The sequence below is a fragment of the Delphinus delphis genome, chromosome 20, assembly GCF_949987515.2.
Source record: "Delphinus delphis chromosome 20, mDelDel1.2, whole genome shotgun sequence".
Lineage (NCBI taxonomy): Eukaryota > Metazoa > Chordata > Mammalia > Artiodactyla > Delphinidae > Delphinus > Delphinus delphis.
In genome coordinates, this window is record NC_082702.1 from 42,219,267 (window position 1) to 42,507,624 (window position 288,358).

Sequence of the window (288,358 nt, forward strand, 5' to 3'; positions counted from 1 at the left end):
GACATCGCTCTGCAAACCCCAAAGGGGTGGTGACTGTGCAAGCGTCGACACTCTATTCCCCTGCGAGACCCCAAGCCTGCCCACCCAGGACGTTCCGACTCTGGGGTCTTTCCCCTCTTCTCGCAGACGCCTCGGCTCCCCCCCTCCCCAGCTCTATCTCCTCTTACGCTCAGCTCGGCGCTGGGCTGGCCGCCTTCGGCTCGCCGCCACCAGGTCGGTGCAAATACCTTTTCCCTCCCCGGGGCCCCAGGCGCGGACACCTCCCAGCCTCCCTCCCTCCCTGCCGGCGGGGACTTTTCTCAGCTCGGGAACAGCAGCCCCAGGCCGCTGTTCGCAGGAAGCGAAGCCCTTGTTGATGCTGTTCCGTGGTGCGCCGCTCCGCCCTCCGGCGTCGCCCGGGCTCTTCCCCGCTCTGGGGCGCCCCCCCTCCGCGCCTGCGCAGTGCCCCGCGGGAGGCGGGGCTCAGATTCCTGTCAGCGGCGGCGGCGGCGGCGGTGGCGGCAGCGACCGTCAGTTTTCGCTGAGGAGAAGCACGAAACGGACCCGTTGGCTCTCCCCCTCCCTTTCCCCGCCCTGAACCCCCCTCCTGGCTCGCCGAAAATTAGTCTCCGTGGAGTTTCCCCTCCACCCCGACGCCGTTTCCTCGGTCCTCGGCTCAGTGGAAGTCACTGCCCTCGAGGAGGAGGCAGCGGCAGCCGCCCTCGCCTGCCGCCCCCGGTTCGGTGCCCGCGGTCCCGGAGAGGAGGTGCCGCCGCCACCGCCGCTCCCCCCCTCCCGCTGCCCTCGGGCCGGGCTGGGTCGAGCTGCGATGCCCTCGGACTTCATCTCATTGCTCAGCGCGGACCTAGACCTGGAGTCGCCCAAGTCCCTGTACTCGCGAGGTGAGTCAGGCTGGGGGCTGGGGCGTGGGGGCGGGGAGGCCCAGCGCCGCGGAGCCGGAGGGGTCCCGGTCGGGGGCGGCTGCCGAGCCCCTGCCGGGATGGCTTGTCTTGGGGGGTGGGGAGAGGCCGAGGAGGTCGGGGGTTGGTGGAAGGGGCCAGGGAGGAGTGGCGGCCCCTCCCCCGCGGAGCCGCCGGCCGCACGGGGCCCAAATGCCGTCGGCCCCCGGGTCTCTGCGGACCCGGTGGCTCTGAGCGCTCCTCGGCGGTCGGGCCCCGCCACCCTCCTCGAGCGGCCGGCCCTGGCCTCCCCGGCTCGGGGATCACCCCGGACTGGGCCCTGCGCTGGGGCCGCCGCGATCCGGCTGCTGCGGCTCCTCTTACCAGGACCATCGTCCCCGGCAAAGTTGCCCCCAAACGGGTGGCATAGCCTGGAGCGGGTTCTGGGTTCAGGGTCACCATTTTTCTCCCTCTCCAGGTTGTTTGTGCGCCGTCGTTCTGCCCCCCTCTTTCTCCGGCCTAGTCCACTCCCTCCCCTTGTTGGGACGGCCCCCCTCGACCAGGCGTCCTTCTTTCCTCGTCATCTTATGTCTGGAAAGAGCCCGAATTTTCTTTCCTTTTCTTTCTTTGTTTTTTCCTCTCTTTGCACTTCTGTGGCATTCTAACTACTTATTCTGCCTCTGTTTTACAAAGAGAGAGGTGCTCTCCCTGAATTAGTTTTATTCCTCTCCTGTCCCAGGGGTACCGGCTCAGGCACAGTTGCTGCCCTTTGAGAATTTTCTCTTTCGTTGCCGTTCCAGGGCTCCTTGCAGGGAGGGGGCATCGGACACAGTTTCCCGTTTTAAAACTCTTTTGGCTAAGGCCTGAAGGGGATTCCCGGGATATAAAATATTAACACTTGAGCTGATCGCTACTGGGGTTAAATTCCTATACTGGACACCACAAGAATGTGTTAGAACAGGTTCCTTGTGCAAGGGCCATCAAACCAAAATGCTCCCACTGCACTTAGTCACTTTTTAAATCACTGGGAGGGGGCAAAAGACATAACTGGGCTATTTTACCATGTTAAAAAAAACATTGTGTGCCATTGTGAACCTCCTTCCTGAGAAATTCAGGGTTTCTTCGGTTTTTGATTTGATGTATCCATCCGCTGATTCCACCCCCTGCAAAAAGGGGGTCTTCAGCTTCACATTCATGTATTTAAAATCGTTGAAGTGAATCAGAGTGAGGTGGTTTTCTCTGGAAGGTGCTGGACTTTATAGACTGACGATTGAGTTTGTACACAGAGTCCTACTTAGTAACTGTAGCCATTGTCTGTTGCTCTGATGACTTTAGTTGGCAGTCACCATCCTGAAATAGTTTGGAAATATTGTAGTTTTGAGTGTCAGAAAGGAAGACACGATATCTAGAGGTGATTCTTAGAGAAGGGCTAATGTGGTACAGTTGGGTGCTAAGAATAGTCAAGACATTAACACCGTTTGTGCAGTAATCATCAGATAATTTTCCATGAAACAAATGCTTTATGAAAATCTAAGTTTAGTATAGAGACCAGTGTAGAGGCAATTCAGCCTTCTTTTGCGAGAATATATTCACAAATAGGGGCTTCAGCTCTTAAAATTACGTGACAATTATATAAGAGATGTATGCTATCCTTGGCTTTTTTTTTTTTAAGTCATTCAGCATAAAAAGTACTTAATGCTTTTTGTGTTTTTCAGATTCTCTGAAGTTACACCCATCACAGAATTTTCATAGAGCTGGACTATTGGAAGGTCAGCAAAGTGCCATTTTAAAGCATATTGTGTGAGTATGCAAAGGCTTTCTCTGAAATGGAGTTTAAATGAGAAAGTGTTAAACTTTGCAAACTCATACAATCTAGTTTTCTCCTAAAGAGCCTGATCCTTCTTTTAGAGCAGCTGAATGTTTTAGTGGATTTTGTTACTGTGTTTGATGTCCTTGTTAGCTATTTTATCTGTTTCGAGAAGCCTTGGGAAAAAACCCCACAAAACTATTAAAAATTATGTGTTGGGTATTCTACTGTAGAATTCCATATCTTGATTCTAGTTTTTTACAAAACAAACTGAATATGAAAAGGCTCAAACATTAAGATCATGAACATAACTAAAAGAGTGACACCAAACACATATTTAGTTTGGAAAGTCAGAATTTAGAACTTTCATATGCTGAGCATTTCAGAATGGCATATTAATTATTTATTACAGAAGCATTGATGTCATTACTCTTGCATCATTTTTAAGGATAAGGAAAGCCAAGTAATAGAGATGATGATTGAGCTATGCTTAGAAAAAAGGGTTTTAGAAAGTTCTGGAAATGTTAGAATGTGTAGCATAATTTAAACAGCTGACGATTACTTTAGAAAACATTATTCTGTGCTGTTTTTAGCATTTTAAGACAAAAAAAAGGACTACTTGTTTTTGCAGTTTTTGAAGTGATTTCACGTATGTCATTTTTGAATCATGTAATCCTGGGAACTGGACAGCAAGGATATTAATTTTCCTATTATAAAGATGAGTAACCTGAGGCTGAAATTAAGAGACTTGGGGGGAAAAAAATCATACGGTAGTAGAAACAAACAGTGCTTTTGTGTTGTAGTTGGTGCTCTTTACCCAAAGCCAGGCTGCCACTGTAAAATATATATGTAACCAGTAACATAAGCATTTTATGGTCCACTTAAAAAAGGCCCTAAATATTTAAGTTCGACTTGAGTGTAGGTGTCAAGGGAAAAAGTGGGTTTTGTAATTAAGCTTAAATTTGAATACCAATTTAGCTACTTGTGACCTTTAGCTCTGTGACCTTGGGCAACTGATTTTACCTCTCTAAACTTTAATGTTCTTTTATAAAGATGTATATAATCTCTTAAATTTAGTGAGCTAATGTGTATGAAAATGCCTAGTATAGTGTCTGGCTTAATAAATTTTTTTTCCTTTAGTATCAGCTAAATTGTTTTAACTATAATTTAACGCATATAAAAGTTCTCACATTAATTATTGATTATATTTATACTTATAAAAAGTCCATAGGTATATATATACGTATGGTATATATTAGTATGAAAATCAACTACACTTTGAGGCAAGGAATTTTTAGAAGTGTTTCTTAGTGAAGTAGATTTGTTGTTTCTATTTGTATTGTTCAATTTGTGACCATGTTGTGGAGTTATATTTGTCTGTACAAAAACTCATCCATTTTCTGGGCAGGAAACCAGAGTGTTATAATCATAGAGATTATCAGGCAGGAGAAGGATAAGAAAAAAAAAACTAGTGTTAATTATTTAAGCAAATATTTTTAACAAGTTGATGGAAATGTAGGCAACAATCTAGTATGTATATTTACATGTTTATGCCAAAATACTTTCACTAATTTTTCATTTTGGTTGAGAGGATACTCAATTATTTAAAGTAATACCACCCTTTATTGATTATATATAAGTTGTAAAATGTATAAGTATCAAGTATGTCATGTTCTCATATCTTTGATACAAGGTATCATAAGAAAGTTGTTTGCTTGTGTGATGAAAGGATTTAATCTATGTACCCTATTTCTATTTTCAACCTTTTATTATGGACATTTTAAAGAATACACAGAAGTGGAGAGAATAAAATGATGAACACATCATTTTGTTTATTTATGGGTTTATTTATTTATTTATGGGTTTGGTGGTACCCATCACCAAACTTTAATAGCTATCAAAGTATGTCTACTCTTGTTTTTTTAATCCTCTCTCCTCCCCCCAAGCTGTATTATTTTAAAGCAAATACCAGACATCATAATCATTTCATGTATAAATACTTTTGTATCATATTGATATTTTTTATATTACTTTTTAAAATACTGTATTCCAGGAAATACAAAAAATTCTTATTTCAGCAAGATATTGTACAGCAGGAGGCTACTGCTCCTAGTGTATAAGAGCAATCTGTGCTAAGTTTGTAGGTTATGTGGTCAGACTTGGGTTCAAATCCTTGTTTGATGTTTGTGTGTGACCTCAGCTTAGTCATTTAATCTTTCTGTGCTTCAATTTTCTCTGTTTTAAATGGGGGCAATAATATCTTCATCAGAGGTGTTGTTAAGATTATTTGAGGCAAATTCGTGTAAAGCATTTAACCTGGTGTATAGTAAGCTCTATAAATGTTAGCTAAATTTGAAAAATTAAATTTAAAATTTTAAAAATTTAAACAGCCATCTATATAGTTCCTACTATGTGCCAGGAACTTTACAAATATGAACTCACTGAATTCTCATAACAGCTGTTTGAGATTGTTACTATTACCCCATTTCACAGATGAGGAAGCTAAGGAGGCATAGGGAGTTTCAGTAACTTACCTAGAGTCACACAGCTGATAAGTTGTAGAGCCAAGATTCCAGCTCAGGTAGTCTCACTTCAGAATCTGTTATCTTAAGTACCATACTGTACTGACTCCCTACGATATATAATATAAAGTATTGTCTAGTAATATTTATGTATGTATGCTTTACATCAATAGTCTGTTTCTTTTTTCCTTTTTTTTTAACAAAGTATTTTTTAATGGTTTAATCCCCCCCCCCCCAACCACCGCGTTGGGTCTTCGTTGCTGCGTGCAGGCTTTCTCTAGTTGTGGCAAGTGGGGGCTACACTTCATTGTGGTGTGCGGGCTTCTCATTGCGGTGGCTTCTCTTGTTGTGGAGCACGAACTCTAGGCACACAGGCTCAGCAGTTGTGGCACACAGGCTTAGTTGTTCCGTGGCATGTGGGATCTTCCCCGACCAGGGATCGAACCCGTGTCCCCTGCATTGGCAGGCAGATTCTTAACTACTGTGCCACCAGGGAAGTCCAGTAGTCTAGATTTCTATCTAATAACTAAAAAACTCAGCCCAGTGTGAAGGGAATTTAATTATTATCATACAATTTGTTAAATTTTTTAGAGAACATAGGTTTTACAAATTAAAAGTTGTTTTTTTTTTTTTTTTTAAGGAAGACAAGGTTGGAAAACCTACAGTTGGGTATTTAGCTTCAAAAATAGATTTAAAATCTCTTTACTATTCAGTTTGCATTTATCTTTCATATCAATGCTGGTCCTTCTACTCCCTCTCCCCCTTTTCAAGAATAGGAAATTAGGGCTTCCCTGGTGGCGCAGTGGTTGGGAGTCCGTCTGCTGGTGCAGGGGGCGCAGGTTCGTGCCCCAGTCCGGGGGATCCCGCATGCCGCGGAGCGGCTGGGCCCATGAGTCGTGGCTGCTGGGCCTGCGCGTCCGGAGCCTGTGCTCCACGACGGGAGAGGCCGCAGCAGTGAGAGGCCCGCGTACCGCACACACACACACAAAAAGAATAGGAAATTAGTTTCTTATTTTTTACTTGAGATATAGTTGACATATTACATTATGTTAGTTTCAAATTCACAACAGTGATTTGATACTTATATATATTGGGAAGTGATCACCGTAATAAGTCTAGTTAATATCCGTCACCCTGCATAGTTCTGCTAATACCGTTTTATGTAATTTGGTGATTGCCTGACAATGGGAAAAGAGTCTAGCTATTTAATGTAATGATATGTAGCCATTAAAATAATGTTTCTGGTGACCCCATAATTACATGTGAAACTCCTAATAAGTAAATAAAAGATATTGTTGCAATTATATTAAAAATAGCTTGCATAGAAAAAAATCCTGGACAAAAGTATACACTACAGATTTTTACTTTTTGATTCTATTTTTGCATTTTCCGTACCTCTTTAAAGAAGGTAGTTTGTATATATTTTTAAAAAAATAAAATGGTTTACACTTACAGTGTTCAGACTTTAAGGCTAGGGTTCTTCTTTGGAGGACCTGGAAAAAATGTTCAACTACAGGAAAAAAAAGGTGCCATTTCTTACACTCTCTGTATTAAAAAATGTTGATTTTGGCATATATAGTTTGCTATATAAAAACTGAGATTAAAAATTAAACTAAATAAGCAAATAATAAGAGGTCATTCTAGAAGTACCTATAGAGATGTAAGATAAGATGGTAGAAAAATCAGATAAAACAGGAAAAATAATATAAGCAAATTGGAAGAAGTAAAGTAATAAAAACAATGGATTAAAATTTTTAAATGCTTTTAAAAGTGAGTTAAATTACATATGGATCAAATTAAAAGAAAATATGAAATATTACATTGAGTAAGGGGAAAATAACCTTTTTTTTTAACTACTCTCAATCTGTTTGATATTGTACCATGCATAATTTTACTTTATAGTTCAAAAATGAAAATCCTAAAAATAGTAAGTGTTTTTACTGATTTTATGGAATATTTCTGAATTACCATTAAGCCTGATTTATTTCTTTCCTAGGGCCTGTGTTCGTAAGGTAGGCCATTAACTCTTTTTTTTTCCCATAAATTTATTTTATTTATTTATTTATTTTTGGGTCTTCGTTGCTGTACTCGGGCTGTACTCGGGCTTTCTCTAGTTGCGGCGAGTGGGGGCCCCTCTTCATCGCGGTGCGCGGGCCTCTCACTGTCGCGGCCTCTCTTGTTGTGGAGCACAGGCTCCAGACACTCAGGCACAGTAGTTGTGGCTCACAGGCCCAGTTGCTCCGCGGCATGTGGGATCTTCCCAGACCAGGGCTCGATCCCGTGTCCCCCGCATTGGCAGGCAGATTCTCAACCACTGCGCCACCAGGGAAGCCCCAGGCCATTAACTCTTAACATGATGAAATGTATGAAGATATCTTACTGGAAAGGACTTTTTGAAAGTATTTAACATTAAAAGTAATCTATTGGATTCTTTTCTTGTTTAGTATCTAGTATTCTCTATTGCTCCATACTTAATAAACTAAAAATATTATTGAGGAAATAATTATGGAAATGAATTTCAAACATATGACAGAATCATACCTAGTTCCTGCCAACTTTTTGTTTCTAGGATCCATCTCTCTCTGATTTCCTATCATTTGTTTTTGTGTCTCTTCCTAAACTCTGCTTTTTTAATTTTTATTTTTATTCAATACTGGAATTCTATTGCTTGTTACAATAAGATGATAGAAATTCATATTTAATCAGATGGTCCTTGGTCTGCTCTTGATTCATTCTTGACTCTACTGTATTTATTCCAGGAGTCCCCTAAAACTTGAAAATGGTAGTACAGATAAACATTTCTTATTGTGGTCAATGTTATATATAAAAATTACCACTTTTTATTAGAAAAAGTTGACCCATCGGATTATTTTCTATTAAGAATAACAGGTAATTAGAAAAAAATAAAGATCAAATTAATCTGAGATACCAGTTGGGCCTGATTATGTAGTGACAGGATAATTCTGCTAACTTTATGAGAAGTAAAAGACTTTCTTCAATAGATATGTTGCTTATTATCTTACGCTCTTTTCTTGTTGCTAAGATTTTATTCCAAGTTACATGAAAGAGAGTCACGTCTTTTATTTCCTGTTGCCTTAATAAAAATCAAGGTTAAAAAACTAATGAGGTATATACACTAATTATAAACATGTATTTGAATGAAAAGGTAGAAATAGTCTATGGATTAACTACAGGTAATGATTTCAGCTTCCAAATGTAAATAAAACCTGATGTTGTGATGGAGGATCTATATATTTGATGGTTTCAACTAAAGATGTGATACATGAGATTTTTCAGTTACTTTTATTTATTCTTAATAACTTAAAAATAGATTTTTTCTCTTGCTTTTATTTTTAATATTTATTTGATAAGTAGGTACTGATTATTACTGCTGGCTAGCCATGAATCCTTATCATTTCTTTCCCATTCAGAAATGTTATTATTAGTCCTTTAGTAAATTTGGTAGTTGGTTTTGAAGGTGAGACAAGAACAGAAAAGTTACTAATAAATAGTGAGCCAAGTTGATTACTCTTATCTTTATAAATTTAGTTTTAGTTTTAAAAAATCTATGTAAAGCAGTCTTTGTAGGACATGTCAAAAGAAAGTGTTGGTAAAGAGAATAAAGAATAATAAATTCAGTGTTAGTAATAATTGAAGTCATTTTTTGAGCAATTTGTGTGTACCAGCATTTTACAGATATTTTCCACGTTTAATCCTCAGAAAAGTCCTGTGAGATAGTATCAGTATCCCTGTTTCATAAACGAGGAAACTGAGGTACAGAGGGATTCACTGATTTTCTTAAGGTTACATAGCTAGTGAAGGAGGCTGGTATTTGAAACTTGACTATTTTACCCCAGAGTTTTGAGTTTATACTTAACTTTCTTACAATACAAACATTTGATAATTGGCATTTACACTTCAGGCCCTAAAAAGATTACACGACTGTTCAGATGGTATATAAAGAGTACTTTGTGTAGATTTCTTTAGCTTAACAGTTCCCATAAAGTAAGGAGGGAAATTCTATAAGCCACACAAAAAATCAGTAAAGATTATGATGATAACCCTTTTTAGGAATATTTTAGCACTCAAAATTAGCAAATCATTTCCTGGCTTTGGTGCATGTAAATCAAGATTTTGCTGAAGCACACTGCTGGTTGAACCACCTCTGTTTTGACTGTTGATGGTGCTCAAAAGTGAAAAGGAAGGGCAAGCCACCACCTAAGGAGAACTGCTTTAAAAACGGAAGATGCCATGGGGCTCTTGATTTCTTTGGCAGTAGTTTTATGGAAGCATAGAAGTCATTGCACCCTATTTCTGCTGGTATGTTTCAGAGCGTAACTAAACCTGAGAAGAGATGAGTAACAGAAAAAGCAGTACTCATAGAGCATTGGGAGTTAGTTCTATTTATTGTCGTGGTTGGTGTTTGTTTTTGAACTTCCTGAAAATTCTGTTAGGCAGTAGAAAATTTGCGTTTTAATTCTAGTTAAGCCTTGAGACCATGTGGAAAATCGTGTAAGCATTCCTTTTCTTCAGCAGAGACATTGTCATCAGGCTTGCTTACCTAAGAGTTGTGAGGAAGAATAACTGAAATAATGTTAGAGGATTTTGAAAACTATGAAATGCTATACGAATAGTGATATTTTGCATAGGGCCCTATTAATTTACTTTGGTTCTTCTTTCCATTGTCTGTCTCTTTTTTTCCCCCAATCTTCCCATTCTACCCATGTCTCCATTTTCTCATGGTACTCTCTACATTTTGCTTGTTGGTTCTGCTGTTCTTGTATCCTTTCTTTCCTCTCTTTTAGAAAAACAAACCATCCTTATAGAGGTACCCAGGTACACCCATTTCAAGTGTTCCTTGAGTTTTTAACAGGTGTATACATTTGTGTAATCACTACAGACAAGATACAGAACATTTCAGTCATCCCGTTAAGCTGCCTCTTGATCTTTTGTAGTAAATTCTGCCCACTCCAGCCCCTCAGGAAAACTGATGTTTTTCCTTACCAAAGATTAGTTTTGCCTTTCTTCAGAATTTTGTTTAAGTGGATTTATGCAGTACACACTATATTTACAGTATACAGTGTGTACTCTTTTCTCTTTAACTTTTGTTATTCAACCACCATAACCTTCTAGAAAGGAAAACTAGTTTTTTAAAGGACATAAAGTTAATAAGGCATTTTTTATTCTCTTATATATTCCTATATTCTATAATGTAGCCAAGTGTAGTTTTTTAGAGATGATTTTTTTATGCTTATGTGCAAGGTTACTTAGTCATAATATTATTATAGTATTACATAGTAATATTATAATAATAATATTATTATTATTCATTCACTCAAAGTGAATTCACCCATATATCCTGGCCACATATTGCTTATAGTTTAGTAAAAGAGATTGTATGTAAATAAACAGTGATAACACAGAGTTTTAAAGGGTTTTGTAATTCAGTCTGGAATGAAGAATGAAGTTAATATGAAGTTCCTATTTGTTAATAGGAAAATACTTATGTGCGAAGTATACCTGAGCATATAGTTTGCCCCTATACTTAATAACTGTAAAATGAAGTTTAAAACTTTAAACTTTATTTTTAAAATAGTTTTAGTCTTCAGAGGGTTGTAGAGCTGAAGAGTATGTAGGTAGGGGGTATGTACTTATTTGTACTCTGATTATTTCTGTAGGTTAAGCAAAAATTAGGTAAAAACAATATGAGCTTTCTGTCCCATGTGAGTACTCTCTTGTGCTTAACTGTAAAAATACTACTGTAAATGCTAATTAATGATAATAAATTAATGTTCACAAGTTATAAATTTATAACTTGTGAACATTATAGGCTCAATTTATAAGTGCCTAGATAATGGGCAGTTATAAGTACTTTAGAAACACTGTAAATCAAAAATTTACTTGAGTAAGTTTTTATAAAATTGTATTGTGACCTCCAAGACTTTTTTCTATATTCCTTTTTCATTTTTATTGTTAGGTCATACTCTCTAGACTATTAGGCTAATGTAGAGTGAATGAATGGGAAATATAAACATATAGTTGAATTTTATAATTTTAAAATTATTTTTGAAGAACTTTTCATTTTCTTAGTTTATTTTGACCTATAATATTGAGTACAGGATGGAAATTTATATATAATACTTGAATAACATGCTTTGGATAAAATTACTACTTAATTCCTTTAAAAAACTCATTGCTTAAAAAAAAAAACTGGGTAATGAAGTAGTTGAAGAACAGAAAGTAATTAGTTAATCAAATTACTACTCTGTTATAGTAAACATAAATAACATGTTTATAGTATATAGTAAATAAAAACTAAAAAATAATTTTCTTGAGAATGTTTTTCAATCAAACTTCACAAGAATGGATAGAATCAACACTGTAAATTCTGCACAGAAAAAATAATTTAGTGCATAGTGAATTGCGAACAAATAAACAGAAGAGTTGAAATAGAAGAATATGAAGTTTTTCTTAGAAATTAAAAGTGGTAGAGATAATAAGAAGTAAATCAAAGTCCCACTTATTTATCTGACTTGTGAATAGAAACCCAGTTTCAAAAACACGCATTACTTAATAGCTGTGTGATTTTAGGCAAGTTACTTAACCTTTCTTCACTCAGTTTGTTCTTCTATAAAGTGGAGATAGTAGATTCATATATTTGTTATGAGGATTTGATGAGTTAATATTTCTAAAGAACTTGGAATAATGCTTGGCACATAGTAAGCACTATATAAGTATTTGTTAAATAAGTAAAATAGAATTTATATCTACAGGTAAGTTATTTGGCAAACATACTTACTCAAGATGTAGCAAGAAACCAGGATTTTATTACTATGCATAAGCTTCTGAACACCCAAATCAGATGTTGCTAAATTTATATACTAAGGTTTAGGCATTCACAGCACTATGTTGTGCAGGATTAATCTTCCTAAAATACAGATCTAATCATATTGCTTACTTAAAAATCCTGTAATGGTGTCCATGGGTTTTAGGGTGAAATCCACATTCTTAAAGACTTGGTTCCTGATTATCTTTTTATTTTAATTGAGGTGAAATTCATAGAACATAAAGTTTATCATTTTAACAGTTTAAAATTTTTTTTAAATTTTTTATTTTTGGTTGCATTGGGTCTTCGTTGCTGCGTGCGGGCTTTCTCTAGTTGCGGTGAGTGGGGGCTACTCTTCGTGAGGTACGTGGGCTTCTCGTTGCAGTGGCTTCTCTTGTTGTGGAGCACCGGCTCTAGGCGTGTGGGCTTCATTTGTTGCAGCACACAGACTCAGTAGTTGTGGCACGCAGGCCCTAGAGTGCACGGCTTCAGTAGTTGCAGCTCATGGGCTCAGCAGTTGCGGCATGTGGGCTCTAGAGCACAGGCTCAGCAGTTGTGGCACATGGGCTTAGTTACTTCACGACATGTGGGATCTACCTGGACCAGGGATTGAACCCATGTCCCCTGCATTGACACGTGGATTCTTAACCACTGCGCCACTAGGGAAGTCCTTATTTTAACAGTTTTAAAGTGTATAATTCAGTGAGTTGTAGTCCATTTACAGTGTTGTGTAACCAGCACCAGTATATAATTCCAGAACATTTTCATCACCCCAAAAAGAAACCCCTTACTCATTTAGCAGTCATTCCCCATTCCCTCCCACATCCCCAGCTCCTGGTAGCCACTCATCTGCTTTTGGTTTCTATGAATTTGCCTATTCTAGACATTTCATATAAAAGAAATCATATAATATGTGGTCTTTTGTGACTTCTTGTTTCACTTAGCATAATGTTTTCAAGGTTCATTCATGTTGTAGCATGTATCAGTATTTCATTTCTTTTTATGGGTGGATAATATTCCATTAGATGGTTACATACTACTATGTTTATCCATTCATTTATTAGTTGATAGACATTTGGGTTATTTTGGCTATTATGCACATTTGTGTACAAGTTTTTGGGTGTACACGCGTTTCATTTCTCTGGGTATATACCTAGGAGTGGAATTGCTGGATCATATGGTAACTGTATATTTAACTTTTGGAGGAACTGCCAAACTGCTTTCTGCAGTGGCTGCACCATTTCACATTTTCAGCAGCAATGTTTGAGGGTTCTGATTTCTCCACATTCTTGTCAATACCTACTCTTAGCTTTTTGATTATAGCTATCTCTAGTTGGGTATGAAGCAGTCTCCTGTGGTTTTGATTTATATTTACCTAATGACTAATGATGTTGAGCATCTTTTCATATGTTTATTGGCCATTAATATATCTTCTTTGGAGAAATGTCTGTTCAAGGCTTGGCTCATTTTAAAATTGAATTTTTGTCTTTTCATTGTTGAATTGTAAGAGTTCTTTATATATTCTTTATACAAGTCCCTTATTAGATATATGATTTGCCAAAATTTTCTCCTGTTCTGTGAGCTGTCTTTTCACTTTCTTGGTAGTGTCTTTTGATGCACAAATGTTTTTAATTTTCTCGAAGTCTACTTTATCTTTTTTGTTGTTGTTGGTTATGCTTTGTGTCATATTTAAGAAACTGCTGCCTAATCCAAGGTCACAAATATTTACACCTGTGTTTTCTTCTGGGAGTTTAATATTCTTGGCTCTTACATTTAGGTCTTTGATCCATTTTGAGTTAATTTTTGTCTATGGTGTGCAGCCTGTGGTGTGTCATTCTTTTGCATGTGTATATCCAATTGCCCCCAGTACTATTTGTTGAAAAGACTATTGTTTCCCTTTGAATGGTCTTGGCAACCTTGTTGAAAATCAGTTGACTATAGGCATATGGGTTTATTTCTGGATTCTCAGTTCTTTTCTATTCATCTGTATGTCTATTCTTATGCTACTAACGCACTGTCTTGATTACTGTAGCTTTGAAATTGGGAAGAGTGAGTCTTCCAATTTTGTTCTTCTTTTATAAGATTGTTTTGGTTATTCAGGATCCATTGAATTTCCATTTGAATTTTAGGATCAGCTTCTCAATATCTGCAAAAAGGAGAGCTGTGATTTTAATAGGGATTGCATTGAATCTGTAGGCCAGTTTGAGGAGCATTGCCATCTTAATAGTATTCAGTCTTATCGTCTATGAACATGGGATGTGTTTCCTTTAATTTAGGTCTTTAATTTCTTTCAACAGTGTTTTGTAGTTTTCAGAGTATAAGTTTTACACTTTTTAAACATTTAAGTATTTTATTCTTTTTAATCATTGTTTTTAAGTGTTAATAAAATTATGGAAATAATTTGGAGAAAGGTCTCTCAAAACTTAGGAGAGCTTTAGTATTTATTTTTAATAAGTTTATTTTATTTATTTTTGGCTGTGTTGGGTCTTCGTTGCTGTGCGCGGGCTTTCTCTAGTTGTGTTGAGTGGGGGCTACTCTTCGTTATGGTGCGTGGGGTTCTCACTGCAGTGGCTTCTTTTGTTGCGGAGCACAGGCTCTAGGCACGCAGGCCTCAGTAGTTGTGGCTCGCGGGCTCTAGAGCACAGGCTCAGTAGTTGTGGCCCATGTGGGATCTTCCCTGACCAGGGCTCGAACCCGTGTCCCCTGCATTGGCAGGTGGATTCTTAACCACTGTGCCACCAGGCAAGCCCGAGCTTTGGTAATAAAGTACTAGATCATGCGTGTGTTCAGGAAATGAAACCGAAACCACAATAAGGTAATTGTACAATATTAGAATCAGCCATGGAATTAAAGCCACAGTAAACCATAAAGAACATTTAGTAAAGTCCAGTTTTGTTTAAAAAGTTATACTGGATGGTATTTTTCTCAAGGACAGGGACTATACCTCACATTCTCTTAGCATCTGGCACAAGCGCTTATATCCAAAAGGTGCTTGAATGAATGAATACCACATCCAGAAAAGAAGGAAGGAATAGTATTGGAAGTGTGAAATGATTGTGCTCTAGTTATATACAACCATGTAGAAAGCTTTAATTGGAATAATAATTGGATTAAAATGATTATAGGTGGAAACCTAGACCTTTAAAAAATTGGAGCTATTTAATTAGTAAAGACAAAGGTTTAGGTAATTCAGATGCAAATGGAGGTGGATTTGTTCACTAAATCTGGAATACTCAAATAAGAAGGTTCTCTTGAAGCTTGACCACCTTCACCCATTTAATTCACAGCCCTCACCTTCCCCGCCCCCACAACCCCCAATCTGTTCTGTGTATCTTTCAGTTCAATTTTGAAGAAAATAATTTTTTGATTACTCACGTAAGTGATATCATATAGTATTTGTCTTCCTCTGACTTATTTCACTAAGCATAATGCCCTCAAGGTCCATTCATGTGTTAAATGGCAAGATTTCCTTCTTATTTATGGCTGAGTAATATTCTTGTGTGTGCGCGCATGCGTGTGTGTGTGTGTGTGTGTGTGTGTGTGTGTATGTGTATGAATGACATCTTCTTTATCCATTCATTTGTTAACGGACACTTCGGTTGTTTCCTTGTTTTGACTGTTGTAAATAATGCTGCAGTGAAAATGAGGGTGCAGATATCTTTTCAAGACATGATTTAAGGTAAATACCTAGCAGTGGAATTGCTGGATCATGTAGTTCTATTTTTAGTTTTCTGATGAATCTTCATACTATTTTCTGTAGTGGCTGCACCTGATTGGCATTCTTGAGCACAGGAATTGATTATATTTAAACAAAAACATGTCAGTTAAATGAGAGAAGCACTTAGGTGACTGGCTATAAACAAATACAATATGAAGAGTCTGACTATACTTCATTTTATTGATTAGGACAACTATTTCTGTATATTTAGTTTAATAGCAGCAAAATACTGCTTGTGCTATTAAACATATTTGTTATATTTAAGAACATACTGACTTTAATATATTGCTAAACATAAATGTTTTAAAATAAAAGCACTGATGCAATAAAAATATGTTAAATATTGATAAGGATATAAAAAGATTTTCAACATCATTAGTCATTGGGGAAATGCAAAGCAAAACCACAGTGAGATACCACTTCACACCTACTAGGATGGCTATAATCAAAAAGACAGATAATAATAAGTGTTGGCAAGGATGTGGAGAAATCACCTCACACACTGCTGGTGGGAATGTAAAACAGTGCAGCCACTTTGGAAAATAATCTGATAGTTCCTCAAAGAGTTAAACATAGAGTTACCATATCCAGCAATCTCACTTCTAGATACATACCCAAGAGAAATGAAAACATCTGTACACATAAAATATACATGTGTATTTGTATACGTATGTTCAGAGCAGCATTGTTCATAATAGCCAAAGTATGGAAACAACCCAAATGTCCATCAACTAATGAATGAATGGATAAACAAAATGTAGTATATCCGTTTAATGGAATAATATTTGGCCATAAAAAGGAATCAGTTACTGATACATGCTGGAACATGGATGAATCTTGACAGTATGCTTAGTGAAAGAAGCCAATCATGAAAGACCACATACTGTATGATTCCATTTATATGAAATCTACAGAATAGACAAATCTAGAGAGGCGGAAAGTAGATTAGTAGTTCCTGGGGTGGAGGGGAGTGAGGGGGATTATAGTTAAAGGGCTTGGGGTTTCTTTTGAGAGTGATACAAATATTCTAAAATATATTGTGATGATGGTTGCACAACTCTGAGTGTACTAAAAGCTAAGTGTCCACCAACAGATGAGTGGATAAATAAAATGTGGTATGTACATACAGTGGAATATTATTCATCCTTAAAAAGGAATGAAATTCTGATATCATCTTACAACATGGATTAACCTTGAAAACATATGCTAATTGAAATAAGCCAGATACAGAAGGACAAATATTATAAGTTTCCATGAGGTATCTAGAATAGAGACAGAAAGTGGAATAGTGGTCACCAGGGACTATGGGGAGAGGGCAATGAGGAGGTATTCTTCAGTAGGTACAGAGTTTATGTTTGAGGCAATGAAAACGTTCTGGAAGTGAATACTAGTGGTGATTGTTGTACAACATTGTGAATGAACTTAATGCCATTGAATTGTAGACTTAAAAAAATGGCTACAGTAGTAAATTTTATGTATATTTTACCACACACACAAAATGTTAAAAAAACAAAAAATAATTTTAAGACTCTGAGATATACTAACTTTTTTTATAAAGTTATTGAGACAGAGGTAATTGTGTGGTGGCACATGGAAGGGAGACTTTTTTCAGTTTCCCATTTAACACAGTATATTTTAGTTGTCTAAATCATCTAAATGTGCTTTAAATGTAGATAGGATGATCAAATACTGAGTGTGCTACATCTTGAATAATCAAAAAATTTTGATGAGCAAGATTAGACAACAGATGACTGAAAAATTCATGAAGTAGATTAACCTTGTTTAGTTTGGAATTTTTTTTGACTATTAATATGCATGGTTGATTCATTTTGTTGATTTCCTGAAAGCAAATGTTTAATAGTAGCAAGAGGATTGCAGTTTTCTAATAAATGTCACAGAATTGTGACAGTGAGCTAGGAGGAAGAAAAACTGCATAAGTGAAGTGAGATACACTTCTGTAGCAGTGGAAACTATAAACCCTACTGTCTTGAAACGTTCTCTTTGTATTTGTATTATTAATTAGACATTAGTAGAGGATAATGAGGACCCTGGATAACTGCTAGATTTTTTTTTTTCATTTTCTTAATGGTATCTTTTATTTATTTATTTATTTTAACTTTTTGTCTTAGAGTATAGTTGATTAACAATGTTGTGTTAGTTTCAGGTATACAGCAAAGTGATTCATGTATACATATACATGCATCTATTTCACATACTGCTAGATTAAATATAGGTATAACTGTATTCATCAGAGTTCCTGAGTAAGAGGCATTGCTGGCTAGTTTAGTATTTGTTTTGTGTGAACATGAAAGTGCTTAATTTATTTTTCTTTGATTTGTTATGGTCCTCAACTACTAAAATATTTTCTGTTTAAAAGGATGTTTTCTTAAATTATTGCCACAGCTCAAGTTTTAAGTTTGAGAATAAGTGAGAGAACTTGAACATGATTCAATGTTGAACATTACTTCAGTTTAGTGAAGTTAAATTTATCTTGACCAGTACTCGTATGTTTACTGGTAAAGGCATATTAATCTGTGTATGAATAGGCTTTATGAATAAATAATGTTTTAGGTATAAATTAGGCACTTTGGTAATTTATACAATAATTTTTGTAGACTGACTAGCGCTCTTACCGAGTACTAATTGCATCATAGATTCCTCGAGTACCCTATAAGCTTAATATTTCCCCTAATAATAGAAACCAACTTACTCCTAAGAATACTTAAGATTAGGTCTGTAATCACCGTTGCCTTTACTCATGTGTTGGAATTACAATGGGCTGCTTGAGATGGCAAACTTCAGAGGGGAGATGGCTGCTAATTCTAAAAATAGAAAGGTAACCTAGAGCTGAAAGATAGCTACTGAGTCATTGTGTTCTCACCATACTTGTTTGCTTATTTGTGTGAACCCAAAGTGCATTTTCCCTTAAATTTAGATGCGCTTTGTTCTCCTATACATCTATACTAGTATCTCTTGAACTTGTTAGGGCTTTTCAGAAACATCAACTGTCAACCAACATAGAAACAAATTATATTTTGGAATCTCCCAAATCAAATAGATTTAAAAGTGAAATTTAGCAGTCGTTTATTATGTGAGCAAAATAAAACAGAAAAAGTGAACTATGAGAAGTAAGGTCTTTTGGAAAAATCATTGTAGTTTGGACCCTATAATATTGCCCAGAAGAGAGCATATCCATTGGATATGCCAATTTAGAGGGAAATTGGTGGGAAAAAAAGGTTCTAGGCCTTCTTCCATTAAGAACTATTTGAATATTCACCACTGTCTAGTTCTGGAACAAAGATAGACCAGAGCATTACAGGGAGGGTCCTTCCCAGTGTGTTGGACCTCTTCTTTTCCTGCTTCCTTTTTAGTAGGATATTGTTCATCTACTTGTCCATAAATTGCGTATTGCAGAGATCATGGATTGTAGTAAGCATAGCTCTTCATAAAGGGACTGGATGGTGTGTCCTGTGAGAACAGTACCTTTGTAACAACCAAATGTGGATGTGCTATAATAGGACGGATAAGCAAATCCACATTTGGATTGCTAAAAATCCTTAAATGTAGATAAAACTTCAACTTGGAAATTCAAAGGAAATTCAACTTGGAAATTCAAAGGATAAAAATAAGAGAGTAAAAAAGTTTTATGAGTTAAAATAGCTATAAATAGATAGTAAAAAGCAATATCCCTAATTTTGGTATTCAACTAAGATTGACTAGAAACTTCAGGATGGTTCAAATCTCTCCTTTGAGTATTCAGGGTAAGTAAGGCTCTTCAATTCCAAATCCAGGAAATAAAAGAGAAGTGTCTTTTTTCTTTCTTTTTTTTTTTTTGGATCTGCAGCAGGAAGGGTTTGTTTTTGATACTTTGTTACTTTGTTTTTCATTATTCTCTCTCTGTGTATTTTGTCTTTCATCATAGGTGACTCTGACACCCCAGATATCTAAAGAGCTCCTTACTTTGACATTTGTATGTCTTCTTGGTACAGATTTTAATGAGTGCTAAATACCAGGTGACTTAATACAAGTATTCTGAATGAACCAGTAAATTGACAAATCTTGTTTTAGGCAATTAGGTGATGATATACAACAGAATGGTTTCCTGATAATTTTAGGTTTGAGCATTTATTAAAAACCAAAAAACCATATTAGTCAAAGTTCAGGATTTTTCAGGAGAGGTGTTTCACATTACAGAACAGTATTATTTCTTCTTTGTATCATTAAAAAAAAACAGTTGAATTTCAGCTTGTAAATATTGGAAAGTTGTTCACAGTTATTTTGTCTCAGGTTAGAAGATTATAAGGAGAAAATAACTTCTAAAGTGGTTTAGACAGTCATATTTTAAGTTTAATGTTCTGTAAATTTCAAGTTGTATTCTATATCTTTTTCTAGACTTTTCCCCCCTTAGCCTGACAGGTTAGAGATTGTCCCATTGTAATTATTTTTCAGTTTTGCTAAACATATTTTTAAATGGCTGCCTTCGGGCCAAGGATAAAAAAAGACACTGAGTCTTTGAGACATTGTCTCAAAGGTGAGTTGTTTTCTAACATTTCAGTCAGGTAGTTGTGCTCTATTGCCTCACTCAGTTTCTCCATTGAAATAAGTATCACACAGAAGTTATGTCATGAGAGTCTATTCTCTATAGCGGATCCAGTTCCAAGGTCTAATGCCCAACTACATAGGAACATTTCATATCCCATTTTGTGGGGCCAGTATTCTTTTTTTTTTTCCTCCTTTTTTCTTTTTTGTCTGCGCCGGGCAGTATGCGGGATCTTAGTTCCCCCACCGGAGTTAGAACCCGTGCCCCCTGTAGTGGAAGCATGGAGTCTTAATTAACCACTGGACTGCCAGGGAAGTCCCATGGGGCCAGTATTCTTGTTCAACAGCAATATTCTTATTCTCTAGCCATATAGAATTTAAAAACATTAAGGCAATTTCAAAAAACTTTTCTTCTCATTCTGTTACCATATTCTCTCCCAAAATAATATATTAATAATATGTAGAGGGCAGTGTGTATAGTGGCTAAAGATATGGGCCTTGGAGCAAGACTGCCTGGGTTCAGGTTCCGGTTATATTATACACTGGCTATGTGGCAGTTTGGACAAGTTCATTGACCTCTCTTTGCCTCAGTTTCCTCATCTGTAAGGTGCTGTTGATAATAGAGCTTACAGCATAGGGCTGTGAGAATTAAATGAGTTAATAGAAGTAAAGTACTTAGAATGGGTGCCTAGCATAGGCTACTTAAGTTGATGTTATTATTACTGGAATATAGTTTCTACATATTTTTTTGAAAAGAATAAAAAATATACCTTTATTTTACTATCATTAGTGCCAAAGAAAAAGTGGAAGACATCACATCTTAAATAAAGCAGAATAAACATCGGTATTGGTCTTTTTGGCATTCTATGTTTATGGCCATATTTCTTTGGGTGGTTTCTTGATATATCTGACTTTAGGAATTATAAGAGTACCAAAGTTTCTTGGGTTTGAAAACAAGAATTTGTGCCAGTGCAAGAGAAACTGTGCTGCCAGCCATCTCTTCTTTACTAATGATTGTATTGTCCAGAGTGTCTGTGTTTTAAGGCTCCATTTTCTTATTTTGGGAGAATGAGACACAGGGAAAAAGGTTTAGATAGTTAATACCAGACTGGCTTCTGTGGAAAAATTAACTTACTTTTGTATTTTATTTGCAATTCAGTTAATCTAGAGGTACCTTTGTGGTGGGGGAAAAAGTACAGAATTTATAGTTAGGAAACATAGTATTGGGCCTTCCCTGGTGGTCCAGTGGCTAAGACTCCTCACTCCCAATGCAGGGGGCCCGGGTTCAATCCCTGGTCGAGGAGCTAGATCCCGCACACATGCTGCAACTAAAGATCCCACAGGCCACAACTAAGACCCGGTGCAGCCAAAATAAATAAATAAATAAATATTTTTTAAATGGCTTAAGTTAAAGCTCTTAAAAAAAAAAAGAAACATACTATTTTAAAATACCTGTTTCACGTTTTGCTAGTCATATTTCTTTTTATCCTTTTATCCTCATTTCCTCTTTATCTAACAGGGTTATTATGAAGTTTATATGAAATAATGGTTTTCATTATGCTAGTGCTTTTTTTTTTTTTTCCTGTACGCAGTCCTCTCACCGTTGTGGCCTCTCCCCCCGTTGCGGAGCACAGGCTCCGGACGCACAGGCTCAGCGGCCATGGCTCACGGGCCCAGCCGCTCCGTGGCATGTGGATCTTCCCGGACCGGGGCACAAATCCGTGTCCCCTGCATCGGCAGGTGGACTCTCAACCACAGCGCCACCAGGGAAGCCCTAGTGCCTTTAAACATTATTTGAATGTGAACCTCCAATTTTCTCTGGATATTTTGAGGAAAAGTCGAAGATATATTGAAGGAAAGAATGTTAATTTTTTAGGACAAGTTATTCTTTTGGGGTGTTTAAGATATTTTTAATAGAAATTTTTTAAAAATTGAAAACTTAATTTTTTCAGATTATAATACAATTATACTTTTATGCTTATTACAAAAAGGGTAGGTCATTGTATTACATATAAAGCATATAAAGTAGAAAAGGAAAATAATATATAATCCTACCATACAGAGATAACAACTGTTCACATTTTGACATACAGTATGTCATTCTGTATTCTTTTCTGTGCAATGTGGGCATTTTACATTTATTTATTTTTTTCTAAAATAGAATCATATTGTGCTTTTTTTTTTAGAATGTTTTGGACACCACTCTAGGTTAATAAATGGAACATAATGTAGCTTTTTTTTAAATTATAAAGACTTCAAACAATATAACAAATACAAAGAATAAAAGTTACAAAAGATCCCACCTCTCATAGATAACCACTGTTATATTTCTATGCACATATATATTTTTTTTATGTAAATGGGATTTTTATATGGTTTTATACTGTTTATAGCCTGCTTCCTTTACTCAACAATAAGTTATAGATGTTTTCTGTGGTCCAAATAGATCTGTGTTTTTATTTTTAATAGCTACATTATATTTCATAATATGGATGTACCATCATTGCCATCATTTATTTAACTACTCTATTGATGACATTTAGGATGTTTCTGGTTTTCATTTTTATAAACAATGCTGCAGAGAGCATTTTTGTATATGCATATCTTTGCAAACTTAACTATATTTTTTTTCTTAATTTAAATTTATAAAAGTATAATTACTGGGAAAAAGCATGTACACATTTGAAATACAATGACCCTGTTGCCTTATTGCCTCCAAAGAGGTTTTACCAGTTTATATCCATTAGCAATACCAATTTCCTGGAACCTTTGCCAGCACCAAGTATTATTTTTTAAAGACTATTACAGTTTCATATGCTATGCTGTCTTATTCTTTTAGCCATTAAAATTGAATATTTTTCATGTATATATTGGCCATTGTGTATCTTTTTGAATTGTCTGTTCTTATCCTTTGCTAAATTTGCTATAGGAGTCTTCATTTTCCTCCTAATTGATTTAAAATTTCCTAAAAAGGTAAATTATAATTATTTTCTTTTGCATGAAATGTGATAATTATTTGTCATTGATGTTTTTCTGTCAAAAATTGTTAAAGTGGCTATAAACTTGTTATCATCTCAAACTCCAAAGATCCACAGATCTTGAGTATTTTACATGTGCTTTATAGGATTAAGATACAAGTAGATCGTTGTGTTTTCATTTTTAAAACAGTATAGTGGTGGCACAGAAACAGACATATAGATCAATAGAACAAGATCGAAAGCCCAGAAATAAACCGACGCACTTATGGTCAATTAATCTACAACAAATTAGGCAAGGATATACAGTGGAGAAAAGACAGTGTCTTCAGTAAGTGGTGGTGGGAGAACTGGACAGCTACATGTAAAAGAATGAAATTAGGGACTTACCTGGTGGCGCGGTGGTTAAGAATCCTCCTGCCAATGCAAGGGACACGGGTTCGATCCCTGGTCCGGGAAGATCCCACATGCCGTGGAGCAACTAAGCCTGTGTGCCACAACTATTGAGCCTGCGCTCTACAGCCCGCAAGCCACAACTACTGAAGCCCACATGCTCTAGGGCCCATGCTCCTCAACAAGAGAAGCCACCGCAGTGAGAAAACCGCGCATCCCAACGAAGAGTAGCCCCTGCTTGCTGCAACTAGAGAAAAGCCTGCACGCAGCATCAAAGACCCAACGCAGCCAAAAAAAAAAGAATGAAATTAGTTCATGCTCTAACACCATATACAAAAATAAGCTCAAGATGGATTAAAGACCCAAATAGAAGACCAGGTACTATAAAACTCCTAGAGGAGAGCATAGGCAGAACACTATTTGCCATAAATCGCAGGAGTATTTTTTTGGATCCATCTCCTAGAGTAGTGGAATTAAAAACAAAAAATAAACAAACAGGACCTAATTAAACTTAAAAGCTTTTGCACAGCAAAGGAAACCATAGAAAAAACAAAAAGACAACCTATGGATGGGAGAAAATATTTTGAAGAATATCCTTGTTTGCTGGAAATACATACTAAAGTATTCGAAGGTGATGTGGCATCATGTTGGCAACTTACTCTCAAATGGTTCAGGAAAAAAGAAGAAAGTTCTTTGCACTGTACTCACATCTGTTTTATAAATTTAAGATTGTTCCAAAAAGTACATAGAGGCACACGTGCACACATTTTCACTAAAAATTTAATAGTTAATTACTATGTAATCCAAATATTCAATTCCATAACTGTAATTTTACTCTTTAAAATTGCAATTTCCAAAGAAATGAATATATCAAAGAAAACAAGCTTATTTCACATCTTCATATTTGGATACATGATCGTAAAAAGGTAATCTACATTGGCCTCCCTCTCTTCTCACTTTTGCTACCATTTCTGCCTGAAATCAATCAAACAAAACCAAATACTCTGGTAGAGAAAGGTAGTCTGGGTTACAAAATATATGACAAGTTATCTTCTTCTGGTCATACTTACTTGTTTGATACCATACATATGTCACACTCACAAGCTCAGTATTTTTAACTATGCCATCCACTCTTCACTAACACTGTCAACCTGATAGACCAACAATTAATTTAAACATTCATTCAACATTTATTTAGCTCCTCTACCGGACTAAGAACACAATATAAGAGGAAATCACTCTAGTGAAGTTCACAGTTGAGAGAAAATAAAATTAGTCAAGTTTAAAGTAATGCAGTATGTGCTTTAATAGAAATATGGGATATTATGCAAGTGGAGAAGAGGGAATCCTTAACACTGTCCATAAAGGATCAGAGAAGGCTGCACAGGCTATGTGACACTTGAGGTCAGTCTTGAACACTGAAATGGGTATTTGACAGACATAGTTTTAAAATTCAAAATTAATGGTAATTTTATTTTTTTGTGAAGAGTTGAGAAAATGCCAGATTTAACTACATTTTTTCTAGTTATATTAGTGCCAAAAATGAATAAGCTAGTTTTAGGTTACCAATGTGTTTTGAAGGTTATAGATATGTGTATACCTTTACTAAATATGAATAAATGAATTCAGTCTTTCTGCACCACGTGGCATGCAGGATCTTAGTTCCCCTACCAGGGATCCAACCCATGCCCCCTGCAGTGGAAGTGCGGAGTCTTAACCACCATACCACCAGGGAAGTCCCTAAACAACAAATCTTAGTCAGAATTTTATTTTAACTGGTCAAGTTTTTAAAAATGTGACTCTTACTGAGTTCCTATATCTCTCTGTCTTTATAGAAGATGTTATAGTGAAACATAACATCTAAGAAGGAGACTGGAATGGCATTTGCAATAACTTTAATTCACCTCTAGTATTATAGCACAGTTACAGTTACTGGTGGCGCAGTGGTTGAGAGTCCGCCTGTCGATGCAGGGGATGCGGGTTCGCGCTCCGGTCCGGGAGGATCCCGCATGCCGCTGGGCGGCTGGGCCCGTGAGCCATGGCCGCTGAGCCTGCGCGTCTGGAGCCTGTGCTCCGCGACGGGAGAGGCCGCAGCGGTGAGAGGCCCGCATATCGCAAAAAAAAAAAGTAATTTTGAGAATATAGATATAAAGGTTGTAATCCTAAAACTGGCAGGTGTGTAGAATAGGATGAGGAAAAGGAAGCAAATTAGAGGAGGAAAATGGTAAATTGAAATGAGTTTATTATTATAAGAAACTATGACACTTTTTGATACAGTATAAGAATATAAGATTATCAGCATTTTTTAAATATAAAAACTTGCATTTTAACCTGTTTTCATGTTAGAACTTTTTTCCCAGGTGCTATTTTCAGCTGTAGCTGTTAGAGGGCTGAATTTATTCCAGTCTACCTAGTTGTTCATTAACCTATTAGCACTTGACTAATAGGTTCAAAAAAATCTACTGCTTGTTAGTTGAAACTGCTAAGAGCTGGAATTGGAACTATTCTGCTTCTAGTATATCTTCCAAATCTGATTTCATTTTGAGAAAAGTTCCTTTTAACTTTAATAGACTGACTTACCATGTTATAATAAACAACAAGTAGGATTATTTCTATTATAGGAGAGTGGGCAAGTAGATAGCTTACATTAGTTTTGTATTACACTTCGCCCACAACTTTGTAGAGCACTTTGATATACATTACTTTATTTAATCTTTTTGCACCTAAGAGGTATAGTTATCATCTACATCTTATAGATGATAAAACCAAAACCCCAAATGATTAAGAGACTTGCCCAAGTTGGCACTGTTAATCAGTAGAACAGCTAGGTTTAAAAAAGGTATTCTGACTTCTGATCTGTTCCTTTTTTTTTTCTCTAACCTTGGCCAAGATCATTTATTTACTGACTGCACATATAATAGTAAAAGACAAAAACATGATTCTTGCCCTAACTGAGCTTACCTTCTAGTTGGGGAGACAGACTAATAAATAATCCGTTAAAAGTAGTATGCTAAGTGCTCTGAAAGGGAAATACAGATTGATGAAGTGGGACGTGAGAAGGTACCAATGTGCCAGGGAATCAGAGAGGGGCTTTTGATAGAAGATGACATCCAAACTCAGTCCTGAAATTATAAAAATTCATAAGGTGAAGGTGGAGGGGCTGTGTTGGAGGAAGAATGTTTTAGGCAAAGGGGAGACTACCATGTTGGAAAATTTGGAGATGAGCAAGAGCTTAGTATGTTGGAGGATTGAAAGAAATTCAATATAGCTGGATCATAGAGCTAGAGATTGGGGAAGAGTAGAATAAGGGAGGGAAAAGGTATAGCTGTGTAAGATGTGGTAAACCAAGGCTGGATATGATAAGAACCTGAATAGCAACACAATGCAGAGAAGAGACCGTCAGGTATCATAGAAAGCTGAATAAATGTGATAGAGATATCATAGTCAACTAGTGATATTTTATACAGTTATTACATATGTCTTGTGTTTTCTTTGTACAGTGAAGGTCACATGATCCTAATAGTTGAAAACAGGTAACTCTGCACTCTTCACCATGGTGAATCTTGGAGATCACCTCTGGCTATAAGATTCTTTTGCAACCATTTCTACTCTGGCTTCCCTACTCTGGTACGTGTGGGTTAATCTTCCTCCAACGTGTTCTGAAGCAGGTCTTGGACCCAAAGTTAATAGAGGATATATAAGTAAGTGAGGGTTACCCTTGATAGACCTTAATAGTTATCTCTGTTGTCTAGAGAAGATGTTAGGGAGAAAGTAGGAATGGAGGGGTGGAAATTATGATTTGTTGCCATAATAGTATTTAGTTAATTTTTAAACATAAATTTAGGTTGTTAATATACTGAATATTAAGATATTTGGGGAGGTGGCCATTTATTCAATATATTTTGTGCTCAGTGCTTTAAAGAGGCTTACCATTGTTAATAGGGCAGGCAGACACAATTTCAGCATAGTTTGGTAAGTGCTACTTCAAAATAGTTTCATGCTAAAAATAAGGCAGCAGAAGATAATGAGTTCCATTTTGGATATGTTGAAATTAAGACTGTTGTGGGATATTGAGCACCTACTATGTACCAAGCACTAATCTAGATGCTGGGGACACAGAATTAAAGAAAACAAAGTTCCTGCCTTCACCAGTTTATATTCTGGTAGTTGGAAAGAGACAATAGACAAATAATCAAATGTCAGAGGGTAAGATCAGGCAAATCCATAGAGAGAGAAAGTCAATTAGTGGTTGCCAGGGATTTGGGGCATGAGGGAGTGGGGAATGACTTGCTAATGGGTATGTAGTTTCTTTTTGGGTTATGAAAGTGTTCTGGAACTTTAGGTAGTGGTGATGACTGTAAAACTTTGTGAATAAACTCAAACCACTGAACTGTACAGTTTAAAGCGTACCCTTTTGTTATGTAAATTATATCTCGATTTTTAAAAAATGGCAGGGAGTGAAAAAAACAAAGCAGGATTAGGAAGGATAATAAAGTGCTAGTGGGTGCTATTTTATATAGGGTGGTCAGAGTGCCTCAAAGAAGTGGTGCCTCATTTGTACAGAGACCTGAAGGAATTGAGGGAGTAAGCTATGGTAATATCTAGGGAAAGAATTTCCCAGATGGAGGAATAGTAAATTCAGAGGATTTGAGGTTGGGAAGGTGCTTGGCATGTTCAAGAAACTACTAGTAAGGAGGCCAGTGTGGCTGGAGCAGCGTTGGTAGGGAGGAGAGTTGTAGAGAGAGATGTTGGTGTGCTGAGATCATGTAAGGACTTTAGGTTTTACTCTGACATGGGAGCTGAGGAGTGATCCGAATTAGGTTTTATTTTATTTTTTAAAAATTTATTTATTTTTGCGGTACGTGGGCCTCTCACTGCTGTGACCTCTCCCATTGCAGAGCGCAGGCTCCGGACGCACAGTCTCAGCGGCCATGGCTCACGGGCCCAGCCGCTCCGCGGCTTGTGAGATCTTCCTGGACCGGGGCACGAACCCGTGTCCCCTGCATCGGCAGGCGGATGCTCAACCACTGCGCCAACAGGGAAGCCCCCGAATTAGGTTTTAAATGGATTATTCAGGCTACAGTGTAGTTAACAAACTATAGGAGTGAAATAGTAATTCAGTTAGGAGGCGCTCGCATTAGTCCAGGTGAGACAAGTAGACCAGGATTGTGGTAGTGGAGGTAGCAAGAAGTGGTGGAGTTCTGGATATATTTGGTAGGAAAAGCAGACAGGAATTGCTCACGGATTAGGTGTGTAGTGTGAGAGAAAAAGAAAAGTGAAAGATGATAACCAACATTTTTGAACTGAGCAAACTGGAAGAATGGAGTTCTCATTTAACGAGATGGTAAAGACTCTGGTGGGGTGGGGGAGAAGTAAATGAAGAGATTGGTTTTAGACACATTAAGGATGAAATGTCTATATAAGTATCCAAATGAAGATATTGAGTCAGTATTTATATCTAACAATCTGGAACTGGAAGCAAACATTGATAGTCGTCAACTTACGAATATCATGCAGTTATGGTTCAAGTTGAAATTAACAATAAAGGGAGAAAAATAGGAAAGAAGGTGGTTGAGGATTCATTTCCCTGGGGAAAACACCCAAAATATTTAAGGGGAATGGAAAAAGTAGTAAACTAAAGAGGAATCAAAGAGGGAGGAAAAGAAATAGAAGATAATGGAGAGAAGGGTTTCCAGTAGTAGAGTCAGAAGTTGCAAATAAGTCAGTTAGGAGTTTATTGGTGACAGAGAAATTTTAATGGACTAGTGGGAACAGAAGCCAAGTAGTAGTAGTAGGTTGAGTAATAATTGTAAGTAGACGAAATAGAGGTAGCTAGTGAACACAACTGTTGTACTGTGTGGTTGTGAAGGAAAGTGGCAACTAGAAAGAGATATAGTAGGAACAGGAATCTTGTGGAATGAGGGAGTTGAAGATAAAGGATAGGAATTTATTAATAGAAGAAACTTTTCAAGGACCAAGGAAGAAAAAGGGATCTAGTACATAGGATTGCTTCTTCTCTTGGACCTAAAGGGACACAGGTAAGGATAATTTGTGTCTGGGAAAGGAAGTATGGGGAATTCATGCCTTATAGCCTGCCTATTTTCTCTCTGGAGCAATAAACACTCATTTGCCAAGAATGATAGATAGAGGTTGGTGGCTTTAAGATGGGGGAGCTGAGGGAATTCTCTGGCAGTCCAGTGGTTAGGACTCCCTGCTTTCACTGCCAAGGGTGCCGGTTCGATCCCTGGTGGTGGAACTAAGATCCTGAAAGCTATGTGGCATGGCCAAAAAAAAAAACAAAGAGAGATTTCCTGAGCTACTCTGAGGAAAACCATGAATTCATAGTAGTACTAGTCTGTGTGTTTTTATTTTCTCCATTAAAGAATAGACCAGGGGCTTCCCTGGTGGCGCAGTGGTTGAGAATCTGCCTGCCAATGCAGGGGACACGGGTTTGAGCCCTGGTCTGGGAGGATCCCACATGCCGCGGAACAACTAGGCCCGTGAGCCACAACTACTGAGCCTGTGCGTCTGGAGCCTGTGCTCCGCAACAAGAGAGGCCGCGATAGTGAGAGGCCTGCGCACTGTGATGAAGAGTGGCCCCCACTTGCCACAACTAGAGAAAGCCCTTGCACAGAAACGAAGACGCAATACAGCAAAAATAAATAAATTAATTAATAAACTCCTATCCCCAACATCTTCTAAAAAAAAAAAAGAATAGACCAGGACTTCACTGGTGGCACAGTGGTTAAGAATCCGCCTGCCAATGCAGGGGACACGGGTTCAAGCCCTGGCCTGGGAAGATTCCACATTCCGCGGAGCAGCTAAGCCCATGCACCACAACTACTGACCCTGCACTCTAGAGCCTGTGTGCCACAACTACTGAGCCCGCATGCCACAGCTACTGAAGCCCGCGTGCCTAGAGCACATGCTCCTCAACAAGAGAAGCCCGGGCACCACAACGAAGTGTAGCCCCCGCTCGCTGCAACCAGAGAAAGCCCGCGCGCAGCAACAAAGACCCAATGCAGCCAAAAATAAATAAAATAAATTAAAAAAAAGAATAGACACTGATTCAGGAATATTGAAGATGAGGTTATTGAGGATTGGGCATGATTAATAGGGTGAATATGTTAGAAAAACAATAAGGGCTGGGTAAAGGAATTCTTCAAGATACAATCTCATCTATTCCTTGAAGTTATCCTCCATTGGTCTTTTTCATTTGTGTTTCTTTTCACTGTTAATGCTGCCTTACGTTTAATCTATATAATTAATATGTATTTATATATTTATGTATCTTGAATTTTTTTAATATAGAAGGGTACAAAACAAGAATCCCATGAAAGCCCATTGTATCTAGATATGACCACCATTAACATGTTATTCTTTCAGCCATATCTCTCTGTACTCTATGTATGTATACACATCTACTTATTTGTACATTTCTGCATAAATGGGATACAGTACATCCTGTTTTCTTATCTACTTCCTGATATTATTATTTATAGATCTATTATAATTATTATAATAGCTGCAAAGTACAGTAGTCGCTCAATATCCACCAGGGATTGGTTCCAGGACCCCCAAGGATACCAAAATTAAATGCTCAAGTCCCTTATGTGAAATAGCTAGTATTTGCATATAACCTACACATATCCTCCCATATACTTTAAATCATCTCTAGGTTACTTATAATACCTAATATAATGTAAATGATACGTGAATAGTTGCCAGTCTGTAGCAAATTGAAGTTTTGCTTTTTGGAACTTTCTTGAATTTTTTTTTTTTTTTTTTTAAACTGTGGTTGGTTGAATCCAACGATGTGTAACCTGGGGATCCCAAGAGCTGACTGTATTCCATAGTTTAATAACAAATTATACTTAAATCAGCCAATCTTTGATGGTGGGCTTTTTTTTTTTTTACTTTTTAACCGTTACAAACATCACTATAAAGAACACCATGGATACTTTTTTTTCTGTACTAGTATGGTTATTTCCTGTGAGTAATAATAGCTAATACTTATGTAGTGTTTTGTCTATGGCGAGCACTATTCTAAGCACTTAAATTTTTTTTTTTTTTTTTTCGGTACGCGGGCCTCTCACTGTTGTGGCCTCTCCCGTTGCGGAGCACAGGCTCCGGACGCGCAGGCTCAGCGACCATGGCTCATGGGCCTAGCCGCTCCGCGGCATGTGGGATCCTCCTGGACCGGGGCACGAACCCGTGTCCCCTGCATTGGCAGGTGGACTCTGAACCACTTCGCCACCAGGGAAGCCCTAAGCACTTAAATTTGACTTTTACTTTTAAATTTGTTCTGCTGTTAAATTTCGAGGGAATCCTTCAGATGTGCATCTTTTAGCTTCATCTTGAGAATGGAGTAACTAAGTAAGACTACCCACATGTAATTAGATAAGACCACATCCAGACCATCCTATAATGTTTTGGTTAAGTGCTTAGGCTTTGGAGTCAGAACAGATCTGGATTCAAATTCTTGCTGTGCTACTTACTGTAGTTGTAGGACTCTAAACTTTAGCTTTCCAGTTTGTTAAATGAAAGACATTTAAAGCATAATACCTTTTTTTCCTTGGGAAAATTTTATAACTAAGAAGAAATAATAATTAGTTTTTAAAAAATTTAATTAAAATCCTTCAGGATGCAATTTAATGTTAGAATTTCCTTTTCTAAGTTAAGGGAAGGTAAAGAATTCTGTGTTATCTTTTGTCTATAAAATGTTCATAACGGCTTCCCTGGTGGAGTAGTGGTTGAGAGTCCGCCTGCTGATGTAGGGGACACGGGTTCGTGCCCCGGTCTGGGAAGATCCCACATGCCGCGGAGCGGCTAGGCCCATGAGCCATGGTCGCTGAGCCTGCGCGTCCGGAGCCTGTGCTCTGCAACGGGAGAGGCTACAAGAGTGAGAGGCCCGCGTACCGCCAAAAAAAAACCAAAAAAAAACCAAAAAAAAACAACGTTCATAAGATCTATTACTATAAATCATGTATTCAAAGAATAGTTAATGATCAAAGAAAATGTCCATGATGAATGTTAAATTTTTAAAAAGGAAAATATAAAACTATGATCCCAATTTTACTAAAAAAAAAAGTCTAGTAGGAAATAGATTAAAATGTTAGAATGTTTATCTCTGAGAATTGGGATTTGAAGTGACTTAATTTTCTCCTTTATACTTAAAAAAATCCCCATTTTCCATAATGATATATCCTTTATATATCTTTTTTTGCCTGTCAATTTTATAATTTAATGAAATATTAAAATGTTAAAATAGGAAGCTTCGTGTATTATTGGGTTGGCCAAAAAGTTAATTCCAGTTTTTCCATAAGATGTTACGGAAAACACCAGAACGAACTTTTTGGCCAACCTAAGAGAACATTGTAACTAACTGAACATTTTCTTTTTAATATTTATTGGCTGCATTGGGTCTTAATTTTGGCATGCAGGATCTTTCGTTGCAGTGCACAGGCTTCTCTCTATTTGTGGTACGCAGGCTCTGGAGTGCGTGGGCTCTGTAGTTGCAGCACATGGGCTCTCTAGTTGTGGCGTGGGCTCAGTAGTTGCGGTGCATGGGCTTAGTTGCCCCATGGCATGTGGGATCTTAGTTCCCTGACTAGGGATCGAACCAGCATCCCCTGCATTGCAAGACCAATTCTTAACCACTGGACTACAAGGGAAGTCCCCCTACCTGAAACTTTTATGATACCATCTTTTTAATTTTTCCTCACAGATTTTAATTTTCAGTGTTTGCATTTATTACAGCCCTCTAAGTCCTCTTCATGTTTTTCATTTATATAATGCATTAAAGGACTTAGAATGTATTTTTGCTTTTAAGATCTGCTTCTGTTCTGTGTATAATTTCAGGATTGTCATTTCCTTCATATATATTCTAAACAAAAGAACTTGAGATCTGAACAATTTACTTGTCAGTACCATTATATACAAGCAGCTTTTGGTGATTGAGAGAACAACCAGTTACAGATTTTCAATGGCATTAATATTAATTAATGCAATTCGCTCTATTAATGATTATATTATATTAATGACTAATTATATAAATAACAATGGCTAAAATTTGTTTAATTCTTTCAAAGAGCCTGGGTCATTAAATTCTTGAATTATCTCATTTAATCCTCAGAACAACCCTGTGAAGTGTAGGTAGCATCGTAACTAATCTGTTTTACAGATCAGAAAACAGACTGAAAGTAACTTGTCCAGGGGTACATGGTAGCAAGCAGTGGAACTGGCATTCAGATGGTACTCAATTTGGTACCAGAACCGCCTCTCCTTTCCCCCCCCCATGATAAATTTATCTGTCCTGGTTGTTGGTGAGATTTGCTGAGATAATTTATATTTAAAACATCTAGCACTGGGGCTTTCCTGGTGGCACAGTGGTTAAGAATCCGCCTGCCAATGCAGGGGACAGGGGTTCAATCCCTGGTCCAGGAAATCCCACATGCCACAGAGCAACTAAGCCCGTGTGCCACAACCACTGAGCCTGTGCTCTAGAGCCCTTGCACCACAACTACTGAGCCCACACGCCACAACTGAAGCCTGTGCGCCTAGAGCCCATGCTCCACAACAAGAGAAACCACTGCAATGAGAAGCCTGTGCACCACAATGAAGAGTAGCCCCAGCTCACCGCAACTAGAGAAGGCCTGTGTACAGCAACAAAGACCCAACGCAGCCAAAATTAAATAAATTAAATAAATAAAAGCTAACTCTTAAAAAAAAAATCTAGCACTGCATTTGTACCTAGTAGGTGGTCTGTGGTTGTGGGATTTTTTGGTGGTTGTTTTTTTTTTTAATATTTATAAATAAATTTATTTATTGGCTGCGTTGGGTCTTTGTTGCTGCGTGCGAGCTTTCTCTAGTTGCGGCAAGCAGGGTCTACTCTTCATTGTGGTACATGGGCTTCTCGTTTTGCTAGCTTGTCTTTGTTGTGGAGCACGAGCTCTAGGCATGCAGGTTTCAGTAGTTGTGGCACGCGGGCTCAGTAGTTGTGGCTTGTGGGTTCTAGAGCGCAGGCTCAGTGGTCGTGGCACATGGGCCTAGTTGCTCTGCGGCATATGGGATCTTCCCAGACCAGGGCTCGAACCTGTGTCCCCCTGCAATGGCAGGTGGATTCTTAACCACTGCACCACCAGGGAAGTCCCTGGTTGTTTTTTGGCTTTATTTTTTCCTAATAGGAAGAGCAATTACTTTGACTTAGGTGGCATATTCCACCTGGTGGTCAAATAAGGAATTGTTCTTTAAAAAGTCTATTGGTATGAAATTCACATAAATTAACCATTTTAAAGTGATCAATTCACAGTGTTATGCAACCACTATCTCTATATATCTATCTCAAAAACATTTTTATCACCCGAAAAGAAACCCTGTATGCATTAAACAGTTGTTCCCCACCTCCACCTCCCCCTAGCCCCTGGTAACTGCCAATCTGTGTTCTGTCCCTATGGATTTATCCACCTGGTTACTTTACATAAGTGGAATCATACAATATGTGACCTTTTGTGTCTGGCCTCTTTCACTTAGCATGTTTTCAAGATGTATCCATCTTGTAGCATCTATTAGTACTTCATTCTTTGAATACGATTCCATTGTATGGATACCACAATTTGTTTATCCATTCATTTTCTGATGGGCATGTAGGTTGTTGCCACCTTTTGACTGTTGTGAATAGTGCTGCTAGTCACATGCTGTGAATATGCACATACATGTGTTTGTTTGAGTACCAGCTTTCAGTTCTTTGGGGTAGGTTTTTTGTTTGTTTTAAAAAAAGTGGCCTTTATTGGATTCTTTAAAAATCCTATAAAAATATTAACAAAAAAAGTGGGAAAGCAATATATTAAAAAGTACTGTCGTACACATTTATATCTTTATCATCTTGCATGGAGACTTTAAAATATTAGATGTTTAGTAAATGTTAAATTGAAATATTGGTTTTGAGACTGCTTTCTAATTCTGATTTTGCTGTCAATTATCTGATTTGGGGCAAATTCTTAATCTCTGGCCCTATATAGATAAGGTTTATATATCTGTGAACTATATAGATACAGTTCCTATATCTATAATATAAGGAAGTACAGTAAATAAACTCTTTAAAAATCAGATTTTTAAGTTCTGTGAAAGTCTATACTTTTTTTAAAACTACGAACTGTTTTGGTACTGCATCTTTATTTCACCCTCTGGAAGATCAGGTACTTCCCAGCCCTTGACTAACATATACAGTTTCTTTCTCATATTAAATTTGTCTCTGGAAAGGGATCAAGAAAGTTATGATCTATATGATCAAGAAAGTTGAGACCACCGTTTTAGTCTTTTAAGCTCTTGAAAAGTTTCTTCAGGAAAGACTCATCTTTTATCTTTCCCTCCTCTTATTTCGTAAGAAGATCTCAGTCATAAAACTCCTAGTGTAGATATTGAAAAATCAGATGCCTACAGAACTCAGTGTAATGTAAATCAATGAAATTGGCTGAATGGTACTTTCAGTAACTGGAAAGCACACTAAAAGAGTTTTCCTGAAGATGAGCAAATGAGCCTTTTCGACACAAAGCCTGGGCATTTCTCCCTCCAGCTGCTTCCATGCTACACCCTGGGGCAGATAGCCTCATCCACCAGAGGGCAGACAGCAGAAGCAAGAAGTACAGTCCTGCAGCCTGTGGAACAAAAACCACATTCACAGAAAGGTAGACAAGATGAAAAGGCAGAGGGCTATGTACGAGATGAAGGAACAAGATAAAACCCCAGAAAAACAACTAAATGAAGTGGAGATAGGCAACCTTCCAGAAAAAGATTTCAGAATAATGATAGTGAAGATGATCCAGGACCTCAGAAAAAGAATAGAGGCAAAGATCGAGAAGATGGAAGAAATGTTTAACAAAGACCTACAAGAATTAAAGAACAAACAAACAGAGATGAACAATACAGTAACTGAAATGAAAAATACACTAGAAGGAATCAATAGCAGAATAACTGAGACAGAAGAACAGATAAGTGACCTGGAAGACAGAATGGTGGAATTCACTGCTGCAGAACAAAGAAAAAAGAATGAAAAGAAATGAAGACAACCTAAGAGACCTCTGGGGCAACATTAAATGCAACAACGTTCACATTATAGGGGTTCCAGAAGGAGAAGAGAGAGAGAAAGGACCCGAGAAAATATTTGAAGAGATTATAGTCAAAAACTTCCCTAACATGGGAAAGGAGGTATCCACCCAAGTCCAAGAAGCGCAGAGAGTCCCATACAGGATAAACCCAAGGAGAAACACGCCGAGACACATAGCAATCAAATTGGCCAAAATTAAAGACAAAGAAAAATTATTGAAAGCAGCAAGGGAAAAACGACAAGTAACATACAAGGGAACTCCCATAAGGTTAACAGCTGATTGCTCAGCAGAAACTCTACAAGCCAGAAGAGACTGGCATGATATACTTAAAGTGATGAAAGGGAAGAACCTACAACCAAGATTACTCTACCCAGCAAGGATCTCATTCAGATTCGATGGAGAAATCAAAAGCTTTACAGACAAGCAAAAGCTAAAAGAATTCAGCACCACCAAACCAGCTCCACAACAAATACTAAAGGAACTTCTCTAAGTGGGAAACACAAAGAAGAAAAGGACCTACAAAAACAAACCCAAAACAATTAAGAAAATGGTCATAGGAAGATACATATAGATAATTACCTTAAAAGTGAATGGATTAAATGCTCCAACCAAAAGACACAGGCTTGCTGAATGGATACAAAAACAAGACCCATCTATATGCTGTCTACAAGAGACCCACTTCAGACCTAGGGACACATACAGACTGAAAGTGAGGGGATGGAAAAAGATATTCCATGCAAATGGAAAACAAAAGAAAGCTGGAATACCAATACTCATATCAGATAAAATAGACTTTAAAATAAAGAATGTTACAAGAGACAAGGAAGGACACGACATAATGATCAAGGGACCAATCCAAGAAGAAGACATAACAATTATAAATATATATGCACCCAACATAGGAGCATCTCAATACATAAGGCAACTGCTAACAGCTATAAAAGAGGAAATCGACAGTAACACAATAATAGTGGGGGGACTTTAACACCTCACTAACACCAATGGACAGATCATCCAAAATGAAAATAAATATGGACACAGTAGCTTTAAATGACACAATAGACCAGGTAGATTTCATTGATATTTATAGGACACTCCATCCAAAAGCAGCAGATTACAATTTCTTCTTAAGTGCACACGGAACATTCTCCAGGATAGATCACATCTTGGGTCACAAATCAAGCCTCAGTAAATTTAAGAAAATTGAAATCATATCTAGCATCTTTTCTGACCACAAATCTATGAGTTTAGAAATGAATTACAGGGAAAAAAACATAAAAAACACGAACACGTGGAGGCTAAACAATACTTTACTAAATAACCAAGAGATCACTGAAGAAATCAAAGAGGAAATCAAAAAATACATAGAGAAAAATGACAATGAAAACACGACGATCCAAAACCTATGGGAATGCAACAAAAGCAGTTCTAAGAGGGAGGTTTATAGCTATACAAGCCTACCTCAAGAAACAAGAAAAATCTCAAACAATCTAACCTTACACCTAAAGGAACTAGAGAAAGAAAAACAAACAAAACCCAAAGTTAGTAGAAGGAAAGAAATCATAAAGATCAGAGCAGAAATAAATGAAATAGAAACAAAGAAAACAGTAGCCAAAGATCCATAAAACTAAAAGCTGGTTCTTTGAGAAGATAAAATTGATAAACCATTAGCCAGACTCATCAAGAAAAAGAGGGAGAGGACTCATCAATAAACTTAGAAGTGAAAAAGGAGAAGTTACAACAGATACTGCAGAAATACAAAGCATCCTAAGAGCCTACTACAAGCAACTCTATGCCAATAAAATGGACAACCTGGAAGAAATGGACAAATCCTTAGAAAGGTATAACCTTCCAAGACTGAACCAGGAAGAAATAGAAAATATGAACAGACCAATCACAAGTAATGAAATTGAAACTGTGATTAAAAATCTTCCAACAAACAAAAGTCCAGGACCACATGGCTTCACAGGTGAATTCTATCAAACATTTAGAGAAGAGCTAACACCCATCCTTCTCAAACTCTTCCAAAAAATTGCAGAGGAAGGAACACTCCCAAACTCATTCTGTGAGGCCATCATCACCCTGATACCAAAACCAGACAAAGATACTACAAAAAAAGAAAATTATAGACCAGTATCACTCATGAACATAGATGCAAAAATCCTCAACAAAATACTAGCAAACAGAATCCAACAACACATTAAAAGGATCATACACCATGATCAAGTGGGATTTATCTCAGGGATGCAAGGATTCTTCAATATACGCAAATCAATCAATGTGATACGCCATATTAACAAATTGAAGCAGAAAAACCATATGATCATCTCAATAGATGCAGAAAAAGCTTTTGACAAAATTCAACACCCAATTATGTTAAAAACTCTCCAGAAAGTGGGCATAGAGGGAACCTACCTCAACATAATAAAGGCCATATACGACAAACCCACAGCAAACATCATTCTCAATGGTGAAAAACTGAAAGCATTTCCTCTAAGATCAGGAATAAGACAAGGATGTCCACTCTCACCACTATTATTCAACATAGTTTTGGAAGTCCTAGCCACAGCAATCAGAGAAGAAAAAGAAATTAAAAAAATACAAATTGGAAAAGGAGAAGTAAAACTATCACTGTTTGCAGATGACATGATACTATACGTAGAGAATCCTAAAGATGCCACCAGAAAACTACTAGAGCTAATCAATGAATTTGGTAAATTTGCAGGATACAAAATTAATGCAGAGAAATCTCTTGCATTCCTATACACTAATGATGAAAAATCTGAAAGAGAAATTAAGGAAACACTCACATTTACCATTGCAACAAAAAGAATAAAATACCTAGGAATAAACCTACCTAGGGAGACAAAAGACCTGTATGCAGAAAACTATAAGATACTGATGAAAGAAATTAAAGATGATACCAACAGATGGAGAGATATACCATGTTCTTAGATTGGAAGAATCAATATTGTGAAAATGACTATACTACCCAAAGCAATCTACGGATTCAATGCAATCCCTATCAAATTACCAATGGCATTTTTTATGGAACTAGAACAAAAAATCAAAAGACCCCAAATAGCCAAAGCAGTCTTGAGGGAAAAAAACGGATCTGGAGGAATCAGACTCCCTGACTTTAGACTATACTACAAAGTTACAGTAATCAAGACAATATGGTACTGGCACAAAAACAGAAACATAGATCAATGGATCAAGATAGAAAGCCCAGAGATAAACCCATGCACCTATGGTGAACTGATCTATGACAAAGGAGGCAAGGATATACAATGGAGAAAAGACAGTGTCTTCAATAAGCGGTGCTGGGAAAACTGGACAGCTACATGTAAAAGAATGAAATTAGAACACTCCCTAACAGCATACACAAAAATAAACTCAAAATGGATTAGAGACCTAAATGTAAGACTGGACACTATAAAACTCTTAGAGGAAAACATAGGAAGAACACTCTTTGACATAAATCACAGCACGATCTTTTTTGATCCACCTCCTAGAGTAATGGAAATAAAAACAAAAATAAACAAATGGGACCTAATGAAACTTAAAAGCTTTTGCCCAGGAAAGGAAACCATAAACAAGACAAAAAGACAACCCTCAGAATGGGAGAACATATTTGCAAACGAATCAATGGACAACGGATTGATCTCCAAAATATATTAACAGCTCATGCAGCTCAATATTAAAGAAACAAACAACCCAATCCAAAAATGGGCAGAAAACCTAAATAGACATTTCTTCAAAGAAGACATACAGATGGCCAAGAAGCACATAAAAAGCTGCTCAACATCACTAATTATTAGAGAAATGCAAATCAAAACTACAGTGAGGTATCACCTCACACCGGGTAGAATGGGCATCATCAGAAAATCTACAAACAACAAATGCTGGAGAGGGTGTGGAGAAAAGGGAACCCTCTCACGCTGTTGGTGGGAATGTATATTGATACAGCCACTATGGAGAACAGTATGGAGGTTCCTTAAAAAAGTAAAAATAGAATTACCCTATGATCCAGCAATCCCACTACTGGGCATATACCCAGAGAAAACCATAATTCAAAAAGATACATGCACCCCATTGTTCATTGCAGCACTATTTACAATAGCCAGGTCATGGAAGCAACCTAAATGCCCATCGACAGATGAATGGATAAAGATGATGTGGTACATATATACAATGGAATATTACTCAGCCATAAAAAAGAATGAAATTGGGTCATTTGTTGTGACGTGGATGGATCTAGAGACTGTCATACAGAGTGAAGTAAGTCAGAAAGAGAAAAACAAATACCGTATATTAACGCATATATGTGGATTCTAGAAAAATGGTACAGATGAACTGTTTTGCAGGCAGAAATTGAGACACAGATATAGAGAACAAACGTATGGACACCAAGGGAGGAAAGCCGTGGGTGGGGTGGGGATTGTGGTGTGATGAATTGCGCGATTGGGATTGACATGTATACACTGATGTGTGTAAAATTGATGACTAATAAAAAAAAAAAAGTTTTCCTTGTTGGAATATATACTTAATGTTGCCAGATCTTGTGATTTGTCAAGAGAAGCCAGAAATCTGGATTATGTAAAATCACATTATTAAATGTTGACTACTAATTCAGAATGTAGAACACTGTGCAGGCCAGACAGAACACTTCTGCAAGTCCAGTTATGTACTGTAGAAACTGCAAGACCTGCAGAAAGAAGAGCTGTGCATTTCAAAGTGAAATTAGTCATCTTGAACTGGTCATGAAGTATTCACCCAATTGCCTTTGGAGTAAAAGATATAATGCTCATAGAATATCTCAATAACACCTCCTCATTGCACACCTTATTGCGGACAGGGATTATGACTTTTATTTATGTTAGTAGCTCCAATTAATATCTCCATAACTCATTGGTTCCTGGTAATCCCTCACTGAATGCATGTAATTTTAGCAGCTGTGGCTCCCTTCATAACAAAGTTTATAGATTTATGGCAGAAACAACCACAGATTTTAACCAGTTCACGTGTAAACTTTTGGCACATTATAGGTTGGGAGATTTTAGGTTGGGGAAACAGCTGCAGTACTGTGTTGTTAGTGTGTGTTTAGCTCTTGTTTACCGTCACGTTTATATTTTTAGCCTTATTAGGACGATAGTAATTATTTGTTTTTTTTGTTTGTTTGTTTTTTGCGGTACGCGGGCCTCTCACTGTTGTGGCCTCTCCCGTTGTGGAGCACAGGCTCTGGATGCGCAGGCCCAGCGGCCATGGCTCACGGGCCCAGCCGCTCCGCAGCATGTGGGATCCTCCCCGACCAGGGCACAAACCCGTGTCCCCTGCATCGGCAGGCAGACTCTCAACCACTGCTCCACCAGGGAAGCCCTGTTTCTGTATTTTTTACTTTGTTTCGCTTCCCTAAAAAATGCTGATTTGCGTAAGTAGAACTTCATTGTTTTTATTTTTGTTTTTTAAAGGTGCTGGCCACATCATTAGGTATTTCTCTCTTCTGAGTCCTTTGTATGAAGTTTGAATTCTGTTTCATGCATCCATTCATCTATCCATCCATTTAGTAAACATTATATTGACCTTATCAAAGAGGCCAAGGCCTCGTAAGATCTGCCCTCTACCATCCGCATTAACCTTATCTCATGCTAGGAAGCAGACTCTTGATTACTATGTTTTAACCACATTGTGCACCTTTCAGTTACTCAAACATGCCATGCCTTTTCCTGCCTAAGGACTTTTGTACATGTTGTTACCTCAGATTATTTTACTTCTCTTTCTGCTCTTTGAGTTGCTGATTCTTCTTATCTCCAGGAACCTTTCAGAGAGGCCTTCCCTGACTCTTTTCTCTTAAAGTATTATTCTTTATCACAGATTCTTATTTGTTTTCGTCATAGCATTCATCCCACTTTGAATTGTTAAAAATTATTTCCTTGTTTTTCTGTTTCTCTCATTACAGAAAAAATCCTTAAGTACAGGAACTTTTTTGTGTTATTCAATTTTGTATCCTTGGCTCCCAGTAAATTACTTTTGAATGAGTTAATTACTTGTCATCATAGTAATCATATTGTATGCCTACATTATGCTGGACAATTTGTTCTAGGTATGTTATGCACATTATTGCTAGTGCTCACAACTCTACAAGGTAGATAGATATTACTGTTACATTGTAAATGAGACAATCAAAGGCTTACTGTGATGAGTAACTTGCCCAAAGTCAGAAAATAAGTGATAGAGCTGTAATGAAAGCCCAGTTCTCACTACCTTTGCTCTTTCATTATGGCATGCTACTTACCTCTTATTTGTTGTGAACAAATTGGTATCCTGATACAAGGATCATACTGCTTTTATACATTTCTATGTAACCTTGTGGCTTTCTCCTTCCTCACTACCCCCCTCATGCAAAAAAGATTGCAATAATATTTGAAATACCTAATAACCATCTGCTATATATAGTATCTCATGATACTGACTTTCTGATTTAAGCCAAATGAGAATTCATGTACTTTTGTTTAATAATAATATTAACACCCCCTAGTATTAGAAGTTTTATACCCTGAGTCTTTTTTGTTTGTTTGTTTGTCTTTATTTTTGGCTGTGTCAAGTCTTTTTTTTCAATATTTATTTACTTATTTATTTATTTATGGTTGCATTGGGTCTTCATTGCTGCACGTGGACTTTCTCTTGTTGTGGTGAGCAGGGGCTACTGTTTGTTGCAGTGCGTGGGCTTCTTATTGCGGTGGCTTCTCTTGTGGAGCACGTGCTCTAGGCACGTGGGCGTCAGTAGTTATGGCTCCTGGGCTCTAGAGCACAGGCTCTGTGGTTGTGGCGTACGGGCTTAGTTGCTCTGCGGCATGTGGGATCATCCCGGACCAGGGCTGGAACCCGTGTGCCCTGCATTGGCAGGTGGATTCTTAACCACTGCGCCACCAGGGAAGTCCCTGTGTCAGGTCTTAGTTGCGGCTACCCTGAGTCTTAATCCGTAATTCCTCTATATAGTGTAATTGGTCCTTTAAACATTAATAGGTATAGAAGGATTTTGTACATTGCCTCTTAAGCATCTGCTTCTAGAGCACAGCCATTGGCAAAAAGAAATAATTGAATTATCTTCTAGAGGACTTTGAAGTTCTCCCACCGAAGTCCCTCAGTTTTTTACCTCTTCATCTCAAAAATTTGTTTAGGTCTTTTCATTTTCTATTTTCTTTTTCTTTCATGTTAGCAGAAGAAATGCCCAGTCTTTTTCTAAGGCGCCCTCAATCTCCTGGACTTGATTCCATGACATACTTTACCTTGCTTTAATATTTTTCAACTCTTCTTTTTCATTATTTTCTGTCATGTTTTTGTTTCCTTATAGCAGTAGTTGCCAAACTTTGTTTAACTCCACTTTCTATGGAGTTGCCACTGCACATGATACAATTCCAAAAGAAATTATACTTAAAAAGAAAGTTAGAAAACAAATTCCTTATGGTAGTATAATTCTATAACATTGCCCTAGAAAACTGTTTTATTATATTATTGCTATGCTAATCTGAACTTCTTCACCATCTAACTGTCCCTTAACCCTTTATTAGCATGCAGGCATTCTCACAGAAATTCAGTTATGTTTTCACAGTTGTCAAATCTGATGGTGTTATCTTAATTAATTAAATCTCTTCTATATGTTCTCTCTTGCATCTTCAAACTTTTCCTCATTACTGGCTGTTTTCCTCGTACTGTCAAGCATACATAATTTCTTCTTCCACACAATAAAATAGCAAACCCTTCATTTGGCCCTGTCTCCTTAAGTGTTCTTTTCCTTCTCCTTGGAAGGGTTTTGTGAAATAGTAGTCTATATTTCTGCTTACACTGCATTTACTTCCTCAGTTCCATTTGGTCTTCAACTCTTTGCCTTCTGTCTTCTATCCCCATCACTCCCTTGATAACTTCCTTGGCAAAGGTATCAAGAAATACCTTTTGCCACATTAAGTAAACACATTCTTTCAAGTTTTTTCTTACTTGAACTAAATGAGCCATTTTCATTTGGGGGCATCCACTTCCAAGATTCTTCTTTTTGACACTCTATTCTCCAGGCTATCCTCTGACTCTTCTTCTCTAGCTTTTTTCCTGGCTTTTTTTCTCACTCTAACCCTTCTGCCTCTTCATTCATTATATGATCTGTCAGCATTCTTATGTATTTCCACAGTTTCTGTTTTCTTGCTCATTCATGCATTCATCGAATGAGTGCCTATTTGTGCCAGGCACTGTGCTATTGCTGAGGAGACAATGTGAATGAGATGGACATAGCCACTGTCCTCATGACATGTGTAGCATAATAAGAAATACAAGTAGATAAACTGGTAATTGTGGAACGATGGATAATAAGTGTTCTGGTAGAGGAAATACAGAGGAGGGATGCCTAACTAAGACTGGAGTGGTTGGGAAAAGCTTTTTGGAAAAAGTAACAGTTGAAAGGGGCTGTGGGAAGGTCAGTGTTTCAGGCAGAAACGATAGCATCTGCAGAGAAATAAAGGTAAGGGAGTGCATTGCTGAAGTATTGAAAAATCATTGTATCTTGAGAGTGTGGAGGGAAAGAGCAGAATGGAGAGGGATAAGGTTGCATGGCCATAAAGTAAGCACTCATATAAATATTCATTCAACAAGTATTTAATTAGTGTGTTATTTTATAGTTATACTGCCACATAATTATAGACTTTAGTAGCCTAGTTTCTTTTCTTTTTTTTTTTTGTGGTACGCGGGCCTCTTACTGTTGTGGCGTCTCCCGTTGCGGAGCACAGGCTCTGGACGCGCAGGCTTAGCAGCCATGGCTCACCTCACGGACCCAGCCGCTGTGCGGCATGTGGGATCTTCCCGGACCGGGGCACGAACCTGTGTCCCCTGCGTCGGCAGGCGGACTCTCAACCACTGTGCCGCCAGGGAAGCCCATAGTAGCCTAGTTTCACGCTTGCTGCTATGAACAATCAAAACTAGGTTTTAGAAGATATCTGAGTCTATGATAATTGCTTATTGCTGTAGACTGGTCTTACGATAGGTTTGTGCTGCTTATGTAACTAGATCTGACGCAAAAGCTTCAAAGACTCTTATTGATTATTCAAAACCTTGGCCTCTGATGTCTGAGCTTTAATTATAATCATTGTCAATAATGTATAACCTATTCTTATTCTCTAAATGTTTAATATATATTATTACCTTATTCCAACTAGATTTTCAGTTTTTTGAGGGCATAGCCTACCGTGTTTTTAATTTCTTTTAAATATTCCTTTGTGCAAAGAATACAAAGGGTACAGCTGTATGTGTCTTCATGTACAGAGTATTTTTGTACTTTTACAAGATTAAGACTCTCTTTTATTTAACCTCAGAGGGCTTAACCCAGTATTTCTTACATAGGGCACATATAATATTTATCAAATATTTAATTAAATAACTAAAAAAGTTCTTTAAAGTAAAGAACAACTAGTATGGGTTAAAATTATAATGACTTCTGTTTTTAGCCAAGATAGAGTAATAGGGGCCAGATTTACCCTCTTGCCTGAAGCAACTAAAAAGCCAGATAAATATATGAAACAATGGTTCTCTTTAACATCAGGCAATGAAGGAAAATGATCCTTAAGGAAAAAAACAAATGAGATGAGCCCTACAAGGGCCCTGGCTTACTCCCTGGAGAAAGTTCCAGGATTTTGTGTGAAAGGGGGGAAGTACAAATAGAGCCCAGTAATCTCTCTGAGTGGAGGAGGTAGAGTTCAGAGTCTGGGAAAGCCAAGATAGCTAGAGTTCTCAGGGCAGAGTATTAGAAAGGAGGGAAATGGACACAGAGAATTTTGGAGATCTGCAGAGGGTCTCCTTTGAGTATTCAGCTGAGTGGTGATCATTACATGCATGTGGGAAAACGACCCAAGACTGAGGAAAGAACTACCTGAAAGGATTCCAGGAAGCAGTGCTTAGACCTCACAGAGGGCTGGATATGATGCCTGTTTGCACCAGCAAGAGTAGAAAAACTAACACTTGGGTAGTGTTAAGAAGGGTCTTGCCTCGGTAGTAAAGAAAAATTAACCCTGGACTAAACATGCTCTCGTCATGGCTAACAAAGCTTAAAAAAGCAAGAACTGAAAGGATCAAATTATTCCCAAGTAACTTAACCATATCCTAAAATAAAGCTCAAGAAAATTTATAGGAATATGAAAATATCCAGCACACAAGGTAAAATTCTCAATGTCTGGCATCCAATGAAAAATCATCACCGTGTTTCTAAAAGTTTGTTTTATCTTATCAAAAATCACCAGTCATGGAAAGAGGCAGAAAATTACAAAATGTAATGAGAAAAATCAATAAATCGAAACTGATTTAAAAATGACTTGTGGCTTTTTTAGCCTGTTCCCATTGGCATTTCCAGATTATTGGCCTCCCTGATACCCAGTCTGGTATATATGAGGCAAAAAGAAAACCCAGAGAACTTACTGCTGCATCATTCCTGGGTCCTACCATCCCTAGCTGGTCTACCTCTTTTCACCACCTTTCAGTCTTATTAGGTGTTTTTTTTTTTTTAAATCTATGTAATGTCCCAGGTTTTTCACTGAACTTAGTAGAAGGAATAGGGAAAAGTGTGTCTACTCCATCTTTCCAAAAGTGAATCCCTCTGAGACTATATTTTTGGAGTGTAAACAAATGTTCCTTGATGAATCAATTGGGCATCAATATGAAAAACAATGAACTTTGGCTTCGGTAATACAATAAAACCAATTCCAGATGGATCAGAGATATGAATATGAAAGGTAAAGCAAAAAGACTTCCAGAAGAAAACAGAAGAATATCTTCATGTCCATGGGATATTGCAAAGATTTCTTAAACAGGACACAAAAATCACTGACCATAATGAAAAGATTGATAGATTGAATTCATTAAAATTAAGAACTCCTGTTGATTAAAGATATCATTAAGGGGGTGGAAAGCAAACCACATATGGGAGAAGTCATTTACAATATGTATATTTGACATAGCATTTGCATCTAGAATAGATAATGGACTCCTACAAATTGATTTTTTAGAAAAAGGACAACCAAATTTAAAAATGGGTAAAAGGCTTGAAGAGCCACCTCAGGAAAGAAGATAACCACATGGCCAATAGGCATATGAAAAGGTGCTCAAAATCATTAATTTTCAGGGAAATGTGAATTAAAACCACAGTGTCATACCGTTCCATCTCTACCAGATCACTTATAAAAAAATTATAAAAGCATTTTCTTATGACTGAGCTTGTGGAGTAGCAAGAACTTTCATACACTGATGTTGAGAGTGTATATTGCTACAACCACTTGGGAAAACTCTCTGGCAGTATCAATTAAAGTTGAGTATACACATACCTTCTGACTCAGCAGTTTCACTCTAGGTATGTATCCAAGGGAAGTACGTATATGCACATATAAGAATGTTTACGGCAGTATTTTTGTAAAAGGTAAAAACTGTAAACAACTCAGTTGTTTAACAGCAGAATGGATTTAATTGTTGAATATTCACTTGACAGAATAATATATAGCAGTGCAAACGAATGAACTGCTGTAAGTATAACAACACAGATAAACTGAACAAACATAATTCTGAGTGAAAGAATCTAGGTACAAAAGAAAGGTATATCCTATATGATTTCTTTATATAAAGTTTATAAACAGGCACAACTATAATCTGTAGTGATAGAAGTCAGAAGATTGGTTACCTTGTTGGGTAGTTCCTGGGAGAAAGCATGAAGGATGCTTAATCTTAGCTTAAATTCTTCAAGTTCAAGATTTAAGATATGTATACTTTACTATATGTATATATTATGCTTTAATAAAAAATTAAAACACTAAAAAAGAATCTATTCTGAAGTTATTAGTAATTTTAAAATTAGTAATATCTATCTTATTTATATACACTTTAGAGTCAAAGCACTTTACACATATATCAATTCTATGATTATAAATATAAAAGTACTTTGTAAGCTCTAAACTGTAATATTATCAGATATAATTTATTTTTAGAACAGTTTTCAATTTTCTAGAGCTGTTTCTGTTTCTGTTTATGGACCACATTGTGGCACAAAGATTTATGTAAGCTACCCTTTCATTTGCTATTGTAAAATGGCAACTGAAAATCATTATCAAAATTAATGAAAAGAGTGGCTTCATTGATCAGTAAAGTGACATCTGGTCAGTTCTCACAATCAAGCTATTTTTTTTTTTTTTGCTAGAAACAAAGTATTAAACTTTTATATAACAAGTATTATTTGTATTAGAGAATAGCCAAGAGAGTTCTGGAAGACTACCATATGCTGTCAGTGGGCAAGTTTTACCCATTGAATTTCTTTGGTTTTTGCCCTTAAGAAGTATTTCTGAATAATTTCTCTCAGGCTCAAAATGACAGATGAGCTAAGTTGTTTCATTATTTTAGGTACTATTAAAGTCTACATGGTTGTATCAAATCTAAATAACTAAAATTATCTACCACCATGTGAAATAGCAATTGTCATTTTAGTCAGGAAAGATAAACAACATTCCTTTCCTCTTTTTGATATGTAAATATAAATACTGTTTAGGAAAAAAACCACTAGCAATATTTAAAGAGACAGTAAACTCAGACCAGTATGAGGCTGAATTTCATGCTTTAAAGTAATGGCTTTCACCATGGAGAACAGTATGGAGGTTCCTTCAAAAACTAAAAATAGAACTACCATACGACCCAGAAATCCCACTATTGGGCATATACCCTGAGAAAACCATAATTCAAAAAGAGTCATGTACCACAGTGTTCATTGCAGCTCTATTTACAATAGCCAGGACATGGAAGCAACCTAAGTGTCCATTGACAGATGAATGGATAAAGATGATGTGGTACATATATACAATGGAATATTACTCAGCCATAAAAAGAAACAAAGTTGAGTTATTTGTAGTGAGGTGGATGGACCTAGAGTCCGTCCTACAGAGTGAAGTAAGTCAGAAAGAGAAAAACAAATACCATATGCTAACATATATGTGGAATCTAAAAAAAAAATGGTTCTGAAGAACCTAGGGGACAGGAATAAAGATGCAGATGTAGAGAATGGACTTGAGGACACGGGGAGGGGGAAGGGTAAGCTGGGAGGAAGTGACAGAGTAGCATGAACTTATATATACTACCAAATGTAAAATAGACAGCTAGTGGGAAGCAGCCGCATAGCACAGGGAGATCTGCTCAGTGCTTTGTGACCACTTAGAGGGTTGGGATAGGGAGGGTAAGAGGGAGACGCACGAGAGAGGAGATACGGGGATATATGTATATGTATAGCTGATTCACTTTGTAATAAAGCAGAAACTAACACACCATTGTAAAGCAATTATACTCCCATAAAGATGTTAAAAAATAAATAAAATAAAGTAATGGCTCTTAGCCAGAATCATCTGTGGAGCTTCATAAAAATATGCATTACGTGATCCTACGTACTAAAACCTTTATTCAGTAGGTCTATGCTGGAATCCCAGGCATCTTCATTCAGGAGAAAAAAATATGTATTTATATATGCAATTCTGATATTCCTTGTTGATTACCACTCTCTTAAAAGGCAGAAGTAATAACTTGGTCATTTGTTTATTGCCGCTCACAGTAGGCAGAGTTTTTTTTGTTTTTGCAGTACGCGGGCCTCTCACTGTCGTGGCCTCTCCCGTTGCGGAGCACAGGCTCCGGACGCGCAGGCTCAGCGGCCATGGCTCACGGGCCCAGCTGCTCTGCGCCATGTGGGATCTTCCTGGACCAGGGCACGAACCCGTGTCCCCTGCATCGGCCAGCGGACTCTCAACCACTGCACCACCAGGGAAGCCCTAGGCAGATATTTTTGATCTTTGTAAACAATCAGCTTATGTCTAAAAGTATGAGGTTTACACATTTTTTCTGTTTGTTGTTGATAATCCTTGTGTAGAATAGAAAAGACAAAGTGAGTCTTGTTGATTTCTTCAGTATTGGCTTGAAGGAGGAAAAAAATCAAGTTACATGGGGAATTCCCTGGTGCTCCAGTGGTTGGGACTTGGCGCTCCCGATGTAGGGGGCGTGGGTTCGATCTCTGTTAGGGGAACTAATATCCCAAATGCTGCACGGTGCAGCCCCCCCAAAAAAAAGAGTATTTAAAAAAAATCATGTTATATGAATAGAAAAAAAGAAATTTGATAGGAAATAAGTTTAATCACTGAAAATGAATACTCTAAAACATGAAAAGTAGTTTTTATTTGTTCACTTGAAAAATGGTTGTTCAGATGATGATAGGGTAGAAGTTGGAAGAAGGGACATGAGGGAATAGGGTATTTGGGGTCAGAAATAATGTAGAAAAATGACATTTTTAGTTGAGGTGGTAGGACATTTTGGTAATGATAGCAATGAAAAAAGGTAGATTTTTGTTCATTATTTTCTTCTCCCTCACTAAGATTATGAGTATAAAAATAAGAATGATGTTTTAGAATTGTTTGAGTAGAGTCAATCAAGGTAGATGGTTCACTCATTCATTCGGTTCATTCACTAAGCACATTATTGAAGTGCCACACACAATAATAATATAATAAATAAAAGAGATGGAGTTTCTACTTCAGTGTTCTTTCTAACTGCATAGACAGGAATGCTGGATAAAGAATTTATCTTTCAGGGCTTCCCTGGTGGCGCAGTGGTTGAGAGTCCGCCTGCTAATGCAGGGGACACGGGCTCATGCCCTGGTCCGGGAAGATCCCACATGCCGCGGAGTGGCTGGGCCTGTGAGCCATGACCGCTGAGCCTGCACGTCCGGAGGCTGTGCTCCACAACGGGAGAGGCCACAACAGTGAGAGGTCTGCGTACTGTAAAGAAAAGAATTTGTCTTTCAGCCAGCTAGTCTCCTGCTCAGGACCCAGATTTAACCAGTCTTGGCTATGCTAAGCAAATCATAACCTGATTGGAACATAATTTCTTCTTTGTAAAAACCGAGGGTTACACTGAGTACTTTTACCATTTCTACCTCTAAAATTCTGTGCTTTTTTATGTGAACTTTAATCTCCTAAAACTACATTAATTCTATTCATACCATTCTTCCCTTGCCATCTTTATATCTGTTTTCTTCTACTTTCCTTTTTTGCACATAACATCTGTGGCTTGGTACTGATTCCATTGGTTATTTATGTATTTACTTGTAGTCTACCTCACTGGACTGTGAATGTTTGAAAACAGAGATAGATACAGGTCACTTTAGTGTCTGCACTTACGCACACAAAATGAATCAGTGGTAAAAAAAAAAAATGAATTAGTGGTGATTAAATTATGTTTTTCTTCTTTTAGAAACTAAGTTCCTGAGGTACCTTGTAATCCAAGGTCTGTGCAATTAGAAATAGCATTAAAGTTAAGACCTCTATTTTATTTACTTTATTATTTTGCCTGGCACATAATGAAATAATGTGCTTTATGAATGATGAGCAAATCATCATTTATAAACTGTCTTTCCAAGTTCAAAATGCATAAAATAATATAACATTAATCCTATTTATCGGGACTTCCCTGGTGGCTAAGAGGTTAAGAATCTGCCTGCCAATTCAGGAGACACAGGTTCGAGCCCTGGTCCCAGAAGATCCCACATGCCGTGATGCAACTAAGATCCCACATGTGCACCACAACTACTGAGCCTGCACTCGACAGCCCGCGAGCCACAACTATGAAGCCCGCGCTCCTAGAGCCCGTGCTCTGCAACAAGAGAAGCCACCCCAACGAAAAACCTGCGCACCGCAACGAAGGGGAGCCCCCACTCGCCGCAACTAAGAGAAAGCCTATGCACAGCAACAACAAAGAAAACCCAGTGCAGCCAAAAGAAAAAAAAAATCCTATTTATTTCTTTTCATTGATTATTACATACATTGATAAGTACATCATTAGTTTATTAAATGTATGATATAAGATGGTTGACTGTTAAGCAATGGAACAGATCTCTATTAAGTATTGATTTTGGAAACATTAAGCTAAATTTTAAGTATGTATATATTATATTGTATATACTATAAAGTTTTAAAATAAATGTGTTTTGAGATGCTTGTACTGCTTATATTCCAGAAATGAACTTATTTTACTAATGCTACAATTAAATGTGAGCTTAGTAAGGGTGGAAAATTACAGGACACTGGAGCCCCCTTCTCTTTTTAGCAAGCAAGCAGTTACCATAATTTAAGTACATTAGAGTAGAAGGTCCATGGCACAGATTGTCTGTTTTATGACTGATGTATCCCCAGGAACTAAGACAATGCTTGGCTTACATCAGGCAGTCAGTAGATATTTGTTGAGTGAATGAATAAAAGAATGAGAATATTTATTGACTGTGCTTCATTCTCTAGGGGGTACAGTGTTGTCACCACTGATATGTTATTTATTACCTCTTTTATTTATTAGCAGTGTTTCTGAAATAATATGAAAATTAGAAATTTTCCTGAAGCTTATTTCATAACTTAAAATTATGACCCAGTAACCTTTTAGTATTTTAATAACCTCATCAGCAAACATTGAGTGCCTATTTTAAGTATGGTACTGCTAAACTTTAGTCATTCAGATAAGACATACCACAGTTTCTGCCCTTGAAGAGTTTTCAGTTAATTGGAGAGATAGAAAATAGACATAAAGATGATACATAGCAATATGAGGGTATCAAAATTACAGTACAAATGAGAAATTAAAGTTATGTTCAATGAAAAGTTTGATATTAAGTTTATGTGCATTATTATTCAGCTTTTTAAAAATGCATAGAAAAATAGGGAAGGGAAACATAAATATACTAGTGTTTTGGATGGTGAGATCATGGGCAAATTTATTTTTATTTCATACATACCTGCATTTTTAAAAGCAAACAATAACTTTAAATAAATTAATAATTTTCTATCCCAGATCTAGGATAGGATTTGTATTAAAAAGAAAAGTAGGGCTTCCCTGGTGGCACAGTGGTTGAGTCCGCCTGCCGATGCAGGGGACACGGGTTCATGTCCTGGTCCGGGAAGATCCCACATGGCGCGGAGCGGCTGGGCCCGTCAGCCGTGGCCGCTGAGCGTGCGCGTCCGGAGCCTGTGCTCTGCAACGGGAGAGGCCACGACAGTGAGAGGCCCGCGTACCGCAAAAAAAAAAAGAAAAGTAAAGCAGTCTATGTTCCCAGCATCATCAATTGCTAGATCCCTCTCCTGTTTATACATTCACTAGGATGCCCCATAGGTACCTCAGCCTCATCATTTAAAACGGAATTCATTGTCTTTCCAGATTTACTCTTACTCCTAAACTCTCTATCATGGAAAACTGCACCACCTTCCATTAATTTTCTCGTGCCAGAATTCCTGTGCGCTGTTTGGAACTATTTCTCTCTCTCTCTCTCTCTCTCTCTCTCTCTCACTCTCTCTCCATCCCCCTCTCTCCCTCTCTCCCTCTCCCTCCAATCGTTCCTCCCTCCCTCCCTTTGCTGCTAGTCATCCAATTCAGTTCATCAGTTTTCTGAGCACCTTTAAATTCGTATCCTATTTGCCATTCTCACTGCAGCTGCCTTGGTTCAGGACCTCATTATTTCTGACTTAGAGGATTGTAAAAAAACTTACTCTTTGCCACCTCTAGGACCTAGTCTATTTTGCATATACCTGGGAGGATGATCATCCTCAAATGTAAGTCTGAGCTTATCATGTCTTTGCTTGAAACACTCAAAAGCTCCCTATGTGCTGAGGGATAAAATCTTTATTGCCTAGAATGATTATACAAGGCCTTTCATGATCTAGCCCCTCCATGTCTTTGGGAGCCTCATCTCATGTTACTCCTCCATGTAACTACTGTATTCTAATTTAACTGAATTACTTGAAAAACTAAAGTAACCAAAATACAAATACTCTGTTCAGATTTGCTTTTAAGTTTCTCCTCCTTCTTCACAAATATGTTTGTCAAATACCCATTTCAGTGTTCAAGACTGACCTCAGGTGTCACATACCCTGTGCAGCCTTCTGTGATCCTTTCCGGATAGTGTTAAGGATTCCTCTTGACTTGCATAGCGTCCCATATTTCTATTAAAGCACATATTGCATTTTTTTAAATTGAAGTGTAGTTGATTTACAGTGTTGTGCCAATCTCTGCTGTACAACAAAGTGACTCAGTTATACACGTAAAGACATTCTTTTCCATTGTAGTTTATCACAGGATATTGAATATAGTTCCCTGTGCTATACAGTAGGACCTTGTTGTTTATCCATTCTAAATGTAATAGTTTGCATCTACCAATCGCTCCCAGTCCATCCCTCTCCCTCCTCCCTCCCCCTTGGCAACCACAAGTCTGTTCTCTATGTCTACTATGAGTCTGTTTCTGTTTTGGAGATAGGTTCATTTGTGCCATATTTTAGATTCCACATATAAGTGATCTCATATGGTATTTGTCTTTCTCTTTCTGACTTCACTTAGTATGATAATCTCTAGTTGCATCCATGTTGCGCAAATGGCATTATTTCGTTTTTATGGCTGAGTAGTATTCCATTATATATATGTACCACATCTTTATCCATTCATCTGATGGTGGACATTTAGGTTGTTTCCATGTTTTGGCTATTGTGAATAGTGCTGCTCTGAACGTAGGGGTGCATGTATCTTTTTGAATGATAGTTTTGTCCAGGTATATTCTCAGGAGTGGGATTGCTGGATCATATGGTAACTCTATTTTTAGTTTTCTGAGAAACCTCCATACTGTTTTCCTTAGTGGCTGTACCAACTTACATTCCCACCAATAATGTAGGAGGATTCCCTTTTCTCCACACCTTCTCCACAATTTGTTATTAGACTTTTTAATGATGGCTATTCTGACTGGTGTGAGGGTGGTACCTCATTGTAGTTTTGATTTGCATTTCTGTAATAATTAGTGATGTTGAGCATCTTTTCATGTGCCTCTTGGCCATCTGTATGTCTTCTTTGGAGAAATGTCTATTAAGGTCTTCTGCCCATTTTTGGACTGGGTTGTTTGTTTTTTTGTTGTTGAGTTGTATGAGCTGTTTGTATATTTTGGAGATTAAGCCCTTGTTTGTCGCATCATTTGCAAATATTTTCTCCCATCTATAGCATATTGCATTATTTTAAACTTCACTAATTTTATTTTCTCCCTGTAGCATATTGCATTATTTTAAACTTCACTAATTTTATTTTCTCTCAACTGTGAACTTCATGAGTGATTTTCTCTTATAGTGTGTACTTTAGTCCAGTACAGGAGCAAAATAAATGTTGAATGAATGTTTAAATTAATTGTTTTCTGTGAGGTTGAGGGTGTTAGTGAAGAGGGGATGGCATAGCTAAAAATACTGAGCCTGTGAGTGGCATATAAGGTGTCAAACAAGTGAGTATGACCAGGAGAAGATAACTTGTGATATATTTTGTAACCCAGACTACCTTCCTCTACCAGAATATTTGGTTTTGTTTGATTGATTTTAGGCAGAAATGGTAGCAAAAGTGAGAGAGAGGCCAATTTATAACAGTTGTGAGTACAGTGCAAAGAACTTTTTTTCTGAACATTTGAGAGTAAGTTGCCAGCATGATGCCTGCCCCATCACCTTTGAATACTTTAGTATGTATTGCCAGCAAACAAGGATATTCTCCAACATAATTACAATATAACCACCAAAATGTAAAAAATTCACATTGATACATTTTTTCCATCTAATCCTCAGACCCCCATTTAGGTTTCTCCAGTTGCCCCAGTAATGTCCTATATAACAGCAGCCCCCAACCTTTTTGGCACCAGGGACTGATTTCATGGAAGACAGTTTTTCTACGGATGGCAGTTGGGGGGGGCGTGGATAGTTCAGGCAGTAATGCGAGTGATGAGAAGCGGCAGATGAAGCTTTGCTCCCTCGCCTGCTGCTCACCTCCTGCTGTGCGGCCGGCTTCCAAACAGGCCATGGACTGCTACCAGTCTGCGGCCTGGGTGTTGAGGACCCCTGCTGTATAACATCAGCATTCAGTTTACAATTACATATCCATTTAGTTGTCATGTCTTGTTAGTTTCCTTCAATCTGAGATAGTTCCTTGGTCTTTCCTGGACTTTCATGGTTCTGATACTTTTGAAAGTTACAAGTCAATTATTTTGTGGAATGTTCCTCATGATTACATTCAAATTATGCATCTTTGGCACAAGTACCACAGAAATAATGATGTATTCTTACCAAATCCTCTAGGGTAGCATGTAATTTTGATTTGTGTCATTACTGATGTTACTCACTTTGATCACTTAATTAAGATGGTTTCTGTCAGACTTCTCTACTTTAAAGTTACCCTAGTTCTCCTTTGTAATCAGTATCAATATTTTGTAAGAGTTGTACTTTGAAACTATTTAAATATCTCATTCCTCATCACACGTTCAGTTTATTCATTACTATTTTATGTCAGTATGGACTCCTGTGTTTTCATTAGATTATAATCTGTTACTATTATTTTTTATTTTTATTTTTTTGGCTGTGCTGCACAGCTTGCCGGACCTTAGTTCCCCAACCAGGGATTGAACCCGAGACATGTCGGTGACAGCTCTGAGTCCTAACCACTGGACCGCCAGGGAACTCCCATGACTTATTTTCATGCTCATATTGTCTCATATTGGTTAGTGAGAGCCTCTTGAAGATGGTTTCTGTATTCTTTTGACATGTCCCCCATAATTCTTTGAGTACTTCCTTACTTTTAGCAAAACAGTATGTATTTCAGGCTCATCTTGTACTTTCCGTATCCCAGTCCTGATAACAACTATTTCTCAAGGAAGCCCTAGCTACTTTAGGTAAAAAAGAGTATTTAGAAACCAAGATCTGGATACTAGGTGTGCTTATTTTCCATGAGTGTGCTTTTGGAGTACTGCTGCTCACAGAATCTTTCAGAAGACAGAGCTAGGGAATATATGTATGCTTATATACATACATAATGTCTTTATTTATTTTTCTATCTTTCTCTCATGAGTTCATACTGATACTTCCAGTTGCAACTCAGTACCATAGGGTTCCTTCTTGTTTTTCTTCCTATGTTTGTAACTCTTTTGTTCAACATTGCAAAACTTGATTCCCTTTAATTTTAATATATTTACTTATTTGAGCAATCTTCCTCTGTGTAATCAAGCTTCTGTGGCCATTGCTTCTGTCTTTTGTACATGTTGATACCTAATTATCCAACTTGGACACCCATGACTTGCATCCAGGCTGTGGCTGCTTTCCTCCTACAGGAATGCTCTCTTCATCCCATGTGTGCTATGACACCCAGAGCTGCCCTCCTGCTTATCTGTTGACACCGTCCTCACCCTGCTTGGGTTCTGACTCCCCACACTGGGCAGCCCTGCTAGGCAGATAGCATCCTATAGCTCTCACCCTACTAGGATTTTGATACTCTTACCTAAAGGTACCCTTTGCTCCTGCTCCTTCAACCCCCATGGATGTCTTGCTTACCCACTGGAACTCCAGCATATTATGCTGGGCTGTCCATCCATAGGAATGTCCTCTTCATCCTGCTCAGGCTCGAAGGCCTCACACGAATGCCCTCCGCACCCTGCTTGGGTTTCTAATCCCCATTCTGGACTTCCACACTCCTCATGGGCACACTCTGCTTCCTGCTTAATCTTTGACACCCAGCCCAGGCAGCCCTACTATATGGACATTCTCCTTACTGCTTGGGTTCTTACACCCAGTGCCAAGTGCCCCTGCACAAATACCCTTTTCCCCCTGCTCAGGCTCTGCTTCTCTGTGCTGGCTACCCTCCATCACCTCAGTTGCTTTAGCTGTGATGCCCTGTGCCATCCCCTTGAGGGTGCATTTGTCACCATGCTCTGGCTCTGACACCCTATGCTAGCTTCTCTGCGTTCCCTCCCATAGATAACCATCCTCATTCTGCTTGGTCTACCCATCCCAGGAGACTTTTACTTTGCTTGGGCTCTAACCCACCACAGTAGGTTTTCCCTCTGTGTGTCAGGCTTCCCTCTTCTCATCCTGCTTTCTTGGACTCCATCCCACCCTTCCACTCTTCTCCACCCCTCCCCACTCCCCCCAGATATAGTCTTCATTCTGCTTGGGCTCTGACACCACACACCAGGCTGTGGATATTTTATTTACATTGCTTGGATTCTGCATCTGATTATCTTTTCCCGCTCACCCTGCTTGGGCTCTGAAACTTTGCCAGGCCTCTGCTACCCCCACCCCCACTGTGGATTCCCTTCTCACTCCACTGGGCTTCTGACACTCAACCCCGGTCCTCCTTACTCCTCTTGGACTCTGAACTCTACAGCTCTTAAAGCTCTATTGAAAAGTATTCTTGTAAGATCTTTGAAAATTATAAATAAGCCATAAAGGTTTTAATCGATAGTTAGGTCATAGATAGGACTTTGAAAGTCTTCTGTCTAGAACAGACTTAAGTAATAACATCTTCTGAGAATAATATAAATAAATTAAAGTATATAACAAAAATGGTTAGTTAAATAGTATACTCCATTCTGTATCTTATAAATGTTGTTATGTAGCAAATAATTGTGAAATTTCAAAGTGAAAAGTAATAACTATTAGAAAAAAATATATGATGTACTATGTTAAAATGATTGTGGAACTCAATTTATTTTTCTTATTCCTGAAATAATTGTAATCTATGCTGCTGTATATTGTTTAAAATTACTGTAGAATACCAGCTTGAGGAAAACTATAATAAAATATAATCAGGAAGAGGTGATATGATTAAGTAAATAAGTAACAGCAAACTAATAAATTGACTTAAACTTAGCTGAGAAAAATTTATTAAAACAGAGATCACTTACAAGTTATTTTCGGACTTAATAATCTTTTAGAAAACAAATATCCGGTAGACCTGCAGCCAGTACATTTTCCAGTGGAGATGCCAACTATGATGACTGTCAAGCCTAAAAGTGTTTTTAACAGAATGAATGCTGTCTCTCTTCAACGCAGAACTATGTTGGCACAGTGGAGGTGCCAGGCATTTTGTTTTAGAATGTCTGATGTGAAACCATAGCTTTGGGATTCACCAGCTTATTGAGATAGTTAATAGAGACATGGAAGAGTAAGGCAATTAGTTCCCAAACCATTTGCAAGAACTTTTTGAAAGTCTTTTAACTCTTTCGGGTGCTTAAGTAGCTTTGTATATACAGTTTATTTATTTATTTTATAATATTCTTTAATGTGCTGCTTTTTCTTAACATATATATAAATTTATTCATTTATTTATTTACTTTTGGCTGCGTTGGGTCTTCGTTGCTGTGCGCGGGCTTTCTCTAGTTGCGGTGAGTGGGGGCTGCTCTTCATTGTGGTGCGCAGGCTTCTCATTGAGGTGGCTTCTCTTGTTGCGGAGCATGGACTCTAGGTGCACGTGGGCTTCAGTAGTTTTGGCACGTGGGCTCAGTAGTTGAGGCATGCGGTCTCAGTAGTTGTGTCACACAGGCTCAGTAGTTGTGGTGCATGGGCTTAGTTGCTCCTCAGCATGTGGGATCTTCCCAGACCAGGGCTTGAACCCATGTCCCCTGCATTGACAGGGAGATTCTTAACCACTGCGCCACCAGGGAAGTCCCTGTAATACAAAGTTTAAAAAAAAAAAAAAGTAAAATCCCATTTTAAAAACAGAATACAAACATTTATAAATACATTTTCCAGTATTAGAGTGTTTGCATCTAATATCAGGGAGCATTTATTATTTGAATAACTAATATCTGTGCTGAGCATTAATTCACCGTTTTTTAGTTTTTTTAAGCATTCCCAACACAAAGTATCATCCTTTTTACCACAAATACTTCCATTTAGCTGCTTGCTCGACAATTGAGTTCAATTTATTTACAGAGCTTCCCCCCACCTTTTATTGTTCATCTCTGCATGAAGTTAAGTCTGTGGTATTAGTTGTGTACAACTTTGAATTGTTATGTTACCTGAAAGTTAATAAGAGTCTTCAGAAAAGTTAAAGAGTAGATGGGCTCTGACAATTCTGGTCTTTACTTTCTGACCCTAAAGCAGCTGAATATTGAATGCTGTTAGCTATCAGGTCAACAAAGGTAAAGTGGCGATAAAAATTCCTAAAAAAGGAATAATAATTTACAGAGGTTTTTTTAATACTTATTTAATTTATTTATTTATTATTTTGGCTGCGCTGGGTGTTAGTTGGAGCATTCGGGATCTTTAGTTGTGGCTTGCGGGATTTTTTTTTTTAAGTTGCGGCATGTGGATGTCTTACTTGCAGCATGTGGGCTTCTTAGTTGCGGCATGTGAACTCTTAGTTGCAGCATGCATGTGGGATCTAGTTCCCCAACCAGGGATCGCACCCGGGCCCCCTGCATTGGGAGCACAGAGTTTTACCCACTGGACCACCAGGGAGGTCCCTACAGAGTTCTTTTTAACAGTTCTTCTTATTTAAGCCTTACATAGCAACTCTGTGAAGCTATGCACTATCCATGCATAGCCTTAATTTTTATTGTATTTATTGATTTGATTAGATTATATAGTTTAGTAAAAAGAACATTCATGAGCCCAGTGTCCAGACCAATTTATTTCTGCTACTCCTTTGTCCTGTATCTTTGTCTCACCATCAAAGGAAACTAATGTCCTAAACTTTATATTTATCATTCCCTTCTTTTGTTTTATCACATGTGTTTTTCTTTCTTTCTTTTTTTTTTACTATTACACAAGTTTCACATTCTTGGTAAAATCGACCTCACATAATTGTTTTGAAATTAAGTGAGAATATGTATACAATGAGCTTTTGCACAGTGCCTGTCCCCACTCCCAAATGCTCAATAAATGGTAGCTGTAACTGTATTATCAATGTTGTTATTTTGCAAAGGGAAGAACTAGAAAAGCATGCCTTTTCTCAGCTGTTTCATTTGCTTATCTCCCTGGACTCTTCTGGGGTAAAGTGAAGGAGTTTGGGGGTTTGAGGTCTTTTCATTTTTTTCTGGAACTGAGCAACATGTAAAACAAAACAGTAAAGTGGGATTTGGTTGATCAGCAGTTAGGGAACCAGAGTTTCTAAGTGAGAAGAAAAAAAAATGCTGCAGTATTAAGTTACAAGTTTTTCCTTCTCTTTCACTGTCTTGTGATAGGATTTCTCTCTCCTTGAATTTGATGCAGTGTGGTGGGACTCCCACCCTCTCCTCCCCATATAGCCAGTGTTGAAGGGTAAAAGACCAAATTCTCCCAGAAATAATCCGTGACATAAAAGGATCATTTAGAGTTTACTGAATGACTGAACACATATGGCAACCAGTCAGCCAATTTTTACATTGTTCACCTTCCCAGCAAACATTGGGAAGCATTAGTTCGCTTTCAATATCTGAAAATGATTTCATTCCTCTAATCGCCCAAGGGTCTGCACTATTGCACCAACATAAGGCAAATTCTTGATCTGAACTTGTTTTCTCTTCTGCCTAATTGCTTTTTTCATACACTTATGTTCATGATTTATGTTGGGACTTCCCTGGTGGCGCAGTGGTTAAGAGTCCGCCTGCCAATGCAGGGGACATGGGTTCAAGCCCTGGTCCAGGAAGATTCCACATGCCATGGAGCAACTAAGCCCATGCGCCACAACTACTGAGCCCACGTGCCACAACTACTGAAGCCTGCGAGTGACAACTGCTGAGCCCACGTGCTGCAACTACTGAAGCCTGCGCACTTGGAGCCCCTGCTCTGCAACAAGAGAAGCCACTGCAATGAGAAGCCCGCACACCGCAACTAAGAGTAGCCCTGTGGGCTTCCCTGGTGGTGCAGTGGTTGGGAGGCTGCCTGCCGATGCAGGGGACACGGGTTCGTGCCTTGGTCCGGGAGGATCCCGCATGCCGCAGAGTGGCTGGGCCCGTGAGCCATGGCTGCTGTGCCTGTGCGTCCGGAGCCTGTGCTCCGCGGCGGGAGAGGTCGCAGCGCTGAGAGGCCTGCGTACCACCAAAAAAAAAAAAAAAAAGAGTAGCCCCCACTCACCGCAACTAGAGAAAGCCCATGCACAACAGTGAAGACCCAACACAGCCAAAAATAAATAAATAAAAATAAATTTATTTAAAAAAATAATTTATGTTAACTTATTATTTACTTTATCATATTTGATCTAAGTCTATTACATGGATACTTAAGCAGGACACTTATATTGGGATTTTGGTCAACTGAAATTCATAATGAACCATTAAGTGAGTTGATTAAGCATTATTATTGCTCAAATTATTAGCAACGTTAATAGAAAAAACTATGAGACAACAGTCACCCCAATTCTGGCAGACCAAGGAAAGAATTCTTTAGAAAACAAAAGTGAAATCATTCCTAGATTTTGAAAAAAAGAGTGAGAAAGAGAGTGAGTGCATTTAAGTACATTGCACAAGAGCAGTTTTTACCAGATGTTACATTGATCTGTATTAAATTTGATTATTCCTTTGCACAGGTATTCCAGCCTTTCATTATCTGTGATGAATTATGACATATGATATATTCCTCTTAAGCCTGTGTCATTTGCAAATTCTGTATCTCTGTTCAAGTTGTTGATGTAGTAACCACATTCCTGAAGGGGGAACCCATACATTTTTGGGTGGTGTTGTTTAGAGTCATCTGTTTTATGAAGTCTACATTTCTTATATTGCTCGTAAGAACTTTGTAAGATTTTCATCATTTTACTGACTATAAGATACCTATGCCTGTAGTAATTTCTTGATACAGTAGATGAGCCTTAAAAGGGAAATTAGATTAGTTTGCAGTTTAGCCTTCATAATTTCACTTTTCACAAATAAAAACTATGTGAAAAGATATTTCTGTCCATGAAGTTTATTAGGAACATTGAGAGACCTAGCTCGCTCTTGTGCAGTTCTCAGTTGTTCTTATTCTATTCCTCTTTCTCTTTTTTTAAAAACAGCTTTACCCATCTATAATTTACATATCATAAAATTCACACATTTAAAGTGTACAGGAGATTGGCTCAAGATGGCGGAGTAGAAGGACGTGCGCTCACTCCTTGTGAGAGCACCAGAATCACAACTAACTGCTGAACAATCATCAACAGGAAGACACTGGAACTCACCAAAAAAGAGACCCCACATCCAAAGACAAAGGAGAAGCCACAATGAGACGGTAGGAGGGGCACAATCACAATAAAATCAAATCCCATAACTGCTGGGTGGGTGACTCACAAACTGGAGAACACTTATACCACAGAAGTCCACCCACTGGAGTGAAGGTTCTGAGCCTCACGTCAGGCTTTCCAACCTGGGGGTCTGACAATGGGAGGAGGAATTCCTAGAGAATCAGACTTTGAAGGCTAGCAGGATTTGATTGCAGGACTTCGACAGGACTGGGGGAAACAGAGACTCCACTCTTGGAGGGCACAGACAAAGTAGTGTGTGCATCAGGACCCAGGGGAAAGAGCAGTGACCCCATAGGAGTCTGAACCAGACCTACCTGCTAATATTGGAGGACCTCTTGCAGAGGTGGGGGGTGGCTGTGTCTCACCATGAGCACAAGGACACTGCCAGCAGAAGTTCTGGGAAGTACTCCTTGGTGTGAGCCCTCCCAGAGTCTGCCATTAGCCCCACCAAAGACCCCGGGTAGGCTCCAGGGTTGGGTTGCCTCAGGCCAAACAACCAACAGGGAGGGAACCCAGCCCCACCTATCAGCAGACAAGCAGATTAAAGTTTTACTGAGCTCTGCTCACCAGAGCAACAGCCAGCTCTGCCTACCACCAGTTCCTCCCATCAGGAACCTTGCACAAGCCTCTTAGATAGCCTAATCCACCAGTGGGCAGACAGCAGAAGCAAGAAGAAGTACAGTCCTGCAGCCTGGTGAACTGAAACCATGTTCACAGGAAGACAGATGAGATGAAAAGGCAGAGGACTATGTACCAGATGAAGGAACAAGATAAAACCCCAGAAAAACAACTAAATGAAGTGGAGATAGGCAACCTTCCAGAAAAAGAATTCAGAATAATGATAATGAAGATGATCCAATACCTCGGACGAAGAATGGAGGCAAAGATCAAGAGGATGGAAGAAATGTTTAACAAAGACCTAGAAGAATTAAAGAACAAACAGAGATGAACAATAAAATAACTGAAATGAAAAATACACTAGAAGGAATCAGTAGCGAATAACTGAGGCAGAAGAATGGGTAACTGACCTAGAAGACAGAATGGTGGAATTCACTGCTGCAGAACAGAATAAAGAAAAAAGAATGAAAAGAAATGAAGACAGCCTAAGAGACCTCTGGGGCAACATTAAACACACCAACATTCACATAGGGGTCCCAGAAGGAGAAGAGAGAGAGAAAGGACCAGAGAAAATATTAGAAGAGATTATAGCCCAAAATTTCCCTAACATGGGTAAGGAAACAGCCAACCAAGTCCAGGAAGCGCAGAGAGTCCCATACAGGATAAACCCAAGGAGAAACACGCCGAGACACATAGCAATCAAATTGGCCAAAATTAAAGACAAAGAAAAATTATTGAAAGCAGCAAGGGAAAAATGACAAGTAACATACAAGGGAACTCCCATAAGGTTAACAGCTGATTGCTCAGCAGAAACTACAAGCCAGAAGGGAGTGGCATGACATATTTAAAGTGATGAAAGGTAAGAACCTACAACCAAGATTACTCTACCCAGCAAGGATCTCATTCAGATTCGATGGAGAAATCAAAAGTTTTACAGACAAGCAAAGGCTAAGAGAATTCAGCACCACCAAACCAGCTCTACAACAAATGCTAAAAGAACTTTTCTAAGTGGGAAACACAAGAGAAGAAAAGGACCTACAAACACAAACCCAAACAGTTAAGAAAATGGTCATAGGAAGATACATATAGATAATTACCTTAAACGTGAATGGATTAAATGTTCCAACCAAAAGACACAGGCTTGCTGAATGGATAGAAAAACAAGACCCATATATATGCTGTCTACAAGAGACCCACTTCAGACCTAGGGACACATACAGACTGAAAGTGAGAGGATGGAAAAGGATATCCATGCAAATGGAAATCAAAAGAAAGCTGGAGTACCAATACTCATATCAGATAAAATAGACTTTAAAATAAAGAATGTTACAAGAGACAAGGAAGGACACTACATAATGATCAAGGGACCAATCCAAGAAGAAGATACAATTATAAATGTATATGCACCCAACATAGGAGCACCTCAATACATAAGGCAATTGCTAACAGCTATAAAAAGGAAATCAATAATAGTGGGGGACTTTAACACCTCAGTAACACCAATGGACAGATCATCTAGACAGAAAATTAATAAGGAAACAGAAGCTTTAAATGACACAATAGACCAGATATGTTTAATTGATATTTATAGGACATTCCATCCAAAAACAGCAGATTACACTTTCATCTCAAGTGCGCACAGAACATTCTCCAGGATAGATCACATCTTGGGTCACAAATCAAGCCTCAGTAAATTTAAGAAAATTGAAATCATATCTAGCATCTTTTCTAACCACAACACTATGAGATTAGAAATAAATTACAGGGAAAACAACGTAAAAAACACAAACACATGGAGGCTAAACAATACTTTACTAAATAACCAAGAGATCACTGAAGAATTCAAAGAGGAAATCAAAAAATACCTAGAGACAGATGACAATGAAAACACGACGATCCAAAACCTATGGGATGCAGCAAAAGCAGTTCTAAGAGGGAAATTTATAGCTATACAAGCCTACCTCAAGAAACAAGAAAACTCTCAAATAAACAATCTAACCTTACACCTAAAGGAACTAGAGAAAGAAAAACAAACAAAACCCAACGTTAGTAGAAGGAAAGAAATCATAAAGATCAGAGGAGAAATAAATGAAATAGAAACAAAACAATAGCAAAGATCAATAAAACTAAAAGCTGGTTCTTTGAGAAGATAAACAAAATTGATAAACCATTAGCCAGACTCATCAAGAAAAAGAGGGAGAGGACTCAAATCAATAAAATTAGAAATGAAAAAGGAGAAGTTACAATGGTCACTGCAGAAATACAAAGCATCCTAAGAGACTACTACAAGCAACTCTATGCCAATAAAATGGACAACCTGGAAGAAATGGACAAATCCTTAGAAAGGTATAACCTTCCAAGACTGAATCAGGAAGAAATCGAAAATATGAACGGACCAATCACAAGTAATGAAATTGAAACTGTGATTAAAAATCTTCCAACGGGGCTTCCCTGGTGGCGCAGTGGTTGAGAGTCCGCCTGCTGATGCAGGGGACACGAGTTTGTGTCCCGGTCTGGGAGGATCCCACATGCCGCGGAGCGGCTGGGCCCGTGAGCCATGGCCGCTGAGCCTGTGCGTCCGGAGCCTGTGCTCTGCAATGGGAGAGGCCACAACAGTGAGAGGCCCGCGTACCGCAAAAAAAAAAAAAAAAAAAAAAAAAAAAAATCTTCCAACAAACAAAAGTCCAGGATCAGATGGCTTCACAGGTGAATTCTATCAAACATTTAGAGAAGAGCTAACACCCATCCTTCTCAAACTCTTCCAAAAAATTGCAGAGGAAGAACACTCCAAAACTCATTCTATGAGGCCACCATCACCCTGATACCAAAACCAGACAAAAATACTAGAAAAAAGAAAATTATAGACCAGTATCACTCATGAATATAGATGCAAAAATCCTCAACAAAATACTAGCAAACAGAATCCAACAACACATTAAAAGGATCATACACCATGAACAAGTGGGATTTATCCCAGGGATGCAAGGATTCTTCAATATACGCAAATCAATCAATGTGATACACCATATTAACAAATTGAAGCAGAAAAACCATATGATCATCTCAATAGATGCAGAAAAAGCTTTTGACAAAATTCAACACCCATTTATGTTAACAACTCTCCAGAAAGTGGGCATAGAGGGAACCTACCTCAATATGATAAAGGCCATATACGACAAACCCACAGTAAACATTATCCTCAATGGTGAAAAACTGAAAGCATTTCCTCTAAGATCAGGAACAAGGCAAGGATGTCCACTCTTGCCACTGTTATTCAACATAGTTTTGGAAGTCCTAGCCACAGCAATCAGAGAGGAAAAAGAAATAAAAGGAATACACATTGGAAAAGAAGAAGTAAAACTATTACTGTTTGCAGATGACATGATACTATACATAGAAAATCCTAAAGATGCCACCAGAAAACTACTAGAGCTAATTAATAAATTTAGTAAAGTTGCAGGATACAAAATTAATGCACAGTAATCTCTTGCATTCCTATACACTAATGATGAAAAATCTGAAAGAGAAATTAAGGAAACACTCCCATTTACCACTGCAACAAAAAGAATAAAATACCTAGGAATAAACCTACCTAGGGAGACAAACGACGTGTATGCAGAAAACTATAAGACACTGATGAAAGAAATTAAAGATGATACCAACAGATGGAGAGATATACCATGTTCTTGGATTGGAAAAATCAATATTGTGAAAATGACTACACTACCCAAAGCAATCTACGGATTCAGTGCAATCCCTATCAGATTACCAATGGCATTTTTTTACAGAACTAGAACAAAAAATCTTAAAATTTGTATGGAGACACAAAAGACCCCAAATAGCCAAAGCAGTCTTGAGGGAAAAAATCAGAGCTGGAAGAATCAGACTCCCTGACTTCAGACTATACTACAAAGCTACAGTAATCAAGACAATATGGTACTGGCACAAAAACAGAAATATAGATCGATGGAACAGGATTGAAAACCCAGAGATAATCCCACGCACCTATGGTGAACTAATCTATGACAAAGGAGGCAAGGATATACAATGGAGAAAAGACAGTGTCTTCAATAAGTGGTGCTGGGAAAACTGGACAGCTACATGTAAAAGAATGAAATTAGAACACTCCCTAACAGCATACACAAAAATAAACTCAAAATGGATTAGAGACCTAAATGTAAGACTGGACACTATAAAACTCTTAGAGGAAAACATAGGAAGAACACTGACATAAATCACAGCACAATCTTTCTTGATCTACCTCCTAGAGTAATGGAAATAAAAATAAACAAATGGGACCTAATGAAACCTAAAAGCTTTTGTGCAGTAAAGGAAACTATAAACAAGATGAAAAGACAACCCTCAGAATGGGAGAAAATATTTGCAAACGAATCAATGTACAAATGATTAATCTCCAAAGTATATAAACAGCTCATGCAGCTCAATATTAAAAAAACAAGGGCTTCCCTGGTGGCGCAGTGGTTGAGAGTCTGCCTGCCGATGTGGGGGACGGGTTCATGTCCCGGTCCAGGAGGATCCCACATGCCGCGGAGCGGCCCGGCCCGTGGGCGGTGGCCGCTGAGCCTGTGCATCTGGAGCCTGTGTTCCGCAATGGGAGAGGCCACAACAGTGAGAGGCCCGCGTACCAGAAAAAAACAAAAACAAAAAATAAACAACCCAATCCAAAAATGGGCAGAAGACCTAAATAGACATTTCTCCAGGGAAGACATACACATGGCCAAGAAGCACACGAAATGCTGCTCAACATCACTAATTATTAGAGAAATGCAAATCAAAACTACAATGAAGTATCACCTCACACTGGGTAAAATGGGCATCATCAGAAAATCTACAGAGAACAAGTGCTGGAGAGGGTGTGGAGAAAAGGTAACCCTCTTGCCCTGTTGGTGGGAATGTGAATTGATACAGCCACTATGGAGAACAGTATGGAGGTTCCTTAAGAAACTAAAAATAGAGCTACCATATGACCCAACAATCCCACTACTGGGCATATACTCAGAGAAAACCATAATTCAAAAAGACACATGCACCCCAATGTTCATTGCAGCACTATTTACAATAGCCAGGTCATGGAAGCAACCTAAATGCCCATCGACAGATGAATGGATAAAGATGATGTGGTACATATATACAATGGAATATTACTCGGCCTTAAAAAGGAGTGAAATTGGGTCAGTTGTAGAGATGTGGATGGATCTAGAGACTGTCATACAGAGTGAAGTATGTCAGAAAGAGAAAAAGAAATATTGTATATTAACACGTATATGTGGAACCTAGAAAAATGGTACAGATGAACCAGTTTGCTGGGCAGAAATTGAGACGCGGGGCTTCCCTGGTGGTGCAGTGGTTGAGAGTCTGCCTGCCAATGCAGGGGACACAGGTTCGTGTCCTGGTCTGGGAGGATCCCACGTGCCATGGAGCGGCTGGGCCCGTGAGCCATGGCCGCTGAGCCTGTGCGTCCGGAGCCTGTGCTCTGCAGCGGGAGAGGCCACAGCAGTGAGAGGCCCACGTACCGCAAAAAAAAAAAAAAAAGAAAAAAGAAATTGAGAGGCAGATGTAGAGAACAAACGTATGGACACCAAGGCGGGAAAATGGCGGGGGTGAGAGGTGGTGGTGTGATGAATTGTGATATTTGGATTGACATATATGTATGTCAGTATGACTAATATGAATAAAATGAATAACTAATGAGGACCAGCTGTATAAAAAAAAATAAAAAATACAATAAATTTTCAAAAATAGATAAATTTGAGCACTGAGCAATATGGTTACAGCCCTGCCCAACACCTTCATTGCAGTTTTGTGAGATTCTAAGCAAAGTACCCAGTTAAGCCATGCCCAGACTCCTGGTCCACAGAAAATATGAGATAACAAATGTTCGGTTATGTAGGTTTTTTTGTTAACAATCTTATTCACATATAATACAACTTGCCCATTTAAGGTATACAGTTGAAAGGTTTTTATTCTCTTCACAGTATTGTGAAACCATCACCAGAATCAATTTTGTAGTATTTTCACTACTCCCAAAAGAAAGCCCATATTTTTTTAGCTGTCACCCATCTTTCTTTCATTCACCCAGCCCTAGGCTACCACTATCCTACTTTCTGTCTCTATAAAATTGTCTGTTCTAGACATTTCATATAAGCGGAATTATACAAACAAGGTTGAGCACTGAGGGTTGAACAGAGTATTGCTTTTTGCTAAACTGTAAGTTCCTCTAGGTAAGGAAATAAAAAAAAATAATAAAGTGTGCAGATTCAGTGGTGTTTAGTTATTTATATTTATAGAGCTCTGTAGCCATTGCCATAATCTAATTTTGGAATTTTTACCACCCCGAAAAGAAACCTTGTAACCATTCTTTCTCTTTAAAAAAAAAAAAATCTAGTAGATTCTTTTAAAATCTAGTAGGTTTTTTAAAAAAAAAATGTAGTAGAGGTTATAGTTATCTAAGGAAGTCGTCTCAGGAAACTGCCTTTCCGTTAAAGATTTCCCATTCTCTTTCTTCATATTCTTTGCTTATAAATCTAGAATTTCATTCCTCCTTATCTATTTAACTGATTTAAAAGATAATGCAAGAAAAATAGATATGGCAGCTTAACATGAGGGAGGACTATTTGTTGTTTTCATGGATTTAAAGGACCTGTGCTCTTGTTCAGGAGTTCTCTCATTGGCTAGTGGAGACTGTATAAGTGTTTAATTTGGATTGAATTTAGGACTAAAGGATAATAGTACTAACAGCATAATTTATATCCCTTTAATCTTTTTATGTTTTATGGGAAGCAGGCTTGAGAGTAAGACCAAGGTATGTGGTCATGGTGTACAGTTATATCTTGGAGGGAATCTTTGAGATAATGGGGTAAAAGAAGAGTTTCAGTGAGGATTTAAGCCTTAGAGAAGTTGTTTAAAGTAGCAGAGCCAACACAGTTTTGTCTGAAGTCAGAGCCTGTGATGGTAAGGACTGTATTACCTGCTGTTTTCCTTGGATAGATAGGAAGAAACTTCTGACTTCTCTAATTTCCAAACACTTGAGTCAGTTAATCAGAAAATACCTTTGGTGAAGGAATGAATCCATGCTTCCTACACCTTCCACTTGACTTGCTTATTACTTTGGTTTGGGGGTAGGCTATAGGGAAGATTGAAATATAACAAGTTCTATATTTAGTTACTTTCCAATGTATTTTTATTGACATTGCTTTTATACCTCTAATTTAGACTCTATGTCCTTCTTTGGGAAAGTGAAATGTGGTTAGTGATGGGGCTTTTACTAGGTTAAGTTTTTTTTCCCTTGACATAAATGCATTTTGGTAGGTCCTTTCTCTTTTTATCTAAGCTAATTTTTATTTTCATATTTCCTTTTTGTTTATTTTCCTACACCCCCCCCAAAAAAAGGTCTTGAATATGCTTTTCTTCTATGTATAAGGGTCTCGTTTTCAACGTGGATTGAGAAAAATAATTGTATTAAAATCTATGTTTGATGATGTGACATTTGTTTTAATTAGTTTCTCGTACTATCCCCCCTATATTATTTGAAAGATGGAAGTAATCTACTTAAGTTTTTTAGCAACATTTTAACAAGCTGAAAAATTTTAGTCAGGGCATATTATATTCAGACAGATGTAACATCTGCTAAATGATTTGAAGATGAAAATTTCAAGTGTTAGGTAATAGTTTTTCAAAAGAAAAATTTTTAAGTGGATTCTTTACTGTGAACAGAGATCATTTAATACTACAACTTCTAATTTTAGCTTTCCTTCATGATATTCTTTCTTATTCCTATCCACATGAAACTCAGGATACGTATTTTAACTGGGAGGATCAAAGTATTTATGAATTCAGTAATCAGTTAACTGAGAGTATTGTTTGCTACCAAGGATAAAATGTCTTACAGTGCTACCTTTATTTTTTTAATCACTTAGTACAAATAGTTAATAATCTTCTTTAATAGTTGGAATGTTGCTTTTCTTAGAATACTAGGCAGGTCCCTTAAACTCTGTGCCTCGATTCTTTAGAAAATAGACATATGATTATAACTGGTCTTTTGAAGTTTCTTCCAACATTGATTCTACTACCTTTAGTGGATATCTTGATAATTATTTCTGTCCAAAAACCATGTAATAATAACTATAAAACAATTTTTAAATAGTAGATGTAAATTTGATTTTATGGACAATTAGAATATTATAAAATATATTAAAAAGATACAGTACTCTTTAATCTGGGATAGAAAAGTAATCATAATCTAATATAGGCACTTGTGCTTAGTGATTTAAGAGTATCCTATACTTGTGCCTTTCTAGAGTTGGAGATACCTCAGAGTAAGAAGTAGTTCCTTGAGCCATAACATTTCTCTTTTTCTCTTCTTTAGGAGGGAAAAATGCATTATGATAGCAAATTAAAATGTTTGATAAAGGTGCTGAGTAAAAGAGCAGTAGACGATTGGTCTAATTGGAGAAGCCAATTTAAAGCTGATATACACTAGTACATGCCATCTCATATGTAAAGGATGATAAGTTATGCTCTTTTTTTTTTTTTTTTTCAAAGGAAGATATTGGAGCATCTTGGGTTATTTGACATCTCTTCTGTCTAGTTTTATACAGTTTTAAAATTTCAATAACTTTTTCTGTAGATCATCGTAAGCATGAGGGATAAAACCAAGAAGAAAACAGGGGTTAGAATGAATGGAAAATTCATTATTCAGTTCAATAAAAGTATATAATAGAAAAATATTTGCTAATAATTTTTACAACAGTAGTTACATGAAGTTTAGTGTATGTGTATGAATAATATAGTTCTTCTTATGAGTGAAAAGACATTAATTTTGTGCTCATAATTAGGTTATTGACTTATACTCCTTTTAAAAAAAGTTTTTTCCCTTTCCCCCAACAGAATCTGTCTATGATCTTCTCCCAAAGGAGTTACAGTTACCTCCATCTAGAGAACCATCTGTAGCATCAATGAGTCAGACAAGTGGTGGTGAGGCAGGCTCGCCTCCTCCAGCTGTAGTTGCTGCTGGTATGCATTTCATTTTACTTTTAAAAGAAAAAGTATTATCTGGTCAACATGAACAGTGCTGGCAAAATTCATATCAAAGAGTGTGATTTGAGGGTTTGTTTTAGGAGGTTTTAAACTACATACTTTTAACATTAAAAACTTTCAGTATACAATATTCTTGATACAACTGTTATTTCTTAAAATTTCACGTTGGCACATCTATTAGTGCCATCTCCCAGAATGGACCTTATCTTCAACTATGGGAACAAGTTTAAAGTTTTTTTGTTCACTGCACATAAAAAGGTTATTATAAATACCAAGCTATGGGTAGAAAATTATATTTGAGTCTCTATAAAACAATTATTTTAAAAAATTTGCTCAAAGGGGAAAATGTTTTATTTTGTATAATCTGAAAAAAGGACTCAAGCACTCAAGTGTCTTTTCTGTTTGTAGCATGTTACTATAACCTTTTCCCTACATTTAAAAACATATGTGACTTTATACTTATTTTAAATTCAGTTGAAAGTAAATGGAAGATTTGAATGTAATGTTTATATAAAGACATTTTCTTATATCAGTGAAAAAGTATGGAAAGTAATGTTTGAAATTTATCAAGTTTATTTTTAATCAGCTCTCAAATCATACACTTTATAATTATATAAAATTGGTTCAAATTTTGATTGAATTACAAGATTGACAGACAAGCTAATTGAAAAATGTCTTGATTAGTGGTAAATTAATAAAGAATGCTTTCAGTAATATTATATTGCCCAACTGTAATTCTTTTTTTAGTTGGGTTTATAGACTACTAAGTGTGTTTGGTGTTTTAAAAAAGTTAGAAAATTACATATATATACTCTGAAGTTTAATCTATCCTACTAATTAGAGGTCTCTTGCCTAATATGATACCTCTCATCTTTTAAAATGGTACTTAAAATCCATCAAAACATTGTTTTCAGTAAATTCTTTTTGTTTCAAAAAGAACAGTGAAGCGGAAGGTTGTGATTTAAATGAGGATATTGGTACTATAATAGAACTTTGGGTACTTTTCTTATTTGCATTAACCTAAGTCCAGTTAACCTTGTGTACCAATCTTTCCCCTGAGCCGTATAGTGCAATATGCAGCCTTCCTGGTTGAGGGCAGGAAAACTTTAAACATGGCCAAGAAACTTACCAGCCCTGCTCACTGTTCATGTGTTGCCAGACATTTTCTAACAGATTCTGTGGATTTAATTGTGAACATTTTAGTAATTGAATTGTTAAGATGACCTGGTTTCACTTTATATGCACTGAATATTTTTTCTGGAATTTAAATATTTAATCTAGTTTTAAAATAGTATCAGATAATAAAATATATAGTTTTTAATTTTAATGAAATATTTCACTTTAAATCCACAGGTAGAAATTGACTAACTGATTTCTTTTGTATCTTTTGAGATTTGTTTAAAGACATGTTGAATCTGTATAGAACTAAAAGTCTGTTTCTTCTGTGCTTTTTAACATCTGTTGACAGTAGATCCAGTTCCTTTTAAAAGCTGAAAAAATGTTAGCTAGGTTTGGAAAAAGAACGACACTTCCTTTGAAATAATACCAAACTCAGTTTTAGAAGTTTTTATATATAAATATTGAAAGTTTTTGAATTTGAGTCACTAATGGAATGTTGAAGGTCCCTCCTTCCCTCCCTCCCTCCATAATCCTCTCCAGATAAATTTGAATGAAGGCTTTGAGTTGAAAAATCATGAAAATAAGAATTAACCAAAGGAAGTATTCTGAAGTAATGAATTCTTATTAGATCAAGAAGTTATTGACATTGTAAAGATTGTGAAGAGAGTAAAGAGGTGACCTTGATAATTTTCATATATTCACACACACAAAGTTTCTACGATCTAAAACCAAGTCGTTTGTAATTTTTTTTACACATGTTTACTTTTAACCAACATAGTCTTATTCTAGAATTCTAATGTCTTATTGGTAGAATAGAGTCTTTGTCATGTAACATTATAGGTAAGAGAGTTTAAATTGCAGAATAGTTATAGTAGGGATATCAGTTAGTATGTATAATTAGAGTTGCTTTTTTTATTTGACATATTAATGTCCTTAGTGACATAGATGTCAAAGAGATTTGGAGTAACTTACCAGTTATTCAGTGTTTCCTGGCCAAAAGACTAGATGTTTAGGGAAAGATACATTAATTTAGACTTCTTTGATTTTTTTTTAATCTATAGCATTTGCTGTTTAAATATGAAATGCATAAAAATGATGACTCTTGATGTAGTTAATTCTTCAGAGTTTTGAAGGAGCCGGATTGGCTGCTATCAGGTATGAGGGCCTGGTGGGAACAGACTTCTAGTTCTGCCATAAAGGTTTGTGTTTCACAAATTCTAAATCAATTTAAATTTTAAAATTTAGAGGCTGGGCATATAGGTGTTCATGTACATTTTAAATTATTTAATTATTAAAAATGTGTTTCTCAGATTCGCCAATCTAGATTTTTTTCCCTTTATGTATTACTGAAGGAATGAGTAAACATGATGCTGCTAATCCACAATCCAGAATACTGGGTAAAAAGAATGTCTCTTAAACCTTTTTTCTGCTTCTACACTATTCACACTTTTACATACTCTCATTAATAACATCTTTTATCTGGTAAGACCCAGAGTTGGGAATGGGGGAGAGGTTTACTTCCTTACAACTCCTCCCCTCTCCATAGGGCCAAGTGTCACAATCTGGGAGGTGTAGTTGGAAATCAACAGTCTGAAATCTGTACTCTTCCCCATTTTTAAAAGGCATCTGTTTTTGTCGCACTAGAAGGTTTCTTAGGAGTTTGAGGTTCAATATATAAATGAATAAAAGTTTTAGAAGTACAGACTTTCTGAAGAATATTGTAGGTTCTTAGTAATTAAGACAGAGACTGTTTTCCTAACACAAAAAAGTTATCCAGGGACTTCCCTGGTGGTCCAGTGGTTAAGACTCTTCGTTCCCAATGCAGGGGGCCCAGGGTTCGATTCCTGGTGGGAGAACTAAGATCGCACATACTACAACTAAGGCCACGTGCTACAACTACTGAGCCCGCACACCCTAGAGTCCACTCACTGCAACTAGAGCAGCCAGTGCACCACAACAAAGACCCAAATAAATAAATAAATAAATAAATTTAAAAATTATCACTTACTAAAAAAAAGTTATCTACATGAATTGATAAATTCTGGCAAAATAAGGAGTTGATCAAGAAGAAATGAAAGTTGTGAAAGGATTCTTTTTGTTTGTTTCTTTAATCCTACAGTATAGGTTGGAAGGAACTAAAATATAAGAAGTATTATTAAGGAGAACTAAAACAGTTACACTAGAATTTTGGATTTTTGAAAAGAGATATGGCAGATATTTTTCTTAAATAACAGCTTTATTGAGATATAATTCACATACCAATCAAGTATTTTTAAAAATCTACTTACATGTTTACAGTTTTATCCTTAGATTGTCTTAATTTATTTAAAATAGGGAGTCTTTCACAGAAGTGAACAATAAACTTTACTCTTCATTTTAAGAAATCAAATTATTTTCTTGTTCTATCCTAAATTCTATTTGTCCTCATCTTGGGATGTAGCATCATGTTTATTAGTTTATATCAAAATATTTTGCTAGGGTAATTATTTCAGGTTTCTTTAAAATGTTTTAATTCTAATTCTTGAAATAAACAATGAATTAATCAAACCATAGGTTTTATAATTCAGCCAGAGAATCTTAAGAATAACTAGTTAGTAATTCTTTTGTTGTTTTCATAAAGTTGTTATTTTACTTTCAGGAATTATATATTAGTCCTCTTTAGAAATAATATCTCAGTACATGAATACTTGGTAGCAGTTTTTAACATGTATAGGTATATACACTAATAAAGCACATACAAAAGTTTTTAAAGGCTGTAATTAAAGTTAATAATTTTACATGAAGTGATCCATATAATAAACTTTTCTGTTGGAAGAGACTTATTAAATAGTGCTTTGAATTTTATGCTTACAGCAAGTACCTAACAGGTATTTTCTATACTGAAAGAACTTAACTGTGTGCTATTTATAGTATAGGAGGGGACACTAGAGAACTAAATAATGTCCTATAATCAAAGAACAGCTATGCTTTAATTTATTGGTTTGGCCAAAAAGTTCATTCAGGTTTTTCCATAAGATGTTACAGAAAAACCCGAATGAACTTTTTGGCTATCCCAATACTTCAGACACCTTAATCACCTAAATTAAAATCATAGAAATTTGTAGACCATCCATAACAGCAAAACTATACAAAAATTGAGTTGAAGAAAATATAAGCTATCATTTTTGAGTTCCTACTATGTGATAGGAATTGTACTTTACAATTTACATGAAGTGATCCATATGATCCATATCATATCATATGGTATGGATATGGATATCATATATATATGATCCGTCCATCATATCATATCATAACTCAATCCTTCCAGGCACAAGACACCTCTCTTCTTTCCCACTAAGGTCTAAGTTCTTTTCTCCTTGCCATTGTACTTTAGGGAATTTAGCATAATGTTCTGTCACTTCAATTAGGGAAACACAAGATCCTGGACTAGGCAGTGTGTAGGACATTGAGTTGAAAAAGCCATACTCATTCTCCTCTGCAAGTTTCAGGATCTAAAAAATAGGAATATTATTTCTAGAAGAATATAAATTGTTTATAAAAGTTATTTACAGTAACAGAGTACTTAGCCCATTGAATTTATTGTAACTTGTTTACTAGTGTTAGAAGATACTTGCAGTTATGTAATTCTTATTTTCTTGAGTTGACTAAATTTAAGGAGCAAATTTGCCTTTGACTGCTCTCCTGGGCTAACTAGGTTAACATATTTCAGAATTTGGGCCATTTATGTAGTATATATTCCGAAGATTAAACCCAAAGCCCATTAACAGGAAAAGTAATTCACCTATGTAACCTACATATTGATGTTGTGAGCTGAAGTGTGAATTGATCTTGGTTATTCCATATGGTCATTCCTACTTTTCCTAGAAAACTGGACCACTTCCAGAAGGAAGTCAGATCCTAGCTACAAACACGTTGAAGTAACAACATGTTTAAAAACTTTTCTCCTCATTCTGACTTTTAAAATTACATAGTAAATCTAAATACATACATTTATACATATAGAAATATGTGTGTATGTACGTATGTATAGATGTGTACTACTAACATCTGCGTTATTAGAATGGAGAGCATCAGCAAACTTGGGCCATAATGGTTAATTCAGAAACAGTTACCAATTCAGGAGACTATCCATATTATACATTTTCACTGACAGAAAGTACACATGGCCTATTAATGGTTTATTCCCTAAATGTTTACCTTTTTTGGTCCTCTTGCTAATTTTTAGCAACTTTTATAAATATTGTGGTTTTTTCATTTTCTGGTAGAATAAGCAGATTTTTATATTACCTGAGTCTATAGAATAGCATTTTAAAACTGCACACAGATTCTCAGCCATTCATAGACAAATTACATACATCAAATAGACACAATTTCTTTTTTTGTTTATGTGTTTTGTAGAATTTCACATTAAGAAATTAATGCACAGAAGTAGGCTTACTTTTTTTATGCTACCAATAAGATTGATAATAAGCAAAAAGTATTGCCATAACTAATTGTTTTATAATAATTAGTTGTATAAATAATAGTAATAAAGTTGTATAAAAACACTCCAGCTGGGACTGGAGTGAGGGGAATTGATTAGGGTAGGATACAACAAAAGACTTCACCTGTTTCTATGACATTATTTCTCTTTTCCCATATGTGAAATATAATAAAATTAGCATGAGCTTTGGAATCATAAAGACCTAATTTGAATCTGATTGCTATCATATCATTTCTATCATATAGACAGAACCTTGTGGAAGTTCAGTAAATTTCTCATATTACCCCTGTAAGTAGACAGTAACAACAACTTTTTCTTAAGATTATTATGAAGGTAAATATGTAAAATACTTAATACTGCCTGATAATCAGTGATCGTTCGGTAAACATTGACCTCCCTCCCACATGGATTTCTCCTTTCATTTGTTAGTAAGGTTTTAAAAAATAGATCTTATTTTTATAAAAACAAGTTTTTTAGCTTTATTTTGCTTCTTTCTTTCCATTCTCAGTCTGTTTTTTACCTCATTTTGAAGTTTTGCATATCAGACAACACATGGGCCATGGGATTTCCTTTCTGACTTACTCTTTAATGTTGACACTCTCACTAGGAGCCCTTGTAAATAAAAGAAGCATTGCTAGAGGATGATGAATCATAGGGAGAACAGACACTTCCCAAAGGGATGATTCTGCAAAGTTGACTGATGAAGTATTCTTCCTAGAATTCTCTTCCCACTTTTTAAAAAATGAAATGATAAAGTTGTGTGATCAATTATCAAAACTTCTAGTAGAGCAATTTATGACTTCTGTTTTTTGTCTAGACATTTTATCTACAATTGGATCTAATGTACACTGTAATCCAGATCCAGTTGTAAAACCATTCTGAATTATTATATCAGAAGATTTTAATGATACAAATACTATTTTCCCTTTTTTGGTCACCTCTGAAAAAGAAGAAATATGAAGACATTGGACTAGAGTTGATAGGAATGACTTTATTATTTAATTTAAACTATTTTAAAAGGTATTATATGATAAAGCATTGAAGTGACCTTCAAATAGCATCCCTCAGAACTGTTTTTTTCTCTCCAGTTCTTAAGTTAATGTGGTGGTAATCTCTCTTTTTGTCTTAAAGTAAACATTACCTTTCAAGTAGTATAATTGCTGTCTTTTTGTTTAAAAAACCCTGTTCTTCCTGGGGTCTTTGACAACAATAAATGTAGTCATCAGCTAGTATAGTTATTCCCTTTTGTGTTTAAATTATTTGAGAGTGAGGATTCTTTCTGGGATTTTTGGTCTCCACCCAGTATCAATGACTGATGCTACCCTGTAGTACTTAAATCACTGGATGATAGAAAGCATCTTTGTCTTCCAAGAGGAAAGGATTTAAAAAACAGATTGTGTAATATGTACCTAGTACCTATTTTACACTGTGATTAAATACTTAGGGTTGAATAGGATAAAATATATATTTAAAACATTGCTCTCAGTGTCAGGAGACTTACAAATTCTGTAAGCATTTTATTTTTTAGGAAACATTCTTTAATAAATACTCTGTGAATGTTTATTAATGGCACTCAGACAAGATAAAAATAATTATTTTAGGAGAATTTAGATTAAAAGCGGGAGAGTAATTATTGTGTAGTATTAGAACTATGACTGGCAGTTTGATGGACTGAAGGAGAGAAGGATGGTCTCTAGTAAATCAGTAACCACCCCTTCAGCTTCAGCAATAGTGCTAATTATTTTTTTTAAATAGAGCCTCTAGGATCAAACGTTTTATGCACAGTAACATATCTAATTTAAAAGTGTAAATTAGGACTTCCCTGGTGGTCCATTTGTTAAGATGCCTCACTTCCAATGCAGGGGCAAGGGTTTGATCCCTGGTCAGGGAACTAAGATCCCATGCTGCACGGCATGGCCAAGAATCTTTTTAAAAAGTGTAAATTAGTAACTTTTTTGGAGGGGGGGGTGATGAGGAAGTGTTTGGAAGTTGGCCTGAGAAATGAAACTACTCTTTTGCTGGTAAAATGTATATATTTTTTAGTGCTTGAGTGTATTGGTCAGAACATATCGTCGTATACTCTTTAAGGGAATTTGGGTAAGGGCATAGTTTAAAAACACCTAGAGAGAACATTCTGGCTTATGGATTAGATTGCATTAGTAAACAGGAGAACAAATTGGTGAATATGAGTTAACAAAAATTTTGAATAAGAAATTTACCCACATGCATTTATTTGGATGTTAATAATTTAATTTTTTAAAGTTTGTTTTAAAACATTGCTTATAGTAGCATGTAAACCTATGTTGGGTGGGAAAAGTACAAATGGGAAATTAGAACTGTTTTAAACATGTAAATTAAATGATCGACCCTACAATTTTGGTTTTTTTTGTTTTGTTTTTATTTTTGTTTTTTGGTAAAGTAATCTGGATTGCTTATTTTATATGCTGGGATGCTAGTTGTTTTTTCTATTAATACACTTAACTTGCATTCTAGCTTCGCCATTCAGAGACAGGCATCGTGTGGTGGGTTGTGTGACAGTGTCTGTCAATAGTGAAGACAAATAGTGCCAGAGACATTTAACCCATCCAATCTCACCCAGGGTATAGGTCGGTCTCGTTTTCAGACTTCTTCTTAAGTCTTTTTTCTTTCTTTCTTTCTTCCTTCCTTCCTTTCTTTTTTTGTTTCTAAATAGTGGATTGATACTGATTGAAACTAAAACTTTTTTGTAAAGTTTTAAACTTTACCTTAATATTATAAGAAGAAGAAGAAGAAAAGTAGAAAACGAAGGTTGGCATGTAAGGTGTTGACAAAGCAGGTTTGCAGCCACTTTGTGTGTTCTAGATTTTTCAGTCCCTTGGCAACATGAATGTTGGCCTTATAATTTTTTTCTCTCAATATCTTTCTTCTTTGATCTGAAAATATATTCTTGTATCTGGTGACTTTTATCAGACAAATGTTTAGATTTGAAGTCATTGTTACCAGTAAGAAAAATGGAAATACTTAAAAAGAATTACTGAGACTGAACAGTAAGGGTTTTAGACCAGAAATTGTTTCCAAATGACCTGTGTTGATTTTTATTATTATTTTCTGAACAGTCAGTAGTTTACTCCCTCTCCGTTCCACTATTGGTTCACTTAGCACACTTGCAAATTTTTACGGCTTTTTTAAGGTAACTCAACTGATTTTGCACTGATGTTGAGAAGTTATAAAATATAAGTGCATATTTAAATGCTAGGGACCACATTTTTATCTTGGAAGCTTAGTTAAATGTCATTTCTGTCATATTTTTTTAAATCAGTGAAAGGTATTTGTTTCTTTTGAGGACTTTAAAGAATGTTTCTAATTTCAAAGGTTTCTATTAAAAGTTGAGTTAGTTCCACATAAAGTATCATCTCTTTTTTATGGTATTTAAAGCACTAAAATGATAATGCTAATTTAAATAATTTCTCATTTACAAATCTAGAACTAATGGTTCTTAATTTTAAAATACAGTTTAAGAAAGCAGTATATAAACTACATGGGTTTCTCTATGTGGTACCACTTAAAACTCCATTTTCATCTTTCCAATCAAATTAATAATATAGTTGACCCTTGAACAACACGGGGTCAAGGGTGGTAGGGGTACTGTCCCTTAGCACAGTCAGAAATCCATGTATTACTTACTTTGCACTCAGCCCTCCTTATCCTTGGCTCTGCATCCACAGATTCAAGCAACCACAAGTTGCCTAGTGCTGTAGTATGTATGTATTTAAAAAAAAAATTGTGAATAAGTGGACCCACGCAGTTCAAACCTGTGTTGTTCAAGGGTAAACTGTACTTGCAAATTCTGTAATATCCAGGAAGATATTATCTGCTATTCTTTTTATCCCAAGTGCTTTGAATATTCATAGTGAACCTTAATGATTACATCAGTTCTTGAAAGAAGCCAAATATACAGTTTAAGTTCACCATCATTACTGGCATTTGGCCTAGTAATTGGCTACTGCCAATTAATAAATCTAACAAATCTGAAATTTTTATGTTTAGATATAGAATACTATAGATGTGATGCTTTTCTTATAAATTTAAAAATTATTCTTTTGAGATTATAAATTTCTGTCAGTAAGTTATAAAAATGGTCTATCAGTTTTCTCTTTGGTGTTGCTGTGCTCTCTGTGGTCACAGAAAAAGCTATGGAAAAATAAAATTCTTTTTGGGGACTTTTCTGGCAGTCCAGGGGTTAAGACTTCGCCTTCCAGTGCAGGTGCGGGTTCGATCCCTGGTCCGGGAGCTAAGATCCCACATGCCTCGTGACCAAAAAAACCCCCAAACATAAAACAGAAGCACTATTGTAACAAATTCAATGAAGACTTAAAATATGGTCCACATCAAAAAAAAAAAAAGAAAGAAAGAAAACTCTTTAAAAAGTAAAAAAAAAAAAAAAAATTCTTTTAAGTTCAAAGATAAGTTTTTTCATAAAAGAAATAATAAAAATTTATTCACACATTACTTAGGTGAGTAAATAATTTTAAGAGGAAGAAACTTTCAACTTTATGAAGGATTGGTAAGGGATTTAAAAAACAAATAAATTATAAGGTTATAAAAAGAATACATTATGACTGTTCTGCTTGGTGAGAAAATAAAAGCAATTATTAAAACATTTTTATGCTGGAGTTTTTTATTTTAATAAGCAGCAATTAAACATAGTCTCTACATTCCTAACAGATAAAGATGGGCATTCAAACCCAAAAAGGGATGGGAGGGGTAGTTAGCATATTTTGTTTATAAAGGAATATATAGAAGAGGCAGGATTACATTAGCATTTTAATTCTATGGAATGTCAGTTAAGCTATTTCTTGAAATTTAATAATATATAGATTAAAACGTTTTTGTAAATATTTTAAGAACATTTCTAATATTCCCAGGAATTCATTGTGCTTTTCTGGGAATGCTTAGAAATGACAAATTACTGTTTAGAAATCTAAAATGTTCTTGCTATTATGTTATGCATTTACTTTTTAATAGATAATATTAAGAATTTGTTATTTTTAGTGAATTTATGGATTAATACACAAGTAGGTAATTTGGCTTATGTATGTTTCAAGAAAGAAAGTTATTAGCACATTCTTTGTAGAAATAGTGAGTAGTTACCATTAAACTCTTAAGTTACTTCTGAACCTTCCCTGTATAAGTTAATGCTATTATAGCAAGGTATAAATCTTTTTTTTTTTGACCTGATAATGTGTCCATTATGAACACATTGGTACATTTATTTACCAGTTTAACTTTAATGTAACTCATCATGCATATCAAATATTGGCTTCTCATAAATCAATTTAATTAAAAAATTGAATTTTTACTACATGCAAGTCATAGTATGTTAGGTGTCAGGAGGGTCTAAGATGAGAAAGATGTTGTCCATACTCTCTAGAGGCCCATAGTTCTTATCCCTTATTACTTCACCACCTCACCTGGCATTATTAATGCACTTAGGTGATGTCTTGCTAACCAGAATGTAACATGCTTATGTGAAGGGTTTTATACACCATTTTCATCATCATCAGAGGGATAATGATACTATTGTAAAGAGTTTTATAGTTTAAAAAAATTTGTCTTATATTCATTGTATTCTTAAAATGAGTAGAACCTTTGTAATTTAGGATCAAACTGAGGTAACCTTTAAAAAGTAATTTTTTAAAATTAAATGATACTACTGTCTTTTGACAGAGTTTATGTTTTCAGCTTTATAGTTTTGTGCTAATGAACTTTTTTATTTAGTAAGTATATCCAGGAAACTGCAGGTAAAATATTCATAATGTGTGTTAGGTGTCAAAGGAAAATGTATAGAATATTTTAACTTATGTAGGGTATGAGATCACAGTTTGGCATACCTGTCCCAGAACAGATATTTACGTACAGTTAAATCAATTGGGTTTTATAACCATGATTTTTAAATAAGATTTGCAAGATAAAATCACACATACTTCAAAGAGCAATGCTAGGTTATAGCTTGCATATTAAATTCATAAATATATAACTTGCTTTTGAGTTCATGATTACATTTCACCTAACTTTCCGTCTGTCATGGACAGGGATCCCTGAGATGTTCATATTCTGCATTCTCATATGCATGGTACTTAGATTCAAAAAGAGTGGGTGGGGGAAAGCTGCTTTATAGAAATACAAGTTCACAGAATTCATGCTGCATGCTTTGTGTGTTCCACTGCAAATACTGCATGCTGCATACTTGTATTTCTCTGAAAATGATGAACATAGACTCATACACACAAAAAGTTTAGTTTCTTTTTTGCCAATAGTTGGAACAGATGGAGGAATGTTAGACATAATACCTTCTCTATTTTTTCTAAAATGAATTCTGTAATATTTTTCAAAAAATAAGGAAAAACCTTGTTATTTAAACCCAAAGTGGCTACAAATCAGCTCCTAAACTGTCACTGACATTAGTATCTAGATTTTGTAGTTTTTACAAATCTTTTAAAATATTTATTTACTAAGAAAACATTGCATTAATGCATGATACGAAATTGATAAAAATTTTTCTTTAAATTGGAATGCAGTTTAAAGTGACTGAATTTTCCAATTTCAGCTACTGCATTTGACAAGGATACAAACTGGAAAATGGAACTGGTATCATCTAAATGCTCTAAGTGCTTTAACTCATGGTAGTTGAGAAAAATCTTTCCATGTGGCATTATGTAGATTTCATTATTGATGGCTAATATTAATAACTGTGCTCTTCAGCCTTGACAGCAATGAAAAATTGTGGGTGCATTTAGTTCTTTCAAATGGTTTAAGTGTTTTGGTGCATGTTTTCAATTTAAAAATAGATCTTTGGCACTTGGCTTTTGATTATCGAAACATTGGCATTCTGACATTTCACTCTTTATATAATTGATGTGGATGTTGCAATTCCAGTAACTGCACATCACAGTTTTAAGTTTATCATATTACACCACTTTAAAACAGTAGCATACATGGCTATAGATAAAAATTAATTTTAGATTTAAACATATTTTTAGTTGTCTGTCACGTTACCTATTTTCATTTTTGTATGTGTTTATGATTGTAAACCTTTCCTTATCTTATACAAGATAAAATTGTATAGGACTGATAACTTCCAACTTTAACATTATTAGTGTGCCTCTTGATATTATGTTGTTAAGGGTTTAGTAGTAGCATTTTTCAATGAGTTGTTATGCCAGTTGCCACACATTTTGAAAAGATCTACTTTTGACTTTTTTTGTTAGGCATAATAGGTAAATGGTTTTATAAAAAACCTTTTTATAAGAACTAATTCTGGTTCTCTCCAGAGATTTTTTTCTGTTTAACTCTTTTTTGTTAGACTTCAGCCAATAAAATTTACTGTTAACTCATCTGAAGAAATTCCCTTAATAGTTAAAATCAAGGAGGCCTTTTAAAGAGAGAGGAAATGGACAGTGGTAACCAATTGCCAATAAGAAAAATCCATCCAATAATACGTCCTTCTTCTGTTTTTCATTCTGCGATAAAGGGTGGATTTATTTATTTTAGAGATCATGGTTTTGAACTGCCACTTCCAACTTCTGGAGACCCTCAGTGGTTAACTTGCTTATCTTCTACAGCCCAGCATGTTCCAAATCAAACCTTTTTCACTTTTATTCTTGTAGATTTTAAAACAATCATAGTGACGGTACCAGTTCCATTTTGCCTCCAATTCAGTTGATTATATATTTTTTCTATTTATTTCTCATTTTATAATTGATATCTGGAATAATCAGCAGCTCTTTTCTCATTTATTTTCTCATATTTTTATTCCAGGATTTGCCTCTGAAGCAGGGAGTGTCTGCATTAAAAATGACCTGTAGTTCTCTGCTTCATAGGTTAGAAACTTATTTTAATATTTTGTGGCTAAGCACAGTCCCACTTTTCAAATTCTATAATGAATTATTTAATTGGCATTGAATGTGGACCACAAGCATATATTTCATATTGGGGTTTTTTTTTTATTATTTTAAATGATTAAAATTCAGTGGAACTATCCAGCTGAGGCAATAAAAGCTTTGTTTTTGCTTTACAGCTTAAAACATTAAATTAGATTTTAAAAAATCTATCAATTATAACACAAGTAAAATAATGCTATTTGGGCATTTTTAAAAATTGCATTTTTTAGGCCTTGTATTGCTTGAAGCATTTATATTCTAAAACTTAACCAAATTCCAACTATTCATTTTGGGGAAAAACAATCAGTTCACAAATCACATTTTCAATGGGACTGCTAGCCAGCATAGGTGAAAACATGTATAGTGTATTTACTCTTAAATTGTACACTGCAGATGCTTCTTCAGCTCCCTCCTCTTCCTCCATGGGCGGTGCTTGCAGCTCCTTTACCACCTCTTCCAGCCCTACCATTTATTCTACCTCAGTCACCGACAGCAAGGCTATGCAAGTGGAGAGCTGCTCCTCAGCCTTGGGGGTAAGTAACCGAGGGGTAAGTGAAAAGCAGTTAACCAGTAACACAGTTCAGCAGCATCCATCAACACCGAAGAGGCACACAGTCTTGTACATCTCACCACCACCTGAGGACTTGCTGGATAACAGTCGGATGTCCTGCCAGGATGAGGGGTGTGGATTGGAATCTGAGCAGAGCTGCAGTATGTGGATGGAGGATTCCCCCTCCAACTTCAGTAACATGAGCACCAGTTCCTACAATGATAACACTGAGGTACCTCGTAAATCACGAAAACGAAATCCAAAGCAGAGGCCGGGGGTCAAACGACGAGATTGTGAAGAGTCTAATATGGATATATTTGATGCCGACAGTGCCAAAGCACCTCACTATGTGCTTTCTCAGCTTACCACGGACAACAAAGGCAACTCAAAAGCAGGAAATGGGTTGGTATTCACATTTTTTTAAAGTTCTCTCACCATTATGCAAAACAAAAAAATAAATCATTCCTCATTTTTCTTAATTGCTCAGCTCAAGTTTGCATCTAAAGCAAAGATATTAGTTTTATCATTGAAATAACATGAAAATTTTAACTTAAAATTATCAGGTTTCACTAGAGAAGAAAATAAAATACCAGTAGATTTTACCAATAGTTATCTTAGTATGGGTAAGATTTAGTAGAAAATGAAAATAATCTGTTTAGAAATAATTTTTTAATTTCAAATGGACTTATACTTTAAAAGAATTTTAAAATATTTTTATTCATAGAAATAACTAGTGATGCAATGACTCCAGCTAAAACAAACATTTACAGAGGGCTAGTTTGTATTCCCTTTCATGTTGTCTCCCCAAATGATTCAGTCATTTTCCATTTTTGTGAAGATTTTAGTCTTTATTTCCCTTTTTTCTTTTATTTGATGAAAACAAGAAAAACTAAATTGATAGTTTGATTCTCAACTTAGATTCATGTATTTATTTTAAGCTTTTTCTTTAATATATTATGCCAATTCAGGATTTTTAAAAAAATAAATGTATCACTTTTTTTTTTTTTTTCTGTGATTCTGGGTTATATATCTAAAGGGTGATAGAACCAGGATCATGGTGCCTGTTTGAGTTTTCATTCATCTCTGCCAGTTCACAACACTCACTAAATATGTTTCAATAGCTATATTATAGAATATTCACTTCTGAAGTAGAGAATACTATGACTTATTTTTAACTTTCTGATTCCTTTAATACTTTTATTGTAACATTTAATTTCTAGACTTTTGATTAGATTTTCCTACAGTATATTCAGCATAGTTTGATAGAATTTAACTCACTGGATCTTGAGAGATTACTTTTTTGGGTGGCAGGGTATGTATGGTCCTTTAGTTGACCCAGGATCTCCTACAATTTCAGGCTGTCACAGAATGTGATGGAGATGCTTTTGATTGTTTTCACTATTTGATTACATCATTGGTATATTTTAAGTTAAAAATCTGGTTGAGAGTTATAGAGAATATTCTTAATGTGTATTAAACTTGTCCTTAAATATTTTCTCAGTATATTTTTAAAGTAATACCTACCATTTAAGTAATGATTATTCTATACTACTTTCTTCTCTACTCTCATTTAAAACTCCTTTGGGGTGATAATAGTAAATAAAAACGCACATTTACATATTTTTCATTTTTAGAAAGTCCAGATTAGGAAATTATCTAAAAGAAAACAACATATACCCTTTCCTAAAGTGTTGCCATTAGCAGAGTCAACAATTCTAGGACATATCTGTAGAACTGTTATCTATAGAAAATGCTCTGAAACGCAGTAGCAGAGATTTAAAAGGCTCATATGTGTCTATCATTAAATACAGGTATGTGTTTATTCGGGCTTCTGTGGAGAAAGTGTTTTTTTTTTTTTAAGTTCCGTAAGAGAGATTTTCATTTTTATACTGAAATAAATGTTAAAGTTCAGAATGAAGAACAAATAAAATTTTGACTTACAGTTAGTCAACACACATGATTTGCAGTTACTGTTAAAGAGATATCTTGACCTACATCTTTTCTGCTTCTGCTTTTGTATGATAGATATATCTTAGAAATGATTTGAGGTTACCCAGGGAAAGTATAATAACATTTGTCAAGACAAAATCTCTCATGAAATAATTCATGGAACAGAAACTCATCAAGCAGCAGAAGAAATGTCCAGCTTCTTAGGTAATGGAAAAATATTTGACACTAGCATATGAAAATGATAGAAGAAGTTTAAACTTTGAATTTATAAGAACTATATTAAGGAAAGGATAAAACCATATATAAATATAGAAAAATAGGCCTTTGAAAACAGTTTTTAAGGGGATCTCAAACTAAAGTTCTATGTTCTTCAATAAGGAAGATGTTAGAAACATGAAAGAAATTTTGCCATAAAATTTCTATTTATATAATGCTAAATTATAGAAAATGTACCCTCAAACATGTTGAGTACAGCAGTTTTTATTGATCTTCAAGATGGAAATAGCATTTTTGTATGAATAAAATGTTATATGAAAGAGTTTATTAAGAAAACAAAATCATTTTTAAAAAACTACTCAGTATTTAAACATTCCTAGCCATATTTTTCTTAAATTCTTCACCTAAATGTCCTAAGAATCAGTAGCCAATGTCTCTTTAGATATTCCTAGAAATTAAGATATGATGTCACCTGCATGTGAAACCTGTTTTAGGCATTTTATAGTGAAAATTATTTTTGTGACAGGCAACCAGAAGGATGTACAGCACAAAGGAATTAGTGTCATTTTAAGTTCTGAATAGAATATTCCAAGACAGTGGATTTTCTTTTTAGATAATCACTTAGAAGTAAAATCCCATACAATTAGCTGCTATTTTCTTGTTTTTTCCTTAAGCCATAATGCATTAAAAATTAATAATTTGAATGACTGCTTTTCTAAGAATTAGTTGATGTTTTTATTGTTTTACACAGCTAGGGATCTAAATATGTATGTATTCAATTTTTACATTTAAGTCTAGAGAATAAAGTTAGTTTTAAGGGCTTTTAAAAGTATCATTTCAGAAATTGTTTGATTACATGTGCTATTCTTCTTTAAGCCATAATGTGTATACTTTATCAACTTAAAATTTTCATCCCAAGTGAAATATTTTGTTTTATTGAAATAGTAAAACTCAATATCATCTATTTACCCTCATAAATATTAGCTTGGCCAGCATAAATGAATACAAAAGCCACATCTTGCCAAATTAATGATATGCTAAATTTTCCTTATATTTCAGACTAAAGTGTTCCCTTTCCTATTATAAAATTAATAGATATTAATTACAAACATTTGAAAAATGCAGAAAAATAGAAGAAAATAAATAACCTATAATCTAATAAATCAATACAACTATTAGATTTTGCTGTTTTTTCTTTTAGTCCCTTTCAGTGCATATTTAGAGAATGTTTTTACATAGCTTAAGTAGATGAATATTTTTGCTTTGATTTTTTTTAATGAGTATAAAACAGTATCATTATAGTATGCAAAGTACTGCACATTGTATTCAGTGCAAATATTTGAATTTCTACCCAGAATGATGAAAAAATAGGATTTATTGCCCTTTGTTCTGACTTTGACTTGATACTTTTGTTCATAGAATTTATTCTTCCAGGGCCTTTTAAATTACTTACACAGGTAATCTTTGACTTAATTATGTCAAACTTCATCAACAAGTTTGCCTTCATCAACAAATACTTTTTCAGCATCTTTTGTTTCAGGAATTGTGCAAGGTTTAGGGAATATGAAGATGATTGAGCAAAGTACTTCCCTTCAGAACCCTTCCTCTCACCCAGTCAGTCTAACTGCATACCTTACTGCATCCTAGCCATGGATTCACCCCAATCCAAAATTCCATTGAGAACATAGCCTTTTCCCTCTTTATTATTGATGACTGAGTTAACAACTTGGTTAGAAATGAAGAGGTAAACATTAGAGCTAGATTTAAGGCTGCTTAGCCACCATTGCTCCTCTATGTTTGAAGTCATAATATTTCTCCTAGGACCTGTTTGCTTTTGGACAGGATTTTGTCCACAGTCATCTCTTGGCTCCTTTATTTTCAATTTGAGTGTAAACTTAGGACTGGGAAAGTGATACAGAAAGCATTATAGGCCCTGACTCTATTTTTAAATATACATAGGTAATTTTTAAACTAATAGTATTGTTTTCTATTTATTTTTATCACATATATACAGTACTTCAGATTAAATGTGTTGACCTGAAGTCCTAACCACCATTTGAAATATTTTTCTTTGAACATACATTCTGCATAGCAAATGCATAATATACAAATAAACATTAGAAACCCAATTAAAAAAAATAAGTTAGATTGCCTATCTGTAAAGCACAGATTATAAATTTTTTATATGCTGAGGGCTTTAATTATTTAATTAATCACAAATTAAAGTACTCTGAAAAATTTAACTTCTGAGAAAGATTGTTTAGAGTAAAGCTAATTTCCAAATTAAAATTGAATCACTGATTTTTTTTTTTTTAGTATAATTTTCTCAGTTTGATGTACTAAGGAAAATATCCAAAAGAATATGTACATGTTCCTTCAGTTTCTTTAAGGCCTTTTGTGTTTTTTTGTTTGTTTGTGTCTTTGTGCTACCCCCACTTTTCTTTTGCTTTGTAAGTCCTATTAGAAAATAATAGTAATCTTGTAGCTTTAGGTAACACTCACACATATATGTAATTTTTAAACTTTATTTTGAATGAAGTGCAATGTGAAAGGTTATAGTGACATTAGCTATTGTCTTTCCTGTTATTCTTGGTTTATTGCATTCAGTCTTCCTTCCTCCTGCCACACATACGCATTCTTTGTCATCCCTGTCCAACTTTACCACTAAATTTTATTTTCAATTTTTTTTAATTGAAGTATAGTTGATTTACAGTGTTGTGCCAATCTCTGCTATACAGCAGAGTGACTTAGTTATATACATATATACATTCTCTTTAATTACAAAAGTTTTAAAGATACTTTACTTATGGAATGTAGTGTCCCTTAGGCTGTCTTTTATTTTGTCAGTAAGATAATCAGTTGTTTTTAATGTTATTGCCTATTCTCTTTCTTCCTTTATCTTAGATGACTTTTGTAGAAAACTCTTTTTGATACTTTTTCCACTTTGTGCTTTGACTTCTCAGAACATTGGAAAACCAAAAAGGAACTGGAGTAAAGAAGAGCCCTATGTTGTGCGGACAGTATCCTGTTAAAAGTGAGGGAAAGGAGCTGAAGATAGTTGTACAACCTGAGACCCAGCACAGAGCTCGGTACCTAACTGAGGGTAGTCGTGGCTCAGTAAAGGACAGAACACAGCAAGGCTTTCCTACAGTAAAGGTACTTATTTTAGTTAGCAATATATGAAGAATTTTATCTACTTTTACTTATTATTTTGTTTTTAACCAAAAAGCTGCCTAAAATAAAACTAATAGTTGTATATATTAGAAATTAAAAGTCTGACTGAATTATAGGCCAAATATTATTACTCTGATGTCCTTTGAATTTTAGTTTAAATGAAAGGAGAGATGAAAGTGTGTTCTAACAAGTAAAATATATGGCAATCATGAATTATCTTCCCTTTATATTTGACATTGGTAGCAACTGTTTTAGATTCTTCTCACACCTTATATTTAAGAAGAAATTTTAAAGTGAGTCCAAAGAAATATTGTAGAAATTATCTTGGACTTGGAAAATAAGGTTTTTGAGATGGCTAAAGCAATCAGGACTACTCAACTCAGAAAATAATTGATTGATAGGTAACTTAAGTCTTCAGTTTAAAAAACAGGATATCGGGCTTCCCTGGTGGCGCAGTGGTTGAGAGTCCGCCTGCCGATGCAGGGGACACGGGTTCGTGCCGTGGTCCGGGAAGATCCCACATGCTGCGGAGCGGCTGGGCCCCTGAGCTATGGGCGCTGAGCCTGCGCATCCGGAGCCTGTGCTCCGCAACGGGAGAGGCCACAACAGTGAGAGGCCTGCGTACCACCAAAAAAAAATTAATTAATTAATTAAAAAAATTTAAAACAGGATATCAGTTGAGTCTTTATCTTTTCAGAACTTAGACTAACAGAAGAAAGAGGGGGCACTTAAATTTTAGCACCTGGGATACCTTATTAAAAAGACTATTTCTCTTTGAAGACAAACCAAAAGAAGTGGAGTAGGGGATGTTTATTTAACAAGTGTTCCTACCCCTTGCAAAATACTAAACAGGGAGGAATTTTGGCTAGTCACATGGTAGATTCTTGTAAATACAGTTTGTGTAAATGTGTTAGTTGAACAATATTTAATTGAACTGCCTTTCGTTTTATACTTGAAAGAAATAATGGTAGAAACTTGGGATCAAGAAGCTTACTCATGACCATTATACGGTTTGTTAATAATCACATGTACAGTATCATTCCTACCCCTCTACTACTCACCACGCCAATCCTTTTTCAGTCCCCCCATCTTAGGACAAGTAACAGGCAAGTGAGAAATTTAAGTTATGCTTTGTATAAATATTTGTCTAACCAGACATTTTGATAGTTTGGTAAATATTTTTAACCTAATTGCTCTGACTTTAAGTTATGCTTTGTCTAAATACTTGTCTGCAGAAGTAGTTAGATTAATTGCCTGTGATAAGGAGTGAATTGGCTGATCTTAAAAGTTTACTTATTCACTCATTCAGCAAATACCGTACCCTTCTGTGTGCCAGACACTGATCTAAGGTACTGCTAACAATTTGGGTAGACTGCTTATTTGCTGCTTGTTTGACTCATTATGATGATACCCATAGATACAGAGATACAGTTATTCTTGGATAGAGAAGATATATGAGTTTTTTTATAAGCACTTTGATGTGGATTGTACAAGTTATTTTGTGATTTTCTGCATTCTGTATTAGCAGCTTCAATGTTTACAAACCTTATCAAGAACCAGCATTGGAAACATTTGTTCCCAAGTGTTCTTTTAAATATTTATTTATTCTTCAGCATACAAATTATAATTTAATTTATGAAGGCTTGCTAGAGATCTGTAATGACCCATAGGTCCTGGTTTGAACCAGCAGTTTTTCAGACCATAATGTTTTGGCCTAGGATTTTGTGATGTTGTATATATGTATCTAGTCTACGAAAATGAGCTCCATACCCCTAGTATTTATATAGCTGCACTTCAAACACTTTCCTACTCAAGCAGCTTTAACAGAGTAAAAATTTAGTAGATGTACTCTCATTTGATGATGATGATAATGATGCCACTAGCACAGTTTAGTGAATTTTCCATTAGTGGTGGTGGTAAATCCTGAGTAACCCACATGCTTTGGCAGTCCGTAAATTTATAAATACCTTAAAGGATTGTGTATGCATTCTCATCTGGTTGTACAAATTAATTACAAATGATAATTTATCATTAAACATGTAAAATTAAAATGTGATTATTGCAGAACTAAAACTTAGAGTTTTCTGCAAAAATTTAGCCAATTTTCCTTTATGAAAATATTTTACCTCTGTTTTTCTGGAAGACTTGTTATTTCTTTATTGTAATCCAGTTATAAATATAATAATATAGAACTTGGTCTTAAATGTTTGATTTTACAGTTAGATTATTTGAAATGCTGATTAGTGTTTATGCTCCCTGTTATCTCACTCCAGCTGGAAGGCCATAATGAGCCAGTAGTGTTGCAGGTGTTTGTGGGCAATGACTCTGGTCGAGTGAAACCACATGGATTTTATCAGGCCTGCAGGGTAACTGGGCGAAATACAACTCCCTGCAAAGAAGTGGACATTGAAGGCACTACTGTTATAGAAGTTGGCCTTGATCCGAGCAACAATATGACACTGGCGTGAGTACTTTTTGTTAATTCGTTACACTTTTGCAGTAGGCAGGCAAATTTTTTAGTTTCTAATGTATAAAAGGTATTGAGTATTGTACTGAAATGTTTTAAGCATAACAAATAAAAAGAATAGTTTATTGCAGAATGGTAATGGGTGAAAACGAACTCTTTTGCCCTTTGCTAGAGAATTCCCATAGTGAAAGACAAGGATATAAAAGCCAGGTGGAATGCTGGCTTTTTGGAAAATAATACAGACTTATATGTTGGCATTAATAATATTAACATTAAAAAATAAAATTACAAACAATTTGATTTGCTTTCCTAAATTCTCTTTTGTTAGTGTTTGCAGTAGAAACTGACAGAGATCATTCATGGTGCCTTGACCCATCTTGGTATGAAAAAGCATATTGCTGGTCTAAATTTACCTTCTGTTTCTATTTTCCTATGTTAAAAAATTATGTCCTTGGACTACCTATTTTTCATCTTATGCATTTTCATTTCCTGAAATATATTAGAAATGATTGAAATTAATTTTTTTCCTTAATCCTTTTATTAAGGACCTTTAATCCTAACAGTAACCATAACAGCAGCAAATATTGATCTGGGATAGACCTGTTCTGTAATTATCCGTATTGGATAGCTAAAGACTTTTCTCTACTTGGTTTTCATGTTTTGTTCTTTTTTTTTTGAAAACCATTTTGAATAAGTTAGTGAGAGGATAGTTTGAAAAGGGAAATTTTGAAACATATTTAGTGAAGGTTTATTTTTTAACTTTTGAAATTGTAAAAATAAATGTATATGGTGGAAGATAGGGAGTTACTGATTATAAAAATAGTACTTATTCCTTATAAGTTGAAAATACAGATTAATAAAAATCTCAATAAAATTTAGTAGTAATATAAAGCTAAAAACATACCCCTCAAACGCCAGCTTCCAACTTAATAGAACTAATTACTGTTTTGACATTTATTTTTCCATCCTTTTTTCTGATAAAATTGCGATGATACTCTACTCACTGCTTTGTAACCTGCTCTTCACTTATCATGAGCATTTTCCCATAACATTAAATATTATTTATAGCATATGTTTTAATGGCTGTGCAGTGTTACATTTTGGGGGGGAGACAGTTACTAATTTTTTTCAAATAAAATCCGTTTCTCTATTTTAATATCTGAATTAGGTGCAAAAAGAAAGAGGATAAATTTAATTTTTTAAAGCAAAAGTAACTCTTGTAAACCATTACTTATGTTCAGATTTTGAAATAGTGATTTTACTTCTGTACTATTTTTTCCATTATTATTAAAAATGAAAAGTTGACAAGATGAGAAGTTATGAATATTCAGAACTTACCCTTCTCTGTTTTTTGAATTTGGAACCGTATAATTATATTACATACTCAAAAATTAACAAGGAAGCAAATTATTTTTAAAAAGAAAACTTGTTTGATTAAGAATATTGTACTATTTATACAACAGAAAATATCAGTTAATATATTTTTTCTGTATTAGGGTGGACTGCGTAGGGATATTGAAATTGAGGAATGCTGATGTTGAAGCCAGAATAGGAATTGCTGGTTCCAAGAAAAAAAGCACTCGTGCCAGATTGGTTTTTCGAGTTAATATCACAAGGAAAGATGGCTCCACTTTGACACTGCAAACACCCTCTTCTCCGATTTTATGTAGTAAGTAAGAAAATATGGAGATATTAAATATATGGAGTTTTTTTTTTCATTTTCTGTCAATCTTTTGATATCTCTAAATATCAGTTGTTTTTCATATTCCAGCTTGTGATCATGAAAAATTTGAAACATTTTCAAAGCTATAGTTAAATTTTCTAGGCTAAATTAAAGGTGGGTAATTTCTAATAAAATTCAAAAGGAATGTAGCATTTTGTAGTTTCCTTTTATCATCCTATACTGATTTAAAAAGTAGTTTGAACAGTTTGCCTGAAGTAAATTGCAAAGGCACAGGATTTTCACAGCATCTTCATAGTGTGATAAATCGCTGTGATTCTAAGTGTTTGTATTAGAATTTAAGAAAAAATAAGGTAAGCAGAACTTTGTAAATATATAGCAGTTGGAATTCTGATTACAAATTAAAGTATTATAGTATAGTGGGAAATGAAATTCTTACTTTGCTAACCTTGGCATAGAAAGTAAATGACGTGTGTGCGTAATTTTTTTTTTTGGCTGTGTTGGGTCTTCATTGCTTTGCATGGGCTCTTCTCTGGTTGCGCAGAGTGAGGGCCACTCTTCGTTGTGGTGTGCGGGCTTCTCATTGTGGTGGCTTCTCTTGTTATGGAGCACGGGCTCTAGGTGCACGGGCTTCAGTAGTTGTGGCACGTGGCCTCAGTAGTTGTGGCTCGCGGGCTCTAGAGTGCAGGCTCAGTAGTTGTGGCACATGGGCTCAGTAGTTGTGGCTCACGGGCTCTAGAGCACAGGCTCAGTAGTTGTGGCGCACAGGCTTAGTTGCTCTGTGGCATGTGGGATCTTTCCAGACCAGGGATCGAATCCGTGTCCCCTGCATTGGCAGGGGGATTCTCAACCATTGCACCACCGGGGAAGTCCGTGTGTGTGTATTTAAATTCAGTCATGTTGTATGTGCTTCAAGATATAGTCTGGTTTCCCTGTAATGAGTATTATTACAAGTAATAAATAGGAAAACTTTTTCCTTTGTACATCCCTTAAGAAGATTTTCATTAACTATTATTTTCTTTGGCCTTGCTTCTGAATTCAAAAGAGCAGAAGAGACTGAGTTCCATTCACTTGAATTTCCTATTGGGTCGTTATGGGTATTATGACCTTGGTACCCCCAGGATACTTACAAAGCCTTTGTTATTTAATTGTAGCTTAGTTTTGTCAAATTATTCACCCTTGGTAAATCTTATTTTTCCCTTCCTTTCTAATTCATCTCAGAAGTGACTGTACCCCTATGTTAGCTTGGCAAACACCCTCATTTTTTTTTTTTTTTCTGTACGCGGGCCTCTCACTGTTGTGGCCTCTCCCGTTGCAGAGCACAGGGTCCAGACGCTCAGGCTCAGCGGCCATGTCTCACGGGCCCAGCCGCTCCACAGTATGTGGGATCCTCCCGGACCGGGGCACGAACCCGTGTACCCTGCATCGGCAGGTGGACTCTCAACCACTGCGCCACCAGGGAAGCCCCACCCTCATTTTTAAAATTTATTTATTTATTTTTTTGCGGAACATGGGCCTCTCACTGCTGTGGCCTCTCCCATTGTGGAGCACAGGCTCTGGACACGCAGGCTCAGCGGCCATGACTCACAGGCCCAGCCGCTCTGCAGCATGTGGGATCTTCCCGGACCGGGGCACGAACCCGTCCCCTGCATCGGCAGGTGGACTCTCAACCACTGCGCCACCAGGGAAGCCCCACCCTCATTTTAAAAAGAAAGTAGTAAATATCTTCCTGATCTCAAGAGAGCTCATTTGGGGCTTCCCTGGTAGCACAGTGGTTAAGAATCCAATCCCTGGTCTGGGAAGATTGCACATGCCACGGAGCAACTAAGCCTGTGCGCCACAACTGCTGAGCCCATGCGCCTAGAGCCCGTGCTGCGCAACAAGAGAAGCCACTGCAATGAGAAGCCCACACACCGCAACGCAACAAAGAGTAGCTCCTGCTCACCGCAACTAGAGAAAGCCTGTGCGCGGCAACAAAGACCCAATGCAGCCAAAAAATTTTTATAAAGTAAAATAAAAATAAAGAGAGCTCATTTGGATTTCTCTATTTTTCATTATTATGAAAAATTTGTTTTGATATTAGTATTTCCTTGGGCTATTTCTGGATAACGTTCAGTTATAAATATACTGCTTTTAAAGTTTCTAGGTTCCATGTCCATTCTGTTGTGTTCAGATAGGGACAGAGTAAATAATCTGTAGATGGTTTATTGAGTTATAAAGCTTTTCTAATTTAGGTGCTAATTTACTGTAAATCACAATATGTCTCAACTTGAATATTATTAGAATGGAGTTTCAATTTTAGTGGGGCATGTGCAGTTCTTCTTTTACGTGATCTAATACTTTGAGCATGACCATAGCCACTCTATGTTCCATTATGGGTTTATGGTTTGTGTTTATTTCCGTGAATATAACCTTTTTGGCAGGTTAGAGCAGTTGGAGTAGAATGAGAGGTGAAAAGGAAATAGGTTAGTAAGAAGGGTTAGAATTGGAATGGGAGGTAGAAGGAAACAGGAAGATGAGAGGGAGGTAGAAAAGGAAGAGGGGCCAAAAGGTTCTAGAGCTGGAAGGGAGGAGAGGAAACAGATACTTGATCTTCCATCTAGAAACACTCAGTGGAAAGAAGGCCTAATGCCAGAATTCATGTTGTGCCTTGTGACCTTAGAAAAACAGTCCTGCTTCTACTTGTTGGTTTAACAGTGGTCATTGGATCCATTGTCTTTTTGTTTGTTTGTTGTTAAGAGGATAGAAAAATCATCCCCTTTTACATTCTTCACACCTTTAGATGTCTCCAGACAATACATATATACTAGATCAAATTAAGAATATCAATTTTCATACCTTTTTAGTATCCACCCTTCTATAATAATTTTTTTAATATGGCAAAATTAATCATCGCTTTCTTTAGTGTAATGTATTTTAGATTTTGTCTTACTAATGCTTATTGTATTAAATCTTACTGAATTTAACGAGTTCCTACTTTCCTTATTTCTAGCTCTTCCACAACTTTAGAAAAGGGATAATATCATTGAGTAAACTTCTCTTCTCTTCACAGACATTAAAAAGCCTTACTAATTCTTTTGACAGGTTGAAATATTTGCTTTGTTGTTTTTCAGTATTCAGATATTCAGTATTCAGATGTTCATTAATTTTTTTCAGCTTTTTATTTTTGGCTGTGTTGGGTCTTTGTTGCTGTGCGAGGGCTTTCTCTAGTTGTGGCGAGCAGGGGCTGCTCTAGGCATGCGGGCTTCAGTAGGTGTAGCATGAGGGCTCAGTAGTTGTGGCTTGCAGGCTCTAGAGCGCAGGCTCTGTAGTTGTGACGAATGGGCTTAGTTGCTCCATGGCATGTGGGATCTTCCCGGACCAGGGCTCAAACCCATGTCCCCTGTGTTGGCAGGTGGATTCTTGACTATTGTGCCACCAGGGAAGTCCCTCAGCTTTATTTTTGTGGCCACTATTAGAAAAGCATCTAAAAGCACATTGTTTTTTATAATACCAGAAAGGTGCCTGCTTTTTTTGTTACAGTTTTTTAAAGCAATGTGATCACTTTCAAGAGTCAGCTTACTAATTACTTAAAGATAAAAATAAAACAGTTAATGCGTAAATAATCCTGACTTCAGTTCTGTTTAGTATGGAGTATGTCCTGTTAGGTAACCATTAAACTTTTTAATAGGAAAGACCTTTTAAGGTCAAAAGTTAGAAGTTAAATTGTCTTGAACAGACTAGTTCTTTGTGTAATGTAAATACAAATATATAAAAGATAAATACACATTGTACCTTCAGAGGGGCCTCATTTGGCCATCTTAAGCCTTTAATACATAAAAGGAAAAAATGAGGTAGGAAAAAAGTTTTTTTTTTTTTTTGCGGTACGCGGGCCTCTCACTATTGTGGTCTCTCCCGTCGCGGAGCACAGGCTCCGGACGCGCAGGCCCAGCGGCCATGGCTCACGGGCACAGCCTTTCTGCGGCATGTGGGATCCTCCCGGACCGGGGCACGAACCCGTGTCCCCTGCATCGGCAGGCAGACTCCCAACCACTGCGCCACCGGGGAAGCCCAGGAAAAAAGTTTTGATAATCATGAATGAAGTGGAATTTCCATATAGTATTTTGAAAGTGGGGGGGGAAGGTTATAGACTTTCCATTCATTTTGTTAATACAATATGTGCATATAATTTTGCACCTCTTATTGTTTTCTAATCAAAATAATGTTTATCATATTTTTCTTGAATGTTATATAAAAATAAGTGTCTAGTTCCAGTGTTACTCCAAAAAGTTATAAATTCACTTAATTCTTTAAAAGGGTATGTAATTACCAGTGTGTGACCAGTAACTGTTTCCATTCTGTTCATACATTAACCCTGTGGGTTCCAGACAGTGTATATGTTTATACAATCACAATTTCTTTTAAACTCAGACATTGCTGAAAATATTATTTGCCATTCAGATATTGAATTAGGATAAGATACTTGTTTGTATTAAAATAAGTGAGGCTAAACGGTGCTACAGTAACAAACAACCAAAAAAATCTAAGTGGCTTACACAACAAAGTTTTACTTCTTCCTCATTTTATGATAATATTGGGTGTAGTTTGGAAGCAACTCCATTTTCTTCACTCTGGGAACCAGGCTTTAGAAACTGCCCCTTTCTGGGATATTGCCATTTTTGTAGTGGAGGAAGATGGTAGAACCACGTGGGGCTCTTAAAGCCTGGAAGTGGCACATTACTTCAGTTCACATTTCATTATACGAACAAGTCACATGGCCAGTCCTTACATGAGTGGAGCAAGAGCCTTCCCACAAGGAACGGCAGGCCTAGGGAAAGAGGGGCAGTATTTTGACAAGGATAATTTCCCATATTACTTTCTTGTAAAGATAAAATTAACTATTAAATATGTAAGTATTTAATGAGAAAAAAACTTAAACTTTTCCTAAAGTTTAATAGACTATCTCATTAATTTAGAAGTTGATAAGTTATACAACCATGTTAAAGTTTACCTTTGCAGTATATATGTTGTTAGGGTTTACTAAAACAACAAATAGTGTGTTCTATTTCAAAGTACTTAATCTTAAGGAAGCAGGTTTTTGAGTACCTAAAAAGTATGTATTTGCATTAACCAGTATCCCAGGGAGTATTCTGGTGGAAAACTAGTCCTTAGGCATCAATATGGAAGAATGTTTCTGGAGTCAGATATGTTGGGGGGACTGTGTACTATACTCACTTCTTGGATATTTACAGTGTACATCAGAATGTGAAATGCTTGGAGAAATCCTATTGTTCATTTAGCTTTGCTTAACTCAGTAATTCCCAGATACACTTACTTTGGAACCTGTTTTACTATGCAGTACATATTAAATTTTCTTAAGGAAATCATGACATGAGGAAGTTGGTAGGCCAGTTACAATTTCTTAGATCTGGCTCCTGCTCAGTACTAGTCAACCTCTTTGTTAATTGTACTAGTGGTTAGTTAGTCTTTGTAATTGAAAAACAAGTGCCTTTTATCTTTAACCTCAGGGTATCCTAGTTCAAGGAGATCCCCTGGTAGAAAGAATTACTCTGAATTGCATTCAGTCTGTTTTCAGGTGTTCTTTTGGTTTAGGGCCTGAGTCCTGGGTCTAGATCCTTAAAGAGGCCCTCAATACCACCCATAGGCTCACATTGCCTCAGAAGTCTTGTAATGGCATAGCATAGCTGACATTTTTAAGGTTAAGATTGTGAGATAAAGTTGTTTTTAAATTGAATTTTTAAAAAATATTAAGACAGGGCTTCCCTGGTGGTGCAGTAGTTAAGAATCCGCCTGCCAATGCAGAGGACATGGGTTCAAGCCCTGCTCTGGGAAGATCCCACATGCCACGGAGCAGCTGAGCCCGTGCACCACAACTGCTGAGCCTACGCACTGGAGCCCGCGTGCCACAACTACTGAAGCCCGCGCACCTAAAGCCCGTGGTCCACAGCAGGAGAAGCCACCGCAATGAGAAGCCCGCACACCGCAACGAAGAGTAGCCCCCGCTCGCCCCAACTAGAGAAAGCCCGCGCGCAGCAAGAGACCCAACTCAACCAATAAATAAATAATAAAAAAAAAAAAAAAAATATTAAGACAAAAACATGACCAAATTCATATTTTACACCTTTTTTTTGTTCATGTAATGAGAAAACAAAGATGACATCTAATAAATTAAAATGTCATCGCAGACATTAATCCATCCCTATAAAATCTTACAATAGTTATTAAACATTAATACAGACTTTTCTGTTTTTTCTTTGCTTTCTGTTATGGTAAAATTTAATATGCAGAATAAAAGAAGTCAAATTCAGGGGTCAACAACGACAACTTATAGAACTGGATAATTGAGAGTTGATTTTAGATAAGAAGTAAGTGTTGGTGGTTCTTTTTATGGAATGCTTATATATATCTACAGCTCAGCCAGCAGGAGTGCCAGAAATCTTAAAGAAGAGCTTACATAGCTGTTCAGTGAAAGGAGAGGAAGAAGTATTTTTAATCGGCAAGAACTTTCTGAAAGGAACTAAAGTTATTTTCCAAGAAAATGTTTCTGGTAAGTAGGCACAATACTGCCTTAGAAATTGTTGCGTGTTTCACTTTGTTATAAAGATATAGTTGTAGCTACAAAGTAAAAAATTTTTCACAATTTTAGTAAGTCACTGTTTTATTTCAATCAGATGAAAACTCTTGGAAGTCAGAAGCTGAAATCGACATGGAATTATTTCATCAGGTATAATTTAAACTTTTTATAGTTTGATTGCTTACTCTCTGAGAAATTGAGTTTTGCTCCAAAATTTTCCTGCATTAACAAATTTCTTCTTTATATGAGGTTGACATAAATCATTTAAAGTTTCTTTCTTGGGTTTCTTTAACTGAAATAGATTTATTCCACTGATGCTAGAAATGACAGTTCTCTATTTGAAAAAGTTAAGAGCATTAGCAAATTACCATTGTTAATGAATGAAAGATTTCCTAATACTTATTTGCTCTGAGGATCTGGACTATCTTAACGTACTATTTAGTTAAATCAAAGGGAAACATTTATTGAGTACCTGCTATGTGCCAGGTGTTTTATACTTGTTAGTTACCTTTTTGCATTCAGAAGCACTACCTGTTACACTTAAAGAGTCTATATTTGTAGGACCTTGCTATATATTGTTTTCCAAATAACAAGGAAAAAAGTTTGAAAACAAGGATAAAGAACTGACTTAAGAATTAGTATGTAGAGCAGATAAGACCAACCTCATAGAAGTTGAAACTAACAAAAGAGAAAGACAAACTTATGAGTAAATCAGATATAAGGCAAACGCAGAAGACTGGTATGTATAAATACAGTTCATAAAGAACAGAGAAGCAAAAGAACACAAATCAGAGCCAGCCAAAGGGAGAGACACATAAAGTAAGGTCTGGGAGGGTCCTGAAGGTGAAGCTTCCTGTCCTCAGGGATGCCTTACCTTCTCAGCACATTGATGTGTGACAACATAGGCAGTACATACAGAGTACTGCCTGTTAGGAAGCTCATCCAAGCTATTGGTATTCAGAGTTTTTATTTGGGTTGGATCACATACTGCCCGTGCAGCTAACCTTTAGTCTCCAGTTCCCCCAGAGGTTGGAAATGATATGACATGTTTCAAAGCTCTCTTCATAAATTACATTGTTAGACTTTTCAGTGGCCAAAGCCCCTAAACAAACGAAGATACTTCTGTCAGACAGGACATTCTAGGGGCCTAGAGATCACCTCCCAGTAGACAAGGGAAAAGACTAGACCTCACTTTGAGTTAAATGAATTCTTCACTACATAGTATCATTTAAGGTGGAGCTTCCTGTATACCTAGACAAATGCTATGCAGAAAGTTTTCCTACATGCTGTCAAGAAGAGATAATAGGACTCAGCAGCCATTCCTTTGTCACATTTACCATCAGATAATCTCTGCTAGACTAGTCTTAACTGAAATTCTAGTACCTTCTTTGTCACTAACAATCTGTGTTACCTGTGTAAGACAAGTCTCTCTTTTGCCCCACTTTTCTAATCTATAAGATAAACTCTTTTACTAGATTATTTGAGGTTCCTTCTAACTCTGGCATTTTATGATTTCTTGTATAACTTGTTGATCAGACCATTCCCACTTCAGAGCTTGTAAGCTCTGAAAAAGATTATCCGCTGAAAAAAGAAAGTCGTTACTTTGAATCCAAGCAGATTTTTCTAAGAAATTAAAATTCAGGGACTTCCTGGTGGTCCACTAAGACTCCGCACTCCCAATGCAGGGGACCCAGTTCAGTCCCTGGTCAGGGAAGTATTATAGATCCTACACGCATGCTGCAACTAAGAGTTCGAATGCTGCAACTAAAAGATCCCACATGCTGCAACTGAGACACGGCGCAGCAAAAATAAATATTTTTAAAAGATAAAAAAATTAAATTTCAGATATTCTTCTCTTTTTACCTCAGAGAACATTCTGCCTGCTCCACAGGTCTCCCAGTCCTTTGTGTGTTTTGTCTGTATTGTACTCCTAGCTCAGTGGTAGTTAATTGCTCTTAATTTTTGAGAGTAGTATTTTTAAAAAGCTTACTATCACTACCTACAATTTACTTAGTTTTTAATTCAAACCACTTGTAGAATTTCTGGATTCAGATTGAGGAAGTAAGAAGAATTAGTATGAAAATAGGTTCATTTGGCTTTTATAAGGTTTCGGGGGCTTCCCTGGTGGTGCAGTGGTTAAGAATCTGCCTGCCAATGCAGGGGACACGGGTTTGAGCCCTGGTCCAGGAAGACCCCACATGCCACAGAGCAACTAAGCCCGTGCACCACAACTACTGAGCCTGCGCTCTAGAGCCCGCGAGCCACAACTACTGAGCCCGTGTGCCACAACTACTGAAGCCCATGCACCTAAGAGCCCGTGCTCCACCACAAGAGAAGCCACCACAGTGAGAAGCCCGCACACTGCAACAAAGAGTGGCCCCCGCTCTGCGGAACCAGAGAAAAGCCCATGCACAGCAACGAAAACCCAATGCAGCCAAAAAATAGAATAAATAAAATAAAATAAAATAAATTTTATAAATAAATAAAAGGTTTCAAATTAGATTTGCTTAAATACGCTCTCCAAAGCAAGTGGAGTAAAAGGTTTGTTTAAATAAAATATGCATCTGACTTTTAGATACTAATTCTGTTACTAATTACCAAAAAACAAGTTTTTATTCAGAAGAATAATTTCAGTTATTGAGTTTGCCAAATAGGTAATTTTAAGACTGGGAAGATACTTCACAAATCATCCATTCAACCATCTCATTAACTGTAAGTAGGACTGCTTTGTGATGTAGTTGCAGTGTTTAAACAAAGGAAGGTGGGCAAGATTTTAAGATTCTCTTTCTTAGAAGTTGGATCACTGCAGGTACGTTTTTTGATGGCCTCATGGGCAATTGAATATGTGCATTCAGATTTTTGCCCCCTAATACCTGTGGATGTACACACATTTATATATGTTTTTGCACCTGAATTAGAAGTGTGATTTTTTTTGAGATGGCTAACTGGACTCAGGAGGCATTCTATTAATGCCATAAATAAGCTATATATATATATATATTTTTAAATTTATTTTTGGCTGTGTTGGGTCTTCGTTTCTGTGCAAGGGCTTTTTCTAGTTGTGGTGAGAGGGGGCCCCTCTTCATTGCGGTGCACGGGCCTCTCACTATCGTGGTCTCTTCTTGCGGAGCACAGGCTCCAGACACACAGGCTCAGTAGTTGTGGCTCACGGGCCTAGTTGCTCCGCGGCATGTGGGATCCTCCCAGACCAGGGCTCAAACCCGTGTCCCCTGCATTAGCAGGCAGATTCTCAACCACTGCGCCACCAGGGAAGCCCCAAGAAGCTGTTTTTCAATGTATAATGTGACTATTTCAGAGAGTGTTTTATGATGGCTTAGAAACAAATTAAGTGCTCAAAAATCAAAATCTTGGCCTCATTTGTCACATGTTCTATTCAACTGAGTCAACCAACTACTATAATCTAACTAAGTAAAAAATGTCATCACATTCACTTCATCCTCAGCTATCACTGTTGGCCTCCTGCATATCACATACTCAGTATAAAAAGAATAATCACTACCCCTTGATATTCCTTCCCAATACTATAACATACTAGGGAAGAAGAGAACAAGTCAAATGTGGTTCATTGTGTCTTCTAAGAAGAATAAGTGCTGCTGAAGCATTTATGGAACTCTTCCTTTCTCTTAAAAGGATGCTTCTACCACTATTTTCACATACAAAAAAATGACTTTGATCTACTGAGGTTTGGGTAAACTGAACCCTATTGACTTTAAATGAGAATTAAAGTGGTTAGGAAGTAGTGAACTGCATTGCGAAGTATTGATACATCTCACTGTTAAGGTTTACAAAACATATGGTAACTGACATTATGCTTGGTGGACATATTTTTTTCCTGAATATATATTCATTCTTTTTTTCAACAAATATATTTGAGTATATTTTGTGTGAGGTGCTTAACCATGGAGATAGAATGAAGAACAGAACAGAACCTCTCATGGAGGTTACATTCTTTTGGTTGGAGAGAGACAAAAAGAAGCAGATAATCACAGTAATTTCAGGTGGTGATAAGTGCTATTTTAGAAATAAACAAGATTATGTGGTCAGATTGGAGAGGGGTGCTACTTTAAATAGGATTGTCAGAGAGGGCTTCTCTGAGGAGATGACATTTGAATGAGACCTGAAAATGGATAAGGAACTAGCCATTTGAAGAGGTAAAGGAAGAGTTTTCCAGTGAGAGAGAACAGAAAGTTGTAAAGGCTCTGAGGTAAAAATGAATTTAGTGTGTTAAAAGAATGAATTTACTGTGTTAGTGTAAGAAGGTCAATGTAACTGGAGTGTAACAAGCTGGAGGAGAAGGGGAATGAGATAAATTTGACAGGGCAGGGACCTTGTAAGCCATTGTAAAACATTGGTATTTTACCTTAAAAGCAGTTTTAAGATTAATGTCCTGATGCTTTTAAATACTACGTTTTTTTCCCTAGTCAGACTTTTTAAACTTTACAACTAACAGGAAATGTACTTAATTATCATATTTTATTTGAAAATTTTAATTTAAACATTACTGCTTTTCTGACTCTTGTAATTTTCTTTCAATTAGAATCATCTTATTGTGAAGGTTCCCCCATATCATGACCAACATATAACTTTGCCAGTATCAGTGGGAATATACGTAGTGACCAATGCTGGAAGATCTCATGATGTTCAGCCATTCACTTACACTCCAGACCCAGGTATGTCAAAATAAAAAGTTCTGAATCAAAAGGAATAATTAACTTCTAGTTCTTTGGAAGAATATGAAGAAGACCAGCCAATTTAAAAGAGAAAGTTGTGTGCTAAGATGAATTGATATCAGTATTTTTTGAAGATGGCATTATTTCCTAAGAAGATGGCCACCAAACACTGCTTTTACTCTTATATTAAGGGAACTGTTTCTGCCTTATGCTCTAATAATAAAAGAAAAGCTAGAAATGCTCTGAAGTCAGGCTCTCCAGAGTTGTCATACAAGTTACTCCTTGTTAAGAATTACCATTCATTGAGTACCTCTTATGTGCAGAAAGGTGAAAGTGACGACTTTGAGAAACTGCTAATAGTTTTTAGTCTGGCTGGCTTATAGGATGCATTTTGGGAGAGGTGAGAGATAGCTTGGAATGATAAGTGATAATATCACAAATAGAATCATATGCCTGTAACATTTTCAAATTTGTGTTATCAAAAATATCAAAGACTTCTGGTGAATAAATATTTTATGTGTAATTTTAAGCATTTAGGTAAAACAGGTGCTTTAGAAACCAGAGCAGTGGCTTATAAATTTAGATCTCTGGGTAAGAAGTGTCCTAAGAGTTTTTTGCCTACATTAGTTTAGTTGCCTGAAGAAGAGAAGGCTTTTCCTGGAGAAGCAGAGAGAACATTCTGGAAATGGAAACTCTTCACATGTTTTGTTGACCTAGGTTTGGTTTCTGCCATGCTTACCATGGTTTACTCCATTCCTATCTCAGGAATCTTTAGAGCTAGAAGTTCTTCCATATCTTTACGTTTACCGATATGTTATTCCCAAATAGTTCAGGATTCAGTGAGGTACAAAGTGAAAAATGGTAGCAAGGAAAGAAAGCCCTGGCAACAAAAGTGATGGAAACAGTCTCTAGGACAGAGTTATAACTAGTCTTGATTAATTACATTCTATCACTTAATGTGATCTGTTCCCTTTTTGTTCTTTTTAATCATGTCTGAGTTTCACAATATTGGTTATTTCCCACCAGTTTGCTACAAAACTGTGCCATAGTATAGCACTAATGAAATCCTTTTAGTATTTATCTCAGAATAAAAGATCACAAGTAGAAATTTCAGACAGAAAAAGACAAAGTTTGGCAATAATATACTGGCTTCAACAAAACTAGGGAAGAGGATATTGGTTTATACTTAAAGATGAAATAGTTGATTGTTTTCTTTCTAAGAAGGCCTCAAAAATCCAAGAAAATTTGATTTAAAACTAATGGTAGTTAAAGCATTTTAGTAACTGCTAGTTACTAAATATTAACATTTAGTATTTGTGTGAGGAGGAGTTTGCTCATAGGGGGAGAAAAATGGCATACAGTAATTAATTGTGTGGGAAGGGAAGAAGGAAGTGTGTGTGTGTGTGTGTGTGTGTGTGTGTGTGTGTGTGTGTGTGTGTGTGTGTGTGTGTGTGTGTGTGTGTGTGTGTGTGTGTGTGTGGAAATAGCCTTAAAGTTTTTGCCATCCTGAAAATACTGAGGTTTTGTTGTTTTTGTTTGGTTTTATGATCAATAATAAAGAACTTCAGGACTTTGAAGTGCTTAGCATCAGCACTATGAATCTTCATTTCTTAGTGTTGAATACTGATTATTAAAAATTTCCCTTTAATAAATTGCCAAATAAAACAACTTTTAAGTGTTCTGTTTTAAAGCCTACACTAATCGGCTATATTTGGCCACATTTAGGCAATCACTAACATACGTTTATTCTTCTAAGTATTTCCCCCTTATATATATCATAGATAGCAGTCGCCCTCAGAAACTCTTAATTGAATAAATATATAATATGCAAATTTTATAGTGAGATCCAATGCTTCAGTTTCTGCCTTTATGATATAGCTAATTAAAGAATCTTCCCACAATTTCACTTTTTTATATTTTATAAAATGTGAGCATCTTTTAGGTGTTCATGTGAGAGAATAGAGAATATGATTTCAGGAAAACTTGGTTATAGAAAATTTGTACTGTCTCATTATGATAAACTAATTGCTTTTGTGATTCCTCCAGGGACTGTGGTTAAACATTTGAATAGTCAGTGGTGTATAGTAATTGTAACAGCTAGAACAAGGCCCAGCATAATTTTTGTGAGTCAAGAGTAGAAATGGCAACTGCTACACCATTTTGCCTAAATATTTAAAAGTTATAGATAAAAATAACAAATAATTAAATGAAGTATATTCTATCCTCCTAATTTGACCAAAATACCTTCATAATAACCTGGAAGGCCAGATTCGAATTGAGGATTTTCAAACTGCTTGGAGGTCCAAACTGGGATATGACAACATGAAGAAAGAGGAATCCCCAGGCTGGCACCCTTCTTTTCCCTCTCCTGGCTCCATCCTCTACCTGGAGGGCCCTGATGCACTGGCCAGTGCTCATAAGCTCTGTTCACCCTATAGGCCTGAGATTTCACACACGGTCTATAGAGTAGTTGTGCAGAAAATTTGGGGATCTTGTATACTTGGTACACGGTCTAAAAGTAGGATTGGGGCAGGGGCTCAAGTGTACATAAACTGGCTGGCTCTGCATGCTCTGCCAGACACAAGCCCCTCTAAAGCCTTCTGAGTCTATACTGCCAAAAATATATTGCATGTACATGCTCTTAGGCACTTAACTTTGCAGAGTCGTAAAACCTTTTTTTCATTGCCAGTTAGTCACTGAAGCATTGCTTAGCCATTAATTTGTTTTACTTCCATCTATTAAGACACAGAAATCTCCTTAGTTATTTTTTGCAGTGACTCTGCAGTAGTAATTGCTATAAGAAATGGAGGATAAAGTATTTATTCATAATTTTTTGTTGCTCTAAAGACAAATGACTAAAACTTGTTTTAAAAGTAGAAATTTAAAAATTTTTCAAAGATTAGTTTCCATTTTTAAATCTAATTATTAGAATTAATGTTATGCTTTAAAATTGTCTATGGATTTTTTTTCTCATCAATTCTATTCAATTGATAATTTCATTCAATTGATAGTTCATTCAAATTATCATTTGTTGGACCTCGTGTGCAGTGCAGCATGCTTAGATAAATTTTTTTACTTCATTCTTAGGAGATGTGTACATTTTGTCTCTTTATTCACAGTTAACTATCTCTTTATATTCTCTATAACCATCATTTTGTATTGTCATGTGAAAAATAAATTGAAAATAAGTTGACTCAATTCCCATTTTGAATAAATAAGGGAATAAATAAAATAAATAAATACAATGAAAAATAGAAATTAACATCTATTTAAATAAAATTATTATACAGTCATTTTAAGTAAAAACCTGTTTATTTGGAATTTATTTAACTTTACCATTCAGAACTGTTCTCTACTCTCACGCTCATTAAATTTAAAGTTTTCATAGTAGATGTACTTGATATGTATAGATATAGTAGTGTAGTAATTCTCCTTTAATAATAGCAAAGATTATGTTTTCTAAGGCTTGCTAAAAAGAATAATCATAATGTTATAGATTTTGTATATTCATCACACTTTTTAAAAAAATTTAGCTCAATTGACTCTGAATCAGTATTATTTTAAATAAATCATTTATGTAGGTAAATGGTGAATTTTTTTTTCATGCTAGTGTTACAGTATATTTGGTAAGTTTAAAAATCTCATATCAGTCTTCTACTCATCTCATATAAATATGTGTACTGTTACAAGAAAGATTTTTTGAAGTTGCGGTTGTTTTTATTTTGTTTTAATAAGTAAGCATATGCTTCTGCCCACTGGGAGACAGGTGCATTTTAGAGCGTAGACTGGTGATTATAAAAACTCATCTGAACCTAGAATTTCTGCTAAACAAATAATTTAATAGTGCTTTGTGAGAAGATATTCCAGTTAAAGTTTCCAGTTAAAATTTTAAGGTACACGTTTTGTTAGGATAAGTTTAAATAAATACATTAATCCTTTTTGTTTGTCTTAATAGCAGCAGCTGCTGCTTTGAATGTAAACGTGAAGAAGGAAATATCTAGTCCGGCAAGACCTTGCTCTTTCGAAGAGGCCATGAAAGGTACCAAGTTAATTCTGCTCAAAAATTGTAAATTAGTGATGCTATATATTTTCTCTAGCAAACCTTACTATTTTATTTTCTCTTGTGTACTCGGAACACTTTGCAGGTTATCTTCCATATTGTAAAATAAATACTTGTTTGACTTTACTGAATGCAGAGACTTGCTTCCCAACTTGATATTTCCCTTCATTTACCATATAAACAACTTTTTTTTTAACATGTGTTGGAATAGAGAAGTTTTTCTTTTGTATTCCCTAATGTTAAAAATCTTAAAAGTATATATAGAATACAATAATGTATATAAAACAGCTTTATAAAGCTTCTTGCTGCCAATAAGAGTAGTTGACATTGAGACTAAAGAGACCAAAATAGAAACTACTGGCATTTGAAAAAGTTGCTTTAGGTTCTTTAGGTACCATTCTTTCTTCTGACACCATTATTTCCAAATAGAAAATGAAGATATCTTCAGGATGTTATAATGTGTTTCTCAATTATGATGCTTTTGTGCCATTACATATGAAGATGTCAATTGCATAGTGGCCATTGATTTATTCCTGTAATTCTAGCTTTTACTTATATTTTTCTGCCATGAAATTCATGAGTTAAATTAAATTTTAAAATTTTGTATACTTATATTTTTAAGGGGCATAATATGCTTAATACATTTTATCAAATACAGTGGATTTTTTTTCCTATTGTCATAGTAAAATTCAGCATTCATATATATATTCAGTTTAGTATAGCTTGCCATTATAATTTCTATCAGCAGTTCCAAAATAGATTAATTAGGAATTATGCACAAGTAAGTGCATAATGATCTGATTTAACTACAGGAAAATTTACAAGTCTCTGCTAGGGATAACCATGGCTAATGTTTCTCGAACATATATTAAATGCTAGGCAGCATTCCACACTCTTTACCACCATTATCTCATTTAATCTGCCAAGTCTATGAGATAGGAAATTTATGATTGTCATTTCACAGGTGAGGAAATCAAGGTTCCATAGAGGAATTTAAAAAGACAGGTCGAGGGGGCTTCCCTGGTGGCACAGTGGTTGAGAGTCCACCTGCCGATGCAGGGGACGCGGGTTCGTGCCCTGGTCCGGGAGGATCCCGCATGCCACGGAGCGGCTGGGCCCGTGGGCCGTGGCCGCTGAGCCTGCGTCCGGAGCCTGTGCTCCGCAACGGGGGAGGCTGCAACAGTGAGAGGCCCGCTTACCGCACAAAAATAAATAAATAAAATAATAAAAAGACAGGTCGAGCTTTAGTGTATAAGGTAACATCTAAGCAATAATAATTCAAACAATGTTTATTAGATGAATAATACCATAATTAATCAATCATTAAAGAAAGTCAGGGACATTTATGGTCTGTCCTTTGCCAACTTCGATGTGTTCCTGCTTTTCTGCAAAAACTCCTTCATGCTTCTTTCATAGAGTATCAGGCTGGTGGGACACTAATGTAATCCAGTGTGAAATTTCTCATAGTGAAGGTTAAAAGGTTTTAAATGCTATGTTTAATTTTTGGTAATAAAATGATTTAGTCATTTGATCAAAATCTTACAAGCCTAAAAAATGGGTAAGAAACACACATACACATATTATTATTTTTCACAATTCAGACCTTCTTATTTTGACAATTTTATCAACTGAAATCATGTAAAATAATTTTATGAAGATATAAAATTAAATACTAAACTATCTTATCAGTTAAAATTTTTCATTTGTCATTTTTAAATACAGTATCATTAATTGGAGATTCCTGATCAGTTAAACCAACAATAGCTTTCAACTAGGAATTTCCCTTGACAAATAGCTTATTTTTGTGATTCCTTGAAATCAGAGCTTTGGTATAATGCCCAGGTGCCCTCTGAGAGATTTAATTAGGTATGCTTTAATGATGAAGACTGAGCAACATAAATGACTTTTAAATTTGTGTTATGGCATAACCCTTCATATAACATTCTTTAAAATAGCCATCAATTACAGTAAGATTTAGAACTTGATACATAAATAGGACATTATGGCCAGACATTGAAAGCTTTCACTCTGCAACAAGTTTCTCATTCCTCGGAGAGGGTTTGCAGGGGGAGGTGGAGAGTAAGGGGGATAACTGCACAACTGCTCAGTGAGATATTAAGGCTAGTGGTAAAGCATCATGGTTCATTTTTCAGTTTTACCCAACTGTGTATATATTAACACAAAAGTAATACAAATTACATAAGATAAAGTGTACAGTGTAAACTATTGTTAACAGCTTCCAGAAAGTTTTCTATATCTATATACGTACAGGAAGATGTAAGTGAACATTCTAGACAGATCATTCAGAAACTCTGTGATGCAGGTTTAGGACCCAGGGATAGAGTATTGATGTGCAGTCTCTCAGTTTTAGCTTTGTAAAGAGTGGTTAATTGGATGAATGTGAAAAAATAGTTGCCAGCATATGTTTTTCTCTAACTGGTTGCAATTATGTGAAAAGTTTTAGGAGCTTGTAGGAATCATAGAGATAATGTAGTTCAATCTCATTTTACAGGTAAATAAACCAAAATTTAGAGAAGTTAAGTGATTTGCTCAAGGTCACACAGCTAATAACTGACAGAGGTTGCAACTTAGATTTCCCCCAAAACTCTGTATTCTTTTTACTCTATTATTTCCATCCCTTATAAATCTTAATTTGTATTTTAACCAAATGTATTTATATATGACCTAAGTGCTGCTTGATGACAACAAACTTAGCAAAGATTTTTCTAAGTTTCCAAAATTGTTATTATTTGGCATGGATGGAAGGAGAACACTCTTTAAAAATTATTTGGCATAAACTATCAATAACAGTATTCTTCATAAATTCAAATTGATATGGGGATGGTTAAATATGTCTGTCTAATTTACTTTCTGAGGAATTCCCTGGTGGTCCAGTGGTTTGGACTCCACGCTTTCACTGCCGTGGGGCTCGGTTTGATTCGCTGGTCAGGGAACTAAGATCTCGGAGGCCATGCGGCATGGCCAAAATAAAAATTAATAATTTACTTTGTGGATTTTCTGAATTGGCTTAAAACTTCTCCCCCAACTTCTAGGTAGTACAGACTTTACTTGTTTGTATGTTTTTCCTCCTTCACTAAAATGTAACCTCCAGGTAGTAGGGCTTTATCCATCTTATTCATCACTGGATCCTTATAACCTAGAACAGTGCCTGGAACTTTGTAAGGGCTCATTAAATACATAGTGAAAATGTAGGAAGAAAAGATATTAAAAGCCATTTAGTATTATTTGCAAGTCCGTTAAGATACAGTTGTGGGTTCTGAGAAAAGATAGTGTAGACTTAGCCCAGGCGGTGGTGTAAAGGTGATGGGACATCTGGTTCCTCAGTTTCCTTCTTTCTCCATTCCTGGATTGGAGGAAACACCTGAACATGTGGAATCCCAATGCTGGGCATCCAGGGCCAAATCCATACCCCCTAACATCGGGTACCCTGGAGGTTGCAATCCTGCCCATCCACCACCTGCCAACCCTACCTTTCCTCCAGGCCCCTTTCCCACTCCCCCAGGATCACCCCAGGGGAATCCAGCTTTTGCCCCTTAGTGGACCTGTCATCCTGTGCCACAACCACGTAACCAGGATGCCAACCCACAGGTCCTTACCCCCCTGCATACCCACCACCTGCCCTTGGCATGCCTCCTGTGAATCCTTTGGCTCCTGGCATGGTAGGACCAGGAATGGTGATACACAAGAAGATGCAGAAGGAAATGAAAAAAGCTCACAAAAAGAAGCACAAACACCACAAGCATGGCAAGCATTTCTCCTCCTCCTCCTCCTCCTCCTCTTCCTCCTCTTCCAGCAGTGACTCTGACTGAATACAGGGCCTGGACCCTTCCCTCAAATCCCTCCAGTTGTGCTCTCCCGTCAAGCTTCAGATGCCATCTTGTACTGGGGGAAATTAGCCCTTGAGTCTCTCCCCTCCCCACCCCTGCAATCTGAGCCTCACTCTGCTTTTCAACCCTAACTGGCTAGGGAAAATGGGAAAAGAATTGCCATGGGCTAGCGAAGGCCGTATTCGCACTGCTTGGATAGAATTTTTTTTTTTTTTTTTTTTTTTTGCGGTACGTGGGCCTCTCACTGCCATGGCCTCTCCTGTTGCGGAGCAACAGGCTCCGGACGCGCAGGCTCAGCGGCCACGGCTCATGGGCCCAGCGGCTCCGCGGCATGTGGGATCTTCCCGGACCGGGGCACAAACCCGTATCCACTGCATCGGCAGGCAGACTCTCAACCACTGCGCCACCAGGGAAGCCCGGATAGAACTTTTAGCTTATGAGTTTTACAAGAGTATTACTTTTTGAAGATGGTGAAATTTGAGCAAAATGCTGAAGACAAGTCTAAGATATGTAAAATGTGATTTTTTACTTCTTTTTGTAATACTTTTGATTGGGGAGATGCTGTGGAAATTTAATTATGGAAAACAAAAAAACAACCTGTACCTTTCTTGTAATTGTGGCATGGTTGGGTGATTTAGTGGCAAATAAACATTTCCCAGCAAGCCTTTTATTGATTGCACTTACTGCAAGCCTGCTGGGAAGTGGAGCCCATTTTTGGCTGATGAGCTCTGACTGCCATTTTGGAAACTAATCTCTACTCCTTAGCTCAGTATGCTCCCTCAGGTCCTCCTCTCATCTCCAATTCTCAGTCCAAATAAAGCTGTTTTTCCTGAGGGGGTGGTGGGGGAGATAGTATAGACTCACTTTTCCCTGTTCCTCCTTTCTAAATCTACTTAATACCTTGGAAATATTCAGCAGTATAAAATGACTTTGAAATATAGAAAAAAGGAATAGGACTGGCTAAAGACCTTAGAACTTACAGAGCAACACCAAGTGAGTTAACTGGTTTTCTTTTTATCTCCAATTCATCTGAGTCGGGCAGCAGTTGTGACTCAGAACTGGCAACAGGCATAGACAAAATAATAAATCTGTAAATAAGCATGAAAAGCCTGTTCTCTTTGGCCAAAAGATCAGGAAAGGGAAAGCCCAGTAGAGACTTAGTGAGATGACTCGTACCAAGTGACAGCAGCTGACCCATTAGCAGTGTTTGGGGGCCAACCCATCCCCTACCCAAACCTGCAATAGCAACAGCAGAATTTGGAAGGGTTAGCCCACCCCATTCCCCACATCTGCCAACTAGTAATGGACCTGATCTGCCAACAGTGGAACCAGGAGGCCCAAAACACAGGGCTCGTATGTGCCAGCAGCAGCAGGTCAGTATGTCTGCAGGAGTGGCAAGGGCAGAACCCAGGGGGCCAACCCATCCTCCACCCCACAGCAGGCAGCAGCACACAGGCTCCCTCCACCTGCACTGGTGGTACCAGTAGGCCCTGTGTGTCTTTATCCTTCCCCCAACAGTGGAGAGAGAACTAGACCTGGCAACACCTGGCCCTCCACCAGGGCCATAGTAAGATCCAGACCAAGTGTCTCTCAACCCTCTATCCAATGGCAGAAGGCAATCCAGGGGCAGAAGGTAAACTAGACCAGGGTCTCCCAAACCTCCGCCCAGTGGCAGAGAGCTATGCAGCCCAGACCCCACAGTTCTTGACCTTGTACCCAGTGGCAAACGACAGCACATGTAGTTGCTTCCCTTCCCCAGCAGCACCAACAGTGATATAATGGGAACCCCATTAGTACCAGGAGACCAGAGAACATACCAGGAGAAAGGTTTTCCCTCCTCCAGGTCCAGCACCCCTCACCCCCACCTAATGACACCAGGCAGCCCAGGGAAGCACCTTCCACTCCTTCAGACAGCACCAGCAGGATTCCAGCTGGAGCTCACGCAAAGCTAACACAACAAGCAGACCAGAATAGGGCTCAGAAAACTAAATTATCATTGGCCGTACAAAGACTTTATGCATATGGCCATAGAAAGACTTGTATCTTTGAGTGAGCATTAGACAAAAAGTCCTTTCCTTGTTTGTCTACGCTAGTAGACATACCTATTTGTGAATAGTCTCCTTAGGAGAAGTAAAAGACTCTCGCTCAACTTATTCCACCTATTCTCACTTTCCAGAAGAAGAAAAATCACACTAATAAGAATTATTCTCTGGGAATTCCCTGGCTGTCCAGTGGTTAGGACTTGGGCTTCCATTGCCGTGGGCCAGGGTTTGATCTCTGGTCAGGGAACTAAGATCCCACAAGCCATGCAGTGAGGTCGAGAGAGAGAGAGAGAGAGAGAGAGAGAGAATTATTCCCTAAATAAATTTGGGGCAAATATGCATATAGATCTGTTAAGCAGTAACTGTGTAGGTGATGCATTTGTTTGTCAATGGATATTTATATGCAGTGTCTAATTGAAATGTAATATAAACTTGTTTTTAGATACTGAAATTTTTTAGGCCAGAAATACTGTTAATGAAAATATGTAACACTATAAGATTAACCAAATAGCCCACAACAAACTAAATTGACTACGATAAAGGAAAAGTAAAATTAATTCATTCATTTCTTCATTCAACAAATATTTATTAATTACCTACTATGCATCAGTCAACAAAAGCAAGAATAGCAGTTGATATTACAGGATCAACGTAAGACAACACTAATGGTCTTTCAGATTGTCTTGTGGGGTGGGCCTGAATTACTTCTAAATGCCTGCCCTGTGCGTGATCTGAAGCTTTGTCTCAGACAGAATTGGATTGTGAGTTGAATCATATTGGTATTGATAGTATCTAGGTGAAAATAGGTCCAGAGAACTCATGAGTAAATAATTAATTTCTTAGAGTAATAAAGCATAGAATATTGAAAGTTAAATGGGCACTTTGCCCTCCCCCAGTATAATCAATTTCCATAGGAATTGTTTCTAGCCAGCTGGCTGTGAGACAAGCTGAATAAAGACTAGAAGGTTTCAAATATTTTTAAATCAAAATATTTACGAAGATAACTATCCTGCTCATATACCATATTCCATTTTAAAACCCTCTTTGTAGCCAGGATTTCTTCTCAATATCAAATTAAGAAATCTATGTATAAAGATATCAAATCACTATGTTGTATACCTAAGGCTAATATAATATTGTATGTTAATTATAATTCATAAAAAAGTTTAACAGCTGAGCCTTCTGGGGAATCTATATTTCTTTACACAGGGTCTCAAAGTAGTGGTAAACCTTTAGATCAGAATTTGGCTATGTGTTCAATTTAGAAGACTGCCATTAGTGATTATCAGTACGCTCCACTAAGTGCCAATGGCAGGCTTAAATAGACGAAAAAGAAGAAAGAGAATCAAGAGGGAAAAATAGTTATAATGAAGTGGTAGAACTTACCTATCTGCTATGTATTGCCTTTCCTTGGTTGTTAATCTATAACTACTTCTGAAAATAGAAGTAGATGGAAGTAGAAAAATACTTGTTGGTTTTGCTTTGGAAATTTAATTGGTAAACCTAAAATAGGACTTAAAATTTTTTCTTTTCAGAAGTTTAAGTACTATCTAAAAGAGAAATGTGTTCATGTGTCAACTTGGCAAATTCAAGTCTTCTAAGACATTAATTTAGAAAAGTGAAATCTGTTTGGTTAATTGGTGGCATCTTTTAATGAGAAGCTTGAGTTTTGTTGAGGAAAGAAATGTTCAGACAGTCCTATGGCCTTTAAAAAGTTTGGCTTTATACTGCCAGGCAGCCAGATACTAAGAGGAGAACATAACAGTTGTAATTGAGTAGCTTGAACCTCCTAGAGATTTCCAAGCTGTATCCTATAATATATTATGGTCATGTTAAGCAGTGTATTCATTCAGGCACCTTGGAAGGGTGCTGGGGAGTATCACTTGATAACTGAAATGCTCAATTGTTGATATTTAACTCATAGTCTCAGGCTCTTACCAGGAGTCCTCAGGGCACTGATACTTAAAAAGAGGGAAGGCAAAGAATTCCCTGGTGGTCCAGTGGTTAGGACTCTGCACTCTCACTGCCAAGGGACCTGGGTTCAATCCCTGGTCAGGGAAATAAGATCCCACATGCCGCGCAGCACGACCAAGAAAAAAAAAAAAGAGGGCACATTTTGATACACCAGTTTTGTATCTCATGCTGCCATCATAGCATCAAAAAATAGACGTTTAAATCATGACTAATGTCAACACACAGTAGAATGAAATAGTTGATGATTTCAGTGATTTTAAACTTTTCTTTCTTTTTTTGATATGTGTGCAGCAATGAAAACTGCTGGATGTAACTTAGATAAGGTAAATATTCTTCCTAATGCTCTGATCACTCCACTCATATCAAGCAGTGTGATTAAGAGTGAAGATGTTACTCCAATGGAAGTAACAGCAGAGAAAAGATCTTCCCCTATTTTTAAGGTGAGCTGCATTGACTAGTGCCCCACATGTTAACCTCAAATATAAAAATTGCTATATTTTGAGTAGTTTGACTTCTTTTCCCCATATTTATGCTTTTTACTTCTCCTATTTCTTTTATATCTGTTTCTCTTCGGATTCACTTAATGAATTTTGCTTTGCAGAGTAAATGATTTTATATTCAAATAAAATAGCCTGCGAAGCAACTTCCAATATACATTTTTTTTAACATCTTTATTGGAGTATAATTGCTTTACAATGGTGTGTTAGTTTCTGCTGTATCACAGAGTGAATCAGCTATACGCCAATATACATTTTTGACAAGGGAGGGATTAATACATTACCTAGACCTTTGTGATGTGTGGTATTAATGAAAGTACTGGTTTTAGCATTTTCAAAACTAGAGACATTTTATTTCCTTTTCTCCACCAGTCTTTTCCTAAAGCTCCTTTTCCATTTTACCTTTGTTCCCCCCTCTCAATAATGTTACCAGTGATCCACAAATGGACATATTTTTAAATTGGCTATTAATTCATCAACCATAGAATTATTGTGTTCTTACTCTCCAGCAGCTGATTATTCTTCTACTTATTTGACTATCTTTGCTTATAATACTTATTTAAAAATCCCGATGACAGTAAGACATAATGTTATCACTGAGAATCACAGTCTTACACCTGTTTTCCAAATAATAATATAGAGGGTAAAATTGGCCCTGCATATGTTTTTATAATAATAATAATTTTTGAAGTATCATATGAGTTCATTTAATATTTATATGTACATGTTATTTGGCAATTTTTATTTTTTAGACTACAAAGACAGTTGGATCCACTCAACAAACATTAGAAAATATCTCTAACATAGCAGGAAATGGGTCTTTTTCATCATCATCATCATCTTCCCACTTACCTTCTGAAAACGAAAAGCAACAACAGATTCAGCCCAAGGCATACAACCCAGAGACCCTGACAACTATCCAAACACAGGACATTTCACAGCCTGGTACCTTTCCAGCAGTTTCTGCTTCTAGTCAGCTGCCCAACAGTGATGCACTACTGCAGCAGGCTACACAGTTTCAGACAAGAGAAACTCAGTCTAGAGAGGTATTACAGTCAGATGGTACAGTGGTTAATTTGTCACACCTGACTGAGGCATCACAGCAACAGCAGCAGTCACCACTACAAGAACAAGCACAGACTTTACAGCAGCAGATTTCATCAAATATTTTCCCATCACCAAATAGTGTGAGTCAGCAGCTACAGAATACAATTCAACAGCTGCAGGCAGGAAGTTTTACAGGCAGTACTACTAGTGGCAGCAATGGAAATGTTGACTTGGTCCAACAAGTTTTAGAGGCACAACAACAGTTATCTTCAGTTTTATTTTCTGCTCCAGATGGTAATGAGAATGTTCAAGAACAGCTTAGTGCAGACATTTTTCAACAAGTCAGTCAAATTCAAAATAGCGTAAGCCCTGGAATGTTTTCCTCAACAGAGCCAGCAGTCCATACCAGACCAGATAATTTAATAGCTGGAAGAGCTGAAAGTGTTCACCCACAGAATGAAAACACATTATCTAATCAACAACAGCAACAACAGCAACAGCAAGTGATGGAATCATCAGCTGCAATGGTGATAGAGATGCAACAGAGTATCTGCCAGGCAGCTGCCCAGATTCAGTCAGAGCTATTTCCTTCAACTGCTTCAGCAAATGGAAACCTTCAGCAGTCTCCAGTTTACCAGCAGACTTCTCATATGATGAGTGCGTTATCAGCCAATGAGGACATGCAAATGCAATGTGAATTGTTTTCTTCTCCTCCTGCAGTTTCTGGAAATGAAACTGCTACAACCACCACACAGCAGGTTGCAACTCCTGGCACTACCATGTTTCAGACATCAAGTTCAGCAGATGGAGAAGAAACTGGAACACAAGCAAAACAGATTCAGAACAGTGTCTTTCAGACCATGGTCCAAATGCAACATAGTGGAGAGAGTCAACCTCAAGTTAGCCTTTTTTCATCTACGAAAAGTATGATAAGTGTTCAAAATAATGGTACTCAGCAGCAAGGTAATGGTTTATTCCAGCAAGGTAATGAGATGATGTCACTCCAATCAGGGAATTTTTTGCAGCAGTCTTCTCAATCACAGGCTCAACTCTTTCATCCTCAGAATCCTATTGCTGATGCTCAGAACCTTTCCCAGGAAACTCAAGGTTCTATTTTTCATAGTCCAAGTCCTATTGTCCACAGTCAGACTTCTACAACCTCCTCTGAACCAATGCAGCCTCCAATGTTTCACTCTCAAAATACCATGGCTGTGCTACAGGGCTCTTCTGTTCCTCAAGACCAGCAGTCAGCCAACATATTTCTTTCCCAGAGTCCAATGAATAATCTTCAAACTAACACAGTAGCCCAAGAAGAACAGATTTCATTTTTTGCAGCTCAGAATTCAATTTCTCCACTTCAGTCAACATCAAACACTGAGCAGCAAGCTGCATTCCAACAGCAGGCTCCAATATCACACATCCAGACCCCTATGCTTTCCCAAGAACAGGCACAACCCTCCCAGCAAGGTCTGTTTCAGCCTCAGGTTTCCCTGGGCTCCCTTCCTCCTAATCCAATGCCTCAAAACCAACAAGGAACAATCTTCCAGTCACAGCACTCAATGGTTGCCATCCAGAGTAACTCTGCATCCCAGGAGCAGCAGCAGCAGCAACAGCAGCAGCAGCAGCAGCAGCAGCAGCAGCAGCAACAGCAGAGCATCTTATTCAGCAATCAGAATACCATGGCTCCAATGGCATCTCAAAAGCAGCCACCACCAAACATGATATTCAACCCAAGTCACAATCCAATGGCTAATCAAGAGCAGCAGAACCAGTCAATTTTTCATCAACAAAATAATATGGCCCCAATGAATCAAGAACAGCAGCCCATGCAATTTCAGAACCAGCCCACAGTTTCCTCACTTCAGAACCCAGGTCCTGCCCAGTCCGAATCATCACAGACCTCCTTGTTCCATAGCTCTCCTCAGATTCAGTTGGTCCAAGGGTCACCCAGTTCTCAAGAGCAGCAAGTAACACTCTTCCTTTCTCCAGCATCCATGTCTGCATTGCAGAACAGTATAAACCAACAAGACATGCAACAGTCTCCCCTTTATTCCCCTCAGAACAACATGCCTGGAATCCAGGGAGCCACATCTTCACCTCAACCACAGGCTACTTTATTTCACAACACTACAGGAGGCACAATGAACCAACTACAAAATTCTCCTGGCTCTTCTCAGCAGACTTCAGGAATGTTCTTATTTGGCATTCAAAATAGTAAGAAACTCTTTCTAATTTCTCATTTCTTAAATGTTATTGGTCGAAATGGTCACATTATTATTACTAGAAGAAAGCACAACATAGCGGTTTTAAGAGCACAGATTGTAGTTAGACACAATTGAGTTCAAATCCCAGCTATACCACTTACAGACTGAGACCTTAGGATATTTGACCTGCATGAACCTCAGTTTCCATATCTAAAGTGGTGGTAATATTACATACTTGAAAAGGATATTGGGAGGATTAAATGTGGTAACATATATAAATGTATGTGTTTGCCATTTTAAGATATAAACTTGAAAGGAAAATGAAGTAAGAATGACAGAAAATTTTTCAGCCAATTAAAGTAAGTAGTTTCCAAGGAGGTAGAAAACCATGTTTCTTTAAATGTTTATATAGCAAGGAAATTATATAGGACTTATGGTGATAACTAAGCATTGTTGTATTTTTATACTGCTTAGAGGAAACCTAGGATGAATTCTACTACTGTTCAATGAAAACCTTTTTGGAGGCTGTCAGGTGCCTCACTTTTAACTCTATAATGAGCAAACACAGTAATGAATTTATCCCAGCCACTAATAAATAACCTTCTTATGAATCTTAACAGAAAATAACTAATCAGGTAGCTTCTCTATTTTAAATATCTCTGCAGACTGTAGTCAGCTTTTAACTTCTGGACCAGCTACATTGCCAGATCAGTTGATGGCCATAAGTCAGCCAGGCCAACCGCAAAACGAGGGCCAACCACCTGTGACAACACTTCTTTCTCAGCAAATGCCAGAGAATTCTCCATTGGCATCCTCTATAAACACCAATCAGAACATTGAAAAGATTGATTTGCTTGTTTCATTGCAAAACCAAGGGAACAACTTAACTGGCTCCTTTTAACTGGATATGTGAGTATTGCATTTTGGCTTTTTTCTTATTGAAAAGCATCAATAAATTTTATTATTCTTAGCAGATTTGAGTTAAGTAATAACACTGTTAGGACTCTGATCTTTTAAAATATGGCTTTCTCACAAGATGGTACTTTTTTACCCTAAATAAATTATTCTGAATGATAGCTTAGGTCATATTGTTAATACTGGGCATTCCTTCTGGCTCTAAGCTTCTTTTCCTTGGAATGACAGAACATCCGATGAATGTACTATATATCAGATATAATTATGACTCATATCTCCGTTCCTCAAGAAATAAATATTGAATCTGAAAAGTCTGACAGTATAAATATGATAAAGTATCATTTGTAGTACTGTAATATACTTTGGGATCATTCAGGGCTACGGGAACTTTGTAAAGGCTTTCCCTCCCTATTGAGTTATATTAAACTTCTTCTTTTTTTAGAAATTCCATGAAGAAAATCCTGATTTCAAGATACCCTGAGATCTTGTGATTCCATGAGGATTATTGAACTGTTACTTTAAAAAGAAAACAAAATATGAAAAACTGTGATTGAATAAATGGATGGATTTTACTCTGACTGCAAAAGAGCACACCTGTGCTGCCTATTGCAGTGATTAACCACCATTGTTAACACCTTTTTATTTTATATTCCTAATAACAGTGATGACTGAGAATCTATTTGAGTTTCCAGCTGACAGAATTAATTGTTGCTATTTTCCTAGGCATTATTTCTTTAAAAGTACAGTTTAAATTGATAAGCTGGATCACTCAGTTATTATTGCTATTAGAAAATAATTCATGTTTCATGTTTACTTTTGTTCTTCATTCAGATTTTCTTTCCTGCATTTAGTCAAGTAGTGGCTTTTGAAAAAGGAAAGTTCAAATCATAACTTAGGCTGTGATTTTTCAATATAAAAAGCACAGCTATTGGCCAAAGTGAAGCAGTCTTCATTCAGTTTTTATAGAGAAACTGAAGGGGTAACATTCTGACAGGTAAGCTGTATTAAGAGCTCTACACAGATAAGAGGACTCTATTTATCACAGACAACACACAAACTGGGAACAGCTGGAATGCTATTGATTTTATTTTTCAGAGAGTTGTTAATTCTCTGTGTTTCTGTTAAGGGTTTTAGCCATAACTGTGCATAGAAAAATATAAACATCTTGCTCTATTTAAAAATGAAGGGGATAATATATGGTAAATTATGTTCTGATATCCTCCTACAATAGTTAAAACTGACAGAGCAATTCAAGTCTGTTTTCTTCTTATCCCAGTCTTGAACTGGTATTCCATTTTTATGTTCAGCGATACTGTTCTTCCCCTCTTCTTCACTTTATTTTAGACAATTAGTAATATATTACTAGCTTTATGATCCTGTAGTAACTTAAATGAAAAGACCACTTTGATCTGGGGTAACCCAGCAAGCAACTCCTGCAGCACAGGCCGGGGGGTATCCTTTCAGGAATGAGGGGAGCTGACTCCTGAGAAACAAGAAACAATGCATTTTTTTTCCATGAACGGTGCTGTTCTGACGTCTTCAAATTTTTCCCTCTAATAGGAAACAGTGTAAATGTTAATCTGAAAAAAAAAAAGACAAACTAAAATTTCTTGAAACATCACTTCTCCCTGAGCTGCAGTGAGTGTAATTCACTTGTCACCTCAGTGCTTTACAGTTTGAAGTGGTCACTTATCTGATGGTTCCCACAAGCCTTAGGCTTTACAGGGTCATATCATTGACTTAATATGAAGAATTAATTTGTGTTACATCTATACAGAGCAAAATAACACACTCCAGAACTTGCAGTTGTAGCATTAGTTATACAGATTTGGGTGTTCGCACCACCCATGGGATGCCTGCTTCTCTCTACAACCTGTTGTCTGGACACATGCTTATGTCTTACTCTCCTTTTGGCATGTAGAAAGCTGTTAATACAGTTTAAGGCCAAATTGTGTGTGGCTTCTATATGTAGATAAGATGTTTTGGCATTCTTGTCAGTTTCATTTATTTTTTAAGTGTACAAAAAATAGCCTGTTAATTGTTTGTTGAAGGCTACAATTCTGTTTTTTATTTTTTCTATCCGATACATTTAGCTGAACTTTGTGGAATTGTGGTGTTGGTTTTGTTTATACAGTCAGATTTTTCCCCCTTTTTGTGATGGTCTTCCTTGGTTCTTTGTGCTCTTCTTTAATTTGTTTTTTCTCTTTGTTCTCATTTATTCTTCCCTCCACCCCCAACCCTTTCTTTCTCTCTCTGATTGAGAGTCATTGAATTATGTTTTCAGTAGTACAGGCTTCTTGCCGATATGAAGGGAACTTTTCAGAAAGAGACCTACTCTGGGTCATTTAATTTTGAATACAGTTTTCAATCGTTCAAGTTTTGGATGGTTTATATCTAATGTGTGTTTCATTTTTTTGGAAAGCTATATTTTGTATTTAGGAAATGGTATACTATTTTGCTATTTGTACTGAGTGAGTACATTGGCATAAATATAGAAATTTATATATATACATATATATAAACTATTCTTTTTTTGCCACACATTTTTGTGGTAAATTTGTGAGTTTGTCTGATGTTCTACCACAACGTGGCGTCTGATAAAAGTGAGGGGGGGTTTGTTATGTCTTTATTGAGTATTTAAGTATCTTTTGAAACAAATGACCTTTTCATCTGTGGCCATTCCATCAGGCGGTTCCTTGATGTGATTAGTGGGCTAAAGGCAGCTCACTGTGTGTTCGCTGGATCTTTCACTCAGCAAAACGTTAGAGTAAGGAAACCCATCCAGGCAGTTGTGTAAGTTGAGTTTCACAAGAATGAGCCATTCAGTCTTTGCTCACTATATATTTAATATTTTATTATTGTTGTTATTGTTATTATTAATTGGCTTTCTGTATTCTATGCCTTTTATTTATAAAGACACTAAAAAAACCCCCATGTTTGTAATTTTAATAACATTTTCCCCATCTTGTAATATCCAGAGCTACTTTATAAATTCTCTAAACCAAAAGCATTTTCCTCAATATATCTCTCTCTCCCCACCCCATCAGGAAAATTTACCCAGTATAGTTCAGGGTATGAGAAGGACCACACAATCCAGTGCTCCAGTTTTAAAATGTAAAACTCTTAACTGCAGAGGGTTGACTCATGTCAGTAAGCTTATCCAGTGGTATAAAAATAAGAAGTAGAAATAAAATGCTGTAAGTTTATTTCTGAGTTTTCTGAATTTTTTCCCAAGAGATTACACAGGAGACTCAGGAAGTCTATTTGTTCATCAAGTTCCAGTTAGAATGTTAACACTGCTGTATGGATAAAGTGGTGGCAAGAAGACTGGCTTGGGTGCTGACTTCTGTTATTTAGCAAGAAGTTTATCATTGTAAAATGCTGATTGCCAATGCCAAGTCACCAGGGACCAATTTTCTGTTTTATAATATCTAAGTTTAGAACAGAACATACACCTGAACTGTAGTGGTTTGATTGGATGGAGGCAGAAAACCCAATTTTTATTTTCATAAGTTTTGTGGTTATTTGTACAAGGGCTGTGCTAAGATACCATATTCTTATTCAATAATGATGATTTTTTTTTTTTTTACATTGTTAAATGTTCCTTACCCCTAAAAGGTCAATGTTAAGTATAGCATTCAGAACATACTATTTGGTTACAAAAAGTACTCGTCTTCTTATTGAAGAGTTAGCTTAGTAGTCAGTGGTTGATACTTGTGCTAATAATGCAGTTTCAAGATTACTGTTACAAGTTATATCTACATATAGGAGAGACTCCATGAGCCAACAGAGGCCTTGGAAACAACAACTTATTAAATTTACTTATGGCAGAAGGACCTAAATAAACTATAAACCACATTTTATTCCTTTTTATTGTTACATTCAATCGTTCTTGCTTTTAGCAACTCACATTAATGCTTGGAGCTTACCTGTGTGTCTGCGTGAGTGTGTGCGCACGTGCACATGTGTGTGTGTGTGTGTGTGTGTGTTTTATTCCTTATTGTCATTCCATTATATATCCACACCAACATGGGAGAAAATAATTAGAAGTCATATTTTGCTTCTGAGCTTTATCATGTTACCTTATTCTAATTACAAATAGAGTATCATGTTGTTATCTAACCAATGCAAATCTGTTTTCGCCAGTCTCCCTAGAACAGGTTTTTAAAGGGCTTTGTTTATTATAGAAGCAGTATTAATGAGGGACCTTCCTTCCTTTCTTTTTTTTGTAATACTGTATACGCTGTAGTTGGGAATTTCATTATAGTGCATTTCTTGCCCATCAGAACCTCAGTTAATCTGCCTAGGAAAAATTGTGTCAAAGGGAATGAGAAAAGAAGTTATATTGAGTCCCTCCAGAACTAAGATAATAATTCCTTTTGACCATTTAAGCCATTATAGATGCTTATTTTGGAAAAGTGAAGTCTGTTTAGATGCATCAGCAATTGTAGACCAGAAATTAAATGCTTTAATAACCAAAATCTCAAATTCAGCATGGTTTATAAACATTCACTAGGAGTAATTTGAGAATGTTTCATCTTTCTGGTGAGAATTTCTGTTCTAGTATCTGTTTTCCAGTTGTTTTTTTTCTAATTAATTGAAAATTATATGAGACCTATTAGCTTTACTCTGCTTCATGACCACAGGCTTCATCCCTAACCAAGACAGCCACATTATATCTGCATGCCTTTGGTTATATGGAGAGCCTTAATGAGAGAGAGAGAGAGAGACTGTATATAGTTCATCAGCTTTAGAATCTCATAACATGTATTAAAAATGGTTTTCTTCTCTGCTTATTTGTGTCACTAGAGCTAAATCATGAAGATAATGTTCATACTGTAGTAAATATCAGAATAATACCTAGAATATCATTTGTGAATTGTCCCAGTACTCTAATTGCTTCTTTAATCCCCATTTGTTTTCGTGTCATTCTAGGCTCATTTATTAATAAAATTCTATTTTTACTCCATTTTCTCTTTCAGGAAATTTTTTTAATTAATATTTTAGATCTAGATTAAATGCTTATGGAAAAGTGCCTTTTTACCATGTTAGTGCCCCTTTCTTATAATTTCATTTTTCACTGTTGCCAAAAACACATAGCAAATGACTTTAATAGTCTCAACTTCCATTTTTTCTATTTAGTCATTTTTTTCTCCATTTCTTGATCACCATAGAAACAACTTCATAACTTTCTAACACCCTTTGGCATAAGAGGAACAGAAAAGATACATAGCTAGAATTGTTTCTTTGAAGGAGGCTAAGTAAAAGATCACAAAATTATACTATTTAGCATTTATAGAAATTAGCTAAATTTGTCTTCATCTTGACCAACTAATAATAGGTCTTATCTGAATGCTATTGAAAATTTTACTATATGTGAGACTATGTACACAAATATGGATAGTTAAATTTCAGAAAGGAAGTGTTTGAAGCACCTTCTCTGATCTTTATTATAAGATGGGTGAAAATAAACCACTAACACATAGTTTAGGTAAAGCTTAGTAATGTCAATTTTTCTAACCATACGGAGTCAAATAATTCATTATAGTGTACTTCTCGTCCATCAGAACTTTAGAAATCTGCCTATGAAAAATAGTGTCAAAGGAAATGAAGTTGTATCTGAGTCCCTCCAGAACTAAAATAATTCCTTGCAGCCAAATACAGTTGGATTGAGTATCCCTCTGTTTTTTGTTAATTTTGCCTATGTTCCAGCTCCTTACCATAGTGGTGGTGCCTGAAGAAAGAGCCATCAGCAACAAACAGGTCAGGAGAGTAGTAGCTTAGGGATAGAGCTGCTTTCCCCATGTGAGTATTTCTGTGACTGTTAGTGGCACTAAAGACTGCAAACCTTTATGCAATATTCTCAATACCCTAATGATATTATGCACTTTAATCATTCCAAAGAAGTCAAGAATGCTGTATAGTTATGATTCCTTCTTGATGAGTATATCTTAACTGTTTAGAATATTTATGTCCCTTTTTATTTTGGATAGCCAACTTGGTATGGAAATATTTTCTAAAAAGTATAGTAGGACTTAAGACTTTGAAATGTAACTGACTATAAGGGGAAATTATTACACTTCAGAAAATCATTTTAGAAACATTAAAATGTTCGGCTCTCTAATGATATGTTTGAGAGTTAATTAAAACCAGCCCTCTTCCTATATTTTTTGTTTCATATTAATAGCATTATAGTATATAGTTTTCTATATATATAGTATGTATAAACCAATGGTTCTCAAAGTGTGGTCCTCAGCCCACCAGCCAACATCCGTATCACCTGGGAACTAGTTAAAAATGCAAAATCTTGGGCCTTATCCCAGACATAGTGAATCAGAAACTCTGGAGTGGGACTCAGCAATCTGTTTTTTAACAAGCCTTTCAGGTGATTCTGATACATGCTAAAGTTTGAGAACCACTGGTGTAAACTGTATACAGTAAGATCTAGAAAGGGCTCTTTTTTCCCACTCACACAGACACAGTTATACATTGTTTTTAATGTAAATTCAATTTAACCTGGTTATCTATAATCATTTATTGGCAATGATAATTTATTCTCAGTACTGCCTATAGAAATACAGTATATTTTATGTACATATAAAATTAGTCTAGTTATTGATAATTCAGTTAGTTTGGCATTTTCATACCACTTACTAAAAAGTTTACATTAAATGACTGATTTAAATATATAGGTGCAATGTTCTGTGTTTATTTTAACTATTATGACAGTTAAGTAGCTAATACAATTGACGGGTGCTAAAGTCTCCTGTTTATCCATAAAATGGATACATTGTGGGCAGTGATAATAAAAGCTTTCTTTTCATTGCCTCTTACTTTACCAGCAGACCACAATTTTGGCCCATCTAGACCAACTCTCAGAACAAAATTATTTGTCATTCCTTATATTTACATTTGTATCTGAGCTATTAAACAACATAGCTAGCCAGGTCAACAAAACATCTTATTTAATTTCTTTTTTTAATAGATAAATCTTCTTTTAAAATAGCTTGCTTTGTATGAGAATTGATGCATTAGAAATATAACTATCCTTGGAACTTATGCTTCAGACAAGATGTTAAACAAGACACTGTATTATTTAATTTGAGCATTTCTCCCTTCCCAGTTATATGCATCCTGTTAAATGTAAACTAACCATAAGATAAGTAGATTTATTCATTCATTTTAATCTCCCTGTATAATTCAGTACCTCCATAATTGTTGGTGTTTACAAATCACCAATTAATAAACTCATGTAAGAAAAGTAAACATTTCAAAATGAAAATAATTGTACACTCACTTTATGAAAATCACCACTGCTATCTTTGCTTAAAACTAGCAGTGGAAATACAAGTGGCTTACTCTGCAAACTTTGGTGCTGGAAATACATAGGCAAGCTGTTGGGAGATGCTCTAGCTACATTCCTCCTTTCTTGTTCCCCTTCCCCTCTTCCCCGCTTTATTGCATACTGTATTTGTATATCCAAAGCATTATACCATACCACAATTCTGTTCAACTCCAACTTGTAATATTTCCTTTAAAGGCTCTGTGTTTAACCGTATCACCCTGTTTTGTTTTGTTTTTTTTCCAGAAGTAACTTGCCTGATTTGAAATAGTTTGTATTATTATTATTATTTTAGCTAACGAACCTCAGGACAGCGCGCGCGCACACACACACACACACACACACACACACACACACACACACACATCTCAGATGTTTGAGAGTGGCTTTGGAATCAGACTGTGTCCAATAAAGAACTGTCCTGCATGGAAGTGTTTATGACTTTCATAGCGACAAACTGATTCCAATGATATTGAGCTAATTTCCTTTGATCTAATGAACGTATCTGCTCACCTTGTTCCCTTACATTGAATTGATAAGCTCCAAGTATTTATTACTTTTTTTGACAGTTTTTACTGTTTCATTCATTTCTTTTACTTAGTCTTTTAATGAATATACTACAGTTATGTTATTAACCTGTTCTCAAGTGGTTTAGCTACCATTCTGCCATTTAATTTTTTTATTTAATTTTATTTGCTTGAGCACACTGATCAACCACTGAACTGCCTTCTTCCATTGTCCTGCAATGATGTAAGTAAGGGTTACATTTTTGTGTATATGGCTTTCATAGTTGGGATTTCAGAGCACTGACACCAGATATTTTCAGTTTATTCTCTGAGGGAATTTCATTTGCATCTATGATTTTAGCTATCTGTGATAACTTGTTAAATATTAAAAAGATATTTTGCTTCTATTGGAACATTTGTATACTTGCAACTATATTTCTGTAAACAGCTGCAGTCAAAAATAAAACATTGAAAGTTTTCATTTTGTAGTAGTTAACTGTCTTTTTTCCTCAGATTTTATGAATGAAGTCATATCCGTGAATGTCAGTTTTGAGCGACATGAGTATGTGATTGAACTTAAAAAATCAGTAGGAAAAGGTATGAAATATAGAAATATTTTTGAATAGTTACATTGTACCAGGAAGTGTACCAAGTGACTTAGTGTAATAGAATTTTTGTTTGTTTTACTTAGTTTAAATGTTTCATGTTTAGTAAAACACTATATACATGTGGTGACAAATCTTGTATTATGGAGGTACTTTTGATGAAAACCACATCTCTCCAGGCCTCAGTCCCACATCCAGAGGCAATCTCTTTTTATTTTTCTGTAAGTTATTTCCATATATATATATATCAGAATGTGGTACATATATCACTAGTGGTACCCAAAATGATTTCAGGTGATACATGGGTAAACATTATCTTTAAACATATATATATATATATATATATATATATATAAGGTTTGGATGTACATTAGAAAATATATAATGTGTCTACTTACTAGACTATGGGGAAATGTGAGTCAAAGACAAATACTAAATAAATACTAATACAGGTGATACATGAATATCATGTATGTGATATATAAATAACTGAAGCTTCAGAAGCACTGCTTTAAACAGTATGCTTATACCTTCTTATCAAATATAGACAGTGTCTGTTGATTCTGTGAAAGTGACTGAATTTTTTTAACACATCCAAATGTTTATATATAAATGAGTTGTCACTTTAGGAGTCTAAAGTGACAACAATGCTGCTATTGTTCTAAATATGTTTAAAAGTTGTCTTTTGGCATTATTGACTGCAGCAGCACTGGAAGGGAGTAATAACCAAATGAATTTAAATAAGTATAAATATCAAAAGTACTGGGGTCCAAAAAACAGCATATGTGGGCAAAAGACTGATCCGAAAATGGGACTGCATATGAGTGGCTGCCGGAAAGGCTGATGCAATCCTGGGTTACATAATTTAAGTTACAGTGTGCAGAACAAGGGAGATAGCTGTCCTGCTTTACTCCAAGCTGGTAAGAGTCCTGCTCTATTATCTTGTGAGGAGCAGACAATTCTCAGCGGCCATATAATTAGGCCTGTAAAAGAACCGAACACCATTTATCCCTGCTCAGGACACAGAGGGACTCTAGAAGTATAAAAGCAGCTATAGTTTCTCGACAGCAACACTTAATGGTCTTTCTCTCAGGAAGACAATTGATTACTACTCTTGTGCTCTATTTCATGTTGTCATTGTCCCTGCCTGCATAGTATTTAAAGCATAGGCTCTTTTTTTTAAAAAATAAATTTATTTACTTATTTATTTACTTTTGGCTGTGTTAGGTCTTCGTTGCTGCGCGCGGGCTTTCTCTAGTTGCGGTGAGCGGGGGCTACTCTTCGTTGTGGTGCTCAGGCTTCTCATTGTGGTGGCTTCTCTTGTTGCGGAGCATGGGCTCTAGGCACGCGGGCTCTAGGGCATATGGGCTCAATAGTTGCGGCTTGCGGGCTCTAGAGCGCAGGCCCAGTAGTTGTGGCACACGGCCTTAGTTGTTCCTAGGCACGTGGGATCTTCCTGGACCAGGGCTCGAACCCGTGTCCCCTGCATTGGCAGGCAGATTCTTAACCACTGTGCCGCCGGGGAAGTCCAAAAGCATAGGCTCTTGAGTTTGCCTGCTTGGGTGAAGTTCTGGCTCCTATACCTACTGTTTAACCTCTCCATTCCTCAATTTCTTTATTTATAAAGTGGAAAGAAAAATGAATGATCCTCTTAGGGTTGTTATAAGAATTAAGTAAATTAGGGCTTCCCTGGTGGCGCGGTGGTTGAGGGTCCGCCTGCCGATGCAGGGGACACGGGTTCGTGCCCTGGTCCAGGAAGATCCCACATGCCACGGAGCGGCTAGGCCCGTGAGCCATGGCTGCTGAGTCTGCGCATCCAGAGCCTGTGCTCTGCAACTGGAGAGGCCACAACAGTGAGAGGCCCGCGTACAGCAAAAAAAAAAAAAAAAAGAATTAAGTAAATTAATCAGTGTAAAACTACTTAGTTCCTGGCACACAGGAGCTAAGTGCCTAATAAGTGTACCAGTCCTGTTGCTACTTTGCTCTTCTGCCTCTGGTGCACTGGATCCATATCCTTTTGCTTTTTCAAATACATCCTCCTGTTCCTTTAATTGTCCTCTTTCTTTTTTTAATTTTTAATTTAATTTTTATTTTATATTGGATTATAGTTGATTTTATGTATGTTAGTTTCATGTTATGTTAGTTTCAGGTGTACAGCAAAGTGATTCAATTATACATATACATATATAATTGTCCTCTTTCTCCAGCATGAAAACCTTTCTCTCTGAGTCATATCCACTGGTATATAAATTTTCTGTAATGTCCCTCATCTCTTAAAAATATCAAACAATTTTCTTTGACCACACATCCCCACATCCTCCATACATACTATTTCCACTTTCTCTTATTCATCCTCTTGAACCCATTCCAATCAGGTTTTATCACCCTGCTCTACTGAAATAGCTCATCAGCATCACCAATGGCCACCCAAAAGTTAATTCTGAGGGCTGTTTCACTCAGTTTATCAACAGTATATGACACGCTTTGAAACACTTTTTTCACTTGGCTTTCAGGACACCGCACTCATCTCTCCTGCTACACTGGCCTTTTCCATTCTCGTCTTCTTGACCTCCTAACATTGGAGAACCCTAGAAGTCAATCATCAGATCTCTTCTCTATCATAACTCAATTTTTAGGTGTGCTCATCCAGTCAGATTGCTTTATAGACTATGTGTTGAAAATTTCCAAATGTATATCTCCAGCCATAACTTCTTTAACTCCAGGTTCCTATTATCGAACTATCTACTTGACAGTCTTAACAGGCATCTCAGAAATAACATGTCTGAAGTGAAATTTTGATTCTCCCCTTCCCACTCCCAACTTCTGCCGCCAATACTCTTTCCAGATTCTTCCCCATCTAAGCAAATGGAATTTCCAGTCTTCTAATTGTTTAAGCCAAAATACCTTTGAGGGTTGGTTGGTTTGTTTTTTGACCTTGATCCAATCCATCATCAAATCCTGTTACTCTGTCCTTTGAAATACTTCCAGAACCCAACCACTTCTCAATACATCTATTGCTGTCACTTTGATCCAAAGCGTTTGTTGCCTAGATTGTCATAACAGCGTCCCAGCAGTTCTCCCTGCTTCTATCATTGCCCCTTATACTTGATTCTTCACATACCAGCCAGATTTAAATGTAAGTCATATGTTACACCTCTGCTCAAAACCCTCTAGTGACTTCCTATCTCTACATTTCACAATGCTTGTAATGCCCTTTGTGGTCTGATTCCAGCTTTGTGTCTGACCTATCCCTCTCTTGCTTTCTGTGCTTTAGTCACACTAACCTCCTTGCTCTCCCTAAAGCATACTGATCATGCTGCTGCCTCATGGGTTTGCACTCACATCACTCCTGGCATGCTCTTCCTTCAGGGACCTACATGTATCATTCTCTCACTTTATCAGGGCTTTGCCCAAATATAACCTTATAGGAGAGATCTTTCTTGATCACCCTGTATAAAACTCGTATCCCATCTCTAACCCTCTTACCCTGCTCTTCCTTCGTAGCATTTATCACCACCTGACTTACATTTGTTCCTCTCTCATTCTTTACTAGAATGCAAACTTCATGAGGCTAGGTTTTTTGTCTGCTGTATTCCCAGTGCCTCTAGAAGAATGCCTGGCCCATTGATTAGATAAATCAGAATAAATCAGGGAAATCAGAATAAATATTGCTCCTTGGCATTTGTTTATTGCATTCTGTGTTTTTCTTGATTTCTATACCACTGTCTTTCCTGGATCTCCTTAAATGTCCTTTAAATTCCCTGAGAGAATCTTAGTAGGTTCCCTTGCCATTCAGAATGAAGCAGCCTTATTGGGCAAGCTCTCAAGCCAAGTCACCATATAGGCTTCTGGCCACAATTTGTCACTGAATCCTCTGATTGCTTCTTGCCCAGTAGATTCCACTTTTGCCTGAATGCCTCTGTCACTAGCTTCTCTGAAACCAGTGAGTGTGGGTCTGTTTTGTAGAAATGGATTTTATTTATTTCACTTGGAACTTTTAGAAATTTACATAAAACTACAGTGAAGATGAAGGCAACAGTAAATATTTTCATATGTTTTCAAACTGAAGCACCCAGCCATCTGCCATTGTGGATATTGTGGAAAGAATACCCAGTGCCTGCTGGCATCTAGCACATGAGGTTCTCCAGCCTGACGCCATCATTTCCTTGGCAGGTAAGAGGCTGTTCCCAGTTTCATGCAACCTTGCTTTGCATCATTTTCTCATGTTTTCTTTCTGTGCACCACAAGAGGGCGTTCTTTCATCATTTTCTACTTAGGTTATACCAACAGTGAGTAGAGGTGCACCTCAATCATTTAAATAGGAAGTTAGAATGTTACGCCAAAATTGTTCACCAAAGTTAATGAAACTCTAGGCTCACAATTTTGTCCCTAAATTCATGAAACCAAAACACATCTTTAAAAGGCAAGTCATCAGTTTATCAATGATACAGGAAAAACTTCCAGAAGGTTAGTTACATGGATCTGAAATAAAGTACTGTTTGTGGCAAGCTGTTTTTAGATACTGGGAGTACTGTTTCCTTTCGTGAATTCATTCATTGTAGCAGATGTAGTGTTTAGAGGTGTTGGTTTATTTGCAGACATTAAATTAGAAGATTGAATTAAAGAGATTTTTTTTAGCTTTTCATTTCAAGGTGTCTGTGTGCACTGTATAGAAACAACAAAAGCTGAAGGAGAATGACACTTGTATTAGGCATAATATTCATTGTGTAGTAATTAAAGCCAATATATCTCACAAACAAGCAGAGAGTAGTAATTACTAAACAAGTCCCTTAGGTCAGACAGATTTCGTCATTTCTTTCTCTGAGCAATTCCCTTCTGCCATAAACCACAGAGAGGTAATTAAAAGAAAAATAGATCATTGAGGAGTTGGATGCTCTCTAGCCAGATTTATTCCTAAAAATGTATCTCTAAAGAGAGGAATTAAATTGTGTAGAGGACCTTAAAGAATACTGTCTGGGATCTTTCTACACCCTTCTCTCCGGCTTTACGTCCTAAGCCTGAGAGGCCTTTTGAGCCTAATCAGATTTTGCCATGATAGCAGTTGGTTACATTTGGGACTTCCCTGGTGGCGTAGTGGCTAAGAATCCGCCTGCCAATGCAGGGCACGCGGGTTCAAGCCTTGGTCCAGGAAGATCCCACGTGCTGCGGAGCAACTAAGCCCGTGTGCCACTACTAAGCCTGTGCTCTAGAGCCCACGTGCCACAACTACTGAGCCCACGTGCCACAACTACTGAGCCCACGTGCCACAACTACTGAAGCCCATGCGCCTAGGGCCTGTGCTGCACAAGAGAAGCCACTACATGAGAAGCCCGTGCACCGCAACGAAGAATAGCCCCCACTCGCTGCAACTAGAGAAAGCCCACATGCAGCAATGAAGACCCAACGCAGCCATAAATAAATTAATTAATAATTAAAAAAAAAACAGAATCGGTTATGTTTAACAAAACTATACAAAAATGTATGAATATAGTCTGTTCTATCCATTCCTTGTGGCAAAAGAAAAACACAAATCTTAAAAACTAAAGCAAGTCAAGGAACCCCAAGAAAGAAGTCTAGATTTGGCTATATTTTAGAAGGAAATCAAGTCTTGTGAATCTTATTTTCTGGCTTTGATCTGGTTGTCCGTTGGGATGGACTTGCCCGAGTGATGGCCCACTGAAAGGCCAAATTCCTTATTTTTCTGTTCATCCTGTACCTCCTTGTTCATTAAGAATCCTGCCTAGAAGTTTAGGTCAAAGAGGCTACTTGGAGCAAAATACAGTGGCATCTCATCCCAAATATTCTCCAGGCGTTTCTTCCATCCTTCCAGGATCTGAATTTGGACATCCTCGGGAGTGTGCCCAATGCTATATGTCAGTTGAGGTTCCAAGACTTGGAAGCCACAGAAATGCAGAGTGCCACTCTGGGGATACACAAAGCACAAAGGTGAGTTACAGATCAAACCCCACAGACCTTGTACCATATACAAACAACAAAAGTTAATCTGGGTTTCCCAACAGGACACTCTGATGTGGAGGCCTGAGGCACCCTGGAAAATTAGTTCATAGCTCCACCCTCTCACCTTGTGCTTTCTGTACCTAGTTGTTACCTATTTTAGCCTATTCAGCTGTGCTCTTCTTTGAATGAAGAAAACCTTGAAACTGTGCCAGCCTGGCATTCTCTGCCAAAAGTGCCCAAAGTTCTATTACCTAAGGGTGAGTTTCAGCTTCTTGGCAACTGACCCTTGCCAAGGCATGCACATGTGCATTTCTCTGCCTCCCCACATTACTAGACAAGTCTTGATAAATTATTTTTACCATTTATTCTCCAATGTTAATATTAATTCCCTAATCCTATAGGCGGCCCCTTTTATTTATTTATTTATTTGGTTTCGCTGGGTCTTAGTTGCAGCAGGCGGGCTCCTTAGTTGCGGCATGCACACCCTTAGTTGCGGCATGCGTGTGGGATCTAGTTCCCTGACCAGAGATCGAACCCAGGCCCCCTGCATTGGGAGCGCGGAGTCTTAACCACTGCACCACCAGGGAAGTCCCTCCAAGAACAACTTGAGAGAGTAAACTTTTAATACCTGGCAAACCAACCAATTCTTTTTCAGCCCTGACTGTAGAACATTCACAAGGGACCAAATCTACTTGCCTAAACAACCTGCACATTTATCCTAAAAGCTGCAGATCTGGTCCCTCACAATTGGAGCATCATAAATGTGAGAATGTGAGAAGCTACTAGAGATACCTCAAGCCCCTCTTTTTACTGATGAGGCAAATTACTGGCAGATTCAGGGTGAGAATACAGGTCTCATTCTCAGTCGTGTCCTAAAACTCTACTTCCTTATCCCCTTTCCTGTAGGTCAACCACCCTTCAAAGAGAGACCTATCAAGTCTTAAAAATTCTTTCTCTGTCCTAGTTTTGTTTTTTAACCTCTGGGCATGTTCCTGTTGTTACTGCCTTTAAGTGAGTCAAGGAGAAGAAGAAATACTGGTATGTCCTTGCTTAGCTTTTACCAGGACAAGAGGCCCAATAGGTCTTTCTCATGGCAATTCCCTGATGAACTTAAGTCACACAGATCATTTGTTTGCATATGTGAGTGGTTCTGTTTATTCTAAATGATAGGATTTTAAATCCGTGAGCACAAGGTACAGGTTTCATATTTTTGAAACCACACCCACAAAAGCAAGCTCTTGGGAAAATATTGATTTAGGCAACACACACTGAAGCCAACTTTGCCTGCAATCCTTGCTGTTCAGACTTGGCTGCCAAATGTGATTTCATAGAAGCAAATCTTATTGCATGTGTTTCTTCACACCCACCCAATATTTGTATTTTTAGGCAGAAACAGGAGTGTCAAGTTGACTGACCAAGGACAATAATTTTCTTTTCTTTAAAATTTTCTTTTCTTGAATGTGCTAACTCCTCCAGAAGGGATGACAGGTCCTGAAGAAAGTTCGCCCCTCAGTGACATCATGGGCAGCAGCTAAGCACCCTAAGTCTTCTATTTTGGGGGTGTTCCCCATCTGACCTCTTTGTCCTCTGCCCCACAGTTCCCCCTGCAGTGGTTTGGAGTCCCTGCCATCCTGAAAGGCTGGTTTGAGTGAGTGCTCATAGGGGAGTTTGCTTACTCGTATGCTGCCGTGTATGACAAGGGACCTTTCTGGGTAGGTTGATGGTTCTGCTTTTTCTAACACCTGGATTCTAGGTAGATTCTGTCCTGAGGCAGAGTTTTGAGCACAATTAGATACCAAAATCAGGCTCCAGGTCCCTTAGGGAGAGATGCATGTCTCTCCCAAAATTTTTAATAGATATTTTCATAGATATTTTGACAGGATGTTCAGGATTTTCTTTAAAATACTCCAGGAAGAAACAGGAGTGAGGGGATACTGAGAGTTAAAGCTGGGTGGTGGATGCATCATTATACTATTTTCTCTTCTTTATGTATGTTTGAAATTGTCCGTAATAAAAAAGTCAGTCTGTCTTCATTTTGCAGACACCCAAAACTATACAAGAAACATTTTTAGAGCTCCTGGATTACAAGCCTAGATACATGCCTAGCAGTGTGCGGAGATAGATAAAAAACAACAAATAACTCCACCTAGGCACCAGCAGTCAGCACTGATTTTGTGTTACCATGACAACCTTCACCTGATTTGCCACATCCAGGAGTATGGAATCCTGGGCCTGCCCCTCTGTGTACCATCTTCCAGGCTGGTATTTCTGCAGAGTCAATACTGTGAGGCTCAGAGGAGCCAATGTATGAAGTAACATAAACAACAGATGGGAGGGGGGACCTTTGTGTTCTTTCCCCTGGGGCTGTTTCATTAACTTCCTGTCACCAAGGAGATGTGGAAGGTAATGACTTTTCTTTTACAGAATAAGAAGGCAGTGCTTTCCATCTCCACTGGTGGCAGTGGCTCCATGTACTCTCTGCAGGGTATCCACGGGGACATGAATATCATTCTCTGCCCAATTCAGGTATCTCGTTTTCAGTGACCCTTCAGGGGGATTAATGAACTTTCTGTGGAGTCCAAATCCTCCAGATAGCAGCTCCACAAACTAATTTCAGGATGCCTATGGAGATGGGGGCAGGGGAGAATTGCAAACTTGAGTGATTCCACAAGAAATAACTAACTGAAGAAAAAGATTAAACATACTAGGGAAAAAAAGCTCAAGGCTCAAATGTCATCTCTGCCATCACAGTCATATTTTCAAAGAGTAGTACAGCCAGATTCACGACATCTGTAAATCTGTGTAACACTGCGCCTTTGAAGTAATCACCCTTCTCTACAGAGAATGCGGTCAAGTGGCTGTTACTTTCCTAAGATTACATAGCTAATTAGGTGCCAGGTCTAGGACAAAAAGAACGCAAGTGTCCCAACACCCCTTTTGATGTCTTAGCCACACCTGAAAAATCACAAGGTCTGTGGCTTGCAGCTTCTTTTGTTCGGCCACAATATCTGGGCTCAGACAGCCTTCTTTATAAGCTAGAACAGACTCGGCAGGATACTGAGAGTTCCCAGGGTCCTCCAGTTTACCTGCAGAGAGGAAAAAGAGAGGCTGACGCCAGAGGGGCCAAGGTGGGGCCAGAGAACCCACAGGCGAGAAGTTCCACAAAGACCTAATTAAAGGGGAGAGCTGCTCCCACCTGTGATGTTGTTTCTGGAGATGACGGGATTGAAGTTCATGGCATACAGGTCCGACACAGTGACCTCCCATCCTTTCCTCTTCAAAGCCTCTATGGCGGCCTCCTTCATGGCATAGTTGAAGGATGTCCTCTCTGAGTGGGCCAGTAGGATCAGTGCTTTTCTAACTATTTAGACACACACAAGGAACATGGAGAAAATCAGTCACCAACCAGCAAAGCTCTGGCTACAGGTGAGCCTAGCTGGGATCCATAATGGAAGACGTGACTTTGTTAGACCTTGGGTTATGCAATCCATCCACTGCATCAAAAAATATATTTTCTCCTTACAAGTACCAACAATGAAAGGAGGCATTTTAACTCACTGGGAAAACAGTGGCTAATTTAGTAAATGGTGTTGGCATACTTAAACAGCCATCTGCATGAAAACAAAATTATCCCCTTAGAAGACTAATGTAAGGTGTTAGAAGTCAGTATAGCAATTACCCTCCATCAGGGGATAGTGACTAGAAGGGGACAAATGGGCTTTTGGGGTGCTGGCCGTATTCTATTTCTCGATCTGGGTGCAGATTACACAAGTGTGTCTTCCGTTTGTGAAAATTCACTTAGAACTTGTGCGCTTTTCAGTGTGTCTATTGTATTAAAGTTTTGGGTTTTAACTATCCCACTAACACACCACATACAGCAACAATTTGCTGGCAGATTAAAGATCTACATTTTAAAAAATGAAACTATTAGAATAGTATGGGATAGGGAACCCTCTTGCACTGTTGGTGGGAATGTAAATTGATACAGCCACTATGGAGAACAGTATGGAGGTTCCTTAAAAAACTAAAAATAGAATTATCATATGATCCAGCAATCCCACTACTGGGCATATACCCAGAGAAAACCATAATTCAAAAAGACACATGTTCCCCAGTGTTCATTGCAGCACTATTTACAATAGCCAAGTCATGGAAGCAACCTAAATGCCCATCGACAGATGAATGGATAAAGAAGATGTGGTACATATATACAATGGAATATTACTCAGCCATAAAGAGGAACAAAATTGGGTCATTTGTTGAGATGTGGATGGATCTAGAGACTGTCATACAGAGTCAAGTAAGTCAGAAAGAGAAAAATATCGTATATTAACGCATATATGTGGAACCTAGAAAAATGGTACAGATGAACCGATTTGCAGGGCAGAAATTGAAACACAGAGGTAGAGAACAAACGTATGGACATCAAGGGGGGAAAGCGGCGGGTGGTGGTGGTGGTGGTGTGATGAATTGGGCGATTGGGATTGAAATGTATACACTGATGTGTATAAAATTGATGACTAATAAGAACCTGCTGTATAAAAAAATAAATAAAATTCAAAAAAAAAAACCCACCAAAAAAAAAGAATAGTATAGGATGCTTTGTGTACTCTGTTGCTTTATGTCTCATTTTTAATTGAACATTAAGGGATTGCAGTATTTTAATCATAACTCTTGCCAATATCTTTATCTAGAGGCCTGTTGCCATTTTGTCTTTTATGAAATTTTTGTCGCCAAGAAAGGCAAGATTACATTTTTCCCTTCCAGACTGAGTTGGTATAGTGTATTCTTGGTTGTGAAAATACTCATAGCTTTGGGACTTTGAAATGGTAGATATTCGTGATATGTGAAAAAGCATGATACATAACTGTATGGTCTTATTTACATAAAAATGGATGCTTAGTTGTGTAGCTACCTACATAAACAAGACCTAGAAGGACACATCAAACAGTAAACTATTTGTGATTATGGATAACTTTGTTTTTTGCTTCTAATGATTTTTGGTTTCCTGTTATGCACATGTTAACTTTTAAGACATAAATGTTATTTTTTGTTTGTTTGTTTTGTTTTGGGTTTTTTGTGTGTGTGGTACGCGGGCCTCTTACTGTTGTGGCCTCTCCCGTTGCAGAGCACAGGCTCCGGATGCGCAGGCTCAGCGGCCATGGCTCACAGGCCCAGCCGCTCCGCGGCATGTGGGATCCTCCCGGACCGGGGCACAAACCCGTGTCCCCTGCATCGGCAGGCGGACTCTCAACCACTGCGCCACCAGGGAAGCCCCATAAATGTTATTTTAAAAACCTTTAAAAAAAAAAGAATAGTATGGGATGAAAGGGAGAATTTGTATAACCTCTGGACAGAGGCTACTTTTTAAGAAAGACTAGAGATTCAGAAACCATGAAGGAAAAGCCTGAGAGATAAAGCCACATAAACATCAAAAATTTGTTTTTAACAAAAGGTCCCATAAACAGAAGCAAAAGACAATCAGGAGAAGATATCCAGAACTCATCACAAAGAGTTAAAATCCTAAAGAATGCCTACAAATAATTAGGAAAAGACAATGCAATAGAAGAAAAAGTCAAGGATATGAACACATGATTCAGGGAAGGAAATTGCAAACAACAATAAACAAATGAGAACGTGCCCTGTCAGGCCTGCAAGGAAAAGCAAATTAAAATAAGGCATCATGGGACTTCCCTGCTGGTCCAGTGGTTAAGACTCCACACTTCCACTGCAGTGGGCACGGGTTTGATCTCTGCTCAGGGAACTAAGATCCCACACGCCACGTGGTGTAGCAAAAAAATAAATAAAATAAAAATAAAATGAGACATTATTTACCGATCACTTGGCAAAACAATTTAAGACAAATAACATCAAGGGCAATTTAAGATTTCAGGAAGGGCTTCCCTGGTGGCACAGTGGTTGAGGATCTGTCTGCCACTGCAGGGGACACGGGTTCGAGCCCTGGTCTGGGAAGATCCCACATGCCGCAGAGCAACTAGGCCCGTGAGCCACAACTACTGAGCCTGCGCATCTGGAGCCTGTGCTCCGCAACAAGAGAGGCCACGACAGTGAGAGGCCCGTGCACCGCGATGAAGAGTGGCCTCCGCTCGCTGCAACTAGAGAAAGCCCTCGCACAGAAACGAAGACCCAACACAACCAAAAATAAATAAATTAATTAAAAAAAAAAAGAAGAAGAAGAAGATGGAGGAGGCGGGGAAGGGTGAGGTAAATTTAAAAAAAAAAAGATTTCAGGAAAACTGGCACGTTGCTGGTGGGAATATGAGTTGCCTCAGCCTTTGGGGAAGGTAATCAGGCTGAATCTTTAAACATTTTAAAGGCACATAAATCTTTGATCTAGTTGTCCAACTTCGGGGAATCTGTCCTACAGACTGAAAGCATCAGGATGGAAGAGCAAGGATGTGTACTGAACCATTCTAGTCATTGGCAAAAATTAGACATAACCCCGATTATCTATTTCTGGAGCACATTTGAATATATTACGATACACACATACTACAGAATATTTGCTCTTAACAAGAATGAGTTAGCTACACATAGTCACCCTGAAAGATATCCAGGATATATCGTTAAATGATAAAATGAGTGAATGTGAATCCACTTTTATTAACTCCATATATATAGGTAGATTTGCAGTATATTGGTATGAGGGGAAAAAAAGATGTGGAATGATCACATGAAACCGTTACTAGTTTCCTTAGGTAAGTAAGAGATGGCAAGAGGGTAGAGGCAGAGGGGAAAGGTGAACTTTTTCTTGGACCTCCTTTGTGTTAATAAACTTGTTAGAACGAACCTGCTTTACTTTTGCAATAGCAGCATGTAAAGGGTGCTAACTATGTGCTAGGCACTGTTCTAAGTGCTTTGTATTCTTTTTCAGTTGTCACAGCAACCCTATGAGGTAAACAGAATTAGTATCCTCATATTATGGATGGGAAAACAAGCACAGAAACCTTAAGCAGTTACCCAAATGTACATACTAAGTGGTGAAGCTGGAATAATTTAAAAATATATAGACATAGATAAATCTATGCAACAACGTGTAGGGCGTGGGGAGGAGTACCAGAGAAAGGAAGTTTACCACCACCGTTCTCCCGAAAATTGGTGCCACAATTTCATACCTTAAGAACTCTGAACAGCAGCGACTGGGTGGAGCTGGGAGAGAATGCACCTGCAACTTTTTTCGCTATTGTTTGAAGAAAATTAACTAGAAAGGGATGTGTGAGGCTTCAGTTCTTGCGCTGCTTTCAGTATTAACCACACCTGGTGTAGGCAGCTCCTACTGGCTTAAATTCAGCCACGTGTAAGCTTCAGCCACGTGTAAGCTTCAGGCAAGCTTTTGGCGCTTGCCAAAATAGAGGATTTCCAAGCTTGGTCCTGGCGTTTCAGTCTCCATAAACTCAGATTTGGTGGAATATAAATTTGATGAGGATTTAAATGCTACAGAAGTGATATATCTGCTTCTGACGCTGCCTGGGAAAATGGAAAGGAATTCCTGAGCCTGCCTCAACAAATTCCCACCCCCCCCTTTATTATCAACTCATGGACTGAACGCTACTGAGAGCGATGTGAGTATATTAATCTCTGATATGCATTTTCTTTGTGATTTATCTTTGCATTAGTCACATCAGTGTTTACTAAATACTGCTTTGTCAGTTTTTATTCTCTTGGCTTACTCCTTACCTACATATTTTTTAAAATATATATATGTGTATATATATATATATATATATATATATATTTTTTTTTTTTTTTGCGGTACGCGGGCCTCTCACTGCTGTGGCCTCTCCCGCTGCGGAGCACAGGCTCCGGACGCACAGGCCCAGCGGCCATGGCTCACGGGCCCAGCCACTCCGCGGCACGCGGGATCCCCCCAGACCAGGGCACGAACCCGCGTCCCCTGCATCGGCAGGCGGACTCCCAACCACTGCGCCACCAGGGAAGCCCAATATATATATTTTTTTCACTTATCAACATTAACAAGCAGTTTTTTTCTTTGTTTGTTTTTGGTTTTTTTTGTGGTACGCGGGCCTCTCCCTGCTGTGGCCTCTCCCGTTGCGGAGCACAGGCTCCGGACGCGCAGGCTCAGCGGCCATGGCTCACGGGCCTAGCCGCTCCGCAGCATGTGGGATCTTCCCAGACCGGGGCACGAACCCGGGTTCCCTGCATCGGCAGGCGGACTCTCAACCACTGCGCCACCAGGGAAGCCCAACAAGCAGTTTTTAAAAATTATTTATTTTTGGCTGCATTGAGTCTTCGTTGCTGTGTGCAAGCTTTCTCTAGTTGCAGCGAGTGGGGGGCTACTCTTCGTTATGGTGCATTGCGGTGGCTTCTCTTGTTGGCGGAGCACGGGCTCTAGGCACACAGGCTCAGTAGCTGCAGTGCACGGGCTTAGTTGCTCCACAGGCTCAGTTGCTCCACGGCATGTGGGATCTTCCCAGACCAGGGCTTGAACCCGTGTCCCCTGCATTGGCAGGCGGATTCTTAACCACTGCGCCGCCAGGGAAGCCCTAACAAGCATTTTGTAAGCAGTAAAAGATAAAGGCGCTTCCTAGAAAATGAGAAAATCAGGACATCTATCCCTTGCTTTCAAAGAGCTTACCATCTACTAACTACAGTATAGGCATGACAGTTACCTTCAAAAATAAGAAAAAAGTAAGACGAGATACAAACAGGAAGAATATATTTGCAAGAAATATAACCAACAAAGTTAAGTATCTGGAATATATTCTTAAAAACAACCCAGTAGAAAAATGGTCAAAGGCTATGAATAGGCAATTAACAGAGCATTCATTTGCAATTAACAGAAAGGTCATGTGTATTTGCCAGAGATAAGGGTAAAGAAAGAGATTTACTACCAAAGCATAAGCCCGAGTTGCTTGTTTCCAAGTCATTTTTCACGGCCATATCTGAGTTTTTTTGGACTTGGAGGGTTCAGTTTCCCTTCCTGCCATTTAACTAGCTACATGACAGGCTTGACTTTCTTGAAATTTACCCTAAGAAAGGCGTAAGACACATACACTAATAACTAATAGAGGAAAACTGTTCACTTCAGGGCTGACCCCTCAGCAAAGGCCTTCAGAAGGAGTTGCCATCTGAGCTGTCTTGAAAGACAAACGGGATTATTACCAGTACCTCTAGTTTGTCATTCAGTTTTTCTTATCCTGCACATCGACAGAAGTGACCATCTAACACAGCTAAGCACATCTTGTTAGTGCTTCTCTCTCCCTGCACCGGTTCACTTTCAGATCTCAGGCCCTAAGTAATATGCCCCCAATCCAGTGTCACTTCTTTATGTCCTGAAAGCCCTTGTGCCTTCTTCACCATTCTACATTTTCTATTTCCACCCCACATCCACACTAGCCAACCTTCTTTCCCTGCCTTGAAATGCTAATGTTCTCACTGACCCATCCTCTCAGCCTCTCCACCATGGTTTATTGAGCACCTACTACACACCAGGCACTGCTCTAGGCATTTGGAATATATCAGTGTACAAAAGAGACACAAATCTTTGTCTTTGTGGAGAGTACATTCTGGTGGCCAGATCATCCTGTCTCTCGGGGGCTGACCTCTGTCCCCATCTATTGCTCTGACATTCCTACAATTCTCTGGCTTCATACTCAGGCCAATCTGAAACCAAGAGTTTTTACTAACCTCTCAGATCAAACTGTACTCTGTCAACCCGCAGTTTCATTGATGACCAACATAGAACTTAATGACAAAAAAGATAAAGCTGGCACAGAAAGAAAGGGATTGTGGTTCATCATGTCAATGTAAAGCATGTCTAGATCTCTTCAGCAGTAATAGACACCTTACCCGCATGATCGTTTTGGCAGGAAGAATAAGCAATCAAGGCAAACCTATTGGAAATATAATAAGGGCAGACCCTCAAATAGTTTCATGCATTCTGCTTCTACTCTCTGGGCTCACTGAATTCCTCAAGGAATGTGCTGCCGGTTGGATGCATCTGTTACTTGCAAACAAGTTCTCTGGATGATTCAGTTCACCTCGAGATTTGGTTAGCTGGGTAGGCTAATACTAGTTATACAAGATCTACATCTTCCCATTTTCCCTCACTAGCTCCCCCCCTTTTTTTTGTCTAAGTTACACATAAATACAGAACATTCTGTAGAATTAGAAAATCAGGAAATAGTTTTCACCCTAGTATTTCAGGAGAGGTATTGGTGCCCTCCAGACAGCTGAAGAAGGAATAACCTAGAGGGAAACAGCCGCTCCCAGATGCTTCCACTCTAGGCCCCCAGAAATGGGAAGTCCCTGTTGTCTTGTTTTAAACAATGCCTCGTTTTGATCAGACTCTCAGCCTGAGAGATGTGATTTAAAAAATAAAAAAATTGTTCAGGCTCTAGTGCTACTCCAAACTAAACTCTGGAATTCTCGAAGTTTTTGCTGAGTCTGTGTGTGGTATTTATTCACAGTTGACAATGCTGTATCGTGTTCACTTTCTTTAAGTTGGTCTTTCTCTTTGATCCTCTTCTGAGATTCTAGTCTTAGGGAAATCATTAGCTTGGTGGTTAGCAGTTGCAAATATGCATTTGAAACTTTTGAGGGCTTCCTTGGTGGCGCCGTGGTTAAGAATCCACCTGCCAATGCAGGAGACACGGGTTCTATCCCTGGTCCGGAAGATCCCACATGCTGCGGAGCAACTAAGCCCGTGTGCCACAACTACTGAGCCTGCGCTCTAGAGCCCGTGAGGCTCAACTACTGAAGCCCATGCACCACAACTACTGAAGCCCGTGCGCCTAGAGCCCGTGCTCCCAACAAGAGAAACCACCGCAATGAGGCGCCTGCACACCACAATGAAGAGTAGCAACCAGAGAAAAGCCCACGTGCAGCAACGAAGACCCAAAAGCAGCCAAAAATAAAAAATAAATTAAAAAAAAAACTTCTGAGAAAATATAGTACACCTGGAGACAACTATGATTTTTATAAGCAGGAGTGTCTGGAGTGCATTTGAGAGCCACGGTCCCCAAGACCCAAACCAATCAGAATCATGTAAGTCAAAGGAGTTACTTTTAAAAAAAAATTTATCTACCTATTTATTTATGGCTGCGTTGGGTCTTTTTTTTTTTTTTTAACATCTTTATTGGGGTATAATTGCTTTACAATGGTGTGTTAGTTTCTGCTTTATAACAAAGTGAATCAGTTATACATATACATATGTTCCCATATCTCTTCCCTCTTGCGTCTCCCTCCCTCCCACCCTCCCTATCCCACCCCTCCAGGCGGTCACAAAGCACCGAGCTGATATCCCTGTGCCATGCGGCTGCTTCCCACTAGCTATCTACCTTACGTTTGTTAGTGTGTATATGTCCATGACTCTCTCTCGTCCTGTCACAGCTCACCCTTTGCGTTGGGTCTTAATTGCGGCGTGCAGGCCCTTCTAGTTGTGGCGTGCAGGCTTAGCTGCCCTGCGGCACGTGGGATCTTAGTTCCCTGACCAGGGCTCGAACCCACATCCCCTGCATTGGAAGGTGGATTCTTAACCACTGGACCACCAAGGAAGTCCAGAAGGAGTCACTTTTTAAAGTCAACTGGCTTATCCAATGGTCTTATGTGACTGAGTCTCAACTTTCCCAGAAGTGTCAGTCCAAGTGTAGCAAGAGGTATGGGCTACAGCGCAATTACCTCCCTGCTCAGCAAAAGATAGTCAGGGACTCTCCTATTATCAAGAACAACTTTGACCAGAGAGTCTAGCGATTTTTGTTGGGCAGATATTGCTTTAGCAGCAGATTCTGTGATATCTTCAAGAGTTAAGGAGAGATCCTAGATCATAGCCTCATTTGTACTTACTCTTAGCCTGGGCAGTAGGGATCTGCCAACGGAAGCAAAGTTTGAATCATGATGCCTCCTAGTAATCTCTGTATGACTCTGTGACTTGAGACTGGAAAGGTGACAACCGGGAAAATTTAAGGTCTGTAGACTGCACAGGCAGTTTTCTTCTGGTTACCCTTATCTTGTGTCTTTGTATGAAGCCTGGATGCAAGTTTCCCCAGGTTTGGGGTTGTTAACCAGAGTCAGGGAAATGGACCCCAGGGCTAGGGAGTCTGACACAATAGAGAGGGAGCTAAGTTTGTTCCAGAGAAACTGAGGCATTAAAAGTCAGGGAGGGGACTTCCCTGGTGGTGCAGTGGTTAAGAATCCGCCTGCCAATTCCGGGGACACAGGTTCGATCCCTGGTCTGGGAAGATCCCACGTGCCGTGGAGCAACTAAGCCTGTGCACCAGAACTACTGACCCTGTGCTCTAGAGCCCGTGAGCCACAACTACCGAGCCCACGTGCTGCAACTACTGAAGCCCGTGCGCCTAGGGTCCATGCTCTGCAACAACAACAACAACAACAAAAAGAAGCCCCCGCAATGAGAAGTCCATGCACCTCAGTGAAGAGTAGCCCCCGCTTACCTCATCTAGAGAAAGCCCACACACAGCAATAAAGACCCAACGCAGCCAAAAATAAATAAATTCATTAATTAAAAAAAAAAAAGAAATTGGGGGAAGTTTGTGATGGGTAGAACTACAGGATCCGCAGCAGCATGGCAAGTCTAACAGTCATTTGGAGGTTTGATTATCCCCCTTTGCAATGGCCTGAGATATGTGAATAGTGGCATTGTCTTTCCAGGCCAGAGCAAGGCAAAAGAATCATAAAGACCTTCATGGTGTAAGAACTGGGAAAAGGAGGGACTTCCCTGGCAGTCCAGTGGTTAAGACTCTGTGCTTCCACTGAGGGGGGCATGGGTTCAATCCCTGGCCAGAGAACTAAGATCCCACATTCTGCACAGTGCAACCAACAAAAAAAAAAGATTTGAGAAAAGGACAGAGAGGGAAGGTAGAATGGAAAGAAATGTTCTGTGTTTTTTTTTTTTTTTTTACTGAAGTATAGTTGATTTACAATGTTGTGCTAATTTCTGCTGTACAGCAAAGTGGCTCAGTTACCCATATATATACATTCTTTTTTATATTCTTTTCTATTATGGTTTATCCCAGCACATTGAATATAGTTCCCTGTGCTATACAGTAGGAGCTCATCCATCCATTCTATATGTAATAGTTTGCATCTACTAATCCCGAACTCCTAATCCATCCCTCTCCCACGCCTGTCCCCCTTGGCAACCACAAGTCTGTTCTCCTGTGGTAACTCTGTTTCTGCTTCGTAGAGAGGTTCATTTGTGTCATATTTTAGATTCCACATATAAGTGGTATCATATGGTATTTGTCTTTCTCTTTCTGACTTCACTTAGTATGATAACCTCTAGTTGCATCTATATTGCTGCAAATGGCATTATTTCATTCTTTTTTGTGGCTGAGTAATATTCCATTGTGTGTATGTATATATGTGGGTGTATATATATATATATATATATATATACATATACCACATCTTCTTTATCCATTAATCTGTCAGTGGACATTTATGTTGCTTCCATGTCTTGGCTGTTGTGAATATTGCTGCTATGAACATTGGGGTGCATGTATCTTTTCAAATTAGAGTTTTCTCTGGATATATGCCCAGGAGTGGGATTGCTGGATCATATGGCAACTCTATTTTTAGTTTTTTAAGGAACCTCAGTACTGTTTTCCATAGTGGCTACACCAATTTACATCCCCATCAACAATGTAGGTTTCCCTTTTCTCCATACCCTCTCCAGCATTTATTATTTGTGTGTGTGTGTGTGTGTGTGTGTGTGTGTGCACGTGCATATATATATATACACACACACACATATACATATATATATATTTTTTGGCAGCGCTGCATGGCAGGTGGGATCTTAGTTCCCCTACCAGGGATCGAACCCACACCCCCTGCAGTGGAAACGTGGAGTTTTACACACTGGACCACCAAGGAGGTCCCCTGTAGATATTTTGATAATGGACATTCTGACTGGTGTGAGGTAATACCTCATTGTAGTTTTGACTTGCATTTCTCTGATAGCTGTGTTGAGCATCTTTTCATGTGCCTGTTGGTCATCGTATGTCTTCTTTGGAGAAATGTCTACTTAGGTCTTCTGTCCGTTTTTTGATTGGGTTGTTTGGGGGTTTTTTGTATTGAGTTGTATGAGCTGTTTGTATATTTTGGAAATTAATCCCTTGTCAGTCACGTCTTTTGCAAATATTTTCTCCCAGTCCATAGGTTGCCTTTTCATTTTGTTTATGATTTCCTTTGCTGTGCAAAAGCTCATAAGTTTGATTAGGTCCCATTTGTTTATTTTTGCTTTTATTTCTATTGCCTTGGGAGATGACCTAAGAAAACAGTGCTACGATTTATGTCAGAGAATGTTTTGCCTATGTTCTCTTCTAAGAGTTTTATGGTGTCATGTCTTATATTTGTCTTTAAGCCATTTTGGGTTTATTTTTGTGTATGGTGTGAGGGAGTGTTTTAACTTCAGTGATTTAAATGCAGCTGTTCAGCTTTCCCAACACCACTCGCTGAAGAGACTATCTTTTCTCTATTGAATATTCTTGCTTCCCTTGTCAGAGATTAATTGACCTTAGGTGTGTGGGTTTCTCTGTTCTGTTCCATTGATCCATATGTCTGTTTTTTGTGCCAGTACCATGCTCTTTTGATTACTGTAGCTTTGTAGTATTGTCTGAAGTCTGGGAGGGTTATGCCTCCAGCTTTGTTCTTTTTCCTCAGGATTGCTTTGGCAATTCTGGGTCTTCTGTGGTTCTCTTTAGAATCTGATTTGGGGAAAATGTCAAAAGGTTTGAACATTTGATTAAATAGGATCACAGATCATTATGAAATAATACTGAATTATCTATTTAACCAAAATGACAATAGATGATGTTAAAGGCAAATACAGAAATTCACCTAAGTGTAAACAAAACTTAGCTCTTTTGAGAAGACAGTGTTGTCTTTATCAGGTTTTTGATTACTTAAGAAAACATGCACAGTAAATTATTTTGATAAGACACAAAATCTTTGCTATCTGGGCAGATTACTTAAAACTTAAGGAAACTTCCATAGTCTTTCAAAAGCAGACCAAAAGTCCAATAAAACTTTTTTCTTTTAACAGAGAGAAAATTAAATTCTAATTTTGCACCAGTGTACTGTTGATATTAAAATTTATTTTAAAAAAAAAACTTAAATTCATTCCAATCTTAGCCAGCTTGACTACACATAAAGTTCCTTTCCCAGGATTCCTTTTTTATAAACCTCATAACTTTTTTATGTCCATTCAGATCTTGTCCTGTTTATTTTTTTTTTCCTTTTTCTCATTCTGGAACAATAAATCATTTTACTTTCCTTATCTACTTTTCATACAGTTGTTGCCTTTAACTGTTAATTTTTCTAAGTTTTTAAAATTTGAGGGACTTCCCTGGTGGTCCAGTGGTTAAGACTCTGGCACTTCCACTGCAGGGGGAGCAGGTTCGAGCCCTGGTTGGGGAACTAAGATCCCGCATGCCATGTGGCACAGCCAAAAAATGAAAAAATAAAAATAGAAATAAAATTTTTAAAAATTGAGATGTAATAGACATTGTGTAAGTTTAAGGTATACAGTGTGTTGCTTTGGTACATTTATGTATTGCAATATTATTCAGTAGCATTAGCTAACACCTTTATAATGTCACATATTTATCATTTCCTTTTTGTATTGAGAACAGTGAAGATTTAGTCTCTTAATAACTGAAATTTATAATACAGTAGAGTTGACTATAATCATTATGCTATGCATTACATCTCCAGAACTTATCTCCTGGTTGTAAGTTTGTACTCTTCAACAACATCTCTCCAATTCCCTCACCACCTAGCCCTTGTTTTTACAAGTTCAGTTTTTCGATATTCCACATGTAAGTGATATAATACAGTATTTGTTCTTCTATGTCTGGCTTATCTCACTTAGCATAATACCTTTAAGGTCCATCCATCTTGTCGCAAATGGCAGTATTTCTTTCTTTCTCACGGCTGAATAATACTCCATTGTATATATTTACTATATCTTCTTTATCCTTTCATCTGTTGACAGACACTTAGGTTGTTTCCATATCTTGGTTATTGTGATTAATTCTTCAATGAACATCGTTGTGCAGCTATCCTCTTGAGATACTAATTTGAATTCCTTTGTATGTGTACCTAGAAGTGGGATTGCTGTTTCATATGGTTGTTCAATTTTTAACTTTTTGAAGAACCACCATAGTGTTTTTCATAATGGCTGTAGTAAGTCATTTTAATTACATATATTAGAATTTTTAACCCGTAGAATCTTTTATTCCTCCTGAAACTAAGAAGTAAGCAACTGTGGACTGTCTGTTACACTAGCATTCCATGGATTGGCAAATTTATGAATACATTTTATAATTTCTAGAAGTATATTCTTTCTCATAGTAAATGTTTCTATGTGGCACACAGGATATTTACTGATAGACCCAAATATTTTTAGTTTCTCTGTAAAAGGAAACCAAAAGTGGATACACCAGTAATTAATGTTTCAGTATTTTATCTTGTTTGGAAATGACCTAGATATTTAATGAATATCCATCACTTATCTCAGCATAACTTTAAGGTTTCAAGTACCAAAAAGATTTTGGAAACTGTTTTTTTTTTTTTTGTCTGCGCCGCGCATCTTGTGGGATCTTAGTTCCCCAACCAGGGAATCAACCTGGGCCCTCGGCAGTGAAAGCGCAGAGTCCTAACCACTGGATTGCCAGGGAATTCCTGGAAACTTTTTTTTTTTTTTTTGCGGTACGCGAGCCTCTCACTGCTGCGGCGTCTCCCGTTGCGGAACACAGGCTCGGGACGCGCAGGCTCAGCGGCCATGGCTCACGGGCCCAGCCGCTCTGCGGCATGTGGGATCTTCCCAGACCGGGGCACGAACCCGTGTCCCCTGCATCGGCAGGCGGACTCTCAACCACTGCGCCACCAGGGAAGCCCCCTGGAAACTATTTTTAAGTTGACATACTGTGAAGCATAATTATTGTTGAAAAGGTCAGTTATAAATTTTTAAAAATTGTATTGAAGTATATTGATTTATAATGTGTCAATTTCTGCTGTATAACAAAGTGATTCAGTTTTACATATATGTATTCTTTTTCATATTTTTCTGTTATGGTTTATCACAGGATATTGAATATAGTTCCTTGTGCTATACAGTAGGACCTTGTCGTTTATCCATCCTATATATAATAGTTTGCAGCTACTAATCTCAAACTTCCAATCCTTCCCTCCCCCATGCCCCTTTCCCCTTGGCAACCACAAGTCTGTCTCTGTATCTGTGGGTCTGTTTCTGTTTCGTAGATATCTTCATTTGTGTTGTATCTTAGATTCCACATATAAGTGACATCATATGGTATTTGTCTTTCTCTTTCTGACTTACTTCACTTAGTATGATAACCTCTAGGTCCATCCATGTTGCTTGCAAATGGCATTATTTCATTCTTTTTTATGGCGGAGTAATATTCCACTGTGTGTGTGTGTGTGTGTATGTATATATGTGTGTGTGTATGTGTGTATATATATATATATATATATATATATATATATATATATATATACACATACACACCACATCTTGTTTATCGTTTATCCATTCATCTATCGATGGACATTTAGGTTGCTTCCATGTTTTGGCTATTGTAAATAATGCTTCTATGAACATAGGGGTGCATGTATCTTTTCAAATTATAGTTTTGTCTGGATATATGCCCAGGAGTGGGATTGCTGGATCATATGGCAACTCTATTTTTAGTTTTTTGAGGATTTTTAAAATTTTATCTTACCTCTATTTAATTTACTTTTTCTTAAAAATTATGTTTAGATTACTCAAGAAAATTTCATGAGACATTAAACAGCTAACCATCATGTTAAATTCTTTTTCTTGCTGACAAATTCTGTAACAGAGATAACATGAACTTATCTGACTTTTAATAAACCTAGGTAGAATAAAAGTATTATATTTAATGTGACAACTCTAAAGGCATGCCTGTTTTAATTAAACCACAAACAAACTAGCTTTTATTTACCAAAGATTATCCTAGACCACATGAACTTGAATAGAACTCTTTACAAATACCATCTGGAGGTAGAAAAAAATTACACATTTATAACATATAGACATACATAAACATACAGATGCAAATAGGATCTTATAGGTTTCATTTTATAATTTTAGCTATGGGACAGGTACAATAATGCAAAATTTACTAGTTTAAAATAGAACAGTTGGATCCAAATTGTATTTCTGGCAGATGGAATAAGTTAAGGTGTCCTGCTTAGATACCTAAAGCTTTTCAGTCATACTTGTGGTGAAGATTTTTAAGATTTTTCATGGGCCTAGTTTTCAAATAACCTTTTTCCCCCCGCTTCTGATAAGAATTACCTTGGTTCCTAGAGGGAACTAGGTAGAACATTTCCATCTCAAAAGGCACAGAGAAAGAATGTAAGTTTCACCAAGAAAGACTTTTGTTCCCTAAGTCCAGATGCTTTACAATATCTACAAGTCTTTTAAGATGGATAGGGGAGGTTTGGGAATTGGTAGAAAGGAAAGGTGGGCTTTGAATTGCTTCTAGAGCTGCATTTCAGTTCTTGTAAAGACCCAATCTTCAATACAAGGACAGTTGTTTTTAATTCCTGGAAAAACTGGGTTGCAACTTGTTTGGATCCACCCGTCCAACTACATTATCTTTAATTTGCTTCTTCATAGCAAGAAGAAGCTCTTCAACTAAGATGGAAATCAAAAGGTTCCTAGATTCCTATGTTCTAGATTTAGAGCTGTTTGTCTTTGGGATGTTTTTCTTTCCCCCTGGGTACATAGTTTCATTTAGCTTAGCGGAAAAGGCCTTAAAAAAAAACACTCACAAAATTCCTATCAGGATCTGAATATCAGCTTCTGTTTTGGCCAATTCTGACCATAGCGCTGCTTAAAAAAAAAAAAGAAACAATCCTTTCAAATATTTTGTCAGGTTTCAGCCAGCACAGAGAGTAAATATTCCTGTCAGTATTAAACAACCACTTGGATACAAGAGGAGTCTCCAAAGAGAGTGCAAAGGGTACTCCTCCCTCCATTCCCCAAGATCCAGAACCTTCCCAAAGACAGCCCAAATAAAGACAATTCTCTTGAGAGTTGCCAATAGTCGGTAGGATCCTCACTGCAAATGGAGTGCAACCCACATCTGTCTGGCCATGTCTAGCTGAAAACAGGGTGAAACCCACATTTCTGCCCAGTCATATTTTGGGGCGGCCAACCTGATGGTTGAGTTTCCTGCTTATGCAAGGACTGACAACCAGACAGAAAGCCAAGCCAAGTTCACAGGACAAAACAAGACAAATGAGAAGGCAATAGCTGTCCCTGAGAGAGAAAGATCAGTAACCATTGGGTACCTCAAAACCAAATTCATGAGAGTCTAAATTTGGAAAGGAAGGGACAATGTGGACTTTTACCTTCCTCTCTTGACTGGGCACTACAGAGATCCAGGAGAGTTGGCTCTTGTAAGAATTCTCATCTTTTGCCAACTTCTGTCAGTTTTCCCAGGATCCCATCTGCAGGCTCCAGGGCAGATGGGGCTTATATTAGAGAATGTAGCCCAGGTATCTACCAGAATTTGGCAAGGTTTTTTGCCAATTTTAATTTTAGTTTCCCCTTGGATATTTAAGGGAATAACTGGTAGAGTTTACCAGAGAATCCCTTGGAGTCCCATCCACATGGGAGGCACCCTCTTGGGGGCCTCCTTCAAGGGTGGATACGGGGGCCATTCAATTTGGTGTAGAACGATTTGACAAAAACCTTTGAGGACAATCTTTTTTCCAGTGTCCTGGTTGATTGCAAATGAGACACCAATTCTGGGCCAGTGTTTTGTTGATGGACCCCTAGGAGGGCGCAGTGAGGGAGTCCCAGGTGTTTCAGGTTTCTGGTCTTGGAACTGGTTGCAGCTGTGAGGTCACTAACTTGGTCGACTTTTGTTACAGTTTTATAGCTTATTCAGAGTGGAAAGGCAATTCAGATAGAGGACTAATAGACTGAGTACTCAGGGAAAGAAGGATAGAGAGGAGTAGTAGAAGCTACCTCCGTCTTAAAGTCTTTTGTTTTAAGTACCTACTGCACCTTTAATTTTTCATTAGCCTTTTGCAATGACTCTTTCAGTGAAGTTATTTTGGAATCTTAAAGCCTTTCCAAGCCTTCTGCATACCACTTAAAATAAGTGTTCCATTCTTTCAAGTGCACTTCGTAAAGTGAACAAACTTGTGTAATTAGAACATTGCCCATAATGGCCATTGCAACTCTAAATTGCCTTAGTAAGATTTTGCCATTTTAGTAGATATCTACAGCTTCTGGGACCACAGTTCTTAAACATAAAACAAGCAGTTGTGCCAGGTGGTGCATGCTCAGTTCTTTGAAACGTGAAGATCTCATTTCTTTAGTTAAGCCTTGGGTCTCTTGGAGCCAAATTAATACCTAAGAGGGATGTGCCACGGGTCTGGGGATTTTGTGGTGTTTTACAATATACTTCATTGTATGGAAATTTTCTTGAGGTGGCAGGTGACCTAGTGTTGACCTATCCCATTCCATGACCAATTTATCTTAACACAGGATTCTTACAGTTAGATGGCGAGCATTCTATCAGCTTTTAAGTGCTCAACCTGTGCCCACCAATTTTGTGGTTTTGGCTTCAAGATGCCCATTAACAATAGATCTATTATTCCTTTACCCCATATGCACATTAACAGAAACCAACAGTAACCAAGGAAACGGAACTGTGGACACTGCAGTAACCAAGGAGATGGCACTGTGGACTGGCCAAGAGAAGGCCTTAGGTGCTCATCACAAATGGTTCCCAAAGTGGAACTACAGACCGAACCAGCAGAACCCAACAAAAGGGGACTAATGGGCTTCCCTGGTGGCGCAATGGTTAAGAATCCACCTGTCAATGCAGGGGACACGGGGTTCGAGCCCTGGTCCAGGAAGATCCCACACGCCACGGAGCAACTAAGCCCATGCGCCACAACTACTGAGCCTGTGCTCTAAAGCCCATGAGCCACAACTACTGAGCCTGCGTGCCACAACTACTGAAGTCCGCGCACCTGGAGCCTGTGCTCTGCGACAAGAGAAGCTGCTGCAATGAGAAGCCCGCGCACTGCAATGAAGAGTAGCCCCTGCTTGCCACAACTAGAGAAAGCCCGCATGCAGCAACGAAGATCCAACACAGCTAAAAATAAATAAATTTAAATAAAAAAGGGGTGGGGACTAACTGAGCCCTCAGACTGACTGAGAGCTGGGGACTTGGGTTCCAGGTGTCAGCTCAAACTGACCCATTACGCTGTGTCCTGGGACCACAGACTAACCAAGGGCTAAGGACTGGTGCTCTGTTAGAGACTCCTGTCAGTCTAGACCAACCCATAAATCCTGGACTGGAAAGCCAATTAGACCAGGAGCTCAATGTAGAGAGTGGAGTTCGTATCAAGAGGAACTTACCCACGGCCCTCAGAAACAGTGACAAAGAAAGAGAACTCAGGGACTTCCCTGGCGGTCCAGTGATTAAGACTCTGCACTTCCACTGCAGGGGGCACAAGTTCAATCCCTGGTCAGGGAACTAAGATCCCACATACTGCACAGCCTGGCCAAAAAAAAAAAAAAAAAAGAACTCAAAGCATTTGTGGATATCAACACGTGTATTTCTTGTTGTCTATGAAGTCATCAGGAGTCTTCAGATCCCACCACTACTACCAAAACTTAAAATACAAAATTCAACTGGGTAAATTTTAAAGCTCTTATTGGCTTTATTTAATGATTCATGAATCAGGCAGCATTCCATCTAGCACAAAGAAAGGAGCTCCAAGGAGCTGTACAAAATAAAGGACTTTTATAGGTAGAAGGAGTTACTGAGTCCAAGCTCATACTGCTCACCGCATGACAGGCCAATAAATCAAGAGACAAGTTGTGGGGCAAGGAACAGCAACTTTATTCGGAAAGCCAGCAGACCAAGAAGATGGTGGACTCCTGTCCCAAAGAACCATCTTACCTGAGTCAGAATTCAGGCTTCTTTTATACTAAAGAGGGAAGGGGTGTGGCTGGTTGTTGCAAACTTCTTGGTGCTGGAATCCTTTGCTCTTGCAGCTGTCCATGTCCAAGTAGGTCAGGTCACAATGTTCACATAAACCTCCTGGATACACACAGGCCAAGGGATGGCGGGTTCCACCACAAACCCAACCCGAGGCACCACAGTGAGTCCTGGGGCAGCACTATGGAAGCCAGGCCTCTTCTGTGTCCAAGTGGTTGTGGAGTTGGCACAGCTGGGGACCTGAGACATGGGTCTCTTGGGCAGTCACAGCATCAGTCCAGCTTGCCTGTGGAGCTCATGCTTCACCTTTTCTTCACAAACTTCTTTCTGGAAGCATTGGGATTTAACCGTCTCCTGCCGGCTCCCAAGGTGCTGTCTCGGACCTGCAAGGTAGCTGACCGGCTGGAGATGTCATTCTCTGCAAAGGGAGACACCCCAGCTATGTAGTCAGGGGCAAACACGTCAGTTTTCTGCCTGGCCTTTCGGGAAAGTCGCAGCTGAGGGAAGCGCTGGTCCTCGGTCAGGTGGGGGTTGATGGCGTACTTGCCCCCTTTGGGAGTGGGGAGTGAATACTGCAAATAAGACGAGGAAAGGCCATTAGGAGGACGGGGATTCGTATTTATACACATCAGATCCTGTTACGTAAAGCTTACCTGACAACTCTGCACGCAGGCAGACGACACCAACGGAGTCTATCGTCACTGCCTACTGTGCACTGAGTACATGACATGCATCTTCCCACTTGAGCCTACTCTCACCTCACAGATGAAAAGCAACACGGTATTGTGACTACATTCCCTCAACAAAAGACGGAAAAAATTACACTAAAACACAGAACCCTAGTAGGCAGGTACCATTTTCATAATGGTATAGGTTAGCACTTCTGAAATAACCACACACACACACACACACACACACACACACACACACACACTCCAGTTGAACAAAATTATAATTATGGAAAATGGTGTTATGAAGGGTGTTATGGATATTAGAGGGAGGGCTAGAATGAACTCTGGTGTTGAACTGAATCTGAAGTTATAAATTCAATTTTTAATACAGATAAGAGAAAAAGTATTAATATGTGTATTTATATATAATATTTCCCATCTTTGTCCACTGTGGACCTAGAATTAATGCCACCCTAGGACAATAAGCATACCCACTGTCCAGTGCCCAGATCTTTGCTTCTAAAAACTTAAGAGCTCCTTAGAGAAATGGCTGATTCCAGGGCACAGGCAGGGAGGTATAAGAGTCGGAACAGCTTGCTGTGCCAGAAAGTAAAATTGTTCAAAGAATAACTGGGGCACATCAGAAAGACACAGAAGCCATCCTGAAGGGGCTCCATGAACAGTTTGAGTATCAAAATAAATAAGGATAGCAATGGATCACAGCCTACAGACTACAATAAAAATACATGCGACCACACTCATATAAATGATATATGGGAAAGTTCCTCTTTACAGCAGAATGGCAAGTAATAAATATGGAGAAGAAATGATGCAATTAGAAAATCACCATTTGGCAACCTTCATTGTAAAAACTGATTCAGATGACTTTAACAAGTAAAAGTTTGATGAGAAACAGTATTCACACAGTATCAGACTATCTTTCTCTAAGTTACTTATTAATCACGGATAATAACCTTACAGGAAATTTGGTAATCTTGGTTTTGTTAATTATATTGTGGTTACACAAGAAACCTCCAACTAAGTGATCAAAGTTATTATCAGCAGTAAATTGGACACAGCCTGAATCTAACCAGGAGGAAACACCAGACAAACCCAAGGTAAAGGAGAGTCTACAAAGTAACTGCTTTGTACTCTTCAAAACTGTTCAAAACTGTCAAGGTCATGAAAGACAGCAGACCTGAGAAACTACTTCAGTTTAAAAGAGACTAAGGAGATAGGACAATGAAATGCAACAGTGAAATGCAACATGTGATCCTAGACTGGATCCTGGACCCCAAACAAACCCCCTTCTCTTGCTGTAAAAGAAATCTGTGGCAAAGTTTGAGTATGGTCTAAGGACTCCCCTGGCAGTCCAGTGGTTAAGACTCTGCACTTCCAATGCAGGGGGCATGGGTTCGATCCTTAGTTGGGGAACTAAGATCCCACGTGCCACGTGGCACAGCCAGAAAAAAAAAAAAAGTCTGGAGCTTCCCTGGTGGCGCAGTGGTTGAGAGTCTGCCTGCTAATGCAGGGGACACAGGTTTGAGCCCTGGTCTGGGAAGATCCCACATGCCGTGGAGCAACTAGGCCCATGAGCCACAACTACTGAGCCTGTGCGTCTGGAGCCTGTGCTCCGCAACAAGAGAGGCCACAATAGTGAGAGGCCCGCGCAGCGTGATGAAGAGTGGCCCCCGCTTGCCACAACTAGAGAAAGCCCTCACACAGAAACGAAGACCCAACACAGCAAAATAAATAAATTAATTAATAAACTCAAAAAAAAAAAAAAAGTCTGAATATGGTTCATAGATTAGATAGTATTGAAGTAATGTTAACTTCTTGGTTTTGGTAATTGTATTGTGGGTATCTAAGATGAAGTCCTTGTTTCAGGAAACACACACTGAAGTATCTAGGTGCAAAAGGGCGTCATGCACAATTTACTCTCAGATGGTTTAGGGGAAAAGAAAAAATATAAATGATAAAGCAAATATAGTGAATGATTAAATTGGGAAATCTAAGTGAAAGCTAAATGGGAATTATTTGTACTATTTTTGGCAACTTTTTATTAAAAAAAAAAACTACGAGATACCATTAAAAAAATTATTTCAAAATAGAAAGTTAAAAAAAAAAACAACCTTTCTAACGTTAGTGGCATGCACCATACCTGGAGAACTCAGAGCCAGGTCAGCCACACTCATACTTGCCTGCCTGTCAACACTTCTCTCCTGATTCCTCAAAACAAATCCACCCCACTGTGTATCCAGCCCAGGACTCTCTTGTGCTGAGTATTTACACAACCTTCCCTTGTGGTTCTTGAAGCTTCTAGACATTCTACCCATCCTCAAATTCCCACACAAATCCATCCTCCACCGTCCTGCAAACCATCCCTCTTTGACCCCACATATATTTGGCCCTTGCTTTTTACCGTGTGGAATTACTGGTTATTTCTCCTTAGACTGCAAACTCCTCAAAAACCTCCCAGGGAGGTTGAGTTGTGAGCTCTCCCCACCTGCCTTGGTCCCTGGATCACAGGCTTTCAATAACTATCTTTAGAAACCAGGAGGGTCTGTTTGTCCTCTCTGATCATTTCGATCCTGGTGCTAAAAGGTCTCGCTTCCCCGACCTGGGCCCTGCTGTTAGGGGAGCGGGAGATGCGCCACTCACCCGGAGGCCCCGAGGATTCAGCACCTTAGGGTTGCGGGAAAAGTGCATGCGCAGGGTTCCATCGTCGCTGACGGTCACAGACACCTTCTTCAGTGTCTTGTTTCCACACTGTGCACAGAACACCCTGCTCATGTCAGATGTTGTCCTGCAGGAACAAAGGAGATGCATCACACTGGAGCCAGAGGCAGCAAACCCCATCCCCAGAGCGCAAGGTGAGTCTCGGGCCTCAGAGGAGGAGACACAAGAAATGGGGACAGGCTGGACTGCACCGCACACATCCCAGACCAAGGCCACCTGCCCTCACGCTGCTGATATAAGCACACTGCTGCTGCACGGCTCCCACGGCAAAGGTAAATGACATAAGGAGCAAGTTAGTAAGTAAGAAAACTGAGCAGAATGTTGTTACAGTAATAATGAACTCTTACTGAATTTTGTTAGGCATTATTCCACAAGTTTAATGTCAAAATAACCCTATGAAGTTGATATATCTCCATTTTACGGATGGGGAAACGAAGGCAAGGTAAGGTAGCTTGCTCAAGGTCACAGAGCTAGTAAGTGGCAGGTATAAGCCCAGGGAATCTGGCTCCAGAGTCAGTGCTCTTACCACCACCATACTTTCTCAAGGGTCATATTATTACATTACTCAACTATTTCTGAACACCTTGTGCCCAAGTATCAGCCTAGGCATTGAGCCAGGAGGTGGCTCTGGAGGTGCTGAGAATTTACTAACCAACAGGATACACTATCAAAGCTGCTATGACTGAATGGGTGTGGGTGCTGAGGCAAACCCACAGGCCTTGCCTCTCTCGCACCCGCTCAAGGCCCAACGATGGACCTGAACAGGCAAAGCTGCTGTTGTCAGGGACCAAGCAGGAGCCCTGGTGTCTGTCCTTGAGGAATTCTCCCTCAGTTCCCAGTGGTAAGGACACAAGAGCTGCATGAAACTGCCAGAGAAGCCAAGCCCTTTCCTGAAGTCTCTGCGAGTGAACTAAGCAACAGGGGCTAGGAAATAATTATTTTGTGCAAGAAACCACTCAGTCACTGGGGTTAATCTAACAAGAATGGAGAACATTTCCAAGTGTTTCTAAGAACGAATGTTAATTTGAGGAACTTAGAGCTTTTGTAACAAAGGACAATGGGGGAAATGAGATTTCATGAAGCAAAAAGCTTTACCGACATGAGCCTGGCACGTTTACACACTAAAGATTCAAAGAATGCAGAGGCAGTTTTGAGGAGTGGCTCCCCAGCAGACCTGCAGAGGACGGTAACAGAGATGGGCCCCGAGCCACGTGGGGGAGGGCTTCATCCAGGCTACTCCACCGTCAGTGGAACAGCACTGGGGACACAGGGAGAGACACCTTACTGCTTCGGAAAGCAGTGCACACAGGCCTCCACACTAAGGGGCTCCACCAGATACCTGACATGATGGCTACCATGTCTAGACTGAATCTGTGGAAAGGCTGGAAGCCACCAAGTTCCCAGGGCCACGCTTCACTCAACAGCAGGGCTGCAGTATAGTCTCTTCCATTCCAACCAGATCTCGGATCTGGGGGCCTTTCCACACAACACCAGCCCTCACCACGAGAAAAACCAATTCATGAGGCAGAAAAGAAATGGGGAGGAGTGCATGGTCAGTGAACTAAACAGTTCACCTCAATGGAGCACTTCCTATGCGCCAGACAAGCACTCTTTTATGTGACGATCTCCCTAATTCCTCACAACCACCTTTCTAATTTTACATAAGAAGAATCTGAGGTACAGAGAAGCTGACCAACTTCTGCAAAGTCACACAGCTACTAGGAGACAGAATCTGGATTGGAACCCACATAGTCTGGATCCAGAGTCCACTTTTTTTTTAAACAGAAAATTTCAAACATGAAGTAAACCAAAGAGCACAATGAACCCTCATGGACCCATCACCCAGCTTCATCTCTACCCTCACCCATTCCTCCCACTTCTGTTTTATTTCAAAGCAAGTCCCAGACATTATCCCATCCATAAACATTTTGGCACTTACTGCTAAACGACTAGGGCTCTTTGCTCCAGAACCCACACCCTTAATCCTATACACAAAGGTAGGGACAAAAAACACCCGCCCTGGCTTTGTCAGGTGGGAGGTCACTGGCCACCTCTGTCCCAGGGCTTTCAGTGCCCTGGTGGGGGCAGAACCTGGCCCGAGTAGGAAAGACAAGGTGGAGGGAATGCCTGTACACAAGGCAAGGTTCTCCTTCAAGAAGTCTCTAGAAGGTTTAGGAACAGAGGAGTGTTCAACAGAGGGGCACTGAGCCCAGGTTATTGGCTACATACTTGAAACAGCCGTGGCAGCGCAAGATGTAGCTCCGGGCCTCGCGGATCAGCATGCCGTTCACGGCCAGCACATGCAGCCCCATCTGGAGCAGGACATTCTGCAACCAACAAGTTAAAGAGAAACTGAGCTCATAGCAAAACGAAGAATTGTTTAATATCTGCATAATCACAGTTAAAAGAACTTCCCAAACCCTGGTTTGGCTCATAAAGGGCTTCTGCTAAAGAAAAGCAAGCTTAGGATACCTCTCAAGACATGTAAACTAGGACAAGGACCCAGATTTTTCTTCTCTCAGGTGCCATGGACCGAGAACATCATTTCGCCAAGGCCTCCTTTAGCAATCTCTCTTAACAGAGACATTTATTGTGTGAGAGCAAATATACTCATTTCTGGACTCAAAACCTCTACAGTCTCCAAATACTTAACTGAGCACAGGACGTTACACACACTGAAAGAAAAGCAGCAACAGATCATGAATACTGAACATCAGAAATTTAATACATCACATACATTCTGTAGGTATACTAGGATTCCCTAACCTCCAAGCAAAACTAAAAATTACCAAAGAGCACAGGCAAAGTTTCTAGAGCCAGGAAAAGAAGCATTACACAACAGTCCTGTACACACCCCCAAACCTCCAAAGGACCACTGCCTGTAACGGGTACGACACCAAGCCCAGGGCCAGCCAATGCCCATTCCACCCACCTGCATGGCGAAGTCTGTAGTCACACAGCCGACCCGCACATCCTTCGGGATGGCACACTGCTGCATCTCCTGCTGGACCTGCTTGATGTTGCTGGGGGTTATCCACCCACCCCCGTCATCATCACTGTCTTGGTCCTTCCTTTCTTCAAATCCATTCTCTTCGTTCTCTTCCTCACTTGGAATAGCCTCACCTTTGTCAATCTGAAACGTTAACAGAATTCAAACTTCTCGCCCAAAGGAGCAGCTGGGAGACGCTAGTCTCTTGTCATCAGGAGATCATAAAGCAGGGCCTTACCAGCAGCTCCTGCAGTTCATGATCAATATTAGGCAAAGGATTTCTCCAGAACACAAAGGAACTGAATTCTAGGTCCTCAGGCTCACCGACTGGGTGTCCATGTTCTACTGTTCCTCGTGCGGGTTTAGGCTGAAGTTAAAAGAAAAATAATTTTAAAACCTGAAAATTGAGAGGGTTATAAATGAAATGATATACGATATACAAGCCAGATCAGACAAGGATGGACAAACTATGCTATCTGTCTAGGTAAATTTGGTTCCCTCTAAACAGACAATTTGTGGAGATCTGACATGTAACAGAAAAGAGCATGAAGAGCCTGGCCTGTCTAAGAAATTACCTTTGAGGGCAGATGGAAACCAGAAATGTGTAGAGGAGTTTCTGGGTGCTGAATTGATGAACTCACTTTAACCTTTAAAAAGAAAAGAAAAAAGTGACAGCTCTAAGCAAAGAAATGCAGGTTGAAAATTCAACATGGAAGAGTAATTTAAAAAACAGAAAACAAAATACTTCCCCCTGGTTATTGAAATCAAAGATATTCAATGTTTTTTAAAAAGTGGGAAACATAAAAATATATGTAAAAATTAAAAAAAAAATAAATTTATTTTTATTTTTGGCTGCGTTGGGTCTTTGTTGCTGCGTGCGGCCTTTTCTCTAGTTGCGGTAAGCAGGGGCTACTCTTCATTGCGGTGCGCGGGCTTCTCACTGCAGTGGTTTCTCTTGTTGCGGAGCATGGGCTCTGGAGTGCAGGCTCAGTAGTTGTGGTGCACGGGCTCAGTAGCTCTGCGGCATGTGGGATCTTCCCAGACCAGGGCTGAACCCGTGTCCCCTGCATTGGCAGGCGGATTTTTAACCACTGAGCCACCAGGGAAGCCCGTAAAGAATTATTCAGGGATTCCACTACTACCAAATAACCACTTTAGGACATTTCTTTTTTGTCCCTAGACATAAAGGTTTAATGAACATCATTATGTGTAAAACTTGGAAGTATCTTTGGTTATATCCTTAGGATAAATGCCTAAGAGTGGAATTGCTGGGTCAAAAGACAGGCTGTTTTAAAGCTTCTGATACAAAACAGCTAATTCCTGCCCAAAAGACTGCAGGAAAGGGCAATTTTTAGGAATCTCAAATTGACAGAAGCCAAAGCAGAAACCCAGCTGAGCCACAAAGTCAGAGTTTATATGAAACTATTCCCTTCACTCCCATCGCCCCAAAACATTCTGGTGACACACAGATGTCTATATTTTAGGCATCACTTTTAGACTTCTTGGATTGGAGGACTCTACACTTGGGTGAAAACAAGTGAAGGCAGTTCTGACTAGAATAGAATCATGAGCCCACTACAGTTTTGATGACCTTAGACAGCGGAGATCAAGTAATTCTTTGCAAACACTACTTGAAATTACTTATTACAGTATAAGGTTAATAATCTATCTTTCAAAATCCTCTGGCCTAGAAACAGGCAATGGGGTCCAGGCACAAAACCATTAGTCTCTTCAACTTAGCCAAGATGGACAAGTCCCTAAAAGCACAACAGGAACCCAGAATTTTGAAGGTAGCAAGAGTTGAAAAAAATGGTAATCATTTAAAGTGTTCTTTCTTGCTTCCTTCTGGAAAAGAATTCTATTTTTAAAAAACTAGTGAGAGGGGCTTCCCTGATGGCGCAGTGGTTAAGAATCTGCCTGCCAATGCAGGAGACACAGGTTCAAGCCCTGGTCCAGAAAGATCCCACATGCCATGGAGCAACTAAGCCCGTGCACCACAACTACTGAGCCTGTGCTCTAGAGCCCGTGAGCCACAACTACTGAGGCCTGCGTACCTAGAGCCTGTACACCGCAATGAAGAGCAGCCCCCGCTCGCCACAACTAGAGAAACCCTGCCCGCAGCAACAAAGACCCAACACAGCCAAAAAAAATGAGAATATTTTTACTCTTTCTGCATTTTATTATTTTAATTTAGTTTATCTATTTGGTTGCACCAGGTCTTAGTTGCGACAAGCGGGCTCCTTAGTTGTGGCATGCAAATTCTTAGTTGCAGCATGGGGATCTAGTTCCCTGAGCAGGGACTGAACCTGGACCCCCTGCACTGGGAGTGTGGAGTCTTAACTACTGTGCCAGCAGGGAAGTCCCTGCATTTTTAAATTTAACCAACGTTACCAAGAACCTACAGGTCAAGACTGAGACATTGTTTGCTAATTGCAACGTATGAACCTTATCTGGATCCTGATCCAAACAAGTAAACTATTAAAAAAATTTTATAAAATAATTGAGAAATGTGAACACAGATTGGATATTTGATGATATCAGGGAATTACTATTAATTTTGTGTAGGTGTAATATTGGTTTTGTGGTTATTTTTTTTAGAGACATACCTTATCTTTAGAGACACACCAAGAAATATCTATCAGTGAAATGTTAGGCTGTCTGAGTTCAAAATATTCAGGGCTGGGGTCGGGTAAAGATGAAAACAGATCATGAGTTGACAACTGTGGAGGCAGGATGATGGGGACACTGGGTCCATTATACTATTCCCTCTACTTCTGTACATCTGATAGTTCTCATAATAAAAAAGTTAAAACAGGGCTTCCCTGGTGGCGCAGTGGTTGAGAGTCCGTCTGCCGATGCAGGGGACACGGGTTTGTGCCCCAGTCCAGGAAGAGCCCACATGCCGCGGAGTGGCTGGGCCCATGAGCCATGGCCGCTGAGCCTGCGCGTCCGGAGCCTGTGCTCCGCAACGGGAGAGGCCACAACAGCAACGGGAGAGGCCACAACAGTGAGAGGCCCGCGTACCGCAAAAAAAAAAAAAAAAAAAAGTTAAAACAGATAAAACCAACTATCTTTCTTATTTACCTTTTCTGGTTCTTGTTTTAGGTGAGACACCCCAACAAACTCTGCTTCCAGCTGGTAGGTAAGTGCCAGTACTTGGATATCTGTGGCAGAGAGGCTGGGATAGTCTCCAGTTTTCTTTGAAAACTCAGTCACTGTAAACAAGAGATTCCCAACTTCAGTTAAAAGCAAAGAGCTATATGACCTTGGATAACCATAATGAAAGTATGAAAAGAACTTAGGATCAGTATCCCAAGAAAAACGGAAGCCCCAAATCTTTTTTTTTTTTAAACTGAAGTATAGTTGATTTACAATGTTGTTAATTACTGCTGCACAGCAAAGTAATTCAGTTATACATATACATACATTCCTTTTTAAAATATTCTTTTCCATTATGGTTATCATTGGATATTGAATATAGCTGTCTGTGCTATACAGTAGCACCTTGTTGTTTATCCATTTTATATATAAAAGCTTACATCTGCTCACCCCAACCTCCCCCAACCCCCTTCCCCTTGGCAACCAGAAGTCTGTTCTCTATGTCTGTGATTCTGTTTCTATTTCAAAAAGGTTCATTTGCGTCATATTTTAGATTCCACATATAAGTCACATCATATGGTTATTTGTCTTTCTCTTTCTGACTTCACTTAGTATGATAATCTCTAGTTACATCCATGTTGCTGCAAATGGCATTATTTCGTTCTTTTTTATGGCTGAGTAGTATTCCATTGTATACATGTACCATATCTTCTTTATCTGTTCATCATCAATGGACATTTAGGTTGTTTCCATGTCTTGGCTATTGTGAATAGTGCTGCTATGAATATAGGAGTGCATGTATCTTTTTGAATTACTATAGTTTTGTCTGGATATATGCCCAGGAGTGGGAATGTTTCAGCCCAATTTTATGAAGTACGTACTGTTAGTGTTTCCTCAGAAAGATTAAGTAACCTGTCAAAGATCACACAGCTAGGATGCTGGAGAAAGCTAAAGAAGTCACAAATAGTGTAGGTAACAACATTTCCATTATCAGGCCTTTAAACCCTAAAACACTTCCAACCACCTAGGTCCTTTCCTGGGCAGGATCATCGCCTTGATCCCTAACAAGAGAACAACGCTGACTCCTAAGCCAAGTGAGAGTTGTTTAGTTTTCTTTCAGGACTAATGTAAGGCCTAAAAGCCATCCCTTTTTCTGACTTGAGGCTGGCCTCCATATCCAAAACAGTCATCACTCTTATCTACTGAAAAGAAATGGGCGAGAGTAAGAGATCTGGGTTCTTCCATTTTTTTAAAAATCTTTTTAACATCTTTATTGGAGTATAATTGCTTTACAATGGCTAGTTTCTGCTGTATAACAAAGTGAATCAGCTATACATATACATATATCCCCATATCTCCTCCCTCTTGCAGCTCCCTCCCATCTTCTATTTTTAATCCAAACAAATTTACTGAATACTTGCAAAGCGCTGGACACTGTGCTGAGTGACATTATTCCTCATTTAATGCTCCCAGCAACCCCTCGGGTAGGTACTGTTAATCCCATTTTACAGATGGAGGCAACCGAGGCCTAGAGCGTCTGAGTGATATTCCCAGGGGCACATAACTAGTAACTGGCAAGGCCTGGCTGACTCATGACCCAGAACTCCTCTCTCCCACCACGGTCTCCTAGACCGTGGAGTTTCTTTTATTTACTTATTTTTTGAATTTTATTTATTTTTTTATACAGCAGGTTCTTATTAGTTATCCATTTTATACATATTAGTGTATACATGTCAATCCCAATCTCCCAATTCATCCCACCACCACTATCACCACCACCCCCTGCCACTTTCCCCCCTTGGTGTCCATACGTTTGTTCTCTCCATCTGTGTCTCTATTTCTGCCCGACCGTGCAGTTTCTAAATCAACTCTGATAAAGTATCCAGACTCCGATTAGAACCAGAGCAGGTTCAGTCAGCAACCCGGGAACCAGCTTCGCCATTAACACCGGGCAGAGACACTCACCCAGCCGCACGTATTCCGGGAAGGGCTCCCTGAAACGCAGCTCGTAGGGCAGGACTGCGAGCCGCCTGCGCGTGGCCTTATCCAGAATCTCGCTGACCACATCCCGAATGGTGTAGATGTTCTTCCCGATGTCCTGAGGAGAGATCGGCCCAACTCATACCCGCCCGCACCACGCAGCGCGCTGCACGATTTCCCAAGCTCCTTTAGGGGCCACCAGCCCAGACCCCGCTCCTCTCCGCCGGAGCTCCCTGTACCTGTAGAGCCGCGTCCCGCAGGAAAGCCCCTGCATCGGCTACAACGTGCTCCACCGGCGCCATCTTGGTCCATCGAGGCCGGAGCGTGCATGCGCATGCAGATTGCGCCCGCCCCTCTGTCCCGATCTGGGCATCTGGGAGCCGGGAAGAGCAGCCGCGGCTAGGCCCCGTCTCCTGGCGGCCGCCGCAGCATCTTCCGGCTCAGGGCTCTCCGAGCGCATGCGCGGTGAGGCCGCCAGCTCTGCCTGGGAGGTGTGGGCGGGGTCAAACCTTGGGAGGGGCGGGGGGCCACCCGAGGAAATTCGCTTTGGCGTCTGCTCCTTAGCGCCTTCTTTACGCTTAAATGCAAATAGTCTGTATTAGTTTCATTGTTAAGAGTCAATCAATACAGATGCCCTAATTTAAAGATCACAACAACCCTATGAAATAGGTACTATTTTACGGGTAAGGGGTAGCTACTCAAGAAAACTAGTCCCAGCTAACATGGGTAGTTAGTGAGGTATCGAGATTAACACTGAAACAAACCGACTCAGAGCCGCTTTCTTACTACTGTGTCATACCGACCGCTGCTTGCTTACTTACCCCCGCTTCATTTTGAGCAACTTGGGTCCAGGATCTCTTACGCCACTTACATAAGGCTCATAATTACTTGCTGAGATTTCATAATTATGAGATCTGGTCTATTAGAAATTCATGCTGGCGAATTTTGGCTGAATGATGACTTGAGTTTTCAGTCATCCATCTTCAGAGGTGTTGAGTTATTCTAAACTTTGTCAAGTCTTCACTCTAGTTTTTACCCCTTGGTTATAATTTTTTTTTTTTTCTTTTCTGTACGCGGGCCTCTCACTGTTGTGGCCTCTCCCGTTGTGGAGCACAGGCTCTGGACGCGCAGGCTCAGCGGCCATGGCTCACGGGCCTAGCCGCTCCGCGGCATGTGGGATCTTCCCGGACCGGGGCACGAACCCGTGTCCCCTACATTGGCAGGCGGACTCTCAACCACTGCGCCACCAGGGAAGCCCACCCTTTGGTTATACTTTATCCATCGTACTTCCAAAAATTGTTCACTGCCCTCGGGGGTCTTTTAATAGGTGCCCAAATTCCTTTTCCTTCCCCAGATGTCTCCATTTTTTTTTTTTTTCTTTTTTGTGGGATCTTAGTTCCCCAACCAGGGATCGAACCCCGGCCCCAGCAGTGAAAGGGCCGAATCCTAAGTGCCTAGACCGCCAGGGAATTCCCTATCATATCAATTTTTTTGTTCTTATTTCTCTATACTTTCAGTTTCTCTGCAGAATTTTACAATGCTGACCATTTCCTCTTTCTGGACTGTCTCCTTGCCTCACTTTGGTGTTACATCACTATCCTGGTCCCGCTGTGTCTCTGATGATCTCTCACCCTCCTTCACTGTCATCTCTTCTGCGTTGCTCACGGGGCACCCACCACAGAACTGTCTTGGCCTCTGTATCTTAAGTTTTCTCCTTCACCAATACTATCTATCCCCAAGGCTTATCACAATTATCGCATTATAGGAATGCCTTTGGAATCTACAGGTCCAATCCCTGTTTATTCCCTAGCCTAGCCATTGGCCACATCTTTCTGAAATTTTTGGCATCTTCACTCCGGAGGAAGGTTAAAACTAAGGTAGTTTTCTCTCCTGACCCCGCTTAAACTTTCTTCACTGGTTGAGTTCCTATTTTTCCGAATGGCATTACCAAAAAAGGCACTCGAGGTAAGAATCTCTGAGTCATGTTTATTCCCACTCTCAACCCATACCACTCTTCCTAAACTTTATTGATGTCACTTCTGAATTGTTTTGAGGTGCCTGGGTCTCCTCTCCATTCATTCACCTTACTCTAATCAAGTTTTTATTTCATGCCTAGAAAATATAATCCACTCAACGCTAATATTTGTATCTCTAAGTTCTTCCTCAATTGCTCCTGTTGCCTAAAAAGGGAGGGAGTATATAGAAACTAGACTCCACAATAAAAGAGGTTTATTGAAGTTGGCAATAATTCTGTAGACACTAGGGTGAAGAAGAATGATCTAGATCAGTGCTGTCAAACTTGACTGTGAATTAGGATCACCTGGAGAGCTTGGCAAACTAGATAGCTGGGGTTCATCCTCAGTTTCTGATTCAGTAGGTCTGGGCAGGGTGGGAGAATCTGCATTTTTAATAAGTTCCAGATGATGCTGGTGCTGCTGACCTGGGGCCACACTTGAGAACCACTGATTTAGGGGAATAGCCAGGGAAAGAAAGATCAGGCTCTGAGCCATTCACTTTCTAGTAAATATTAAAAATACTTGTTAATATAAAAGGTTTCTTGACATTTTGTAGTTTTTGTCATTTTTTGTAATAGTTTAATCCCTTTTCTGTTTCCCTGTAATGCTCGCTAGTCTTCAAGTCCACTGAAGCCTTAGAAGGACTCTTATTTAGTGAACAAATAAGTACTGAGAGCTAATTTATACCACCACAATTTGGGTGATATAACAGTTATGAACAAAGTGATATTTTGTGTGGTGTCTAGGGGCACCTTCGAGCTTATGACCTTGGAGCCAAATCTTGAAGGATGAGTAGGGCAAAAGCATTGAGGTATGAAAGTCCAAAGGGAGTGTTCAGGGAGTTGAGGGTAGTGCCTGTGGTAGCACAGGGTGTCTGGGGACAGGTTCTCTCAGAAGTGAAGTGAACTCTAAAACACTTCAATTTTTTGAAGCTCCTTGTTTTTTAAAAAGTGAAGAAATCTCAAACATTATTATGAAATTATGGTCACTTGAAACAGTTTACCTTAACAAATTAACACTTTCAAACATATTTAGAACTCCATGTATAACTTATCTGGAGGTAATGACAACTTTTACATGTGAGGCCCTTTATGAAAGAAACGTCTTGTGTGCCAGTGAAGAGCTGACTTCACTTCCAGGACTGGAAAATGTACAAGCTATGAAACTACATGCTTAACAGTGGGGTAGGGGAGAGAAAAACTACATGAAATCAGTAAGTATCCCTAGAATTCCTCTGGACTTTCCTGGGAGTGTCCTGGACTTTCTTGTCTCTGCCTTTGCCCTTGTTTTCTCTTCTGCCTGAAAATTCTGCTGGCCAATCCCTGCGTACTTAGTCTCCAAGAAGCAGCTCGATTGTTTCCTTTGTAAACTGGTCCTCATTACTCAAATCAGATTTTTCTCCAAGGACGGATATGAACCCTTCTTTCTCACCATACTTAAGACATTTTGATTCTATCACTCAATAAGCAGTTATTACTTCTGCTTTGCATTGTAGTTAATTGTGTGTCTTCTTTAAGTAGGTTGGAAATCAGGGGTCTTTCTTTAGGGGTCTTTCTCCTTAAATGAACATTTCAATTTACTTTTTAACTTTTGCAGGGCACTTTTATGATGACATATTTCAGATTTTTTGTGTCTTAAAAAAAATCTCCTATATTGTAGGACCTTCAGCAATGAGTTCAGTGCTCAATAAATGTTGATGAAGTCTATTCATTCAACAGATTGTTTAAAGAGGCCTCCTATGGGCCAGGCACTGCTTTGAGAGCTGAGTTATAGCTCCTGTCTTCATAATTTTTGTAGTGGGAAACAGACATATATATATATATATATATATACACACACACATATACATATATATATATATACACACACATACGTACACACATTCATATGAAAGTCAGATAGTGCTAAGCTGAGGAAATATGGAGAGAAAAAATAAAGCAGGAAAGGGCTGGTAGGAGGGGAAGGAAGAGATGAGTTGCAATTTTAAATAGGGTGATCAGGAAAGGCTTCACTGAAAGGGACAGTTAAGAAAACATCTGAAAGAGATGGGGGGTGAGCCAACTGACTACCTGGGGAAAGAGCTTTCTAGGAAGAGGGAAAAACCAGTCCAAGGGCCCTCAGGCCAGAGTGGCTGAAGCAGGGTACTGAGTGAAAGAGTAGTTGGAGATGAGATGAAACAAAGGGGAGGGGTGGGAGGTATCACCTAGGGCCTTTATAGGTCCAGGTATATATTTAGCTTTTACTTCTTTAATGCACAGTGAGAACCTGCCTTGCCTAGTCCTTTTTTTCCTTTTGGTCAACACCTACTCAAATGCCACCAAATCAAAGAGGCCTTCCCTAATTCCCCTAAAAGAGAATTAGTACAACTCCCATCAATGTTACTAGAGAAATTTTAATAGTTTTTTAGATAGGAATTAAGGTGTTGAGAGCTGTAGCTCCTTGAAAGGCCATCTCCTGGATGGATTTGGAATTACTAAATGCTCAACCAGTTTCATTTGTACGCATAACAAGATCCATCCAAACTGGAAGAACCAAAAATAACAGAATAATTAGTGCACAGTGCTTAGAGCTAATTAGGTGATTAGTATTAATTTTAGTTAATGGTGATTAAAAGTGAAAAATTCAGCCTTCATTCAACTTGTCAAAGCTGAAGTTCTCAACTATCAGTAAAGAATACTGATTTAAAATGTTTTTTCTAGTTCATAAAGGTCTGTCTAGTCTGTATACTAAGGAAATGGGGATTGTCTGGTGTGGTGGGGCACTTTATGGACCCCCAGCAAGAGTTTTGGAGCCTTTCTGCCTTTGTTTCATGTCACAAGAACGGACGCTCCACAAAAGCTACTTTTGTGTTTCTAGAGCCTAGAACCGTGCCTGGCACATAGTAGGCTTTGGGTCGTCAGATATAGCAAATTAAAACACAAGATGCCTAATTAAATATGAGTATCAACAACAAGTAGTTTTTTAGTATAAACATGTACTGTACCAGGCAATATTTGGGGCACACCTACGTATTAATGGTTGTTTATCTAAAATTCAAATTTAACCGGGCGTCCTGTATTTTATATGGTAACCCTGAGTTCAGTAAATACCTGCTGACTTGATTGAACACCTCTCACTTGTAAAATGGGGCTAAGACAGGCCCGCCCTCGGGGTTGATGGGAGGAGTATATGAAGCGCCTGGAACTCAGCGAGCCCTCAATTTATTTGATTGCTCGGAGACCATCTAGCGAGTGGAAACCCCTCCCACTTTTAAACCTACAGAGGATAAGAAGGCCTTCTGGCGAGAGGTTCTTAGGCCTGGCCTAGGTTGCACACACCTGCGGTCCGGCCAGCCTTTTCCGGGTCAGGTGACCGCGCGTGGTCACGTGACCTGGCCCAAGTGCGGGCGGTGGAAGGCGGAAGTGGGAGAGGAGTTGGGCGCCGCTTCTGTGGCCGCAGCAGGTAGCGAGCACCGGCTCTGGGGCGCGGCGGGCGGGCGGGGGCGCGGGGAAGTCCGAGAGTGGCGGGCGGCGCGGGGTGGGCCGGGGGAGGCGCGGCCAGGGCGCTGGGGGGCGGCGGCTTCCTGTGGGAGGGGCCTGGCGCGGCGGTTCCGGCCTCCGAGGAGGGGTGTCCCGGTTCCCGCCCGAGAGGGGTGGGCTTGCCGCGGGTCGTGCGCGGGGGCTGCTCAGAGGTGGGCGCGAAGGCAGTCATGGGTGCGGCGGCCAGCAAGTCCTCCCAGAAGCGGAAAGCATCTTAGGTGCCAGGGATGAAGAGGAGTGACCTTTGTGCAGGGATCGGAACAAGGGGAAGGGGCGACTTGGGACTGAGTTGGAATGGGTCGCCTGAAATTGGGCGAGTGACATGGGGGGAAAGAAGGAGAAATCAGTATGAAGATGCAGGCTGAACTGCACCTGAGGGTCTTTTCTTTCCTTCCTCTTTGTAAATGATTGGTACCCGAGACTTTGATTTTGGTCCCATTCAGTTTTTAAACTTCAGGGAGGATCACAGAATCTTGATCATCTTGCTTTCGTCACACCCAGTTACTCCTGCTTGGATAGGGTTTCCACTTCTTGGGAACCTAGCCCTTGGGATCATCTTTCTTTGAGATTTTCTCAGATCAGATCAACTTCTAGGCTTAAGAAAAAGAGTGTGGGCACTTTGCTCTGGCTGTAAAATGACTTTTAGCCTACCATGTTGAGCACGACCTAATCCCAGCATTACCTCACCAATGCAGAGACTGCTGTAACCTTGGACACTGTCTACCTACCCTGCTTCATGAGTTTTCCTCTTTCTTCAGTTTAAATTATTCAGTTTCCTTTACCATGTGACTGCTTATCTTGACAAACTGTACCTAGGTAGCTGACTGAGAGGTCTGTGTTTTGTTCCTTAGAACTGTGACCTGGATCATAATTTTGAGATTAAATACCTGTGCTAAAACTGTTTATCCTCTTTTTCTGTATGTTTACTAACATTTGCAAAAGTGGAATGAATTTCAGAGATGTGGTACAATTGGAGTGAATGTTCAAACTGGACATTTGCAGGAGCCGGAGTTGTTTTGGGTTACAAGTAGGAAAAAGAAAAGTACTTTGCTAATGTATAATGAGTTCAGGTTTTTGGAGTACTTGACAAACATTTAAAAATTGATTTTTGTGGCAGCTCTGTGAGTTAGATTGGGAAGGTGTTATTCCCATTTCACAGTGAACAAACAGACCTAAGAGAGATGACTTGATTTTTTGACAGTTGTTTGCTTTTTCTTGTCTGCTGGTCTCTTTCTCCCTGCTAGACTGCAAATTCCTCAAGGGCAGGGTTCATATCTTATTTGACTTATTTGGCTCCTAGCCTAGTGCCTGTCATGTTGTGGGCACTTGGTGTTTGGTGAATAAATGAATTTCTAAAGGTCACAGACCTGTAAGTGGAGGACAAGAGATTTGAACCTGAGTCTTAGCTCTTCTCTTGTCAGACAAGCTTGCCATTTTCTGTTATTGGTCCATGTGAACATGACAGTCATGAGGAAAAGGCTTGGGTTGGCTTCTCAGTCTCCTTTATTTAATGACTACTTTCCTAATTGTAAAGAGCTTATGACAGCATCTCATTTAATCTTCACCATGATCCTGTGAAGGTTGGAATTGTCCCTATTCTGCAGATGAAGAAACTGAGGCTTAGTGAAGTCCTCGCTTTAGAGTCTGGAAGTAGTGAGTGATTGAGTAGGGACTCACGCCCCGGCATTTTATCCTTAGACCCATTCTTTTCCATTTATAGAGGCAACATAAAGTTTTATTTTAAAATATTTTTTCAAGTGGACAAAGTATGACATTTTAAGGGAAAAATAGTACAGGTTACAGCAAAAATTGTGAATATGGAGTGTAACTGAAATTTAGAAAATCCTATGCTATATCATAGCTGCCTCTTCCTGGGAAAACATTTTTTCATTCAATGAATATTTATAAGTACCTACTCTCTACCAGGCATTGTTCTAGAGTTGCATTGTCCAGTATGGTGGTCACTTTCCAGTGTTGAACACTGGGGGTAGGCTATGAGTATAAAATACACACCAGATTTTTGAAGACTTAATATGAAAAAAAAAAAGAGGTAAACTATCTCCTTGATTGTTTAAAATATCATAATAAATGACAAATATATGCTATAAATCATAACATTTAAAGTTTATTGGGTTAAATACAATAGAATTGAAATTTCCTCTGTAGTTTTTATTTTTTTTAAAAAAAATTTTTTTAAAGCTGTACCTATTTTTTTTTTTTTTTTAGCTGTACCTATTTTAAATTTATTTATTTATTTATTTTAGGCCACCTTGGGTCTTTGTTGCTGCGTGTGGACTTTCTCTAGTTGCAGCGAGTGGGGGCTACTTTTCATTGCGGTGCGCGGGCTTCTCATTGCGGTGGCTTCTCTTGTTGCGGAGTACGGGCTCTAGGCACGCGAGCTTCAGTAGCTGGGGCACGTGGGCTCAGTAGTTGTGGCTCACAGGCTGTAGAGCGCAGGCTCAGTAGTTGTGGCGCATGGGCTTAGTTGCTCCGCGGCATGTGGGATCTTCCCAGACCAGGGCTTGAACCAGTGTCCCCTGCATTGGCAGGCGGATTCTTAACCACTGCACCACCAGGGAAGTCCCCTATTTAGTTTTTAAAATGTTTCCTAGAAAAATTAAAAATTATATTGGACAGTGCTATTATGAACACCAGGACTATAGTATACAAGGAAGGCAAAAACCCCTGCCCTTGTGGATCTTAAATTTTAGTGGGGAAAGGCACAATAAACAAAATAACCAAGAAAAATGCACATTACATTGTAATAAAGGAGGGAGGCAGGATGTGGGTTATTGGCTGGCATTGTGGTTTTGAAGAGGGTCCTTAGAAAGTCTTCCTGAGAAGGTGACGGTTGAGCAAAAATCTGAAGGAGGTGAGAAAATGAGCCATGTGGCTAAATGGGGACACAGTGGTCCAGGCAGAGGAAAGAGCAAGTTCAAAAGCCCAAAGGAAGGGCCACCCCTGGCAGGTTAGTGGACCTGCCTGGAGGCCGGTGTGGCTGGAGGGGGTGGTGAAGGGGGGATGGAGAGGATGAGGTCAGAGAGGCGTTGGGGGTAAGGGAGAGATGGACAGTTGTGGGGGCCTTGCAGGCTCTCGTGGGGATGTTGATTTTCCCTCAGAGTGAGTTGGGCCATTGGAGGGTTTTGAGCAGTGGAGTGGACATGTTTCATCCTGCCTTCTAACAGGCTTACTCTGATTGCCTTGTGGAGAAAGCAAAGAGGAGTGAGGAGTAGAAGCAGGGAGACAAGTTGAGAGGCTCCTGCCGTGATCCAGGTGAAGGATGGCCTGGGTGGTAGTGATGGAGGTGGCCAGCAGCGGTTGGGCCCTGGGTATATTTTGAAGTACAGCCAACAGGGTGTATGGAGGTGGGATGTGAGAGGAAGAAAGGAGTCACGGCAACGCTGCAATCTTTGGCATGAACACCTGGAAGAATGGAATTGCCGTTAACTGAAACGGGAAGACTGTAGGAGGAACAGGGCTGGGGCTGAATTTCTTTCGCACTGATTGTAAAGTGCCCAGTAGAAAAACAAGTGAAGGTGTCATGGGCAGTTAGATAGGGAAGTCTGGAGCCGGGCTGGGCTGGGGATGTACATGTGGAAGCTGATATTTAGAGCTAAGACACTGAGCGAGGTCACTTAGGGCATACTGTGGATACATAGCCAAGAGGAGTGCTAGAAGTTCAATTTTGAGACAAAAATCTCAGTTTATACTGTTATACTAGTAGGTATTTTAAGTATAGCATTGCATTATATCTTGGGGAACTTTGTTTTCTCTCCTTTTCACTTTTCATTTAAAGACCGTTTTGAAAACCACAAGCTAATGGGTCTCTTTTCTTCCTAAGGAGGCTACTCTTCCAAGCGTGCATCTTTGTAGTGCCACTGAAATCAATATAAGTCCCAGTTTCTGGAATTCGTCAGGCTTTCTGGGTTGGCAACCAATTTAGAGACCTCCAAGAAGGATGGGAAAGAGACAGCTTGGAAGGATGGGTAATGGCTTTTTAATGTTTAAAATATTGGTTCTACCTAACATTATTGAATGTATGTTGTTGCCAGGCATCCTGCTGTTTTATAGACTTAAAACAAACAACCTCACTGTGGTGAAGTGACCTGCGCATGAGGTCACGTAGCTAAGAGATGGAGGAGCTGGCATTTGAACCTTAGTCTTCTGAGCCCAGATCTGATGCTTCTGTCAGTAAGATATGCAGTAGTGGTTGCATGAACATCACCTTCCACTGGAATCAAGTCAGTGAGTGACTTTGGGTTGCTTCAGACTATTATAGACTCTGGAATTTCTGAGAGGTAGGGACAAAAGGGAAGATCTTGTTTCTCTTAAAAAGAGCCAACTGAATCTTTTTTTTTTTTTTTTTTTTTTGTGGTACATGAGCCTCTCACCATTGTGGCCTCTCCTGCTGCGGAGCACAGGCTCCGGATGTGCAGGCTCAGCGGCCATGGCTCACGGGCCCAGCCGCTTCGCGGCATGTGGGATCTTCCCGGACCGGGGCACGAACCTGTGTCCCCTGCATCGGCAGGCGGACTCTCAACCACTGCGCCACCAGGGAAGCCCCCAACTGAATCTTTTTGAGAAGGTTGTAGTCCCCTGTTCCTGCCTCAGCCCCAGCAGCTTGAAAACAAACATTCAGTGCTTTCAGTCAAGTGTTAATCACCATTTCTAGGAATATACTGAATATCAAGACTTGGCAGCCCTGACCTAGGGCAGGTCCTCTTTCTCTCTGTGTCACCCATGCCTTTTGCTTCCTGTTTTGTCCTTAGAACTGCTTTCCAGTCTCTCTCTCTCTTTTCTTTTTTTTCTGGCTGTGCCGTGCGGTTTGCGGGACCTCACTTCCCCAGCCAGGGATTGAACCCGGGCCATGCCAGTGAAAGCCTAGAATCCTAACCTCTAGGCCACCAGAGAACTCCCCAGTCTCTTTTATTACTAGCTTATAATTCCACTGCGCTTCCAATGCTGTGACTTCCCATGTCCCTCCCTCCCTCTCTTCTTATGTGCTTGGTCTTTGTACAGATGGCATTTGGCCAACTTCAGTTCTGTTTGATTGTTTTTCAATATGGGCCTTCGGGGAATGGAAGGTAACTCAATGCTGAACAGAGGAAAGAGGCGGAGAAAGAAGCATTAGCGTTGGAAAAGCATGAGAGGGTGGAGGGAAGGAAGAATCTTTTGAACAGACCCTTCTCATCCGCATCTTTCAAGAAGTGGATACAGGGTGGATCTGTACTTATAAATAAGAAGCACTGCCTGTTTCCACAGTGGCCTAATTAAAAATAAACTCTTGGTGCTGGTGAGTCGTTTTTGCTCTTCCCTGCCTCATCTGCTACACAGGTTCTTTCGTCTCAAGATCAGTGTTCAGTGATTTCTTGACTCAAAGCTGGGTCAAGAATTTCAGGAATCTCAGAGCCTAGAATTTCAGCATCAAGAAGAACAAGTTTAGCTTGTAGTACTACTTGAAGAGCACTTAGTATTTGCTGGCTGCTTTACCTGAACTCATTTATTCCCTACGATAATCTTATAAGGTAGTGCTATCATTAGGTTCATGTCACAGATGAGGAAACTGAAATTTAGAGAGGATGAGAAGTAACTTGTCCAGTGCCACTCAATGGTTAGTGACTGGTGAAGCCTATTTGTTTCCAAAAGATTTACTGGTCTGAAAGGTTCTTGCCGAAGTTGGGTGATAAGAATAATCAGGTACTTCAGATTTTGCAAGAACTGTCACTTGCTAAATCTGACATGTGTTTGCTTTCTCTTGCCAGAAGCTCTTCGAGGATTTATTTAATGGGGGACTCTTAGAGTAAGATATCTGAACTCCCAGAGGGCAGGGGCCCCGTGGCATTCTGCTTTGTATTTCCAGGGCCTGGCACAGAGTGGGGTCTATGAGCATCTGTTGAAAGACTGACCGTGGCTCAGGACTGGATGAGGTGAATCAAAGGGGTCTGGAAAAGGTACAGTCAGAAGGCTGGCTGCCCTCTTGCTGAAGGTGCCCTTGACCGTTATAGTCCCCTGGCTTCAAGAATCAACCCATCCTGGAAACTCCCTAGAGGTCCAGTGGTTAGGACTCGGCACTTTCACCGTGGTGGCCTGGGTTCAGTCCCTGGTCGGGGAACTAAGATCCTGCAAGCCGCGTGGCTCAGCCAACGACAACAAAAAAGAATCAACCCCCCCCCCAAAAAGGGGGGGGCTTCCCTGGTGGCACAGTGGTTGACAGTCCGCCTGCCAATGCAGAGGACATGGGTTCGTGCCCCGGTCCGGGAAGATCCCACATGCCGCGGAGCGGCTGGGCCTGTGAGCCATGGCCGCTGAGCCTGTGCGTCCAGAGCCTGTGCTCCACAATGGGAGAGGCCACAACAGTGAGAGGCCCGCGTACCGCAAAAAAAAAAAAAAAAGGAAAACCCGTCCTAATAAGACAAATGTTGAGTTGTCCATTGACTGATGAATCGATGAACAAAATGTGGTCTGTCCTTACAAATGGAATATTATTATTGTTTTTTTAAAAAAATATTTATTTAGACTGCACTGGGTCTATAGTTGCGGCACACAGGATCTTTTAGTTGCAGCATGCATGTGGGATCTAGTTCCCTGACCAGGGATCGAACCCAGGCCACCTGCATTGGGAGCGTGGAGTCTTACCCCCCAGACCACCAGGGAAATCCCTGCAGGGGCTATTTCTTAAGGGAGGTTACAGCCGGACCTGGGTCCAGGTGGATATGGAAATCTAGTGCCCCAAGGATGTGTTGTTGGAAGAGGCTTTTCAGTTTCAGCTTGCTGTCATGAAATCCACATCTTTCAAAAGCCTTTGTCCTTAATCATGTTAATTTCCAATTCCTCCTGTGTGTAACAAATTATCACAAACTTGGTGGTTTAAAACAACCGAAATTTGTTCCTGTATAGTTCTGGAGGCCAGAGGTCTGAAATCAAAGTGTCAACTGTGTCAGCAGAACTGAGATCCTTCTGCGCACTGGGGGAGAAATCCTGCTTTGCCTCTTGTAGTGGCTCTAGGCATTTGTGGGTTTGAGGTTGTGAGACTCAAATCTCAGCCCCAGTCTTTTTTTTTTTTTTGGCCGCACAGCTTGCGGGATCTTAGTTCCCTGACCAGTGATTGAACCCGGGCCATGGCTGTGAAAGTGCCGAGTCCTAACCTCTGGACACCCAGGGAATTTCTTCAGTCCAAGTCTTCATGGCCTTCTTCCCTGTGTCTGTGTCTTCTCTCTTCTGTCTCCTATAAGGACACTGGGCCCACCCTAAAGGATGGTCTCATCTTGAGAGCTTTAACGTAATTACATCTATTTCCAAATAAGGTCACATTTACAGGTTCCAAGAGGGTAAGCACCTAGGCATATCTTTTGGGGACTACAGTTCAACCCACTACACTAATTAAATGTAGACTGGGTGCTCTTGTAAAAATTAAATAAGGACATCATCGTATGACCTGATTTGAAGAGACCGTTTTTCCTTTCTTGAATTTAAATTTTATTTATGCCCCAAATAACACACGCACTTAGTTTAGAAAGTCCAATAGCATTACACGGCTCATAACGCAACAGCACTTCCTTGTTTCACTCCCTTTTGTTCTTGGTTCTTGTTCTGTAGAGTCAATGACTTTTAACTCATTGAGCTCTTTTCTGGTATAGGCTTCTGCATCTCTAAATGGCATCCTTATACCATCATTTCTTAGCTTGTCAGTTTTTTTTTTAATTGAAGTATAGTTGATTTACAATGTTCTATTAGTTTCTGGTGTACAGCAAAGTGATTCAGTTATATATATACACACACATATATATATTCCATTATAGTTTATTACAAGATATTGAATGTAGTTCTCTGTGCTATACAGTAGGACCTTGTTGTTTATCTATTTTGTATATAGTAGTTTATATCTGCTAATCCCAAACTCCTAATTTAATCCCTTCCCTCCGTAGCCCTTTCCCCTTTGGTAACCATGTTTGTTTTCCATCTCTGTGAGTCTGTTTCTGTTTTGTAAATAAGTTCATTTATATCATTTTAAAAGATTCCATATGTAAGTGATATCATATGATATTTGTCTTTCTCTGTTTGACTTACTTCATTTAGTATGATAATCTCTAGGTCCATCCATGTTGCTGCAAATGGCATTATTTCGTTTTTTTTATGGCTGAGTAACGTTCCATTGTGTATATGTACCACATCTTCTTTATCCATTCATCTGTCAATGGACATTTAGGCTGCTTCCATGTCTTGGCTATTGTAAATAGTGTAGCTTGTCAGTTTTATCTATTGCTTTTTTTTTTTTTTTTTTTTGTGGTACGCGGGCCTCTCACTGTTGTGGCCTCTCCCGTTGAGGAGCACAGCCTCCGGATGCGCAGGCTCAGCAGCCATGGCTCACGGGCCCAGCCGCTCTGCGGCATGTGGGATCTTCCCGGTCCGGGGCACGAACCCATGTCCCCTGCATCAGCAGGCGGACTCTCAACCACTGTGCCACCAGGGAAGCCCTTATCTATTGCTTTTTAACTCTTTGAGCTCTTTTCTGGTATAGACTTCTGCTTCTCTAAATGGCATCCGTACACCATCATTTCTTAGCTTGTCAGTTTTATCTGTTGCCTTTTAACCACTGAGGATGGATGCTGAGCTCTCTTTCTGGCCAGTCTCCACAAATGTACTCTTCTACCCCCACCTTCTGATTACAGCCATATCACAAGTTTTGATTAAATTGTTCATGCTATTTTGATTATAAATATTATTCACAGCTGAGCCACACTGTGTATTAGGATTACATTTCCTTTCTCATAATAGCTTTTGTTTTTACTAGAGTTGTTTATTTCCTGATTTTTTCATTCGCATAATTTTCTGTGTACCTATCACTACCTCAGCCCCAAACATTCTGATAGAGCTAAAATAATACTTCTTTCAGTGCAATCAGATGCCTCATCTAATCTATTTTGTCAGTTTTTTTCTTTCATCTAAAGATGACACGTCTTATGAACTCTCTCATCTGGACTGGTTGCTCTCTAGGCTAATGGACAGTAATGCCTTGGGATTTCTCTTCATCGTTAATCTGGGAATTCCTTTTGCCTCTCCCATGTGAATACACACTGTCCTCCAACTTTCTCATTTACTCCCCTAGAGCGTATCTTTCAGTAGCTTCATAAGAAAATGAGCTTTGGAAGCAATTTTTTTGACACGTTACGAAGCTGAAAATATCATTGTTTTCCTGTCATGCTTGACTGATGGTTATGGAATTCTGGATTGGAAATCATTTTAATTATAAATTGGGATTAATCATTTTATTTAATAATTGGAAATAATTTTATCTGAAATGTGAAGCATTGCATTGTCTTCTAGCATCCAGTAGTACTGTGAAGTCTGATGCCATTCTGATTCCTGTTCTTTGTAAATGTGGCTGGAAGCGTGTATACTCTTTGTTCTCGTGTTTTGAACTTTCATGACGTTTTGTCTTAGTGTGTTTGTTTGTTTTTGTTTTTCATTCATTGTTCTGGGCACTCAGGTTCTTTCTGTCTAGAAATGTATATCCTTCAGCTTAAGAAAAATCTGTAACGTTTCTTTGCTGTCTTTCTTTTTGTCCTCTTTTCTATTTCTGGACTAAGTCAGACATTGGACATTTTAAATGAATCTACTATTTTAAAAAAGTCTTGGGAATTCCCTGGTGGTCCAATGGTTAGGACTCCGAGCTTCCAATGCTGTGGGCCCAGGTTTGATCCCTGGTCGGGGAACTAAGATCCTGTAAGCTGCATGGCCAAAAAAAAAAAAAAAAAAGAAAACAAAAAGGAAGAATTAAAAAAAAAGTCTTTTCTCTCCTATCTACCATCTTCTTTTTCTTTTGGTTCTATTTCTTAGAATATGTCCTCACTTTATCAACTTCATTTCTGCTATGAGATCTGTCCTTTCCAAGAGCATTTGCTTATTCTCTGAATCAACCAACCAACCAACTTCCCTCTCTCCCTTCCTTTCTTCCTTTAAAATTACATTCTGTTTTTGTTTCATGGATGAAACATTTTCTCTTATCTCTCTGAATTGTTTTGAGGTTTTCTCTGACCACGGTTACATTTAACTATGAGTTAAAAAAATTGAAATATAATTCACATACCTTAAAATTCACCAGTTTGAAATGTTCAGCTCAGTGGATTTTAGTATTTTTTACAAAGTTGTGCAACCATCATCACTATCTAATCCCAGAATATTTTCATCACCCAAAAGAAAACGTGTACTCCTTAACGGTCACTCCGACCCCCAACCCTCTGCCCTGGACAACCATTAATCTACTTACTGTTTATGTGGGTTTACTTATTCTAGATAGTTCATATAAATGAAATATGATAATTGGGTCTTTTGTTCTGGCTTCTTTCACTTAGCATAATGTTTTCAAGGTTCATCCATATTGCAGCATGAAACAGTACTTCGTTCCTTTTTATGGCCAAATAATATACCACTTTATGGATATACTACATTTTGTTTATCCATTTATCAGTTGATAAACATTTGGGTTGTTTCCACTTTGTAACTACTACAAATAATCCTGCTATGAACATTTGTGTACAGATTTTTGTGTGGACACATTTCAGTTCGTTTGGGTGTATACCTAAAAATGGAATGGCTGGGTCTTAATGGTAATTCTGTGTTTAACTTTTTGAACAAACTCTTCCAAAGCTGCTCACCATTTTTCATTTCTTGCCTGCAGCGTATGAGGATTTCAATTTGTCCAAGTTCTCGCTTGTGCTTATTATTGTATGCTTTTTGGTTTTGGCCATTTTGGTTTGTGTGAAGTGGTATCTCATTGTGGTTTTAATTTCCATTTCTCTAGTGATTAATGGTGTTTGAGCATCTTTTCATATGCTTATTGTTTATTTGTATATCTTCTTTGGAGAAATGTCTGTTTAAATCTTTTGCCTTTTTTTTTTTTTTTTTGTGGTACACGGGCCTCTCACTGTTGTGGCCTCTCCCGTTGTGGAGCACAGGCTCCGAACGCGCAGGCTCAGTGGCCATGGCTCACGGGCCTAGCCGCTCCGCGGCATGTGGGAACTTCCCGGACCGGGGCACGAACCCGTGTCCCCTGCATCAGCAGGCGGACTCTCAACCACTGCGCCACCAGGGAAGCCCCATTTTAAATTTTTGATGAAGTTGAATTTATCTAGTTTTTCTTCCATTGTTTGTGTTTCTCCTATCATATCTAAGAAACCATCTCTTAATATAAAGTCATGGAATTAATTATATTTCGATAAAATTAAAAAAAGATAAAGTCATGAAGATTTACACCAATCGGTTCTTCTATAGTTGCTCCTATATTTTGGTCTTTGATCCATTTTGAGTTCATTTTTGTCTAAGGTCTGAGGGAGGGGTCCAACTTCCTTCCTTTACACATGCATATCCAGTTGCCCCAGCACCATATGTTGAAAAGACTATTGTTCTTTTCCCATTGAATTACAGTAAGTCCCCTACATACGAACCTTCAAGTTGCGAACTTTCAAAGATGCAAACGTGCGTTTGCATGTCCAGTCATGTAAGTTAGTTCACGTGTCTGTCTGTAAGATTACTGTACTGTAAGATTAAAAATGTTTTCTTTATTTTTTGTGTCTGTTTGTTTTTTATGTATTATTTGTGTGAAAAGTATTATAAACCTATTACAGTACAGTACTATGTAGCTGATTGTGTTAGTTGGGTACCTAGGCTAACTTTGTTGGACTTATGAACAAATTGGACTTACGAACGTGCTCTCGGAACAGAATTCATTTGTATGTAGGGGACTTACTGTATCTTGCACTTGTGTCTAAAATCACTTGAACATCAGTGTGGGATTGTTAAGGGAACCGCTGACTGAAACTGCCCACCCTGGCCAGGCACAGTAGTAACCACTTGCCTGAGTTATCTTACAATAGGAGGTCCTGGTAAGAAACACGGAACTAACAAGCTACCAGCAACCGGTCAAAAGGAGAGAGGAGACTCCAGTCCATATGTCCTATCAACCTCCCTTCTGGATTCTAGTGAGAAGGATTCTTCCTTTTCACTGAAATCCATCTTGGCTGAGCGATGTGTGTGCCACTAGGAAGGACCCTGAGTCAGAGTGATTGGCCAGAGATAACCTGGACACTAACCCCATCACCATAAAACCTGAGACTATGAACCATGTGGCAGAGCAGTTCTACTGGGTTCCCTTACCCTGCTGCTGTGCACCCGGTCGCCCCTTCCCAATAAAGTCTCTTGCTTTGTCAGCACTTGTTTCTCCTTGGACAATTCATTTCCGAGTGTGAGACAAGAGCCCTCTCTCGGGCCCTGGAAGGGGTCCCCCTTCCTGCAACAGGTTTGTATCTGGACTCTTAGTTCTATACCATTGCTCTGTATGTCTTTCCTTATACCAGTACCACACGGTCTTGATTACTGTAGCTTTGTAGTAAATTTTGAGATTAGCAAGTGTGAAGCCTCCGACTTTCTTCTTCAAGATATTTTGGCTATTCTGGGTCTTTTGCATTTCCTTATGAATTTGAGGATCAGCTTATCCAATGAGTTCTTTTTTATCCTCTTTGTTTTGATATTTGGCTTTTATGTCTGAGTCTCTCCACAGTTGTGTGTGCTTAAGCGTGCTAGGACCCAAATGAGGGAAGGTAAGTGGGGGTGGGGAAACCTCTCATAGTTCATGATATAGACTTTCTCTTATCTCCCTGGATCAATATGGTGCCTTATCCCTACTCTCAACCATGCCTTAAGTTCTCAGGTCTGATTTAACCTATCCAGAGATTAAAATTTAACTCTCTGTTTGGGATTAGGGAGGGATGAGTGCCTAGCTGAAGTGGGTGGGGACTGGAGTCTGGCACTCTTTTCCATGCAGGTTTTTACCAGCCCTCCTGTTTTTAACCCCACTTCCCCCATCGCAGGCAGTTAGATTTCAGTTTTGACTCACTTGCCACTTTCCAAAATGTTGCTGCCATCTCTGTTGTTTCCTTTTCCATTCTTTTTTAGTGGGTTTACATTCTTTGTGTTTCTTTCCTGACATTTTGTTGGGGTTTGAGAAGGGAGCAGAGATAAATATAGGTGTTTAATCTGTCATGTTCATTGAGAGCCCCTGGAAGACTCTCTGTGGGAAAAGTTGGCATCAAGGAAGGTGGTGCAATACTTAGTCTCCTTGGAACCACTCCTGGAACAGCTCCTCCACTGTATTCTGTTCCTAGAGTTACATATCACCCCACTTTTTCTTTTTCTTTTTTTTTGGCTACGTCGGGTCTTAGTTGTGGCAAGTGGGATCTTTTGTTGCAGCGTGCCAGCTCTTCATTTGCGGCTCGCGGGCCTCTCTCTAGTTGTGGTATGCGGGCTCCAGAGTGTGCGGGCTCAGAGTGGCATGCAGGCTCTCTAGTTGTGGCGTGTGGGCTCAGTAGTTGTGGCATGCGGGCTCTGTAGTTGTGGCGTGCGGGCTCCAGAGCATGTGGGCTCTGTAGTTGCGGCGCAAGGACTCAGTAGTTGTGGCACGTGGGCTCATTTGCCCTGAGGCATGTGGGATCTCAGTTCCCCGACCAGGGATTGAAGCCGCATCCAGTGCATTGGAAGGTGGATTCTTAACCACTGGACCACCAGGAAGTTCCCCCCACTTTTTCATTTGCAATTTTGGGACATAATTTTAGTTTAACCTTGAGCCTTCTGACAGAGGTAAAGTCCTACTTTCAGTGCAGTCAAGTTAGTTGAAGCCTCAGCTGATTCAGTAACACTGATCCAGTGGTTCTCACCACAACTTCACTTTGGAATCATTTGGGTAGCTTTTAAATAACACAGCTGTCCCCGGCCCACTCCAGACCAATCCAATGAGAATCTCTGAGGTTAGGGTTTGGTTGTCAGTGGGGCTTTTTTTTGTTTCATTTTGTTTTTATTGCTCTCCAGGTATTCAAATGTGTAGAAAGAATTGAGGACCACTGCTCCAAGGCATTTCATAGTTCATTAAGGATGACTTTACCTAACAGGATAAGTTCAGTTGCATCTTTTTTTTTTCTTAATTTTTAGAATTTTTGGCTGCACCATGTGGCTTGTGGGATCCAAGCCATGGCCCCTGCAGTGAAAGCACACGGTCCTAACCTCTGGACTGCCAGGGGATTCTCCAGGTGCATCTCTTATCACTATCTTCCTCCTCCTCTTTCACTGCCCTCCAGCCGCGCACGCTGGCCCCCTTTCGTTCCTTACACTTTCAAGACATGCAACCATCTCAAGAGCTTTAGCTCTTGCCCTTTTTTCTGCCTGGAATGTTCTAACACAGATATCCTCAGTTCCCTCCTTCTCCTGCTTCAGATCTTTGCTCAGAAGTCACCTTCTCAGTGAGACTTGCCTTGTCCACAATGGTCAACATTTCTACTTCCAACTCCCTCCCAAATTCCTGTGTTCTTTCACTGCATGGTGTTTCCCCATATCTCTCGTCACCTCTCTAGTTCTCTTGTCTGTTCCCTATTTGGCATCCGCTTCCCACATATGCCGTTCCCCTAAGCATTAGTCTTTTACTGTATAAAGAAGCCAGTGGTGGGAGCTTCATTTATTCCTTCTGCCATGCTCTTTTCTTTGTGTAGGTAGAAGTTTCTGACCTATATCATTTTCCTTCTTTCTGAGGAACTTCTTTTCAACATTTCGTGCAGGGCAGGTTTTTGTTTGAGAAAGTCTTTTTTTCTCCTTCACTTTTAAAGGGTAACTTCATTGGATACAAAATTCTGGGTTGGTGGGTTTTTTCTTTTTTCTTTTTAAAAATATTTATTTATTTATTTGGCTGCACCAGGTCTTAGTTGCGGCACTCGGGATCTTCGTTGCGGCGTGCGGGATCTTTGGTTGTGGCATGTAGGATCTTTAGCTGCAGTGTGCATGCGGGATCTAGTTTCCTGACCAGGGATCGAACCCAGGCCTCCTGCATTGGGAGCGCGGAGTCTTTACCACTGGACCACCAGGGAAGTCCCGGGTTTTTTCTTTTAACACTTTAAATATTTCACTGCACTCTCTCCTTGCTTCTTTTTTAAGTTTATTTTTTGATTTTTGTATTCATCCTGCTTGATGTTCTGTGAGCTTCCTGGATCTATTATTTGGTGTTATGTCATTAATTTTGGGAAATTGTTGACCATATTACTTCAGATATTTCTTTTGCTCTGTTCTCTCTTCTGATATTCCAGTCATGTGTATTTTGTACCTTTTGAAATTGTCCCACAGTTCTTGGCAGTTCTGTATTTTCTTTTTTTTTTTAATTCTTTTTTTCTCTTTGCATTTTAGTTTGGGACGTTTCTGTTAATATATTTTCAAGCTTACTGATTCTTTCCTCAGCCACATCCAGTCTACTCATGGGCCCATCAAGGCGTTCTTCTTTTTTGTTACCATGTTCTGCATTTTCTTTTGATTCTTTCTTAGAGTTTCCATGTCTCTGCTTACATTACCCATCTGTTTTTATATGTTGTCTACTTTTTCCATTAGAGCACTTAACATATTAATCATAGTTATTTAAAATTCCCTGTCTGATAATTCCAAAGTCTGTCATATCTGAGTCTAATTCTGATGCTTGCTTTGTCTCTTCACACTATTTTTTCTTACGTTTTAGCATAACTTATAATTTCTAACTGAAAGCCAGGTAGGATGTATTAGGTAATAGGAACTGAGGTGAATAGGCCTTTATCTAGTTGGGAGTTTTGTGTAATCTGGCTAGGAGTTGGCTTGTGTTTAATGATTGATGTAATTGTAGGTACCAGAGGCCTCAAATTATGCTAGTATCCTTGTTTTTGTCTCCCCTGTAATCTCTGGTCTTCCCTAAGAACTCTTTCTTAAATAGAGTATACACCTTTTAGCTCTTTCAGCTGTAATCCACTGTTATTTTATTGGACCCTCGATATGGTGGCAGAGTATGGGAGAGGGAAAGCATTTTATAATTTTATGATTAAATCTCAGTCTTTTAGTGGGTCTCTGTCCCTGGGCTGTGACCTTTACAAGTGTTTATGAACTGTTTTCCTTTCTCAGTGCGATAAGAAGTCTAGAGGGGGCCTCAGGGAAATTTCCTCCCCCGCACTTGGGATAAGTCCTGGTAGAGTCCTTTTCCTGGAGTGAAGGCTGCTGTTAGAGAACACTCTGGGCATACAGCACAATGGTTACTTTTCCCATCCCCCTGCCAGAGCCAGGAGCATTCTTGGCTCTTTACCAGAAGACTCTTATAGGGTAGGAATTTTTTTTAAATGTTTTATTCATTGATGTATCATTAGCACCAAAAACAGTATAAGGTACAGAATAAATGCTCAGTATGTATTGAATGATTGAATAAATACTGTTTTACATAGATGTGGGAAAATTTCTCAGACCTAAAATGATAATAATAAACCGATGGCATTTCTCTGAGTGACTAGTTAGTCCCCAATCTAGTGTTTGTCTATTTGCTTAGTGTTTGTGTCTCTCTAATCCAAAACCCTAAGTAAGATAGGATTGTTATAGAGCAGTTGTTCTCAAGAGGTTTTGACTACAATCTTTAGTAAGACATATACATATTTTATATCATGACCCAATATACATGAAGATGTAAATGTACATTTTTTTTTTTTTGTAAATGTACATTTATCTGAACAAACTTTTTATGAAATAATACTTTCCTTTATGTATGGTGTACTTTAATATTTTCTACTCTGTTATTTTATATTTTATTTTAAAAAGTGCTTGTCGAGATTTACATAGAGGTTAAGTTCAGAGGATAATGTTTTTGTTTTTTTTTTCAAGAAATTTGGGTAGATCTACCACACTTAGTTCTGGCTTCCCCCTTTTTCTCCTGATAAATCCATGACTTCCTTGAATAATGAAATTCATTGAGCATCTATAACCTTTGGTGATGTTTTAAACATGTTCTCCCTCCTCCCCCTGCCTGCCCCAGGCTTATGCTAACTCAGTTTTTGTGGAAGTGATTTGAATGCAAACACTTCTCATCACTATTAGCAGGGGAAAAAATTACTTGAGTGCATGTACAGAGTCATCTATTTGTGTTGCTGAGACAGGTGTAGAGTAAAATCTGGGTCTCAGGTTTTATAAGCTTCCTAAAGTGGCTAGTAGGAGTTTGGACCTCATGCCCATTGGAAATCCTGTCCAATATGGGGCCCTGAGACAGAAATTATAGGTACTTTGGGGTACTTTCCCTTCAACAGTAATGGTTATTTGTCTTTATACATGGATTGCAAAGGTTCAATTCAAGATACCTACCTTGGGGCTTCCCTGGTGGCATAGTGGTTAAGAATCCGCCTGCCGGACTTCCCTGGTGGTGCAGTGGTTAAGAATCTGCCTGCCAATGCAGGGGACACGGGTTCGAGCCCTGGTCCCGGAAGATTCCACATGCTGTGGAACAGCTAAGCCCGTGCGCCACAACTACTGAGCCTGCAGGCCACAACTACTGAAGCCCATGCGCCTAGAGCCCGTGCTCTGCAACAAGAGAAGACACTACAATGAGAAGCCCGCGCACCACAACGAAAGAGTAGCCCCCGCTCGCCGCAACTAGAGAAAGCTGGTGCGCAACAAGGAAGACCCAACACAGCCAAAAAAATAAATAAATAAAATAAATAAATTTATTTAGAAAAAAGAAAAGAAAAGATACCTACCTTGTAGTGTCAGGGTGGTATCTTGCTAATGGATCTGGAGACAAAGCCGTGCATAAATAACATGGGCTATTGTTAGTAAACAGTGGCCTGTAATTATGAAAGACATGGGAGGAAGAAAACATGGTAGTCTTATCTACTCTATTTCTACTACTTTCCCTGTTGGTTTTGTTCTGAGCCGCCTCTGGAATTTATCTGATTGGTTTTGTTTTGGAGCCACGAAGTATAGATCGAAAGGTTTGGTCTTTCTCCCATGTAACAGGCCATGCGAGGGCTTTGCGTTTCATTCTCCAGAATTCTCTCTAGTTCATAGCAAAGGCTAAAAACAGTTAAAGCTCAGGGAGAACAAGCTAGTTTAAAAACTACCCTTAGTCAAGTTGCTTCTACCCTTAGAATGAGTCCCAGTAGATGTAAACATTTTAAAATTGTTTTCTTTTTAAAGTCTATAAATAATGGATTTCCAGCTTTTAGTGCTTTAACCTGTTACTAAAAGCCCCGAGGCTTAATTTACAATCATTAATCTTTCCTTCATTACTCAAGATATCATCTTTTTATCCCCTTTAAAACTATTGTTAAATTATGAAAAAGATCAAACATATGAAGTGGTTCAGAGAATAAGATAACAAGCAGTCATAAAAACCACCATCTGGATTTAATGAATAGTAGCATTTTGCCATATTTGCTTCAGAACTTCTTCCTTTAAAACATGAAATGTTGCAGATACAGTCGAAGTTCCCTTGGTCTCTCTGTTCACTCCAGTTCCCCTGCTCCCTCTTCCGCTACCCCAGAGGTAACTTCTGTCCTGAACTTGGTGTGGTTCCTTCCCATCCATGCTTCTATACTTTCATACCATTTATGTGTGTCCACAACAGTAGATACAATTGTTTTGTGAAAGTTCAAGTGTATACCAATGGCACTGCCCTACACTTAAGCTATCACTTGCTTTTTTTTTTTTTTTTTAGTTCTAGTATTATAGTTTGGGGTTTGTACATATCAGTTGAATTCATACATTTCAAGAACTATATGGCATCCCATTTTATAACTATTTCACAATTTATGCATTCCCTCATTGATGGACATTTAGGTTATTTATAAATTTTTGCTGTTATAAACATTGCCATGATGAACATTTTGAACACGGTTGCTTCTGCATTTGTTGGAAGATTTTCCCCTGGCAAATATCTAGGAGTGGAATCCTGGGAAGTACAATATATGCATCTTTATTGGCAAATACCTAGGAGTGGAATCCTGGGAACTACAATATATGCATCTTTAACTCTATCGGAGGTTGCCAGGTACCGTCTAACTTGCACTGCTTCCAGAAGCCTGTGAGACTTCTCAGCAACACTATTGTCAGACTTCTGATCTCTTGCTAATCTGATGGGTAAAAGAGTTGATATGTTTATTGCTTTACCAAAAAAACTTCAAGGGAGTCAAAACATTATCCTTTTGAATTTCAGAAAGTTGATGCACCTCTTCATTCATTCAATAAATATAGAGTTCTTACTAGGAGCCAGGCACTATTCCCAGATAGTAGGCTACAGGGCTAAGAGGGGGACACACATCTCAGCCCTCATGGAGCTTACCTTCTAGAGGAGGGAGACAGTACACACAAGAAATCAATACACTATGAACCGTGTCAGTGATAAATGCTAAGGCAGAAATGTAAACTAGGGAAGGATGGGTACAGTGTGTGTGGAGAGGTGAGGTTGACAGGGTGGCCAGGGAAGGCCCCTTAAGAAAGCAACATTTGAGTTAATGCCTGAAGGCAGTGAAGGAATAAGCTGTATATGTGGACAGTTGGGAAAAGAGAATTCTAGACAGAGAGGTAGAAGTCTGATGGGGGAACGTGGCTGGCATGTTCAAGCAACAGCGAGGAGGCCCATGGGGAAGGTAGGGAGAGGGGAAAGAAATGGGAGGCCAGGTCAGAGAGGTGTGTGGTAGTGTATCACGCCGTCCCTCTAAGGTCATTACAAGGACTTTGAGGTAGATGGGAAGCCCCTGGATAGCTTCCAGTTTTTGAATAGCACAGTGATATGATCTGATTACATATTAAAAGACAGGACTCTTGCTGAACGTAGAAATTGGATTGAAGGGGACAGAGAGCAGAAGCAGGAAAAACAATAACCCAGCTAAGAGGTGATGGTGTTTGGAGCAAGGCAGTGACAGTGCAGATGGAGAGAAATGTTTGAGCTTGGAAATATTTTAAAGGTAGAATCAATAGGATTTATTGATGGGTTGAATGTGGGGTGTGAGAGGGAAAGAGGAAGCACGAATGAGCCCCAGAATTTTGGCCTGAGCCACTGGATGGAGGGAGTTGTCATTAACTGAGATGTGGAACAGGATTGAGGGCGAGTATCAGAAGCTCAGTATTGTCAATGTGCAAAGAGGACCTGAGGTTCTCCTGCATACTGAAGTATAATTGTTGTGCTGAGAAAAAGCACTTGTATGACTCAATTAAAAGCTGTATTACATAGTTGCTTTTTTCATGAAATACCATTTTTACTTAAAAAAAATCAACAGATAAACTAGCGTTAATAGATTTGGGTGTTTGGCAGACATTTTCCTGAAGATGAATGAAGTAAGCCTGTCACTTCAAGGAAAACAACTGACAGTGCTTATTGCCAATGATAGAATATGAGTTTTTAAGTGAAAATTAGAAATTTGGAAGACTTCCATCTACCACAAAGAGCTTGACAGCTTCCCAATACTCAAAAACTTGTCTGATGAGATCAGTGGTGACATTCACAAATGTGATATTTTGGATAGAGTATAATGAAATGGGTCAACATTTGGAATATCTATAGAACTCAGTGAACCAAATATTTTCCAAATGACAAATGACGATGTTACACAATTATGTATGAGTAAAAGATCCACTCAAAATGCAAGATAGACTTCTGCTTCTAGCCAAGATGGAGTGACAGGGATGCCTTATGGCTAATGAGGTCCATCAAAAATTATTTCATGTGCTTTGTTGGCCAGGCCCATGTGCACATCCAGGTGATAGCAGAGTAGTCGACTGGATGAATGTTGGGCTTTGGAATCAGAAGATGTAGATTGAATCCTGGTCTGTCATTTCCTTGGCCAATAAACACATTTACTGGTATATCTTCTTGGAGAAACTTTTATTAAAATCTTCTGTCCATTTAAAAAATTGGTTTAATATTACTTTAGAATTTTTTTAATGTTTAAAAATTTTATTTATTTATTTTTTGGCCACACCATGAGGCGTTTGGGATCTTAGTTCCCCGACCAGGGATTGAACCCGTGCCCCCTCCAGTGGAAGTTCAGGGTCTTAACCACTGGACTGCCGGGAAGGTCCCTACTTTTTAAAAAATTGTTGAACTGTGACTTTCTTTTTGGAGATATTATTTTAGGCTCTCCATCCTTAAGAGGTTGATATAGCAGTGCTGTGTCCTTCTTAGCCCATCCAAGTCCTACCCAGATTCAGTAGTCATTATGAGACAGACATCACTCTGCCTGAAGCAGCGTGGCTGCAGTTGCTTAGATGTTTATATTTTCTTTTTTTTTAAATAAATTTTATTTATTTATTTTTGGCTGTGTTGGGTCTTTGTTGCTGCGCGTGGGCTTTCTCTAGTTGCGGTGAAGGGGGCTACTCTTTGTTGCTGTGCATGTACTTCTCATCGCGGTGGCTCCTCTTGTTGAGGAGCACGGGCTCTAGGCGTGTGGGCTTCAGTAGTTGTGGCACACGGGCTCAGTATTTGTGGCACACGGGCTTATTAGTTGCTCCGTGGCATGTGGGATCTTTCCGGACCAGGGCTTTAACCCGTGTCCCCTGCACTGGCAGGTGGATTCCTAACCACTGCACCACTAGAGAAGTCCTGGATGTTTATATTTTCTTGCTTCTATCTCTTTAGACTTAGATATAAAAATTGGGTTCAGTTCCTCAGTCTCTTATCAGATATCCTCTAAACCTGCTGCTTTGTTTGTCTTTCAGTTTCCTGGTGATGACATGGCATCTGCCAGCTCCAGCCGGGCAGGGGTCGCCCTGCCTTTTGAGAAGTCTCAGCTTATTCTGAAAGGTGAGTGGCACTGTGTGAAGTTTGTCATTTCAGGTCCAGCCCCATCTTTGGGAAAGAGGTGGAATTATACCACACTTTGGCTTACGAGCATAACTATTCATTCTTATAGGGTTGTCATACTATAGCTGGAGTTTTTGAAGAGGAGGGGGAAAAAAAGAACTTTTGGAAAGAATTATATAAAATGGCGAATCCTTCCTTCTCCAGGGCTCTTTTCTATCTACGCTCATTCCCTTGGTGAGCTCATCCAAACCTTATCACTTTAAATGCCACCAAATAGTAGGATCACTGCCACATTTGTATCTCCAGCCTGGCCTTGTCTCTGAACTCCAGGTTTGTATATCCAATAGCCCACTTGGCATCTCCACTTGAAGGCTTAGTAAACGTCTAAAATGTGACATGCCTGGAACTGACCTGATTTTTTTTTTTTCCTCAATATCCTGTATTCAGCAAATCTGGTTTTGTCTACATTCAAAATGTGGGCAGCGTTCAGCCACTTCTCACCACCCCTGCTGACCCACCAGCTGGCATCATCTCTGCCCTAGATTAAGGCGGTAGCCTCCTAACCTGGCTTCCTACTTCTGCCCTTTGCCCCGCTTCATTCTGTTTATCGCACAGCAGCCAGTGATCTTGTTACAGTGTAAGCCAGCTCTTGTCACTTCTCTGCTCAAACACATCAAGGACTGTCTATCTCACTCCGCATACAAGCTGAAGATCCCACGTGATATGACCCCTTCCATTTCTCATTTCCTGTTCCACATTTACTCCTCTTTGGCTAGATGCACAGGTCCACATGGACCTCCCGTGCTATTCATTGCCTCTACCAGGTACACTCCCACCCCTGGGCCTTTGCACTTGCTGTTCCCACTGAATGAAATGCTCTTTTGGCTGAGTTATCTACCTGGTCTGCTTCCTTACTTTCTGCAGGTTTTTACCCCAAAGTCACTCTCTTCAACGAGGCCTTCCCTGATTCCCCCATCTAAAGGCTCCCTACCCTGATTCCCTCATGTCTCTCCCCTTCATCACCTTATCTTTTTCTTATCAGCCCCTATCACTATTTAATGTTTGACCTATTGGAATCTATTTCATTTATTCACTGTCTCTTTCCGTAGAATGTAAGCTCCACGAGAACAGGGGTTTTTGTCTGTTTTGCTTACTGTTGATGCCCCAAAGCCTAGAACAGTGCCTGACACATAGTGAGGCCTCAGTAAATATCACACGGATGAAAGCCTGCTGCTCCAGTAGCTTTAGGAGGAGGAGTCACGGGACCACAAGATGCTCGGGGAGAGAGGAGTGGCATTCAGTATCTGGGCTCAGGCCTCTCAGCATGATCATTGGGAGACAAAATTGTATCTTTGGTCCAAATTTTTAAATTATTGTTTGAAAAATGGAAATGTTATTCATTTATTTCATGCACTCACATAGTTTACAGTTGTTTCCATTCCTGCAGCTCCCCAGTTCCCTCGCCTGGAGGGAACCTGTTGTTATCAGTGAGTGCTCCTTTCCCCACGTCATCTTTTTTTTTTTTTTAAGCCTACAGCACCTGGTATTGCCAAGCGGTCTCCCATCCAAGTACTACCCAGGTCCAACCCTGCTTAGCTTCCGAGTTTGGGGGCATTCAGGGTGGTACGGCTGTAGTCCCCACACCTTTACCAACATGATATGTTGTCAGATTTTTTTTTTTTTTATCTTTGCCAGTCTGGTTGGTTAAAAAAAATTGTGCTCTCAGCATAGTTTTACTTCTCATTAAATGATAAGTGATGTTTAGTGTCTTATCATATGTTTAAGTAAATCTGTATTTCCTTTTCTGTGGGTTGCCTGTGTCTATTTTTTGCCTGTTTCTTATTGAGTTATTGATTTTTTTTATAGTCTTCATATATTTTAATTACTTTTCTTGGTGTCTCATGGCTGCTCCAGCCCTTTTGAGAAGGGAGAAGGAATAGAGTGAACTGGTAGGGTTTTGAACTCGAGACTACAGCCTTTACTGCCTATCTAATAATTAGCAGGGCTAGGTCAGAACAGAAGCCTGCCCATGGAAACTGGTGATATCCTGAGGTCCCTGTTTTGGGACCATGTTATTCAGGAACACACTCTGACTTCTAAAGGTTTCTCTCTTGCCTTTCCCTGATGTGTATTTTCTCACTAGTGTGGAGAGAGCTAACTTGATAATACAGGTGCACCTCGTTATATATGCACTTAAGCTATAGGGAGTTGATAATACCATCCAGGAAAATGGTGGGGGAGAAAGAGGAGAGAAGCAACCATTTAAACAGTGTGGGTGGTTCTTCCTCCTGTGCATTTTGTGGATAGAGCCTCTGGTGTAATTTGGGAGCTGTTGCTATGCTGTCCCCTCTCTGCCTCAGTTCCCTGTGCCTCTTCTAGTGCAGTCCTAGAGATTTATTTTTTTATTTTTTATCTTTAAAAATTTTTATTGGAGTATAGTTGATTTACAATGTTGTGTTAGTTTCAGGTGTATGGTAAAGTGAATCAGTTATGCATATGCATATATCCACTCTTTTTAAGATTCTTTTCCCATATAGGTCATTAAGGAATATTGAGTAGAGTTCCCTGTGTTATATACAGTAGGTCCTTATTAGTTATCTATTGTATTTATTTTTTAAATTAATTAATTTTATTTATTTATCTTTTTGGCTGCGTCGGGTCTTTGTTGCTGCGCGCGGGCTTTTCTCTAGTTGCGGCGAACGGCGGCTACTCTTCGTTGTGGTGCACGGGCTTCTCATTGCAGTGGCTTCTCTTGTTGCGGAGCATGGGCTCTAGGCACGAGGGCTTCAGTAGTTGTGGCACGTGGGCTCAGTACTTGTGGTTCTCTGGCTCTAGAGCGCAGGCTCAGTAGTTGTGGCACACGGGCTTAGTTGCTCTGTGGCATATGGGATCTTCCTGGACCAGGATTCGAACCCGTGTCCCCTGCATTGGCAGGCGGATTCTTAACCACTGCGCCACCAGGGGAGCCCTGGTTATCTATTTTATATATAGTAATAGTGTGTATATGTCAATCCCAATCTCCCAATTTATCCTTCTCCCCCAGTCCTAGAGTTTTACAATACACTTTTTAAACACACTAAGGTCCTCAAACGTAAGCCAACTATTTTATCTGATATTTAACTGAAGGAACACTGAAAACACAGCACAGCAAAGCAAAAAACTGGCTGTTTGGAACCTATAGAAGGATAATATGCCACACTCTATTCTGTTGCCTTCCTAAGAGCTTTTCAGGGGTATAATTTTGGAAATATGTGATTTTTTGCCTTATTTGTTGACTTTAAAAGCTAAATCCTATGTGAAGATGTGACTCCATGTATAAGAAACTGACATTTATATTTTATCAAATAGTAAATAAACTTTCTAGATAAACTTGAGACCTGTATTTTGGCTTGTCTTTTTTTTTTTTTTTTTGCGGTACGCGGGCCTCTCACTGTTGTGGCCTCTCCCATTGCGGAGCACAGGCTCCGGACGCACAGGCTCAGCGGCCATGGCTCACGGGCCTAGCCGCTCCGCGGCATGTGGGATCTTCCCGGACTGGGGCACGAACCCGTGTCCCCTGCATCGGCAGGCGGACTCTCAACCACTGCACCACCAGGGAAGCCCTGGCTTGTCTTTTAAGAACAAGAAACATTGAAAATATCACCCCACTTATTAATTATAAATTACTGCGGGGAAAATGTATCTTTACAGTGGAGTGACCTGGCAAACCCCACATTAACCATGGGATCAAAATTAGTATCCCCAGTAGGAGGATGGCCTGGTGTGTACAGTAAGAAGTATACAACCTAACCTGTGTAGTTAGTATTCTTGACAAAAATGTTCACTGTAAATCTAACCATGAGGAAACAATCAGAAAAATGCAGGATTTAGCATTCTATAAGACAGCTGGTGGAAGCAAGTCTTTAAAAATCATTGTCATGGGGCTTCCCTGGTGGCACAGTGGCTGAGAGTCCGCCTGCCGATGCAGGGGACGCGGGTTCTTGCCCGGTCCGGGAAGATCCCACATGTACAGTTTGTTCATCTTGATTGGATCCTGGGTTGGGAGAAAAACAGCTATAAAAATATGTTTGGGGGACTTCCCTGGTGGCGCAGTGGTTATGACTCTGTGCTCCCAATGCAGAGGGCATGGATTCGATCCCTGGTCAGGGAACTAGATCCCACATGCATGCCACAGTTAAGAGTTGGCATGCCACAACTAAGAAGCCCGCGTGCCACAACTACAGAGCTGGAGAGCCGCAACTAAATCCTGGCACAATCAAATAAATAAATATTAAAAAAAAAAGTTGGGAACAACTGGGAAAATTTGAATATGGAATGGGTATCAAATGATGGAAGGAGTGACTATACATTTTTTTTTTTAGGTATAATAATGGTGGTGTGGTAGGTGGAAGAATGCCCTTATTGTTTGGAATTGCATTCTGAAAGTAATCAGGGCCGATCTGTCATGATATCTCCAACTAACTTTTTTTTTAAATACAGATGTCATATATATATCTGGGTCCTGTGCTATCCAATAGGGTAGCAAGTATAGCCACGTAGAACTATTTACATTAAAATTAAATAAAATTTAAAGCTCCAGTCCTCAGTCTCACTAGCCATATTTCAAGTGCTTTATAGCCACATGTATCTCATGGCAATGTATTGGAGAGCGCTGGTGTAGAACATTTTTATTATTGCGGAAGTTCTCTGGGTAATATTGATGATAGACGCTGAGAGAGAGACAGAAAAGCATATGTGGCAAAATGATAGCAGTTAGTAAATAATGTGCAATTATTTATTCTATTCTTTCAATTTTTATGTAAATTGGAAACTTCACAAAAAACTACTAACTGCACCATGTGATCTTAGATTGAGTCCAGGACTAGAAAAAAATCTTTTCTCTTTTGCTATAATGGACATTGATAGGGTAATTGGCAAAATTTGAATAAGGTCTGTACCTTAGATAATAGTATTAAAGAATGTTGAATTTCCCAGTGTTGATATTTATACTATGGTAACGTTAGAAAATGTCTTAGTTCTTAGAAAAGACACACTGAAGTATTTAGGGAGAGGAAAAGAGAGAGTAATAAAGCAAGTAGCGTAGAAAGTTAATATTTGGTGACTTTGGGTGAAGGGTTTTTTTAATCAAATTATTTTATTTATTTATTTGGCTGCGTTGGGTCTTCTTTGTGGCATGTGAGATCTTTTGTTGTGGCACGTGGCTTCTCTCTAGTCGTGTCGTGCAGGTTTTCTGTCTCTAATTGAGACGCGTGGGCTCAGTAGTTGTGGCGCACGGGCTTAGTTGCCCCATAGCTTGTGGGATCTTACTTCCCCGACCAGGGATTGAACCCGCGTCCCCTGAGTTGGAAAGGGGATTCTCTACCACTGTACCACCAGGGAAGTCCCCGGTGAAGGGTTTATAAGAAATCTTTGTATTAGTCTTGCAGCTTTTCTAAATGTCTGAAATTATATCAAAAAAAATTTTTTTTAAAAGTAGATACTAAAAAAACAAGGACCAAAAGGGAAATTTGATGGAAGGGTTCAAAGAATCAGCCCGGGAGCTGGGAGGCTTGGTTCCAGGCTTAGCACTGCCTTTGACTAGCTCCGTGATTTTGGATATGTCTCACTTCCCTGGATCTTAGTTTGCCCAACTATTAAATAAAGGGTTTGAACTTGTTGATTTCAAAGAAACTGTCTAGCTCAAAATGGTAGGACTCTATATAACTAGTCCCTATTTTTTATCTATATTTTTACATTTAAGGGTCTGCCTGCAGATCTGCACTCACACCACCAGGTGGCCTCAGTTAACCTTGGTCTATGTGTGTAGTATTTTCATTTTCCCACTCTGGGCCACATTTCCCAGCTCTACGACCTTTTTTCCTAGTACCAACTCTTGTTGCTTCTTAATCTTCACGACAGCTTTTGTTGCTGTTGTTCCTTGACTTTCTCTCTAGTGTTCTTTTGGTCCTGGAGAAGACACGTATTGCTAAAAAACAATCAGAGGTGGCTTTGCCCTTTGCCAAGTTGTGGACCCTTATAGGACTGTCATCCCTCAGAAGGGTCTAGGAGGAGAGGTTTGCTAACTCTTGATGGGAACTCAGGTTCAGGCAGTCTTGTCATCATGGGTAAGGAACGTCAGTTACATGCTCTGATTTGGGGCATAGGATAGAAAACATCCAGATGGGTTTTGTCCTAGTGATCTGGAGTTTCCACCATGGCTGATAAGTGCTACAAAAGGAGCTTGTCTAGCACCCAGCCCTGGGCGTATGCTTGCTTAGTTGGTGCTGGGCCCCTCGCTTGCTGGTGCCGTGTAAGCATCAGAAATGCTGCCACATGAAGGAAATGAACAGAAGAGGAAATGCAGATGGTTAACAAGTACATGGAAAAACTATTCAATCTGGCTAGTAATTGAAGAAAAGCATTAGAACAAATAAGCAAAGTCTGGAAATGGCATATAGCATGGTGTGGAGTCAGGCTGCCGGGTGCACATTGTGGTTCGAAGCTCCCTGGATGTGTAGCCTGGGGCAATGACCTAGCTTCCCCAAGCTTGTTTCCTCCTGGGTGAAATGGAATGATGATGTATTTCCTGCCTTATTGTAAGGATTGGGTTAGATAATGTGTGCATACCACAGGATCTGTAATAAGTGCTCATTAACTCTTAGCTATTATCTTTATACTATTTTTTTTTTTACCTACATGATTTGCAAAGGGTGAAAAAAATATAGTACTCAGTGCTATGCAGTGTTTGGTGAAATGGATATATTCCTATAGTGCTGATAGGTGTCTACATGGGTTTAGAAAGGAACTGAGCAGTTTTAAGAACTTTAAAAAATGTTCATATCCTTTGGAAGAATACTCAGAAATGCATGCAGATACTATATACATTTGTGGTCATTTTCCCCGAGCCAAAAGTTGGAAGCAATCTATTCAACAGTGAAAGAATAGTTGCCTAAATTATGGTGTATGCTTGTAATGGGCTTATATTGCAGCTTTTTAAAATGGATTTTGGGGGGAGAGGACTTTTTAAAGAATTGGAGACATAAAAGATGAAAGTCTAGAAAGTCTGTATTTACCAACATCTTAATGATAATTATCCCAGTGTTTTCCGTTTAGGAGTGATTTTTTCTCTTATGCTTCTTTTCTTATGCTCTTTTTATATCCTCACATTAAAAAAGAAGTCTTTTTAGAATGAGGAAAAGACAAAATTTCTTTTTTTAAAAGAAACAACAAAAAAAGAGGGAGAACATCTGCCACAGGGGGGCAGCTGGGAGCCCTCTGACTCATCCTTGACTTCTTCTGTCTTTCCTGTCCAGTGGTGTCAGCAAAGCCCAAGGTGCATAGTCGTCAACCTCGAATTAACTCGTTTGTGGAAGTGGCAGTGGATGGACTCCCCAGTGAGACCAAGAAGACTGGGAAGCGAATTGGGAGCTCCGAGCTTCTCTGGAACGAGATCATCATTTTGTAAGAGAAAACCCCTTCTCTCCGAATGCGGCCCCCCGGGAGAATAGAGGAAGGGGTTGTGGGAGATCCAGGTTTCCTGTAGCAGCCTCTAGGCCTTCCGCCTTTGGTACCTGAGGCACCTTCTCTTCAGGTGTTTCTACATCATTGAGCTCACAGAGTGTTCATTGTTAGCTAGATGGTTACAGGGTCAGCTCTCGGGGGGAAAGGGTTTATGTGAGTGTCTTCCTCTTTGGGGTTCCCCCCACCTTCAAGATGTCAGCAGGGTAGTTTCTCTGTTTTCTTCTAAGTTACAGGAGTGACTGATCTGCTTGGATATGATGAATCAAGTATTTGTTTTCCAGGAATGTCACGGCCCAGAGTCATTTAGATTTGAAGGTCTGGAGCTGCCACACCTTGAGAAATGAACTGCTAGGCACCGCCTCTGTCAACCTCTCCAATGTCCTGAAGAACAATGGGGGCAAAAGTATGTACAAGGAAGGGGTACCTGACGTCATTCATTTGTGGGGGTGGGGAAAAGAATGTGAAGGCATGGATGTCTCTCACATGGTGGATAAACCTGGTGATGCAGTTTCCTCCAGGACCAGAGGCTGCAGTTACTGTACTCCCCGTGGATGTGGTCCGTGGAGTTCTAGGAAGGCTGAGAGCTACTCTCTGCCTCTATTGCGGAACTCAGCCCCTTGGTCCAGGGCCCCTAGTGGTGGGATGCACTGATGTCCCCCCCTTGATCCTTCCTCAGGGCTGCATACTTTCCCTCTGCCCCTCTTTTCCTGATCCTGATGTGTGACGTGTAAAATCAAACTGTCAAATGCCTCCAGCCTAAATCATTACTTTCCTAGTCTGATCCCTCAAACACAACAAAGGAGCTTCGTCTGTGGGTGGGTGTGTACATGTGTGCCTGCCTGTCTGCGTGGAATGGTGTTACAAATGGTGCCCTGTGCTTAGAAGGCGCTCGATAAACATTTCCTGGTTGTTGGAATGCAGTGGAAGCTCTATCATGATTATTCAGCATGCCTCGGCTGCACGGAAATCTAAATCCTCACGTCTGTTTATTGCTGTTTGTGGTCAGTGGAGTAACCCATGGCGGAGGTATCTGGATCCTCCCTCATAAAGCCTCTATTCAGAGCAGTACCAGATGTGGTGAGGGAATGCCACAGAAAGAAAGGCTCCTTCTTTTCTTGATGTGTGCTGTCTAGCAAATATTTTCTGAACGTGGATTTAGTTTAAGAGAGATGTGTGGGTGGGGAGCCCCGAGTCCCAGGGAGAGTGCTGCTTGATTCAAGAGTCTTTCCTTTCTGAGCCTGTCCTTTCTGATGGGCCTCTTGAATGGGGTGTGAGGCTCCCCCGGTCTTTTTCTTTCTGCTGGGCACACACTGATGTGGTGAACCCACTCTGGACTCGGGAATCGTCTGAAATGAGGATCTGCCTCTATTCTAATTCTGCAGGGAACACCCCGCTGCTCTGTCTTCTGAGTCGGTCTTTATTTTCCCAAATGCTAGCCTGCCTTTTATAATTTGATTCTCAAGGAGGATTATATTTACTATGTCATTTGGAAATAGACTTGTGGGCATTCTCACATTAGGATCAGCAAGCGACATGAGTGTCCTTTTCTCTCCTTTTTCATTTGTCCAGTTGGCATACTTTTGCTTTCAATTACAAAAGTAATTGTTGAAAACTTGGGAATCACACAAAAGCACACAGACACACAAAGAAGATAAAATTCTCCTGGAAGCAAAGTACCTAGTGATAATTATTGTTAACATTTTGATACATGCCTTTCTGAGCCTTTTTTCCCTGTGTGCAGTGTATTAATATTTAAGACATCAGTGAAACAAAATTGAGATCATACATGAACTTATTATTTTGCAACATGCATTCTTCTCTTTAAAATGTATTACTATATCTTTATTTTTAATTGTGATTAAAAAAACACATAACGTAAAACTTACCGTCTTAACCATTTTTAAATGTACAATTCAGTGGCATTAAGTACATTGACAGGATTCTGCAGCCATCACCTCCATCCGTCTCCAGGACTTTTTCATCTTGCTAAACGCAAACTCTGTACCCGTTAAACAGTAACTCCCTCCCTTCTCTCAACCCACACCATTCAACTCTCTGTCCCTATGAATCTGCTTACTCTAGGTACTGCATATGAGTGGCATCATACAGTATTTACCCTTTTGTGTCTGACTTCTTTCACTCAGCATAATGTCCTTAAGCCTCTTTCACGTGGTATGTATCAGAATCACCTTTTTTTTCTTTCTTTTTAAATTTTATTTTATTTTATTTTGGCCACACTGCACGGCTTGTGGGATCTTAGTTACCTGACCAGGGATTGAACCTGGGCCCCCGGCAGGGAAAGCACGGAGTCCTAACCGCTGGACGGCTCAGTAGTTGTGGCTCGTGGGTTCTAGAGTGCAGGCTCAGTAGTTGTGGTGCATGGGCTTAGTTGCTCTGCGGCATGTGGGATCTTCCCGGACCAGGGCTCGAACCCGTGTCCCCTGCATTGGCAGGCGGATTCTTAACCATTGCGCCACCAGGGAAGTCCCCAGAATCACCTTTTTAATGCCGAATAATATTGCATTGTATGCCGCATTTTGTTGATCCATTCATCCATCCAAGGACATTTGGGTTGCTTCTACTTTTTGCCTGTAGTGAACAGTGCTGTTGTGAACATGGGTGTCCAAATATCTCTTCAAGTCCCTGCTTTCAGTTCTTTTGGATATATATTCAGAAGTAGAATAGCTGCATCACATGGTAATTCTATTTTAATTTTTTGAGGAACCGCCATACTGTTTTCCATAGCTGTTGTACCATAAAATATTTAATTGTTGCTCAAAAGTCAGTTTTTGATGACTGTCTGGTAGTAGTCTTATCAGATGGCTGTGTGAAAATTTAAGGTTGAACATTTGGGTAGTTTTCAGTATTTCAGTCACAAGTAATGCTATTTTGATAAACTTATAAGTTTACAAATCTTTATACCAATTGTTAAAAATGTGTATTAAATTATTGAACATAGTCTTGCTGGATTTAAACATTTTTCAAGGTTTTGGACACATTGCCAGATTACCCTCCAGAAAAGTTCTACCCATTTATCCTTCCATCAGCAGTAGCTGAGATGGCTGGTTTCTATTGCACTTTAACATTTATTGGATTTATTTGTAAAAAAATATATATATATTTTTAGCCTATTTTATAATTAACATTTTGCCAGATTTGCTTCATCTATTTCTTTTTGGTTGCAGTATTTAAAGTAAATTACAGGTGTTTCAACCTTTTATCCTAGATTCTTCAGCATGCATCTCATTAAAAAAGGACTTTTGTTAACATAATTACTGTACCATTATCACACCTGGCAATATTTACATGAATTCCTCATTATCACCTAATACCCAGTTCATATTCGATTTCACCATCTATCTCAAAGTGTTGTTTTACAGTTGGTTTGCCCCAACCTGGATTTGGGCAACGTCCCCTCATTGCATTTGGTGGTTATGTCTTTGAAGTCCCCCCACCTCCACTCCACCTTTTTTAAAGCTGTAATTTACTCAAGGAGACTGATTTTTTTTTTTTTTTTTCTTTTACGCGGGCCTCTCACTGTTGTGGCCTCTCCCGTTGTGGAGCACAGGCTCCGGACGCGCAGGCTCAGCGGCCATGGCTCACGGGCCCAACCGCTCCGCGGCATGTGGGATCTTCCCGGACCGGGGCACGAACCCGTGTCCCCTGCATCGGCAGGCGGACTCTCAACCACTGAGCCACCAGGGAAGCCCTGAATGTTTTTAAAGTGTGTTTATTGCCTTATTAATGTCCTTTGCTCATTTTTTTACTGAAATGTGCATTTTTCTCTTTTGGTTTTGAGAGAGCTCTTTATATGTTAAGGCTGTTATTCTTTGTCTTGTAATTTGTGTTTTCCCAGTTTTTCATTCGCATTTTAATTTTTCAGGCTTTTTCTTTTTTCCATACAGATGTTTTAAACTTTCTGTAGTCAAGTCTGTTACCTTTTATATTTTCAGCCTTTTCTTTTATGTTTTGGAAGGCTTTCCTTTATTCTGAGATCAGGTAAATGATCATCTCTATTTTCCCCTAGTTCATTGTGATTTTATTTTTTTAATTTAATTCTTCATCCAAATGAATTTATCTTTGTGTACAGTGTGAGTAGGGATCTAATTTAATTTTTCCTGAATAGTTAACTGATTACTTTAGCACTACTTATTAAATAACCTATCTATATCCCCAGTGATCTGAGTTGCTACCTTAAGCATATATTAAAAAATATGTATATTTGGGCCTGTTTGGGACTTTCCATTCATTGCTGTTTTTTATCAGCCTTTTCAAATCACTCTGCCTTAGCTAGTATAACATTATGTTATGTTTTTAATATCTGACAGTTCAAGTTTCTCTTCTTTTCAAAATCTTCCTGCCTCTTTTCTTTGCATGGATGACATCATCACATGAATTTTACATTATTTTGTCAGGTTCTCCCCTCTTCCTATTCTCCTACCCCCAATCTCTTGAGATTTTTGTTGGAATCTATCATATGTAAAGTTTCTTTATGGAGAATTTTCATACCAGGAACATGGAATGTCTCTAAATTCACTCAAATCATTTTGAAGTTATCTTCAGATAGATTCTTTTAGTTTTTAAAGGAGGTTTGATATTATTTTCAGTGGGATCTTTTTCTATTATGTCTTCTAACTTAGTGTTGTTGGTATATGACTATTGTTTCTGTATTTTCTTTTATATAATCAGTCACTTGCTGAATTCTTAGTATAGGTTTTCAACAGTTTCTTTTGGATTTTCTTGGTAGACGTTTATGTGGTTTCTAAGATCAAAAATTTTGATCGTCTTAGGAGATAATTTTACTTCTTTTTCTTTGTTAGTTGCTTTGTATACAACTTCCTGTTTTAGTGGTGATGGAGTGGGCATTCTCCCCTAATAACTAAGCTTATAGTGACTTCTTCAGGTGTCAGGTTGGGTATTAGTTGGTTTACTAATCATTGTTGTCTTTTTAAAAAAATCAGGATAAGGGTTGAATTTTGAGCAAATGTTTTTATTTTATCTTTTAAAAAATATTTATTTATTTGGCTGCGTCGGGTCTTAGTTGTGGCACGTGAGATCTTTTAGTTGCAGCCTGCAGCAAATAGCTTTTAAGCAACCATTGGGATAATTATATGTTTCTCCTTTCAATGTATTATATTAATTTCCTTGTAGTAACAACCTTAGAATTTCTAGAATATACCTAATTGCTCATGGTAGATTATTCCTTGAAAATTTTTTTAGAATTACATGTTCATATTTTATTTGGGGGTTTCCATCTAATTCATAAGTGACATTTGTTTGTAGTTTTGTACTATTTTTGTCATCTTTGGAATCAAGTCTAGGCTAATTTTATAAAATAAATTGAAGTGCTTTCCAACTTCGGGAATAGACTCTATAACATGGGAATTATCTGTTCCATGAGTGCAGGAAAGAGCTCACCCATAAAACCAACTAGGTCTGGCAGCTTTCTCTGAAATAATTCTTTGATGACTTTTTCAGTTCTTTCCCCATAATGATTGGTTTGTTCAGCTTTTCTGATTCATCTTGTGTCAATTTTGTTAATTCATATATTCTAAGAAAACTGTTTCATGAGATATTCAAATTATTAATATAAAGATTTGAGATAGCATTCTCATTTTTTAAAATGTTTCTAATTTTTCTCACTTAAAAATGTTGGTATTTGTGTGTTTTTTTTCCCCATTTTTTTTTCTTGACTGGCATAAACATTCTTGTTTTAACTTTTGGCTTTTAATTTATTTTTCAGAGGACAACTACTTGGACTTATTTATCAATTTTACCATGTTTTCTAATGTTAATTTCTATTTTTAACTTGGTTAATCTTTTTCATCTTTTTGCTTTATTTATTCAATAGTCAGTCATTTATAGCTTTTTGAGTTGAAAGCTTAGTGCATTTATTTTTGTCCCATCTTATTTAATAATAAAAACATTCTTGCTTTAAATTTGTCTTTGATTTTTACCCCACTTTGTATTCAAAATTTTTTCTGTTAAAGAAAAGTGCACAAATCTTAAGTGAGACAGCTCAATGAATACTTACATGTGTTCACATCTGTGTAATCACCACTCAAATCAAGAGATAGAACATTCCCAGAACCCCAGAAATTTCCCCATGTCCCTTGCTTGCCCTGCCCTGAGATAACAACTATTCTGAATTTTATCACTGTTGATCACTATTGATTAGTTTTGCCTATTCTTGAATTTTGTATCAGTGAAATCAATTCATCTGTGCTTTTGCATGTAATGAGAGTTTGTTTTTTTTTACTGGGGTATGGTATCCTATTGTATGAATATACCACAATTTATTTGTCTCATCTCCTGTTGGTAGACATTTGGGTTAGTTCCAGTTTTTAGCCATCATGAGCAAAGCTGCTGTGAACATTCTTCTACAAGAATTTTGGAAGACACAGACATACACTTCTGTTAAATCTATCTATGTGTCTATCTATCTATATCTATCTTGGGGACTTGTTTCATAGGGTGGATGTATGTTTAGCTTTAGTAGAGACTGTCTGGTGGAGAACCAATTTGCCATCCCCTACATTTTGCTGTGTTCTGCTCCTTTTTTGTAATTGCTCTTGTGATTTTCTCTTTGAGCCCAGCGTGATTCAGGAGGATGTTTCCTATGGCTCCCAGGGGCTGTGTTGCTTGTGGCAGTGGCTGCAGCTTCTACTGCTCTTGCTGACGCCAGCCTTAGCACTTTGAGTGTGTGGCTGGGTTTAGTAGTGAGGCACATCAGATCCGAATCTGATGGAAAATTTGGGCAGTGGGCTGCTTTTTCTTAGGAAAACATATCTAGGATGACAATATAGATAATATTCTGGCTGTGTTTCCTAAAGCCCTCTGTATAGAGCAAGGCTGTTTCTGATGATTGCAAATCTGTCATGTAGAGAAGTGGTTAAGAACATGTGGACTCTGGAGTCAGACTCCCGGGGTTTGAATCCTGATTCCACCAGCTTTGTACATCAGACACTTAACTTCTCAGTGCTTCTGTTTCCTTGTCTGTAAAATATTGTTTTGAGATTAAGTAAGCTAACAACAGTATGTGACACATGTTCATACTATAGTAGTAGTAGTAGTAGTAATGGTAGTTATTATTTTGTCTCCTCTGATACTTTCCTTCCCAAAAATTGGGAGGTACAAATCCCAGAGATGGACAGCAGAGACCCAGTTTCCTGATATGGGACCTCCTTGCCTAACTGGGAGGCAGCCCTGAGGTTGTTCCAAGAGAGAATTCTAAGACTGGACAAATGCAAAAGCTTTGCGGGTGTGGAGTGGGGAGGCCATTATTAACATGTGACATTTTCCAGCACCACAGTCTTGGAGCCTGCGCTCCTTGGGGAGCTGCTGGACGGGAAATGTTTGCAGAGTGGTGTCTAAGTATGAATACGGTTTCGTAGGGTAGTGGGTTACAGTAGGTGAGGTGACTCCTCTCATTGTGGCCGGGTCTTCCTGAAACCACTTTTCCTGGGAAAGGGAGTGACGGGTAGCGGTTACCCCACCTGGTGTTTTTCTGCTCCATGGGACATAATTCATTCTTTCATTTGCTCCCTTGTTTTCCCCTGGGTGGACTTGGAGGTTGACTGGGAGACCCAGCTGATGTTTCCTGCCTCCCCCTGGTCGAGGGATGCTGCAGTGGAGGGTTTTACTCGAGTCCAGCAGTTACGTAATGGTCAGCCTTGGCTGACTCTGCAGGGACATTGACCTGGCAGTGGCTGCACGGAGGACTTGACCAAAAGTCCTGGTTTGGTTCTTAAGGATGGTTCTAGTCATCTCTGTGTGGAAGCCAGCTTTTGAGTTTGACTATCGCTTTTTTTTAATTTATTTTTTGGGGACTTCCCTGGTGGTCCAGTGGTAAAGAATCTGCCTTCCAATGCAGGGAACAGGGGTTTGATCTCTGACCGGGGAACTAAGATTCCACATGCTGTGGGGCAAATAAGCCCACGTGCCACAACTACTGAGCCTGCACGCCACAACTAGAGGGCCTGCATGCTGCAAACTACAGAGGCCATGCACCACAACTAGAGAGAGAAAACCCACATGCCACAACTAGAGACAAGCCTGCGAGCTGCAACAAAAAATCCTGCATGCTGCAATGAAGATCCTGTGTACCGCACCTAAGACCCAATGCAGCCAAAAAATAAAGAATAAATAAATACAATAAAATAAAAATTAAAAAATCTTAAAAAAAGTTAAGTCCACGAAGCAAGAACCAATGCTTTAAAAAAATAAAAATAATAATAAAATTTATTTTTAAAAAAATTGAATGAATACGAATTTTAAATTTATTTATTTATTTACTTACTTATCTGTCTGTCTGCGCCGGGTCTTAGTTGCAGCACGTGGGATCTTCGTTGCTGCCTGCAAAATCTTTAGTTGCAGCGTGCGAACTCTTAGTTGCGGCAGGTGGGATCTAGTTCCCTGACCAGGGATCGAACCCTGGCCCCGTCTGGAGTTCTTGGGAGCACGGAGTCTTAGCCACTGGGCCACCGGGGAAGTACCCTGAATACCGATTTTATTTTATTTTTTTTGCGGTACGCGGGCCTCTCACCGTTGTGGCCTCTCCCGCTGCGGAGCACAGGCTCCGGACGCGCAGGTTCAGCGGCCATGGCTCACGGGCCTAGCGGCTCCGCGGCATGTGGGATCTTCCCGGACTGGGGCACGAACGTGTGTCCCCTGCATCGGCAGGTGGACTCCCAACCACTGCGCCACCAGGGAAGCCCTGAACACCGATTTTTAAAAACCTTTTTATTAGGGGAATTTTCAAACATAATCCCCAACCCCCAGTAGTCACCAGCATGTTTCATCCATACCCGCCCACTGGATGATCTTCATTTCTTTCTGGCTTGGTAGCAGATAGGAGTTGAGACCCACTTTTCTCTTGTAGCTCTCCTCTCTGGTAGTTGGACTCATCAACACTGCAGACCTTGGCACTACCAGATTGTCCTGCTTTCAAGGAGGGAAATATGGCTTGAAGTAGATTAAAAAAATATATCCAAACTTCTTTATTTTAAAATAATTTCAAATTCAGAGACAAGTTACAAGGCTAGGACAAAGAACTCCCCTATACTCTTCATCCATGTGGTGATATTTTGATGCATTTGCCTTAACATCGTCTGTATGTCTGTATATGTATGTATGGTGATTTGCTGAATCATTTTAAATTATAAATCTTATACATCTTTGTCCCTGAATATTTAAATGTGTATTTCCTAAGAAGGATATTTTCTTGCCTAACCACTATAAATGAACCTAATCAAGAAATCTAACATTTTTACAGTATTGTTATGTAATTTGTATTTTCTAATTGTTGCAAAAATGCACTTCAGGTGATTTCCAGGATCCCATGCAAGATTGTGCATTACATTTGGTTGTCCTTAAATCTGGAGTCAGTTCCTCAGCCTATTTTTGTCTTTGATGACACTGTCATTGTTAAAGAGTTCAGGCTGTCTTTTTGTAGAATCTCCTCAGTTTAGATTCAGAGTACTACACATTTTTGGCAGGAGCATTCCAGAAGTGATGTTGCGTCCTTCTCAGTGTGTCAGATCAGGGGGCACACAACTCAGCTTGTTTCATTATTGATGATGTGAACTTTGACCATTGGGTTAGGGTTGTGTCTGCCAGGCTCTCCACTGTAAAATGACTATTTTCTCTTTATAACTAAGACGTTTTTTATGGGGAGATACCATACTTTGAGACTATGTAAATATCTGTTCCTCATCACACCTTCACCTACTAGTATTTGCATTCATTAATGATTTTTGTCTGAATCAGTTAATATTCTGATGGTCGCAAAATTTTTTTTCCAATTTAGTCATTCCTTCTACATTTATTAGTTGACATACTGCTGCAAGGAAGAGCTTTTCTTTTTCCTTTATGTAGGTATGTATTATCAGTCTCAACTCATGGATTCTTATTTTATGCATGGGTTATAATTTATTACTGCCATTATTTTATGCTCAAAATATCCCTGGTTTGGCCAGTGGGTGCCTCTTCAAGCTTGCTCCTGTATCCTTTTTTTTTTTTTTGCGATACATGGGCCTCTCACCGCTGCGGCCTCTTCCACCATGGAGCACAGGCTCCGGACACACAGGCCCAGTGGCCATGGCTCACGGGCCCAGCTGCTCCGCGGCATGTGGGATCCTCCCGGACCGGGGCACGAACCCGCATCCCCTGCATCGGCAGGTGGACTCCCAACCACTGCGTCACCAGGGAACCCCTCCTGTATCCTTTGGACATGTCCCCATCATATAGTTTTTTCCAAACATCATCCAACATAGATAGAATTTACTATGTGATAAAGGTGGCATTTAAAATCAGTAAAGAAAGGTGAACAAATTGGGACTATTGGTTAACCCAGTGGTTTTCAAAGTGTGGTGTCCAGATCAGCAGCATAGGCGTCACCTGGAAACATATTAGAAACATAAATTCTCAGGCCCTCTCCCAGTCCTACAGAATCAGAAAACCTGGAGATAGGGCCCAGCAATGTGTGTTTTAACAAATGCTCCAGGGCATTCTGATGCCGGTTCAAGTCTTAGAACCACTGAGTTACCACTTGGGAAAAAAATACAGTTAGATACCTTCCTTACACTGACACTTGTGCTGGTTTTCTTTATTTAGTTTTTAAATGTTTAACCCTTTAATCAATCTGGAGGTTTTTTTGGTGTATGGTGTAGGCCAAGGATCTAGTTGTATTTTTTCCTTATGGGTTTTACGGTGTCACTGTTTTCACTGGAGGGAGTGCCAGTATCAGTTTGGACATACCTATTCTCACTGCTTTTCTTTTTAAATTTTTATTTTTTTGGCTGCGTTGGGTCTTAGTTGCAGCATGCGGGATCTTCATTGAGGCATGCGAGATCTTTCGTTGTGGCGCACTGTCTCTTCGTTGCCACACTCGGGCTTCTCTCTAGTTGTGGCGCGCGGGGGTCCAGAACGTGTGGGCTCTGTAGTTTGTGGCACGCGGGCTCTCTTGTTGAGGCGCGCGAGCTCTGGCGTGCAGGCTTAGTTGCCCCGCGGAATGTGGGATCTTAGTTCCCCGACCAGGGATTGAACCTGTGTCCCCTGCATTGGAAGGTAGATTCTTTACCACTGGACCACCAGGGAAATCCCCTCACTGCTCTTTTTCTTCAAAACTTTCTTGGCTCTTGAGCCTTCATTTTTCCTGAAAGACTTTATGTATACACACACACACACATAAATATCTATTCTGTGTCTATATATTCAAGGTGATGAGTTTATGCTAAAATCTCCAATTCTAATTCAACCTCACAGAGTTCTTCCTAACTTTCCTCCTTTCCCCACTAGAGCCCTGGCTCTCACCATCATCCACATCTTTACTCATTTCTATATGCACAGGAGGCGGTTAGAGAATTGCTGTCCCCAGACCACTGTGAAAAATGAAGTACCTTTGAAAAGCTTTTTGCTTATGCTCTTCGTTTTCTATGCGTGTCTGTTTTCTTTCCCCATGTGTGTCTCCCAGATTTAAAAAAAAAAAAAAAATGAGAGAGGGAGAAAAAGCAAACAGCTCCCTATTTATTTAAAAATCTTATAAGCAGAGGGTTGTTACTGCACTTTATGTTCCAAGAACAGATAGGCCAGTCACGAGTGCTGTACCACCTCCCTCCCTCTTCCATGAGGATGAAGTGTTCTGGTGGGTGGGCCATGCATCTCAAGGAGGCAGGCCTGACAGACAGTGCATGCATTTATTTTAAAGTAAACACCACACTGTTTTTCCAGTTTTTCAACAAAAAGAGAAATAAACCACTGATCCTTGGAACCTGAGTCAGAGGGAGAAGAGAGAAACTTTTAAAAAATTGCTCCTAAGTTAAAAACAATTTTAAATTTAAGTTTGAGAAATTATTCACTGTTTCTTCAGATGAGCAGGAGGCGGGCAAGAGACAAAAGTGAAAGGAAGGATGTGACAGTCCTGTAAGCTGGTAGGGAGCTATTATTTAGGGCATAGCTACAAACTCCAGTGCCTTGATTAGGCCTGATGGGAGAATGGCCAAACCAGTTCTGCATAGCCAAGTAGTTACTTTTATGAGCCTGGTAAACCACTAAGACCTAGTTATTTCAGTCTCATGGAATACTCACAGAAGATTTCTGAGAAATTCTCTCTTGCTCCCCAAATTGAAAATAGTATAATTGTATCTCTGGGATGTGCCCCCCCACCCCCCATACCACAATCCACAGATGCTCAAGTCCCTTATATAAAATAGCATAGTATTTGCATATTACCTATGTACATACCCCCGTATACTTTAAATTATCTCTAGATTATCTATAATACCCAATACAATGTAAGTGCTTTGTAAATAGTTGCTGGAGCACAGCAAGTTCAAAGTTTGCTTTTGGGAATTTTCTGGAATTTTTTTTCCTGAATATTTTTGATCCACACTTGGTTGTATCTGAGAATATGGAGCATGTGGATATGTGGCAGGGGAGGCTGACTATTAATATTTTTTCTGATAATAAAAGCAACGTATGCTCCTAAAACTGAAAATGTTACTGTTATTTTTCTGATTATTATTGTTGTTTTATGCTTATTGAAAAAAAGACAAAGAACATTGTGAGTGCTAAGTATGTATCAGGCATTGTTCTGAATTCTTGATCTCTATCTATCTATCTATGTCTATATCTATTCTTTCCATTTAATCCTCCTGCATACCTATAATGTAGGTTGTACTGCCATCCCCTTTAATGAGGAAATAGGCAGATTTTATGTAACTTGCCCAAGATCACATAGTAGGTGGTGGCAGAGTTGGGATTTAACCCAGGCCTTTTTGGTCTCAGAGACTTTGCCTGCAACCTCTGCATATACTGCCTTCCAAAGAAGGAGAAGGTTAAAAATCACTGGAAATTCTTTTTTTCCCCCCACAAAGCTAGCAAATCTTGTTCCGTTATTATGAACTCCATTGAATGTTTGCTTTTTTTTTTTTTTTTTCTTTGCGGTACACTGGCCTCTCACTGTTGTGGCCTCTCCAGTTGTGGAGCACAGGCTCCAGACACGCAGGCTCAGCGGCCATGGCTCACGGGCCCAGCCGCTCCGCGGCATGTGGGATCTTCCCAGACCGGGGCACGAACCCGTGTCCCCTGAATCGGCAGGCGAACTCTCAACCACTGCGCCACCAGGGAAGCCCCTGTTTGCATTTTTTAAAGACAATTTTTGGAGCAATTTTAGAGTTCACAGCAAAATTGAGAAGGTACATGGAAATTTTTTTATTCAGAGCTAACCCGGTTAATACTTTGTTATATATCCACTCAGCTTTTTGGGGGTATGTCAACCATATATATATATATATATATATATATATATATATATATATATAAAAAATATATATATGTATAGGTGTGTGAGTGTCTAACCTTTTCCCCAAATTGGGAACTTACTCTACATATTGCTTTATAACTTGCTTTTTTTCACCCAGTTTTTCTACCTCAATGAAACTAGATCCTTTTAATGGCTACAACAGCATTTTTTTGGTATGAATGCACCATAGTTTAACAGATCTTTTATTGTTGGCCGTTTCTGAGTCTTTACTACTACAAGCAAGACTTTTCAGTAAATTCTTGTAATGATATCTTTGTTCTCCTGTCCTTTTTTTCCCTTAGGGTAGTAAGTTCCTAGGCATGCATTGCTGGGTCAAAAGGCAGGCACGCTGCAAGTTCTGTGATATCTGTGGCCTGGGTCTGCTGCAAAGACTGGACCCGTTTACACAACCCACCGTGTGTGTGCACGTGTACTTGTTTCCCTTCCCCCAGTGGCGCTGGGCATTACCAGTCTTTTAACCTCTGCCAGTCTGTTCAGCTGTGACAGTGATTTCTCTTTGTTATTTTAATTTGCATCTCTTTTCTTTTCTCCTCTCCCTTTCCTTCTTGAGGAACTCCTGGGTAAACTTTTGTCCTTGCTGCCTTGCTGCAAATGCTGTACCAGGTCTCCGGTCACCTCCATGTGACTCCATCCAGGGTCAGTTCTCACTTCCAACTCACTTGCCTTGCAGACTGGATACAAGGAATCCATCCCTCCAACTTGACCTACTCTTCACTTGGTTTTCAGGACACCACGCCCGGCTGGTGTTCTGTCTATCTTTCCAGTCACTCTTTTCCAGTCTCCTTTGCTGGTTTTCTCCTCGCTGGTCCAGAAGCCTTGGGATACCCCAAGTTGGCTTAGTCCTGCATCCACTTGTTAATTTATACCTCTTCCTTTCATGATCTCGTCCAGCCTCACGGCTTTAAATTTGGTCCGTTCACCTATGACTTGCACCCTGGACCTTTCTCCGGGCAACCTGAGACCGTGTTTCTAGATGTCTAATCAGCATCCTCGAATTAACATGTTAAAAGCTGAGCTGTCAGCTTTCCATTTAAGGCAACGGAGATGGAGATTTGGTGTTGCTCAGGCTGAAAACCTGGGTGTCCTCCTTGACGCTGCCATTCTTTCTATTACAACCCCCACCCGGTCCATCAACATGTCCTGCCCTCATTACCTTCGAGATACCTTGGAGGAACTGACTGTTTCTCACCCTGACAGTTGCCGTCACCCATGTCCACCTCACCACCACTTCTCAACTCAGGAGGCAAAGGCCTCCTAACTGGTCTCCCGGCATCATCTGCGTTTGTCTCCCTACGCTTCATTTTTGAGCCCAGCAGCCAGAATGATCCAACTCATAAGTCGAATCACATCCCTCCTCCAGTGGTTGCCTTTCTCACTAAAAGTAAAAACTGAAGTCCTTCCCAAACGGCCTAAAAAGCCTTCCCTGATCTTTCTGTCACCTCTCTGTTACCCCATCTCAATCATTCCACCCTCACCAAACCACCTCCTGCCCACAGGCCTTTGTGCTCTTCCTCCAGCCCACTGCTGCTCTTGCCTCAGGGCCTTTGCACCTCCCTGACCTTCTTCCCAAAATATTTCTTCCTTGTGTGTCATCCTGCCTTTCTCCCTCACCCACTTCCAGCCCACTCAGATGTCACCTCAGTGAGGGCTTCCCTGATCCATTCAGTGATTTTTTTTTTTAAATTTTACCAAGGTGTGCAACATCACCGTGAACTTTCCCACCACCTCAGTAAGATCCCTCCTGCTCACTTAGCTCTGGTTCCCATTAGTTTCTGTTCCCAGCCCAGCCCCTGGCAACCACTACGCTGCTTCCTGTCTCTGTAGATTTGCCTTTTCTGGACACTTTATACAAATGGAATCATACATGTGGCCCTGACCAAACCACCTTAATTTCAGTTCCTCCCTACACAACATTCCCTATTCCTTTCCTTGCTTTATTTTCTTTTTAGCAGTATCCCCATATAGTATATATATATTTTGTTTATTTATCTGACTTACTGGCCTCTACAACTAGAATGTGAGCTCCATGGGGGCAGGCACTGTTTGGTTTTTGTTAACTCTTGTACATCCCCTCATTCCTGTGCCCAGAACACAAAGAAGATACTAATAATATAATATAATATAATATAATATAATATAATATAATATAATATATACCATAACATAATATGATATTATACAATGTAATGTAATATGATATTAGTATATATATAATATACATATTTAATTAGATTAGTGAGGATGAACATCTTTTTATGTGACTGTGGTTTTTGTGGCCAGTGTCGTGGCTGACCGCTGAGGCAGAGGTAGGACCAGGGAAGTGCTGGGTGCCCTCTCTGGGGAGGTATCAGGCAGAATCCGTCCCCAGCCTCCAAATGCAAGGCTTTGTTTCATTTTACCTCCATCCAGTTGCAGTTGTATCAGTGACTCCTCTTTCCTTGATGGGCACCAGATGCCAGGCATTGGGATTTAAAACCATCTTTAATAGTCTCTGAAAAGCTCCCTGTGTGTTGCTTTCCATCATTGTGCACCTCAGGCAGATACGGCCAAGCCAGAACCTCAAGGAATTTCTGAAGAAGCCAAAAGCCACCCCCTCCCCCGACCCCAGACCCCCAGCTTCTCAAAGTTACAGCTGGGCCCAGCTCGCGGCTTTGGTGTCAGTGGAGAGCTGGTCGAAAGAAAAGGTCCTTTTAGCCAGGAGTCTCGAAAGTAAACACACAGGCCCCTGCAACGCAGGGTAAAACAGACCTGCTCTCTGTGTCACCGGCTGGGAGGCTGCCTTGTGAAACCTCACTTGAAAAAAGAAGAAAAGCTTTCTGTCAGGAAAGCCATCCCCTGTACGTGGCTGCCTCAGTGTGGCCTGGGCTTTAAGGCCGCCTCCAGAGTGTTCTGTAAACTTATTGGCTTTGGAGGGCCGTCAGCCTCGTGGGAATGCCTGTTTGAACAAAGAGTGATGCCACCCCTCAAAACACGAATGCTGGCTGAGGTCATCCCCCCTTTTCTTTTTCTAATGGTATATTGAAAACTTTTGCATTTTAATCCATAGTATTTGGTCAGACAGTTTTCCCCTCTTTTCTTTCTTTCTCTCTCTTTTCTTTTCTTTTTCTTTTTTTTTCTTTTTAGACTTGTGAATTTGTCAGTGTTGGATCAGGATTTTGTATAACTGGAAATTTCCTTCTTTTCTATCGGGCATTTTCTTAGGGTTGTGAGAGGGGCCTGCGGCGGAGTCGGGGGTGGGGGCAGGGTGGGTGTGAAGTTTATTTACCAGCATTTGCACAGTAAATCCCTTTGAGCACTGGGCTAGATGCCGGAGATGCAGCAGTGAACTAAGGCAGACAGTCTCGGAATTTAGGATCTAGAGAGGAAAGCGGACAGATGTTGGACAAATAACTGGTGCAGACTGTTCCAGTTGTGACAGATACGATGGAGGAAAGTGCAGGGTGCTCTGGGAGTATATCATTCAGGACTCAACCTAGAGTCCTGAGTCCTGAGTCAACCTGGGGTCAGGGAGTCTCAAGGAAGGCTTGCCCGAGGAAGTGACACCAGAACTGCAGAAGGATGACAAGCGATTGTCCAGGCCAACAAGGAGAAAAGCATTCCAGGCTGAAGGAAGCTTGGAGGCAGGAAAAAGCTTAGTTCAGTCAAGTTACACAGAGAAGGCCCCCGGGGCTGGCCGGGCCTTGGCAGACAGCTGCTCAAGATTATGACCAAAAACAGCAGGAAGGAGGCGCCCAAGCAGCGCTGTCCAGTAGAAATGTGATGTGAACCACAGACACAATTTAAAGTTTTCTAGTAGCCACATTAGAGAAAGTAAAAACAGAAATAAACAGGGGGGAAATTCGTTTTAATGATCTATTTTCTTTAGTCCAATATATACCAAATGTTATCATTTTAACACATGAGATCTGGTGTGTCATTTACACGCCCAGCATATCTCAGTCTGGAGATAGGAAAATGAGACTGTTGCCTGGATATGAGCAGTTTCCTTCCGCTTGCCAGAAAAAAAACCAACCCTGAAACATTGCATCTGATGACGGGGCCTCTTCCTTGTGCCAGTTCCCTGAGAGTGGCTCCCGCCTGCCTGCCCATCCAGTCTCCCAGGTTCTTCAGGGGAGACACCGCGGCTGCTGGGGTCATACGAAGATCAGACCTTGTTTAGCTCATCGGAGTACATGATTTCCTCTTTTCCTTCAGTCTTCTGGGATTCTAGGCGCATTTTTCTTAGAGCAGGAGACTTACTCTTGTAGGAGAGTGGTGAGTTGGGAGGGAAAGCGATCCTGGATCAGAGTGAGAGTGCCACAGTTACACGCGTGGTGCAGTCAGTGCTACGGTCAGGTACAGAGCGGAGATTTTCACCTTAGCGTCAGGCCCGGCCTGGGGGATGCTGTTTATTATGTACAGGATAGCAAGGCACACAGTTCTCAGAATATGACGTCTGTGTCTTCCCTCCCTCCCACTCCTAATTAACTGATTAATGTTTATTTACACGTGTATTACATGAATTCATTCTTTTGGGGCCGGGGACTTTGTGGTAAAGGCTGAATTCCCTTTGAACGTGCTGTTCCCTCAATCCTAAAACCCTCCTCAACAGATAGATTGCTTCTGTATATATTTTTAAAGATTCTTAGGATACTTTACAAGTCAAGGGGCACAACTTGTGGGCCTAGGGTGAATTCACTTTTGTATGTATAGTTTATACGTGTGTTTTTGTGCTGGTGTTTGCAAGTCTGGTGACTTCATACAAAGTTGATGACAGTGACCTATGTCATGGGGAAAGGGTTTGGAATGTGTGTGCTTACATCATATTTTGAATTTCTTTTTCTTTTTTTCATAGTTTGAATTTCTGCTTGAATTTTTAATAATAAGCATGTTGTTTAAAAAATTGTAAGTTAATGTTATTTATTGTGGAGCAAATATTATATAGCATAAATGGGGAAATTTTTAAACTTTTTATTATGGAAAGTTTCAAAGACAAATAAAAGTAGAGAGAATCATATAATGACTGAGTCATCCTGTATCCATTACCCACTTTGAACAATGAGGAGCACGTGTCCAGTTGTCTTTCATCTCTAGCCCCCACTTTTTGGGGATGTATTTGAAAGCAAATCTTAGGCATCATGTCATTTCATTTGTAAACACTTCTGTATACGTGTGTAACTGATATTGGAAATTGAGAAAAAATACATATGCACTGTGCAGATAATGGAAATTTAAAAAGTGAAACCGTTACTTCATAATCTGACTCTTCAAACACAACTTATTGTTTTTCTCTGCTTCATTTATTTCTTTGCCCCTTTACATACTTATTTTTACAGGGTTTTAATAATAGGGTGCTTTTTATAACTTCATGTTCTTGTTTTTTTTAAAATTAACCTTGTAGTGTAAATGATTTTCCATGTTGTTCACTCTTCATAATCATTAATCCAAATCTTTTTTTTTTTTTTTAAGATGTTGGGGGTAGGAGTTTATTAATTTATTTATTTTTGCTGTGTTGGGTCTTCATTTCTGTGCGAGGGCTTTCTCTAGTTGTGGCAAGCGGGGGCCACTCTTCATCGCGGTGCGCGGGCCTCCCACTATGGCGGCTTCTCTTGTTGCGGAGCACAGGCTCCACACACGCAGGCTCAGTAGTTGTGGCTCACGGGCCTAGTTGCTCCGCGGCATGTGGGATCCTCCCAGACCAGGGCTCGAACCCGTGTCCCCTGCATTAGCAGGCAGATTCTCAACCACTGCGCCACCAGGGAAGCCCCATCCAAATCTTAATTGTGGCATAATATTTCACTCATTTGAGATTTGTAATTTTTCAAAAGCCATTTTCTAAAAGGGGGAATTTTTTTTTATTGTGAAGTGATTACCACAATAAGTTTAGTTAACCATCATCTCAGGTAGATACAAAAAGAATAAAGGGAAAAAGTGGTTTTTTTCCTTGTGATGAGAACTTTTAGGATTTCCTGTCTTTGCATCTTTCCAATAGATCATACAGCAGTGTTAACTGTAGTCACCACGCTGTCCATCACATCCTTGGTCCTTATTTATTTTACAACTGGAAGTTTGTACTTTTTGGCTACCTTCATCCAATTCCTCCACTTTGCTGATTTGTTTAAAAGCAGAACCTTAACCATGAAAGCGCTCTTCTAGCTGGGCTCCTGCATTTCACTATTCCGAGACCGTTGAAAAGGAGGTTTGTTCATTGAAACCCTTTCTCTGCTGTGTTTACAGACACGTCCTCAATTCTGTGCAACGGGGAGAGGTGGTATAGTCACCGAGGTTCCCTGAGGGCGCAGAGAATGGATGAGCTGCTCAGATAATGGATGAGCTGCTCAGATGGGACTAGTCTAGGAATCCTCTGAATTAATGGGTGATGAGGACCACCCCCGCCTTGGGATAGAGGAGCTCCAATGACAAGGCCACAGTAATTAATGTGAACTGACAGTTTATCCTAAAAATGCAACTTTCCCAGATCTGTATTTATTTCCTCTAAATCACTTTAAAAATAGGCTATAGCTTTACAAACAGTGAGATTCACCAAGACAGATGAGGCTTTTTTTTGTTTCCTACGTGAAGGGGACCCTCAGTTGATTCAAGAGGGACTCTTTGTCTATAATGTACCTTATTAGATAGATGACTCAGATGAATAGCCAGTTCTGAAGTGTCTGTGTCAGTGCATTTTTTTTTTTTTTGCGGTACGCGGGCCTTTCACTGTTGTGGCCTCTCCCGTTACGGAGCACAGGCTCCGGACGCGCAGGCTCAGCGGCCATGGCTCACGGGCCCAGCCGCTCCGCGGCATGTGGGATCGTCCCAGACCAGGGCACGAACCCGCGTCCCCTGCATCGGCAGGCGGACTCTCAACCACTGCGCCACCAGGGAAGCCCCATTTTTTTTGTTTTTTATTTTTTTGTAAGTAAAGAAAAGCATGTGTAGCTTCAGGGGTTTGGACTGTAGAACACTGTGACCCTGAATCAAGAGAAATAAGGATGATCATGACTGACGAATCTGTCATGTACCGAAACGAGGATGCATGTGCCTAATCTCTCCTCCATCATTCTTGTGGTTGGAGGCGAGCCGTCCCTCTTCCTCCCATGTGAAGGACAGATTCTCCATCCATGCTTTGGAGCCCACCCTTTCCTGCCTTCTCAGGGCTCCTTTCTGACTTTGCTCCTGCCTCTCTGACTGGTCTTCTTCCCCAACCTGCTTCACCCCGCAACGTGCTAGCTCTTTGCCTGAAACTTCAGATCACAGTTGAGCTGTCAGTTCCTCAGGAAACTTTTCCTGATGCCCTGACCAGGCCAAATATCCAGCACTGATGGGACCATAAGGTCTCTTGCATGAAATCTGTTTCACAGTTGCAACTTTACATTTCTTTGTGACATTATTTAGTTACTTCTGTTTCTCCCACTGACTTGTGAGGTTCCTAAAAGCAGAGACTATGTCCATTTACCTTCTTCATTATAACCCAGCTTCTAGCACAGTGTCAGGATGCCCAGAAAATGCTTCTTGAATGAATGCACAAGAAAAAAAGGAGAAAAATAAAAGTTTAAAAACCGGCTTTGTAAAATGAAGCTCTTTTCATTTTTAGAGGAGTTTATGCAACCGTCAGTCAACCAAGACTTTAAACTTTTATTTATTTTTGGCTGCGTTGGGTCTTTGTTGGTGCGTGTGGGCTTTCTCTAGTTGTGGTGAGCGGGGGCTACTCTTCGTTGTGGTGTGCGGCTTCTCATTGCGGTGGCTTCTCTTGTTGTGGAGCACGGGCTCTAGGTGCGCGGGCTTCAGTAGTTGTGGCGCCTGGGCTCAGTAGTTGTGGCACGCAGGCTCTAGAGCGCAGACTCGGTAGTTGTGGCGCATGGGCTTAGTTGCTCTGCGGCATGTGGGGTCTTCCCGGACCAGAGGTTGAACCTGTGTCCCCTGCATTGGCAGGCAGATTCTTAACCACTGCACCACCAGGGAAGCCCCAGCCAAGACTTTAATTTGGAGATAATTAAGGATACGTTCCCAGCAGCAGCGAACAGAAGAAGCTTCAAGGCCAAGGTAGACGCTTCCTTACACCATGTGTTCTGGGAAGTCTCTGCCAAGGCTTGAGTGATGGGGGCCGAGGGAAGGTGGGTGAAGCAGAGTCAACCTTGGTACCCTAACAAGAATTCCAGTGTCTACAGCGTGCCACTAGCTTGGTAGAAGAGGCTTTCTCTTGTTAGGCTCTGGCTAAGGTTGGAAGCCAAAGACACATCGTAGCAGTAAATCCTGGAAGCCTCTGGCTTTCTTTACTGCGAAGGGAATGTGAAACAGTGTTCTCTTTAAACCTGGGGTAGCCTCCAGTCTGTGTGTGTCTGAGTTAATGGGGAGCCAGGGAAGGGAAAGGAGACTGTTTACTCTCTGCCCTTCTGGAATTTCCTCCAGTTCCGTTCCTCTGTGCACCAGTGTTTCACAGCTACGTGTAGAATGAACACTGACCTGTTAATGAATGCCCTGTTTATTTTCACTTTCTTTTGATGGGCCTATGGGATTGAGGGCAGAAGGAGGCCGGAAGAAGGAGGTTTGTTTGTTCCACTGAACAGCTCTGTTAAGGCCAAATCAATCACATCTTCCTCGGGCTTCTGAGACTCTTGGCCGGAGAGTACTTGGTCTCCCTTAAAAATATCCTACTTTGTGTCCTGTTTTGTTTTTCTCAAATTTCCGGGTAAATCCTTACATTTGTATTCTGAGTTAGGAAGAAAATATTTTTTCTCTTAAACGATATAAGCATATACATGCACATACATTTTGGTGGTGTGAGAGCAGGGAAGGACAGTGATGATAGAAGATTCTAAAGCAGAAAGTTCCTTCATACACCGCAGTGAAACTGCCCAGGCAGGGCTTCTGGACTTAACTGAATTGCACTATAGGGGCACAGTTTGGCAGTTCTGGTTTATGTAGTTTTTTTCTTCTGTCGGAATGAGGAAGGCAACTTCCATGCCCTATTTATCTATACTTATTGGTACCATATGCAAACAGCATATTAAAAAGTCCATGTCAGGAAAGGGAAAAAGTAAGTCTTAGAAAAATATTACTCATCCTTGTTGCACGTAACAACTCTTCCCAATAGGAAATTATTAACCTGAAGCTATTTGCAAATCTGAGGCTTTGAAGTAAGGGAAAATAACCATCAGAGCTACTCCCTCAGCAGCTTGATTGTATATTTTCTACCTTTTCATATTTCAAAATGTTTATGTAACATTGAATTTGTGTAAGTTTTTTAGTTTACAGTCACTGTTTGTTCTTTAGGTATGCTGGCTTGAAAAAGAAAAGCTATTATGGAAAATGTCAAAATACACAAAAGTAGAAAGAATAGTCCATGAACCCCTATGTGCCCATCACTCAGATCCACAGCGGGCTACAGGTGGCCATTCCCACCCCACCCTCCACGGGGTTATTTTCACATAAATCTCAGACATGTTTCATTTACAAATATTTCAGTATGGATCTCTTAAAGATAAGGGCTCTTAAAAACCATAACCATGATACCAGCTTCATACCTGAGAAGCTTAATGGTAATTATTTAATCTCATCAAATATTCAGAGAGTTTTTAACGTTTCCCCAGCTGTCTTCAACATTATTTCCCCCCCACCATTGGTTTGTTTGAATCAGGATCCAAACAGGATTGATAAGTCTCTTAAGTCCCTCTCCCTCGCCCCGCAACCAGGGATGGAACCCGGGCCCTTGGTGGTGAAAGCTCGGAGTCCTAACCACTGGACTGCCAGGGAATTTCTTCTTTCTCTTTTAACCAATATGTTCTCCTTCCTCTTTTTATCCCTTACAGTTCATTGTTGAAGAAACTGGACAGTTTGTCCTGTAGTTTCCCACATATTGGGTTTTGCTGTTTGTGTCCCTGAAATGTGTTTTAACATGTTCCTCTGTCCCTCTGTGTTTCTTTTAGTCTCATACCTGTTGAGATCTAGATCTAGAGACTTGATCTGATCCAGGTTCTTATTTTTTTCTTTTTAATGAGGTGGTGTGTGTTTCTACCAGGAAGCACGCTATGTCTTCTTGTCTCTTCTGGTGTGCCGGCTTTTAAAGGGATCTCCTGGCACAGTCCTTGAGGATTTTCCTAATTCTTTTCCCCTAGCTTCTAATCTCCAGCCCTACCGCTGTATGTTGACCTCCATAAAGTAGCGTTACAAGGTATTGGTAACCAGTGGGTACTTAGAAGAGAAGAAGGACATTTGCTGAAGTTAGCGTGAGCTCATGACTTTGGCTTTTTCGGAGGAACTAAAGTCTCTTACCATCGGAATATTTTCATTGTATATGTTCCACTTGGTCGTAATTGAATCTGACTTCCCCCAGCCATGCTCTACGTTTGTGCTTTTTGCAGCCCCTGCCTATGATTTGCCCAAAGCTTTGATTCCAAGGGCCTGATGGGCCTGTGGGGACTGACCAGTGTGCTCAGTGGGGAGCCATGGGGCTTTCCTAACATGTGCTGGAAAGGGGGGAAAGGGCGAGTCTCCCTTCTGCTACCCTGCTCCCAGAAGACACTGCCATCGCCTGGCCCAAGCTACCAGCTACTCCCGCCTGGAGTATTGCAGTGACTTCCTCCCCGGTCTTGTCTGCTTCATCTCTTGCTCCTCCTGCAGCTGGAGTGACTGCGCTGCAACAGAAGTCACGTCCCTTCCTTGCTCACGAGCCTCCAGTGGCTCCCAATCTCCCGCTGAGTAAATGCCAGCGACCATGCCAGCGCTCCGAGGCCTTCCTTGTGAGCTTCCGGTTTCCTACCACCCTCCTCTCCTGCTCCTCTCTTTCCCCATCCACTCCAGCCACACTGACCTCCCTGCCATTCCTCAGATCTGCCAGGCGTGCCCCCATCTGGGGCTTCTGTGTCTTATTCTCTCTCTGCCTAGAATATCCTTCCTCCAGATACTTACGTGGCTCCCCTGCCTCATCCTTCTTGAAGTTTTTGCTCCATTGTCACTTTCCTGGCGAGACTTTCTCACCACCCCAGACCCTCCTCCACCTCTAGCACTCTTCATCCCTTCCCCTCCTTTCATTTTTTTTTCTACTGCATTTGCCACTAACAGATTGTGCAATTTACTTTAAAAACAAAAAACATTGCCTAGTGTCTGTTTGCCCCAACCAGAATATAAACCCCCCGGGGCACAGCTTTTTGTCTGTTCTGTGCCTGTTGAATCTCACTGACCAGAAGAGTTTGTGCTCGCTGCACACGTGTGGACTGCATGATTACAGATGGAGCAGGGCCGGATGAGGTGGACGGTGGCTGGTGAGCCTCCTACGCTCAATCTGGTTCTAGTTCTGGAACTTGACTTACTACACCCATGTTTTCATCAGTTTCTTGATTTTTGAGCAGTGCCTGAAAAGGTGGGGGAAGACCTGGTGCAAGAGAAAGGCCCTTTGTAGAGTTGATGGCGTTGCCGCAGTGAAACCCGAGGGCCCCAGAGGAGAGGTGGCTAATGCTGCTATTTATAGCTCAGATTCCAGTATATGTTTTCCAGCCACACTTACTCCTTTCAGCCTCCCCTGTATGCTCAAGTCTGTCACTCAATTAGCTAATGGTTTCTTTAGTCCCATTATGCATTGTAGTGCTCCCCTGGCTCAGGTGTGTTCTTTTTGTTTTTGTTTTTTAAGAGAATAACAATGTTTTATTGTCAGAGGTTTAATTCTTTAATAGCTGTGCCAATTAAAAAAAAAAACACAACCCTTTCCCAATGTTTTATCATGCAATTTTCCAACATACAAAAGAGTTGAAAGAATAACACAATGAATGCCCAAATGCCCTTCACCGGGAACCAACACTTCTTAAGATTTTGCTGCATTTGTTTTACCTGTATGTGTGAGCCTGTGGGTGTGTGTGTGTTTTTTTCCCTGAACCATTTGAAGGTAAACTGCAGACATCGTGACACGTCACTCCTGAAAACTTCAGCCTATTTTCCTACAAAACAGTTTGAGAATAAGTGCAGACATCATCATAATATACTCTTGGATCTCCCGAGAATGAGACCATTCCTAAATACAGCCACAGTACCATTAGTGAACCTAAGAAAATCAACAGTAATTTCAGACACCATTCAATATCCAGTCTGGATGCAAATTTCTCCAATCGTCCCAAGAATGTATTTTTCAAACCAAGGTTTTGTCAAAATTTATGCAAGGCATTTGGTACTTACGTTCCTTTAAATCTAAAAGAGTCTTCTTCCTGCCTGCCCCCGCTCCCCTTTTAAATTTATTTAATGACATTGACTTTTCGAGGAGTCTGGGATGGTTACCGTATGGATGTCCCATATTCTGGGCTGGTCTGATTGCTTCCTCGTGGTATCACTGAATTTATTCCTCTATCCCCTCATTTCATGTAAGCTGGGAAAGAGGTTTCGAGGCTTGATTGGATTCAGGTTAAATGCTTTTGAAAGAAGACTTTAAAAGTGATGTTGTGGGTTTCCCTGGTGGCACAGTGGTTGAGAGCCCGCCTGCCGATGCAGGGGACACGGGTTCGTGCCCCGGTCCAGGAGGATCCCACATGCCGCGGAGCGGCTGGGCCCGTGAGCCATGGCCGCTGAGCCTGCGCATCTGGAGCCTGTGCTCCGCAATGGGAGAGGCCATAGCAGTGAGAGGCCCGCGTACCGCAAAAAAAAAAAAAAAAAGTGATGTTGTGTACTTCATCCTGTATCATGTCAGGAAGCATGTGGGTGTTGAGTTGTCTTGCTCTGAGTGATGCTCACTTCGATCACTTGGTTATGATCGAAGTGATGCTTAGAGGTCTCTCTGAACTGTTTCTCTTTTAAGTAAATAGAACAGTAGAGCGTTTTGTTCTCAAAAGCTTAGTTTAAAGAAAAAAAAAATCTCCCCTGTCACTGGCTCTTTTTGAAGGTCAGATGTGTCTCTAAGAGTTGCAAGGTAACTTCCAAGCCTATATGTATATAATGACTCTGCTGGACATGATGAGCAGGTAAACCAGACAGAAGAGCTGAGTTGGAGCTTTGAGTTGAGACTGTGGAGAGGAAAATGTGGGCTCTGCCCCTGGCTTTGTCAGAGGACCATGGCAGGGTGGCTGTTAGGAGGTTGAAATTAGCAGCAAGAGGCGTTGGGCTCTTCCAGCTTCCTGTTGAACATTATCATTCTTCCAGAAAGGAGGGGAAAGGTACCCACACTCCATTTGTAAAGTGATGGCCTTTGAGATATCAAGAAGGGAATTAAGGAGCCCTTCTAGAATTCTCATCCTGGCATGTTCCTGAGAGTGGTGTACCGGACATCTTTAGGAAGTGTCCTAGATACAAGATGAGAGGACCATACGTCCTTGTGATAGGTATGTGGGTGATCTTGGAAGATTTTTGCTGACCTTGGAGTTTGTTGTCGAAAGCTGAAAAAGGCTTGGAAAGGTCAGGAGAAGAGCAAGTATACAATGAAAAAATTAGATTGAGAGAAATCAGGACTTTTCAGCCTAAAAACAGGAGAGTCAACAAGGGAGATAATAAAAATGACAGTTTATTGGGAATTTACCAGGTGCTGTTTAATTCATTACATGTGTTACATGAACAATGTGTTCTTACTGCTCCTGTTTTGCAAGGTAGAGAGACCAGTGCTCAAGTTAAGTAATTTGTGTAGTACCGCATAGTACTAGATAGAACTGAGATTTGAATGCAGTCTGTCTGACTGGTACCCGCCCTCGACCTCTGTGCTTTGCTGCCTGCTAGGGACTTATACCCTGGATCTCAGTATGATAGAGTGGGGAGGTGCTCCTTGACTTTAGAAAAATAAATAAACAAACATTTATTACCTCATAGTTTCGGTGAGTCAGGTTTTGGGAGCAGCTTAGCTGGGCAGTCTGGCCTGGGATCTTCCACGAGGTTGCACTCGATACATTGGCTGGGCCGCAGTCATCTGAGAGCTAGACCAGGGCTGGAGGATCCATCTCCAAGGTGGCTCATCTGCACGGCGGGCATGTGGTGCTGGTTGAAAAGCCTCAGTTCTTTCCCTCTCGTGGACTTTTGAAGGAGCTAGTTTTCAGGTTGCAAGTGTTCTTTTATAGAAATATTTGGAACTCACCAAGCCCCTTAGTAAAACTGACTGAAAACAGACTCAAAAGGATTTGGAGAGCTCCATCACAGGGAAGAAAGGTTAAGGGGAGGGAGAGGTGCTTCAAGAGCTTGAAAACATGAGGGAAAACTGGTTTCTACCTTATTATAGTAGATCCTTGAATTGATCGAGACTGTTTTTTTTTTTTTTTGCTAGGTTCTTAAAGGGCTGTGTCTGTTTCTTGGAGAGATGCAGGGTAGACTTTTTTGGTGAGGGGAGGTTGTCTCTAGGAAATGCTCATGGAGGTAGTTATTTATACATGCCCTGCCTTGTTCTAGAAAACCAGCTTATAATAATACAGTAGCAACAAAGAGAGAAAATGAAGCGGCGGTTTGATGGATACTGTGGGTGGGGAAGGAGGTTGGAATATGTGGCACTTTCCTGGTCTGGCTTTGTAAGATGTGGGGTGGCATGGAAGGGCTGCATACTCTTTGGAAATCCTCATAAACGCTGCTCTTTCTTGGTAATTATTGAACGGCTCTGAACTGGAGGCTCTGGGTCCTCAGCAGTAACTGGATGGAGGCCATTCGGTGCGGCCAGGCTTGGTGGGTGGGGTCAGGGGTGTGTGTGCAGCAGTTTCCAGCCTGCCTAGGGTTTGGTGCTTCTGCCTCGTGCCAGTTAGTTTTGTTTCTTGTTCGCCCACAGGGCTGAATTTGCCTAGTGTTCCAGGGGCTGGGTGACTCTGAGCTGCCTTCTTACCTCACTGATGGAGCCAGGTGTTGACTAGTCTCTCCCTGTGGGACTTACCCAGGACCGTGTAACGACGGGGCTGACTTGCTTGTACTGAACTTTTGTTGTTTTAAACTTTTTTCCGCCTTATTTCAAAGTGAAACATTTTCCGGATTGAAAATTAAAAAACACTTTTTAGCCCAAATAATAAGTCCCTGAAATCCTTTATCTAGAGATGACTCCTGATAACGTTTCTTTAGGGTCTCCTGACCTGTTTTGATTCTTTTTGCCACCCCTCTTCCTGTGGGTGGGGGGACGCTATTTGTAACTGCTTTCTTCCTCTGTATGCTGTCAGTATCTCTTACTCTTTTCTTACGGTCCTGCAGGTATAAGCAAACAAATAAATAAAGTAGAAATTACCTAGTGAACCTAACTATATAAAATGTTCAGAAAAAAATGAGCACAGCCTTCCCCACCAGCCTGATACCGTGGTGACAGTTAGGCATATTCCTTCCCGTTCCTTTTTCTGTGCCACGAGACAAGTTTGAAGATGTAGAAGAAAGTTGGCAGGAAAGCCAGAGTCAGTGAAGTGGGAGCTTATAACTTACAGAATCTGAACTCAGTGTGCATTTGCTTTTGTCCATCCATGTTGCTTTTTGTGTCCAACAGTGGAGAACACACAGCTGACCCTGAACCTGCAGACAGAGAACAAAGGCGGTGTTGTCTCGGGTGGTGAGCTGACAATTTTCCTGGACGGGCCGGCTGTTGATCTGGGAAGCGTGCCTAATGGCAGCGCCGTGACGGATGGTGAGTGCCGCCCTGCTCCCCAGGGCTGTGCCGGGATGGGGCAGGGCGGGGCAGGGCGGGGCAGAGGAGGTGCCCAGATCTTGGTTCTCTACCAGGTACCTGGGTTTGGGTACTGCACAGCCAGCCCTGACGCTTCTTTTTTTTTTTTTTTAACTGAGGCTTAGGGGTCCTGGGCAAGTCCCTTAACTGCTTTGAGCCTCAGTTTTTGTTTTTGTTTTTTTTAATTTTATTTATTTATTTATGGCTGTATTGGGTCTTCGTTTATGTGCAAGGGCTTTCTCTAGTTGCGGCAAGTGGGGGCCACTCTTCATCGCGGTGCGCGAGCCTCTCACTATTGCGGCCTCTCTTGTTGCGGAGCACAGGCTCCAGACGCGCAGGCTCAGTAGTTGTGGCTCACGGGCCCAGCCGCTCTGTGGCATGGGGGATCCTCCCAGACCAGGGCTCGAACCCACGTCCCCTGCACTGGCAGGCAGACTCTCAACCACTGCGCCACCAGGGAAGCCCCCTGACACTTCTTAGCATCATGGATCACAATCAGGACATGATTTTTCAAGGACTGTTTTCTGTTAAAGGACCAAAATAAATACCAAGCCTTTGTAAGCGTGTTGTTGTTTTGGTTCTAGAGCAGAGAAAAACATGTTTTCATCCCACATGGACTTTGTAAAATAAAACATCTTTATTAAATGTTACTTGGGCCCATTTTTCTTCTTCCCAATCCAGTTAAACTTCCTGGAGAGCTTGAGAGTGTCTTTTATGAGATGGCCTTGGTTGGAAAAGGGGAACTGTGTGTCTCAGAGATTCACACTAGCTGAATACAGGCAAGAAGCAGGGAAATTGGAGTGTCTCTTGCTCTGTCCTGAATGTTGGCGGTTTGTTTCTTTTCATCTAGTTTGAAATTAGTCACTTTTGGATCTAGCAGGAAATTACTTCATGAAGTCTGAGGTCCAAAACCGGTTGGCTTTCTCCATAATTTTTCTTGTTAAGCGTGATGTAACTACGGCACCTTCCAGGCCCCAAGCAGGCTTTCTGTAGCTTCAAGGGGTGGGGTTTGAATTCTATCTGAAGGGCATTTGAGTGGAATCTCAGTGATTGGATGGGCCTTGACGTCTGAGAATCCTCCCTCAACTGACCTCCATGGTGCTTGGGGTACTTTTGGTGCATCTAGAAAAACCTGCATCATTCACTCATTCAGCACATACATCCACAGTTGAGCACCTGGTGTGTACTAGCTCTTGGACCGGGTGCTAGCCAGACGTCAGGGGCAAAATTCACACGGTCTCTACTCCCTAGAGCTTGTGATCTACTTGGCAGGGGCAGGGGATGTTAGATATCAAATGAGTAAACACAGAAATAATTATATAACTGTAACTGTGAACAAATCTATGAAGGAAGAGTACTGGGTGGTATGAGATTCCTTTACTAGTGTTTCGGTGAGTCAGGTACAGAGTCAGCCAGGGCAGCTGGATCGTGGGGAGCGAGAAGGAGGTGCTGGGAGGTGAGGTCAGTCAGGTCACACAGCCTCGAAGACCTTGGTAAGGATTGTGAACCTCAACCTAAGAAGTAGAAAGCTGTTGAGGGGTTTTTAATCAGGAGAGTATCATGATTTGATTTAGATAGAATCTGATTTGGCTTTTTAAAAGCTCTCTGGTTGCTGCGATGTGGAGAGATGCCCAATTCCTTGCTTCCACTTTGCATGGCCAGCATCTATCCTCTGTCTCACGGGGTGTGGTTCATTTAACGTATAAGGCAACACGCTTGTAAGTGCCTTAGACATTCTTGAAGGTCTTGGGAAGAGCTGTTTCCCAGGTTTGAGCCCCTCTGTTCCGCAGCCCTGATCAGACCTCACCCAGCCGTCCCTGTCCTTGTCATGCTGGAGGCTGCAGCTTGCTGGACCGTTGGTGTCCCCCTGGGGTGGGTAACTTTAAAACATGCACTTACCGCTGTTCCTGTACCCACATCTCAAACAGAGGTGTGAGCTTCTCAACGTTTCTGTCTTTTTTTTGTGTGATTGTTCCCTTTTCCAGGTTCACAGCCGCCTTCGAGAGAATCCAGCGGGACGGCTGTCACTCCAGAGAACCGGCACCAGCCCCCCAGCACAAACTGCTTTGGTGGGAGATCCCGGTAAGACACCTCCCTCCTTGTGAATGAGGAGGAGCCTGGAAGTTGCTTAGAGCTCTTGAAAACATGTTGGGAAGCGGCGAGGAACAATTTTTGTTAGAAACTGTTGGAAATTTCCAGAGAGCTTATAACTGACTTATAAGTATGTTAAGATGGCCCAGAGAGGAATACAAAACTCAGGATTCTCGGAAGGGTCAGGGGTGCCTTGACAAAGCTTGGGACTGACTCAGTGGGTTATTTGGCCGAGAGGAACTGTTGAACAGAGCTTGACTGCTTTTTATGCATCAGGTACAGTAGCCACAGTTATCCTTCCAGGATGCACATAGGAACACTCAGAGCAGTGGTTCCTTGTATGTGAAATTTTCTGTCTGTACATTTCTATTTGCGGGGGGTGATCCATGATTCCCTTTGGAGTGTTGGTTAAGACCTCCTGCACACAGAGTCTGACCTGTATTATACTTGTTATATACATCCCAAATGACTTAATTTTATTTACCGACATTCCCATCTTATACCTGTGTTAATGGTGCAAACTCCTCTCCACGGTCACTGAATTCCCAGGCAGAGGAATAATTTTAAGTGTATTTGAGAGATGGGGAGGAGGTTGGGAACCTGCTTTTTTAAATAAATAAATAAATTTATTTATTTATTTATTTTTGGCTGCGTTGGGTCTTCGTTGCTGTGTGCATGGGCTTTCTCCAGTTGTGGCGAGCGGGGGCTACTCTTCGTTGAGGTGCGCAGGCTTCTCATTGCGGTGGCTTCTCTTGTTGCCGAGCATGGGCTCTAGGTGCACGGGCTTCAGTAGTTGTGGCACACGGACTCAGTAGTTGTGGCTCGCGGGCTCTAGAGCGCAGGCTCAGTAGTTGTGGCACACGGGCTTAGTTGCTCCGCGGCACGTGGGATCTTCCCGGACCAGGGCTCGAACCCATGTCCCCTGCATTGGCAGGCAGATTCTTAATCAATGCACCACCAGGGAAGTCCCGGGAACCTGTTTTATTGTTTATTACAATGTACAAAATCCCCAGACATTTTAAGGAAATTTTAAGGAAAAGAATCATATGGAATGTAGTTTGTATCTGCAGAGAGTAGGCGAATAACTGGTAAAAATCCTCCCAAACAAATCCCGGGCGGTGGGGGAATAATGCTTTAAGAAACAAAGCATATTTTAGCCAATACCCACAACATCTGGAAAGATCCCTCTGAGGACAGCCTTCAGCCTCTCTGGATTTGGTTGTTTTGAGGGTTTGTGAGGTCTTGATGCTTGGCAGGCGTCAGGAACAAGAGGGGGTTGGATGTTTGGATCTTTTGTCTATAGCATCATTAGAAGCAGAGGTGCTATTTGCCTGTCATCTTTTCTCCAAGCCTCTGCAAAGGTCTTAACTACCTCATACCATGAAGACTAGTCATCTAGCGAGTCACAGAGAAGAGTGATTTGAAGGTTGAGATAAGTAGTCGACTCTCACAGGGTAAGGACCAACGATATAACTGGCAAATCTTATATCAACAAAGGCATGATTGGCGCCCAGAGTTAGAGAAAAGAAAATCTCTTCAATGGTGAGTAGCTGGTGGAGAGGAACACCTCAGACATTCACTCTGAGAATGATGCCTCCTTAGCTCTGGTGCTAGTAACTACCATCTTAGTCTTTTAGCTGACTTGGAAAATTGGTGTCAAACACAACTGATGTCACTTAATTTGGGGCTGGAGGGCAGTGTTCAGCTCTTAACGTTTGGACTTAAGTTCTTGACCTATTTGTTGCTCTCTGAAGTTCTCTAGTTGATAGGTCTTGAAATTTACGTGTCTGGATAGCGCTTCTTTGCTGATGTGTTGAGGATTCTTGAGTGTTACAACAGCAGGCAGACTTCAGCAGAAAATCGGACGCATTTTTGCCCATAACACATGGCGGACGTTCAATGCTAGTTAATTGTTAGTGGGCAAATTGCCTTCTAGGTAGCTGAAGCCGTGTAGGAGTCCTCCTCCACCTGCCCAGCTACTGCAGCATTTTCCATGCCTGGCCTCTGAATTTTCACAGGCCTCTTCCATCTAAGTATTTATTGTGTGTTCGCATGGAACCTGCTGCCATTCAGCAGCAAACACTTTTGGATGTATGGCCCAAAGGCAGTCTCTTCTGCATCCTTAAGACCCCCCTTTCCCCACTGCTGCCGCAGTTACGAAGGTCACCGTGCACACGGGGTAGCAGAGTAGTCTGCTGGATGAGTGTGAGGCTCTGGAATCAGATGTAGATTGAATCCTGGCCTGTCATTTACTTGCTATACAATATTGGACAAGTCACTGAAATGCTCAGCCTCTCAGTTTTTTCAGGCATGAAATGGGGACATCGCCTGCCTCACAGGGTCACTGTAGGAATTAACTGAGATGAGTTCTGTCAGTCTGAGAGCCTTGCACACTGGGAGCGCTCAGTGAAGGTGGCCAGGAATTGCATCTGGAGACGGTCTTTTGCGCCCCACATCCCCACACCCAAACCTGGGAAGCACGGCATTACTGAAGCATTCCTGTCCAGGAGGCTGTAGTTAGGAGGGTGGTGAATCTAACGTTCAGGATTCAGGGACAGTCCTCCGCTGTCCTTGGTTTCCTGTGGCAGAGAGAATGACGGGCTTCTGCTTGCCGCCTCCCAGACTAAATATTTAGCTTTCGCCGTCTGAATGGTTGGTTTTTCTTGGACTTGGGTGCTGTTCTCCATGATCAAAGGTGCTCTGATGTGCCCGTGAAGGTGAAGATTACAATGTGAAAGCAGCCTTTTCCTCTCCTTCCCCTGCTTTATACAGCCATAGAACCGGAACCGTGTAAGAGTTTTATCTTAAAGGTTCATCTACCCAAGCTCATCCAGCAAAGCTACCACGTGCTTGCTAAACAAGGCCTCAAAGCTCCGTCTCTTACTGGGATCTTTCTCACTATTTAGGGATCATCAGGTGAAACATCTCTAGTTGTTTTGCCATCTGAGCTGCCACATGGAAGCCAGCACAGGATCGCCACCGATGGCATAAATTTATTAGCAGACAGACCATGTTAGTATCCAGTCGGTGGGTCTGGCTGAGTAAAGAAAGAGTTAATATTGTACATCGTTGTTTAGTCCTACAATGAAATGGCGTCCCATAACAAAAATGGAGGAAAGATAGTTGCATCACTGTGGTAGAATTTCAGAAACATAATGTTGTACAAGAGCAGCAGATCACAGAAAAAATATATAGTATGATGTCATTTATGTGAAGTTCAAAAATGTAAACTGAAACCATGTATTTTTTATGGATACCTTCATAGGTGGTAAAACTATAAAAATTGGAAGGGAATGCGAATTAACCCTGAATTCAGGAAGATGGTTGTCACTGGTGGGCTTAATGAGGAAAAAGCACAGTGAAAGCTTCTGGGTATGGGGGATGCTATTTCTTGGCCCTGGGTGTTCATTTTATTATTCTTTTTTCAATTGACTATATACTTAATATATTCTTTGGTTTATACTGTATTCTTCATAATACAAAAACTGTCATCCACCAACCTAGGTAAACTGTATAGTGATGGTGTTAGGTTGGAGAAATTGTTGTGTGCCATCGAGGTAGACAGATTTCAGAACTTAGGGATTCTCCAGGCTCGATAATGACCACTCATTTCTCTTCTGCCCAGTTTATCTTTATAGCAGTGGAGCCAGGGATTCTAAGGCGATGCTTCACGTTGGCCTTGTTGGCTGTGCTCCTGTTACTTAGAAATCTCAGGTGGGAGAATTTAGTTTGGGCCTTGGGAAAGGGTTCCAGATGAAAGCTGGTCACTGCCAGATCATGTGTCAGAACAGCAGTAATCTTGGGGGCCCAGGAGGCCCTTTGGTGTTTGGAGCAGGGGCCATTACGTGGTGTACCCAGGGCTCTGTCTGTGAGTGTGCCGTCCTGCCCTGCGTCCTCAGCCAGCGTTCCTTATTCCAGTGTGTTATGGAGTCCCCTGGGAGAGTGTGTGCTAGTTGGCACAGGGAGGGCCTACCACACCCTTTAATAATCCCCCAGTGTTTATTTTATTTTGCTGGAATGAGGGCCAGCTTGGGAACCGTGCCTAAGTCAATTCAGGCTTTGCAGTTCTCATGTGTGCGCGGTGTCGTGCACACCTCGCCTTGCACGAGGCCTGCCAGAAACATGGTGTCTGCTCTCCACAGTGAGCGCACAGTCTTCATGGTGTACACGATGTATATGAAATGGCGAGTGTCACGGGAAGCTCAGAAAGAGGAGAGATGAGCACGTGGAGAGGGAGAGACCGAGGCGAGGCGGGGCGTGGGTTTGCAGAGAGACTTGTCCACTGTCCAAAGGTTCAGTACAGTGTCTTAGGGGCTAACACATGAGGGTGCTAACTAGTGAACTAGAAGAGCTAGTGCTGTGGTGGACGTGGAGGGGGAAAGAACCCAGCAAGGGGATCCACTCTGGTACCGGCAGCTTTCTTCAGAGCTACCGCTAGGTTAGAAAAGCCAGGGCGTTGGAGTCCCTCTGTGGTTTGCTGATTCTTCATCACCTGTGATTTTTTTCCCCACTCCTCAGCTATTACATGAAACCAGGGAGTTAAGGTGATGTCACCTAATGGGTGAAACCATAGGACTGCCCGTGAGCACTGCTGCTGCTCCAAGCATAGCCTTAAGATTTCTTCTGACTTGAGTAACTAGCTCCTCCATCCAGAATCCCCGTAGATTTTCCATCGTCACACAGGGAAACGGTACCAACAAATGGAAGAATGCATTGAACTTGCTTTTAGGTTCCTAAAGTTTTTCATTAATAGGTCTGAAAACTGTGAAAGGGATCTTGGTTAAGAATCTAGACATAGGGGCTTAAATAATTAATTTTTCTTTATTATGTATTATGTACATATTTATTGTAAGAGTATATGTGAATGTGCGTGAGTGTGTGCATGTGTTTGGTGTGAAGGGCTGCAGGCCTCCGTCCTCCATCAACTGTCACTACTGGGCAGTGTTGGTTGGAATCTAGATTTTAACAAACCCCCCCACGATTCTTTTACATGTGAAAGTTCAGACCCTCCTGTAATAAGTTTTCATCCAGCCTCCTTTCCTCTCTCCCTTTTTATCCTGCTTTGATGAAAACATATCCGATTTATTGACTCCCTTGCCTTGGCATCAGTGACCTCTGGAGATGTAAAAGAGCTGTAATCTCGGCGGCATAGAAAGGCGCAAGGTCTCTGGTGAGCTCTAAATAGCTCATCAGCTGTGTCTGCAGACAGCCTAGCCCAGAAAGGAAAGAAAAATAAACTTAACGGGGCCTGAGACTGCTGGGAACACTGCTGGGAGTCCTGGGAAGCAAAACTAATGGGGTAACGAGGGGTGGATAGGAACTGAGCCTTCAGGCACTCTGTCATTGTTGGCCACTTTCACCTGTCCTTCCACTGAGATGACTAAAGGCTAATTGATTTGGAACTGTAGTCATGTGGCGATGTCACCCTGTCAGCATGACACTGAACCCAGCATCTTTACAGTTCAGGCCTCCCATCCAATAGCTTTTACTTAAAATCTAGCTCTAGCCTCACTACGATTACTGGGGATGAGAAAGGAGTAAGAAAAGGAATACGTGTACTTCATTTCTCGTTCATTGATAGCTAAGATCCGGTCCCTGCACACAAGGAGCTTTCAGGGCTCTCTTCTGAGCAGGTGGTGTATAAGGAATAGGATTGAGACTGTGGACAGGAGCCCCACTGCGTTCTCAAAGGCAGACATCGAAAAGTCATCCTGGAGATTAATTACACATTAATTTATACATTAATTAATTATTAATTTATTAATCAATTATTATTTATTAAATCTGCACTAATTAAAATTATGCATTATACATTATTGTACATTTTTTTTGTTTGCTTTTGGCCATGCTGCGAGGCTTGTGGGATCTTAGTTCCCCGACCAGGCCCCCGGCAGTGGAAGCACAGAGTCCTAACCACTGGACCGCCAGGGAATTCCCTATTATACGTTTATTTATTCAGATCCATTTATTTCATTGGTCTTTACTGGGCATCTCTTCTGAGCCCAGAGAGGTGTGGTATGTGCCAGAAAGTAAGGCAAGTATCCGAAGTATCTGCAATTGGAGGCAATATTTGTTCCACAGACATGAGTGCCAGGCTGTGAGCTAGGTTGTGGTGATAAAAAGATGAAAAGCCGAAAAAAAAAAAAAGAAAAGCCACAGCCCCTGACATCGAGGACTGGCACCCAGTAGGAGACAGAGTCACAGGTGAGAATTCTAGTTTAGTGCAATGGACCCCATAGTGATGGTGAGTGAAGGCAGTGGAAAGTTTACCTAAATCCACCTGGTGGGGTTTAGGGGAAAACCTCACACATTTGAGCTGTACTTTTAAGGAGTTTGCAGACCATTGAAGTGGGGGTAAGGGAAGTCACTCAGGCTGAGGGAGCAGCGTGGGAAAATGCAATGGAGAAAAAGAGAACTTGGCATATTCGAGGACATATTAGTCATTTGGTAACGTGGACACATAGATATTCAGGATGATAGCTGAAGCAAACCATTGTTTGCAGGTCACATCCAGGCTGCCACCTGTTTGTTTGTTTGTTTAGAGCAGTGTTAGGTTCATAGCAAAACTGAGTATGAGGTACAGAGATTTCCCATATACCCCCTGCCCCACTTACACACAGCCTCCCCTGCTATCAGCATCCCACACTAGAGTGGTACATTTTGTTACAATCGCTGAACCTACATTGACACATCATTATCCCAAATGATAATGAGGGACTTTACCCCCCAGCGTCCATAGTTTATATTAGGGTTCATTCTTGCTGTTGTACACTTTGTGAGTTTTGACAAATGTATAGTGACTTGCATGCACCATTGTAGTATTATGCAGAATACTTTCGGGGCTCTAAAAATCTCCTGTGTTTTGCCTATTCATACCTTCCTCCCTATTAATTCCTGGCAACTACTGATCCTTTTACTGTCTACATAGTTTTGCCTTTTTCTAGAATGTCATATAATTGGAATCATAAAGTTTGTAGCTCAGATTGTCTCCTTTCACTTAGTAATGTGCATTTGAGGTTCCTCCATGTCTTTTCATGGCTTGATAGTTCATTTGTTTTTTAGCACTGAATAAAATTCCATTATCTGGATGTACCATGGTTTGTTCATTCACCTACAGGAAATCTTGGTTGCTTCTGAGTTTTGACAGTTATGAATAAAGCTGCTGTAAACATCCCTGTGCAGGTTTGTCTGTGGATGTGTTTTCAACTCCTTTGGATAATACCAAGGAGAGCAATTGCTAGGTTGTATGGTAAGAGTGTAAGAGTGTAAGAAATTGCCAAGCTGTCTTCCAAAATGGCTGTACCATTTTACACCCCTACCAGCAATGAATGAGAATTCCTGTTGCTCTGCATCCTCACCAGCATTTGGTGCTGTCAGTGTTCCAGATTTTGGCCATTCTAATAGGCATGTAGTGGTATCTCATTTGCATTTACCTGATGATGTACGCAGTAGAGCAGGTTTTCAAATACTTATTTGCCATCTGTATATCTTCTTTGGTGAGGTGTCTGTTCAGGTCTTTTGCCCATTTTTTAAATCAGGTTTTTCCTTTCTTTATTGTTGCGTTTTAAGAGTTCTGATAACAGTCCTTTATCAGATATGTCTTTTGCAAATATTTTCTTCCAGTCTATGTCTTGTCTTCTTATTCTCTTGACCACCTCTTTTTGTAAATAAAATTTTATTTGAATACAGCTATACTCATTCATTTACATATTATCTATGGCTACTTTCACGCTACAATGGCAGAGTTAAATAGGTGTGACAGAGACCATATGGTCTGCAAAGCCTAAGATATTCACTGTCTGGCCCTTTACAGAATGCTGATCCCGCTGTGGGAGATGGTAAGAAGGTGAGACCAGTTCACAAAGGGTTATGCTTTGCTGAGGACTTCAGATTTTATTCTTTGGAGATAGGAAACCACTGAGTTCTGAGCAAGGGCATGTTGTGTTATTTCTGTGGTAAATTATTCAGGTAAGTATCTGCTGGATGAATTTGAAGTTGTATCAGTTAGGGTTCATTGCCGGAAACAGAAACCACTCTAGGTATTTTGAGCAGAAAGGGATTTAATGTGGGGAATTAGGTATTTATAAAAGTCACTGGGTGGGCTGGAGGAGAAATGAGGCCCTCCCCATCCTTGGTTTCAAGGTTATAGTCCTGTGGTGGCAATCCAGACAGATGTCAGGAAACTTCTGCCCCTCCAACCACTGCATGTGCATGAAGTGGTGTCCAGGCAGTGAAGCAGGGAGACTGCTGGAACTACTGACAGCCATCACCACCACCAGAAGAGTGGTCTCTCCCTTTCTTCTGCTTTCCAAATCTCCTGCAAGAGCTTCTCATTGGTGCAACCTAAATCACTTCCAGAACCTAGGGGCATGGTAGTCTGAGAGTTTTCTAGCCCGTGCAGTGAGGGGACACGACAAGGGACACATGTGGAATAGAAGAAGGTAGGAATGTCTGACACAGTGGAGGTTGAGGCTAGACTCAGGGACCAATAAGAGGACTGCTGTGGGAACTGGTGAGATAGGAGTGGATGACTAGCTGTGGGTGGTGGCAGATTAGGGAGGAAATAGGAGAAAGACCTATAGGAGGTGTAATCATTGAGCAGGACTGGGTGACTCACTAGTGAGACAGGGTGGAGGATGAGGAGGCATATAGGGGACTCCCAGGCTCTTGGATTGAGACGCCATTCATGGAAATAAGAAATGCAGGAGGGGAGCAGCTTATGAAGCTGTCACTTTAAGGTGGCATCCCCCATGACGGTTGTGATTGGTGCTTAGCAGGCTCTGTGGACCTGGGATGGAGTCATTCCCCTAAAAGCGTATCCATAGGAGGAGGAATGCAGAGCAAAACAAACTTAGGAGATCTAGAGCACATCAAAGTGTATTCCTGACAGTGAACAACGGGGCCAATATAAGTGTCTCCACGATTTAGGGGATGGGGTGAAATTTCTATTGTATTTTAACTAGATCTGTGTCTGGATTTTAGCACTTCTCAGTCCCAGAAAATTGTGATTGAAAGGGAAAGAGTTTAGAGAGAAACCAATAAAAAGAGTATGCATCTCAGAGAAAGAATTTTTTGGTCATGGGAGCTTGAGCAGTTTGGGTATGGGATGATCAAAGATTGGAATAGAACTGACTGCAAATGCTTTGGACAGATGTGGATGGTGGGGGAAAGGGTTGCTGAAGCCATGGTGTTTGTGGTTGTGGTTTGGTGAGGTGAGGTTAGACTTTTCCTTTAGGATTCTGTTGGCACTGGATGGCTCCTTTTGAAAGTGCCAAGGTCTGTGGAAGTGGAGATTTGGGGTTTGGTTTAGTGACTGTCTTTATGATGGCATGCTCCATAACCTAAATAGAACGACTCCTTTCAAACACTGGAACAATTCTATATTTAGCTTTTTCATTTTGCGTTAGGTAAAAATAGTCACAGAACTGAAGCACGGAATTTATATTGCTTTACGCTCTACATGCCACAGGGGTTCCTGAAGTTGTTATGTACCCATAACTTACTGAAAATATAGTGAAGATATTAGTCTTAATATTCTATGGGTCTCCCATCCTTATCTCTATTTGTGTATTAGTTCGCTTGATTCTAGCATCCACCTCTATCATTCTGCCAAAATTACAGCCACAAAAGGCCAGCTGACTTGTCTGCAGGTTTCACCTTGTGGACTCGTCCTTTCTGGAAAAGTTGCCTGCCTTGGCATCTATAGTAGTGTGGAATCCCAGAGTGTTCCTCTTTTTTCTGGTTTTATTGATCTTTATTATTTAAAAAACAAATTTGATCCACGTGAAAATATATATATATAAATGTATTACACAATAGCAGGATGCACAATTATATAATGCAGTCAAGAGAGGTATCATTAGGGCTTCCCTGGTGGCACAGTGGTTGAGAGTCCGCCTGCCGATACAGGGGACAGGGGTTCGTGCCCCGGTCCGGGAAGATCCCACATGCCGTGGAGCGGCTAGGTCCGTGAGCCATGGCCACTGAGCTTGTGTGTCCAGAGCCTGTGCTCTGCAACGGGAGAGGCCACAGCAGTGAGAGGTCCACATACCGCAAAAAACAAACAAAAAGAGAGGTATCATTAAGAAGGTGACCTATAAGCAAAGATTTGAAGAAGGTGAGAGAGTTATCCATGAGGCTATCTCAGGGAAGAATGTTGGGCAGAGCAATGGCTCTTGCAAAGGAACCGAGCTGGGAGCGTGCCTTTGGAGTTGAAGGAGGCCAGTCTGGCTGGAGTGGAGGGAGTGAAGGGAAAATAGGAGGTGACAGCAGTAACAGGTAGGGCCAGATTATATCCATGAATTTCTTTCCTTTTTTAAAAAATAAATGTATTTATTTACGGCTGCGTTGGGTCTTCATTGCTGGGCACGGGCTTTCTCTAGTTGCAGTGAGCAGGGGCTACTCTTTGTTGCGGTGCGCAGGCTTCTCATTGCGGTGGCTTCTCTTTTGTTGGGCTCTGGGCACACGGGCTTCAGTAGTTGTGGCGCACGGGTTTAGTTGCTCCGCGGCATGTGGGGTCTTCCCAGACCAGGGCTCGAACCTGTGTCCTCTGCATTGGCAGGCTGATTCTTAACCACTGTGCCACCAGGGAATTCCCATGAATTTCTGCGTTATGTATTTCAAGGTTATTTTGTCCACAATACAAATTTGAAGTACGTCTTGTGGGCGAATTGAACCTTTTATCCTTATCTCACGATCTTCTCTTTTTCTAGAGTTTTTTCTCTTAAAATTTATTTGCTCTGAGCAATAAAAAGGAACAGCCTACAACAACATGGGTGATTCTCAGAAGCGTTATGCTAAGTGCAAGAAGCCAGACACAAAAAGCTACATTCTATGTGACTCCATTTACATAACATACTGCAAAAGGCACAGTTATTGGGACAGAAATCAGTCAGCAGTTGTTGGGAATTGAGGGGGGGATTGACTGCCAAGGGCACCAAGAAGTTTTGGGGCGCTATGGAAATGTTTTATGTCTTCACTGTGGTGGTGGTAACACGATTGTATGCATTTGTTTAAACTCACTGAACTGCACCCTTAAAAAGGGTGAATTTGACTATATGTATTAATAAATATGCCTGAATTTTAAAAATCATTTAAAAAATCTGTTTGGGGGACTTCCCTGGTGGCGCAGTGGTTGAGAGTCCGCCTGCCGATGCAGGGGACGCGGGTTCGTGCTCCGGTCCAGGAAGATCCCACATGCCACGGAGTGGCTGGGCCCGTGAGCCACGGCCGCTGAGCCTGCGCGTCCGGAGCCTGTGCTCCGCAATGGGAGGGGCCACAACAGTGAGAGGCCCGCATACCGCAAAAAAAAAAAAAAAAAAAATCTGTTTGGTTTGACATTAACATAGCTTCCCCAGCTGACCTTTGTTTTGTGTTTTCTCAGCATATTTTCCCCCACACATTTAGTTTCAGCCTTTTGGATGCTTATATATTAGATGGTGTTGCTTGCAACAGCATTTAATGGGATTTTTAACAAATAGTATGAGATGCGTGGGAGGTTGGGAGAAATAGGTGAAGAGGATTAAGAGATGCAGGCTTTCAGTTATAAAATAAATAAATCATGGTGACGTATGTACGATGTCGGGAATGTAGTCAATAATATTGTAATCACTTTGTATGGTAACAGATGGTAACTAGACATTGTGGTGATCAATTCGGAATGTATATAAATGTTGAACCAGTATGTCGTATACCTGAAACTAATGTAATTTATATGACAACTATATTTAAATTAAAAAAAAAAGGTTGAGGACTTCCCTGGTGGCGCAGTGGTTGAGAGTCCGCCTGCCGATGCAGGGGACACGGGTTCGTGCCCCTGTCCGGGAAGATCCCACATGCCGCGGAGCGGTTGGGCCCGTGAGCCATGGCCGCTGAGCCTGCGCGTCCGGAGCCTGTGCTCCACACGGGAGAGACCACAACAGTGAGAGGCCCGCGTACCGCAAAAAAAAAAAAAAAAAGGTTGAAAAAAACCCCAAACCAATATGATAGCTTTTATCTTTAAGCTCTCACGGTTAGTCCATTTATGTTTCTTGTGATTCTCGAGATCTTTGGAGTTTTCTCCAAAGATGTTATCTTTTTATCTTCTTGCCTTTTAATTGCTATCTGTCCTGCCTTCCTTGTTTCCCTTTGCTAAGCTAACTTTGTGTTTGGCCTGCCTTTTCTTTGTCTTGATGAGTTGAAGGTATCTTTGGCTCACTGATTATTTGATAATGGAGTGTGAAATTCTGCACCTAACAGTGTAAAGAGAACAAGAATTTCTACCCAGGCTCCCTGTCTGAAGATTTTCTGTTTGGACTTGGACTTTACTTGGACTTTTATGGCACATCTACGTGTTGGGTCTATTTTGTGTGCTTATAAATGGCCTTTGAAGGTACAACTTTAAAATGAGAAAACAACAACACTTTTTAACATGAGATTAGCGAAAGTCTAGAATAGGAGATGGTATGAATAATTGTTATTTTGTGAAGGAGAAGGGGAGATGAGGACATGGTTCTTTTTCTTTAAAATTTTACCTTAAAAAATTTACCTTAAAAAAGGTAAGCAAAAAGCTTTATTTTAAATCACATCATACAATTTTGCTTTACACTTAGAAAAGAATGGTGAACTGGGGACTCCTGAGGAGTTAGTTTTTCCTCTTCCATCTACAGCACTCCTTCTTTTGGAGGTGGGGAGCGGTACAGGGGGAGTGGTGCTGAGTTCTCAGCCAAACTCATCTGGACCTTATGCATCTTTGTGTCCCTACCAGGGCCTAGAATAGTGCTTTGCCGCACGTAGCAGCAGCTCAATAAATCCTTGTTGAGTTGAAAGAGTCTTGTGTTCCTGCTTCTCACTTGCCAGGACTTTGGGGTGGGTCTTCCTACTGGTTTACATTCCTTGGCACCCTGACTCCCTGAGAAGTGGCGGTTTCAGGGGCACAGGTTACAGGGGAGACTTTTTATCAGGACGGCCTTGTGCTTTCCAAGGCTTAGCCGGACCACCAAGAATGTGGTGGGTTCCCACTGCCTGCTCTGTCCCTCCTGTTCCTCCTGTTTTTTTCTTCATGATTGATATTTCCACTTTGAACCCTTTACATGGACTGTTCTACTCAGATCCTTGCAACTTTTAAGGTTAACGTTGGAATCAGAGATAAGTTGACACATAAATACGTCTTGCTTGGAAAAAGAATGCGTGAAGTCCATGTGCCTGAACTCTACCAGGAAAGAGAGTTACTTACTTACCCTCTGAGAACAGTAATGTCCCACATATATATAGCTGTTCAAATCCCCAAGTGATGGTTGAATGTGAGGAATGCGTGTCTCATAAAGGACATTTGGATCGTGGAAATGCGTCCCTATGAGATGAGCACTGATTCCATAGGGCATCTCCATCTCTGTATAAGGCCTTCTAACAGAGTGAGGTGGGGTGCTCAGCAAGAATTACCTAGCCGTATATTTGAAAATTAGTATCTTCTTCTGTGGAAACTGACATTTATTTGTGCTGAGAGGATCTATTAGTTTTCAACTGCTGTGTAACAAATGACCACGAATTTAGGGCTTAGAACAGCATCATTTGTGAGCTCACAGTTCTGTAGGTCAGAAGACGAGGACACCATAGCTGGCTGACTGGTCTCCTTAGGGTCTCACAAGGCCAAAATCAAGGTGTCAGCAGGGCTGCATGCTTAATCTGGAAACTAAGGAAGAATTTGCTTCAAAGCTGATTCGAGCCATTGACTGAGTCATTGTAGGACTGAGTTCCCATTTCCTCGCTGGCTCTCAGTTAGGTCTTACTCAGCTCCTTATTAAGGCCATCCACACTTCTTCTCATATGTACCCCCCCATCCCACTCATCATCAAGCTGGCAAGGGTGTGTCAGATTTCCCTCGTGCTTTGAATCCGTCTGATTTTCTCTTCTGCCCTCCACTTTTGACAACTGCTGGAGAAAGTGTTCTGCTTTTAGATTATGTCATTAGATTGGACCCATCTGCATGATATCCCTTTCTTTCTTATTTTTAAATACATTTATTATTTTTTATTTGGCCACACGGCATGGCAGTCCCGACCGGAGATTGAACCTGGGCCCCAGCAGTGAAAGTGCCGAGTCCTAACCACTGGACTACCAGGGAATTCCCTCATGTCCCTTTCTTAAGGTCAGCTGTGCCATATAATATCATAATATTATCATGGTAATATCATGTGCCATATAATAACATAATCAAGGGTGTGATATATCATCATATTCCCTAGTTTTAGGCATTAGGGTGGGGTGTCTTTGGGAGGAGGGGCATTTTAGAAATTCTGCCGACCACAGAAGGTATCTTTCTTAAATCCCATATTTAATCACTTGCCTAGTCTTCACCTGTTGGAGAGCACTTGAAAATTATAGCTAGAACAAAAAAAACCATGAAAAATAAAATTTGGTTGGATTTGAAGATTGTCTTGCAATTTTAGTAATGAGTCTAATGAAATGATTTTTATCTGTAGACCCTGATGCTAGAGAATGTTTTTTTTTTTTTTGCGGTACACGGGCCTCTCACTGTTGTGGCCTCTCCCATAGCACAGACTCCGGACGCGCAGGCCCAGTGGCCATGGCTCACGGGCCCAGCCTCTCCACCGCATGCGGGATCTTCCCAAACCGGGGCACGAACCCGTGTCCCCTGCATCGGCAGGCGGACTCTCCACCACTGCGCCAGCAGGGAAGCCCTAGAGAATGTTTTTACATGATGTTCAGGGCTAACCTTTCTGGAAGACACTAGCTCTGACACTTCTCAATACCTGGTAGATTGTGGATTCCATCTCTTAGCACGGATTCCATTCTTTAAAAGGGTGGAGGGAGATGGGGAGGTGAGGACTGGTTGCCACAACCATGGGAAGTATTAGAGGTTACAGGCCCAAGAGTGCTTTTGTGCTTGAGAGCTTGCTTCTTTTATTCATTCAGCAAATGTTTTTATATGCCTACTCTGGGGCCAAGCGCATTCTAGGTGCTGGTTATACAAAGGTACACAAAACAGACAAGGTCCTACCCTCATGGGCCTCGTTGAAGTCAGACATTAAACAGATAAACATATAATCACAAATGGAAGTGCCATAAGGGAAAAGTTTAGAATGCTGTGTGAAAAGAATTAAAGGGAGTTTAGTGCAGGCTGGGAGGTGAGGGACATTTAGACTAAGATTTGGATGAGAAGCCAACTGGGTGAAGAGTCCAGAGAAGAGGATGCCAGGCGAGTAGATCTGCAAAGGCTCTGAATTTTCCTTGGGAGGAGTTTAGAGGGAGGTTTGGAGGAATGTCCGTTGAACATATTCTTTTAGGAGCTTACCTCCCTCCTGCTGAATCCCTGCCTTTGCGATTCGTTGTCAGAACACTTAGAAATAACGCCCCGTATACTGTCATCCCTGGTACCGCAGGGTCCCCTGTGGCTCTTTCAGGTCTGGGGCTGTAGCACAGGGACACTCTGGGCTGGGCCAGGTTCAAACAAGATGTGATGCCGGGAGGAAGAAGGTGGAGATACTTTTCTGGCCCACCTGTAGCAGAAGCTGGAGCTCCGTATTCAGGGTCAGCCCTGTGCAGCTTCCTCCTGCGTGTCAGTGGAGGCAGATGGTCCACCACGCTCATCTCCTGAGCTGCTAGAGCATCCCATGCCCTTGTACCATCTCAGGACATGGGACAAATAAGTCAGGGGCTGCCCTCTGTGTTCAAGGAACCTCAGATCATCCCCTCCTGCCCCGAGCGGGGGTGGGGTGGAACGAGACAGTGACCGCTTCCCCTGGACTTCATCTCTCGGTCAAGTTTGGGAGGGCGTTTGGGCGTTCTTTTTAGTGAAGCCCAACATGCAACCTGGGATGAGATGAGGTGAGTCAAAATTTATTGTATTTTCTCTCTTAAAATGATTTTTTTTAGTCTCAGGAAGCTGCCACCATTGAGAAGCTTGCTCTATATTCCAGGTTGGGCAAAAGTAAATCACTTGTCTTTCTGTCACGTAGAATGGACTTGCAGCAGTTTTATTTTTACCTTTCCTGTCGTTTCTGAGGCTGGCAGCTAGAGGTAGGGTGTGGAGTGGAGCCATAAATTACCCTTGGAATGACTCGGATGGCCCCATTTTTAACTCTAATTGCGCCTTTCCCTTTTCACCTCTCCTTTTTATCCCCCTCCCCCCGCCCCCCCTCCACATTTGAATGAGAAGGAAGAATTGAGGCGGCTGTAAGTGGGAGCAGGTTTGCTTAGTGACGCCTCTCTGAATGGTGGAAAACGTTTCTTTTCCCATCACCACTTCCCATTTTTTCCCTCCATGCTTCTATTTTAAGTGGCTGGTGTTTTTTTTTGTTTTTTTCTTTTTTCTTTTTCTGGTTCTTTTACTGGAAACCAGCCCAGCCTCACTCAGTTTTGTTTCCATGCTGCTATTAAAAGACAATGCCCAGTTAAGAGGACTTGGAGGAGGGGCCGCCCTCTTGGTTCTAGTCATCCAGGCAAAAATCGATTCCCTGGATTGGAGTGTGAGAAGAGTTTTAAGATTATTAGGCTATGGGAACATATGTATATGTATAACTGATTCACTTTGTTATAAAGCAGAAACTAACACACCATTGTAAAGCAATTATACTCTAATAAAGATGTAGAAAAAAAGATTATTAGACAATTTTTAACTTCTGTATCTGTTTTTTGTTTTTTGTTTTTTTTTTTAATTTAAATGGAGGAAAACCCCACCATCAGTAGTTCTACCCTGAAACTTCTCTTTTGCTGAGCTAATGAGCCTGAATTCTGAGGTCAAAGAACCTCCCTTTAGTATCCTGGGCCTCTTTTACCAAGATAGAAAAGTATGCTTGGCACCCGGTATCCGGTCAGCCATGAATTCTTTTTTTGCGGTACGCGGGCCTCTCACTGTTGTGGCCTCTCCCGTTGCGGAGCACAGGCTCCGGACGCGCAGGCTCAGCGGCCATGGCTCACGGGCCCAGCCACTCCGCGGCATGTGGGATCTTCCCGGACTGCGGCATGAACCCGTGTCCCCTGCATCGGCAGGCGGACTGTCAACCACTGTGCCACCAGGGAAGCCCAGCCACGAATTCTTGACATTTGGGAGAGATGTGTCCCCAGGCTTTGAAGAATCCCTATATTTATTAATACAGAGTGTTTGTAGAGTCCTGAGTATTACCTGAATCACATTCCCATCAAGGTTTTTGTTTTCTGGGTGTTTTATTTTTGGGAGGGGGCTATCCTCATACCATAAGTTACATGCCTTTAAAAAAATTTATATATTTATTTATTTATGGCTGTGTCGGGTCTTAGCTGCGGCACGCGGGATCTTTCATTGTGGTGCACAGGCTCTTCATTGCCTCATATGGGTTTCTCTCTAGTTGTGGTGCGTGGGCTCCAGAGCGTGTGGGTTCAGTAGTTGCGGCGCATGGGCTCTCTAGTTGTGGCGCACAGGCTTAGTTGCCCCACGGCACGTGGGATCTTAGTTCCCCGACCAGGGATCGAACCCTTGTCCCCTGCATTGGAAGGCGGATTCTTAACCACTGGACCACCAGGGAAGTCCCAAGTTACCTGCCTTTTAAAACTTTAATTTTTTCTCACGTGATGAGCTGTTTTTTTTTTTTTTTTTTTTTTGTGGTACACGGGCCTCTCACTGTTGTGGCCTCTCCCATTGCGGAGCACAGGCTCCGGACGCGCAGGCTCATTGGCCATGGCTCATGGGCCCAGCCACCCCGTGGCATGTGAGATCTTCCCGGACCGGGGCATGAACCCGTGTCCCCTGCATTGGCAGGCGGACTCTCAACCACTGCGCCACCAGGGAAGCCCATGATGAGCTGTTTTTGCAGTGACTGAAACACACAAATTGCTTTTTAAAATAATGAAGATAGGTTTATGGAGGTATACAATAAAACGCCCCCTATGCAATGTACAGTTTGATAAAAGTATAGCGTCTGGTAACCACTACCATAATCAAGATATTGAAAGTTTCATCTCCCCCAGAAGTTCCCTCATGTCCCTTTATAGTCAGCCCCTACTTCTTTCTCCAGCTCTTGGCAGATACTAATTGCTTCCTTTCCCTACAGTTTTACCTCTTCCTAAATGTCATAAAAATGGATGGATATACTCTGTAGCCTTTTGTGTCTGTCTTCTTCCACTTAGCATAATGCATTTGTGATTCATCTATGTTGTTGCATCATCAGTAGTTCAATCCCTTTATTTACTGAGTAGTATTTCACTGTGTGGATGTACCACAGTCTGTCTGTTCATTCACCAGTTTGGGTTGTTTATGTTTTTGGAAATTATGAATAAAGTCACTATAATTTGCCTACAGGTTTCAGGTAAACGTTTTCATTTCTCTTGCGTAAATACCTAGGCATAGGATTGTTGGTTCGTATGCTAAGTGCATGTCTAACTTTGTAAGAGACTGCCAAACTCTTTTCCAAAGCGATGGTGCCACGTTGTGTTCCCTCCAGCAGTGTTTGAGAGTCCCAGGTGCTTTGTGTTCTCACCACTACTGTTACTGGCAGGTTTTTTTGTTTTGTTTTTGTTTGTGTGTGTGTGATTTTTTAGGTTTGTTTTGTTTTGTTTTTACTTTGTCCATTCTAACAGTTGTGTGATGGTACCTCATTGTCGTTTTAATTTGTATTTCCCTAATGACTAATGATGTTGAGCATCTTTCATGTGCTAATTTGCTGTTTGTAGATCTTCTCTTTTAAAATCTTTTGATTATTTTTATTGGTTTATTCTTTTTATTATTGAGTTTTGAGAGTTTTTTTTTTTCTAGAAATAAATCCTTTATCAGATAGGTATCTGGCAAATGATTTTTCCCAGTCTAGGGACTGTCTTTTCATTTTCTTGATAGTGTCTTTGGAAGAGCAGGAGTTTTAAATTTTGATGAAGCCACCGACTACTTTTTAAATCCATTTCCTCATAAAGGATGTGGTAGATTTATCAATCCCAAATTCTGAGTGACCACCAAATTTAGAATTTCATTTTTTAATTTAGCAAAAATTTTTGTTTTCGTGTCTGTGAGCCATCACTTTTTTTGACTCTTCATTTTGTTTTCATTTGCATTACTGATGCTAGGGCTGGCTTTTTTATTTAAACAAAGTTTTGTTTTGTTTAATTACCCCACATAAACTATTACATATGTGATGAGCAACAAAGCTGCACTGGGTGACAATGCCAAGTTATCAGGCAGGCTCACTCACTAGACAAGTGGCTCTCTCACACACTGGCATTGTAGGGTGTGATGCAAATTTGTTTCTGAGCAGAAGTACAAATTACCGCATTTCCACTAAGATGTAAGCTCCTTGAGATCAGCGACTCTTTCTGTTTTGTTGCTAGCCCTAGAACAGGACCTAGTGCTCAGAAGATAATGATTGAATGCAATTCTCTGGCCTTCATGCAGAGCAATGCAGGGTGTCCCACAACATTGGAGGCTGTGGCTCTCAGGGTCAGCTGAGGACTGAGGCCAGTGCTACGAATGTCAAAGCTTGAATGGCAAGGGACAGCCAAGAGCCCTCTCCTGGGGACCTCACCTGCATCAGTTCTCTTTCTGCAGAGTGGAGAGAGAATCCCAGGGCCCTGACCTTGACTGGCATTCCTTAGGGGGGTCTTAGTTTCTGATCTGAGGGAGGAACTTAGGTAACTTCACACCAGTATTTTGAGAGGCACGTGGGGTAGTGAGAGCTGAATCTCTGTAACTAGGTGACTTAAAACCATTCATGGAATTTTGCCGTTCTGCCTTCTTCTGACTGCCCCAGGGGCTGCATAGCTCCTCCCTCCCGCCCCCAAGGTGGTGGAGGGATCAGGCCAAGGTTGAAGTCATTGGCAGAGCCGAAGCCAGGCTGCCTGTGGTGGGGCCCAGCTCATCTCCACCCCATCGCCCCGCTTGTGTCCTGGTACTATTTTGGCTTATGGTGTGTGGTTTCAGCTTTTGGGCCAGCTTTTAATCACAACACAGTCCCATCTTTTAAGGGTTGAGTGACCTCCCAGAGAGGAAACTGCTGAAGAGAAGATTGTCCTCAAACTTTGAGGCCTTCTCTTCCTTCTAAGAGTCTTATTTTAAAGGTAATTCAAGAGGGGAACAGTGGAAGCTCCAGATTTAGGGCAAGAGAAGAATCTGGGGGAAGGGTGTTTGTGTGTGTGTGTGTGTGTGTGTGTGTGTGTGTGTGTGTATGGGGTGGGTGGGTAGCTGGGTGGCCATGGGCCACGGGCAGGGAGGTGGCAATTCACACAAAGTGGTCCCAGCTGCCCCTGGCTTACAGGCTAATCCCGGCTCTGCACCAGCCTGTCATTCAGAGTGTGCTGCTGTCATTAGTGGTTGAACATTTCTGAAAGTATTCTCTCTCAACTCTGACCACACGCCCCTTTGGGGAAGGGAGGGAGGGGCTAGGAGAGTAATGGGACCCACCCTGTTGTCACGCCCAGCTGCTCTGCAGAGGGACAAGGAGCCCAGGACCTAGAAGGAATCACGGGCCTGTCAGAGTCCGTGCGTGTGACACAACGAGTGTCGCATTTTCTATGCTGCCCCCCGACCCCCTGCCTTGTGGCCTGCTGCGCCCGGAGGGGTGAGCCCTCTGCTGTGGGCTGTGAGTACAAAATCACAGAGGCTTTTTTTCTTTTGTCCTTTTTTTTTTAAATTAATTAATTTATTTTTGGCTGCACTGGGTCTTTGTTGCTGCGTGCGGGCTTTCTCTAGTTGCAGCGAGCGGGGCCTACTCTTTGCTGCGGTACACAGGCTTCTCATTGCAGTGGCTTCTCTTGTTGCGGAGCATGGGCTCTAGGCACGCGGGCTTCAGTAGTTGTGTCGTGCGGGCTCAGTATTTGTGGCTCCTGGGCTGTAGAGCGCAGGTTCAGTAGCTGTGGCGCATGGGCTTAGTTGCTCCGCGGCATGTGGGATTTTCCTGGACCAAGGCTTGAACCTGTGTTCCCTGCCTTGGCAGGCGGATTCTTAACCACTGCGCCACCAGGGAAGCCCTTCTTTTGTCCTTTTAAGGGGATTCTTGTCTGAAATAAACCTTCTATTAACCAATTTGATCTCTCTCAAGCTCTCTGCCCTCAACACATATACGCACATTCACCAGTGGCTAACGACCATCTTTCCCTTTGGAACAGTCTGCACTCATTCTGCTTTCGAAGAGGACTTATGGTGAAATGCTCAATATTAATATTCCTTCCCATGGAGTGGGGACTCTGAGATATTTTTCTTGACTGAGGTGTGATTGACAGCTTTGATTTATGAAATTAGCTCAGGGAAAAATAAGACGGAAAAAGAGAGTCCAAATTAAATCTTTATTTCCACAGCTCAGTCGTACTCTCTCTATCCATTTTTAAGTGCCATGCAGCCTTAGGTACAAAGGGCTCCAGGGTTTGCTAGGTTTCTTTTTCTTCTTCTTTTTTTTTCTTTTTTGTAGTTTTGGCCCCAAGAAAAAACTTTATTTTTTCTTTTTAAATAATTGTGTTTCTTCCTTGCTCAAAAGTAGACATGCTTAATGAAGAAAATCAGAAAAACCCAGAAAAGCACAAAGGAAACACTAAAGGCATCCATATTCCCAACGTCCAAAGATAATCACTGTTAGCATTTTGGTTTATACTCATCGTGTTGGAGAAGGTAGTCAGTGGAGGCACTTCTTATTCCTCCAGGAATCTCTGAGTTTGTTGCGCTGTAAGTTTGTCCCAACATACGGGACCAGAATGTCTCACCAGCAGAGATGTTCTGGTGGGTATGGAGCCTCCCAGTGGGGGGAGCTTTCTTTCTTCCTTCCTTTCTTCCTTCCTTCCTTTCTTCCTTTCTTTTTTTCTTTCTTTCTTTCTTTTTTCTTTCTTTCTTTCTTATTGTTGCTGTTTATTTTTTAAAAAATTTTATTGGGGTATAGTTGATTTACAAAGTTGTGTTGGTTTCAGGTGTACAGCAAAGTGAATCTGTTATACATATATGCACTCTTTTTTTTTTTTTTAAAGATTTTTGATGTGGACCATTTTAAAAGTCTTTATTGAATTTCTTACAATATTGTTTCTGTTTTATGTTTTGGTTTTTTGGTCCCGAGGCGTGTGGGATCTTAGCTCCCTGACCAGGGATCGAACCTGCACCCCCTGCATTGGAAGGTGAAGTCTTAACCACTGGACCACGACGGAAGTCCCTATCCACTCTTTTTTAGATTCTTTTCCCATATAGGCCATTACAGGATATTGAGTTGAGTTCCCTGTGCTATTATACAGTAGGTCCTTATTAGTTATCTATTTTATATATAGTAGTGTGTATGTGTCAATCCCAGTCTTCCAATTTATCCCTTCCCCTGCTTATCCCCTGGTAACTATAAGTTTATTTTCTACATTTGTGACTATTTCTGGGAACTTTCTATTAGAGGTCTTCGTCTCGCCATTGACCAAATGACCAATGAATAACCTGGAAGGGATTCAGCTTAAGTCCAGGCTTCCCACCCCCAGCCTCCAACCAGAGAGCGTGGGCTCTTGACCTTAGAGCACCTGGATTCGAATCTTTGCTCCATTGCTCACTTTCTCGGTGTCTGTTTTCACCTGTAAAATGAGCATAATAATAGTAAGCCACCTCTAGGGTTGCCAGGTTAAATGAGATAATATATGCAAAGTGCACAGCACACCACAGGTACCTGGAACATAATATTCCAGCTCAATGAATATTAAATTCTTCCATAGTCATTGTTTTCACGTTTATTGTTGGTGGTATTGTCACTGCCCCGAGTCCCGTGGTTGTAAATTGTTCTCTGGATCTCTGTTTCTCTGCCTGGAGAGGGGTGGTCTTTTCTTCACTGGGTAGTACTTAAATCATCTCACTGTTGAAAAGTAGTATATAATGAGTAGGAAGTAGAATAACCTCCTTTGACAAAACTGAGAAAGGCAGGGAAGCTTAGACATTTCCATCAAGTGAACAAAATCAAGCTACCACAGGACCGTGAGAACATGTACTGTCTGTTGCCTTGTGTCCTCTGAAGATGTTAGATCGAGCCTCTGCCGCTGTATTCCACCATTTTCCTTGCGGTACAGATCCCTCTCTGCATTTGTTCCTCATTTACTTGCATGGATGTTGAATCACCTTTCCTAGATAAAACATGTCAACATACACATTGGTTGCAGTTGTCTAATGCCCCTTGACTTTTATTCCCAAGGCAAGCATGTTTCTAGCCATAGAGAATATGGATTTGGATAAGTTTTGGGCTCTTTTTTGGCCAATGGGAGAAACATGTCATCTGTAGCCTGTTCAGTGATTCTTGTTTATTTCTTACATTCAAGCCCAATAAAAATAATGTGATGGTCACGGGATATTTTGCCAGTTATTTCAGATGTGGGGGAAATTCACTCTGGATTTGTTTACTTCAAATGGAAAAGTTTACCGAAAGTTGCCTTCTGTGCTTTTACCAAGAAGGAAGCTTACATGGGTCTCTCCATTCAGGGCCAGCTTCTGTCGAGTCAAAGACCAGAAGGACTATTACGGGGCTTATTTCCCATAAATAGCAAGAGAGGGAATACAGTGAGTTAGGTGGGGCACACCTCTGTCTTTTTCACAGTGACTTATATCTGTCTGCTTTATATTTTGAACCCCCAGGACACACAGACATTCAGGTGGTTCAGCCAGAACAGCAACTGGTGAGCAGAGCCCCGGTACTAGCAGCCAGCAGCATCAGCCCCTCAAGAACCCAAGCCACAGTGGCTTGGCCAATGGCACAGGTGAGTGACAGCGCAGAGCACCAGCCCAGACTAAAGCATGGCCTCTAACTTGTTCTCACATGGAGTCGGGACCCTGCCTGCTGTGTCAGGATGCAGGGTGGGCGAGAGAAGACTCCCACACTAAGATGGAATTTGTATCCGTCAGTCTTTCCATGACCCGTCTTCTTTTCTCTCTGGCATAGTGTGTACAGCCAAGGTTATTCTCCACATGACTGTGCTCGTCTGAAATCTTCCTTTGTACAGAAATGAAAAGTATTGATATTTAAATTCATTTCTTATCAACATTGGATTTCTTTGCGAGGGGGGGCGATATCTTACTTACACATGACACGTTTTTTCATTTCCTTAATTTAAGGGACTAATCAGACTAGGGAGAAAGAAGACTAAGTATTGTTGTGAAGAGCTGGCTTAGAGAAGATGGCAGCACTGTTGAGCAGGTTGGGATGCTGGACCAGGAGCAAAGCCCAGCTGCCACTGGGGGGCCTCCTGTGGCTGTTCCACTGAGAGTATTTGGTCCATTTGAGAGCAGATAGCGCTTCCACATCCACATGGAACGTCTCTGCACTTGATCCTGCTTCCCCACAAGTGGGAAGAGAAGGACCTATTTCAGAACAAATCCATTTTTGTCGTGTTTTCCTTCTGTCTCATCCAGACAGTGTTGAATTAAAAAGGGGAAGGGACCAAAAAAAAAGGTTTTTTTCCTAAACATCTTGAAGATTGTCATATCTTTTGTGACTGCTGGTCATTTGGTAATTTGTCTTAATTTGGGGCAGTTGGGAAGGGACACGGGCGTTTGCTTTGGTAAGCTGGAGGTGGGGGAAATGCAGGTGTTTAAATCAGTAAGAGACACTGAAATAATTTTGTAGATGCTCGTGATAACAGAGGTGTGGCAGGAAGGACGGGAAGTTCAGAGCAGCACAGCTTCTTCACATAAGCGTTACCATGGTACTGTTCCTGCCCTTTGTGTGACAAACTTATTGAGCAGGAGAAGTCGATTGGGGTTACTTTCTAATGACTTTTAGTTCTCTTGCAGCACTGCATGAGGGCTGCAGAGCCCCTTTGATAGCTCAGGGTGCTTGGCTATACTGTCGTCTGCGGCAGACTGCAGGGTGGAGTGGCCTGTGTCCCGCAAGGCTCACTGTGTGTGCAGTGGCCTGACTTTCTCCCTGGAGTTTGGGACCCGCCTGCAGGAATTGAGTTAGCGAGCTCGCCCCGAGGCTTGAGGACGAGGGTGAGCTGGAGGTGAGGGGCATAAGCGGTAGCTGTCTCAGCCTGCCTGGCGCTCCTTTGCCAACCATCGTGTGCAAGTGCTGGAACTGCCAGTTACAGAAGCCGGGGGTGGCCTGGCTTCCCGTTTGTGTGGTGGGGACAGCGAGGTGGGGGCTGTGGACTGCGTTACAGAGTACTGTATGCAGCTCCGCGAGCACCAGTAAACATGTTTCTCTTAAGCAAATAAGTCACTTGTGGGAATTCCCTGGTGGTCCAGTGGTTAGGACTTGGCTCTTTCACTGCCAGGGCCCAGGTTAAACCCCTGGTCCGGGAACTAAGATCCCACAAGCCATGTGGCGTGATGAAATAAAAAAGCCACTCATAGATGAGGGCCGGTGTTCACAAACGGGCAAGGGGAACTGGCTTTGGAAGCAGTTGTTTCCTGGATGCCACAGGTGTGATACCAGCCTCTTTGTTCCTCCAGGGGCCTGCATCGTTGTGATGCTGGTCTCCCCCAGCCATCTCTGCTTGTCTTACAAAAACTATGGGTAGGACTTCCCGGATTGTCCTGTGGTTGGGACTGCATGCCTCCAATGCAGGGGGCGCAGCTTCGATCCCGGGTTGGGGAACTAGGATCCCACATGCCGCGTGGCGCAGCCAAACCCCCCCCAAAAAACAACCCCCCCCCCCGCAAAAAAAAACCCAAAAAACACCTATGGGTAAATTGCCTTTCTGTGGTGATGGTCTTTGAGTAACTCTCATTGGACATTTAAACAGGTCTGTGTTTCCCCTACTCTTATTTTTAGGTACCTTTGTGTATTGTCCTTATCTCCAGGAACATTATGTATTTCAGCAGATGAGGCACGTGCCAGCCACGTCTTCCGAAAGCCAAATATCTGTAACCCCAAACTGCCTTGGAGATGTCTTATGGTGCTGTGTCTGAATGCCCAAACTGTTCCCAAACATGTCTGTGAAGGACAGTCATTGAATGTTAGGGATTTCTGCCTGTTAAAATACAGGGCTTGGCCCCTATCTTGTTTCCTTTCTGCTCTGATGACGGTTCACATTTGGCTCACAGCCAACCTGGACTTTGTAGGCTTTTTAATGTCTATCCAAGGGGTACAGAAAGATCTCACCTTTCCTTGGGGAGCAGACAGAAGCGCCCCTCTTTGGTAGCGTAAAACTAGAAGGGGGTTGAGGCGCTGATTGAAGACATCTCCATCCCTGTATGGACATACAGGTATATGGACATCTCCATATACTGCTGTTCGAACTGCTAGGACCAGTTCCAAAATGGTGGTGGTAGAGAGCCGTGCTTCCAGGAAACGTTTCCAGAGACATACAAGATTTATTTAGCAAGGCTTTTTGGCTGTGCTCTGCAGCTATGCATGAAAAAGACATTTGGGGCAAAGACGGAGCTGACTTCCAGGTGTTTTTTTCACATCACAACTGTAAAGTATCCGTTTTTATAAAAAGAAGGTGAATGGCAGTCTGTCTGTATAAATATTATATCTCTGAGTTTTAGAAGTGGTGGAATCAAGGACTAGGCTAATGGTATAGCACTTTATTGGGACTTGTGTGCAATGATTTACTTTCTAATTTTTTCTTGAAAACTCTACCCGCCCCCCCCCCCCGCAAAAAAAAAATTACATCTCTCACTCATTCCTCCCTTAAATGTGATTTCCATGCATGTAAGGTGGGGAGTCACACTGACTGCAGTCAGATTCTGCCCCCGGTGTATAGCACGTGTGTAAGACCCAGGGACTAGTTGGGCCTTAGTTTTCTCATTAATAAAATTAGGACAAGATTATATATCTCATAGCGTTGTTATAAGGAATAAATTATATAAAACATGTAGCATGTCTAGCACAGTGCCTGGGACATAGTAAGCTCTCAGTTAGCTTTTGTCTTTAAGAATAATTTCATATGGTTATAATTATGCAGCGTGAATAGGTATTCTTTTTTCCATTTCATTATTTTTGTTACACGTGTTCATGTATCGGTGGTCTTCTTGTTTACCTTTTTTTAGTGGCCTCATACTATTTCATAGTTAATATGCCATAACTCATATAACCATTTTGCAGTGCTTGTGTATTTCCCTTTTGTAAAACAAAATCCTGATGTAAACATTCTTTGCATACAACTTTGTTTCTTCCAGAATGGAGTTCTCGAGTCAAAGGATGCAAATTTTTAAAATCTAAAGTGTGTTACCAGAGTGCCTTCCAAAAGGTTTGAAATAATCATACATCCCAAGGCACTGTAAAATTTTCCTCATGGCATATGAGGTTTATTTTTCCCTTGACCTTGTAAATACTGGTTTGTCATTTTGCTAACAGGTATTGGGTGCCACCTCATCGTTTAACCTCATTGCATTTCTACAATTATCAGTTGCTTTTCTCTTAAGCGACTTTTTTCATGGTGTTCAGTTATTTGTCTCATGGAGTTATAGATATTTATTTTAGAGATTTATATAGTCTAAGTACAGGTTTTTAATAAAATTGTGGCAAAATGCGCATAACATAAAATTTACCATATAAACCATTTTTAAGTGTATGATTCAGTAGCATTGGGCACATTCACAGTGTTGTGCAACTTTACCACTATCCATTTCCAGAACCTTTTCATCATCCCAAACTGAAACTCTGTACCTTTTACACAAAAACATTCTCCCTTCCTCCTACCCCCCAGCCCCAGCCCCTGGTAACCTTCGTTCTGCTTTATGTCTGTATGAATTTGCTTATTCTAGGTACCTTTTGTCCCTGGCTTATTTCACTTAGCATAATGTTTTCAAGATTCATCCATGTTGTAGCATGGGTCAGGGTTTCATTCCTTTTTCAGGCTGAATAATATTCTGTTGTATGTTTTTACCATGTTTAATTTATCCATTCATCTGTTGATAGACATTTGGGTTGTGTCCACTCCTTGGCTATTGTGAATGCTGCTGTGAACATGGGTGTCCAAGTATCTGTTTGAGTGTGTTCTTTCAATTCTTTTGGCTGTATACCTTGGAGTAGAGTTGACGGGTCATAGGGTAATTCTATGTTTAGCGTTTGAGGAACCCTCGAACTGTTTTCCAGAACAGCTGTACTGTCTTTTCCCACCAGCAGTGAATGAGCATTCCAATTTTTTAATATCCTTGCCAACACTTGTTTTTTTCTGGTTTTTTTGTTTTGTTTTGTTTTGTTTTTCCCATACTAGCCGTCCTAATGGGTGTGAAGTATCTAGGTACAAGTTATATCTGTTATTTGTATGATTATAAGTTTTCCCCCTATATCATTGTTTCGCCTTTTGTCTCATTTTCTATGGTTTTTGTAGCAAAGGAGTTAAAAACTTAAAAAAAATTGTGCCTGAGCATTTTTTTAATATTTATAATTTTAACTTTTGCTTCAGTAGTGAAAAGATTCTCTTGTCTCTAGATGGAATAAATATGTTCTGTTTTACTTTTTTTTCATGTTAAAAATATCCCACTGGAAATTATACTGGTTTATCTGTATCTATACATTCATAAATATAATGAAAGTTGGGTTTCAATTAATTTTTCTCTATAGCAGGGCCCTGTTATCCTGTAAACATTAATTACTTTTTTTCTTTCTGTGGTTTTACTCAGTGTTTATCACTTACTGTATTCTTATATGCAGTGAGTATTCATTTCTGGACTCTTTACTTATCCCATTTATTTCTGGTTTTGAGCCAGTCTTGCGTGATTTTGATTATAGACATGTTATAGGATGTTTTTCTAATGTCTGGAAGGGTTAGTCCTACCTTATTGCTTTTTCTCCGTGATATTTTTTGATAGTTTATACATTTTCAAAACAAATTTCAGACTTTGAATGCTTAGAAGCATGGTGGAATGTAAGTGGAAACTGTATGAATCTACATATTGAGCAAGGAAAGATTGAACTTTCCCATCAGGTGACATGGTATGGCTTTATCCATTTTTAAGTTTTTCTTCTTTTTTCCATCTAATTTAATTGCTTTTAAAAATATAATCCTCACCCACCCTGTGTCATACTAATTATGAAATATTTTTCTAGTTTTGGTCTGCTCCCTCGAAGAGCTGAGTTGATCGATTGCATTGGAAGGCATTGCTTGGGTTTCACGGGTGAGAGATACCGACTGCTTTACCGTGTATCATAAGTTACGAGCTGATCTTCAGTTTAAAAAGCTTCCATTGTCGGCAGTCGCCTTCTCCATGCCCGAGTGAGGGGGCTGAAAAGACCTGTGTGTCCAGTGAGAGTCTGTGCTACACCACACACACACCTAAAGATCTTGGAACACACAGTGAGCTGGCAGCCTGTCTAGGATTAAGAAAAAGAATTTCCAATTCCTGATCTCTTTTTGCCAACTGTGACTAGAGTATGTCTTAGTCCTGAATGAATATCTGATTCAGAAAGTTAGAATGTTTAACCAACATCACAGAGGGAACCTTGTGAAATACCCACAGTTGCAGAAATCAGCCATTTTACCACCTTATCCCATTTACCCTCTCATCTTGGTACCCAGCTTTTCTTTCCCACACAGGAAAGCCATCTAAGCCATCTTCATTTCTCCTCCTCCCACCTCCTTCCATTGTTTTTGTTTAATAGTCTTCTGGTTTTGAGTGCTGGTTCTGCTACTTGCTTGGCACCTCTCTGAGTGGTACCTCTGGGAACCTCAGTTTTACCTTCAGTAAAATGGGAATAATACTACCTTCCTCATGGGGTTATTAGGAGGATAAGTGAGCTAATGAGAATGAACTTGTGAAAAGCAGCACGGGATCCTGGATTGGATCTTGGAATAGTAAAAGGACATTAGTGGAAAATCTGGTGAAATCCAAATAAATTCTAGAATTTAATTAATAGTAATATACTAATGTTATGTTTTTAGTTTTGACAAATGTGCCCTAGTTCAGCAAGGTAGTATCTTTGTACTATCTTTGTAACTTTTCTATAAATTTAAAACTATTCCAAAATTTAAAAAATTTAAAAAGAACCTGCTTTGCAAGTGATAGTGTTACCCAAATGTGAGGCGGTTTTATTTCATATATCTTTTGCTAGATTATTAGGCCTATTAAACAAGTATTTATTCAATCAATATTTATTGAATGCCATTTTGCTAAGTGCTATGACAGTGTGAAGAAGTATGAAATAAGGCCTCTGCCCTATAGTCTGTTTCAGGGAAAGAAGCTGAAAAACCCCAGTCAGCCAAGTACCAACACAGCAGTTGTCACAGGGGCTGCGAGGTTGAGTAGCCAAGGCCACAGGTGCTGTAGGCTCTGCAAAGGGATCCGTCTGGGCTGAAGTGGTGGGGAGAGCCTCTAGGGAAGGAGGGCTGAAGTGAGCAAAGGGGTGGAGACAAGAATGTAGTAGGTAGAGAATGGAAGTAGCAAAAAATGAAGGAAAACAAATTTGCCCTCATTCTCAAGAAGGATGCTGTGTTTTGGGGGAGATAAGTTGTGTACATCAAATAATTATGATTAATAGAGAACACTGGCTATACTGAATAGAGCTTAAATGTAAAATACAGCAATTTTCTAAGGCATGATGAAATTGTAACTCTTCGTCTTTGTCAATCCAGTTTTTCTCTCTACTTGAAGTCATGGCTCAAGTGTGGCGCTCTGTCACTTATTTTACCAGGGTGGCCATGACGCAGTAACTGAATTATCTGAACTTTGGTTTCTTCTGACTGTAAGCTGTGATGGTTTGGATTTACTTCTGAGGTTTCAAGCCCTTATGTTCTAAGAACATGTGTGTATATACAGGCATACCTTTGTTTTATCTCTTTTTGCTTTATTGTGCTTCACAGATATTACATTTTTTCTTCTTCTTCTTTTTTTTTTTTTTTTTTTTTTTTTTTTTACAAATTGGAGGTTTGTGGCAACGCTGCATCAAGCAAATCTGCCGGCACCATTTTTCCAATAGCATTTGCTCACTTCGTGTCTCTGTGTCATATTTTGGTAACTCTTGCAATGTTTCTTTTTTTTTTTGGCCATGCCGTGTGGCTTGTGGGACCTTAGTTCCCTGACCAGGGATTGAACCTGGGCCCTCGGCAGTGAAAGTGCGGAGTCCTTACCACCGGACCACCAGAGAATTCCCCAGTTCTTGCAATATCTCAAACCCTCCACCAGCAAAAAGATTACAATTCACTCAGATGATGGTTAGCATTTTAGCAATAAAGTATACACTGTATTTTAAGATATCATGCTATTATTGTACACTTAATAGACTGCAATATAGCGTAAACAAAACTTACACGCACCAGAAAACCGAAAAACTTGCTTTATTGCGATATTTGCTTTATTGTGGTGGTCTGGAACCAAACCTGCAATATCTCTGAGGTATGCCCGTACGCACACACATACAGAGTCTTTGAGAGCAGAGAGTTTAAGCATGGACACATAAAGTTTCAACGCTAGGATATCTGGCTTTCACATTCAGTTTCCAAATCTAAACTCGAGAAACCACAAAGCTCTTAAACAGATGAACTGCTCTGGTGAATCAAAGGCTCTCGGGAAGCTCTGTGGACAGATGCAGTCCTGGTGGGAACCCTTCTAACTAGATTCGCAGCGGCATGACCGGTCAGGTCCAAATAGTATTGACTAGGCGGTCTTTTCCACTGGCATGCTACAGGGCTCTGGTTTTGTTCCTTTCCTGGTTGAAAATTTCATTAAAAATTTTTTAATAGGCAGTACATATATGTTGTCAACACTTTAAAGGTATAAAAGCTTAAACAGTGTAAAGAAAGTCTCCTTCCTATTCTGGTCTTCCAGCTTCCCCTTCCCTCCCCAGAGGCAGTCACTGTTGTGTTTCGTATGATTCTTTGAATTTACAAGCATATTCTTTGAATATACAAGCATATTCGTTGAACATACACACACAAATGGTAGCACAATATATATGCTGTTCTGCAGTTTTACCACTTATTAATTATCTTAGAATTTTTTCCAAAGAACTTGAAGCCACCTTGAAGATCTTTGGCCCTTCCCTCTTCTGCTAACCCCAGCCAAAGATGGGGACAATTTTAGTTTCAATAAGAAAAATAATCACAAAAGATTGAAATGCTTTAAATATATTTAAATCCAAGAACTCATAATGATTTTTAAACAGAGCAAAAGTTCACTGTTTGTTTTTGGAGAACATGAGAGTATTAACTCATTCTTCTGAAAACTGGTAAATGAAAGGAAAGACTCAAGCAATTCTCTTGCCTTTTTTTTACAAACTGAACCTCAAGGTAACCAGATAGTTGATAGGGGAAATTTCTCTTTAGAGGCGTGATAGAATTAGAATATTACTATTTTTCGGGTCTTTACCAGTTAGTGGATTTAGGCAATAATCATCAATGGCTGCTAACATTGCAAAAGAGAAATGACCAGACATTATGTGCCTCTCCTGATGGGAGTACACACTCCATCTGTGCCACAGACATTGAATATGTACAAAAGTAAAAAGGAATATTACAATGAACCCATCACCCAGCTTTGACTGTTATTGACTCATGGCCATTTTAATTTCACCTGTAGGCCCCCCGACCTCTCTCTGTACCCACCCAAGCTTCCCCCCACCTCCCAATTATTGTATTTAAATTTTTGGTATTGCCCAGCTGCACTCCACAGAGGTTCTAGCAGTTTCTCCTCTTACCAGCAGTATGTGAAAATCCAGTTTTTCTTACATTCTTATCAGTGTGGTTGAATATTTTTCACTCTTGCTAGTGTGATAGGTTAAAAAATGGCATTTCATTATAGCCTTAAATTGCATTTTTTGGTCTCATAATTGAGGTTGAGCATCTTTTCGTATGTTTAGGGGTAATTTGTATTTCCTTAACTGTGAAGTGTCTGCATATTTTTGGTCTTTTTCTTACTGTTTTTTTTTTTATTAATTAATTTATTTTTGGCTGCGTTTGGTTTTCATTGCTGTGTGGGCTTTCTCTAGCTGCGGCGAGGTGGGGGCTACTCTTCGTCTCTGTGCGTGGGCTTCTCATTGCGGTGGCTTCTCTTATTGTGGAGCACGGGCTCTAGGCGCGTGGGCTTCAGTAGTTGTGACACGTGGGCTCAGTAGTTGTGGCTGTTGGGCTGTAGAGCACAGGCTCAGTAGTTGTGGCGCACAGGCTCAGTTGCTCCACGGCGTGTGGGATCTTCCTGGACCAGGGCTCGAACCCGTGTCTCCTGCATTGGTAGGTGGGTTCTTAAGCACTGCGCCACCAGGGAAGTCCCTTTCTTTCTGTTTTGTAGAGGCTTTTTTTCATATCAAAGAAATTAGCACCTGGTTTGTAATATGAATTGATAATAATCTTTCCCAGTTTGTTGTTTTTCTTTTGATTTTAATTTTGCTTATGGTGGTTTTTTGCCATTTAGATTAAAAAAAAATTAATGTAGTTGAATTCATCAATACTTTATGACTTTTAGATTCTGTCTTTTCCACTTTGAGATTATAAAACTGTTCTCCATTTTCTTTGGTTCCTCTGTGATTTCATTTTTTATGTCAAAATCTCTGATCTCTTTGGAATTTATTTTGATGTAAGGAGTGAGGTAGGAATATGTCTCAGTTTTTGTCCAATACACTACCCACTTGTCACAGTACCATTTACTGAATAGTCTGTCTTTTCTTCAGGAATTTAAGATGTCACCTTTGTCATATACTAAATTCCTTAATTCCAATGTGTATTTAATTCTGTTTCTGAACTATCTTGTTATTTAATTGACATCTGCCTATTCATATATCAGTGCCACATTGTTTTAGTTGTTGTAGCTTTATAATATGGGTTAATTAATACCTTAGAAAACTATCTCCTCTCCTCTCCCCCACCCCATGCACACAAGACTCTTCGTCTCTAGAATGTTTATGGCTATTCTTCTGTGTTTAGTTTTACTTATAAATTTTAGAATGAATTTATTTAGTTCTCATAAATGTCATGATGGTTTTTTCATTGGAATTGAGTAAAATTTATAGATTTGCATAAAAATAATTGACATCTGTTGTGTTTTACTAACTCAGCCGAGACAGACTAGGAATATAAATAAAAATTCTTGCATTTATGTTGAGGAAACATCAGTTGCATAAAATATAGTCATTTATTAAACAACTAATTTAGTCTGTGTGCCAGACAATATTTCATATGCTGAAGAGAAAGCAGATTATTTAAACTAATCGTAGGTAGTTCCTAGGCTCCTTGCTGTTTGTTAAGATCAAGCTTGGCATCATCTCATGTGAAGAAATTTTAGTTTCAGCTGACCACCAGTCTCACGTCAGCCGACAGGCTCATGTGGTTGCTTCTGAGTTATTATAATCCCGGGCTGCATTAGAGGATGCGCAGAGAGGGAGAAGTAGAGTGTAGTGAATGAGGGTTCAGGCTCTGGAGGCAGACAGCAGGGGTGTGAATTTGGTGCCCTGTGACCTTGGCAGGTTATTTAACCTCTTCGAGCTTCAGTTTCCTCAACTGTAAAATGGGCTTGTGTATGAGGCTTAAATGAGATAATCCAAAAAGCAATGATGTGTACTTTGGCTGGCATTCTGGTGTTCTATAAATATAACTAATATCATTTATATTGGAAATCTGACTCTGCTGGTCTGATGGTATCTTGTTTATTATGTTCGGTTCATGATACCATTATTTAGAAATGGGAGGCAATAGAAGAAAATATCTACAAGAGGGCAGCCAGATCATAAGAAGAGAGTAATAACCTAGAGACATTAAAGAAATAGTAGGCCTTTTACTGGAATAGAGAGGGTGAATGAGAAACAGGATGGCCGGATACTTATTTCGTATTGCTTGGGGTGTGGGGACTAAAACCATCTAGTGGAATTCAGCTTAACATAAGAAAAATCTTTCTGGCAGCTACATGTGTTCAACAGTGGAATGGCTCTGTAGCAAGGTGTTTGTCAGAAGAAATGTTCAATCTGGATAGCCATTTGTTAGGGGAACTGCAAAAAGAGTTTCTGAATTAGGAAGATGAGGCTAAACCAAGGGGTTTTCCTATGAAATTCCAGTGTAAATGTACACATATGCAATCACATATGTAGAAAATTCTCTGTTTATGGCTTATCCGTTTTCAAAGAATTTTAATTCTTTGAAACCGCGTTTGATCCCTTTCTGAGTGAGAGGATATTGCAGTGCCTTGGGATCCTTGTGAACATGAGTGATCATCAAAGGAATGGAAAAATGAGGAGACTCAGGAATCAGCTTATTTCACTTCTGTCTCTTTGTCTATTGTTACCTTGGAGATAAGTCCCTTCTCTCACAGCCCCATCTTTTCCGTCTCGGGTGTTAATCCTTGCCCCCCACTTTGAGCACGAGCCTTTAAAAGAACAAGCACATTATTGGAAGTTTTCTACCTCTTAGTGTGTATGGAGCTTTTTGAAGGAAGGTGCTATTTGTGCCCAGCAGACAAGTGACAAAGAAAAGTATACAACCCTATGAACTTGGCTTTGGCCTTGCTCCATGTAGCACTAACATTAGTTAGTGCTGGTACATTATTTTTTCTGCTACTCTTTTATCGCTGTAAACGTAACCATGGCATGTTAGAAAAATTTAGTGAAGTTATATAAAAGACGTAATATTTAATAATCCATTTATTTCAGCTCCATCTCCCACTGTTCTTCCAGCAGGCCCTCACTGACTTGCTGTCCTTTCCAAAGTTATGTTCTGTAAAACTTTTTGCCGTCACCAGGTAACATGTACAGTCACCTTGTAGGTACTGTGTTACCATGTCAAGCGAGAAACCTGGTGAATGTGAACACAACGCTGAGTTGATCTCTAAACTACGGTTCCTGTATTTTCAGTGAATGACGAACCCACTGCAGCCACTGACCCTGAAGCACCCTCCGCTGTTGCTGTGGTGTCCCCGCCTGCTGCGGCATCGAGTGCGGTCCCCAACCCCGCCACCGTGACTCTCCCTGCCACGGCCACGCCAGAGGAAGGAGAGGAGCCCAGCACTTCGGGCACCCAGCAGCTCCCAGCGGCTGCCCAAGCCCCTGATGCTCTGCCTGCTGGGTGAGTAGCCTTCTGTCCCACAGCAGCACCTCCCTCCCCACCCCCTGAAATAAAAAACAACTGAGGCTCCTTCACCAGCATAGAAACAACGTGGTTATTTATTACCTGGTGGCTAGTAGTCCCTGGGGAGGCTGCCATGCATAGGAACAAGGGAGGTGTGGGAGAACTGCTCGTTCTGCATAAATCTTGAAAAGGATCTAAACCATCTAGGGCAGAATCAATGGTACCTTATACCGTGACTTGAAATGCACAGCTTGACTCAAAGAATGTGGCTTTTATGGAACAAGGAGCTCATTTTGCCCTCCAGCATCACTGGATTTGCCTAGATCCTGCCTAGAAAACAGCTTTTCTCCCTTGCATTTTATCTCAATGGCCCATGGAGGACTTCAGGCTCTGAATATTACTGTATGTTATTCCCATGGCCGGGGCTGACGTTAGCTCGGGCTCCTGGTTTTCTTGGAGCCTCCCTTTAGTTCAGAACTAAATCTGATGCTGAAGGCCTTGAATGACAAGAAGATGGCCCCAGCAGGCCAAAAGCAAGTGGAGATTAAAAGCATGGACCTGGGAATCAAGTAGATCTAGGTTTAACTCCCCACTCAACCCTTTATGACTTTGCCTGCGTGACTTACCATCTCGGTAAGGTGGAGGTAATAATCATGCATATCTATCTCCCCAGGAAGTTAAGGGACTCAGATAAGACAGCCCTCACCCAATGGTGGGTGTTTTACCTGGTGAATGATATTTTTTAAGTGGGTGTGAAGGAAGCATAAAGGAACAGAACAGTTCTGAACTGGGAAACAGAGTCTTCTCTAAGGACTACTGATCACTTTCAGGGCCAGTCCCGTTGTGGTCCCAATGCCCATCCTGTTTATCAGTTGGTACTGAGGAAACCAATGTCCGTATCACCACAGTCACCATGGTCTGGCCAGTGGTGGTGGTGTGGGGCTGATTCACAAAGGAAAAGGGAAGGATGGATGGTCTCTTGCTTGATGTATAACATTCTGTATTGTTCTTAAACCACTTTAGAAAACCCAGTTGTTTAAGCAAAAAATCCTAAATCCGAAGGCATTTGCGATCCCCAGCATTTGGCACACAACTTAACTTATGTTTTTTAATAAAACACAATGAACGCGTGAAAAGTATTGCAAATAGCTTTTAATACCTCAAACCCGGAGAGAGTTGGGGGTATTGAGAGGTGGCTCCAAAAAGTCTTCTGTGAAGTTTTTGATTTTGTGAAAAGATTCATAAGCAATTGCTTGTGTGTAACTCCTCCCTACAGAGGCGTTCTTTTTTTTTTTTTTTCTCTTTCGTACGTGGTAAGGAATACTTGAAAGACCTTTGTTTGGTTTATAATTTGAAATCTGTATATAATTTGGGGGGAGCAGGGCAGAATCATTTTGGCAGAAAGGAGAGAAAATGGCTGCCCGGGTGCTCCAGGAGCTGTTTGTTTGCTTTGCGCTGAGCAAATGCCTGGAGGGCGGGCTTCACTCCCGGTGTCAGTCACAGGCAATTAGGGCTAATGGCTCAACGCGTCTTTATGTAGGGCGTGTGTGAGGGTTACTGTTCTCCTGGATTGGGCTCTTCCTGTTTCCAGGCAGCTGGAAAACTCCAGGCCTTGAAAACACCCTTTATTCTGCATCTGGCGATTGAGCAGGCTGTTCTCCTACCCCCCAACCCCGCCCAACCAGAGGCTGAAACGCTTTTCCTGAGTACAGTTTGAACAGCATCTTCTCCGTGGAGCGTTTAGAATGGGATGAGGCCCCGTGTGTGGGTCTGGGGAGGCCACTCCCCACCTGAACATGTATCATGGTCCAGAGAAGGGTACCGAGACCCAGTTTTCCAGCCCAGACGGACATCCAGGTGCCCACTGGAAGCTCCGGTACTTTGCGGGCTGTCTCAGGGCCTGGAGATTGCCAACGGCACTGCTGAGTGTGTGGCGGTGAGGATGGCAGGCTTTCAGTTCTCGGCTCTGTGACAGCAAGCCAGAAAGGGCGCACTTTCCACTGTGAGCCTTCCAATTCACAGACCTACCGTCCCCGCCCTAGCTTATTTACAAGTTTAGGAGATTCAGACAAGATGAGTTATTCCTCTTTTCTTGGTATTTTTTTTTTTTTTTAACTTTTCTGAAATTATTTTATTTTATTTTTATTAAAAAAAATTTTATTTAATTGGGGTATAGATGCTTTACAGTGTTGTGCTAGTTTCTGCAGTACAGCGAAATGAATCAGCTATATGCATACATATATCCCCTCTTTTTTGGCTTTCCTTCCCATTTAGGTCACCACAGAGCATGGGGTAGAGGTCTCTGTGCTATACAGCAGGTTCTCGTTAGTTACCTATTTTATACATAGTAGTGTGTATATGTCAATCCCAATCTCCCAGTTCACCCCACCCCCGCCTTTCCCCCCTTGATATCCATATGTTTGTTCTCTACATCTGTGTCTCTATTTCTGCTTTGCAAATAGGTGCATCTGTACCATTTTCTAGATTCCACATATATGCGTTGATATACGACATTTGTTATTTCTGGTATCTTGCATTCAGGAGTCAGGGGACCACTTTTAACCTTTTTAAATAAAACTCCGAGCATGACATTTCACCACTTAGAATGCTGCAATGGCTTCCTATTGTCTTTAGGGATAAATTCTCAAATCTTAATAAGACCTAAAAAGCCCTGCAGTGTAGGACCTCATCTACCCCTCAGGCCTTCCATGGAAGACATTCTTTGCTTTGCTCTCTAAGCTGTAGCTGTAACTTATTTTAGTTTGACAGATGTACCACCCTTTCTCTGGATTTGGGACCCTCTGCCATGCCGGTTACCCTTTCTGAAACCTTCCTCACAATTTTGTCCATTACTTTCTATCCATCTTCAAGTCTCAGATTAATCAGCACTTCCTCTGGGAATCCTTCCTCTATCCCTGGTAGACAAGGTCAGACCACCCTGTGTACTATAACTTCTCACACGTGTAATTGCATGTTTTGCATCTCTCTGCCCTGCTGGGCTGTAAACGCCAAGATGGCAAGAAGCCTGGCGCAAAGTCGGCCCCCAAGACATACTTGTAGTGAATTAATGAATCGATTTAAATGCCATCTTTTTTTTTTTTTCTCCACCTGGATGAATGTTTTCTGCTTCTTTGATGCCTCAAATAAAGAGGAACTATGACAGGAATACTGCATTTTCTTCCCAAGAACAAGACCCTAAGGGGTTACTAACTAGGCTAGGTTGTCTGGCTTTGGGTTCAAGTATGAATCTCTCACAGGGTCAGGATGCTCTTCCCTGCTCACTAGGGGTCCTCATGCCCTGGGAGACACTGTGAACCTTGTCTCCCCTTTGCTAAGGCATTTCTGAGCCATGCTAGACTGCTTTTTCATGGCATCCAGCTGACTTTGTCTCTTTCTAACCTTACCTTCTCAATCTCCTTTACAGAGGGATCGGGCACAGTTCATTTGGGGATCCCAAGGGCTTATTTTTCCAGTTGCTGCATTGCCTTTCTAAAACTTGCAGCAGATGAGACTGGACATAAAGATGTCACGTCCGTCTGCGTGTTTTAGTGACCGAAGGCCACCGAAAACTGGGCCACATAAATCCAAATAGAACACCCTTTATCTCTTTCCTCTCTCTCCCTGTCTCCAAACCCTCCTGCTTTCCCTACCTTTTAATTTAATTAGCACGAAAGAAGCTAGTTGGAAGGGCATGGTGTTTTCAGCTGGCAAATGTCCGTTAAAGGAGGGGGTGCCTGCCAGGAAGGCTCGGGAGACATGGTGAGATAGTGGTCCGGGCAGTGGGCAGTGGGGAGGGAGGCCACTTTGATCAGCTGGCCCTGCATCTGGTTTTTATCAGCAGGGAGCCCACTTTGGGGACCAAATGCTCATTAACAGACCGTGTGTACATGGCTTAGATAAACTCCAAGTGCGTCCCAGGCTCTGCAGCTCGCCCAGGCCCTCTCACACAGAGGCACATTATTTCACCCTGGCAGCCCGCGCTGTGCTGTGGTTTCTTACATAAGGGAGGCCGTTGTGTTTGGACTCTGCCGACTTACCTCAGCACTGCCACTTCACACCATCCCTCTCCTCTTGCAGTCATTGGCTGCCCTGGCCGTTTCCTGCCTCAGAGTAGAAATAATTGAGGAGGGTGTTTTCTGGATCTGTTTGATTTGCCATCTTCCCCTACCCCCAGGCCCAGTAATGGAGACCCAGAGGTCCTTTCTCCAGGTGGTCCTTGACACACTATCAAGGATGACAACCTGGTAAGAGTTCTTTGATGTTTTCTTTGTAGAGACACTTTAAGAGACGTTGGAATTTGCAGCTTTTCTGCTAAGTTATAAAACAGCTGCTGCCACTGAATTTCATTCCAAACTCAATTTTGGCGCTAGCCAAAGATCCTAACCCAAGGAGTTTTAAAGCAGTGCTTCTGAAACTGTCTGTGAAGAACTAGTCCTTGTTTTTTTTTTTTTTTCCTTCTGGTTTTGTTTGTTCTGTTTTAATTATTTTTTTTCAATCTCTTATGAACCTTTACTTTTGTCCTCTGTTCTGTTCAGTGAGGCAGATCTACAGATCACATATTTGGATGTTGTGGCAATGTCATATTGGTACAAAAGTTTCTAAACATCTAGAAGCTTCTGTACTTTTCTGGTTGCTGAATAGTAACAGTTTGAGCCATGGACCATACTTCAGTAGCAAAGGATTAAAGGATTATACTGGAGAATCTGTGCCTTTTTGCTAAGTAGTATGGTTTAGTTCTCAACTCTGCAGGGATTATTACATGCTTAGTTAATGGCAGATAGTACATGTTCCTGGCTCCCTCCTCCTCATCTCAGGACGAAAGCCTTGTTTCCAAAGATTCTACTGTTGTTGGGACTGGCCCATGAGAAGTTCTCGCCCTGCTATATGTATGTATTCATATGTAATTAGGAATTTTCTTTCTTTCTTTTTTTTTTTGCTGTACGCGGGCCTCTCACTGCTGTGGCCTCTCCCGTTGCGGAGCACAGGCTCTGGACGCGCAGGCTCAGCGGCCATGGCTCACGGGCCCAGCCGCTCCGCGACATGTGGGATCTTCCCGTACCAGGGCACGAACCCGTGTTCCCTGCATCAGCAGGCAGACTCTCAACCACTGTGCCACCAGGGAAGCCCAGGAATTTTCATTTTTTGCTACACTTTCTTGAGAGCTCCTCAGGAGTTGGGATTATTGGGTTTTTGTATTCCCAGCACCTAGCATGGTACTTGGCTCCTAGGGAGCTGGAGTGAGAAGTGTTTGTTGAATGACTGGATAAGTGTTTTCATTCTCAATAGCTCTTACAATTTTTTACGGTTTTTTTCGGGGGGGGGAAAACTTAGAAACAAAAATAGAAGAAAGAAGTAGAACAACAGCAATAACAAACACACACCCACCTAGATTTAACCACTGGTGCTTTTCACGCACCTTGTGTATTTTTTTGCCTGATCATTGGTGAGAGTTAACATATGTTAAATGTTTCCAGAGTGCTGGGGAGTGCTAGGTTTCATACGTGGGTTATTTCGGTCTTCACAGCACTCTGTGTAGTAGCTACTTTCACCCTTATTTTGCAAATGAGGAAACCTTAAGCAGTTTGCCCAAGACCACATACACAGACATGTACACGTCAACACGCATCTACCAAAATTTTTTGACAGTCTTAGGGTATGTGCTTTTAAATTTTATTTTTTAATTGTAAAATATTTTAAACATGCAGATAAGAATAGAAAGTAATATAAGAAATACCTGTGGGCTCCCCTACCGAGCCGTATCAAACTTTAGCATTATGCTGCATTTGCTATAAACCTCCCCCCTGTTTTTTTTCTTTTTTTTTTTTGTGGTACGCGGGCCTCTCACTGTTGTGGCCTCTCCCGTTGCGGAGCACAGGCTCCGGACGCACAGGCTCAGCGGCCATGGCTCACAGGCCCAGCCGCTCCGCGGCATGTGGGATCTTCCCAGACCGGGGCATGAACCCGTGTCCCCTGCATCGGCAGGTGGACTCTCAACCACTGTGCCACCAGGGAAGCCCCTCCCCCCTGTTTTTTAACCTCTTGATGAAGACTGTCAATAAAGTTGAAAGTCCCTGTGAACCCCTCCCCGGTCCCATTCCCTATATACAGAGATACATGGAACTTGGTACATTCATTTAAACTGCTATATGGTCTTCTGTTGTATGAATAGGTAAAATTTTATTTATGTTATAATTAAAATTTATTTATATTTACTGTGTATATTCTATATCATATAAATGTAAAATATAAAAAATAACATTCTATATTTGTGTTTATTTATACTATAATTACATCTTTGCCTTTATAAACAATGCTACAATGAAGTTTTTTCTGTGTATGCCTTTTTGTGTGCATGTTTGTTTCTTTAGTGCAAGTACTAGAACTAGGGTTTCTTCTTTGTAGGAAGATGAAGGTCTTCAGTTTTAGTAGACACTATCAGATTGCTTTTTTTTTTTTTTGCGGTACGCGGGTTTCTCACTGTTGTGGCCTCTCCCGTTGCGGAGCACAGGCTCTGGACACACAGGCCCAGTGGCCATGGCCCATGGGCCCAGCCGCTCCGCAGCAAGTGGGATCCTCCCGGACCGGGGCACAGACCCGTGTCCCCCGCATCGGCAGGCGGACTCTCAACCACTGTGCCATCAGGGAAGCCCTCAGATTGCTTTTTGAGTCAGCTCAACAGTTCATGCTCCCATGAGCATGCATAGCATTCCTGCTAAAACTTAGAATTGTCAGATTTTTTTTCATGTTGGCCAGTCTAATGGGTGTGAAAGGGTATCTTTTGCTGGTTTTAATTTGAAAACCTCTTCTTACATGTTATTTTAATTTGGTTCTTGAGTTTCCTTTCTTGTGAATTGTCTATTCATATATTTTTATCCATTTTTCTGTTTGCTATCTGTCTTTTTAATCTGCAGGATTTCTTAATATATGGTGGATACTAATCCCCTCTCAATTATGTGCATTGCAAATATTTTCTCCCAGTCTGTGGCTTGTCTTTTCACTATTTCTTTTTTGCGGTATGCGGGCCTCTCACTGTTGTGGCCTCTCCCGTTGCAGAGCACAGGCTCCAGACGCGCAGGCTCAGTGGCCATGGCTCACCGGCCCTCACCGGCCCTCACCGGAAGCCCTCTTTTCACTTTTTAATGTTGCTTTTTATTGTACAGGAGTTCAAATTTTTAGATAGCCAAATCTGTTCATCTTTTTCACGTGCCTTTTGTGTCTGTCTGAAATACTTCCTTACTCTGATGTTGTAAAAATTTTACACGCATACGTGATCCCCCTGCCCCCATGTTTTGTAGATTCTGATACGCATGTTATTTCACATTTAACTTCTTTAAAATCAAGATGTGTAGGCTTCCCTGGTGGCGCAGTGGTTGAGAATCTGCCTGCCGATGCAGGGGACACGGGTTCGTGTCCCGGTCCGGGAAGATCCCACATGCCGCAGAGCGGCTAGGCCCGTGAGCCATGGCCGCTGAGCCTGTGCGTCTGGAGCCTGTGCTCCGCAGCGGGAGAGGCCACAACAGTGAAAGGCCCGCGTACGGCAGAAAAAAAAAAAAAAAAAAAAAATTAAGATGTGATTTACAAACATTGGAGTGTCATAGTTTAATTGGCAGCATTTTTTTCTTTCTTGGTGGTATGTAAAAAATCTTACAATTGGTGGCATTTTAGATTTAATGAAAAATAGTATATTTTTATAATTTTTAAACAAAATTTTGATTATCTTATGCATGTTATATTTTCACTTATTTTTGTTACCCAATATATTGTAAACATCTGTACAAATCTATATTATCCACAATGATATTTTAAATGATGGAATACCCATTATAGAATGAACATAATTTATTTTACTAATCCTCCACTTTGGAGCATTTAGGTTGTTTCCAGTTTTTCTGTAACATGCTGCAACATACTGTGATGGATGCACTTAAAGCTAAATCTTTTGACACATAATTATTTCCTTAGGATATGTCCTGGAAACAGAGTTGCTGAATTAAAGGGTATTCATGTAGGAAATGTTTTTGACTGAGTTGCCAAATTACCCTTAGGAAAGAGTATACCCATTTTTGCTCCCACTAACTATTTTTTAAAAATATTTATTTATTTGGCTGTGTCAGGTCTTAGTTGCAGCATGTGGGGTCTTTAGTTGTGGTGTGCAGGATCTTTACTTGTGGCATGTGGGATCTAGTTCCCTGACCAGGGATCGAACCTGGGCCCCCTGCATTGGGAGCTTGGAGTCTTAGCCACTGGACCACCAGGGAAGTCCCTCACTATTTTTTAAGAGTGGCTATTTCCCTGCATTGCCAAACTTATCTGCACGGTTTTTAAAATCTGCAATAATGTTAAAAAAAATTTTTTTAATAGACACCGTCTCTAGGAATTGTCTTGCCTGTCTGTGAGAGCATATCTTTTTTTTTTTTTTTAATTTTTTTTGCCTGTGTTGGGTCTTAGTTGTGGCACTCAGGATCTTTCATTGCGGGGCACGGTCTCCTCGTTGCAGCGCTCGGGTGTCTCTCTAGTTGTGGCGTGTGTGTTTTCTCTCTCGAGTTGTGGCACGCAGGCTCCAGGGTGCATGGGCTCTGTAGTTTGTGGTATGCAGGCTCTCTCATTGAGGCGTGCAAGCTCAATAGTTGTGGCACACAGGCTTAGTTGCCCTACGGCATGTGGGATCTTAATTCCCTGACCAGGGATCGTACCCGCGTCCCCTGAATTGAAAGGCAGATTCTTTACCACTGGGCCACCAGGGAAGTCCTGAAAGCAGTTGCCGTCTTCCATTGAAGAGCTATGGGGACTTTTCCAAGGCAAAGAAAATGGGATGGGTGAAGAAGAAAGAGATGAAAAACAGACCTTAATTCAGAGTCCTCAGAAGCTACTACTGTGCCCCCCTGTGATTAAGGGGCATAAAGTGCTGGTTGTTGATAGTTTTAAAAAGGGGGTTAGTGTGCTTGGATTTAAAGGAAAGCTCAGTATTTCAAGAAGGGTTCTTGGGGGAAGGTCTGAGTTTAACACACTTCCTACCCAGTTTACAGAGGACCTACTGAAGCAATGAAAACAGTGAGTAGGAGATGTGTTCCACTGCACACAGATTTTTTGACTCATAAAACAGTCTGACAATGTCCCTACAGGGGAAATAAATCTTACCGTTCACCCAGGAAGTGGCCAGAGTTTGGGGAATAGGATTTGGTTCAGAGTTTAAATTTATTATAAGAGCATGAAGTAAGAAAATATGAATTCCCTGTAATATTTGCCTGAGGGGAGTTGAACTTCTACATAGGCAGCTTTAAGAATACCTGAATACTTTCAGTGTATTTTTCTGAAGTTTAGTTTTTGTCCAGGTAACCAGCAAGGCATCTTTTCTTTATTGGTGCATAAGTGTTCTGGCATGACTTTGTTTTCTGATGGAGAGAGTGTATGTTGAATGAGAGTCAGCTTTACTAATGCCCAGTGCTTTTGTTAATAAAATTTATTAACAAATTATAAATAATACAAATTAATAATGTTCTTACTAAGAATTTGTGAGTGTGATGATAGCATCTCTGATACTAACCTGAAATCCTCGGATTATCCAGCTTTAAATTCCTTCCCAATTTAATCCGACTCTTGGTGAAACTGTGATTCTGTCCAAACTTAGGGGAATCTGACCAAGAAGTGTGTTGGTCAGGATGGTTGAATATACACTGTAACGGCAAGTAACTGAGAATTGATTTCCTGAAGACCTTTTAGGAAACCTTTCACAAGAAAATGTGGTTCAGGGAATTCCCTGGCGGTCCAGTGGTTAGGACTCCGTCCTTTCACTGCTGAGGGCCCTGGTTGGGGTCCCATAAGCTGCGTGGTGCACCCAAAAAAAAAAAAATTGTGGTCACTGTTAGTGACCAGACAATTTCCTTTCAGATAACATAAGAGAGAAATGATTGGATGCCATCCTAATAATGGAATTGAGATTTTCATCCTTTACCTTTTTAACGATGATAGTGGGGGGGATGGGGGCATGGGCATGGAAGATATACAACTTGTTAACAAACGCAAGTTCATGCGCCCAATGGACAGTGAGGCCAAACAATACCGAAACATTGGAGTTTGGAGCAGAGAAAGGTTTATTGCAGGGCCATGCAAGGAGATGGGTGGCTTGTGCCCAGCAAACCCTGAACTCCTCGAAGGGTTTCAGCAAAGCACTTTTAAAGGCAAGGTGAGGGAGGGGCATGGTTAGTTGTCTCAGACTTCTTGGTGTTGGAATCCTTTGTTCATGCAGCTAGGTCAAGTCACAGTGCTCCTGTAGGTCAAGTCTCAATGTTCCTGTAAACCTCCAACAAGACAAATGTTACTCTCTGTTCTGCAACTTTTTTTTATCTCTAAATGAATGGACTCTTAAAGGTCAGAGTCTTGAGAATGGGCTATCCTGTATATTTCAGGCTATAGGCAACATTCTTTTACAAAAGGTGTGGAGCCAGCATGACTAAGCACAGGCAACAGAGCACTAAGGTTAAAGTAAAAGAAACTGATCTAATATGGAGTCAGATTTGCTCTTCCCTATTACAAACTGAATAAAGGACAGTTAAAATCCATAGGAGCAAAGGGAATTTAGGTTGAAAAAAAAGTACAGAGATTAATTGAAATTGGAGACTATTTTTTAAGTACTTTCAAAATAGAAAGACCCTGTGTAGTCCATGTTCCAACTAAAGGCTATACATCGAAAGCCAAGGAGCAATGTGTTGGGAAGGGACGTGAATCAAGCTTGGTGCTTTGAACACTGTTTCTGAGAACATCAAAGAAAGCTATTCAGTGGGAGAGGATATGACCCACGTGACCAGGTTGCAGTATCGAGACCCATGGGTAGTTTGATTGAAAAGCCTTTTAATCTCAGCATGAAGAAGATGCTTATAAGGTTCAGAAACCTAACCCCTGCCAGGGATGTGCCGATGAAAGGTCACTTCCAGTATCACTTTCTTGGCATGGGGAGACCAAACCAAGACAGTCGGAAGGCTCAGTCTATATGGGTCAGCAGTTACAGCGGAGAAATGAGAATCCGGGGGCTCGTTTGATTGACGATAGAATCAACCGACTCTGCTACACAAATGGAGGGGAGGGATTTGTATGAATTCTGAGGAGCCATGCAGGTAGGGAGGAGTTGAGAGTTCTCTAAGGAAAGCAGTTAGGCCAGGTCACGGATCAGGGAGGACCCACATGGACATTGAATCCGAGCAGGAGTCCAATTTTAAAAGGAAGAATGTAGATATCAAAAGAAAGGTAATGGAAGAAAGGTCTTGTTCATTTTGGTAACTATTTTTCTAGCTAAGCCAATTGAGAGGGTTCATAGAAGGACACTGAGATTCGCTGGACAATAACAGTGCCCAAAAGACAGCCTTTCATTTCTAGGATCAGCTGGGATCAAAGACAGGATAGACGGGTCTTGTGAAGGCTTGGGAGGAGCCGTCATAACTCTTGAATATAAGCAAAGAGGACTTCACACCGATTTCCTTTCTGGCAGTGCAGGAAGACCACTGTGTCAATTCAAGGCATTTAATTCATGGAATTTTAAGAATTATTCCATCTTCAAATGAAACTATTAGCCAACGTATAATAAAACCAAAGTTTTCTCCTTGCCTCAAATGAAATAGAAAAGAAGCCAGAAGTCGAGACCACTTATAAGATGAAAGTTGTAACAAAAGAATTGTTGGAATAAAGAAAAAATGTGTTTTAGCACCTTTTCTCTCCAACTGCAACAACACATATTTTGTCTTCATTCAAGGGGCAGCCCCACCCACCAATTATGGTCAGTTTTCCAATTAGTGACTGCAAAATGAGCAAAGTTGTTTTATTGGTGCTTTTGTGCCACAAAATTGCCAAGGACAGGAAGGATAGAGCTAATTTCTTAGGAAATGCTGAGGAATTCTCAGCTCCTTAAGTCTTTATTAGGAGCAAATGTTATGAAAGAGTGGCTTGCTACCCTTGCCCGAGGAGCTTCCATATTTCACTACTTACCCTTAAGCCAAGTATCTTTCTCAAGGCTTTCCTTATTTCCAAATTCAGATGAATAAAGAGGGTATCGGATTTGCTGCTTGATTACCCAGCAGACAGGAGGAATTTAGAGAGCTGGTGTGAAATCACAGTATGTTAGCCTTTTTGCTGAAGGGTCCCCACCAGATCCCTACCAGTCTTTTGAGCTGGCAATATCTGTTTACTCTTTTGTCTTTAATTCAGAAGGGCATCGAGAGGGAGAAGAGCTTTAACTTTACCCTGTGTTTATTTTCACCTGGTCAGTTTTGTCAGAAGATTCTGCCCTTTCAATAAAATACTGACTGAAGTGCAAGAATCTTCCTTTTGCAGTGGGAGGAACCCAGGGCACCTGGGCCAAGTCACCAGTATCTGCTTCAACCAGAACCTTGAGCGGGAATACCCAGGAGAGAAAATGTTCTCGAGCCCATTTTAATGGTGTTTATAGCACTCCGGTCCTCAACACAGTAGTTGATCCCTTTTGGAAGGAGGGAGTCTGGAACTACCAGACCTCACTGCTCCCAGGCTAAGCCTCCCAGTGGTGCAAAATGTGCAGCCTCTTCCCATAGATTGTATCTGAGCAGAGGGTTGTGATTAAAATGGAGCCTAGAAATTAACTAGGTGGACTTACTGTAATTTCTCCCCAGTCGTCTTGATCCTATAGGTCCCCCTACCCAGACTCCTGTGCTAGGGAAAGCTGTTCACGTTGAGGTGGGCTTTGGAAAGGCACCTGGCACCTTGTCTGCTGGGTTGTGGGTTCCTTATAAGTTCCAGTTGCCCTTCCTTTTCCTCCTTTCTTCCTTTCAGAGTGACATGGTAAAACTCATGGGCTAGAGAGTCAGAGCTGAGTTTGTTTGTTTGTTTAGATTTTTCTGATGTGGACCATTAAAGAAAAATAACTTTAAAAATATTTATTTATTTGGCTGCGCCGGGTCTTAGTTGCAGCATGTGGGCTCTTTAGTTGAGGCATGTGAACTCTTAGTTGTGGCATGTGGGACCTAGTTCCCTGACCAGGAATCGAACCTGGCCCCCTGCATTGGGAGCATGGAGTCTCAGCCACTGGACCACGAGGGAAGTCCCAATGTGGACCATTTTTAAAGTCTTTATTGAATTTTGTTACAATATTGCTTCTGTTTTATGTTTTGGTTTTTTGGCCACGAGGCACGTGGGATCTTAGTTCCCCAAGCAGGGATCGAACCTGCACCCCCTGCATTGGAAGGTGAAGTCTTAACCACTGGACCACAAGGGAAGTCCCAGAGAGCTGAGTTTAAATGCCATGTAAGAGTTACTTAGCCTCTCTGAGCCTCAGTTCCCTCGATGGTGATGGCATGTGCCACTGTAAAGGATGAAGGCAGGACTGAATCAAGTAAAGATGAGCCTGCAGCTCATTGTGGACATTCAGTGGGTGATGGTTACCCCCTTCCCATCTTTGCCTTAGAAACCTTGCGTATACCTGTATCTGAATTAACCTCAGAGGGGCTTATCAATGCAGTCCACTGATCAGACGTGAGAAATGGTATCGAATAAAGCTTATGTCTATTTGAGTAGACACACCAGGCTTAGTAACAGAAGTTAGGACATTTATTTCAGTGTACAGTCAACTCTGCTATAACATATGTGTTCCTAGAAACCACCACGCTATGCCAAATCATGCAGTTAAAAACCACAGGGCTTACGGGGAAAAATGGATTAGGGGTGTAACAGTCAAAAATTTGTCAGTGACACAAATAGGAACCTAATAACGATGGTAGCATGGTTTTACACATGTTAAATGGCTGAGATCATAACACTACAATACATATGGCACATTTCCATGAGAAGACCTGAAGTTTGCTTGTGGAAGCAGGTGTTGGAAAGGTTGGAGCTTGTGAGTGTTGTCATGAAGTGGTACAAAGAGGTTTTTCTGAAATCAGATGGGAGATGTAACACCAGATGTGGGTGAGTATGGTGTGTAACATGCAGTAAAGTGAGGTAGCCGGCAGATGAGTATGGGTTTTGTGTATTTCTACACGACTGGGTTTAGCTGGGGGAAGTCTTCTGTGTTCAACTAGTGTGTTTTGAAGGCCAATTCATGCAAAGCAAACCCAA

At 40.0% G+C, this 288,358-nt stretch overlaps 4 protein-coding genes, 1 non-coding gene and 2 pseudogenes across 16 annotated transcripts in view; 4 read left to right on the forward strand and 3 right to left on the reverse strand.

Moving 5' to 3' along the window:
- The first annotated feature begins 485 nt into the window (after nucleotides 1-485).
- On the forward strand, nucleotides 486-133,249 carry NFAT5 (nuclear factor of activated T cells 5). 11 transcript variants are annotated; one of them, XM_060000233.1, is made up of 16 exons: nucleotides 2,617-2,647; nucleotides 7,204-7,219; nucleotides 73,359-73,484; nucleotides 86,911-86,972; nucleotides 87,426-87,984; nucleotides 92,712-92,904; nucleotides 95,196-95,386; nucleotides 96,886-97,058; nucleotides 103,483-103,617; nucleotides 103,742-103,794; nucleotides 108,203-108,335; nucleotides 112,291-112,374; nucleotides 120,551-120,699; nucleotides 121,509-124,017; nucleotides 124,673-124,916; nucleotides 125,365-133,249. In XM_060000233.1, the coding sequence occupies exons 5-15, from the start codon at nucleotides 87,455-87,457 to the stop codon at nucleotides 124,906-124,908; spliced, it is 4,386 nt and encodes a 1,461-aa protein (XP_059856216.1). In that variant the 5' UTR covers nucleotides 2,617-2,647; nucleotides 7,204-7,219; nucleotides 73,359-73,484; nucleotides 86,911-86,972; nucleotides 87,426-87,454; the 3' UTR covers nucleotides 124,909-124,916; nucleotides 125,365-133,249. The 11 variants fall into 11 exon arrangements, with proteins under 11 accessions (XP_059856206.1, XP_059856207.1, XP_059856208.1 ...); XM_060000223.1 differs by lacking the exons at nucleotides 7,204-7,219; nucleotides 86,911-86,972 and adding an exon at nucleotides 486-881 and having other exon boundaries at nucleotides 2,594-2,647; XM_060000224.1 differs by lacking the exons at nucleotides 7,204-7,219; nucleotides 86,911-86,972 and adding an exon at nucleotides 486-881 and having other exon boundaries at nucleotides 2,594-2,647; nucleotides 112,294-112,374.
- LOC132415853 (proline-rich protein 13 pseudogene) lies at nucleotides 114,113-116,256 on the forward strand (annotated as a pseudogene).
- A 5,203-nt stretch (nucleotides 133,250-138,452) lies between the features above and the next one.
- On the reverse strand, nucleotides 138,453-149,170 carry NQO1 (NAD(P)H quinone dehydrogenase 1). Its single transcript, XM_059999298.1, is given in 7 exon segments — nucleotides 138,453-139,401; nucleotides 139,962-139,979; nucleotides 141,253-141,267; nucleotides 142,266-142,419; nucleotides 142,530-142,694; nucleotides 148,918-148,978; nucleotides 149,165-149,170. Coding segments are annotated over 7 exon segments (828 nt in total). The 3' UTR covers nucleotides 138,453-138,992.
- Nucleotides 149,171-161,091: 11,921 nt separating this feature from the next.
- Nucleotides 161,092-173,269, reverse strand: NOB1 (NIN1 (RPN12) binding protein 1 homolog). Its single transcript, XM_060000235.1, has 9 exons — nucleotides 173,076-173,269; nucleotides 172,822-172,954; nucleotides 170,842-170,972; nucleotides 168,333-168,404; nucleotides 167,996-168,124; nucleotides 167,701-167,901; nucleotides 166,998-167,095; nucleotides 164,691-164,835; nucleotides 161,092-161,930 (listed from the first exon to the last, which is right to left on the reverse strand). The coding sequence occupies exons 1-9, from the start codon at nucleotides 173,136-173,138 to the stop codon at nucleotides 161,661-161,663; spliced, it is 1,242 nt and encodes a 413-aa protein (XP_059856218.1). The 5' UTR covers nucleotides 173,139-173,269; the 3' UTR covers nucleotides 161,092-161,660.
- A 4,884-nt stretch (nucleotides 173,270-178,153) lies between these two features.
- Nucleotides 178,154-288,358, forward strand: part of WWP2 (WW domain containing E3 ubiquitin protein ligase 2) — a 145,190-nt gene continuing 34,985 nt past the window's right edge. The window contains exons 1-8 of one of the 2 annotated variants that reach the window (XM_060000151.1): nucleotides 178,154-178,292; nucleotides 199,892-199,976; nucleotides 207,269-207,416; nucleotides 207,758-207,879; nucleotides 236,186-236,323; nucleotides 238,348-238,444; nucleotides 261,984-262,105; nucleotides 274,069-274,279. In XM_060000151.1, the coding sequence (XP_059856134.1) occupies nucleotides 199,907-199,976; nucleotides 207,269-207,416; nucleotides 207,758-207,879; nucleotides 236,186-236,323; nucleotides 238,348-238,444; nucleotides 261,984-262,105; nucleotides 274,069-274,279 (908 nt within the window). In that variant the 5' untranslated portion in view covers nucleotides 178,154-178,292; nucleotides 199,892-199,906. Of the gene's footprint in view, nucleotides 178,293-181,600; nucleotides 182,356-199,891; nucleotides 199,977-207,268; nucleotides 207,417-207,757; nucleotides 207,880-236,185; nucleotides 236,324-238,347; nucleotides 238,445-261,983; nucleotides 262,106-274,068; nucleotides 274,280-288,358 lie in introns of those variants that run through there. The other variant, XM_060000152.1, reaches the window with a different exon arrangement.
- TRNAW-CCA (transfer RNA tryptophan (anticodon CCA)) lies at nucleotides 188,010-188,082 on the forward strand. Its single transcript has one exon. It is a non-coding gene; the product is annotated as a tRNA-Trp (tRNA).
- Nucleotides 201,505-201,613, reverse strand: LOC132417345 (5S ribosomal RNA; annotated as a pseudogene).

Excerpts from the sequence above, each read along its gene's own strand:
- NFAT5 (XM_060000223.1), top strand. The coding sequence starts at position 809 with ATGCCCTCGGACTTCATCTCATTGCTCAGCGCGGACCTAGACCTGGAG. Across the intron at positions 108,336-112,290 it reads CACTTACACTCCAGACCCAG|CAGCAGCTGCTGCTTTGAAT; the intron begins GTATGTCAAAAT and ends TTGTCTTAATAG. Across the intron at positions 120,700-121,508 it reads GATCTTCCCCTATTTTTAAG|ACTACAAAGACAGTTGGATC; the intron begins GTGAGCTGCATT and ends TTTATTTTTTAG.
- NOB1 (XM_060000235.1), bottom strand. The coding sequence starts at position 173,138 with ATGGCGCCGGTGGAGCACGTTGTAGCCGATGCAGGGGCTTTCCTGCGG. Across the intron at positions 172,955-173,075 it reads TGCGGGACGCGGCTCTACAG|GACATCGGGAAGAACATCTA; the intron begins GTACAGGGAGCT and ends ATCTCTCCTCAG. Across the intron at positions 167,902-167,995 it reads ATGAACTGCAGGAGCTGCTG|ATTGACAAAGGTGAGGCTAT; the intron begins GTAAGGCCCTGC and ends TTAACGTTTCAG.